The sequence below is a fragment of the Arvicola amphibius genome, chromosome 12, assembly GCF_903992535.2.
Source record: "Arvicola amphibius chromosome 12, mArvAmp1.2, whole genome shotgun sequence".
In the NCBI taxonomy this organism is placed as follows: Eukaryota; Metazoa; Chordata; class Mammalia; order Rodentia; family Cricetidae; genus Arvicola; species Arvicola amphibius.
In genome coordinates, this window is record NC_052058.2 from 146,744,001 (window position 1) to 146,987,793 (window position 243,793).

Genomic DNA, 243,793 nt, shown 5'->3' on the forward strand with positions numbered 1-243,793 from the left:
CCCCCACATCCCCATATCCCCACATCCTGACACATAGAACTCACACCCACACACCCCGACACACATACGCTCCTACACCCCCACACTCCTATACCCTACACCCCAATACACATACACCCACACCCCCAGACCCCAACACCCCCACACCCCTGCCTTAGTCTGGAAAGGCAGGGACGTTTCCTGAACTGGTTTCTTCCTATCAAATATTGACAATCTGTCTTTTGATTATTTCTAGTTTACTTTCATTAACATTTAAAACCTTATTGACACTAATTCATTATATATGATGATGGCTTCCATAAAAAGTTTTTCAATGTACCACGTGCTTTGACCCCCAAGATCCTTCCTCTTCTCCCCACTTCTCCCTTCTCCTAATCTCCTTCCTTCCCCAGTGTCTCCTAAACCTACACGTCATATAGGAACCTGTTATACTCTAGGACCCACAAATAAGAGAAAACTTTGGGTATTCATCTTTCTGAGTTGGACCTGTTCAGTTGAATGTGATGATCTCCAGGTCCATCCATTTTCCAGCAAGTGACATAATTTTGTATTTCTTTTTGGTTAAATAAAACTCTGTCGTGTAACTATATCAAACCCTTAATCATCAAGGAACAGAGACCGCGCTGATAGTCTCCCTACAGTCGGAATGTCTGTCATCAGTAAATGCTGTCAACAGTAAATCCTGGTGAGGATGGGAGGCCCAGGGGAACTCTCATGTGCTCTTGGTAGGAATGTCAGTCGTCCTGACCAGTGTGGAAGTCAGTATGTCCCTTCCTAAGAAATGAAACAAGGAATTGCCATACGACTCCACTATGCCGCTCTTAACCACATACACCCTGAGGACTCTCAGACAACTTATCACAGAAATATCTGAGCATCCTGTTTGTTGCTGAACTCTTGACAACAGCCAAGTCTAGAATCAACCTATGTGTTGTCAGCAGATAGAGGCTTGAACAAAGTTTCTTTTTGAAGAAGAAACAAAACCAAATCCCTACTAGCTCCCAGTATCTCTGGACTCATCAGTGACAATTCCCCCTCCCCACAGAAAATTCTGATTGGCCAAAATATTGAATGATTAAGATTTTACTTCAGGGTGAATATATAGATCTCACCTAAAATGGACACATGTTCTTTTTTGTTTCGTTTTGTGTTTCTAGACAAGGTTTCTCTGTGTAACAGCTCTGGCTGTCCTGGAACTCACTTTGTAGACCAGACTGGCCTCCAGCTCACAGAGATCTGCCTGCTTCTGCCTCCTGAGTGCTGGAATTAAAGGTGTACGCCACCACTGCTTGGCTCACAGGCTTTTTTTTTTTTAAGTTAGGGCTATTAAGATGGCTCAGTGTGTCAAGGTGTATGCCACCAAGCCTGACCACCTGAGTTAGACCTCAGGACCCACAAGGAGAAAGGAAAAAAACCGTCCATATTACCTCAGCCAGGGTCGAGGACTCGTGAGGTCCTTCCCACTCCATGACGGATAGTGACTGGTCTGACCTTGTGCAGGTGACCCCAGCTCTGATTCACTAGTACAGTTGACCTGCTGGGTCCAGAAGGCATGGCTCCAGTTCTCCTGACCTCTGACCCTTACAGTCTTCCTACTTCCTCTTCCACAATGGTCCCTGCGCCTTAAGCAGGGGATGTGATGTAGATCTCCAATTTGCTGCTGAGCCCCTCAGTCACTTATTCTCTGCGCTCGGAATTATTAAACAGAAATTTAAAAGGACACAAAGTTGGGCGTGAGATGGATCCAGGGGGATTAGTGGAGACTTGGGGTGAACATGATCAAAATACATTGTATGAATTTTTCAAAGAATAATGAAATATTCTTTGAGGGGAATTGATATATTTTACTTTAATTTTTATTTCTGAGGTTATAAGTACAACATTTTTCTCTTCCGTTTCCTCCCTCCCAGCCCTCCCATATACCTCTCCTTGCTCTCTTTCAAAATCATTGCCTAGTTCTCTTTCAATAGTCTTAAAGAAAAGGAAAGGATGCAATAAACTATAACACAGACACATTTTTAAAACAATCAGAAAAGGAGACAATATCTATGTAACGTTTAGTAGACTACCATGCAGAATGTGTAAGTGGTACGCTGATATATTCAGAATTGTAAACTAGCAACAAGAAATTAGCCAGGGTCTTCAAAGGTTGACCTGGCAAGATAATTTACTTCTAGCATCCAAGACAAAAGGATAAGAAGGGTTGAGCCCTCCTCTTGCCTGTGACTACTGTCTCCATAGTGACAGCAATGGAAGGTCTCTTCTCTGCAGTCTAGTGGGGGTAAAGGGGGTTTCTCGGGCTGGAGCCACCATACATGGAATGCTAAGACAGAACATACCAGGGATCATTTCCATATGGAATACTGAGGTCCTTTGCTTTTCTCTCCCACCTAGTCCTAAGCAGGGCAGTAACCAACACAGGCAGAAGGTAAGAAGGGTTTCAGCAGCCCAAGGAAGACTTCCAAAAGATGATGATGCTGTTAGTGTGGGAAACAATTTCCGAGCAGATGAACCAGGCAGCTCACTCTCCAAGAGAACAAACCCAGGCTTCTACCAGTGGTTTGTTTCCTGGTGCTCCACTTTGAGCAGGGACAGGAAGCTAAGGGTGACCAGACATCTGGACAAAGTTCCTAGCGTAGACGGCACGAATCGGAGCCAGCAGATAAAACAACCTAAGTGGAAGAGAACTGTGGTGGGAGATAAAACTTCAGACCACCTGGGGGTCCTTAAAAAGACAAAAACATGCATTGTGTTCTTGAGATAGGAACCCAATTCGGAAATGAGAAAACTCCTAGGAATTGAAGATGCTACTGGGTTCCTTTTAAAAACGATCTTCATCAGAAGGGGTAGAAGACAAAGTTGGTAGAAACAGCCTCTTGTTTCATACAGAGTTAAAGTTGAAACCCAAAAGCAAAAAAGACAGGAAAACTAGAACATGCCTTACATTTCAATGATTAGAATTTCAGAAAAATGGGGACAGGCAGAAAGGAGATGCAAGAAAGAAAAGAAAATCCCCCATTCCCACATTGAAACTAACGAAATCCACACCACAGCAGATTGCAAGATTCCAGATTTTTTTAATTACCAATAAAATAAAAATAAAAATGGTTCTAAACCTCTTTACAGCAATGTCAGAACCTGGAAAATAGTTTTGAAAGCTTTGAATAATTTCCAACCTAGATATTTACAAGAAACTCAGTAATACAATAATAATGAATACAGTTGTTTTTCAGAAATGTTTTGATATACATCCCACTTTTAAGAACTACTCCACCAAAATGTTGGGCTAAAAGAAGTGTGTGTGTGTGTGTGTGTGTGAGAGAGAGAGAGAGAGAGAGAGAGAGAGAGAGAGAGAGAGAGAGAGAGAGAGAGAGAGATGCTTACATGCAGGTGCCCAAGTATGCCAAATACCCTGAAGTTGATAAAATTGCTAGCCTGGGTGCTACGCCCACGCTGTGCTGCAGAAGTTACACAGTTCCTTCTGCTCTGAGAACATGCTACATAGAGGACCACCAGGCAAGCATAGCCCTGGACCCTAGGAAAAACAAGTCTGCAATCACACTGGTAACACCTTTGCCTGGTGACCGGTCTGTCACTGGCCACTGCTGTCTGACTCTACCAACATCCAACCCCTGGGCATCTCTGCATGCCTTTTCTGCTTTGCCTTTCAGCAAGAGAGAGAGAGAGAGAGAGAGAGAGAGAGAGAGAGAGAGAGAGAGAGAGAGAGAGAGAGAAAGAGCGAGAGCAAACCAAAGAACTCCCCCTGCAACCCACAAAACAAGAACAAGCCAGTATTAAATGAAGTCAGGGTTCATGAGAGACAATGGGTTATTCTACTCCTGGAAAGTGAAATCCCAGGGCTCTGCTTCTCCAGGCTGTCAGACAAATGATCCCTTTCTCCACACCATTGCTTCCTCATTGCCCACCTCCAGCTGAATTGTGAAGCAGATGAGGGGCTCAGCCAGGCAGGGGCGTCAGCTGACAGGAAGGTCCACAGTCAGCTTCAGGTGGCCAGCAGGTCCCAGCAAGGAGTTCAGGAAGTCACTCTGCTCTCCATCATTCACAGCCCATGGGTTTAGCATAAGCCACAGAGAAGCACAGCTTCAGTCAGAGCAGAGAGATGGGAGGAAACGAGGCCTTCATTCTTATATCCCTGGCAGAACCGAGGTTATTAAAAAAAAAAACTAATTTCTGAGCAGTGAACTAGAAATTAGTTTATCTCTTCGGCTACTTGTATTTCCCTGATGTCTCCTGTGCAAAGGGAAGGCATCGGATTAGTGGGTCTCCAAAGCCCATTTCTGCGTCAGGGTTCTGACTTCTGCTTCCAAAACAGCAAACAGCTGCTCCTCATAAACATCCTGCTCTATGAAAGACAGTGAGGCGAAATAGATTAGCTATTATTATAGAGGAGAGAGACTGGGCTTCTCTCGGCTGCCACTGAACAGGAGAAGTAATGCTAAACATTAGTTTTTAATATTCATTTCATGTAAAGTCAGATTACAGAGATGCTTGCCAAGACTTGGAAGGAGTCTGCTCAGGGGGTGGTTTTCCTAGATAGGCTTAACCAACCTCAATGTCTCAGAGAGCCTGGCTAAAACTGCACAAGAGATCCAGAAGATGGACTTTGTGGGGCTCCAGATCTGTAGATGGTCCCTCCTGGTCTCTTTCTGATTTTTTTTTAAAATGCCTTTTCCTCATTCTAAAGGGCAAGTGAGCTACATGAAGGCTAAGGGGCAGCAAGAGAAGCAGGTATCTTGGAAGATTGAAAAGTCCCAGAAACTGCCACTTGCCTCTGAATAGAGCCAGCAGTCAAGAGGCACAGACTGGATCAGATGAAACTAGGGAGCAAGGAAAAGAGAGAAAGATTTTTAATAGGGAATGCCCATGCTTCAGATAAGTTGGGCAGATACTTTCAACATAAGAGCAATGGTGTGCTCGTGCGTGTATCCCACAGACCAAATATGGCATCCGCAATAGCCAGTCAGCTGCGAGTCTTAGGAAAGATTCTACCCTCAAAGGTTTTCTGTCTGAGGCGAGCCAACTTCAGCCAGAAGAGGCTGCCCTGGGCCACAGATACCAGATGGTAGGAGATTATTGTACGTAGTCATTCAGAACATATGTTGCCTGGGCTATAGAGCTGTAGTGTGACCCCCCCCCCCCCCGTGTACAAGGAAGATACACAAGAAGTACACACCTAGCCCTAGAATGTGAGGCTAAAATAGGGCTGGTCTATTCAATAATGCCTGTGCAACTTTAACTCTCCTGACCGACCTCCCAGCCAGCCCCAGAGAGGCCAGCGGCCATTACAACGAAGGAGCGGGGAACAGTCAAAGCCCACAGCTGCCCTCTTCTCCCTTGTCCACTGTGGGTTCTCAGGCGGAGGTTGTCAGAAAACAAGAAATACGAGGAAGGCTTAAGCTGGTTACCATGGCACTACATCCTGATAAATTCTTTATAACTTGAAAGTATTTGTATTAGCTGGGGCTCCCTTGAGGAACAGAACCAACAGAATGAATATACACTTAAAAGAGATGTCTTAGATCGCCTTACACAGTTCACTCTGCACAATGGCTATTTCCGCACTGGAGAGAGGCAGAGAACCTGGCAACTGCTTAGTCCAGCTGACTGGATGCCTCCACAATCCTGACACTTAGGGCATGGAGTGCTCCTGGAGAGCCACTGGTCTCCTGACTGCATCGGAATTTCAAAGGAATGGCCTTTGTGAAGGAATGTGGCAGTGGTGTCGGTGGGCGGGCAGCAGCAGCAGCAACAACAGCAGAGTAAATGACCTCACCTACAAGATACAAGACTGTGAGCAAAACAGCAGAGTTTTCCGCTCAGACCTCCCTATACCTGGGCTGTCACAGGAAAGGCTCACCCACTTACCAAAGTAACCTGGCCAAGAAGATCCCTTACTGGCGCCCCCAGCTGCCTATCTCTTAGACGATCCCAGATCCTATCAAGTTGACAAACATGATCAACCCATTGCAATATTGTAGGTTAAAATGAGCTTCCTGGGCGGGGATATATCTGTGTTGGTAGAGCCCCTAGATAGAATGCACGAGGCCTTGGTTTGATCCGCAGTGCCACATAAACTGGAGACGGAAGCATATGCCTGGCATCAGAGCACTTGGCCATTAGAAACAAGGAGGATCAGAAGTTCAACACTGGCTTACTTTAAGACCAGCCTGGGCTCCACGAGAACCTATGTTCTTGCTAGCTCTTGCCTGCAGATATCAGAGCTTAGCCACACATGTTTGTTTCTACTCTTGCCTGGAAGCCTTGGCCCCTGCCACAGTGGAGCCTCATAAGAGACAGCCACAAAAAAAGGGTCAAACTTCAAAAATCTAAGTACGTTTCCTCCCTATTTGACACTCTGCTGAAGTTGGGAAGGCTCAAGTCAGTGATGGTATACATTTTACTATGAACTTTGTAAACATTTAATACTCCATGTTTTTCTCATTGTTATTTTTGATAACCATCGAGTCCAGTTAGTTCTGCCTTATAGACTATTGGCTGACTCTGATGGAATTATCGTGTGTAGGTCTTTTATAGAAAACCCTATCAGCAGGGAGTCATAGGTACAATTTCCATACTATAGTTAAAAGGTGCCTTGCAATTATCCTCCCTATCCTCTGGCTCTTGCATTCTTTCTGTCCCCTCTTCCACAAGCATTGAGGGGTTGGTATAGATGTCCCATTTGGGGTTGAGCAATCACAGCCACTGATTCCTGGCACTTTGACCAGTTAAGAGTCTCTGCTTCTCTGCGTTGATGCAAAAAGGAAGCTTCTCTGATCAAGGTTAAGAACAGTACTATTCTAAAGGTGTAAACATAACTATAAGCACAAATCAGAAGACTCTTCGGCAATATGTCTACTTAGAAAAGCACTGATAGTGGGCTCTCCTCTAAGGCCTATGACACCCTGAGCCATGGGCTTTTCATCAGGTTTATAGTACCAGGAATCAATTCCATCCCATGAAGCAGGCATTAGACCCAACAGAAAGGGCTTAATTATTGCCATAGTCTTTATGGCCCTAATTCACTAGCGTGCATATGTTGCCTGGCAGCTCTATACTACAGCATTCAGGGCTCACCACTGGGTAAGACTATTGGTTCCTCTTCCCCGGCACACTACATAGCACTACCATCACTATGAAAGCCACCCAGCATGGAGAGAATTTTCAGGTCTGTTACAGCTTCATTTCTCTATGCCCTGCAACCAGTGTGGTGTATCTTCATCAACAGACTCTTACCATCTATTTGTGGTGTGCAATAATCAAGGCCAATGGCAATACTCTCTGTCGTTTGCAGGTAGGGGTTCTAGAGCCTCCAGGACCACAAATTTTTAATGAGGTAACATCGAAATTTTCATTTTGTAGTCCACGTCTTCCAGGGGAAGCACTGGCCACTCACACAGGGTACCTATGTGCAAACTCTTTCCAAAAAAAAAAAAAAAACCACATTTATTAACTAGCTTACATAGTAATGGGTTTCCATAGGCATTTTTCACATGCCCTTAGCTTTTGTTAAACCCATCCCCATCTCCTCCTCTCCCCTGTACACACATTTTCATAGCATAGATGTTCTACTATCTCTTCATCCTTTAAGGTCCCTCTTCTTTCCCTCTCTAAGTTTTATTATAAAGATATTTTTTAAATCTCAGGTGGACCTTTAAGCCATTGATTTGAGACCTTACTTGTTTGTTGATGTGAGCATTTAAAGCCATGAGCTGCTTCTAAGTACTACTATAACTATATTCCAAAATTGCCCATGTGCTGTGCTTTTGTTTTGGTTAAAATAAGAATATTTCTTATTTTTGCTTGTGGCATATGGAGTACAGTTGATTTCCACATATTTGGGACCTTCCAAAATATTTGTGAATTTCTATTTTGGCTCTGTTGTGTCATGAGACATACACTATACAGTTTCAATTTGATTTAATTTATGAGTCTAGTTTATGCATTTACTACCTTCAAGTGATGACCAAAATTTCATCTATGACCATATTGAATGTATTTTATGTCCTTCAGATTAAAACATATTCAGCAAGGAAACTATTTATAGTTCAGCAACAAAATGAAATACATGTATTTAAAACAAATACAAGTCATGGAACAGATTTTTATAGATACAAGAATATTATATAATACTATGTTACAGTTTTTATGTAGACCTAAAATCTTCATTTTAAAGGTTCCAACACTTTAACATAAAGCAGGCATCTTCAACAAATGGCCTGGTTTAATTGGATGTTGGTATAGAGAAGAACGCAAACAGATCCATATTTATCACCCTGTACAAAACTCAAGTCCATGGGGCTGAAGAGATGGCTCAGAGGTTAAGAACACTGACTGTTCTTCCAGAGGACCTGGGTTCAATTCCCAGCACCCACATGGCTGCTCACAACTGTCTGTAACTTCAGTTCCAGGGGACCTGACACGCTCACATGGCCATTCATGTGGTAAATATAATGCTCCCAGGTAGTTGCTGAGTTATTCTCAATGTGTTAATATTCCAAATGGTAAAACATTGGTCATGTCCTTGTTGTTTTTTGCTTGAGATTGTCTGTCTGTCTTCTAATCATGTGGTTTTCTGAAGTACTATATCTAAGGAAAACTTGTTGTTTTTATTTATCTATTTATTCATTCGTTTATTTATTTTTGGTTTCTCAAGACAGGGTTTCTCTATAGCTTTGGAGCCTGTCCTGGAACTAGCTCTTATAGCTCTTCTGGCCTCAAACTCACAGAGATCCACCTGCCTCTGCCACCCAAGTACTGGGATTAAAGTGTGCACCACCACCACACAGCCTTGAAAACTTGTTTTAAATAACAAATAGAAGCACCTCAAATAAAGGATTTAATCATATGTGTTTTGAATTACATATCCTAAAAGCAAGGTCCTCATCCATATATAAATGCCAGTGAGTCACATTCGTTGTAGAGTCTCACATTTTTAAGGACACCGCCTATCACCTATGCTGATGAAGCCCACATGTACTTCAAAGGGATGTGTATTCTGTGGTTATTGGGTATATTATTGGGTACAGTCTTCTACTGGATAGTTTGAGGTACTTAATAATACTGTTCAAATTAATTGTATCACTACAAATATTTTGTTTTGTTCATCTAAGAATTCTGTATTAAAATCACCAGTAACAATTATAAATTATCTGTTAGTCCCCATACACACACTTCTTCAAAGTGTAGATCTAAGCTCTGATATCAGGTACTTAGACTTCTTTCTTCTATCTTCCTGATGAGATGATGCTCCCATTGCTATGAATCTTCTTTTTATCTCTGGCTCGCTGGCTTGTGGATTTTATCTGAGAGGAGCACAGATACTCTACACTCACACCCTGCTTGTCACATGTTATCTCCTTCAATGGCAAAAAAGCTATATCTTCTCTTTATTTTTGTTCTATGTAAAGTGAATCTCTTCTTAATACCATATGTACTTGGGTATCAAGGGTTTCAACACCAATTCTTGCAGTCTCTGAAGTTCTAACTGAAGTATGTAATTCATCAACACCTAATATGAAATGTTAAAATATTTGGATAACTGATTTATATAACCACTGTGTTATTTTTAATAATGATTTAATTTGCTATATATTACCTCTTGCTTTTGCTATCCCTGATCCTTTTGACTTAATATCCTTTAAATTATTTAAATACTTTAGACAATTCTCTTTTAAATCATCCACTTGCCTTTTATTCCTTCTTTCATGATTTATCATTGATTGTTCTGTATATTAAAATATACAAGTAAAAATAACATTTTATTTTGGTTGGGCATTTTTAATTAAGCTGAACAAGATTTTTAAACACTTGAAATCACCCAGAGAATATATGGAGCAGCAAAGCTATTATTTAATGAGTAAATAATGAGAAAATCACAGAGAAATTTTGAAAGGGAAAAAATATACCATGTCTAATTGCTCTCTGCTAGATCCAGCACAATCAAATTTTGTACTGTGTCTTTCCCTACTTTTTCTTTATTATTTCAATTGGCATGGTTATTACTAAATTAAAATAATAATAGTAAGAGTGGAAGGAAGCTGGTGGCGAGAAAACAAAGACTAGGATCTGCCTCTGTACTTCAGTTTATCATTTGAGAAGTATAATCAACATGATAGATGTTCACACAGAAAAACTGTGAATTTTTGTTTCTATTGTGTTTCTTGCTATACTCTGGTATACGATAACTCCCCTATGGTAAAGCTATTAGATGTAGTTGGTAACACGGTCAGCTCCTATCCAAAGACTGATATGGCTAGAAATGTCTCATTCTTTTTTAAATCCTTTTTCTAGATGCTGAAGTAGGGAGAAGGAGAAGAATTATTGGAGTTGTAACAACATGAATATTAAAAACATTTTCTTGATGAAAAGAAGCTTGGGTCAAGGAGCGGTTACTTGATTCCATTTCTATACAGGTTCAAAAAAAACTATGCCAGGAAAATATCCAAATGGGACCAAGGACAGATTGTGACTTCCTCGTCCACATGGCAGTTCGGACTCTATGGACTTTATGTATATTAGCTCTTTAGTCTTCAAAACTACCCTATCCAATAATTATAATTAACTGCCCCATTCTCGGGGAGCTTAATGCTAAGGGAATCTAAACACTGAGTTCTACACCCATGTAGAAGTCACTGGTTCCTAAGGAGCTTTAAAAGCTGTGGACAGAAGTGAGTACACGCTCCTCCACAAGTCTCACACCGATGTCCAGAGATACTTGCAAGAATGTTTTCCATAACATTGTTTGATAGAATAAATAACTAAAAGCATTCCAGTTGCCCATAATTGAAAGAGTTAGTTACAATATATCTATATTCGAGAACACCCAGCTGATACTGACAGATAGCATCGTGTAAAAATAATAATGATATGGAACCTTTGCTCACAATTAAAAGAGAGAAGAATCCATGCTCAGGAACATCCTATGCATTTGGCCATAAACACAAACATGAAGGGGAAAGTATATAATCATATATAAATGGTCATTTCTTTGGGGAGGAAGAAAAAAAGGAGGTTTTGTACTTTTATTTATTATGTGTCTCAAAAATATAAAGTGGACAGCCACCTGAGGGACATCACTAAGGTTGACTTATAACCTACACATGAATATGCACACATGTATATACATACCCATGCACACACATTCACACACATGAACACACACATACACACTAAAAGACTGGCAAGAAGTATAAAGTCTAGTTATCAAAAAAGAAAAGTTTAAGAACTGTGTGTGTGTTGTGTTGTATATGGTGTGCATGCATGTGACTATGTGTATGTATGTATGTGTATGTATGACTATGTGTATGAATGTATGTATGTATGTATGTATGTATGTATGTATGTATGTGTATCTACACACCCATGTGTTGCTCTCCTTTGTTTCCTATCTAATTGCCTTGACACAGGGTCTCTTACTAAAGCAGCAGCTGTCCGCTGACCAGTGAGCTCTCAGGAACTGCCTATTGCTGCCTCCCAATTCTACGTTAGAGGCATGCACAGTCAGGCCTGGTTTTTTTACACATTTGGGGGGATTTGAACTCAAGTCCTCAAGCTTGGAATGCCCTTACTCACTGAATCATCTCTGCAGCCCTCAATAAAAGTGTGTGTGTGTGTGTGTGTGTGTGTGTGTGTTCACACACTTGCAGGTAAAGATGTGTCAAACAAACTCATTTTTCAATTTTGCTTCTCGGGATGCAAGATTTTTCTTCTATTCTAAACAATGTGTCAGTTCTTAGGAAACGCAGTACTTCTCAAGAAACATAGACAGTGGCCCATTTGTCCTCGATTTCTCTTTCCATGGTTTCAGTTTTCTTCAATTACCTGTGGTCCAAAATTACTAACTGGAAGATTCCAGAAATAAGTAATTCATGACTTTCAAATAATTCTTATTATATTAGGTTATCGTATATATTATTTTTTTATTATTATTATTATAAATTAAATTTTACAGGGCTGGAGAGATGGCTCAGTGCATACTGCTCTCCCTGGTAAAGTAAGGACCTGAGTTTGGTTCCTAGCACTCATTTCAGGTGACTCACAACTGCCTGGAACCCCAGTTCCAGAAGGTTCAAAGCCCTCCTCTGACTTCTGAGGGCCCGTGCATTCACATGCACAAACGCACGCACGCACCACACACACACACACACACACACACACACACACACACACAATTTTAAATAACTAAATTTTACCATAGATATGTATGTAAAAGATTTTATACTAGCCATGGTTGCAGGCATCCCCTGAAGTATTGGAAAGTGTCTTGAGAGGGTGACTAAAGCTTCCGCACGGGGATGTAGATGGCAATGCTTCTTCTAATTATACTTTGGGGCATCTCTACGTGGAAGAATTTCATTCGGCAAAGGAATTCTATAGACAAGAGCTAAGTTGTTCAATATGGATAAACCCGCGGGGGGGGGGGGACCTAAACATAAGGAAATTTAGTTGTGATATTTTATTTTGCCAACAAGGAGGAAGAGGGAGGAGACTGGTGGAAAAAGGGAGAAAAGGAGGAGCAAGAATGGATAGGAGGAAGCAATGAGCAACAGAAAGAGAATATGAGTCATGTGTTTAAAAGAGAATTTAAAATTGTTCTCTGATAAGTACATGGATGATTGTTATACTATTTTACTTTATACACATTTAAAGTATTTATTAATAATGACATTTTTAAAAATAAACAAATATCTAGTCTTTCTATCTGGTAAGATTATAAATGACTATATTTTCTTTTATATTTCCCTATATGTTATGATGACTTTTTATTAATATTATATTTACAAAAATAATTATTTTAGAACCAACACATTTTTCATGGCATATGATGAAATTATGTAAACTATAAACACAGCAAAAAAAAAACCGAGAACAGACCAAGATATTAACAGTTGTTGACATTTGAAATTGAGCTTTTGGATGACATTTTTCTTATATTTTTACTTAAATACCAATTATTCTATATTGGGAAAATGAGATATTTGTAGAAGTTGGGTTAAATAAAAGCTTAGAAGGTTTTGATGGGAAAAAAAAAACAAGTAACCTTCAACATTATAAAATGTTTATGTCTAATAACAAATTATGTTTTTAGAATTGTGTCTCAAAGAAATATTGTCATCTAGTCATCAGAATATTCTGTTAGGTAGCACATGCTGTTCCTTAAGTGTGTTCTGTGGGTGAAGGTTGTTAAGAAAGGAGCACAGAGGTTGTAACCAGCCTCATGACCTGAAATGTTTCCACTGAGAGACAAAGAGTCATTCAGTCAATGCAGCATGTTTTATCAAATGTTCAGGAACTCTCTCAGGAAGCCTTTAAAGAGATAGATTCCACATTACTTCTGATTCATGTTCCAATTAAATCTTCAGCATTGCTCCCCTGGGACCGCTGGATCTAAAGGGTGGACAATGTGATTCCAGATGACTGACACCCACCCACAAGATTCTCAAGGGGGGAGCATGACCAGCCCACTGACTAAAACCTGTAATGTAAAATAATAGCCCTGAGTTGCAATCCTGAAGCTCTCTAAAGCTCTGACAATCCATATTCCTAGATGGACCAATGTCTTCACATGTAAGAGCAACATCATTTTCTGGAGAGGAAAAAAAATATCAGGCTTTTAAGAAAATGTTATCCTTGGCTCCTTTCCACTCCGGCCTCATTCTCCACATCCAAGGCCAAGCACCTGCATGAGGGGTCATCTCTAAGGATGACGTCTTATGAAACATGAGTAGCAGCAGCTCAAACAGGAAAAGCCCAGACCATTGCCCCAAATGGTAGCAGGAGACAAAATGAGACAAGGAATGTTTAAGCAGTTTACCAAGGTCATTCTGTGATAGATAAGAAGGCCCTAGACAGGCTGAGAAAATGTCAGCAGGGCAGCAAGAAGGTTCGTGGGCAGAAAAGAAAACGAAATGAGGAACTTTACAGTTTAGTCTTGTATAGATAGCACTTTACGAGGAACTTTACAGTTTAGTCTTGTATAGATAGCACTTTGACCTTCTCTCGGGTAATATACACACAAACAAACACATCTCACCTATTATGCTGTCGCCACAGTGTTAAAGACTCATATTTGAACATGAAGGAAATACTTATGGCCCCTAAGCTGGCAATGGCCTTGAATGCTCTTTTTCACGTTTCTACATAAGGGTTAGAGGTGTCGCTTGTCAATCACGGAGCACCTGAGAGCACATGCGGGAGACAGCAGGGGTCAATGCTCAGCACCAAAAATCTAACCAACCAAACAACAACAAAGAAAAACCATACAAGCATTTAAGCGCTTCTCTGCTGCTAAGATGTTACAGTTTTCTGCTCGGCTAATTATCCCTAACTGAAAACTTGTATGTATACTCAGAGATATTTGGTAATCCATCAATTAAATGCCCCCTTTACCAACGACATGTTTTTCCATCTGTTCAAACGAGAAGGTCATCAGAAATCCTTCATGTTCTTCTGAGTTACGAAGGAAAACGGGAAGCAAATGATGGCTATGTGAGCGTTTGTTTGCAGGAGCCTTTTCCTCCGGATTAGTGTGCCATCCACAGAGCTGTTGACAGCCAGTCCCTTCCTCGTGTCTTTCAACTGACCAGATAGTTATGATTACACACTTAATTTCCTAGAGGGCTTACTTAGGTTGGAAATGGCGCCTTTGTAATACAGAAATTATAAAGTGCACAAGACAGAACATGTGAATGGTAGCTTCTAGTGTTTTCCTTGGTGGAGATGCAGATAATGGCCTGTCAGATTTGAAGGAACTCAGAGCATTCCCTTACTATGCCATTGATTTCCCATGTAACCAGTTTTTTTAAGATTTATTTATCTATTACATATACAACGTTCTGCCCGCATGCATACCTGCAGGCCAGAAGAGGGCACCAGATCCTACCACAGATGGCCGTGAGCCACCACGTGGTTGCTGGGAATCGAACTCAGGACCTTCGGAGGAGCAGTCATTGCTCCAACCTCCGAGCCATCTCTCCAGCCCTGTAACCAGTTTTTACAACCTAAGCTAAATGCATAACTTTAATCTTAAATTTTATACTCCCTAGTACCCTTTATCCAGTGCCTTTCTATTCCCTCTAGAATTTCCTGACTTACAATAATGTGTGTGTGTGTGTGTGTGTGTGCACGCGCGTGTGTGTGTGTTGATAATCATTTGCTGAAAGAAGTCAAATAACTTGCTCAACTCTCTATTGCTCTTCTCTTTCCAAAGTTGCTACACTAGACTCCTGTGTGAGGAACACACTTAATCCATAGTATAAATGTGAGTAAGGCAACTTAATGAGAAATTTTGAATTCTTCTTAGAGAAACCCATAAATGTCTCCCGTTTTCTGAAAGACCCAGCTCCGTTCATTCCATGAACAAACAGCCTTAACCAGAGACAGGTATCATTTGAGGTTCTCTGATCTAAAGAACACTCCCAGCTCAGTCTCGTCTTTCTTCCATTTTCTTTGAAACAAACAACCTTAGGCAGGTGACTGAACAGCTTAGATACTCAATTTAATAATCTGAAAATCATTTCAACGACAAAGGTCAGTGAATTCACATAAATAAAACACTTAACAGGGTGCTTGGTTTATAGTTGACTGCACATCTGTTAGCTATTGTATATGTTCATTTAGAGGATCCTTGGGGTAGCAAAATGGATAGCACTGAAACTGATTCTGAGACATAAAGTAATTGATGTCACCTCATGCAGCTTGTAAATGACATCACAAAGACAAATAAGTCTTCAGAATGCAGCAGAGTCAAATCCAGCTTTGTTCTGAAGAGGCTGGTTGGGATACCTTAAGGCTTCTGAGAGTCTGGAAATAATGAAGTCAAATTGCTCCGAAAAATGACTGAGGGGGTAGGGATTCTGGTCATGAACCTAAAATAAATAAAAGGGGAGACATGGAAAGGAGGAGGGGTGAATGGCACAGATGACAGGGGGAAGGGCTGGGGGAGACAGGAAATGTCGGGGGGGGCTTGAGGAATTTGCCCTGGATACATGTTAAAAGGCCTCTTTAACTTTGGAATGCTCATAAACATCTAGCCTATTCTGAGGACTTCCCTACGTCCGGAAGCTCACCCCATCACCCCACAGAGCAGTGACTCAGAAATGCACACAAGGACAGCTCCCATCTGAGCCTTTTTACAAGAACCAATAGCCACATGCTAGCTGGGTGGGAAAGAGGAACGATGCTGTGTGACTGGGGTGCATTTATTAGGTGAGGCTGAGAGCAAAGCAGAGGTAGGGTGACTGCACACAGTCCTATACAATCTGAGAAAATACGGCAAGTAGCTTTTGGTGCCAATGGATCATGCTCTGTCTAGCCAGCATACAGTGGAGACCCAAGTCCTTCAGAAAGCAAGCCAGCCATCCTGCTTCAAGCATAGAAGATCAGCCATGCCTATGCATCCGGGTGACCTTCAAGGAGCATGCATAATTTGCAATGGAGGAAGGAAGGAGCAAGACTGAAAAAAAAAATGTCCTTATTGTTCCTAGTTGTTTGCTTTGCCGCTAGCCTAATTTCAGACAAACCAAGGGTTTCCTTCTAGCACTCTGGCAAGTCATGAAGTCCCCTGAGTGTCGCTCTTCCCTGTTTGATAAAAAATACAGTTGATAGAAGAAGGAATACAAATGTCACTGGAGTTCAAATATTTGGATCGCTGTGTTTTAAAATCACGCTTCCTAAGTTGTTTGCTTTTATGTCTCTCGGCCCTAGTACCGCAATAATCGCTTGTATTTGCTAGTAGGTAGCAAGACAAATAGAAAAGGGAGGTGAGGACAGAGAGGAAGACAGGGAACAGGACCAGAGTAAGGATACTAACGTTTGTCCGCCAGAGACTGAACAAATGTATCCAAGCCATGCTTCTCCTGGTGGTCTCCTAGGGATTCCATTCACCCTCCCCTTGTTATCAGAGTTTAGTGTGAGAGCCACAACTCCAAGATGTCACAATGGACAAGGCTTGACTACCCATTTCTGAAAGTCAGCTGACACGTGAGTGTTAAAGGCAAGAAAGGAGCTGTATCTTTAACTTGGTACACTGGGAAGAAGAGGAAGAGGTATCTAAGGACCCAAGACCTATCTTTATAGTAGTCACAGCATTCTTAGGGCTATATAAGAAGAGAGCAAAGGCACACCACAGAACAAAGCTTTCCACACAAGCAATCCAGATCATTTTGGTTAAGCTGTTGTCTGCTTCCTCACTTCTGAGCCATGCTCATCTTTGTTAGCAGCAAGAAGGCCATTCACTGTTGCTTTAGAGTTAGCTTGGTCCTTTTGTCATGCAGCATTACTCCATCAAGCCTCGTGTTCTGGTATCCAAAGCATCTTCAGGAAAGACCAATTTGTCAGAAAGGCAAGACGGAATTGGGTAGCCTCATGGACCATTCCAGGAGCCTCACACAGGATGTTGTAAAAGATAGAAGTTAACAAACTCTTGATTACTAAGTAGAAAAATCTGAAATGAAGGTAGAAATGCCACACTTTTAACCTGCTTTATAGCCCCTAAGGCCTAGTAATGAGTTAGTGCTTTGAATCTGGCATGGCCTTTAATCTCAGCCTTTGGAAGGCAGAGGTAATTGATCTCAACGAGTGAGCTTGAGAAGCCAGCCTGGTTTACACAGAGAGGTCTAAGCCAACCAAGGATACATAGTCAGACACTGTTAAAAAAAAAAGAAAAGAAAAGAGAAAAGAGAGTCAGTACTTAGAAAAAGCAGACTCTAAGTCCAAAGCATGTCTTTCTTGCTATGCTTACTACCTGCCCATTTCTAAGTCTATTAAAGAAAAGACTAAACAGGTAGGAAAAAGAAAAGACATTCAGAGTTAAATGGTATGGTATAAATTCCAACTTCTGTTGCTGTTTATTTATGTCACTCTAGACTGTAGCTGTTGGCTACCCTTTCTGTGCATAAAATAAGATTATGGGAATTGTCCATGAAATACCGCAAATATCACCCACACGTCTATGAACGTACACTAACTAACTATGAAAGTCCCAGAAGCATCGTTTAAGACATTTGAGCTCCAACTGCTCAGCTCAACATGCCAGATCCTCATGTCTTCCCTTTGATTCACCTTCTCTGCCACCAACTGGCAACAGGCACACTGGTCTTCCTTCTGAGCCGAGTATTTCAACCGTCCAACGAACTGTGCACACAGGCACAGTCAACTCAAGGGGCTCAAGAACAAGAGCAGAATCTCACATTTAGTGAGGCCTTCACCTGTCTGGAAAATCTCAGTGTGCTCTGCAAAGACGGATGAGGAAGATGCCCACATCTCCTTGCTCGAGCTGAAGTTCTGGTTTTAGTGGGTGTGCTGTGAATCCAGCTGTAGTCTGAGGAAGAAGGCTTGGAGCAAAAGACTGCTCTGTGATGTTTCCATTCACAGGAAGAGGGAATTCTTCCAGGTCCATGCAGGGAGGTATGGCATGGAATTTCAAAGAGCCCCCACAGGGGTTACAGATCCATAGGCAGCATGGAAAACAAGCCTCCAAGGCTGTTTGTGGAAGACCTAGGAACTAAGACGGACTTTTTGAAAGATCTCAAAAGAAAGATAATATCTCATGACATATGAAAATTATATGGAATTCAAGTGTAGAATCTATAAATAAAGTTTTATTGGAACACGGCCCCACTCACTCATTTACACATTGTCTGTAGCTGCTTCTCTGCTCTAACAGCAGGCTTGAGTAGATGAAACAGAGACCATATGGCTCACAAAGCCTGAGACATTTACAATCTGGCCCTTTACAGAAAAATGTTTGCCAACCCTTAATCTACACGCATTCCTCTGCAAAATCTCCAAGTCTTGTAACCCCTAACGTGTGCCAATGCTAATTGTCTTCCATCCCAGCCCGACTCACCCCCTAATCCCTTAGGAATGGCTATCTGTTAAACTCATCTGTCATGACCTTTCTCATGCTTGCTCTCTTCTGTTCGCAAGTTTTCTATATATACTTTAATCAGGAAAAGAACATAATTTTTCTTTTTGATTGACATATATTTCTAGGGTAGGTATGATACATATATTATACAACATATGATGATCAAATCAGAGTAATGAATGTTTCCTAAACTTTTTTCTTTTTAGATACTTCCAACTCTTTTTTTCTAGTTCTTCATGAAACATATTTTAAAATGTGTTTTAATACACCATTGATGATCTCTCATTTATAGATAAACGGGTCATTTTATTCTAGCCCCTACCAACCACCACTGCTTAGCACCTACCACTCATCCTGTTGAATTTGTGTGTCCTCCCTTCCCGCTCCTGATATCACCTTCATCCCTCTACCCCCTCTTCACACAAGACAAGGCTATGCCTTGGTCAATTGTTCTCCAAGCCACCTACTTCTCCAAGAAGACATTATTTACTAGCTGTCTAGTCTGGTTTGCCATTTCCACCAGCAAATGAGCTGCACAGAATTGGGATTCACATTTCCGACCTCTTTATGGCTCCAGTACTTTGCATAAGAAAAACATAATAGAGTTTATAAATTTAACGATGATACTTTTGATTAATGTTATTATCTTTGTCTATCTCAGTAGCTCAGAGCTCCAGCTTCTAAAATCAAGACAAGGATAAGCTTCTGCAGACTCATCCTACGGAGTTGTGCTGCTTTAGATAGCCACTTGAGTGTTCTGAGATGCAAATGTCTTATGTGTCAGCAGATAAGGAAGAGCTCCCACTGCCTGTTCACAGAAGGCACGCCTGATCAGCAGGCAAAAAGTGAGGACCAGCATGAGGCATGCACCTTCACGCTCCTAAAAGGTACCAGTCTAAAACCTACTTCACAAGCAAGGTATCTTACGCTGGGGGGAGAAATGAAGCCCGAATAACACAATGCCAGTAAAAGCGGTTTCTAAATTGCAAAGCAAACATGTGAAACAGCAAGGCTTTTAGTTTTTACTATAAGAACCACCTGGCAAAGCTCAAAGATCACAACCTCTCCCGGTGGGTGAAAGAGCCTCTTTGGGAAATCGTCACGTGCTGCCGAAGAGCAGCAGGTAATTTTATTTTTATGCTAACGACCCTGCCTTCTGGCTTCCTCTGCTTCAATGCCTTCAGGAGGACATAAAACAGCATCATGCGACTTCATGGAGCTTAGGTCTGCAAAGCATCCCACAACCTATCCCTCTTAGTCATCAGCGTTGCTGATGGTGGGAAAATCTGAAATCCATTCTTCAGGACGGGAAATGGGAAATGACTTACTTGCTTTAGAGGTTCCTGCCCAAATGAGAAGAAGGGAGAGTCGGAACTGGGGTCCTCAGCATATAGGTTCCTCCACCCCCCATAGAATTTCAAGATTTGAGACAATTTATTCTGACATCTTCGGAGATTAAAGACACGGGGAGCAGAGAGCATGGCCAGCGGGCTGACTCAGTGGGTAAAGGTGTCTGTCACCAAGCAACTGAGATCTATCCTTGGAGCCTTTGGAACCAACGTAGTGAAAGAAGAAAAACTGACTCTAGAGGCTTCTTGTCTACCTGTGTGTGTGTGTGTATGTGTGTGTGTGTGTGTGAGAGAGAGAGAGAGAGAGAGAGAATAAAGAGCAGAGAGACGGCTTACTGGTTAAAGGAGCTTGCTCTGGCACAGGACAGGAGTCGGTTCCCGGTATCCATATCAGTTGTCTGACAGTTACCAGGAATTCCTGGTCCAAGGGGGCAATACCGCTGGCCTCTGCAGGTACCCACAATCGCCTGTACATATCTACACAGAGGCATTATGGAACATAAATAGTAATTTTAAAAGAAATAAAGGTATAAGTGTCTAGGGGAACAAGGGAGTCAGAAAGGGAACATGGGGGCAATGAAGGGAGTATGTTCAAAATGCAATATCCATTTGCGTGAAAGCTTAATAAACAAGTACGTGGATTTTTAATACATTGATATGTAATTAAATTTTTGTTGTTTTGTTTTGTTTTCTGAGACAGAGTTTCTCTGTGCAGCTTCAGAACCTGGCCTGAAACTTGCTTTGTAGACCAGGCTGGCCTCGAACTCATAGAGATCCACCTGCCTCAGCCTCCCGAGTGCTGGGAGTAAAGGCATGCACGACCCATTACCGGGCTATAATCAATTTTTAAAATCAAATAATTTAAAAAGAAAGTAAAACTCCAGGCCAGGACTGGAACTCCAATACCCATGCCTCAGTGGTTAAGTTTCAAAATTTGTGAAATGAACCCTACCTAAAAAGTAGCTCCCCGTGACCCACAAATACCAGTGTTTGGTCTCCTCTACAGTCCGCCCTGCACTGACGGGGACTGACTGGCTTGTAAACCACGTGATGAAGAACAATGAAGAACTCTGCAGCTGAGCTAGGAAAAGCTCTTGAGTTCCATCTTGCTCTCTGAGATGCTGTGCTCTAAGGGAAGCCAGCTGCCGAGTCTCCAGGACACTCGACAGCACTTCTCGAGGCTCCAAATGGCTGGAAACAGACATCCTGTGGAGAGGCCTGGAGCTGGGGGAGTGGGCCTTCTGGCAAAAGGGTCTTCCAGTCCCAGGTGGGATGCCTCTGGTGGTCACAGTTCTGCCAGTGCCTTGACTATTAGCTCAGAAGAAGCTCTGAATCAGAGGCGACCCCGTAAATCTCACGACTTCCTGGCATGCGGGGATTATGAGTCAAATGTTTATTGCCATTTAAGTCAGTTTTGAGGTAATTTTCTATGAAGCAATAAAAAGCTAATGTAATTTCCATGCTGATGCTTCCAGGGGTAGGCACACTATCCTCCTGAATTTGGGGCTGTCTTTTCCTAAAACCAAGCCATAAATCTACTCTCAAAGCAGTTCCTTAAATTCTCTTTTAAGGGGAATTAATCAAAGGAGAGATGCGACCAGATAATCCGATTTTCTGTAGCCTTGCCCAGCCTCCCCAGAGGTTGTTTATCTTGTCCTCTAGTCGTTTCTTCATGGTTACTTGCCTCTAACATCCGAGATGAGGTGTACCAGGTAGCTGAATGTCAGGTACTCTTACCTGTACTCTGAGGATCACCCGACAGACTCTGAGACACCCACACTTGAAAAATTGGGGTCTAGAAACAATGACCTCTGGGTTTGTTCATTTGATCCAGGTTCCGTATTTCTCCTTTAGATCCTGCCCCAATCCTGCTAGCTTTTATGATTTAGCATCTTTATTGCTGAGAAACCCAAACCGTAAAAGCTAAAGGCTAATTATAAACGTGTCCAGCCTTTAAGATATTTGTAAATTAAAGACTCCTTTTTGTAAATAAAATAAATAGTGAAACTGCAAGTTCCCCCCCAAAACTGGCCCACTTATGTGGCATTTATTGGGAAAAGGAAGTAAGGGATACAGTCTTGAATTCACACTTCTCTATCCAAAGAAGGAAGCAGGACGGTGTCATATCCAGGCCTTGCTCCTTATTCTGGCTGCATTGGGGTCTTTGAGATGGAATGAAGAGGAAGCAAAGCTAGCTACACCTGGCCGAAGATGCTTTAGGATCCCAAGATCAAAAGAGAACATTCCCTCCAGTGTACAGTCAATATAGCTTTGGAGTCTGTCCTGGAACTAGCTCTTGTAAACCAGGCTGGCCTCAAACTCACAGAGAACTGCCTGCCTCTGCCTCCTAAGTGCTGGGAATAAATGCTTGTGTCACCACTGCCGGTTGGAAGAAGGGTCTTAAGAGAAGGAAATCTGGTTGGGGGTTGTTTGTTGGCTGATCGGTTTGTTTGTTTGAGTGTCTCTGTGTAGTCCTGGCTGTCCTGAAACTCGCTGTGTAAACCAGCTGGCTTCAGATGCACAGAGTTCCTACCTCTGCCTCTCAAGTGCTGGTCCTAAAGCTATGTACCACCATACCTAGCCAAAAGACAGAAATCTGTACCAATTCTTTCTGTACTGACATGGTTTTATTCCCCTTAATATTTTTGATTCATATTTGGTCAAAACTAACAAAAAACCTGGATTATAGAAGGCCAACTGTATTTCCTCTAGTTGCATAGTGGTAAGAGATCTCCTTTGACGGATGACTAGGTTTAAGGCCATTTCTGTTGGCCTAATAATGAATGAGCTACTTGACCTCATGAGCCTATATCACTCCATGTAAAGAAAGGCATCTGTCAGCATAACCAGCGATGATGTCCATATAATGAGTGTCCCCAGCAACACGCTGCAGAAGAGATTAAATGATTATAGGTGCCTTGCAAGCTTTCTGGAGCATGCAAATTACTAATGAGTTTTGATTAAGTACAGGTTCTGGTTCCTACTTCTTGGGTGTTGCGAAACAGTTGACCTCCTCCCAAGGTTCCAGGAAACACACACGCTGCTCCCAAGAACCACATTTTGAGCAGTGTTGATATAATTGACTTAGTGATTATCATTGGTGTTAAGACATTAAGTTGATCTCCATAGCAAGAAGGCACAAGAGGCAGGGCCAAAATGAAAACCCACTGTTCATGCCCCATCCTCTCGCTTCTAAGCCATTTCTGCAAAGGGGAAGAATTTGCTTGGAATGGAGTCAGGCACTGTCATCCTAGATTCATTGGCCAATTGTCTAACAGCCTGGAACATACTGGGTAACAGTTCAGGTAACTAAGTATATCGAAACCAAATGGCTCCAGGAACTAATTCCAGCAGAGGTGTTATATGCTCACTGGAGCTCCCACAAAGCTAGTTCAGGCTGAGGACTTTCCAGATTACCCATGTTACTTCTGCCAGCAAAGACGGAGTCAGTCAAAAATGAAAATTGATGTATAATTTAGAATAATGATGAAACTGATTAACCAAGAGATGGGTCTCCCCTGGTTGCATCTCAGAAAAGCACAGGGCTGAGGTCACACATTCATTAGAATTAATTAAGCACTGCCCAGCCAGAGATCCCAGGGAACAATCTCACTCCCATGATGTAGGAGTGTTTCTATCTATCTGTTGTTTCATTGGTTAATTAATAAAGAAACTGCTTGGCCTGATAGGTTAGAACATAGGTGGGTGGAGTAGACAGAACAGACTGCTGGGAAGAAGGGAAGTGAGGCAACCGCCATGAGGCAGTTGCCATGACTCTCCTCTCTGAGATGGATGCAGGCTAGAATCTTCCCTGTAAGCCACCACCTTGTGGTGCTACACAGATTACTAAATATGGGTTAATCAAGATGTGAGAGTTAGCCAGTAAGAGGCTAGAGCTAATGGGCCAAGCAGTGTTTAAAAGAATACAATTTGTGTGTTGTTATTTCGGGTGTAAAGCTAGCTAGCCGGTAGCCAGGAGCTGGGTGGTGGGGTGCGGCCTGCAGCTCCTTCTACACTCCCAGGATAAGAGACTAGAGCTCTGGCCTTGATTCCACTGCCTCTGGATGCAGGATTGGCTCTGAAGAAGAAGATATATCTGGCTTTCACCTGGTGCGGTGGAACCAGGAGGAATCTGCTTTGACTGTTGGCCACTTACAGCGCTTCTTAGAGTGCTTTGCTTTTTCATGGTTCATTGATTTTTGAAGATGTAAGCAAAGACAAAACCTGAGCAAGAAGAGAACAGTCCTCACATTCTGGATATTTGACGTCAAACGCTGTAGAAAGTGTACACCTGGATCCGGGAGTTGGTGAGCAGGCACTAGCAACAGGTGGTGGAGGTTTGAGCCTGAGTGGCATGCGTGTAATCGCAGCTCGCTTGAAATCGCACTAATAATAGCTATGACTAATAAGGAGGACGAGCCCTTCCCAGGCACTGTGCAGAGCGCTGTGAAAGCGTCACCACCGTAACGTCCCCAGGAGTCCTATGGAGAATGCATCTGTCACCCCATGCTCATCTCAAAAGAAAAAATATATATATATAAACTAGAGACGTTCGTGTTTCCGTGTTTCCATAAGTGGGGGCAACACTGAAGTAAGTCTGTTCTTATGCCAATTGGATTAGTTGGTAAAAGTAAGAGGTTCAGCACCACTAAGCGAAACTGTGTCAAAGACTATGAGAAGTGGTGAAATGGAAGCTTGTTCTTTAGGATCCATAGTAACAGCCCTATTACCCAGAATTTTAAGCTACACAAAACTTAGCATTGACAACAAAAGTTCAATCCCCAGGACCCACACGGCAGAAAGAACCAACTCTTGCAAGTTGACCTCTGACTTCCACACAGTGGCCAAGGCATGTGCACCCACACCGTACACACACAACTAAATGTAATAAAAATGTATTCAGAGGAAAAAAAATTCAATAGAATGAGCAGTATGCTAGAAATTTGGGTGAGGTTTGTTTGTTTGTTGTTTGTTTATTTTTAAGTGCAATCCTGGATCCAGGGACTCTTCTATACTCGGCAACTACTCTCTCCCTGTGCTGCATTCAGCTCCTTTATACCTCTAATGTGTCCAAAGTTTCTAGATAACGGGGTCCCTGCTCCCAGTTATCGCCATCCCCGTTGCGGGAAATCTGATGGTCTAGTGAAACGCACACTGGGCTTCATCCCACAGCCTGAATCTGTACCCAGGTCACAAATGTACCTCGGAAAGTTGAGGAAAGCAACTGAAACCAAGAATAACATGCAACGTCCCTGCTTCTAAATTTAATTCTTGGTGTTTTTTAGGACAAAATACAGAAAGAACCCTAGGATCTAATCTAGAAAGTGCTTTGTGAGCCCGGCAGAATGGCCTTTAGAGAGCGGAATCGAGGGGTTGAAAAGGGCACATTGCATTGTGGGCCTAGATCTGAAGCAAGGGGTGTTTGAATAGCTATAGGATGGACCAGAACTGAGTACATGCTGCACTTGGACACTGGATACTGAGTGTAGACAATTCCACCAGGACAGGTCATTTAAATTCCTCCTTGGGGAGGCAGATTTGAGTTTGGTTTCTGTACTTGTTGCTTAGTTTTCCATAAAGCTCTTTCTTTTTTTAAACCTCAGAATCCCAGTACCGTCTACTTTGCACATGGACAGCAACCTTTTCTGACCCTGCATCCCTGCAGGCAAATGGAGCTCTACCACTCACTTCTCCAGATTGTCGAGGTGAGCAGACAAAATAATACTTAGGAAAACTTCTTGACTATGTTGTACAAATGATAAATACAATCAGTCCTTCAAGGGGAATTGTAGTAGGAGCTGCAGGGCAGGCCTGCTTCTCATCCTTCCCAGCTCCCGGCCACCGGCTAGCTTATGCCCCAAAATAACAACACAAATTGTATTCTTTTAAATACTGCCTGGCCCATTATTTTCAGCCTCTTACTCACATCTTGATTAACCCATATCTAATAATCTGTGTAACACCACGAAGTGGTGCCTTACCGTTTAGTTTCTAGCATATGTCCATCTTGGGCTGGAGCTTCATTGCGTCTGTCTCCCTGAGGAGAGGCATGGCGGTCCGTCTAACTTAGGAGAGGCGTAGCATCTGACTGAGCCATCTACCTCACTTCCTTCTTCCTGTTCTGTCTACTCCACCCACCTAAGGGCTGTTCTATCAGATGGGCCAGGCAGTTTCTTTATTAATTATCCAATGAAATCATCAGATAGATAGAAGACACACCTACATCAGGGAATCACTCTGATCTTTAGAGAATGCTTCAGCTCCATTGGTACTTCCCTGGTTTGCTTTCAAAGGGGATGCTAGGAGCAAATGAATCACCAAAGTAGTGACACTTGCTTTCTACAGGACTGTTTTCCCTTGCCATGTTTTCTGCTAGCAACGTGTGTAGCGGCGGTCGGAGGAATTTGGAAATTGGAAATAACCGAAAATAGTCCTTTTAGAATAAATCAGTTTTAATAAAAGGAGAATAAGGGAACTTACAGAGCCAAGGGTCCAGTGAAGCAGAGGTGACGCAGGGAAAAAACAGGGCCTCCCTCCCGGACCTGGTTCTTTTTAAAGGTACCCTTCTCCCCTGGGGCAGCCACGCCCCTGAACGCAGGGATTTGGCCAGCTGCCCCAACAAACGTGGACTGTTGAAGCTTAATGACACTTTGATATATTGGCATGCTCCTCCATGCACAAGCACACATTCTGTTTAAGAAACACCCGAAAGGAAGAGATAGAAAACCACAGATGATCATCTTACAAGCCTGGTTATAAATTGGATTGTAGCTCTTAAAGATGCTCTCAGATCTCATGAACAAGTGCACATTCCCACTCACCCATAGAAGACATGCATCTTCACCAAGATGAGAAACCACAGCCTGCCTTCTGTTAAAGCCATTTCCACCAGCTTCGCAAACACCTACAACATTAGGGTAAGTTGGGCTATTGACCAACAATCACAGAACCATAATTTCATGAACAGAAAGAAACAAGAATCTTAGCCTGGCATGGTGGTGCTCACCCTAAAGCCAGCACTTGAGAGGTGTATATCTGATAACCAGGATTTCAGGACCAGCCTGGGATACATAGCAAGACCCTGTTTCAAAAAGAAAAAGAACAAATAATGGTCCTGAAACCTTGGACTATAAGGGCAGAATCTCTTATATTGTGTGACCCACATGGATAAAGTTTCCAGAACCTTCTATCATTGACCTTGTTTCTGGAGGTCAGGAAAAACTTACTTCTACAGGTGGTTTTATTCTTTTCACAGATAGGAAATATTTTTTGCCCTTATCTTATTCTTATTTTTGTCTCCTCGACTCTTTTTTCTTTCTCTTCTTTTTAATTCTTTCTTATTCCTCAGAGGAAAAGAAACAGCATTGTCGCTAATAACTTAAGAAAGAGAAGTATGCTATTTTGAAAGACACCAAAGGCATAGAGTCTGAAATCCTAAACTTATTGCCGGGCCCTTTATTAAATGTGTGTCCACCTATCACAATCTTCTTCTGCCCTAAGGTTTTATTTAAAGTCATTTTTTTAACAAAGCATTCGTTTTCTTGCTGAAGAAAGGCAAGCATGTCTTAAATATGTTAATAATACCCAATATGGAGTTTTCTGTCATGCCAGGCACAGGTTTTAGCTCCATAACTTCCAACTGAAGAATGTGCAAAAGAAAATCTGAAACTCAAAAGTTCTTACACAATGAAAAAAAGCATGCTTTCTATTTCATTAATGCTCATGTTGAAACACAGGAACCAGCCCCAGAGTGCAGGGTATGCAGACATTCCTAGGCATTCCTAGAGAAACAGTAAGTGAATCACTAACTTAGAAAACCTAGAAGGTGAAGAATGATGATTTTCTTCTGGCCAAGAGGTGAGTAGTTTTTCTTCAATGAACATACTCACAGACACAAACACACATACACACACACACACACGCATACATACATACATACACACACACACACGCATACATACATACACACACACGCATACATACATACACACACACACACACACACACACACACACACACAGACTGCTTACCACAAGTCTGGAAGTGATGTGGTTTAACAATCATGAATTTAAACCTCAAGAATTATAAGTTAAAATAAAGCTTTTTTCCTTATAACTCAATTAGATATTTTGTTATAATGATGGGAGACTGATTAACATGAGATGGATAGATAATAGATAGATAGATGATAGATAGATAGATAGATAGATAGATAGATAGATAGATAGATAGATAGATAGATGGATAGATAGATAGAGAACAGAGACAGAACTAAAAAGTTAATATTCAGAGTAAGTGCTGGCGGCTGAGAAAATGGCTCAATGGCTAAAATACTTGTCAAAGAAGCATGAGGACATGAGTTCAGATCTCCAGAATCTATGTAAGACATTTGTGTGCATCTGTAATCCCAGTGTTCATATAAAGAGAAAGGAGACAGAGACAGAAAAGCCCCTGGTGAACACAGTGGCAATGAGATCTGTTTCAGATAAGGTGAAAGGCAAGAACTCAAACTCAAGGATGTCCTGTGACCATGCATGTACACACACACACACACACACACACACACACGATTTAGGGTGGGAAAGAAGAAAATAAACAAAGAAAGCAGCTGGCCTGGTCTCTGAAGTCTGTTCTGAAGAGGATGCTGGAGGCTCCTCCTACCAGAGCATTGATCCATTGACTCTTGTCCCTCCAAAGAGAGAGTTGCCCTGAGCAGTTTCAGCTACTTACAACCAACCCCACCTCAAGGTTGCTGCAGGCTGCATCAGCTCAAGGAGCCTCAAAGGAAGCTCTACCTAAGGTGCAAAGGGGCTATTAATGCCAAAAGATGGATGCCACAGCTAACACACAATGTCCAGCACAACCGCACATGGAATCCAAACCAGATCTCCTAAAGGTGGCAAGCAATAACAAAGGGATTTGAGCATGCATGTCAGGACCCTATTCCTGTCCTTCCACCTCATAATTCTGGTAACCTCTATAGAGATTTTGTAATAACTTCCAAAGTTAAAAGTTAACTTGGTCATGCGGTTCAAATGACAGACACGTGTATATGAAAAATAACACATGCAGCGATGTTTACTGAAGCAGTAGTCACAGACAAATAGCTAGAAGATGAAAAGGTTCAGGCAATTTAAGACTGATGAAATAAGCAATGGCATATCCATGGAAGAATGCAATTTAACACCTACCTGTGCGGAATCATCCCTGGTAAATAGGCACAGACACAACTGAAAACAGCACACGCCAGTTGTAGAATATCTGTCATGTCCACAAAGCCCCATACCCAAATGTCTAGTCATGAATGGCTAACTACATGGCATTTTTTTAAAAAAAAAGACCTCTCTACAGGCACAGTTAAAGCTGATTTCACATCATCGTTAAGAAGTTCAAGCTGAAAGTTTACCCACCTCATCCTCAAGCTCCCTTGTTAAGTTCTTTTGCATGTGATGGCACACATGTGGCCATCTTCTTTGAGGACTGCATGAAAGGATGTCTTCCACATATTAGCTTACTAAGCAGTTGTTTGTAGAGGTAGGTTTTCTCCTTGCTCTGATCCTCAGTTTATTCTAGCTGCTTAATCAGTTGATTGAATTATAGAGCCCGAAACCTGCACGGGAATGGCCATACCTCACAGAGTTAAGCTAATTCCACAGCAGGATTATTTCATCAAGCAAAGGGATAACTGGTATTCAGCAGGGCGCTTTCTCTTTCCTGGTATCTTTCTTCTGAACTCTACTGTTCAAACAAACTTGCACCAGCTGGAAGAAAAAGGGTTCGGACCCCAAATCCTTTTCTGTGAAAACCAAATGCCCAGATAACTATGTCCAGACTCGTCTGAAATGAATTTCCCTATCTGGCTTATGTTTGAAGGCATGAATTATTCACCCATCCAAACAAGCCATACCAGACTTCTAAATCACAAAGGGGACTCAATTAGAATCTGAGCCCTAGAATCATGACTGAAATTTATGTAGAAAAAAAAATAGTTCTTATCCTGAGTTTGACTAGCCTAGAGAGTTAGTCAACCCTGGTGTTTCCTAAACCTACTGATGTAACTGCCCCTACTTGGCTTCAATATCTGTGTAGGAATTGACAGAATGCCAAGGAAGCAAGCATGAAACATCACTAACCTGTCTGGAATCATACATCCTTTCCCACTGAGAATAAATTCCTCAAGATAGCAAGTCCCAGGTCATGGTCCATTCATTTTGAAAGTGGTGAAGACTCAGAAAAAAGTTAAGGGTGTATCTCTGCAATACATCTTTACACCGTGCACAATTATCCCACAACACCATTGAAAGTATCCTGCCACAGGTTTTTGAAGGACTTTTAGCAAATATGAGGTAAATGCACTTGCCTCTTTCCTTTGCTGCACATGGAAACTAGGGTTTGGATCCACCGTCGCTTAAAACAAAGCGCACAGTAAGGTTCATCCATCACTATGACAAGGATCACAGGAAAATTTCAGAGCACTGAGCACCATTCATCTCTCATCCCAGAGGCTACAAAGGATGATAAACTTGCTGATTTCTTTGCCATACTTGGGGGATGGCACTTGAGAGGCCAAGACTGGGTTGCCAGAAGTGAAATGGTTTATGGGAAACTGAACTAGTATGCCCCTGTGATAATCCCTCCAAGTTCGATGCTTATTTTTCCATCTTTATTAATATACTATATAGATCAATACCGATCATTTTAACTTCTAATGATGTATCTTTTGTCATTTTATTAGTTTTATAATTTGACACAATGCATCTTGATTATAGTCACTTCCTTCCCCCAACTCCTCCCAGATTCACCCCATTTCCCTATCCACCCAACATGTGTGTATCTGCTTCTTTTTTAAAAACCCATTGAGTGCAGATAGCACTGCCCCTATGTTCCTGGACGTGCGGCCTTCCACTGTGGTGTGGTCAAGCTACCAGGGCCCACTCCTTTAAGAAGATTCTCCTTCTCCCAGGAACTATCAATTGCCAAAAGCCCCACAGCTAGCAGTGGGATTTCATACCTAATTCTCCTGTTCCTACTAGAACCAGACATGGATTGAAACTTACATGGTGAGCCTTAAATCCAGTCAGAGAGCAGTGGGTTATCTCCATGACAGTTGTGCTACCAGTGAGCATATCTCTCTAGAGGGGTCAATATTGTAGCTCCCAAGATTCACATCTAGATAGCGCAGTGATTGCTTTTATCCTCATCCATAGCATCTTCCAGAACAAGAGAAATTAGTCAGTAAGGATAAAGTGCCCCAGTAAATGCCAGCTTGATTTCTCTATGTTCTATGATTCCAATGTTCGGTGTTTTCAGCAATAGGGTCTTCCCACCAAGTTCTAGAGGGTAACACAGAGCAACCACTAGCTCATCAGGTTTGGGAATCTATAGTACCTTACTGGCCAACAACTCCAAAGAGGCCATCCATTCTAGGTACAGAAACTTTGACGTGTTAACCTGTGGTGTCCGGCAATGCCACTGTTGCTCCTTTTAGGGTGAGTGCATTTAAATTTTTGTATATGTGTAGATATATTTTTTTTACATATTTTAGGAAGCATCTACAATAGTGGGTGTCTTCATGACTTTTTCTCAAGGTCTTTAGTGTTAGCTATCGCTCCCCTTGTTCCTTCCTTTTCCCTGCCCTCCCATCCCCCACAGCATTTTAACTCTTCCTATACAGTTATTGTCTATCACACCACTGCATTCCACCTCCCCTCCCTTGAGACATCCCAAGCCCCTTGCTAATTTTTTGATCTGTGGGTATTCTCAATGGAGCACACATATCTGAAGAGTCAAAGTTAACATCCACAAATGAGAGATAATGTGACATTTGTCCTTCTGGGTCTGGGTTACCTCACTCAGTATGAGTGTTTCCAGATCTGTCCATTTACCTGTGAAGTTCATGATCTCAGTTTTTAATGCTCATTGGATGATGGACATCCAGGCTGTTCCTATTTCCTGACTGTTGTGAAAAGAGCAGCAAATGAACTTGAATGAACAGGCATCTCCGTAGCATATAGCATCCTTTGGGTGTATGTTCAAGAGTGGGCTAGCTGGATCATGCAGTACACCTATTTTTAGTTTCTGAGGAATCTCCAGAATTATTTCCATAATGCCTTCAAAGTTGGCACGCCAGCCAACAGTGAATATGTGTTCCCCTTTCCTCCTTCCATGGAGGTAATTTTTTAAAAGATATCTTCAACATTCTGATTTTGACTGAGGTAAGATAAAATCTCAAAGTAATTTTAATTTGCCTTTCCCTGAGGCTTACAGATGTTGAATAGTTTAAAAAAAAATCTTTCCTGGTCATTTGTGTTTAATCTTTTGAGAACTGTTTAGTTCTATGTCTCATTTTTAATTTTTTTACATTTAGTTGTAGATTTTTATATTTTTTTTTTTGCGTTCTTTCTATCTTCTAGATAATAGTCCCCTGTCAGATGTTGTACTGGCTGGATTTGTGTGTCAACTTGACCCAAGCTAGAGTCATCAGAGAGGAAGCAGTCTCAGTTGTAGAAATCAAGGCCTCTGTGAGATCCATCTGTAAAACATTTTCACAATTAGTGATCAAGGGGTAAGATCCCAGCCCATGGTGGGTTCTGCCATCCCTGGGCTGTTTGTTCTGAGTTCTATAACAAGGGTAGGCTGAACAAACCACGGGAAACGAGCCAGTAAGCACCACCACCCCCCAGCCTCCGCTTCAGCTCCCGCCTCCGGATCCAGTCCTGTTTGAATTGTTTGAATTCCTAATGAACAGCCTCCCCAATTTTCCTTTGGGTCATGGTGTTTTGTTGAAGCAATCGAAACCCTAACTAAGACAGATGTTAAATTGGTAAAGAGTTTCCCCCCTTATATAGTCTGCCTCTTTACTGGACTGATGGTGTCTTTTGTTACAAAGGAGCTTTTTAGTTTCATGAGGTAAGGTCAATTTATTATTTTGCATGTGAGTGTGCCGGTGTTTGAGCATGCGTGTAAAGCCAACTTTCAGTGTTGCACTTCTGTTGCTGTTCACTGAGACCTGGAACTTGTAGGCTAGGATGTCTAGGCAATGAGTCCTAGGAGATCCACCTCCCCAGGGCTGGGATCACAAGCATCCACTCAGACACCAGGTATTTTATGTGGGGTCTTGGGAAGGAACTAAGGCTCTCAAGCATTTGACTTCATAAGCACATGTATGTAGTTGTATGTATGACATGTATATATGTGTGTGTCATATGTGTCATGTGTGTCTGTACAAAGTTACTTTACTCCCCTTTAGATAACAGTATTGAATACTGACATTCCACCCAAAGTTGAATGGTTGTCACCCTCTTTGACCTTTGCAACAACAATGTGAAACAGTATTAAGTTCTGCCCCACCTCAACTTGAGGGTAAGGAAATGGAGACACAGAGAGATTACATGTCTGGTTGAGATCTTGGAGCTTGGAATTGGCAGAACCAACATTTGGAGGTTCCTCTACCTCCACAGCATAGTACATATAACCACAGAAGAGAATCATGAACGTATGAAGAGCACTTTGAAGAGGAATTTGGTATTTGGGGAAGTTGAAAAACCTTAAGAGTAACGAGTGGTACCATTCTTTCCAAAATAATTATTTGAAGAGCTAACGGTTGTGCCCATTTTTCCCTGTGATCTAACATTTATAGATAATTAGGGATGCACTCCCTCCCCACTACATCTTCATGAGAAACTGGCCACCACCTTATCGTCCAAATACTATAGTGTCGTGATGAACTGATATACATTTTAGTCTGTTTCCATTGCTTATCCTCCTGGCTAGAGGAGAGGAGAGGAGAGGAGAGGAGAGGAGAGGAGAGGAGAGGAGAGGAGAAGAGAAGAGAAGAGAAGAGAAGAGAAGAGAAGAGAAGAGAAGAGAAGAGAAGAGAAGAGAAGAGAAGAGAAGAGAAGAGAAGAGAAGAAAAACATGGTTAGTGATTCAGGAAGCAAAATCACTTGGTACCTCAGGAGGCTGATGATTTGACAGGGTAGGATAATTGGAAGAGATGAAAATCCCAGAACCCATGGAGCAAGGAGAGTATTGCCACGTGCTTAATATTGCATAGATGCACCTGCATGTGCACTCGTGCATACACACACACACACACACGTGAACACACACAGAGAAAGAGAAACAGAGAGATAGACAGAGACATAGAGAAACAGATACGGAGAGACGCACAGTGAGGAAAATGATGAAAATATTTTAAATCAAGTTTTTAAAACTACAAAAGTATTTTTGGAAAACGTTTTGTCTTTCACATATAAACAAATTTTATTCTGATCAAATCCACTGTTATTTCTCCCTTCGAACTTCTCATGTGTGTGTGTGTGTGTGTGTGTGTGTGTGTGTGTGTGTGTGTGTGTGTGTGGTTGTGTGTTGCCTGTACACTGGTAAGTATAGACCTGTCTGTTGCAACATGTGTAACCTGCTAGGGTTCCAACCCCAGAATAAAACCGACTTTCTTTATCCCTGGCACCTATCAACTGTCTGTAGCTTCTCAATTAGGAGCAAGGCCTTGTGCCTCTTTTCCCACACCATCCATACTGAAATATTGATCAAACTGATTGTGTGCAGGTCCTGTGTATTGATCAAGATCTCGACCCATCTGTCTTTCAGCATATGTGCATCCGAGACACTGGTTTGCAGCTGTCTCGCCTGGCCTCTGACTTTTACAATCTTACTGCCTCCTCTTCCATGAGGCTTGAGGGAGGGTTTATAAATGTCCCCTTTGGGGATGAATACTCCACAGTCACTTAGTTACTCTCAGAACATTGATCCTTAAGGTTCTTTGTATTAACTCCCATCCACTGCTTCTCTGATGAGTGGTGAGATGCCATCTAATCTATGAGTAGGAAGACTAAAGTCTTTAGAAGGTCATTAGGAATCACGGCAGCAAATGATAGCCGTGGGTTCTCCCCTAGGGCCTATGACATCTCTATCCATGGGATCTTGCCCAGGTTTACAGTACCAGGAATGCCTTCTCACCTGTTGAGCGGGCCTTAAATCCAATCAGACAGCTAGCTATTGGCTACCCCGCAAGACATCTGCGCCACTACTGTACCAATGCGCGTCTCTTAGCAAGCGAATCATTACTGTAGTTTTCAGGGTTCACAGATGGGTAGGGCTCTTGTTATCTTTGCTCTCTCGGCAGCCTACCTAGCACCTTGAGGCCCTATGAAAGATTGCCGTCATCAAGGAGGCTTCTAGTTCTCCAAGTCCTGTGGCCACAGTGTGTGGTGTCTTCAGCAGTGTACTGTTTTGCCCCTTAAGTTCTGTGGGAAATTGCAATGGAAATAGCTTGTATAATTTGGGGGGTCTCTCGGGCCCTTTTTCATCAAAAATACTAAGGGAGGTATCCCCAATAGAGAACCTGGGTTTTGTTTTGTTTTTTTGTTTTTTTTTTTTTTTTTTTTTTGTCTAATAGTCTGTGGTTTCTAGGAAGACCATTGTTCCACTGTATGTAGGAACTCCAATCAACTGTTTTCATTATTTGTGTTCATTTTATATGTATGAATGTTTTGCCTGCTTGTATGCATGTGCACTGCATGGATGCCCAGTGTCTGCGGATGCCAGACACACTGGATTTCCTCAAGCTGTGGTTACAGATTATTGTGAGCAGCCGTGTGGGTGCTGGGAAATGACTGGATCCTCTGCAGAGCATCCAAAGCTCTTAAATGATGACCCATCTCTTCATTTCCAACTTATAAAAGGCCTTTCCAAATGATTTTTTCCAAATGTACTTAATACAATTTATGTATCCTTCCTTCTACACACTCTGTTTCATCTTCCTATTTCCCTCCCCACCCTACCCCCCTTTTCCTCCTTCATCTCACCTGACTTGTTCTAGCTCTAGTTATTCCTCAAACTCTTTCTTCCTCTCCCCCAATGGTCCCTTCCTTCCTGGTTTCTACTGATATTCCACGTTACACGCGTGAATCTAAATATTTGAAGGGCTGTGTGTTGATGGGCTCCATTTTGTTGCTTTATGCTCAGTGTTTTCATGCTGCGTTCTCTACAAACTCCCTGATCACCATGTGCTTTCTTCCCGTAACCTCTTGGTTATCCTTGATCTTCCCTTGGGGGTTAAGTATTGCTTCCAGTATTCTCTGTAGGGCTAGTCTGATGGGCATGAATGTCTTCATCCAGTTTATCGTAGAAAGGTTTTAATTTCTCTTTCAATGATACATAAAGTTTTCCTGGGTTAGTTAGTCTGGTTGCCATCTGTGGTCTTTGGGGACTTGAGGTCCATTGTTCTAAGTCCTTGCTCTCAAAGTTTCCATAGAGAAATCAGCTGTTACTCAGATAAGTTTACCTTTATACGTGACTTGGGACCTCTCTCTTGAATTTTACAACACCCTTTCTATTCTGTATATCTATCATTTAAGTATTAATATGCCCGAGGAGTTCCTATCATGGCCCTGTCTATTTGATATTTTTGTGCCTCTTATATCTGAATGAGTATCACCTTTCTTCAGTTTAGGAAATTTGTCTCTATGATTTTATTGAAGAGCTGATCTATGCCTTTAACCTGGAATTCTTCTTCTTCTATGTCCATCAAAGTTCCTGGATATTCCTTTTATGAGTTAAAAAAAAAAAAAGTCAGTGTCTTTGAGAAGCCCGACTTCTCTAGCTTGACTTCAAGCTCTGATAGTCTGTCTTCTTCCTGATTGATTCTGTTGGTATGGATTTCCAGTAAGGTTTTTTATTGAATAACTGAATTTTTTATTTCCATCTTTGTTTCAACTTGGATTTTCTTCAATCCAATCTCTTTGATGAGTTCACTTTTCATATTCTGAATGAGTGAGGTCTCAGGACAGGCAGAAGGGCAGAGCCAAGGTGCCTAAAAGCCAGAGGCAGTGTGAGTAGTTGCTTGGGCAAAGTACTGAGACAGGTGGCATGGGAGGGTGAAGCCAAGGGGACTTCCTACCAGCAGTGATAGGTGCTGTTGGCTTCTGGGATTGGGTCTAGGAAAAACAACATAGAAAAAAAAGGAAGAGGCAGAAGGGCTAATGACACTCACGACCAATACCAGGGTGTTGCTGACTGAGTGGAGGGAGAATGATGGGGGATAATCCTTCTATACTCTGTGAATATGTGTTGCTCTCATTGGTTAATGAAGAAGATGCTTTGGCCTATAGCAAGGCAGAATAAGGCCAGGCAGGAAAGTCAAACTGAAAATACAGAGAGGAGAAGAGCAGGGTCAGAGAGATGCATCCCAGTCGCCAGAGGAACAAGATGATACTAGAGATCAGGCAAAGCCACAAAGTCACGTGACAAAATGTAGATTAATAGAAATGGGTTGATTTAAGTTGCAAGAACTAATTATTAATAAACCTGAGCTTTCGGTCAAACATTCTGTAATTAATATAAGCTTTTGTGTGTTTATTTGAGACCAGGAAGTTGGGACAACACAAAACAGCTCCACCTCTGCTTACAAGGAAATGTGATGTGAAGAGAATTAAGAGAAAAGCTGCAGGGACGAAGAGACTCTAAGAATGCTGGTGGAACTGGGGCTGAGTCCTAGGAAGAGTGGCCAGAATAGGGGGAGAGACAGGAGAATGCACTGTTCTGAAAAACCTTAAATGAAACGCACACCCAAAGAACCCATTTCACCAGAGAACGCAGAGCCAGTAGAAGGATGGACCACTGTGGAGCACTCTGGCATGGCGTGGCCATTGCAAACACTCAGGAAATGCGAGGACCTGCAGAGGACCTGCACAAGATTGGACCTGTCAATCATCATGAAAGAATGTTTTGGGGTTGGATTTTCACTTATTTGTTTATTTGTTTGTTTGACTCCAAAGGGAGTCCTATGTATTTTACATCATCTCTTGGGAGGTAATTCCAGCTGAAGTTCCGTTGAGTAGCTCCCAGGTAAGCATGAGGACCTAAAGTGGATCCTGGGAACACATAAAGTAAAATAAAATAAAATAAAATAAAATAAAATAAAATAAAATAAAATGTACATATAACTGAAAGTTAGAGGGGCAGAGACAGAAGGATGCTTGGAGATTTTTATCTAGTCATCCAAATCTGCAAGCATCAGGTTCAGTAAGACACCCTGTCTCAAAACATAAGATAGCAGTGGGGAGAGCTGGCTTTGCAGCTAAGAGTGCTTGCTCCTCTTCCAGAAGACAACAGCCTGTTCCCAGCACTCACAGCAGGCAGCTCACAACCATTTGTAGCTGCAGCTCAAAGGTATGGGATATTGCCTCTGGTCTATGTGGATGCTTGAACACATATGCCCATATTCCCACTCTAGAGGACTTGAACACACACACGAACTAAACAAATAAAATAAATAAAAATAAAATAAATGTTTAAAAGAAATAGGGTGGAGAGTGATTGAAGAAGACACTTAACCACTTGACACTGACCTCCGGTCTCCACATACATGTGTACATACATACATGTTCACGTACATATACGTACACATACACAACACACAAAATCGAGAGCACCTAAATCCCCCTACACAGCCATGAATTATTTCACATATAATGTCCTCTGTTTACTGAACCCCATTTGACACCTACTATGTGTTCAAAGAGCTTGTTAGGTTTTTTAATTTCTGTTCCATGGGGATATCAAAGAGTTGTACTTCTTAGCTGAAGACATTGTGCCTGGTGAGGTTAAGAAGTCCTGGATCACTACAGATAATAGAAAGAAGAAAAAGATTCCAATTACCCGACTGTTAAGCCAGGATTTATTTCAGTAAGGCTTTCTAGATTAGAGATAATCGAATAATTAATTATTCCCTAGATGGCATAAATTCTCTTGTGAAGCCAGTTGTAGCAAAGACAAAGAAAGCTTTGAGAAAAGGAGATTTTGTGCAGGCTGAGAGAGTGACAGATGCTGTCCCAGGTCCCCACCTGAGCCATATACCCACTGCTCCATAGAACGCTGTGCATTTCTGTGCTTAGGGAGTCACACAGCCTGAGCCCCTGAGACTAGAATGGAACCCATCGCTGTTTCCTCCACCGCCCTCCACTGACACTTCCAAACTTTCTTCCTTGAGGAAAAGGATGTGGTTCTCCTTGGATCACCTCTTAGCAGTTCTCAATCATTCTAAATTAGTGCTCAGAATTTCTATAGTACAGTATACACAGCACAAATACACACACACACATACATACACATACATTACATACACACACTCACATACATACACACATATACATCATAAACACACACACTCAGATACCAATATGTACACACACACACACACACACACACACACACACACATACACTTCACCCACAATCTCTGCACTGATTTCCATAGTGACTGAGATCAGTCACATTTTCTCTCAAAGAGCAGAAAAGTTCCTTTCTCTCCACATCCTCATCAGATAAATAAATCTGAGTTTTATTTTCTTGATGATAAGCATTCAGGATGAAAGGAAATGGAATCTGAATGTAGATTTGATTTTCATTTCTTTGCTAGCAAAAGTATTATTTTTTTCCAAATACACATTAGTACTTGCAAGAATGGATAAAATTTCAGATCATATTATGCAAAATAAGCCAGATTCAGAAAGACAATCATTGAATTCTCTCTCTCTCTCTCTCTCTCTCTCTCTCTCTCTCTCTCTCTCTCTCTCTCTGTGTGTGTGTGTGTGTGTGTGTGTGTGTGTGTGAGAGAGAGAGAGAGAGAGAGAGAATTTGAAAGTAGAGGTGGCTAGAGGGCCACTGAAAAGAAGAGCGAGATGGGGGCAATGGAGGGGAGTAGAGGGAAGAATAAGATCAGATACATCATATGCATATGTGGAACCCATAAACGTGATTAATGTGAAATTAATGAAACACACTGAATAATTAATATGCGGTAATTTTTTTTTGTTTTTTTTTCATGGTTTATTTTTTTTATATTTAAAATTTTCCATCTCCTTCCCTCCTCCTCCCCCTTCCCTCCTTCTCCCCCTTCCCTCCCCTTCCCTCCACCCATACCTCCCCTCCCTCCCTCTCAAGGCCAAGGAGCCATCAGGGTTCCCCACTCTATGCTAAGTCCAAGGTCCTCCCAACTCCCCCCAGGTCCAGGAAGGTGATCGACCAAGCTGAGAAGGCTCCCACAGAGCCCGTCCATGCAGAAGAATCAGAGCCCAGTGCCATTAACAAAAAGCTCCAGCAACCTGGGTTACACATATAAGGGACAATTTTACTAATCAGCAATTAGAAAATAATAGAAAATATTTCAAGACTAGATTCCCAAATCAAGGCTTCAAACTTCCTCTCATTATCTGATAAGTTCTGCTATAAAAACTGGCCCCATTGTTTTATTCTGGATCACCAGAATGATACTTTGGTCAGCTCCAAGAGACAATATCAGCTCATCAGACTCCTTAACCTGACCTATTAAATACAACTTTTCGTTATGGCTAGGAAAAAAAAAAAGAAGAGAGGGAGAGGATGAATAGAAGGGGGAGGGTGAGGGAGGGAAGAATGGAAGGAGAGAAGAGAAGAGAAGGAAGGGGGTAGAGGGAGGGGGAAAGGGAGAGAGGAAGGGAGGGAGAGGAAGCAGGGAACTCTTTTTAAAATATAAATTAAAACAAAGCATAGATGCTGAATAAATAAAGCCAGAGGCAGGGAAATGAAATCCATTTCTCAGTTCTTTCTCCATGAAAGGGAAAGAGGAAGTCTCATGCATTGACTATATTCTGCAGGATGCCAGCCAAGAGACAAAATACCAAAGAAGAGTAAAATGCTGTCTTCACTTGAGATTTTTTCGACTGGAATTTTTAATGTATTCTTGATTGGTTTATTTTATTTTTATGTATATAAGCATTTGCCTGAATGTATACATGTACTCACATATGCGCCTCATGCTCACAGAGGTCGGAGGGGGGCTTTGGATCCCCTTTAACTAGAGTTCCGTATGGTTGTAACCCACCATGTGGTGCTGGGAACCAGACCTGGACCCTCTGCTAGGACAGCAAGTGCTCTTAACTGCTGAGCCATGTCTCCAGCCTCTGAGTTTTATTTTACGTTTATTATTCATCTTGTGTTGGGACATGCATCCTGGTAAGCACGCAGCGGTCAGAGGACAACTTGGGGATATCAGGTCTCTCCATTATCACGTGGGTTCTGGCGCTTGAACCCAGGGCATCAGATTCCATAGCAAATACCTTTACTTCGTTCACTGAGCCATCTCGCCAGGCCCAAACTGGGATCTTCTAGTGACCCAGATACAGCATAACCGATTGAGCACGGAGCCTGGAATGAAATGAGAAACCTTACTTCATATATTCTTTAAAGGAACTGGCTAGGCTTAGAAGATGACAGAGAGACTAATCGCCGAGTGACAGGCGGCTATCAATGCCATATCAAAGGTTGGCTAATAGGATCTTGGAATGAAAATTGAGCTTAAAGGTGGTTTAGCCGAAGACCATAAGAACCTCTTCCGGGAAGACTCTAATCCCCACAGGACTGAAGAGAGTGACCGCAGTGCATAAAACATGACCCACAATTCATGGCAAGGATCTCAGGCAGCCCCTGAGGAGTCACCGAAGCCGTGATTCCATATTAATTGATACAAGGATTCTGTTTTCCAGATGACCTCACACCTAATTGAACAAGCAGACACGCTTAGCCCATGCAATCATGCTTACCGCAAGCATTAGCCTCATTGAGCAGCCGTGACTTTTCACCAGCAGCGTGGGTTGGTTGAAAGAGCGCTGGAATCTGATGGGCACAAGACTGATCAGAGAAAAATCACCCCGTGAATTTAATTATCTTTAAAACAGGGGCAGAGAAACAGCATCTATCTTAAAATGTAGTAGGCCAATGCATTAACAATACAGTATATACAGTACCAGCATCCTGTGAACATATGTAAATTATCATCTGCATTTTCTGAAGTTTTTCCTCTCCAGACTAATTCAAGTAAAATTAGCTGTGAGAAATAGAAAGCACTCGTGAAACATGAGCATGAGGGTGATATAGTTATTCATAGTTGAAAGCTGATCCAATCAAAACTCAAGTAAATGTGCTATTATTCCCTTCAACCATTGGCTAAAACCTTGGGTTTTTGACTTGGGCTCAGATCTTGCAGTGTTATTTTGTGCAAGAAATTACAGCCCGTGTTCTGACAAACTAGCCTCCCAGGCAGCAAGACAGAATCTGCCACATTTGCCGAAGTCTGTGACCTAAGCCATGACAGCCAATGTCAAAAAACAAGCAATCAGCATTGGGACTGTGCCCCACCTCACCATCAGCACTCACTGGTCTTATTTAAAATAAAATAAAATAAATTTAAAAAAAAAAACCATCATGCCCAGAACTGAGGAAGTTAAGGCTGAACCTTGCTTCCTTCTGTCCATTGCTTGCTGTCAGCATTCTTTTGCTTTTCACCTTCTGGGTTTTTCTCAGGCTATAAATCAGAACCAGAAGACAACAGAAGGCAAAGCAGGGTGTAAAGAGCGGAGTGAATGAGAAATGGCACTGACAGCTGTGAACAAAGAGAAATCAGATCGCAGATACAAAGAGCAGGTCTGAGCAGCTGGAGGGGCACTCGCAGCTAAGGAAACAATGGTCTAAAACAGCGGCTCTCAGCCTTCCTAATGCTGTGACCCTTTAACACAGCTCCTCATGTTGTGGTGATCCCCCAACTTATAAACTTATTTGTGTTGTCACCTCAGAACTGTAATTTTGCTCCTGTTATGAATCGTAATATAAATATCTGATACGGAGTTTCTCTGATATGTGACCTCTGTGAAGGGGTTGTCTGATCCTCCGAAGGGGTCACGACCCATGGGTTGAGAAGCACTGATCTAAACAGATACCAAAGTGCAAGTGAGAGGCAGAAAGATTGGCCTCATCCCTCCACCCCCCCCCCATTTCTTGCTATGCACCTGTAGGGAGTTTATCAACATTATCTCGGCCTCAATTTCCTTTCCTGTAGTATGTGCAATTAATAGTATCTCCTTGGAAAATGTTAAATGATATGAGACTTTATTATGTGATAACAACTCTGCTTCAATTTGGGAAAAAAATACATTTATTTTATTTTACTTTTCTCTTTGAAGTTCATGTATATTCTCTTGAATACCTTTCTTGGCCCAAGGTGCACTATCCACCCCCTTAGAACATTCCTAAATTGACATTTCCTTTGTTTCTCTGTCCTTCTAAGCCCTTTTACTCTGGAGTGTAGTACACATATTCCCCATCTACACATATGTTTACTCAATTACCATTTTATCTATACAATGTACTTGGTGTGACTTCTGATTGAACATCTTATACTTTTATCTGAATAATATTATATTCATTTTCTGAAACAGACAAATAAGATGTCATGGGTCAGGTGTATTAAACAGAGTGAACTTATTTCCTCCTAGTTAGTTCTGTAGACTAAAGAAATCCAAGATCCAAAATCAGTGATGCTGTTCTCTTCCAAGGCTTCTGTCCTTAATTTGTAGATGGTTGTTTGTTTGATTGGTTGGGTGGTTGGTTGGGTGGTTGATTGGTTGGTTGGTTGGTTTATTGAGACAGGAGCTCATGTACCCTAGGCTGTACTCAAACCCACTATGTAGCCATTCTCTTGCCTCTACCTTCCAAGTGCTGGTAATACAGGTTTACATCACCAGCCCCAGAGAGCTACAATATATGAATGGGAGGAAGGTTGCAATTCGTCTTAAAAACAAGGCTTGTTCTACAGTGAAGGGAGGGTATTGCAGTCATGGTGCCCATTGAACCACATACCATACCCTGGACCATCAAGGATACCTTTATATCTTTGGCCCCAAAAGCTTGGCATATAACTTACTCTATGAGACTTTAGCAAGCATGATTCCTGTAAAGGTTTAATAATATCTTCTTCACTGGAGTTTCTTTTTCTTGTTATTTTGTTGGTTTTCTGTCCAGCCTTGCATGAGAAAACCTAAGCTAACCTGCCAGTTGCTATAGGCATGAGGTCCTCCCAGACCTGAGGAGCTAATATCAATGATTACTTTTGTGGATGAAGCCATTTTAGACAGTAGAGACAGTTGGCACACTGTCAATCAACTTTAGGAGCATTGTGTGAGACCAGGAAAAAACTAGCAGAATTACCTGGCTTGGGCTAGCCCAAAATGTTGAGGTAGCCAGCCAGTAAGATTGGGGTGCTTTGTTAGCAGCAGTTGGCATGACGAAGCTGTGGATCTCATCTTTGTTTGTTCAATCTAACACTGTGTACTTGAGAAATTTCTATTTGTATCTCTTTTCGCTCCTTCTGGCTACTGGGTGGCATCCTGTCATCTGCACATGGCGTGTTTTCCTTACCCATTCTTCTAGGAATGAGCAGTTGGGTTGCCTCCAGTTTTTTTTCCTCTGCAAACACACTCATGTACAAATCTTCTTTATCTGCCCGCGTGAGCGTTTCTCTGGAAACGCTATTCAGAAATTGCAGGCTGCCGGGTATCCATACACTTAATTGCACTGCGCGTTATCGAATTGGTCCTTAGAATCATTGTAGCAATTTACACTCCTTCTAGAAAGACGGAAGTCTGGCCTAAAAACTGTTCCCAGCTTTTCACCGGGGCAGGTCTCACTCTTTTATGGTCATTCGCTTTGGAGCTGCAAGAGACAGTACAGGGTGCCCACCTAGGACAAGATGAGGGGGCCTAAAGGCTAGGGAGAAAGTTCAGCTGTTAAAATATTTGCCATATTGAGGGCCTGAGTTCAAACCACAAAACCCATCTTAAAGAGCTAGTCACAATGCCAAACACTTGCAATCCCAGCACTGAGAAGGCAGACAAGTGGGTCCCTAGGGCTCACTGGCTGGCCAGCCTAGCATAATTGACAAATCCAAAGACATGAGACACTAAGAAAATAAGGTGAATGGCTGGTGAGAAATGACACTTGATGTAGTTTTCTGGCATGGGCACATGCAGACACACACACACACACACACACACACACACCCATGCATGTACACACAAGTACACACACTCACAAGTACACACACACACACATGCACACGAACACGTGGACCAGCACACAGCAGAGAAAAGTAGTCCAGAAATCAAGATCTAGCTAGTGACAGCCACCTTTTAGCATGTGTCCTTCTATGTCCTCTCTGCTATATTACATGCAATTGATATGCCCTTATTTTTTTTGCTTCACCTGTTATAACTGTTAAATTAAATTTTCTGTTTTCCATTTGCAATTTGAAATTTTAATTGTGCTTTTTTGATATTTTCATTTTTTTCTATCATAAGCCATCTAAAAGAATAACCACAATTTACTGATGGCTGATAATTGTGTGAAAAATAATTGTATCAGTTACCAATGTGTTTGAAAATACAAAAAATAAAAAGCAGTTTTGATAAGACTAGGAAATAACTACAATGTTAAGAGAAAAAAATATTAGGATGCACAACATTATTACATGGTGCATAAATCCCAGTTGTGTTCCATGAGTCTATTTACCAATAGTAATGGCTTAGACTCTGATACATGGCTGTGAAGAGCAAGAAGGGGTAAGTTCCAGCCCAGGGAACCCCCAAGACCAGGAGCATTACGACCAGGGCATACCCTATAAACTACCTGTTATCTTCCTATTCTCAGGAACACCTCACCCAAAATGGGCCAGAAATAAGATTGTAAGGCCCTCTGTAGGAGACCCAGAAAGCACATTGATCCTTGTACTAAAGGGAATCTGGTCAAATAATTTTCCAGGGCAGTGACAAGCTGGTTATCAAAGGTAACCAGGCGCACTTGTAGACAAAGCAGAAGCAGGGAGCAGACAGCTCAATTATAAACTAACATAAAACGACCGAGATTGTTATGGTTACATAGATAAGAGGCGGGGATTTTCAGTGGTTGTAGAAAACTAAAAGAAGCTTGCTGTCATAGATTTGAAAGAAAAAGAACAATCAGAACTTCTGGATATAAAATACAAATAAGACGTAAGAGCCAAGAGCTCAGAGGTTACACTGGACAGTATATTTGACTGAGCGGAAAAGAAATTAGAAAAGAAAATAGCATTCCCCAGACGCAATGCAAAGACAAGTAACCATAAGCTGAACAGCATAAGGAGAAGAGAGAGAGAGAACAGAACAGAGGTGGTGCTTAAAGGAATAATGTCTGAGATTTCGAGACTTGATGTATTAAGTCAACCTGCATAGGTTTAGAAAATCCATCAGGACAAATAAAACGAATTTTGGGTGTGGAAGGGTGTGTGTGTGTGTGTGTGTGCATGTGTGTGCATGTGTGTGCGTGTACATGCATATATAAATGCACATGTACACATTCAAATGGTGGGGAGGGATGTGACGTGGCCAAACTGAGACAGTCGAACTAATTATCCAAAAGAAATTTATAAAAAGGCATAGAGCCAGATCACCCTCCACAGGGGATAGCCAACTGATGATGGATTTCTGTAGCAACAAGAAAAGCCAAAAGAGAAGGCTGCTGTCTGCAGGGAGCTGAAAGAAACTTCAAGGCCGCCAAAATTTCTAGACCTGACAAGAGTATGTGTCAGGAACGAGAGACAAAGTAAAAACTCTTCACACAAGCTACAGCTGAGATTCAGAACCAAGAAGTTCTCACTGAAGGAAATGCTAAAAGATACATTTCAAATGAAATTACAAGCTGAGCTTTAAGAAAGAATGGGGAACAAAGAAAGCTACACACGTGGTTACATGTAAACTAAAGAGCATGCAATAATGTATACATGTGACAGTGTGAACACGCATGCATACGCAGAGAATTAAAGTGCCATTTAACAATAAGATGGAAGGGATAGCTGCAGTTCAAGTGTTCTAAGGTTTATCGGTATGTAAGTTGAAGACTTTTATTGAATTTTGATTTTTAGTGTTAGGTATGCATGCTGCCATTGTTGTAATAGTTACTAATATGAACAGAAAAAAAAAATATACTGAAAACGTATTGACCAAGTTAAGAATTATAGGATCCCTACATATGTCAACAAGAACTGAACAATTACATAAATGGATAGCAGATGGTGCCAGCCAAGTTTCTCATTATTGGAGTGGGAAATTCAAGATAAACAGACAAGATGGCTACAGTGATCTATGTAGTAATAACTTGAAGCAGTAGACATCAATAAAAGCTCACGCCATTTTTAATATAGGCATAACCCATGGATAGGTGCATGACAGTTAATAAACACAAACATATTTCTTTGCTCTGTTAGCCTAGGTCACAACTTAGAGGTTAACTCTTGGTTTCTAAACCCATTCTTCAGCCAAAGAACCAGGGCCCCTAATTGGCAGACTTTAGGATTGAGGTAGAAACATGCAAATTGAGTATTCTGTAATGCCAGAAAGAAGGATTTTTTTATTTTTTCTGCAATGAAAAGGTTGTTTATGATGTGAGAGAAATAAATTCTACTCTTCAAAGAAAGAGATAATACAGTCAAGAATAGCCTTTCTCTTTATACTTAATTTTCTGTTCTGGTAGAAATCGACCAGAAATATACCAATTATAACTACACAATTCCTGAAAAGAAATCAGAAATACCATATCTTACCGTTTTTTCATAAGTAATCTGCTGCTTCAAAATCATTTTTCATAATTCCCAGTCTGAAAAAGAAACAACAACAAAAATTGATGACTTTGGAGGAGACAAAGGGACCCCAGAAAAGATGGAGAAAAGTCCATCTAGAAGCTATTAAGCCTCAGGCTTTGTGCTTCCACGTGTGACATCAAATACCACAGGAGAAATTACATAGGAAGCATACAACAGCCTCAGTCTCCTCTTAGGAACGCATTCGAAGGGCACTCCCTGAAGTGTGGATCCTCAGGGAGGTGCAATACGGGAGAATTTGTTTGATTACCTGTGGCCTTCTGCGGGTCACATAGGCCTCCCTGGGCCTCAGTGTCCTGGTGTCCTCATTTGCAAAACCAGGGTTTGGAAGGCCAACCTCCATGAACCCATCCAGCATTAAAATCTTGTGCCTGATGGCTATTTAATATACAGGACGGATCTGATAATAAAGTCAATGGTGAAGATAATAACATTGAATACTCTTAACATTTTAATCTGTAAAACTGCTTTTCAATTGATGTGCATTTTGTCGCTGGCAAGTTCTATTTTAAGTAAGAACATAAACGTCATACCTATTATGAAAGTGAGAACAATGAGATAAAGGGGCACTGGCAAGAAGCAATAGAAGGTGCACTTCTGAACTCCTGAAAATCTAGAGACTGGCTGGTATTCTGTAGCTATGTACTTGAACCATTTTTCATTCATGGGGGTTTAGGTTGTGCTTCTGTCATCTGCCAAAGGAACACGTGGAGTTAAACTGGATGATTTCTATGATTCTTTTCTTTTATGCCTACTGTAGATTCACCCGCTGGTAAGTAGAGGTGCTTCACCAAAATTAAGTTCTCTTGATTATGGAAAAGGCCTTTCCCAGTCGATGGCCCCCTTGAGCAGTTCAGAAACCTTAGAAGCATGTGTATATGGCTCAGACATGGCTCACTTAGATATCACTCACCGACACCCGCCCCCAACACATACACACTCACCAACCAACACAGTGCAGACTCTCCTATAACTGAATGCAGTTCTGTTTCCACCTTATAGTAGAAGATGGTAAAGACCATTCCAACACAGGTTCAGAGACCTCTGAATAAAGGACACTGCACAGATAGGGGAGCCAACCATTGTGCTCATGAGCTCACGGTGGTTGTAGCTGTCTACGCAAGACCTGCAAAGTCAAGCAACAACCTGGCAGGAATGAGAGGGGGGCTCACTAGGTCCCACCTTTAATTGAGGTACTATTGACTGTTGATAGCCCTGGGGGGGAGGAGAGTCAGGTTTCTTTTTTACCACAAAAATAAGTTTTTCCTTTTATTGAACATAGATTCTTTGCTCATACAATACATCCTGATTACAGTTCCCATTTGCTTTCCTCCTCCCAGTCTCTTCCACCTCCACTCCCCTCCAGATCCTCTCACTTTCTGTCTCTCAGTAGAAACGAGCAGACTTCCAAGAGACAACAACCAAACATAGCAAAATAAAATACAGTAAGATAAAGCAAGCACTAGCATATTGAAGTCAGACACGGCAACCCAACAGGAGGAAAAGAGTCCCAAGAGCAGGCAAGAGTCAAAGACCCATTTAGTCTCAAAGTAAGAAGTTCCATAAAAACACTAAGTTAATAGCTATAATATATAAGCAGAGGACCTGGTGCAGACCCATGGAGGCCCTGTGCTTGCTGCTTCAGTCTCTATGAGCTCATATGTGCCTTGCTTAGTTGATTCAGAGGGCTTTGTTCTCCTGGTGTCCTCTATCCCCTCTGGCTCTTAAAATTACTCCACCTCCTTTTCCCTGGGATTTCCTGAGCTCTCAGGGGAGGGATTTGATCTAGACCTCCCATTTAGACTTTCTTTCTGCATAATGTCTGGCTGTGGGTCTCTGCATCAGTTCCCATCTGTTGCCAGAGGAAACTTCTCTGATGATGACTGGATAAGACATTGATCTATGAGTATAGCAGAATATAATTAGGAATCATTTCATTGATACTGTTTTTTTTTAACCACTAATGGTTGTTTTACCCTGAGTCTCTGAGCTGTCTAGTCTCTGGTTCTTGGTTACCCAAGCAGCATTGGGTATGGGTTCCTTCTCTTGGAATAGGCCTTAAGTCAGGTATGCTCCCACAGGTTCCGTGCCACAATTTCTCTAGCATATTTTGCAGGTAGGCCAGATGGTAGGTCAAAATTCTGTGGTTTGGTGTCCACGTTTCTCTTTTGGTCACCTGCTGAGAACCTTTCTGTACCAAAGAGACTGGAGCATAGCAGTGAAGGCTTCATGTAGGCAACAGCTTGTCTTCTCTAAGTGCATTACATTCTATGGGTATTTTCCTATGTAATGGGACCCCGCTGTCAGTTTGTAGAAAACAACCCTTGATCTCAGTATCAGTCTCGATTGTTTGGGGATTTCCATGGAACCTCCTTTAGCCAACAACTGAATCCAGCCCAGTCCTGACTCTAGAAGCCTCACCTGGTGGCAAGAGATGGCCAGTTGAGGCGCTATATTCCCCATTTCCAGGAGTCATCATGAGGATCACCTTTATAGATTCCACAAAGTCTCCAGTTATTACGTTTCAACACCACCACCAAAATGTACCCCAGTTCCAGCCATCTCTCCCCACCCTCTCTCCCTTCACACTCTCTTCCCTCCACCTAATCCCCCCACTCCTGTGCCCACCTGCCCCAAGTCTACAGTAAAATCTATTCTACTCCCCTTCCCAGGGAGTTCCATGAGTCCTCCCCTTACTCTTCCTTTTTACCTAACCTCTCTGGGTTTATGGTTATAGCTTGGTTATTATTTACTTAATAGCTAATGTCCTCTTATAAGTGTATTTACCATATAACAGGCTCTCTTTTCCGTCACGAACCAGCTCACAAATCATAACACAGAGACTCCTTATTAGTTTTGAATGTTCAGCCTTATCTTGTACTTGTCCCACTGGCTCTTATAACTTAACCTGTTTCTCTTCATCTGTGTTTTGCCTCAGGGCTTTTTACCTTTCTTTCCTTCTGCATACCTTACTTTCAGTGTTTCTCATCTCTGACTGTTGGCAGCTTGGCTTCTGGCCCCAGGTGTCTCCCTTTCTCTCCCCGGTGTTCTCTCAGCTCTCATTCTCTTGCCTTGAGCCTAGATCTCTCCTCCTACTCACTCTCTCTGCCCACCAGCCCCACCTATCATTCTCCCGCCTGGGTATTGGCCATTCAGCTTTTTATTGCACCAATCAGGTACTCTCAGCAAGAAAGGTGAAACAAATGTAACACATCTTTATATAATTAAACAAATGCAGCATAAACAAATGTGACACAACTTTGCCTCGTTAAAATAATATTCCTCAACAGTTACCTCCTTCAAAATGATTTTTTCTAGTTCCATACATTTACCTGCAAATTTACTATTGTCATTTTTTAAAAAACTGAATAATACTCCCTCGTTTAACCACATTTTATTTATCCATTCTTCTGTTGAGGGAAATCTAGGTTGTTTCCAGTTTCTAACTATTATGAATAAAATTGCAAAGCACATGGCTAAGCAAATGTCCTTGTGGGTGGATACAGCATCCTTTGCGTCTATGCACAACAGTGGCATAGCTGGATTTTGAGGTAGATTAATTTTCAACTTTCTGAGGAACTGCCATATCAATTTCAATAATGACTGTACAACTTTGCACTCCCACCAGCAAGGGAGGAGTGCTCCCCTTGTTCCACATTCTCACCATCATAAGCTGTCACTTATATTATTATCTTAGACATTCTGACAGGTGTAATCTCAAAAAGACCATCTGACAGATGAAGTCTCAAAGTAGTTATGATCTGTATTTCCCTGAGGGCTAAGGATGTTGAACATTTTGTTAAGTGTTTCTTGGCTATTTGATTTTCCTCTATTGAGAATTATCTGTTTTGATCTGTACCACGATTTGAAATGGATTATCGGGTTTTCTGATATCTAATTTCTTGAGTTCTTTATATATTTTATATATTAGTTCTCTATCTACTTGTATCTTAGTCTTATTTATATATAAGACTTGGTTAAAAAAAAAACAAATGTTTTCCCATTCTGTAAGCTTCCTCTTGCTGATCAGCAAGGTCCTTTGCTTTACAGAAGGTTTTCCGTTTCATGATGCCCCACCTATTAACAGTTGATCTTAGCACCTGTGCTGTCAGAGTTCTGTTCAGAAAGTCATCCCTTTGCCAATTGATTCAAGAATATTCCCTACTTTCTTTCCTATCAGGTTCAGTGTATCTTGTTTTATGCTGAGGTCTTTGATCCTCTTGGATTTTGGTTTTGTGCAGGGTGATAAGTATGCACCTATTTCCCTTCTTCTACTTGCTGGCATCCAGTTTAGCCAGCATCATTTGCTAAAGATGCTTTCTTTTTTCCAGTATATATTTCTAGCTTCTATATAAAAAAAAAATCAGGTGTCCACAGGTGTGCGGATTTATGTCAGGGTATTCAATTCCATTGATGAAGATATCTGGTTTTATGCCAATACCATGCAGTTTTTTTTATTAATACAGCTCTATAAGACAAGCTGAAATCGGGAATGGTAGACCTTCAGCAGTTCTTTAATCATTCAGGATTGTTTTTTAGTGATCCTGAGTTCTTTTGTTTTTCTATATGAAGTTGAAGATTCTCCTTTCAAAGTCTGTAAAGAATTGTGCTGAAATTTTGGTAGGGGTTTCATTGAATCTGTGTATTACTTTTGGCAGGCTAACCATTTTTACTATGTTGATCCTACCAAACCATGAGCATGGCAGTCTTTCCATCTTCTCATTTCTCCTACAGTTCCTTTCTTAAAAGACTGTAAGTTTTTGTCATAGAAGTCCTTTGCGTGCTTGGGTAGAATTACCCCCAAGATACTTTATATTATTTGAGGATATTGTGAAGGGTGTTGATTCTCTGATTTCTTTCTCAGTCTTTTGCGATTCATATATAGGAGGGCTACTGATTTTTGTGAATTAATTTTGTATTCAGATACTTTGTGAAAAATGTTTATGAGTCATAGGTATTCCCTGGTAGAATATTTAGGATCACTTAAGGTATACTATCATATCATCTACAAATAGTGATACTTTGACTCCTTCCTTTCCAATTTGTATCCCCTTGATCTCCTGCTCTTCAAGTACTGTATTGAATAGATATGGAGATAGTGGACAGTCTTGTTTTGTTCCTGATTTTAATGGAATTGTTTTGAGTTTCTCTCCATTTACTTTGATGTTGGTTATAGGCATGCTGTAAATTGTTTTTTATTATATTTAGGTATGTCCCTTCTATACCTGATCTCTCCAAGAATTTTATTATGAAGAGGTTTTAGATTTTTGACAAAGGACTCTTCTGCATCTAATGATATGATCATGTCATTTTTTCCTCCAGTTTGTTTATATGGTGGATTATATTTACTGATTTTCATATATTGAACCATCTCTGCATCTCTGGAATGTAGCCTACTTGGTCATGGTGATTAATTTTTCTGATGTGTTCTTAGATTTGGTTTATGCATATTTTATTGAGTATTTTTGCACCTATGTTCATAAGGGAATTTGGTCTGTAATTCTCATTCTTTGTTGAAACCTTGTGTGGTTTGGATATTAGGGTGACTGTGGTCCCATAAAATGAATTGAGTGGTGTTCCTTCTGTTTCTATGGGGTTTTTTTGAGATAGGGTTTCTCTGTAGCTTTGGAGCCTGTCCTGGAACTAGCTCTTGTAGACCAGGGTGGCCTCGAACTCACAAAGATCCACCTGCCACTGCCTCCTGAGTGCTGGGATTAAAGGTGTGTGCCACCACCGCCCGGCCCTCTTCTGTTTCTACTTTGTGAAACAATTTGAGGAGTATTGCTGTTAACTCTTCATTAAAAGTCTGATAAAATTATGTGCTAAAACCATCCGGCCCTGTCTTTTCAGAGTTGGGAGACTTTTAGTGACTGCTTCTGTTTCACTAGGAGTTACGGGTCTATTAAAATGGCATATCTAATCCTGATTTAACTTTGGAAAGTGGTATCTATCAAGAAATTTGTCCATTTCTTTTAGATTTTCCAACTTGGTGGAGCCAGATTTGTCAACTATTTCCTCATGACTCTGCGGATTTTGTTGGTGTCTCTTGTTCTGTCCCCCTTTATGTTTCTGATTTAGTTCATTTCTATATTCTCTCTGCTTTTGAATTAGTTTGGGTAAGGGGCTGTCCATCTTGTTGATCTTCTCAAAGAACCAACTCTTTATTTCTATTTTATTGATTTCAGCCTTCAGTTCAATTTATCTCTTGCCATCTAATCCTCTGGGGTGTGCTTACTTCTTTTTGTTTTAGAGCTTTCAGGTGTGCTGTTAAGTTGCTAGTATGAGATTTCTCCAATTGTTTTTAATGTAGGCACTTAATTATGAGCATTTCCCTTAGGTATGCTGTCATTGTACCCCATAAGTTTGGTTATGTTGTATATTCGTTTTCCTTGAATTCTAGCAAGTCTTTCGTTTCTTTATTTCTGTCTGAGAGTCAGGTTTCTTTACAGGTGTGGCTCCTGCTTGCTTGACCAAGCTCCAGGAGATGGCCTCACACCCCTGCACATATGGACTATGCTAACTGAGTTAGACAAATTTCAAAACAAAACAAAAGACATGAAGTAGGAAGGCAGTCATGGGGGTGGGTCTGAGAGGAATCACAGAAACGGTGATAGGGTGAAAATGACCAAAATGTGCTGTGCATGTATCAAATTCTCTGAGAATGAATATGATTACATGACAAGAAACGCTGCATGTATATAAGGTCTTCCTAGCCAGCAGGGTCACTTCCTCCCAGTGTTTCATATAGTGATGCATTGAAAACAAGATGGCATTCCTGGTGACAATGTGACAGATGCACAGCAGTTGCCACTGTATATTGTTTCACCTCTGCCTCAGGCAGGATACCTCAGAGGATGCTGTTGCTGCGGATCCAGAGACCACACTTTGGTATGTCACTGCTCTGAAGGACACATTGTTCGAATACGGGCTGAATTAAGAGTCAGCAGGATTTCCCAGTGGAACAAAATCAGAAGCCAGTCCTAGCTGAATCCGTCCTCTGGTACCAGCCTGAGGAAGTTTGTCCTCTTACATCTGACTACCCTCTGAATTTTCTTGTTTCTCACTATCTTTTTATAGTTACTTCTAAACAGACTACCACAGAGAGTTATTGGGAACGTTTAAAATAATTTTCTCTGATAGTGGAACAGTAGTAACTGTCTATGTTAATATATACTTTCTATGAAATTAGTTTATGTGGTCATTAAACTTCCTCTAAATTCAAGGACATTATATCACATTATGTAATGTTTTATTTGTTGACATACTTTAATTTAAATACATCTCTCACCTACAACTCCATTTCTTTAATATAAGGTCCACAACTTATTATGTATTGACCTTGGACAGTTTTTCAAACTCTTTGGGCAAGTTTACATGCTCAGTTTTCTCGTGTGATAGTTTTGAGAATAGGAAGAGTAGACACACATATGCACACACAGGGAGTGAGGGGAGAGATGGAGAGAGGGAGAGAGATAGCTCAAATGTGTTCATCCTTGTATGTGCTTATGAAAAGATCGATGTAAATAGATATTTTCCAGTGAATGGTTGTCTGAGGAAAGAATTGATTTCTCTAAGTAACTAAATTTAATTAATAGAAGCTAACAGCTCATAGATTAAATATCTACAACAACTTACTTCCTGCAAAGATGAATTGACTTGAGGGTAGAGAAATTGCTCTATGGTTAAGAGAACTGCCTGCTCTTCCAGAGGACCAGGGTTCCATCCCCAGCATCTCCACCAAGACCAAAGTTAGCTATAAAACCAGACCCAGGGAATCCGAGGGTACCAGAAATGCACATGGTGTACAGACACACATGAAAACAAAAAGCCCAACATAAGGATGAGAGGCATTAATGAAGAGACAAGTTATCCCACATATCAGCTGTGAGATCCTGGCTCTGGTATAAGAAAAAAAATGTATCAAATGTTGTATTTAACTAAGTATCTATCATCTTATTTTATCAATAAAGTCTCAGGAGCCAGATACTGAAGTAAAATCCTGCTAGCTCAGATAGGCAGAGAATGCTCCCAACTACTTCATCTTTTTCTGTCATCCAGAAAGAAAGCTTTCTCAAACAAAAATTATTCCAACCTGTTGTCCCTCCCTTTTACATTTTACTTTCTCTCTCCCTCCCTCCCTTCCTCCCTGTCTCCCACCCTCCCTCCCTCCTTCCTGATTTCCTCTTACACTCTATTTTTTTTCAATTGGTTGTCTGCTCCACCTCTTGACTATGGTTGATTTTATTTTATCCTGTTTACAGTATTCAAGCAGAAAGCTCTTGGGTTGAAGGTGTGTGCTAGGGCTGAATGAATGAATGAATGAATGAATGAATGAATGAAGAGAGCTGGGCATGTAACTTAGTGGTAGAGTTGTTGTGTAAAAGGCATGAGCCCCTAGGTCCTGAATCTAGTGCCCACCCTGTAAAAGGCAGGCAAGGAAAAGGGTAGGGCAATAGCTCAGCTGATAAAGAGCATGTTAGGTAAACATGTGGCTCTGTATACAGTCCCCAGAAACTCAATTAAAAAGCCAGGTGTGTTGGCACACACTTGTAATCTCAATGCTAGAGATAAGTAAATAGGGGGGTTCCTAGTGCCTGCTGGCCTGCCAGACTCATCTGCTTGGCAAGTTCCAGGCTCGTGAGAGATCCTGCTTAGAAAACCAAGGTGACTGGCACCAGAGAAATACCTGAGGTCTTCTGGTTTACACACACACACACACACACACACACACACATACACACACACATACACACACACACACGAAGAGAGAGGCATTGACACACATCTTAGACATACATACATAGACAAAGGCAAAGACGCCTTTTAGATATTCTTGAGAAGTCTTAAGACCTACTCCCTCCATCTTTATGTACCAAGAAGAAGATGGGCCTCTAGATGTGGTCAGGGATGAGGATGCTACATGGCCTGGCTTGGAACTCTCAGGATGGTGATGCAGTTCTCCGTATGGGCCCAAAGTCCAATGGCTGCTTTCTTCATTGTCCTACAGCACTGTTATATACTGCCTGAACAGACCCTTCCTAGAAGCAGTGAGTCGTAATCTGCATTTAATGGTTTCTATCTTATTCCTAAAGAAAACTTCCCAAAAACACTCCGGAAGGCTAGCCATGCGGATCACAGTACTCTTGAGCGCTCTGACTGGTGATGATAAGGCTTTAGACTTCGGTTTGCGAGGGGAAGACAAGGCAGCCTGACTGCCTCAGTGGGTGCGCTCCTCTTCTCTGTCTCACCTGACTGAACACCTGAGCCGTATACCAGCTGGCAGGAGATGAAGCCGGAGAGGACGCTGAAGCGCGAACCCTTTCCCTCACCACATCCTCCCAGGTTGCTTGCGGCTGTCAGTCTCATGCCTGAGAAAGGCAATTTAGGCAATGGCAGCCGCTCAGCTTCCATGATGACAAACATCCCTGCTCATTTATCCCCCCACCCCTTGTCGATGCACTACCGTCACAGGTCTGACCGTAATTGATTTCCTTTAACCGTCCTCTGTAAGGCGTGAAAACGCAGAATTCCCCACAGAGTAAGGAAAGAGAGGTAGATGGTGTGTGTAAACAAGCCTTAAATGGAAAGAGACGGGAGACGCTGAGATGTCGGTGGTTGGCATTTTTTTCTAATGCAAAGACACATCAAGAGATATAGACTTGTTTATTTCAATCAGTTTGGGGAGAAGACATGATGTGACTTTATTGATGAAGCTGTTGAAGTGGGGAGAATAGGGTCAGCTTGCGAATTAGCATGCATTTAAGAAGAGGGCCACAAACTACCTTTTGCCTTCCCTCATCCTATAGATCTCTTGAGGTGGAGTGGTATAGCTTAGGGTTTTAGTGCTTGGTTCTCATGTGGGAGGCCCTATGGTCAATCCCCAGCATAGCAAGGAAGAGATCAATTACTTTAAAAATAAAACAGCACACTTCCTCTCTTTATCTTACCTGACAGTGGGCCTTGAGGGATTGCTGTGTGGTTAAGAGAACTCACTGCGTGGGCGGTGGTGGCACACGCTTTTAATCCCAGCACTGGGGGAAGGGGGGGGGGGAGAGCAGAGACAGGTGGATCTCTGTAAGTTCGAATTCAGCCTGGTCTACAAAGTGAGTTCCAGAACAGGCTCCAAAGCTACAAAGAAACCCTGTCTCAAAAAAACACCCCAGAAGAGTGTTCACTGCTCTTGCTGAATATTGGGTTCAGTTCCCAGTGCCCACATGGCATCTCACAACTGTCTGTAATGCCAGTTCCGGGGAGCCCAATATCTTCTTCTAGTTTGCTTGGCCTCCTGCACTGATGTGATGCACGTGAACTAACATGGGAGCACGCGTACAGTTGCATAAAACAGAAGTATTTTGAATTATCAGAACAAGCCAAGACTGTATTTACACTCATCTGAAAGAGGGGCTGCCCTTGCTCCATCATTCCATTTCCTACTGAGTCGTTAGAACTCCGTGTGCTAACTGCAGGGAATGAGTGTGGAATAACACTCTGTGAAGTAAAAAGAAGCAGCGGCTGATCCTGTCCAGAGGTAGGGATGGGGGGTGGGGGTGGGGGGAATTGATGGGAGAAGGTAGATGCAAGTCAACCATGCAAAGGAGCCCATATGGAGGGAAGATAAATAACAGAAAATGCAGGAAACCAGAGGAGCCATAGGAGTTCACATAGCCCTGATGCCCAAGGGGGCAGGAGGAGCAAACATGAGGAGAGGCCCAGGTTTTATATATATATATATATATATATATATATATATATATATATATATATATATCAAGACTCAGATAAGAAACTCCTAGGAAGCATTTTCTCGATTTTAACATTAATGTGTCCCCTTTCAATGACTGATTCTTTTTTTTCTTCTTACCTAATCCCCTTAAGTGCTGCAAAGAATACCAAATTCACCCATCTCAATTTCGCAAAGTGACATCCAGAAGTCTTCAGACCCAAGCTGTAACCTGCTCTCCTGAAATCAGAGATAATCATCATATTCCATAATAGACTTTAGAGAAGTTTGAGATAATTTATTTTCTAAATGTCTGGTGCATTCTAGGTGGTCAATAAATGGTAACTATTAATGTGTTTTTTATTGGGGATAATGCTTCCCGTGACACTATAAATTTCTGATATACAGGGGGTATTAATAAGTACGGTCACATCTCTCAGGAGTGAGGAGGGATGTTTCTTCATTAGTATTATTTCCGAAGGGTTGAAAATACTACCAGTGATTGGCCTCACCTCAAATTCCAAGCTTCAGAAAAATTTCTATAGCTGTTTTAAGGCAAAAGATGTTCTTTGGTCTGAAGATGTAGAAACACACACACACACATGATAAAGCAACATTTTTTAAAGCATATTTTACAGAGAAGACTAAACCCAGTAAGAGAAAATACAGGCTAGGGTTTTGTCTACCTTTAAGAACTCCGTCATTATCACCCAGGCATTTTACACAGCAGGAGCTATGGAGGGAGGTTAGCATCAGCATCAGTAACAATAGCTATAACGACGTACAGTTCAATACGCTGCAACATTCCTTATGCCACCTCATTTTCTCCGTGTTCACTGAGGTCTTAAAATAATGAAAGCTCCACTTACATAATGCTCTCTGTCATGGGCTATGCCAAGCACTTTTCCTCCCTCCTCGCCTCCCATTCCCTTCCCCCACCTACCTAACCCTCACAGCTGCCCCTAGTCCACTCCTCCTCTGTTTCTGTTCAGGTAGGGGAGGCCTTCCCATGGATGTCAACAATGGATGGCATATCAAGTTGGGGTAGGACTAAGCTCTTCTCCTGTATTAAGGCAAGGCAGGGCAGCCCAGCGTGAGGAATTTGTTTCTGGAAGCCAGCCAAAGCACTGGGGACAGGCCCTGTTTCCACCACTAGGAGTCTTACAAGTAGATCAAGCTACACACCTGTCACACATATGTAGAGGGTCCCATGCAGACTCCCTAGCTACAGGTACAGACTCTGTGAGCCCCTTTGAGCCCTGGTTGGTTGTTCCTGTACATTTCCTTGTAATGACCTTGACACCCCCACCACCACCTGGTCACCCCTCCACACACACAACCCCCGCTCAAACAATCCTTCTTCTCTCTCTTCAATGGGATTCCCCTATCTCATCAGCCACTGGATAAAGACTCTCTGATCACAATTGGGGTAGTTACCAATCTGATCACAGGAGATGGCCAGTTCAGGTTAATTAAACTACTATTGCTAAGAGTTAACTGGGGTTATCCTTGTAGATTCATGGGGTCTTCCCTTGTACTAGGTTTCTACCTGACCCCTAAACACCTCCCATCAAGATGTCTCTTTCCTTACTCTTTCCCTCCACCCACCCCCCAACCCAATCCCTCATGTTCCCATCCCTGCCTGTCCCCAGTCTACCCAGAAGATCTATTTCCTTTCTCAGGGAAATCCATGCATCCCTGTCCCCCGTTAGGCCCTTCTTGTTACTTAGCCTCCACCCCCCAACCCAATCCCTCATGTTCCCATCCCTGCCTGTCCCCAGTCTACCCAGAAGATCTATTTCCTTTCTCAGGGAAATCCATGCATCCCTGTCCCCCGTTAGGCCCTTCTTGTTACTTAGCCTCTCTGAGGCTGTGGATTGTAGCATGGCTATCCTTTACTTTACAGCTAATACCCAATTATGATGGAGTGCATACCATATTTGTAATTCTGGGTCTGGGTTACCTCACTAGGAATCCACAGGTTCTCATCCTCTGTGGAAACAAAAGCAGAACCTCTTTTCCAAAGCAACATATCCTTAGACCCAAATTTTGAAGTCAAGATACCTTTAAAATATATGTGTTGGGTTTTGCTGGTGTGAGACTCTATTGCCTGTGGTTTTTGTGGGTGCAGCTAATTTCCTTGGGACAGAACTAGTCCCAACACACAGGCATCAGCCATGCAACCCCCAAAGATATCCACAGTTCCCTAATGAGCCTGCCCTAGCTGGATTAAATATGCCCAGATACCAGAGCTCATCCACCATGGACTGCCTTGACTGGTTGGATCCTCATTAAAGCCGCTCTAAGTTCTCTTCATGTACGAGTTAAATGTTAGCAAATGGGCTCAATGGCACAATCAGATTCACTAAGCCTCAATTTCAGTTCTATGTCTGGCTAAAATTATTTCAGATCACAAAGTTGGGGCAGTGGGGTCGGAGCCTGGAGCAGGGTGTGACTGTCACTGACAGAGCAGATGGCCCTGTTTTCCTCCCACGGCAGTAGTCACACTAATATAGCACAGAGTACTTTATGGCTTTTCTCCAGCACTTGCTTGACTTCTCAAAGAAGAGAGGATTTGTGGGCACTTGAGAGCCCCATTTCCCAGGACCTACCCTGCTATCACTCAGCAGGTGCCAACCCTCAGAAACCAACAGGACACCAGCTCAGATAATGGATGCTCAGTCTGCAGGTTTCAGAACCTCTCCATGAAACTGTAAAACCTCACTGTGATCCCGTGAAGTGGCCAACTGGCTCACAACCACGCCGCACGAAAGAGAAAAGAATGCAGATGCTGTTTTGATGTGAGAAAAATTTAAATATCAAGATCCAGGATGGGTTCGCTCACTACATACACGTTGGCAAAGGTATCTATGAAGCTGGAACTAACTGAATCCCTAATGGGAACATCTAGGCACAACGAGTGGAATTCCATTATGTCCTAGTGTATTGGAGAAAAGGGCTTTTTAAATTGCTGTGTACCTTTTTATTTTATCAATTTAATGATATCATTTAAGAGTTTGAGCATCAGAGAACCATATTATCCATGATAGCTTTTATAAAGGAAGGAAGTTAATAGTCAGTGCTTATATATGAGATATCAAGGAAAGTAGCTACAATAGTACAATTAGCCTGCAGGACAAAATTACAAAGTGGACAACTCTCTCGCTCTCTCTCTCTCTCTCTCGCTCTCTCGCTCTCTCTCTTTCCTTCCTCATATGACACAAAGGAGATTGCTTACAGATGGCAACAATAAATCAAGCTATGGTCCCAGGTCTTAACTCTTTCTCCAGCAATAGGATTGTACCCCCATAACCTTTTCTAACCTCATCGTGAGAAAACACAATCCTCCACAGGCTCCTGAGCTCAGCTAGAAGGCTTTTGGGGATCCTAGGATATTAGCAACTCAAAAGCCAGCAGAGGTGTGGGAATTGCTTTTGCAGGTAGATTTACAATCTCGCCCTTCTGCCTTCACTAGTCTAGTATTCATGGGTTGGGGACATGAATTAGATCCACCCCCTCTAAGTCAAATGCAGCTAATCCTATCCCCAACGCCCATCCCACATTCACCCAGTCTCATGCTGTCCCACAGACGTGTGAGCTGAACTAAATATTACCGTGTTTGGGGAGCTAACTTCTGTTTTTAATTGACACATAGTTAACTAGTTTACTGGGAACAATGCCATGTTTCATCTCCAAAACTATTGTGAAATGAGAAAATCATGGTAATTGACAAATCAACTCAAATATTTATCAGTCTTTGTGAAAGAATCACAAAACCCTCTCTTCTAGCTGTTTTGAAAACGCAGTGCACAGTTGCTGGCTGCAGTCAGCCTAGCCTACCACGTAACAGACCTTCAGAACTTAACTGGTCTACTTGACTGTGACTTTGTTCTCAGTGGGCAACCCCTCTCTCCATGCTCCCTCAAGCCTGGCAACTACTCTCTACCCCCTATGTCTTAGGTTTCTATTCTTAAGATAAAACAACACAATCCAAGCAAGCTGGGGAACCAAGGGTTTATTTGGCTTACACTTCTAAAGCACAGCCCATAATTGAGGGAAGTCAAATATGGAAATCAAGAAGAATGAGAACCTGGAGGGAGGAACTGATGTAGGGGCCATGAAGAAAGTTACTTAGTTCCTCATGACTTGCTCAGTTTTCTTTCTTAGACAGTTCAGAACCAGGGGTGGCACTGTTCCCAATGGGCTGGGTCCTCCTACATCAATCACTAATCAAGAAAATTCCCCTTGCCGGGCGGTGGTGGCACACGCCTTTAATCCCAGCACTCGGGAGGCAGAGGCAGGCGGATCTCTGTGAGTTCGAGACCAGCCTGGTCTACAAGAGCTAGCTCCAGGACAGGCTCTAAAGCTGCAGAGAAACCCTGTCTCGAAAACCCAAAAAAAAAAAAAAAAAAAGAAAAAGAAAATTCCCCACAGATTTGCCTATAGACCAATCTTATAAACCAGTGGTTCTGAACCTTCTGAATGATGCTCCCCTTTAATACAGTTCCTCATGTTGTTGTGACCCCAAACCATAAAATTATTTTCATTGCTACTTCATAAATGTGATTTGTCTAATGTTATAGATCATAATATAAATATCTGTGTTTTCCAATGGCCTTAGGTGGCCTCTGGGAAAGGTCGAGACCCACAGGTTGAGAAATACTGTTATGGAAGTATTTTCTCAACTAATATTCTCTCTTCCCAGATGTTATAGTTATGTCAATGCCAAGTTGAAAAAAGAACTCTTTAAGCATGCCCTATTTTTACGAGATCAACTAAATACCCATGGAAACTATAACATTATATCATTGAAATGTTGTGATTGGCTGTTATCATCATCATGGACAACATCAATGGAAACAGTAAGTCAGAATTTAAGCCCAGACCCAGAATAAAACCCCAGGTCTTATTCTCACCTGAGCCATACTCCCACAGAATCTAAAGCTTTCGCATTCACACTTGAAACAAACTTTTCCTGGCAGTGTAGACTGGTCCTGAGTCCCAAGGCTAGAGAATGCAACTGGTGGATGCAAGTCATGCAACTGGGGGTGCTGGTTGATCTCTAGGAAGGGACGGGTCTGGGTCCCTCAGCCATGATAGCTTTAGAGTTGCTCATACGGAGTGGGCTGGGATCTGATGAATCTCAAAGGGAGGGGGAGAGGCCCACCTAGCGCACCCTTGATATGTGGGAAATTATGATCAAATAAAAAATATCGAACAAGTTCTTTGACATCCTTTCTCTTTTACTATGAAGACCCTCCCTCTGAACTAGACTAGTCCCTACCCTAAAAATAACAAGGCTATGAGACTAATACAAATTTTATTATAAATACTTAAAAATTGAATTCACTGAGATTAGATAGATTTTACAAAGTCATGTCTGCTATTAAACAGACAGAATCACTGCACCAAAGATCCTAGCAGGACGATGGTTGCAGTCCATCTAAGTGATGAAATAGCCTTATTTACTCTATATGTAAAAGCTAAGTAAATATTTGCTTAATTTTGAATAAACATGGAAAAGTATAGAGACATGGAAAAGTATAGAAGACACACTGCTGAACTATCATGTTACTCACATGCAACTGGATGGAACTGGATCCAGATTCTAGAAACCCAGCTTGGCCTAACCATGGCCATCCTGAGTTGTAACTGTGAAAACTGTTCATAGGTAACCTGTGTGATCATGGCTATGTCTATTTCTACAGGTCACAGTACTTTGTATTGTGTTCTTATATACAAGGACTGGGTGGTTTTTCCAAAACAGGGGCAGGAGCTCACCAGCATTTACTTTAGACATCTTTATATTGTCTCACTTGTCACTGTTGACAGAGGTTTCTGTCCCACCCGGCCCCACAGTGGTTCAGTCCCAAAGAAAAACACAGAGGCCTACATTAATTATAAACTGGTTGGCCTTTTAGCTCAGGCTTATTATTAATTAACTCTTACATCTTACATTAACCCATAATTATTGTCTATGTTAGCCACATGGATTGGTACCTTTAATTAGTGAAGCAATCTCACCTTGCTTCCTCTGTGACTGGGTGACAACTGCAGACTGAGCCTTTCCTCTTCCCAGAATTCTCCTGCTCTGGTTACCCCACCTATACTTCCTGCCTGACTACTGGCCAATCAGCATTTTATTAAGCCAATACAAGTAACAAATCTTTACAGGGTACAAGACCCTTGTCCCTCAGTATGCCACTGTTCTCTTACATCGCTGTTCAGCCACTATGTATCTGAATACTTCTCTGCTTTCTCTTTCTCTGCTTCCTTCTGAGTATCCCAAAATAACATGAACTCAGCAGTGTCCCATAATTGTCTGAAACCTTGCTCATCTTCATTCCTTTTTCTCTCAGATCTTCTTGCATAGTCTCTATTAATATATACTCTCTTTGGATCATTCTTTTTTTCTTCCATTTCAGATTGAGCCTCTGGCCCCTTTCTGTAAATGTTTTATTTGATTTATATACTGTCCAGTCCATTTGTTTCTGTTGTATAATCTATATTTTGTATTAATATTCTTTATTTGATCTACCATCGTTATCCTACCTCCCTTCACTTCCAAGAGATATTGTTGCCATAATTTGTGTGAACAGTCATATCATATCGCTAGTCTTCTGCTGTCGAAATATGACACCTAGGTCTGGAAAAAATTACTTGAAAAAGCACTTGCTTGCAAGCATAAGTACTTGAGATCAATGCCCACAACCCACATGAAAAGTAAGTAAATAAATAAGCCCAGTGGCATGCAATGTAATCTCATTATTATGGGAATAGAAACAGGTGGCTCCCTGGGGTTCAACAACAACAATAATAATAATAACAACAATAATAATAATTAATAATAATAATAATAGTAAATGGCCCCTATAAGCAACATCTGTAGATGCCCTATGACCTCAGCATACACACATCTGCCTGCACATACATGCTCAGGCAAGCACAGACACGTATCTACGGCATCTGATCTCTCTCACAAGCAGTTTTGCCAACTCTCTGACATCCAGCACATGGATAAATATTTTCCTGGGCTATTTTATTGGAGAGTGTATTTGTTTTCAGAAGTGAAAAGCATCTCTAAATGGTGCTAGTTTATAACACAAATGTGTCCCTTTAATTTAGCTGCCCATTTGGAAACGTGGCTTGTACCCAGCTTCTTGGAATCAAGCAGACAGTATTAATAAATCTAACAGACTACACGAAATGATTTACAGAAACAACATATAATTTTCTAGCCATTACTTTTATGGGAAAATAGCTTATCTAAACTGCCATGTAGGGAATGTTTCTTTATGTACCGTCTAATTTCCTTGCGGAAGCTAAATCTTTTCTATGGTGGATCATAACAGCTCTGGATACCAGTGTCCCTGAAAAGCTCGTGTTTGTTATTCTCTTATTTTTTGTTGTTCGGTTACTGCTGGATTTAACGTGAGTGTAATACCTGATGCTGTTCCCTAGAGAGGTTTAGGCTTGGATGTGACATAGTCACTGGTAGGGGTTCTCATAAGGCTTGCTTTCCTTCCCCTACCTCTCCTAGAAGTCCAGCTCTACTAGAAGACTCTAGTTAATTCCATCGTCTTCAATAGTCCCCCGAGGTAGAAATGTACTCAGACATAATCCAGCCAGATTCCTGATGTTCATGTTAAAGATTTGTTTTGACCCCAAGGGGGATCTCCAGTTCCAGTTGTGAGCAAACTGGCCAGCCAACAGCGTGAGCTATGCTATTATGAAGTCTGTGTGTCAACTGTCTCTCCCCTCAGCATTTAAGAAGGTCCTTGGGTTTGAACATCACACTTCAAATGACATCAGCTGCCTCGGGAAGAGATTAGGAGCATCTCCCTGCTTTGTGAACAGCTTTGCAAACTCTCTATGACATAGCTCTGGAGGTGAGGTGAGAATGTTGTCAGCTTTTCTCTGCTCTAGAATGGACGCTCAGTGAGAAGGGTACTAAAGATTGGGGTCTTTGTGGCTTGCCTACTGAAATGGACCCATGGCTTCCAGGCTGGAGCAAAGGGTGTATAGCAGGCTCCGATATCTTCAACCTGCCCTAGTCCACAGTGCAGGCTGAGCAGAAGGAAGCCTTTCACCGGAACTTGCCCTAATGACAAATGGACAGGAACAAGAAGAATGCTAGTTAGTGTTTGCTCCACCCTAAAGAAGTGTCTCCAGCTGTGAACAAAGAGACAGGGACTCCTAGGTTCTTGGCTGTAGCTCTCAGAAGCAGAGTGAATTTGGTCAGCACACATGCTGAAGAAGAGAGCTCTCTTCACAGGAAGAGAATCAGCAGACACACCCTTTTTCCTAGTCAACATCCATAAATCTCCTGAGTAACTCTATGTACTTCTTGTTGGCCATCAAGACCTCTTCCGTTGGCTTCCGGGAGTTTTTCTCCCTGGTAAGTGGATTCCTAGAGTTCCATGCTAGCACCGGAGGTTGATGTCCGGTCGCTAGCCTTGCATAAATAGTGTTTGCCATCCATGAATGTATAACCGTGATAAGTAAAAGAATGAGTTTTTTACTCCAGACTTGTTCATGTATAGGCGTAGAAACTGAGGCCCAAAGTCATTAGTTCAAGGCTACCCCACTAGACAGCAGAAGGCTTAGACTCATATTGTTTTTTGGTTTTTTTGTTTGTTTGTTTGGTTGGTTGGTTGGTTGGTTTTTCGAGACAGGGTTTCCCTGTAGTTTCTAGAGCCTGTCCTGGAACTAGCTCTTGTAGACCAGGCTGGTCTCGAACTCAGAGATCCGCCTGCCTCTGCCTCCCGAGTGCTGGGATTAAAGGCGTGCGCCACCACCACCTGGCCCTCTCATATTGGTTTTTAATTCAAGCATGTGTCCTCTTTTGTGCCTCACCCCTAATTGTCAGCTGCTACATCTGATTTCCGCAGGGGTCGTCACCCCCTTTGCTGGTTCCAAATCCTTTTCTGCTACTCACCACACATCCATTGCCCTGTGGTAGCTTGCCCTGGGGGTTCCCGTTAAGTTTCTGCCACCTCTGACTCTGGAGTACCATGGCAATTGAATGAGCCCAGTGATAGTCCCAGCCCACAGAAAACAATGTCAGTCCTCACTACATTCGACGGATGGAAAGGCACTAAAGTTAGTAAATGTCTGTCCCCAGGAAAATCTGTTACCTCCCTGACAGAAGGCAAATAAGATCATTATAAAGAGCGCCCATAGCACAGGGGATTTCTAGCAGGGTGGAAATGCCCCGTGGTTCTCTAATGATGGATATGTGTCACTGTGTATTAGTGAAAAGCCATCGACTGTCCAACACCAAGAGCCACGCGGATGCAAACTGCAGACTTGGGTTGACAACTGTGTGTCAGTGTAAGTTCACCAAAGTGCCACTCCAGGGGAGACTGTCTCTGTGGGTTACATGTGGGGAAATCGCTATAACTTCCTCTTAATTTTCCTAAAGTCGCTTCCCCACAAAACTAAGTCTTAAAACCAAAGAGTGTCTTCCTCAGAGCCCAAGAGAAATGCTTTAAATGTATTTTGGACTGGAATAGAAAAGCCAATTATAGGCCATGTTGAGATGAATGGCATTCCCGACGGTTATTTTTCCTCTTCCTGTGACCAAGTATCTGATAACTTAAGGAGGTGGGAATAATAGCTCATGTCTGGATGAGCTAGTCATGGGGCTTATTCATCTCTCCCAGAGCTGGACCAGAAACAGCTGGCATGTTCCCCTAAGGTCTAGCCACCAGTGTCCCACCTCCTCCGACAGGGCCCATCCTCATAAAGGTTTCATAACCTCACAAGACAGCACCCCCTGCTGGGGACTAATATCCAAACATGTGAGCCCATGGGGGAACATTTTACATGCAAAGCACAGTGCCTACCACAATAGCTAAAATACACAGAGGAGCAATACCAAGCTTTGGTGAGGACATAAATTAGCAGCCAGACCGCTGGTAAAATAACAATTGCTACAAAGTCCTCTGGAATCTTACTGGGCAGTGTCTGTTAAACTTTAATGTTGGCTAATTCTAAACTCCAGCAGTTCGACACTGAGCTATAGAGCCCTACCCAGAGACGCAGGCACACGTCCACTAGAAGAGTGTCCGTGGCAACGATACCGGAAAAGACTGAAAGCTGGAAATGACCCAACTCCTCTGCTCCACAGGAAGCTGCAGTAGTTTGCAGGATGCTTTTTTAGGGAGCATTCAGGATCTTCATCGTGGAGGGAAAGGAAACAGAATTGAGCAGGGAAAGGGATTGTTGGGCTAGCGTGCTGATTCTATAAGAAGTCTGGGGGAAGAGCCCAGGCTGTCCTGTTTCCAGTGTCGACAGATGTGGGTGTGCCTACCCCAACAGAGATGTGCAACCTTGGGCAATGCAGTTCTCAGCCAACAGAACAGAGGAATTCCTCCTTCGTTATGAAGAGAGGATCCAGATGAGACAAAACAACATAATGAGAAGACACAAGGAATGAATCGAGGCAAATGTACTCAAGGAAAAACAATACAGCCCGAAGAACAATGAAACCCGAGAACCAGACACACCGATGAGAATACAGAGCATAAGGAGAATTTCAAACACACAACCTTCACAGACAGCCACGGCAGAGCTGAGGAGCAGAGCGGCTCCCCTGGTCGGAGCGGACAGGACCCTAGAGAACGCTGCTGACAGAGTCTGGTGGCGTGAGTTCCTGGGTTGCATGGTAATGAAAAGTCAGGGAACTGCACAGGTGATGTGAACTTTCCTGAATGGGTGTTTCTCTCCAGTTAAACTCTTCTTAAGCAGAAAAATAAGAGGACTCAGTTAAGTTGGTAAAGAAGGAACAGTAGAGAAGGGAAGATGATGAATTAAAAAATAATAATAAGCCTCATAAGTAGTAAAATTTATAAATTATTTGGATTTTGAGGTATAGGGCCATAACTTCCAGTTATTTCTTTTCTCTCCTTTGCCAGGTTTCTCCTGTTCTAGGCTGGTGTTGAAAGAGAAAGAAGAAGATGAAATAAAATAATAAGAGTAGGCATGGTGGTCCTAAATCTATCAGAAACCTTGTGGCCTGAATGAGGCCCAAGTGGACCTGGAGGGGATACGGCAGGTTCAGCCTTCCAGAACGAGTAAGAGACAATGATAAAGGGAATCTTCCCTGTCCGCTCATCTGCCCTACTTCAACAAGGAGAGCTCCCACTGAAGGTATGACCTATTTCTGTGGCCCGGAGGCCCCCACTGTGCCCACTAAATGAACCACTGTAGAGCCCGTCCTGGCTTTCTTTTCAATAGTTCCATCCAGCCATGGTCCCTTTAATCTTACTCGACTAAAGATAACTCTGCTTTGTTGGACAAAATCGCATCTGGAGTACAGCATCTTCCCAGAGAATGGGCCCAGATGGAAGAGGTATTTAAGGAAATACAGTTTTCCAAATTGGGAATTTGTAACCCCTTCTGATTTCATGTCTCTGATTTGTCAAGCCCCTCCCCCTGTTGTGGCCTTTACGGGCTGTTCAAGTGCCAAGGGAGTTATGTGACGTAGTCATAGTAACCTTGAAAGTCTTTCTCTCTCTCTCTCTCTCTCTCTCTCTCTCTCTCTCTCTCTCTCTCTCTCTCTCTCTCTCTCACACACACACACACACACACACACACACACACACACACACACAGAGAGAGAGAGAGAGGCACAAGTTTCACCCACCAGCCACACCTCCAATAATGACTTTCATACTTCAAGTGAGCTTAAAATAACAGACACTAAAGTTGTATGAACCCCCCCCCCATGTTGTATTTCTGTCACTATATCTAATTAGTATTCACACCAAAGGCAGACACCATCCATAGGAGGCCAATTGTTTGCAGCTGAAGGCTTCCTTTGGGTTGAGAATGAGGAATTCATACAGCCTCCCTCTGTGCTGCAGCGGAAACTGGAAATTGAAGGTGGCCTCAAAGACGCGTGTGCTCCCCTGATTGTTTTCCCTTTCCTGGCAGTAATAACTATTCTTGGCGGATCACGTTGGCTTTCAAGGCAGGTAATTAGTGCTTTCAACACGGTAATTGAATTTCCTGGCTGCAAATACCTGCATTCTGTAATGGGGAGGGGCGCATTATTTGACCAGGAGCTGAATTTCAATGAGAAGAGATAAGAATCCCACAGAAGGTGCTCATTAGGCCACACCTGAGTTAGAGAGGAGAGAACCGAAGAGCTGGCTTGGGAGAAGCAAGCACGGCCAGATCCACATTCAGGGGCTAGAGACTGAACCAGACTGGAAATTCCTTGTCTGGAAATCCAAGAGGAAGGCCAGTGATATGGCTTAAAGGGAAAGACAGCTAAAGCCAAGCCTGACGACCTGAGTTCAATCCCCAAAGCCTGCATGGTGGGAAGAGAGAATGACTCCAGCAAGCTGTCTTCTGATGGTCACACACATACTCTGGCATGGGCATGCATACACACATGCACACACACACAAGTGTATGCATGTATACACACACTCATACATATACATTAAATATAAAATAATGTGGAAGACAAGAGGAGCTTGACCTGTAGAAGTGTAGAGACTTGAAAGTCCAAACCTGTGGTTTACAAAACATCACCTCTGAAGAGCAGAAAAGCTCCTGGTGAAGGTGTCCAGGAAGACCCCTGCTCCAGGCCCTTGCCACCCTCCGTAAAGAAAGCGCTGGTTACAACATGGGTCTGGTGTGCTCACTTATCTGCCTCTGCAATGGCACATTCAAGACACCCTCCAAGGACCTCTTCTCCTGCTTCCCACTACCCTTGAACACTCACACACACACACACACACACACACACACACACACTCACACCATGTGTACTCACCAGCCACTATTGCATGGCATGACCAAAGGACTGGCCAACCTAATGAATGCTTACATATAAAATGGAGGGCAGTTTAAGGCCTTAGGTGTGGGAGTGAGTAGACCACCAGGAACCAAAAGCCAGTGGAAACATGGCATCCTTTTTTTTACCTGTGTGTGTGTGTTCAAGGGTAGCGGGAAGCAAGAGGAGTTCACTGCAAGAAGGTTGTCAAGCCTGTTCAGCTGATGGCCATAGCATCCATAGAGGTTACCATCAACTAAGAGGATAGGAGATGCATTCCTGAATGGTCAGTCATTTGGTAGGGTATAGTAGTGAATGGGCTATCCATTTCTGACCCTGGGATGCAAGTCCCCCTCCAGCATCTTTCCAAGGCATTGTACTGTGATGGTTTTCGTGCACCTGCCTCTGGAATCACCTTCTGTCCCTCTGACCTGTTGGTAGGCATGGTGCTGCCCCAGGCCCCAAACTCTGGCTCACAGGCTGGACCTTTTCATTTCCCCTGTTGGAAGACTCGGGGTCTCCAAACACTTCCTCTCTGTAGTTGTGGAGTCTCTTGTGATGACCTGTTTCTTGCTTCCCTGGGAACCACCTGCTGCCCGCTTCTGACTTGGCCTTGTCCCAAGCTCTTGTCTTGTCTTCTGTCTCCTTCTGCCCTCTTGATCTCAGTCACTCTCCTTCTCTCTTCCCTTTAGCAACTTTCTTTTCGGCCTGGTTTCCTGAGGGGAAATCCTATATGCAGTGTAAATTAGATCGGAGAACTTGATGAAAATACATTATTGATTTCAGAAGCAAGCTTATGCAAATTGTTGGTAGTCTATTCTTCTTGCTGGAATTTCTTTGACAAAATTAGGAAGCAGAAGTTCTTTGGAACAAAGCTGATTTTTTTAAAAAAAATAAATAATATATAAGGACCAATGCATGAAGACCCGTGCTTCTGAACCATTGATTGCTGCCTCTATGAAACTTCAATGCCCAGAATTTCAGAGACAATGTTATACACTGAATTTTCTCCAGTTTCTCCACATCTCTTTTTCCGTGTGAGACGATTCGTTTTCCTCCAGCCACGTGGCATGTAACCTGTAACTACTCAGTGTATACACTTGTAGGTCTCCTATACCCTGGACCACATCCAGTCTTCTCCCGTGGTCCTTAGGGTTTTCTCCACACTGGTACTGCTAATGCAGGTGCCACTCAGCTTTGAATGGGGTTACACTATGCAGTGGAAAATACAATGACAGGCTGGTGAGACGGCTCAGCAGGCAAAAGTGCTTGACGCAGACAGGACAACTGAGTTCAGTCCCCGAAACATGTGAAGACAGAGTTGTCATCTGACCCCCATGCACATTCTGTGGCATATATATATACATATATATATATATATATATATATATCCACATTCAAACACATGCACACACACTCACAGAGAGAAAAAGAGACAGACAGAGAGAGAGAGAGAGAGAGAGAGAGAGAGAGAACACATTTAATGCACCTCACTTCAGCTAGTGGCTGACAAGGACCTACAGCTTACAGCCAATGCCCTACATAACAAGAATTTAATCATACCTCATACCTCCCGCCAGGAAAAGGTTGAAATTCAAATTTTAAAGGATGGTTATTACTGAATATATATCATTTTTGCCCCATCATGAACTGGAAGTGAAATGTAAGTCAAGCTAGCATCGGTTAGGAAGTATGTGTAGGATTTCAGGGTCTTTAAGAGCCACGTGGTACTCAGATTTAAACACACCTATCTAAAGATTCAAATGTAGCATCCACGTATGAGAAAGGACATGTAATATTTGTCTTTCTGGGTCTTGGTGGCCTTATTCAAAATGATTATTTCCAGATCCCCCCATTTACTTGCAAGTTCCATCATTTTGCTTTTCTTGGAAGCTAATAATATTCTATTGTGTAATGTACCACATTTTCCTTATCTGCTCATCTGTTGGTAGATATCAATCACATCTCCTATTTACATCTATTGTAAATAGAACAGCAATGAACATTGTATTTTTATTGCGAGATATGGAGCTCTTTGGGTATTATCCATGAGAATGGTATGGCTAGATCATAGATCTATTCCTGGGTTGGGGGAGGGGGCTTCCACGCCAATTTCTATGGGGCCCACACCAATGAACCGCCCCCACACACCACCAAAAAGCTTCTTTTTGCTGTAAATGGAAATTTATACAGAAACCCACAAATGACCAATAGAGAGAAAACAGGAGATGGCAGAATGCTCCGCTCTAAATGAGACGTCTATATCACATCCTTTCCCAGATAAGCTTATCACAGAGGAGAGGGTGGAAAGATGGCACGAGCCAGAAGCAGTGAACGTCTGCAGGAAAAACAATGTTGGGCAGACACAGCAGGGTCATTGCACACGTGAACACACAGTGGCTCTGGCTACATGGACAAGACCTGCACACAATCAAGCCAGTCAAAAATCCCAGCATGGACTGGAGAGAAACTCATGAGATCCCACCCCCTAGATGGGGAGCTGTTGACTGCTAGTGGCTTCTGGGAGAGGGAAAGTGAGTTGTCTTTGGGGATGCAGGCCCTGATAAGCTAGTCATGCTTCTGTAGAAGCCTCCACATCCATGCACACACAGACTCGGTGGATCTTTAAAAAACAATCACATCTGTGCGAGTGTAGAGGACAGGGGAGGAGAAGACAGGGGATGGGGCTATATTCTATACAAGTATGAAATTCTCAAACAATAAAAAAAATAATTTTGAAAGTCTCATAGTTATCCTGTCTGAGTTAGGGTTTCTATTACTGCAATAAAACACTGTGACCAAAAAGCAAGTTGGGGAGGAAAGGGTTTATTCCGTTTATGCTTTCCCATTACTGTCCATCGCTGAAGGACATCAGGACAGGAACTCAAACAGCCAGGAGTGGATGCAGAGGCCATAGAGGGCTGCTGCTTCCCATGGCTTGCTCAGCCTCCCTTTTTTATAGAGCCCAGGATCACCAGACCAGAGATGGCACCACCACCATGGGCTGGGCCCTCCCTCACTGATCACTCATTGAGAAAATGCCTTGCAGCTGGATCTCAGGGAGACATTTCCGCAACTGAGACTGCTTCCTCTCTGATGACTCTAGCTTGTGTCAAGTTGGCGCGCACACACACACACACACACACACAAAAAAAAAAAAAAAAAACCCAGAAGTTCATGGCCTGTGTTTCCCCATGCTCTTGTGCCAGCTCTGGTTCCTCTCATCAAAATGCACCCCCAAGCCGGGCGGTGGTGGCGCACGCCTTTAATCCTAGCACTCGGGAGGCAGAGGCAGGCGGATCTCTGTGAGTTCGAGACCAGCCTGGTCTACAAGAGCTAGTTCCAGGACAGGCTCCAAAGCCACAGAGAAACCCTGTCTCGAAAAACCAAAAAAAAAAAAAAAAATGCACCCCCGAGTCCTTTCCCACTCTCTCCATTGCTAAGACTACTGCCTCAGAATCTGCAACACACCTGTAGCCTCTTCTCTCATGAGTAAAGGATCCAGGGAGGCCCAGCAACTGATCTAAGGTTGTGTTATCTTCCCTGTCCTTCTTTGCCCATTTTTTGATCTCTGCTCTGAAAGCCAAAGAATCCTGTCACACAAGCTGCTGTCACAAAGGTAACACAAGAGGACTAGAATTAAGAAAATTTCCAAGTCCCCCACCCATCTTTCTGAAAACAGCGTGGCTTCTTCAGTACCCTGGTTCTTCCACTATACCCTAGGATACTTTCCTATGTGTTTGAGTCTATGGAGGATGGATGAAGCTTAAGTCTCAAGAAATGCATATTCAAGAGCTGACAAAGGGCTTAAGCAATATTCATGGGCCATCAGATGAGAATGAATCTCAGTAAAGCTCTCTCTCTCTCCCTCTCTCCTCTCTCTTCCCTCTCTCCTCTCTCTCCCCCTCTGTCTCTCCTCCCTCTCTCTCTCTCTCTCTCTCTCTCTCTCTCTCTCTCTCTCCTTCTCCCTCCTCCCTCTCTCTCTCCCCTTCTCCCTTTCCCTCCCCCCTCCCCCTCTCCCTCTCCCTCTCCCTCTCCTTCTCCCCCCTCTCTCTCTCCCTTTTTCTCTCTCTCCTTTCCCCCCATCCTCTCTACAACTTCCCTGTTTCAGCCACCATGTTGCTGGTATCTCAGTCAAGGTGTTCATTCAAAGCTGAGCTCAATTTTCTCTCTGATTTTCCTGTAAATTAACCCTGTACCCATGTTTCCTTCAACAAAACACAACTCACCTGCTGCTAACTTGCTCCCTCCACTGGCGAGCAGTAAGCAAAATAGAGCCTTGAGTCTGTCACCGTGCTACACAGCCAACATGGCATGTGCAGTTTCTGCCTGTGTTTCGGTTCACACGCGTTCCTAGGTAGGCACCGTTCTCGACCTCATGGTCACTTTCCAGCCCTTTCTGTTTGAACGCTTTCTGTGTTCAATATGAAGCAAATGAGATCAAGCAACCATCCCGAGACCTCAAAGCCTTTCTCTAGATTATACAAGCACACCCAAGGGACTCCGGGGCTCCCAGGAGGAGCTTCTGCTATGGGGGAAAAAATGCCCATTTCCGTGACCTGAGCGGGATCAGTGGTTCTATCTGGTTTTTAATACAGCTAATGTCAAGGGCACCTCCATGCGTGGAAGAGGCGAGATCTTCTTGTTTAAATACAGTATCCTCATGAATTTCCAGGCACACCCAGAGGTTTTCACTATAAGAAATGAAGCAAAGACAGGAATCAGCCAAGAGCTGGTATGTCTGGGTTGAAACTCAGCTGTCTACTAGGATGGTGCAGGGCATGTCCACACCAGTATTTAATAAATGCTTACTGATCTAGAATTCCTCCAGAGACAAAGAAACTCCCGTATTGCAGACTTAACATTATAATGAGTCTGAGGGAACTCCAAAGTCCTTCAAAAATGTCTTCTGGAATCACCTCTACATTCACATGCTTCCTAAACAACAGAATGGGAAATAAGCATTTCCCCAAAAGCTGTCTTCTTCCACGAGCTAGAGACTGGGGGACGTGGTAACCAAGCCTGGAAAAGCCGTCTTGCATATTCCAGGTAGCTACTGCCCTCTAGCGTTGGTATTGAAATAAAGCAGCATACATCCTCAGACCGGAGTTTTAATTAGCTGAGTGTTTCAGCAGACTTGGCAGGTAGCTTGGGGAACCCCGCCAGAAAGGTGACCTCAGTGGAGTTGACTCATCGTGCCTCTGGAGCGCCTACTCATCTCATTCACACTGTGTTTCCGTACTTCCATACCAGTTAGCAAAGAGCCAGGTCCCTCCTCTGGATGCCCCAGTTCTCGCCACTACCTAGCAATTAAGCTTTAAAGCTCTAGGAAACAGGGGCTGGAGATGACTCAGAGGTTAAAAGTCCTGCTTTGCTACTTCCAGAAGACCCACCACCTGCATGGCGCCTAACAACCACCTATAATAACTCCTTCTCCAGGGAATCCAGCACCCTCTTCTGGCCTCTGTGGGCACTGGGCATGCATGTGGTGCACAGACAAGCATAAAACCGATACACATAAGATAAAAATACATACAACTAAAAAAAAAAAAAAACTTCTAAAAATCCCAGCCAATAGGGACTCCAAAGACACCCAACCAGGTCTGCAGCTTCCCTACTGTGTAACCTGTGTCAGGGCTGAACCAACCCAGGGATTGAATATCTTCAGGCCTCAGCATTCATGCAGCGTCTCCCCATCATTTAGGGTCATTCACTATGGCTATACAAACAAGCCACAGGTGTATGAAGAGGCAAGTCCTTTTCTGCCACGGTCTTGCGTCAGCGCGACATTTAAGATGGCTACCAATTTAGAAAACAGCAGCCAGGAGGCCCGGAAACAGTGCTGACTGACAGCCAGTCTCCACGCAGGCCTCTCTCGGAGATCAGTGGGTTGCTACACTGTTTGAGCAGCCAGGTGGTGGTAAGGGCACTGGTATCTGTATATGCAATGTCTTTTGACTGTATCCGTCACCCACGCCCCCTATAACTCCCCCCCCCAAACCCCAGTATCCCACTCCCAACTTCACCTCATCCAGTTCCCCTAATAACCCACTAAGCTGAACTAGCTCTACTCTTACCCCTGTGGGCATGGGTGTAAGACCATCTTCTAGAACGTGGGCAACACCCATGGAGCCACAGCCCAGGGGAAAGCTGACTCCCCCTCTCACAGCATCCATCAACTGAATTTGTTTTAATGATAGGGGATTTTATTGAAAATAGGATTTTTCATACTAGGGATTGAAGCCAGGGCTTTGTGAACACCAGAGGCAAGAGCTTTTCCCAAGTTGTGCCCCAATCCTTGACCCCAATTATTAGGAACTCTTCGGTCTTTGGTACCATAGGACTGGCAAAAGCAAAGCTGGTCCTAAAGGTGTTTCACAGAAAGATGGCAGGCTTCCCAGGAAACATATCAGTCCCTGTTTGGTGTGGGTGAGTACATGTCATCATCGGGCATCAGGAGTGTCGCAAATGCCTACTTTGGGTGGGTCACGAGAGAAGAGAAAAGGAGATGGGTGGAGGTGGAATCGAGAGGAACATAGAAGACCTGCTATCATAAAGCCCAAGGAAGCAACTCGGGGAAGGGAAGGAATGGGCCTAGAAAAGGCGGTATGAGACCGAAACACACGAGAACAAAGTACAGGACTCATGCATGAAGATTCCATGAGGAAACCCATTACTTTGTGTGCTGACCTTAAATGGTAATTTTTTTAAAATCCTCCCCAAGTGTTTTCTTTTCCTGCAAACTATCCTTCGCCTTTCACTAGACAGAGTACTAGAGACTCCCGAGTACCTGAAGCTACCGCCGCTGGTAACGTCGTTCCTAGGCACCACGGCGCCAGAAGCCTCTTGCTGCCGCAGACAACCTCCTCCGTGGTTCACATCTAAAACGCTAGAGGCAACGTCTTGCCTACTAAAAGCCCTAGGATAGGCACCTGTGCAGCAGTTACTGGCAAAACCACTTTGCAGACATCCCGAGACCAGGAACAGTCACGGCTATGGTTCAGATGAGGTTTGTCCCCAGTCAGACTCATGTTGGAGCCTAGTTCCCAATACACGGGTTCTGAAGGTTGGCAGGACCTTGGGGAGTGGTAGGTAGCGGGAGGAAATGACAGGATCACAATTCACCGTCGGGAAGGGATGAATGTCCGTCTCTCGGAGTGGGTTAGATCTGAATTAGTCCCAAAGACAGCGCGTTATTGTAAGAGTGAGCCTGGCCCTTTCTTTCCCTGCCATCTTTCTTCCTCTCCCACCGTGAACCTCTCTCTCTCATCACACCTTGTCAACGGCCGTGGTGTGACAATAGCCAAGGAGTCCCTGACAGACACTGGCACCGTTGCTACTTAAACTTCCCAACCACCAAAATCATGACCCGTATTAACCTATTCATCGTGCATTGCCCACCACAAGCACTCTGTTGTAGAAACACGCGGCGGATGGAGACAGCCATCCAAACATACTTCGTCCTCTCTCCGACACCGGCTCTTTCTGAGCACCATCTCCCACCAAAGAATAAAACCTGTTAGGTCTTCAGATTTTCTCACTAGCGCCTAAAACTTTCCCAATTTAGAACGTGACTTTGGAATTGGGAAAAGACAAAAGACCACCAGCATGTATTGCTGAGATCTATAAGCCATCAAACTCTGAGTGTTTCCTCATACCTTAACCTATTTAACCCACCAAGAACAACACAGAAGGGCACTTCTAGTCTCCAGGATCGGTCTGTGCCATATTTTCAAGTAGAAAAATAACCTTAAATAGTTCCACTCTTGAAATCTAAAGTGTACTTATCACTCACGTTGCTGTTTGACCTATTTGAAATGAAGCACCCTTTGCAAATTTGCATACTCTATCTGATAAATATTTCAAATTGTAAAGTATCTTTCCATGCTTTGGTCTTATATAAAAATAAACCAAAACTGACTAATTCATGGCATGTAAATTAGGGGAAAAAATAGTGTCTGTGTGTGTGTCTGGTATGTGGGTGTGTTTTGTGGGGGCATTTTTCCTATTTTTTTTATGGCATAAGGACCTACATTGCACTTTGCCAAAATATAATTTTAAGATGTTGGGCTTCCTTTCAAATCGTCTACTAATCTCCCAGGATACGCATACATGTGTTCAGAGTTACCTACACAGCATGCTTTCTCTGGCTCACCAGTCACAGCTAAGCAACCTACTATCCCAAATCCTCCAAAAATCACGAGCTACAATAACATCCCATCTCCGCTATGCAATGTGAAAAACACGGGTTGGCCTTTAAAGGGAGCCTTCTTGAGACCGTTGGGACCAGGCCAGCAAGCACATCCGCATTCTTTCTAACGAAAGCTCCCTCCTTGCCAGCATTCTAGAGACCAGTAGAATTTGGTTGGCGATGCTTCGGGAGAAGGACTTGAACCAGCGAGACTCACTTCCAATCCGTTCATCAATTGCTTCAGCGTTTTCCTCCTCGTCCCTCAACAGTTCCTTCCTGATAGAATGTCCTTGGAAAGCCACTTTTTATTTATCTGCCTTTAACACTGACACAAATGCCATATATTTATGGTGTGCAGTGCACTTTGATACATAAATCTGAGCTGCATGAAGATAACTATATAGGTAATTATGGTCCTCGGAGATGGGGTTGCCTGGTAACTCTGTGCCCGCCCAGTTGTGCATGTGTGGCACACACTCTGATGCTTGCACAACTTCGGGGTGGCTCAACACTCATTTCTCAGCACACGACCTGCTTCCCTGGTTAAACACAGGCTTAAGTATGCATTGTCGGGAGGCTAACTCGAGCTAGTAAACTCTACATAGTCATCTCCCCCCCCCCCCCGCCCCCTTTGGATGTAATAAAATGCTCTTTTGTAGGCCTTTTGTTCCGACTCTGCTGAAACCATCACAAGTGCTAATTTAAAGAAAACTGAACTACCGAGCACGCATATCGTAAGCGAAGGTCAGGGCTGTCATTTCTGATTGGCTTGCTCTCCAAAGTGACAGTGGCTGTGATTCAGTAGGTGTTTCTCCGTGAGTGAAATTATGAAATGTGGTAGCCACGTTAACTTCAGGAGAGGATATCTCAGTGTGTCTTTGTGCCCTCTTTAAAGTTTGTTAAACCTATGGTACCAAAGGAAAGATGGCAGCTGGGAAGCTAAATGTCTATTTAAAGTGAGGTGACCATGAGTACCCCCTATTCCTGAACTGAACCTTACATAGGTTATGGGATGGGTCTCCTAAATAAATTCCCCACCCAACCCATAACTTGCAAACAAATTTTATTCTTCCCTTTCACATTTGTGCATAGCTCGAGGCTATGTTTCATTCTATATATTAACCTTTGAGGAAGCCCCCCCCCCTTGCTGTACAAAAGCCATGCATATAAATTCTTCACCATGCCTCTGCAAATTAAACAGAATGTGCTTTAAGCTTGGTTGAATTCAAAGGTGCTTTGTGAATGACTTGCTAATGGCTCTGGGCTATGTCCAAAGATGACAGAGCTACCCACACAGTAGCACAGCATTTTAACTTGGGGAAAATCCTCCTAGGATCTGGTACCTGACATAGCACAAGGGCAAGGGAGCTGTTCTGTAAAAACTGTGTGTCCCGTGAGGTCTGTGTGGAGGAAGGTGCCCAAACCTGCCTCATCTCTAATGGGAAAAGCTTTCCATCTTTGCCAAGAGTGTCACCACGCAAGGTCAGCTGATGGTCAGCAGGTCATAGTCTACCTCAGTCTGTCATGATCACCAGGTAGGGAAAAGCTTTTAGGATCAAGCTGTCACTATGGAGCCCCGGGGAGTCCATACAACAAAGGCATATTTGTCTGCCAAAACCTATAAACACAGCCACCGCAACAGACCACGTGGAAATAGTCGAGGCAAACACCAGCAATCCCAGATGAAAGCCATCCCCAGAGTCTAGGAAGAGGCAGAGCTAGACCACTGGACATGGCCCGGAGGCCAAGGCCTAGGGGAAAACCACAACAGTCTTCAGGCATGAAAATGTTACCACTGTCATCACTGAGTCCCTGATGTCTGCCCCTAGTCAATACCTTTGAAATGTTGAAAAGGTATTATTGCTTCTTATGGACTCACACGAGATTCTGGTTGGGCTGATACTTAGGGAAAAAAAAAGAACTCTGACATCCCACCCCCAACCCAGAAATCAAAGTACTTAGCTAAGGACAGGGTGTCTGCGTTTCTCCAAACACAGTTTGGAGACTAATGCCACCCACGTGACGTGAGAGTTTAAAGTGCCAATTCTCAGCCTCTTTCCCCATACTACATCAGAGTCTCTGCGGATGGGGCCAAGCAGTATGTTCAGATTTGTGTTCGTGTATGTGAGTGTGCACATGATATGAGTGTAGAGGCCAGAGACCCTCCCTGGTGTCGTTCTTCAAACACTGTTCACCTTTTCCTTGATGTCTCTTATTGGTCTGGGGTCTCCCCAAAGAGACGAGGCTGACTGTCAATCAATACCACGGATCCTCCTCTCTCCACCTCGCAAGTATTGAAATTATTACCAAGTCACCATGCACAGCTTATTTGGGTCCTAGGGATTGAACTCAGGGCCTGATTCTTGCTAAGCAAGCACTTTGCTGGCTGAGATATTGCACCAGTCCCAAGTCCAGGTGATTCTGATGAACAAGAAATTTAAGAAGAATGATTCACTGGTCTGTTTTTTTTTTTTTTGTACCAAGGACTTCACTTTTAAGAAATGATGGTCATGCACCCCGTAAATATATTTCCCAGCATGACCTGCAGCAAAGGAGATCAGTGGTGTTCATGTGGAAGTAACTGGGAGGGACCTCCAGGAGAGCAGGTTTGAAAGAGCCTGGTTCAATTGGGAGAGTTGGTCCAGAAAAAGAGACAGCATCCTAATAGGCCTTTTGCCACAGGTGGCTGGGTCACATCGGCCAACCTCTCAAAGTCCCCATATGAAAAATTAAGAAAGGTAAAAGAGAGGATTCGGTCGCCTTAGGAATACAGAAGAGACCTGAGTGCTCGAAAATGGTCTCTAGCCTTAGAGATTCTTAGAGTTCTTAGAGATTCACTTAACAGTTATTTTTATTGTTTCTGCCGTAAGCCAATAGCCAGGGAACCCAGATAATGGAGTTATTTATTACATGATCTCAAGCTGTTGTGCTACAAATTTCAGAAACAGGACACCTCTTTCACCAATTAGTTTTAATAAAACGAAAGATCAAAACTCAGCATCAGGAGATAACACGACCCAGTTGAAAGTAATGACTCCCAAACTGACCATTATAAAGTGTATCATGAACTGTGAACAGTCTTGTTCAATGAGGGGATGGCCCTTCCCTTTCACCCTCTAAGGATGCCATGAGGAGTCTCTCAGGGCAAAACGAGAGATGGATGGCTAGGAGTGTTGTGCATTATCCCCCGGCGACCTGCCACAGAGACTATTTTTAAAGACACATTCATCTCACCGGGAATGACAGCAGTTATGAGGTGGCCAGGTACCACGGCCAGATAATCCTTCATGAGAGGGGCTGCAGACCATGGCTGCATCCTTCATACGGCCCAAGTGATGGATTGGGAACTGCCCTTGGTTGGTTAGGTAGATGGTTTAAGGATCCATAAACACAATGTAGGAGACAGAGCTTAGAAACTAAGCAGAGTTAACCCACAAAGGGCTGCAGCCACCCCTGCACTCAAAAGGCAATCAGATTGAAGTTTACAAGATCCATCCGGCTGGAAAGGTAGACTCTGCCTTGGACATTTCTTAAGTGGCAGCTGCTCACTGGGTTGTATTATCCCATTAAAGAGAGCTGCTATGAGGGATGCGTAATCACAGATTTACACAATTCTCTCACGGTCCTAGCCAATGCATTCCATATCATGAGAAAATGAGGAAGGGTATTGGAGCTATATTACAGAAAGTCTCTCGCTATCAACAGAGTGTTGTGTTAGTTAATGTCTATAAAACACCAGGAGAAGCATTGATACATTCTGTATATTTATATATATTTATATTTGGGGGAATCAGGGCATCACATCAGAGCTGATGTGGCATCTTCCTTCCCTATACAGAAAGTAGTGGGGATGTCAAGAGGCGGGGACCAGAGAAGCAGAGTAAACATGTTAGCCAGACTTGGAGATGGGAAGGAAGATCTCAAAAAAACCAATTCACTTTCCCCTTGCTGATTTATACTCAAGGATTTACAGAAAGATGGCTTAAACTATCATGGGAACTAAGCATTCCCACCAAACTGAGAAAATATCCAATGTAGCCATTAGTCTCATTTAGATTTGGAGAGGTGTCTAATAGGCAAAGTTTAGCAGGTATGCTGCAAATAAAGAGAGCAAACTAGTTCTTACAGACTGATGCTCTCCTGGCCCAGGCAAGCGCAGATCTAGTGACAGGAACACCTAGCTCCCTGTCTCTACCATTTCTAGATTGTCTGGACAAAAAGAAAATTGCTCTTTCGGCATCGAGGGAAGCCCTCAGATGATAGCTGACACCGACCAGAGCGGTTTGCCCTGGCTTCCTCTCCCCACCTACTTCCACATTCACGGTACGAACTGGATCTCAGGAAAGATCCCTTAGAACGCTGAAGAAATGAATGTATGTAACACCCGTCACTTCCTAATTTCCACGTTAACGGCCTGTTTCAGAAGTCCTCAACCAGGACATGGAGCGCAAATTTCTCGTAGGGCCTGAACATCATAATAAACGTGCCTCGTGCTTTCCCGCTAAATCAAACAGGAAGAATTCACACTTTTGAAAAAACTTCTTCCCAACCTTAGTCCGTTACCTGTGTTATTTTAGTCTCTATACAGAGAGCGCCCGCAGCCAGAAAACACTTTCCGTGTTGCTTCTGGGTGAACAGCAGTCAGAGGGCCCTTGGATTTGAGTTTCACAAGTGATTGACATAGGAGAGAAATGGAATTGCCCCACTAAACTGAAAAGTCCCAAGGTGGAGAAAACTGCCCATGGCTTGCTTGGTGCATTCTCTTGACAGCAAGCTAGACGGCTGTATTGAAATTGTGCTCAGTGTCATTCAGTTGCACCTAGTGTCCTGGGACCTTGAACGTCAAGTCCTCCCCAATATGGCTGAAATGCTGGCAACATGATCAGCTACCATTTGTCAAAATAAAACCTCAAAACTGTTATATACAAACTGAGTTTACAGAATACCTATCCTTAAGTGTCTCTGACTCAAGGAAAATCATAATAAATATCATTCTTAGTGTGTCACCTCTTCATCGTGCAAAGTTGAGGACGCTTGGGTAGAAAAGTCACTCTATACAGAATTTGCTTCAGTATTTGGTTTTCCGATATCAGAATATCTTCAGTACTACTGTGCCAATTTTTAGATGGAAAATATGTTAGATTATACTTCAAATGCAAATGTAAATCCTGTTCTCCTCACCCAGTATTCATGTGATGACTCCGACTCCCAACCAAGGCAACCTGCCAGATCACAGGGCTCCCAGGAGCTACGTGAAGGAGCCCAAAATGATTCTTGTCCTCAACTTCAGTCTGAAATGCAAATAATTCCTTGCACCTCATTTAGAGAAACATATACTCCTTGCTCACTGTATTCATTTACTGGAGGGTCCTCCCCCTCCCTGCCTTGGATGGAGAGCTCTGGGATCCCAAGGGTGACTCAGGGCACCCCTAGTCAATCACCTGAGTTAGGCATGTATTGACAACTGAAGTGAGTCCTAAACTAGGGATCACAAAGTCCATTTCTCCTCCTGCGCTGTCCATGATGTACATGGATGGGGAGAAGCGGGAGGCGTGGCTGTGCTCGGGTGTCCTGGAGAAGATCTTCCCATCCTTCTCCCAGGGGGTTGTTCACATCAGGACCTGCTCTCGGGTCTCCGGCAGTCGGAGAGCGATCAGGCCACCTCCAACCAGAGAAGCAGCAGCCAGAAGGATGGGGACCACTTTGGTTATCCCAACAAAGGAAGCAAAGATAGTGTTTCCCAGGATGGCGCCAAATTTGCACAATCCATTGAGGATGCCAAATGCTGTGGCCCTGCAAAAGAAGAACACAGGAAAGAATTCTGAGGTTCTGGACCTCACAGAACGAGCCGCACTAGGTTCTGACCCTGTCATAAGAGGAGGGGTGTGGCAGTGAGTTTTTTACCTAGATATAAAAACAATATTTTTATTTTAGCCAACATTGGAAATACTGAATAATATAAAGACTAATAACCACTATTAACATTTTGGAGTATTTGCCATCAAGTTTCTTTATCTTCCCAAGCCTATCTCTTAGTAAAATAGCTAAGAGTAGTACTTGCTTACAGAAACATATCACGAAATCAAGCCGCATGCAAAATAAAGTGAGTGCAGCTACTTCACAACACTATCCTGACAAAGACTGCTAGCTTGCTCTGCAAAAGCAGCTCTCCAAGTGTAAGACTACATTTCCCAGAACTCTTTGCAGCTGGCTATGTGGGCGTGGCTTAGTTTAGGCCAATGAGACAAAAGTGCAAGAGGCCGCTACCTACGGAGAAATTTCCTGAAGGTTTTGAGTGGGCTTTTGCTCTCCCTTCCTTTATTTCTTTTTCCCTTTTTGTCTTACTTTCTGCAACAGAGATGGTCAGTGGTGGAGTATAGACGAAGGATAGTAATAACATAGGCGCCTAAGCCATCTTCTCAAGTGCTAATAAAGAGCACATGCAGAGCCTAATCCCCCACGCTGTTTGGAATTTCTGTCCTTCGTGACAGAATCCCGTACCCAGATCGTGTCAATGATAACCAACAGGAACCACACAGCCTGTCCTGATCCTGGCTGTATAATACAGCAGGGGTTATCCAACCTGTGGGTCACGACCCCTCTTGGGCTTTAACTACCCTTTCACGGGGATCCCCCCTAATACCATCAGAAAACACAGATATTTATATTACAATTCACAACAGTAGTAAAATCACAGTTATGAAGTTAGCAACGAAAATAATGCTATGGTTGGGGGTCCCGACAACATGAGGAACTGTATTAAAGGGTCGCTGCATTAGGAAGGTTGAGAACCACTTGTCTACAGAGACGGTATTCTTAAGATGGGTATTTCCTGGCTGAAGTGAAATGGTTTTTTTTTTTTTTTTTTTAATCAAAAGTTTAAGAACGTTAGCATAGCTTTATAGTTACAGATCTTGTTCTATTGCTATCTATACCTGAACAACATGGTGTTTGGTCGGAAGCGTCACCTCAGCTCCCTGGCACCCCTTTATACAAAAAGTCTGGAAGATTTAGCTGGGAACTTCACCCCAGCTCCTGGCATAAGATCCCTCCCCTGGGAGTTGCCTCAGTACAAACTCCACCTCCAAGAAAACCTGCCAAACAGTAACCCCCCCGCCCCCCCCCCCGGGAAGGTCAAGACCACTTCCACAAACTATAAAACTGCCCCCCAGAGAATAAACACGTGGTCTCAGGGTTCCCTGTGGTCCCCCCTTTTCCTTCTTTTCCTCTCCATGTTTTCCGGGGGCCACCCGGAAGTATGGCATCCATTAAACCTAGGCATCTTTTAATTCCGTCTGATTGGGATTATTTGCGTCGGCAGAGAGCTTTGTTGGCAAAGAAAATACTTAACACATGGTGGCTTATAAGCCCCAGTCCCAGTCCTGGCCCTTCTGTGTTTGCTTTAATGTTATTCTATTTTCGGATGCATGCTTTCCTCAATAAAATTTAAAAGGATTTTTCTAAGTTTGCAGGGAAGAAAAAGACTGAATTTTTAATTATAACTTGGAAAAATTAAATGAGACTTGACATTTTTCTAAGATTAAACTGTCTTATCCATAATGAAGCATGTCTTAATTTCTATTTTATGTCTCTTTTTATGTTGTAGTAAAAGCTTATGGTTTTATTCATGAATGTTTCAGGTTGGTTTTTAGATATTTTATAACTTCTATTATCAGATATATTTTGATAGCATTTTAAACTTTTTTTTGATACAGTTAAACACGTTCTAAGGGTTTTTTTCCTGGTCACCTATGATTTCTAAGTGTATCTTTATTTCACCCTCCTAAATTTGCTACCTCTAAAGCCACACCCCATTCAATAATGGCCACTGCCCTGTCCCTTACTGTTCGTAAAACTTAGCATTCTTTGGCTCTGGGAAGAGGCTTCAAATATGGTATGAGGTTCCAACCACAGCCATCCAAACCCCGGATGCTCTGTCATCGACTTTAGGAATGTAACAAAATACTTTTCAGAATTCCATTTACCCATCCTCCGTACCATGCCCATTCCTTAGGAGCAGTTCTCTGCCATACTTAAAACTCGAGATCCCTTTCATGAAGAGAAACACCTACTGAATAATGGCCTTGACCCTCTGCTTTCAAACCGTAAACCCTGGCAGTCCTGGACCGCTCTGCCTCCGCTCTCCTCCTCCTCGTGTGCCCCCACCCCATGCTGCTCCAAATCTTCATCTTTTCTCCTCAGTTCCCATTGGCAGGTCTGGGCTCAGCTGCCACGAGGACTTCATTATACACAAGGCTTTATCTTACCCCTCTCCTCGGACACTTCACGCTTGTCCTTTGGTTCCTGTCCCTCACCCTAGCCTGCCCAGGTCCAGACCTCTGTCACCATCTTAGAAAGAAAATCCCCAGGATACGTTTGGAACGTGGACTCCACGGAGACCAATACTACGTGTGTTGCGAGATCCGGTGGGAAGTAGGTTTCTGACCAAAGAAACACCCACAAGTCCTAGAGCAAAATCCGGGGAAGAACCGACCTCTGGTTGGTGGGATACAACTCCACCGTGATAACATCCAGAGCATTCCACGCCGCGATGCTGGTCCCACAGAATAGGCATTGCCAGCCAATCATCGCAGACTCGCTGTTGCCAAAAAACAGGAAGAAGCAGCAGACAGCAGAGATGAGCATGGAGCCACCTGTGGAGACAAGACAAGGGTCCAAAGAAACGTGAAGCCCGTGCCCCGGAGTCTGTTCCCCCAGAGGATTTGCCCATCTTCCATCCTCACTGGCTCAGCTGAAGTAACTTGTTACTTGAGTTATTAGGTCCATCTTCAACTTGGAAAGAGCACAAATAAGAAGAACAAACTCATACATATTTTAAATACAATTATATATACTTGGAAAAGTGAATGTTGACATATGCACATGGAAAGAGTAGATATACATTTATATACACCTCAAAATTGAAGATATTAAAATTTAGATTATTTTAAAGATATGTAAAATAAAAAATTAAGAACCCATGCTCATGTAGCTTACATTCCAATGTAAACACATCTGTAGGTGAGCTACCAAGGGAAAATTCCAGAAGGGCTGTTCTACTACGATTACAACCTGTTCTGGATTTTAAATGACTCCCCCAAAAGCACATGTGTTGCCTGAAGGGCTAGCCACAAAGCCGCAAAATTCAGATGTGGGGCCTCTGACATCATGGGTGGATTAATCATTTATGGGCTATGGATTCATAGCTTATTAGAGTCTGAAGGAAGAGCTTTTTTAATGAAAGTAGGCTCTCTCTCTGCTCCCAGGCCACCGTGAGGTGAGCAGCTTGCACAGCCTCATCTCCTTGCCATGGTGATTCACCTGAACACAAACCCTAAAACAAGGGAGGCAAAGGACCTTGGACCGATATCTCTGAAGTCAGGAGTCAAAACTATGTCTTCCTTCTAAGTGGAAAGTCTAAGGTGTTCTATCACGGCAACAGGAACACGACTCAGACACTCCCAACTCCATCCCAGAGATCTCCCTGCCCTCACAGTCCTACTGCAACCCTCTGAGAAGCTGACCTGCAAAAACCATTATCACCATTATGGGAAGAGAGAGGGGCGGGATGCTCGGTGACTCCCATCTCATTTTAGGAGCTTTAATTATGGCAATGGCTGCATCCCTCCTGGATCATAGCATCTTCCAGGTTATTCTTCTGCTACCGGGCTCTGTGAATGCTCTTTTTCTTCCTTGGTTCCTGCCAGTGGAGGATGACAACTGCCATCCCATGTTTGCCAGCAAGAGTCTTGCCTCCCCCATGTGTCCTCCCCAGCCTGCCCATCCGCAATGTCTTTTCAGTAAGCCATCCGGGGGGAAATTCTCCATCTAGGACACCCCCCCAACTGAGCTGGTGATAAGAGGACCCATTTCAAAGGGGCTGTACCAAACCCTTTCCGAACCCAGGAAGTCCACTCAGGAGAGCCTGGGAAGCCTCTGGTTGGTTCTGGTTATGTCAGAGCAGGCTACAGGCTGAAAAAGAATGGAGGGCGGGGCCAACAGAAAGAAAGCAAAAGAAGTAAGTTCCAGCAAGCAGGTGGGTGAGCAAGTGAGGAAAGAGCCTCCCCTTGCCAGGAATCCAAATGCGCATCTGCCTCTAAGGAGAAACTGCTTCCTGACAGGAGTCACACCGGAACCCTGGGACTTGGGCTCTAAGACTAGTGGGGACGCTGGCTAAGGAACTAGAGAAAGATAACCATCCACCTGGATGCTGCCCCCTCTGGGGAAAGGCAGAACTGCAAGCAGGAACTGCAGGCTCTTTCTAACAGCCAGGAGAGGATCATGGGAGAAGGAGGCTGGCATCTATGGGCCACAAGAATCCTGAGAACAATTCCCCCTAAAGGCACGTTCTCTTCAGCGGGACCAAGGTGAAGCTCAGCTAATAAATTCTGATGAATAAAACACCGTCGTCAAATCAAGCGATGGCTCGGGAGAGCTTTCTTGACTCCGTGTTAACTGCTCCTACTTTTGAGCCTCCTGACCCACCGCCCGTTCACTTCCGTGACCCTGACGCCTCGTCTAATTAAGAGGTCTGAGTTCAAATTCAAGCTTCACCACTTCCTATCTGCGTGGCTCTGAATGGGTTATTTACCCTCTCTGCGGTGTCTCAGTTTTCCATCTGTAACATGTTAATAAAAAGAGTACCTGCCCCATGGGGTTATGTTATGGTGAGGGTTCAAATGCATTAATGCTTATGAAATGCTTGGAGCACAGCCTGGCGGATAATAAGCATCCCAGTGTTTGTTAAATGAAATCTCTAGCTTATGTCTGTCTCTCCCAATCTATTGTTGGCTATTTAAACATGAGGACGTTGACGGTCTCAATTACTGTTATATTCCCACTGCTTACCCCCCCCCCCCGTCTGCTGCAGAGTAAGGACTGTATAAATAAATGTTTATTAAATGAATAAATGACTGAGCTACAAGCTCATTAAGAGAACTTCTACACTGTCCTTAATAAGAAATGACTGCAACCAGACAAGAGCCCCAAGGACTGAGCTGGACAAAGCTACAGCAGCCAGGCTGCTCTGAGGGCCCCAGAAAACGCTGCCTTAAAGCAGCTCCCTGCATCCTGTCGGGATTCTACCTAGCATTGGCTAGTGCTTCTTCTGTGCTGAGAGCGCAGTAGCTGGTCCATGGCTCCAGGCCTTTCTGTAAAGTGAGGGGTGCAGAGACTGAGCAGTCATGGTCCGGCCATGCTAGCACTAGTGTTCTCAATCTCTCTCTCTCTCTCCTCTCTCTCTCTCTCTCTCTCTCCCTCTCTCTCTCCTCTCTCTCTCTCTCTCTCCCCTCTCTCTCCCTCTCTCTCTTTCTCCCCTCTCTCTCCTCTCTCTCTCTCTCTCTCTCTCTCTCTCTCTCTCTCTCTCTCTCTCTCTTTGTGTGTGTGTCTCTGAAGAGACTTCTGAACTAACAAGGACATGTCCCTAATAAATGTGACTCTATCTGTTGTATCCAGAAGAAGATGACGTTCCACCTTTCTGATCAGACAAAAAAAAAAAAAAAAAAAAAAAAAGCCAAGCCACAGGCACATCTTGTGTTCACCATTCTGAATATTCATCTCATATAATAATAATAATAATATCAAATGCCATCCAAACACAAAGAAAGCTTTCTTCCCATGAAGATACGATCTATTTTCTCTTCACCAATAACATGACAGTGTGACTGATTTTGTTTCCTTTTGTGTTTTGACACCGGACAGTTTGGTATTAATTTTCCTGATCAACAACATCTTGGGGGAAGATCCTTAATGGCCCTTTTTTTCATTAATGTGCCTCCTGCCTTCCTAGCTCTGGTCTTAGCTCACATTTAGCACACAGACCCCCGGCCCTCAGTGCTCACATTCCACTTCCTATTGACCCCCTCACATCGTTGTGTTTCAGCATTGGATGGCGCGTGCCCTGGTGCAAGGAAGCAGGGCAGCTGTGAATGCAGATGCCACTCAGAGAGCCAGCAACACGCTGTGAATTGTAAAATGTTCTGACTGTCTTATGTTCAGCCCTCACAAAATCCTCCCGGCTATTACACCTCATTAGGAAACCGAAACCCAGGGGAAGGCATATGTTCACAATCAAATGGCCGGGTGTGCAAGGATTTCAACATGAGTCTGTCCAACAAAGCCTAAACAATTTTTATGCAACTTAAAATAGTTTTTATTCTTTAACTGTTCACCTATTCTTTTACAATTTCATGCACATATAACAGAATTCAATCATAGTCCCAATATGTCTGTCATCCCCTCTCATTTCCACTGTCAATCAACGGAAAGTTGCTATTTAAATAAGAAAAATAATATGGTTTGCCTTGAATCATCAAACTATCATTGAAGCACATTAAATATATTTTCTAAATAATTTTATAAAGCAGCTGTGGTGGGTCTATTTGATCACTGTTATGGGGGTACCAATAGAACACCCTAGAAATGATGCAGGATCCCTCCCCGGCACCCTAAAAGCCTTTCTACGAAACCCTCGGATTCTGTGAATGCACCTCCTTGGTCTTACAGCAGTAGATCCAGCCTTACCTCGTAAAATATTTCCTTAAGAGAGGGAAGCAAACCATTGTGGCCAGGAGACCCGAATGCTCCACTGTGAGCAACTCACCAATCATCTTGAGCCTTCCGATTCTGTCCATGAGCAGGGCAGAAATTATATTCCCGGGCAAGACAGAGAGGCTGCCGAGAAAGCTGACAAGGTAAATCAGAAAATCGTTGTCCTCCTCAAAGTCCATGTGGCAGCCCTCCTTCTGATCCAGAAAGGTAGAGTTGATGAAGCGACAGTTAATGAACTTGTGCTTGTACAGGTCTGGGGAGAGAAAGAAGCCTTGGTTCATGTGAGTGGCGGGGATCTGGGGGAAGACAGACAGACACTGTCTTTATGAACAACCTGTAACCACAAAGTCAAAGTGATGTTTGCCAAAAATGTTCAAGTTCCTGCCATAAAAAGAAACAAAACTGATACCAATTTTAGAGACATATTTTCACTTGTGTATGTTTGTGTGGTATGTACACAAGTGTGTATGTCCACATGTGTGTAGGTATATATATGTGTGTGTGTGTGTGTGTGCGCGCGCATGCATGTTAAGACGTGAAGTTGTTGGATGTCTTTCTCAGCCACTCTCCACTTCATCTGTTGAGGCAGGGTCCCTCACTGAAAGTGGAGTTCACTTATTCCAGCTACTCCAGCTAGTCAGCTTGCCCTGGGTAGCCCCTGTCCCTGTCCCTCTAGTGCTGGCATCAGTCATATCAGCTCAGTCTTTGCATGGATTCTGAGGATGTGAACTCCAGTCCTCACACTTGTGTGGTAAGCACATCACCCAGGGCCTTTGGGATTAGGGACTGGCAAAGCGCTGCCTGCGAAAGAATGAACACACACACAGACACACACAGACACAGACACACACAGACACACACACACACACAGACACACACACACACAGACACACACACAGACACACACAGAGACACACATACACAGACAGACACACACACACAAAGAGACATACACACACACACTATTCACACACAAGAATTAGGGCCAGCCTGAACCATCTACTTCAGAGCCCAGGCAGTAGCTTATCCAACACCCTTAACTTTCTCAAAAGTAAAACCCCCTTGCTGTGAAAACAACTCACGTGTTTTCCGACACCATCAAAGACCAACTATCCTAGTAGAAAGAATACTCAGTAGAGAAATCTGGGTTTGACAGCAGGACCCTGAACATCTGCCTATAAAACCAAAGGCATACAGGGGCTGGCGAGGCCAGATGGCTCAGGTAATAAGGAGCTTGCCACGCTTGCCATGCAAGCATCAGGACCTGGGTTCAGATCCCTGGCTCCTGTGTAAAAAAAGCCAATAGAGTAGCCCTATGCCTATAATCCTAGATTTGGGGAGTTGGTCACAGGACAGTCTCCAGGGCTTGCTGACCAGGAAGTCTAGCTGAATCAGGGAGCTCCAGGGTCAGTAAAAGACCCTGTCTCAGAAAGGAAGGCAAAGAAGTGAATGAAAAAGACATTCAACGTCAACCTCTGGCTTCCATATATTCTATTCACACACAACTGAAGGCATACACTGACGATGGCCTTTGCTTCTCCCAGCTATGACATTAGCCAACTACAAATGTCGACCAAAAAAGTAAAAAATAAAAAAAAGCCTATTCTGAGTATGCAAATGAAGAAGCATCATTGACACTTAAAAGAATAAAAGGATATGGCAGTTTTTAATGACAAATAGAGCTTCTGAAATTAAGGTAAATCTAGGAAGAAATCCAGGAAGGTGTGTCCAATAACAGATTATTAGCGGCTCGAGGATTTTAGGGACCGGATATTGAAACTTCTGAAGCTGAGAGAGTGTGGTGCGGAGATGCTGTGTGAACGGTCTGCTGGCGCGGATGCTAAGGAGAAAGTGTAAATATATATGGACGTGAAGCAAGCAGTCTACGCAGGCACAGCTTTCTGAGCCAGGTAATTGAAAAAACAGCTCCCGACGCCAACTCCTTGCTAGCTGCAGCCCTCATCAATTGCCTAAGTCTGTTTCCTCAGCTCTAAGGTAGGGATAATCAGAATCCATGTCTCCACTGAGACCCTGTAGGGAAGGCTCTGGTACTCCTCAATGAGCTCCCGTGTTGCCAGCTGCACCGAAGAGGTTGTTAAGTTACGATGAGCACAGCAGAAGTAGCAAGGGTGATGGAGTAGAAGAATTCTGTTATTTATTTTTTTTTTACTCATGAAAATCTGAAACGGTGAAATTCTAGAATGTTCTCAGTGGCTCACCTCATGTGCCAAGTCTGAACAGAGGTAACATTCCCTTTTGATTTAGTATCATGAAAACAGTTTTTAATCGTGCAAGTTTTAAATTATGCAAGGTCTCCAGGAAGGAATCCAGGTTGAAAACGCAGCCCTCCTGGAAGGCTGGTTTTATGACCGTCATAATGTAGTTTTGAATAGTATCAGTCTCATTCAGAAGAAGGCAGTCTCATTCAGACGAGGACACTGGGCCAGAAGTTTTGCTTCAATTTACATGTGAAAAAAGCTGCGGTTTAGCTCAGACAAATGCCAGACCATCTCAGGGCACCTAATGTAGGGGGTAGAAGCCATTTCTTCCCCACTGAGGCTGGCATTCATGACTGTGAGTCCTTTGGCTGTCACCTGGCTACGAGCTGTGGCTTCTAAAGCCACCTTTTTGTACTCCTCCCAGGGTGCCCACCTTCTCACCTGTGTTGTAGAAGATGGTTGACTCGATGGTACAGTTCTTGAAATAGGTGTCTGTGGATGTCACGTCTTCAAAATAACACTTGTCAAAGAATGTGTCCTCAAAGAGGACATGTTTAAAATACATCTTTATGAACCTGCGGGAAAGACAGCATCGCTGAGTGAAGCATCCCAGGAAAAGAACACTTTGGGACCAAAATGGAAAACACAGAAGGACAAAAGTAACTAGTCCATGGCAAAGGTACTAGGACATAATTTCAAGCCAGACTACTGCCCCATTTCTCAGCTGCGTTTCTATTTCTGACAATAAACTTTAGGGCCATGGAAGAAACATCTGGTCCGGGTGTACGCGGAGGACTCTGCACCGGCGGCAGAGCTCCCAAATTCAGACCCACAGACCTTCCCATTAGAATGACAGAAATGTGGAAAGTATGAAGTGGAGTTATAACCAACAGCTCACTTTCCCATGAGCCTGAAACCCACGCAGATCCCCAGGCAAATGGGCACCATCCTGTACATTCATGGCAGAAAATAATCAGCACAACTTCTTTGGGGGGACATTTTCACAGAATTTAAATCTTACATTTCCCTTGATTAGGAATTATCTTACATAGATTTGCTCATATATTCAAGGAGACACATTTACTGGTCCTTATAGCAATACTGTTTATGATATCAATGGATTACTATGTCTATTCACCTACGGATGTATGTCTGCGTATTCATGAGAGCTAGAGAGATGACAGACAGCTATCATACGGTGTACTACTATATGGCCATTATAATAAATAAAGCAGACCTCTCTGTATTAATAAGGAGCAATGTTTAAGATATATTAAGTGAACCACGAATAATGGTTCACGCTTGTAATCGCAGCACTTGGGAGGCTGTAGCAGGAAGGTGGCTTTGAGTTTGAAGCCAGCTTGGACTATCTAGTGAGTTTCCAGACAGCCTGGGATACAAGCAAGCCTCTGTCCTGGAAGGAAAGGAGGAAATGAGAGGTAAGAAGAGAGGGACATATAAAATAAAAATATTTAAAAATCAAGATATAAATAGAGTTGACAGAATATGATACATATTTTCCCAAATGTATTTTCAGAGTTATACCACAAAATGAAAGCAGTCATGGTGCCTGAAATTGTTGTAATAAGAATAGGAATTGGGTCAGCTTTTCACTTTAGACCAAGGGTATTCAAGGGTTTTTGTTTATTTGTTTGTTTTCCCTTAAGAACAGGCAGCTAATAATAAGCGGATAAGGAAGGCTTCCAGGTAGTTAAGAGGCACGGCCACATTGGAAGGCTGTGTGGTTCAGCCTCCAAGCCCATGCTAACTTAGATGGAAAGGAATTCCATTGTGTGCATGTTAATGTGATTCTCTGTAGCTCGGTCAGATGCTGAGGCAAGATGCCTTCAGATAGGTCCTCATTAGTTAATAATCACAAACCACTCACTCTTCATACATCAGTACATTCAGTCTTTAGCCAGCCCTTTCTGAGCATGGTACTAGAACTCATAGGTACTTCATCCTACAAGTAGAGAGAAAAACTATGTTCCCCACCCTTCAGGCTAAGTGGACAGAAGAAGCGATACTTCAAGCAAAGTAGACCCCTGCTATACGGTGGGGTCACAAGGAAGAGAAACGCGGGGTGCTGAGGGTCATTGTTCTTCTTTAGCACCCCGAGATGATGTGCTTTCTGACAACACAGAATGGCCAGTGTTCCACTGTACCCTGCTCAGAGCCTGAGCTAGAGACACAAATCATTGGCTCTGCAAAGAGAATTCCCTCCTCAAAAGAAGGTTTAACCAAACTAGCGCTTGCCACAGTGATAGCCCCTGACCACATCATCAGAATAAAATTAGGAAACCCACATCATCAGTTTCCATTGCTGGACTTGGTGGTGAACACCTGTAATCCCAGCACTGGGGTCCTGAGGCAGGAGGATCAAGAGTCAAGGCTAGCCTAGTATATTCAGTGAAACCTCTCTCAAAATGTATATATCATGTTCACCTGAGGCAGAGACAAGATTATTGCACTTTCAAAGGTTGTTGTGATTATTGGTCTAGGAAATAAAAATACTCCGTGAAGAGAACCCTGCAGGAGGTGACAACAGGCATGGAAAGGGGACGCAAAGAGGTGAAAATGAAAACTCAGGTCAGATTGACTTCATCAACCTGGACCAAGAGTCTGATCAGGGAGTCTGATTCCCGGCGGTTTATTTCCAACAAATTTAAGCACAGTATAATTTGGAAAAAAAAAAAGTTTTCTGATGTAACACAAGTACCGGTGCACAAGAAGGCACAATTGATGTAACACAAGTACCGGTGCACAAGAAGGCACAATTGCATCCAAACTTAACTCGGGGTAAAAGTCATTTCTTCCAAGAAGATGGGTTCTAGGAGACAGAGGAAGGATCTGACCTACCCTCCATCATACTGATAGCATAGAGGTCATTTAGGCTATTAGCTATCTCTGGTCCTGGTTGTGAGAGCTTGTGGGAGCCTCTGGCTATACAGATAATGGAAGGGTGGTTTAGACTATTAGATATCTCCGGTTCTGGTTGTAGGGTCTTGATATGGTCAGCAAATGGCAAGGGCATTAATCACTTCCAATTCCCAGCTCTCTAGATGGAAGAACAGGTTTGGCATCATCCCCACTGGAAAGATAACCCTGCATGCTCAGCATTCCTCGTGGAAACTTCTATGCTGTGCTCCCAACAACTTAAATCATTTTTTTCATAGGCACAAATTTGAATGGAGGTTTTAACTCCAGCTTCTAGCGTCTGAACTTCTCAGTTTCTATAGACAAGCTAATTGGAATATGGCAGCTAACACCTGTCAAAACGGCGCTGAGGAGGTTGGCTTAGGAGAACAGCTGTGGGCTAGAGGGCAGCCTCGGCTACAGAGTGAGACCTGACGGCAGGACAAAAGAGTATGAGGCACTTGCCTATGACCCCAGGGTCCCAGCCTTTGGGAGGCAAAGACAGGAAAATCAGGAGTTCAAGTCACTCTCAGCAAGGACTCTGTGACCAGCCTGGCCTATAGGAAATTCTGCCACAGAGAGGGAAGGGGCAAGGGTGAGGGTGGTAGGAGAAGGGAGGGAAAGAAAGCTAACTGGGGCACTTTTATTACAGGAAGATGTCTGTGGCTTCAAATATTGCACACCAGATGTGTTTCTGCGGGACAGCTATTCCTGTCTCAGCCTTTTCCTTCCTTAAGATATCTTTCTCTTTAATATAATAATAGGCTGCCGATGATGTGGCCTCCAGAGGTATTTTAATATTCTTCCAAGGTTGGGTGAGAAAGCCAAGCCATAAATCAAAAACGAGTCTGACGCAGGCAGACCTTAAAATGTATCTCCAAGTGGGTTATTTAAAAAGCCAAAGTTATAAGGAAAAGGATAAAAAGGAGAAAGGACCAACACATATTTTCTGGGTCTTTCTTTACATAAATCATCTCTCCCAATACCAATTTACACACTGAGCCATCCCAAGATTCCTTACTCTGGAGAGTTCAAGGGCTAAAAGCAACACGGTGGAAAAACAGGGACATTGGTATCCACCTTCAAGTCTAGTACTTGGGAGACCGAAGCAAGAGATTATGGGTTCGGAGACAGTCTGGGCACATAGTGGTTTTGCTCTCTCCCCCTGCTCTCCCTGCTTCCTGCCTTGCTCATTTACAGGTGAATCTCACTAGCCTGGCTTTCACCCTGTGCTGCCCACAGCTGACCTTTAATGAAAGCCCTGTTGACTTTGCCTTTCTACTCCTTGCTGGCAAATCACCTGCGTGAACGGTGACACGTTCAACTGCGGGTCCAATTCCGAGTGTTCGGAATACAGCCCCGACTTTCCTTCTGCTGTGAGGAAAGATGGGGATCAGGACATTGTTTCCAGGACCCTGAACTATGGCAGACAGGAGTCCGGTAGCTCTCCCTGGTGTCCTTCCCCAAACCTATCGTTTTCACCAGCCAGGCCAGCCAAATCGCTTCCTCCCAGCAGGAGACACATTAAATACTCAGTTCCTAGTTAACACATATTCAGATGGGAGCTGCTCTTGTTCTTAATTACTAATAAGGGTAACCTGAACTGGCGTTTTGGCTAAGAGTGTAAAAATATGAATTTAATTCCTTGCCTTTCTTGCACTTTGAAAAACAAGCTCTGGGGGTAAACCAAATGCTGGACCTCAGAGGCACTATGTCCCACAAGACGCACTAGGAGTCAGTGGGTGATTGTCTGGGTGCTTTCATTTCTTCTTGAGGTCAAGCAGATAGATTTCTCAGCGGGGTGAGGGTTAGCTTTCAGTGGGACCTTCAATACATGGAGAAAGACCAAGGCCCCAACTATACAGAAGTCATTTCCTCTATGTGTTTTAGCAAATAAAATAAATCATGGTCTTCTAAATTTTAGCGTAGCAATGTGTGCATAAGGTTACAGGAGAATGCTGACACGAAGCCCAGGTGTTACGGCTTGGGGCTTTGAAGGAAAAAAAAGCACTGTCACTTCTTGACCAGCAGATGGCAGCATAACACAAGACGAGAAGCATGGTGCCCTTTCAGATCCGTCCATGACTCTTTGAACTCAATGGGTTTCAGAGGGGAAGTTATGTAACCAGTGATAATCCATGTACTCCAGTGATTGGTGATGGTGCCAATGTTGTATTGTGATAAACACGGAGGTTATGGCATTGGCAGTGATGTGCCTAGCCTATGATATCTACGGCATTCGACATAATCCTACAGTCATCTACACACCACTGAACTCAGGGTCTTTGCTAGCTACAGTTCCAGAAGGCAGACTTCAAGGGACCCATACTCATCTTGAAGAACAATATGACCCGGAGCAAGCTTATCTAATGCCCCGCCTGTCTCTGCCACTTCACCTCCAGAGGGCAGCCTCAGAGAGGAAAATTCGTGGGCTAAGCTCTCCGTTTCGTTTGTCCAAGGACTACAGAGATGTATCAGATGGACTGAGGAAGCATCCTCATAAAGATGTAGGCAGGCCGGGCGGTGGTGGCACACGCCTTTAATCCCAGCACTCGGGAGGCAGAGGCAGGAGGATCTCAGTGAGTTCGAGGCCAGCCTGGTCTACAAGAGCTAGTTCCAGGACAGGCTCTTAAAAAGCTGCAGAGAAACCCTGTCTCGAAAAACCAAAAAAAAAAAAAAAAGATGTAGGCAGAACCTTTCTGATGCTCTGCTGATTTCTCCCCTAATGCCAAGGCTCCCATTGACCACAGAGCATCCTGGTTCACCTTCTGAAGAATCACACAAGGTAGTTCCATAATAGCCTTGCACAGAGAAGTTTCCAGAATCAAAGAAAAAGCTCAATAACTAGGCCACAGATAGTTTCCGAGACCTCAGCACTAAAAGCCGTGGGTCCTTTATTTCCTGGTTCAATGGCAGAGCCCATAGTCACTCACATGACCATCAGCCACTCTCTGGGAGCTCGCTAAACACAGTTCATGCTCAGAGAAGGGCATGGGCATCCTAGCGAATAACGTGGCACCATGATGGTATGTGACTTTCTGTTCCCTTCCATCAGAGGGTCAAGTTCTCAGGAAAGAGGGCCAGATTGGCCACCCGCCATCAATTATCATCTCATAGTCAGGAGATGAGAGGAATTTGAGGGTCAGTGCAATACAGATTCAGTCATCAGGGGACTGTGGTGTCTCTAGCAGCCAGGATGGGTGTGAGGACCACTTTATCCTTGGAGCTCATCCTTAGCACATTGAACTCTCATCTTCCCCACCTTCTCTCCCAAGGGAAGCCCCAGGGACTGTCACTCAGGTCCCGGGAAAGCCTGTGGTCACACACTTACTTGTCATTCACAAGCTTCCCGTGCTGGTGGATCTGGTTTTCCATGGTGAAGTTGATGGTGGCACCATGCACATGCTCACCGAAGAACACCTTCATTTTAGACTTATATTCTTCATCCTGGAAATACCGGATCATATCAGGGAACCACACCGTCAGGCCGTAGTAACTGCAAGAGAGAAGGCAGAAAGGCTGAGAAGCCCCAGGGCTCATTTCCTCGGCAGTAGAATCTGCATCGATGACTTAATGTAGATCAGACTTAAAGTAGTAATTCTGTTCATTATTTGGAAATGCAAAGTTCATCACATTAACATATCTAAGAGACAAAAGAAAATGGTATTCTGAAATCCATTTGATTTAAAAGGTCATTTGTTGTTTTAAAAATCTACCAATGATTATGGACTGGTGGACCCCTCTTTAACCTACAGAAAACATTAATTCAAAAGCCAGAAGTATAGTAAAAAAAGGATCTACTAAAGGTGTTCCACCTAGAGTGAGGAGCAAGGCAGCATGATCATCACCACTGACTTAGCAGCTCTTACCCAGCCTGGTCAGATGAGAAAAAGAAACAGGAACGGGGTCTGAACAAACAGCTCAGTGGATAAAGCCCTCATCATCACATTCCTAAAGGCTGGGTAGACAAGATGGCCCTCCTGGAGAGGTAAAGTCAGGGAATCCCTAGGGCAAGCTGACTAGGTAGACAAGACAAATCAGCAAGATCCAGGTTGTGTGGCACCCTGCCTCAGTGAATGCAGTGGGAATAATCTGGGAAGACACTCAGCTTTCAATGTCTGGCATGCACACACACACACACACACACACACACACACACAGAGTATAAAAACATACCTGCATACACCACATCTACACGTGAAACAAACACAGAAATATAAAATTGTAAAAATAGCTCTCTTTTGGAATACTATAGTTTATACCCTAAACCCTAAGATGTCAACACAAAGCAATAGGAACATTAGACTAACTAAAAAGGATGCTCTATTCTATTGATGTCAAGAAAAGCACACATGGAGGAGAGCTTACTAGTGCCTAAAATATTTCTGATGGCTTTATCTCTTTTGACCCTTGAATAGCACATCCACAAATCTAGTCCATTGACAAAACAGTCCCATCATAAAGTGTCCCGCACACGCACACAGGACTAGACATTGTGGCACTCTCTTTTTTTTTTTTTTAAAGATTTACTTATTTACTATGTGTACAACTTTCCTTCCATGTGTGCCCGTATGCCAGAAGAGGGCACCAGATCTCAATATAGATGGCTGTGAGCCACCATGTGGTTGCTGGGAATTGAACTCAGGACCTCTGGAAGAGCAATCAGTGCTCTTAACCACTGAGCCATCTCTCCAGGCCCATGTGGCACTCTTCACAAGAGCAAAAATCTGGCACCTCCCAGGAGTCTAGAAAGGGAGCCTTGGTTAATGATGGGTGATGGGGTGTGACTCAGATATATCATTTCACTGCAAAGAAGGAAAGTCCAGCTAAGGTAGCACATGCCTGTAATTCCAGCACTTTGGAGGTGGAGGCAGGAGGATCAGGAGTTCAAGGACACGCTCAGCTACATTGTGAATTTCCTGTCATGAATTCTATCTCAAAACAAGGAAAGAAAAGCAAGGATAGTAAAAAGGATAAGAGGAAAGAGAGAGGGATAGAAATAAAAGGGAGGGAAGCAAACAAACAAAATGCTGGTTGATTGGTGTGGATTGATATTCAGAAAATATAATTGAATACAATGAGCAAATGCAAAATGTTTTCCTTCAAATAAGAAAAGAAGAAAAAAACATCTGCACATTGCACATACACATAGACCTTGGGAAGAAGCTACATACATACACAGACCATGAGAAACAGTTCCACATATACATCGACCACAGATAATGAGAACATCTACATATATACAGACCTTGGGAAACAGCTACATACACACACAGACCTTGGGAAATGGCTACATTTATACATAGATCTTGGAAAGCATCTACATATATACATAGGCCTCAGGAAATATCTACATATGTACATACATCTTGGGAAACAACCACATATATACATAGACATTTGGAAACATCTACAGGTATCTGCATACATTTGCTTACATTTATTTTTTTAAAAAAAGGGAACACTGGAGTGATAAACAGGAAATAAAAGATGATTATATAGTAGAGGCAGAAGGGAGTGGGTGGAAGAGGCGGGAGTGAAGGCAAGATTTCCCTAATGTTTCAACTTTTGAAATGTATTACCTATTCAAGTAAATTAAATTCAACATAAATAAATATAAATGAAGCCCACTTTTTAATTGCCAGTGAGTGGCTCTTAGTGTGCACTACATCTGGCTTCTGAAATGTTGAAACCGAATAACTTGAAAGTAGCGGGGTCAGTCTTCCTCTATATTCAAACAGGTTTGAATCCATCCCTTCCATCCAGGTACTGAATGACATTAGATTCACCCATATTCACCCCATAATCAAAGAGATCACTAGAGCCCATTGCCTTTCTGGGGTTAAGGAGGTTATAGGCTGTAGAACAACTCAATCTCATGGATCTAAATTGATAATCTTGTTAACTGAGCACTATGTAGCAGCTACCCTTTGTGCACACAGCTGAACAGCTCTACGTGCGGTATGTGCCCTCCAGAGCCTCCCCTAGGGAGCAAGATGATGCTGTCTGAAGCCAAGAACTGTCTGGGGTACCAGCCTGCAGTTTAAGACCAGAGCCACTTGCAGCTCTTTGTAATTTGATTTTCGGTATCGTTGGGCACAGTATGGCAGGAGCTGAAACTTTATTCAGACATCAGCCCTCAGGAAAGTACAGGTATCTTCAGCTTGGGGGTGAATCCAAGTGAGTGAAAACCAACAGACCAGTCTCACTTCCTTAGCCGGGAACAAGAAAGGAGACTGCCATCTGTCTACTGAAACAAAAGGAAACGTTGGCTCAGGGGCTTCTGAGAAAAGGGCCATTATTAACAATTATAGCTAACAGTAACAATCAGTTCACAACCGACAATCAGGGCTTACTTGAACTCTGCTAAGGGGGAAAGCATTGGGATTAAGTGGGGAGGGGAAAGAGGAGGAGAAGATGATGATGATATCGAGGTGATACATGTTACTGTTAGCTTGATTATTTCGAGACGCTTATGTATGTTAAAGAATTCAGTTGTACACCCTAAACATACTCATTTTCTATTTGCCAGTTATACCTCCGCATGGATGGAAGAGAAAGCTCAAAAGAGTCAGCCTCTACTTCTTTCAGACTCTTGCTTAGTCCACAGGAAGCCTTCAGGCTTTCTGCAATCCCAGCAAGACTAGCAGAGGCTGGACCTCCTCCTCCTCCTCCTCCGGACTGCTCTGAGGATTCTTGTTGGCCTAAGGGAGGTCTCTGTTCACAGAAGCCACTAGACAGGGTTGCTTGTGACGTGTGGCCCAAAACATCCACTCTGATGCCAACTGCACTTGGCCAATTTATAATCCTCCATCTACAAACCAGGTTGCGGAGGGACTGGCGTGAGGTGGAACTTACCTTAACGCCATAGTGAACCAGACCACCGCCAGAATCAGGGTGTTCATCCTGTAGGGCCCCATCACACAGTACAGGGCGTTGTCCCAGACCTAAGGCCCATACCAGAGAAGGACAATTAAAGCCAGGGACTGGCGACAGAGAGAGCATATCCCTCAGATTTGCTAATAAAGTAATTAAGACATCACAGAAGAAGGGGGCAGCCCACCCTCTCCTAAAGGAAGAAGCCTTGTCTACATAACAAGGCAAGTCCTTCCTTTCTTTCTGGTTAGCCTTGAACATCAGCAGTCCTGTAATTTTCCCTCCCCCTCCCCCAGGAACATGGAATTTGGGTACATGTGACCAATAGCACACCTAGTTTGGGTTCCAAAATATTCAGTAACCTGTAGCAGTGAGTTCCACCCCCCCCCCACCCCACCTCCACGCTGCAACCCATGAGCAGGGTAACACTTTAAATGTTTATTTACCATAAAGCGTGAACCCACTGAGTCTCAGGAGAAGCTAGCTGGCTACCCCACTCAACAACTGGCTTGATCCTTGCCTGAAAGACCCCTGGCAAAACAGAATCACTGTTTATGGTTCCTTCCCAAAGTTACTTAAAATCCCAGAGTCATTTATTTTGGTCACATGTTCCTTGCTGTGGGTTACTTAAAGAGAAGTTGCTGGAAAGAAAGAGGCTTGCTTAGGCTGTCAAAACCAGAAAGAACTCATATCTCTAGGCACAGGGCAAGTTTGGAGGTGGCCTTGCACAGAGCAGACACCTTCCTGGGGCTCTCTGCTCTCTCTATATTGCCTTAGTTTAAGGATACTTGTGACATCTTTCTTCTTCACCCACTGAAATAACAGACTCTTCTGGAGCCAGGTGCATGTTCACAGGGTGTGTACCTGTTTGAAAATGGTCATGAACCTGACCAGCCAGCGCTGGTACCAGGTTCCGGTTGAACTCTGGATCTCAATGAATTCGTCCATTTGCTTGGGTGTTTTGATGTGAGAAACCTGGAAAACAAAGACAGATGTGGCAATCTCAAGACCATTTCTCTTTAAGTGTTTTCTTTCCAACGTTTACTTTGAATTGGCTTTATTGAATTATCTCGCATTTAAAAAGTGTTTGCCTATCCCCTAGTTACGATTTTTTAATCCAAGATTTGCATGAGAGTGACCCTTCCCACATGGATATGTCTGACTGCAAGCAAAATGAACTAGAATTTTCCTGGTAAATCGGGTCAATCAAGCCATTGAGAAATGTTTATTACCGGGATCATAATATGTTGACTGACTGAGATGGTGTTGTTTTAGAATTCGCCCCTGTATGTAAGTGGGAATAACCATCACAGAAGTTTGGAATACAGCCCGGCAACAGTGTCAGGGAGAGATGCTGCTACTTAAAAAGTTTTTAAAAACCCAACAGAATGAGAGGAATCGCGGTTGCCATGACATCGCAGTTTCCTTGGTACAAATGAGTTTTGGAGTCAGGTAAAATGTTCCTCTCAAGGGCATGAAAAACATGGGAAATCCAACACAAACAACCCCCACTCACTAAAGCAGAGACTGTCAAGAAACATGATCTTTACACCGACCATTGGATTGCAGACCTAGTGAGTGCTCAGGAGGCTCCTGACCATGCAAAGGGCTTTAGTGGGGTTATCCAGGTCTACAATGCAGACATTCCCCCACCCCCCAAATTCACAGGACCAGAAGAGGAGTGTGCTCAAGAAACTCAGAAGCAGTTTTATCTGTTCTCTAAGAAAGCATTTGAATAGATGATAAAAACCAGATCCGAGTTCTCCATCTCTTTCTTCAGCCATTGAACTAAGAGTGTGAAGATGTATAAGAGAAACACAGATGGAGCTGGGCAACCTTCAGGATGGTCAGGAGTCTGCTCAACAATGTGCTTACGGTCACATCTGTGCAGTCTGGGTTTCCCGGCTGTACAGCCTTGAAAAATGCTCTTTGTTCTGGGGTTAGCCAGGGAAATTGGGCAAGTGTCATAGGAGTCTCAGCAGAAGGACTCGACAGAAGCAGATGGAACAGGGCTTCAAATCATCTAGCCCCATGGACATCACAACGCCAGCTACCGCCAGAGGAGGCCAAAGGGAAAGGGTGCCACTGGGTTAGAAAGCCCCTTAATAAATCACTCCAAATCACCAAAGGAGCCACTGTGGTGTAAAATTTCTTTGCTTTGCTCCTTGGGGAAATAACACCCTGTTCCCAGCCCTGGAGAGTGGGCGTGTTGATTGGAAGCGCGAATGCTGTAATTTACAATTAATTAGAACACTCTCTTTGGTGCCACAGAGAACAGCATATGGCCTGTGTTCCTGTTTCCCCTGAAGAACACAGCTCTTAGCAGAATGCTCCAAAGCCCTGACCCTCCAGAGGTTTGTCTGCGGGCCTGTGTTCCTGTTTCCCCTGAAGAACACAAGCTCTTAGCAGAATGCTCCAAAGCCCTGACCCTCCAGAGGTTTGTCTGCGGGGAAAGCTTCTGGCTGTGGCTGTCTGAACACGTGGGAGGGCATATCAGAGCCCGAAAGCTCGGGTCAGTCGGGGGTGGGCGCTCAGCCTCAGGGACTCGGAGCTGACCTGCTTAGGCTGCGGAGTGCACTGCGAGTGCTTAGGGGACACACAGGAACCAGCTGGTGGCCCTGTCCCGTGGGCTGAATGTGCACCACCTACTGACGGCCAAGGTCAGCCCAGCTGCCTGAGGTCAGTCAGCTCTCTGTTCCTCCTTCCCTTTTTCCTTCCCTCCTCTCCCCCCTTCCCCTTTCATTTCCCCTTTCTCTCTTTTCTTTCCACCTTCTCCTCCCCCTCCCCTTCCTCTTTTGCTTCCTTTCTCCCCTCTTCCCATCTTTCTTCTCTCTCCCCTTCTCTTCTTTCCCTCTACCCTTCTTCCCTCTCTCTCCCTTCTTTCCTCTTTCTTGGACTATCTAGTTATTCACTGCAGCAAGCTCATGACCAACAAAGCAGTTTGGGACATTGAGCTATAACCTTTTTAAAAAATTATTTATTTATTTATTTATTTATTTATTTATTTATTTATTTATTTATTATGTATACAATATTTTGTCTGTGTGTATGCCTGCAGGCCAGAAGAGGGCACCAGACCCCATTACAGATGGTTGTGAGCCACCATGTGGTTGCTGGGAATTGAACTCAGGACCTTTGGAAGAGCAGGCAATGCTCTTAACCTCGGAGCCACCTCTCCAGCCCGAGCTATAACCTTTTAATTGCGCTTTCCAATTAGGCAAAAACCACTAAAAGCAGATATGAGGCCTCTGGTCTAGGAAGCGGCATAGGTGTTGGGGTGAGACACAACTCCATCTCAGATGCACAGGCATCTATGAGCCCGGTCATTCCTCTCCAAGGACTTTCTTCCCAGTGTGCTCCCATCCCTGACATAAAGAGTGGTCCTGACGTAAATGGCTTAGTTTGCACCTTTAGGTGTTGGAGTGCTTGCTGCTTATATCATTTGACTTCCTAGAAGGAGTAGAGAAACTAGAAGAATGCTCCAACATCTCCCCGAGAAAGCTTTCCCCTGAACTCCCACAGCAGAATCCCAACCACCTCAGGGTTGGAGCTGCAGACTCACAAATCACTTTCTGTTCAGATAAAAGTCTAATTGTAAATGTGCCGGAGCTTATCGCTTTGCTCTTTCTCAAGTGAGAATGTGGGGTCGCTTTTCTACAAAGAACAGCCAAGCTAGTTTTTCAGAAGTATTCTTACAGAAGCCATAGTCTGGTTGTCCTGGCACAGGCTTCTGTGTGAAAGGTGACCTAGCATAAGAACATACACACATACACACACACACACACACACACACACACACACACACACGCACGCACGCATGCACACACGCACACACGCACAGGCACGGGTTGGAGAGGAACTTTCTATCATGACACCTCTTAGGAAAGTCAGTAGTTATGATAAATCATTAAATCATTATCATCAGCTTTTTTTTTTTTTGTTTTGTTTTTGTTTTTCGAGACAGGGTTTCTCTGCAGCTTTTTTTAGGGCCTGTCCTGGAACTAGCTCTTGTAGACCAGGCTGGCCTCGAACTCACAGAGATCCACCTGCCTCTGCCTCCCGAGTGCTGGGATTAAAGGCGTGCGCCACCACCGCCCGGCATTATCATCAGCTTTTTAATAGCATCACTAAATTCACAAATGCTTGCTGCAGGTGGCTGTCTGGACGACATGTGCTCCACACCAGGTGATGTGGTCCAAAAGCTACTGCAGCTGAGATGGGTTTGGAGAGTGGAGGCAGAGAGAGCAACGGAATGGGATGTACCAGGAACTTGTTCTTGCCCAGGCTGTGGGACAGGGCAGGGTGGGGCTGCAGAAATGATGGCATAGGCAGAGAGAATGCTCTAACGCCTGGCTTCTGCAACTGTAGCCCACCTGGGTACCACAGTCCACAGAGAGTGTGTGGCTAGGAGACTGGGAGGGCCACCGACCCTTCACATCTTCCTCTGGAGTATTTCTGCTGTTTGTGCTTTGCAATAAATTTTAGTACTGAAAGTACTGGTCGTATAAAAGAACAAGGGAAAGTATCTAGGAGAACCAACAGAAGTAATGGACGGGAAGAGAGAAGGGGAGTGGGGAGGATGGGGGTGTTGCTAATATATACAATATACGTGTTTATAAAGATTTTAAATTAAAAGTAAATTCAAATGCTTATCATTTTAAATAATTTAGGAGCATCAGAACTGGGCCAACATGCCATTAAGCAGTTTTCTATAAAGATTGTAACGAGCTAATTTATGCAAAATATATGTCATAACATTTTTCATAACTGTTAATATTTTATAATACTCCCAGGCAGGCACTGTTTCGGGTGCTTTGTTTAATCTCTGTAATAACTGTCTTCACAGACCCATTGTCTTCCTTTCCCATGAGGGAACCTGTGTACTACCATGAGCTGCTATCTGGGAATCTAGAGCTTTAAGCAGCACATTAACAAGGAGACGTTAGGGGATGGGAGTTAGGTGGGTGCTCACGCAGGAGGGCTTCTCGGAGGAAACGGACTGGGAGTGGGTCTGAAAGGACCTACTAAGTGCTGGTGTCAAGAGCTGCCTGTAGCAAGGCTTACTTGGGTTTGGCTACAAAGCATGGCAAACAGACGCACAGATCTGTCTGTAAGGGGTCTCTTTGTGGAAATGACCACTTCCTGGTTCCTAAACCCAGGCTAGCAGCCAGTGGTGATAGGATGGGGGAAATATGGGCAGCTTGCTACTTATGGATTTGAAGAGTGACAGGACTCTGATGAGCTGTCACGTGAGAATTCATCTCAAGGTTGTATTTAAGCATGTGTTTGTATGTATGTAATAACAATTAATTTTTAAAATGTGGCCATGAATTTGAAAGAGAGCAAAGAAGACTATATGAGAGGGTTTGGAGGGAGGAAAGGGGATGGGTGTGTGTGATTATATTACAATCTCAAAAAATAAAATGAATAATAAAAAACCAATACCAGTTGAACCTGTAATTTCATGTCTACAGAACATGGCGGGAAAGGAGCTACATGAATGAGAAGGTTCATCACAACGATATTTATAGAAACAAGGCAATAAAGAGTGCAAATGGACCTCTGACATTAGGGGCATGTTGAAAACAGTGTTACTGCTCTGAGCATTGACATTCATTAAAATGATGGCATCGTCCATAAACAGACTATGAGAGGCTAATGGAGAGAAGCAATGGCTCGAAGACTACGAGGCAGCATTCAAACTGCTAGTGCACGCTGCCAAATACAACACTCAAATCTTCATGTGTGCTGTTGTTCATAGGAATAGAGGTAGTTATTTCTTTTTCTAAATTCATTCATTTTCACTTTGTTGCAGGGGTGACTTTTGCCTGCAGCTGTGTCTGTGCACCACACGCATGCTTGGTACTCACAGAAGCCAAAAGAGGGGATCAAATCCCCTGTAACTGAAGCTACAATGAGCTATCATGTGGGTGCTGGAAATGAAACCCCAGTCCTCTGCAAGAACAGCAACTGCTCTTAACCACTGGAGCCATCTCTCCAGCCCCATAGTACTGTGTGTGTGTATATGTGTGTACGTATGTATGTATGAGTGCATGCGTATGTGTGTATGAGTGCATGTGTATGTGTTTATGAGTGCATACGTGTGTGTGCGTGTGTGTATGAGTGCATGCATGTGTATATGTGTATGAGTGCATGTGTATGTTTGTGTGTGTGCATCTGTATGTGTGTGTATTAATGCATACGTGCATGTGTGTGTGTATGAGTGCATGCATATGCATGTGTGTGCATGCATGTGTCTGTGTGTGTATGAGTGCATGCATACATGTGAACAGCAGAGGATAACTCCCAGTAGTCAGTTTTCTCCCGCCACCTTGTGGGATCCAAGGATTCCACTCGAGTCATTGGGCTGTATGCAAGCGCCTCTACCCATGGAACCATTTTGCTGTCTTGCCAGCCCTAGTTAGTTTTTCTCTCTGTTAAAATTTTCTAATAACATTACCTAAGGAAAAATCTAGACAGACAGCCACTAATGTGCAAAGACGATGCCGAGGAGATGCTAGTCAATAGAGTGCTTGTTGCACACACATGAGGACCCGAGCGTAACTCCCCAGAGCCCACAGTAAGAAGGCTGTGTGTGCCCTTATTATCCCAATGCTAAGGAGGTGAAAAGCAGGTGGAGCCTGATGTTTGCTGGCCATCTAGACTAAACTGCTTGTCGAGATCGAGCTAAAAAGTGAGAGACCCTGTCTACACACAAATGAACAAGCAAAGCAAAGAGGAGGGGAAGACAGCAGAGGCTGACCTCTGGCCTCCACATGTACCCACACAGCCATACATACATATGCACCTCCGCCCACATATACACATGCAAAATATAAAGGATAACTCTAATGAAGAGATCTCCCAGGTATAAAAATGATAGAAGTATTAAACGAACTTTTCTTTCGACAAAGTTGATGTTCCAGGCAACCCACAGTGGCAAAGTGCCTTGCTGGTCCAGGCTAGCACACTCACCGTGAACACCTTCTCAGGGGTCCCCTTAGCCCTCATGTTGGTGTCATGGACTTGCTTGAGAATCATCCAAGCTTCATCATGTTTGCCCATCTGAAAATCCAAAGATAGGCATGAAAGTTCATGGCTTCATATGCCTTCTTTTTGTTGGGATGGGAAGCCCTACACCCCTAAACAGTGCACCGGGTCTGTAGTATTGGACATGGACCCATAGGGGACAACTATGGCACCCTACAGCAAGTCCCCAGCCTCTGTGGGAGAGACAACGAGGTTGTGATTTCAAGGGGTAAATGGCACATGTTATTATCATTATGAATAATCACGGTCGAGTTGAATGGATCGTAGTGTGACATGCCCCTCACTGGTGAGACAAAGCAGGAAAGTAATAGATTGTGTGTGAGGTCCTAAGTACTACCCCCACCCTGGCCCTGCACTACAGAACGGCCCCATTTAAGGAAGGCTACTGCAGATGAAGTTAGTTAACATTAGGTCATCCTGGAGTAGGATGGGTTCCCAACCCAGTATGACTGGAGTCCTTGTGCAGAACAGGGAAAGCTCCTTGTCTGCCAAGCTTCAGAGGGAGCCCAGCCCTGCTGGTGCCCTCATTTGATGCTTCTCCTTTATAGAACTTGGAGATCAATCTGTTGAAGTCTCTCTCTGCTGCTTTCATACAGCATCCCTTAAGAAATGTGCAGATGAAGGACGCGGTTCGCAATGGTTAAAAGCTGCCTGCTACGTGTGACCACTAAGTGAGATGGAAGAGAGAACGCATGAGTCACCATTGCAAAGATCAATAGAGGCTGATGTGGGGACTGAGGCTGTGGGAGACTGAGTGCTGTCCCCCAAGGCCAGCTCCCACTGCCTGAACATGGCAGGCACAAGAGACAGATGTCAGAGCTGAAAGACACTGGATCATCAGAAGCTTTCCTGTGGGTAGAGGTCCTGCAGATCGAAGAGTCCTAGGGACCCTGGGACAGTGACAAGATTTACCAAAGAGCTCACTAGGGCCACATGGGTGGGGCGGGGGGAGCAGTTTGTGAAAACGTGAAGGATCTTTCCTATTCAGGACTCTGTGAGGAGGTGACCATGAGGTAGCCTAAGAGCTGTCCCTCCTACCCTGAGAGAGCGTCCCCTCCTGTTTCACCATGAGCTTCAACCCCTGGCCTGTCACCATCACCAAGAGGAAGGGCGCCAGATTTAGCGATAAACAAGGTCGTGAACAAGGGCAAGTGCAGCAAGCGACAGGGAGAGAACACACAGCTGGGAACTGAGTGACTAAGGCCAGGGCTCCCGCAGCCTCTGAAGACTCACCTCCAGCAGGAACCTGGGGCTTTCTGGCATGAACTTCAGTGCCACCATGGACAAGGTGCAGGGCAGAGCACAGACGATGACAAACACTCTCCAGCTGTGGAAGTGGTAGTTGGTCCCCATGCTGAAGCCCCAGCCTGGAAAGAAGCAGAAGGTTTGTGGAACAGACTTCCCCACAGTAGATGAAACAGAAGAACTAGGTCTCAAGGACACACAAGCCTTTTGGAAGAAGCTGCTGAAAAATGCAGGCTCCCTGGTGGTCTGGGATGAACTGAAAGTCTGTATTTGACAATCCCTGAACCCTGGGTCTACCTGACACTTACAGAACCTTATATAAATGTACAAATGGAAAAAAAACAACAAGGTCTCTCTGTTAAAGAGATTAAAAAGGATTCTATGAACCAGGGAAGGGTGGTCAAGGTCATGACCGGGGAAACCATAGAGACATCTGACCTGAACTTGTGGGAGCTCATGGACTCTGGACTGACTGCTAGGGAGCCCACAGGAGACTAACCCAAGCTCACTGCAAGTGTGTGACAGTTGTGTAGCTTGGTCTGTTTGTGGGACTCCTAGCAGTGAGATCAGGACCTGTCCCTGGCGCTTGAGCTGGCTATTGGGAACCCATTCCTCATGCTGGGCTGCCTGGCAGGGGGAGGAGCTTGGTCCTGCCTCTGCTTGCCATGCTTGGCTGACTCGCCTGGGAGACCTGCCCCTTTCTGAGTGGAGATGGAGGAGGAGATGATGGGGGATGAGAGTTGGGGAAAGGGAATGGAAGCAGAGGAGGGAGGGGAAACTGTGGGAGGTATGTAAAATAAATGAAAAAAATATAATAATTTTAAAAAGAAAAAGAAAAGAACAAAAAGAAAAACAACATCCCATCAAACATGGGGTGCATGCTTATAATCTCAATATTCAGGTGGCTGAGACAGGAGAATTACTACAAGTCCAAGGTCAGCCTGGGCTACACGGTAAGACTTTATCTAAAATAAACAGAAAGAATCAGTATCAGTGACTTATTTTTACCTCTTCTTTTATTTTTCTTTGATAGGGTCTCATATAGCTCAACTTGGCCTGGAACTCACTACGTAGTTAGTCAAGGATCACCTTGAACACCTTTATCTAAAATATTTATTTTTATTTTACATCCATGAGTGTTTTGTCTGCATGTATGTGTGTGTACCACAGGCAAGCCTGGTACCTAAGGAGGTCAGAAGAAGGTATCAGATACCCTGGAGTTACAGATGGTTGTGAACCACTAGGTGGGTGCTGAGAATCCAACCCTGGTCTTGACCACTGAGCCATCTCTCCAGCCCTAACCATGAACTTCTGATCCTCCTTCCTCTGCCTCCCAAATACTGGGATCACAAACATACACTACCATACCCAGCTTGTATGGTGCTGGGGATAGATTCAGGCCCTTGTGCACACTGGACAAACACTGTCCTAACGAAGCTACATTCTCCGCCCTGTATGGACATTGGATTTTGAGTAAACAAGCTGTTAACTGAAGATACCCTACTGGCACACCGCTACAAACAGTGGCCTCGAAGGCATTCTCACTGGACGCCCTCTCCTCCTAATGAGCAAGGAGCCCTATACCACGTGTAGACACACCCCACAGACCAGCATGGTATAAAGAGCCACTCTTGTCTTGATTACAGGTATCTAGTGGGTCTGCGTGCCCAGAGTGTGTGATCCGGCAGGAGCGGGGTCGGGATATGGGAATTCAGGAGATCCTGATGGCATCAACCCAGAGCATGGTGTCTCAGGGGTCAGGGTTCCCCCCACCAGCTGCAGGTGACCCCGGTGAGAAGTGGAAAGTCCTGACATGACTGAGTATGTTGTCCAAAGCAACCGTTCTTCTCCATTCAGGTGACCCTCCTACCATGGGAGCAGGAGGTGAGTAGATCCTGTCTGCTGTTGTTGTGCAAAGTGTTGCTAGATTCTTCTTCAGAGGCTACCTTCAGAAAGCATTGTAATGAGGGGCTGCAGGCAGGGCTGCTTTTCGTCCTGCCCGGCTCCTGCATGGTTAGCTTTACACGCAAAATAACATCACACAAATTGTATTCTTTTAAACACTGCCTGGACCATTATTTTCAGCCTCTTACTCACATCTTGACTAACCCATATCTAATAATCTGTGTAGCACCACAAAGTGGTTTCTTACCGGGAAAGATTCTGCATGTCTGAATGGCTGGCTCCATTGCATCTCTCTCCCCAAGCAGAGGCATGGCAGTCTGTCTAACTTAGGAGAGGCGTAGCATCTGACTGAGCCATCTACCTCACTTCCTTCTTCCTGTTCTGTCTACTCCACCCACCTAAGGGCCGGTCTATCAGATGGGCCAGGCAGTTTCGTTATTAATTATCCAATGAAATCATCAGATAGATAGAAGACACACCTACATCAAAGCATTTTTGAGGACTTATTAGCATGTTCTTGCTTGTCACATGAAGTTCTGGGTTTCATTGTGACATTTTCATTCAAGCATCGGGTACTCTATATTCATATCCCAAGATCCCATCATGTGCCCCTCCCTATCATCCCTTTTCTCTTCCCAAAGTGTCCCCTTCTACTTTCATGTCACACGTACATAGTTAAATCGAGGCTGCACATATGAAATAAAACATGTAATATTTGTCTGAGTCTGGCTTACTTTAATGACAATCTCCAACCCCATCCCTTTTCTGGCAAATGACACAATTCTGTTCTTTCTCATGGCTGAACGAGCCTTTATTCTGTATCTACACCACATTTGCTTTATCCATTCACCTGCTGATGAACATACAGGATGGTTCCATACTTCGGCTACCGTAAATTGTGCTGTAGTAAATCCAGATGTGCACCCACCTCTGCAGTATGCTAACTTAGATTCCTTTGGGCAGACATCTGGGAAGGGTATAACTGAATCATAGGAGATCCCTACTTTTGTCTTGCTTTTCTTTTTAGGGAGGAAACTCTGCTGTGATTTCCATAGTGGCTGTACTAGTTTACCCAAGCACTAATTTTTAATGTCTTCATGATGAACCAACTCCCCTTTTTTAAGGAGCAGCAATACAGCATAATGGGAAGAGGAGCTTGGACTATGTAGTCACATAGGTCAGAGTTCAAATCCTGACCATGTCTTAGCTTAATGGGTCTTCACAGCTACGGAATGCAGGCAATGGTCTCCTGCAAGTTTGCTATGCATGCCCGTTCCTGACAGTCCATAATAACTCACCTATTTCAAGACTAGAGTCAACATTTTCAGAATTAACTATGTGACATTTAGAGTGATAGTCTCTGGATAAAACGGATGGATTACTTGTGAGAAGCAAAGACTCTGGAACAATACCCCCTGGGGTTTATCTAAAAAACAGCCCAATCAGTGTTTTAATAGATAAGGCTTGAGAAATAAATACACCCACTCTTAACATTTAGAAGGCAGTAGCTACTTAGATACAAAACTTCTAGTTCTTTAGTTTAAAAAGAACACTTGATGGCTGGCTCGGGTAGTGGGAGGCTTATATCTTAAGTTTTTTATGCATCATGGTTCAAGTTGTATCTCCACAATAGACTTCGAACCCACATCTGCTGTGCCACAAACTTTCCTACTTGATACACACCTGAATGAATAGCGAAGCAGGAGTTCAAGTGCTGAGATGTGGCCCTTTAGGCACATTTGACCACAAGAAGGGCACCCATGCCTCCTCCAGCACACCCATAGAGCGAAGACACCCACACCTCACCCAGTGCACCCCACAGAGCGAGGGCACCCACACCTCACCCAGTGCACCCCGTAGAACGAGGGCACCCACACCTCACCCAGTGCACCCCATAGAACGAGGGCACCCACACCTCACCCAGTGTACCCCATAGAGTGAGGGCACCCATACCTCATCGAGTGTATTCCATAGAGTGAAACCTCTTTTTCTTTGCATAGCTTGGTCTCTCCTTGTCTCACTGGGGTTGGTTCATTCATTTTATATTTAATTAAAAAGCCTTTACTTCCTCCTGGGAGTAACACTAGCCAAGGGAAGATAAAACCATAGCAGAATTTATACATTCTCTGCGCAGGTCCAAACAGTCTGGCATCATTAGAAGCAAAGTTGATGAAAACTTTCCCGGACTGAAATGGAAGACCAGGAAAGATGGACAGATATTGGTATATTTATACAGCATCTTCCATCAGAAAAAAAATTATTTATTATAATATATGTGAAATATCCCCTCGCACTTTTGTGATTCATTAGGCACATCTTTGGGGCCTTAAACAGAGTACAATTCAGGGATGAACTGCTTCCAAATATTTGGAACAATATTAATTTAGAGGCGGGGATTGTTCTGCTGGCTGATCTTTCAGCTTGCCCTACTTTTCTGTGTCAGGATTTCACAAACATCTGGCGGGGCTGATTTCAATGAGAGCCACTCTTCCATCGTATACCCATTTGGTTTTAGTTTTTCCTGGGCTGTCCCCATGAGTTCTCAAACAACAACAACAACAACAACAAAAGACTCTGAGTTTTGTCATTTTCTCTCTCAGTGAACTGGTTGCCCAAATTTCGAGAGCCAAGACTCCCATCATTCGTTCTTACAGAAGCAACTAAATGGTTTATACAAGCAGTGCGAGCATCAGTCTCCTTCCTATACACAAGCAGTGCGCACGTGAGCATCAATCTCCTTCCGGGATCCACCCTTCGCATTGCTTAGACGACTGATGTCTCAAATGTATTGAGAAACACCATCAAATATCTGTCCACTGGCCATCAGACGTATCTGGTCCCGGTAAAGTGATGCTTAAAGAATATCATTGCTTTTGTTGTATTCTGATTCTACCAGTCCATGTTTCTAGAATAGTTTTCCTCTAAGTCATTGCTGGCTTTGGTTAAACATCGACTTCCAAATTGGAGTATGAAAGTCACAGATTTTGTACAGGCATATGAATAAAGAAGGTGCCCATTTATTTGGGGTGAAACATTTAGCTCCAAGCGCTGCTGTCAGTCAGTAGTGCCCAGAGGCCCTCTAAGTGGCCTCTCATTTGCTCCCCACCTCAATTTTTCACTAAAGTCTTAAAAACCAGACCATTAGTGGTGCATGTCTGTTGTCTGTGATCCTAACAATTAAGAGACAGAAGCAGGAGGGCTGCCACACGTTCAAGTACAGCCAGGGCCACCAAGTAAAATCCTGTCTTAAAGTAACAACAACAAAAGAAACCAGGCATTCAGGTGTGTGTGTGTGTGTGTGTGTGTGTGTGTGTGTGTGTGTGTGTGAAGATTTATTTATAAACTCGTGCAGGTGATAATGATGACTGCAGCTCGCCTCTCCTCTTACAGCGTCCATTCCTGCCCTTTCCTCCCCACTTCTCCCACTGTGTGGCAGACACGTGACATGGGTGAGACCAGGGCTCCTGCCATTCCACGGGTGGGGAAGGAAGTACCTCTCGCCCATCCGGGACCTGCATCCTCCAGTGTACGGCAACCGATTGAGAGGAGAACAGGTTTTACGCTGATCCAACCAGAGGAAGCCATGGCCTCTCTGCTTCCTGTCTGAGCTGAGGACACGCTTCCTTTGCCCATGTGACTGCTTCCGGGAGGAGAGCTGGCTCCACTACTAAGGTCACCTGGACAATCTTCTCCACACTGTGTGCACCCCGGGAGTCACTGTCCTGCGGGCTGTGGGGAGTCTGCCGTGAATTCTTATCACGTCTCTCTCCTGTGTTGTGAGTGACAGATCCAGAGCTGCAAAGATGGGGTGGCGTGGCCCAGACTGCACAGCACCACTGATGTCACCCAGATTTGATTCAGATTGTTTCAGAATGAATCCTTATTCCCTTTTATTCAGATTTTCCCCCAACCAAATGTTTTCCAGTAAGTTCACATAAATGTGGAAATCATTCCATGGTGCTAGCACATTTAGGTCAGTTAGCAGAGGGAGTGGTGTCATAGAAAGGATAGTGGCTAAAATCAATAAAGAAATAAAAATAATTCTATTTCTCAGAACCATATAACCTAGTTGGTGGGAAATTAACATATGCATCTGGCGAAGGATAGATAGGTCTTTTATGAGGCGTATGCAATTTTATACCTAAAGTCATGGAAAATGACCCGGCGGCAGAATTGCCAGGAAATTCCTCTTTTCTTCACCAGATCTATCCATAACTTTCCTTGCTTCTAATGATATAAGATTGAGTAGGCTCACAAATATTAAAACTGGCCACAACTGCCTGATAGTCCCAAACCCCTTTCTTCTGTTTCTAGACTCCCAGTTGTCCTGTGTTTCCCAGCACCCATTGCAGTTGCATTTGCTACACCACAGATATGGGGACAATGGGATGTGAGGAGGGGTGGTGCACCCCATTTCCTGACCGGCCCTGAAAATCCTGCACAGAACTTCCCATGGTCCTCAAGGTTGAGGAGCTTCCTTCCATATCCCTGTGACAGAATAAGAGAGAAAGCTTTGATTCTGGCTTGCAGATCAAAACTCAGAGTGCAGGCTATAACCTCCTAGCCTGCCCCATGGACCTATGTCTACCAGCTAGAGCCCATGCCCAAAGAGCTCACAATCTTACTAAACAGCAGCCCCAGACAGGGACCAATGGTTCAGACCACATGAGCCCGTGAGGGGCATTGAACACTGAAGCCGTAACATGCTGCCAGTCTTCTGTGAGAGAGGGCGGAAATGAGTGATGTGAGCCCCCAAACTGCAGATCCAGCACCACCACCTGCTAACCAGAAACATCAGCCCGACGTGGGAGGAGGCAACTCCTACTGTGCTAAACCACGGAAACTTCAGGATCTCGCAGTTTCTCCCAGTTATGCACCCAATACTGCCCCCAGCTAAGACAGCAGCATCATCAACCTTGCAACTGCTTCTCATTAAGATGCTCATCAGCCTCCCCGAGCTCAGCACACACAGCAGAGACCAATTTAAAACAAGAAAAGGGCTCATAGAGAAGAGTTTCTGGCCAGTGTCTCCCTACTGCTCTGTAGGATTCCACAGCCCTGCAGAGCCTCAATTTATCAATTAACAGTTCGAAAAAAAAGCTTTTGAAGGATGCTAGTGACATTACCAGAATACTCAAAAGGCCTCATAAAATTCAAAACTGCTGTTTCTCCCCCCAATTAACTCTAAGCAAAACTGTGAGTAAAGTTAATGTTGCCAGGTCTCTGCCGAGATTGCAGTTTATTTCCCCCGTTGAGGATAATAAAATTGCCCTGACTTAATAAATGACTGTGTACTGCTTCACTTCTGTGGACAGACAAGAATGACATCAGGCATGAAAGTGGAGTATTTCAGCATACTGTCAGGATACAAACATCAACCTACAATAGTCAACAGTGCTACCATGTCCCGATTACAAGTTTATGAATAAAGAATCTTTTTAATCCCATTCATGATAGTTTCAAAAATATCTATTAATAAACTTAGCAAAGGAGACAAATGGCCTTTACTATGAAAACTTAATCTGAAGAAGGTATTAGATGGAAAAACTGGCCTGCTCACAGATTGGTGGAATTGATATCATTAAAATGACTGTTACCAAAAAAATCTACAGATTCAGTAATGTTTCAATTAAAATCCCAATGATAGTCTACATAGAACTAAAAAAAAAGAGTCTTAAAATTCACAAACTACCCAGAAGAAGCAAAGTAGTATCCTAATACCTGAGTTCAAACTATACAACAGAGCCACAGTGATACAGTAGTATCCCAATACCTGAGTTCAAACTATACAACAGAGCCACAGTGATATAGTAGTATCCCAATACCTGAGTTCAAACTATACAACAGAGCCACAGTGATACAGTAGTATCCCAATACCTGAGTTCAAACTATACAACAGAGCCACAGTGATACAGTAGTATCCCAATACCTGAGTTCAAACTATACAACAGAGCCACAGTGATACAGTAGTATCCCAATACCTGAGTTCAAACTATACAACAGAGCCACAGTGATACAGTAGTATCCCAATACCTGAGTTCAAACTATACAACAGAGCCACAGTGATACAGTAGTATCCCAATACCTGAGTTCAAACTATACAACAGAGCCACAGTGATACAGTAGTATCCTAATACCTGAGTTCAAACTATACAACAGACCCAGAGTGACAAAGCACGGCTGGCACAAAAACAAACATGTAAACTAATAAAAATAGAATAGAGGACTCAGAAACAATCCAACCCGTCTACAGCAACCTGGATTTTTTGCAAATATGTCAAAAGCATGCTTTGGTGGAAAGACAGCCTTTTAAACAAATTGTACTTGGAAAACTCAATTTCCACAGGTTTCTTCTAGAGGCTGGAGCTACATCGCTCAACCTGAACAAAAGTCAATTCAAAATGGATCAAAAAACTTCAACGAAACACATAAAGCCGCCAGAGAAAAACAGGTAAAATATTTGAAGATGTGGGCACAGGCAAGGGGTTCCTAAAAAGTACCCCACCAACACAGGAAACAATTCTAAGAACTGGCAGATGAGTTACACAAAATTAAAAAGATTTGGCACAATAAAAGGAAAATACTACCAAATAAAAGAGGCCACCTACAGAACAAAAGTCTCTCTTTTTTTTACTACACATCGGACAGGGAATTCATATTCAGGGTACATATAGAACTACAATAATTAAGCATCCAGTTAAGAAATCATCAACAAACCCAAATCATCCAGTTAACTAATGGGCTAATGGGCTGAGTGGATTGTTCTTAGAAGAAGAACAAATGGCCAATAAGTACCAGGAAATGTGTTCGACGTCCTCAGCCATCAAGGAAACCCAAATTAAAATCTCTTTGAGATTCCAAAAATAATGTTGACAATGGTGTAGGCAAAGAGGAAGCCTGATTCACGGATGATGGAAATGTTACTCTGAATTGCCTATTATAGAAATTAGGATTGCATTTCCTTAAAACGCTAAGAGAACTACCATAGGGCTCCGCTGTCCCAGTCCTGGATACACACCCAAAGGACTCCAACTAGGTAGAGCACAGACACGCTTGCACATCCATGTTATCACTACAATATCCACAACAGCCAGGGAATAGAATCAATCTACATGTCCATCAACAGAGGAATGGATGATGACAATGTGGAATGCATATACAACAGCAATTATGTATTCATAAAGAAAAATGGTAACATTTGCAGGGGAACTGGTATAAATATAAATCTTTGCATTAAGTGAAACAAGTCAGAAAGATAAAGAACTTGTATTTTCTCTAACAGGCTGAACACACACCCTGAAATATACGTACAAGTAACATTACTTGGACTGAAAAGGTTGTATTAGTATAGTTAGAAACATGTAGATGTAATAACAAAGAAAAAGAAGACATGAATTTGAGAGATGGCAAGTGGGTACGTGGAAGGGCTTAGAGGAGGGAAGAGAGGGGGAAATAAGGCAATTATAATATCAAAAAATTAAAAATAAAATAGAAAAAAGTGACTAGAGAAAAGAAAACGTGTGTGCATGTGTGTTTATATGTGTGCACATATATGTTTGTATGTGTATGTGCGCATGCATGTACATACATGCATGTGTGTGTTTGTATGTATGTGGATCATGAGAAAGGAAGAAGAGCTCTTGAAGGAAGCAGGGAATTGTAGAGAACAATGGAATACTTGTGCTAATAAATTGGGGTGGGGCACTAACTAGGGGACAGGAACCAGCCAGCAGAAGGAAAATGGCCAGGGGAGGGGAATTAACAAAAACAATAACACCTAAGTATGAAGATGCTGCAATAACACCCATTGTTTTATATGCTAACTCAAAATCTAAAAAGAAAGGAAGAAAACGGAAAATGCACAAGAAATGGGCTACACCAAGAAGACCACCAGGCTCCCAACCCTACCCTCTCTGGTGTGTAACCTCGGGCGAGTCAGCCATTTCTCTCAACCTTTTTTTACATTTGTCCTCTATAAGATGGGACTCCCAAAGCCTGACTCATCAAAGCAAAGAGGGTTAGAGAAAATGAAGGTTGTGTGAGAACTGACTCTCCCAAGTTGTCCTCCAACCTTCATAGGTACGAGCATAAGAACACACACTGAGACATACGTAAAAGAAAATTTAACAGAGGGGGAAAAGGAAGGCGGGAGGAGGAGAAAGAGTAAGAAAAGAAGAGGGGAAGGGATGATGTTATTTCTAAATTGAAATTAACAATTTATATTCAACATTATGAATTCTTTTCTACAAAAAGGTCACATGCAGAAACTGTATGAGATAGGGAATAAGGATAAAGTCAGGTCTTTATTTGATGCAGTTGCCATAGAAACAGAGAACCTGGAGCTATCTTAAGTCAGTGGCTCACCATAGTGTGGAATGATGCTCCAGGCCATGGCAGATGCATAGATGCCCCCAGTCATCCAGAAGATGCACAGCCAGCTAAGGTGCTCACCTCGTTTCTCCCGTGATAAGAACTCAGAAAAGTAGGTAAAAACAATTGGCAGGGAGCCCCCAATACTGAAGGAAAAAAATACCAGAAAGAGACAATCAAGTAATATACTAAAAAAAAGGTCATACAGGAAATCAAATTGCATTCTACTGCACATTTAGGCTCTGTGATGAAAGTCTATTAATTTAGGAGACCAGCAAGGAGCCTGTCCCCACATTTGGAAAGCAATCGTGGGTTGTTTGGGCTTTTGAAAAGTTATTGCATTTATTTACTTGCTTACTTGTTTGTTTATTATTTATGTGTGCGCACACACACAAGACAAAGTATGATGCGTAGGGGTTAGGCAGCAACTTGTGGGAGTTGGTTCTCTCCTTCAACCACGTACATTCTAGGCATTAAACTCAGGTCATCAGGCTTGGTGGCAAGCACTTCTGCCTGCTGAGCCATCTCGCCTGCTCTTAACTTTCACATAGCATCTTTAAAGTCAAACAAAAACACTTCATCCAAGTGCTTCCCGAGGTATCACGTGCAGCTAGAGGGCCAGAGGGGATGGACTTACAGTGGACAACAGTGCATACCCTATGCCTGAGATGAGTCTGCAGAAGAGGAAGGCTCCATATCCCTGCACGAAGGAGGAGAGAGAGGCAAAAGAGGCATTGATGGCCAAGGACATGCTGAGGACTTTCTTCCTTCCCATTTTATCAGCCAGACCCCCCAGGATGAAGGCTCCTGCCATCATTCCTAGGTAGACTATCAGCCCTGTGAAGAAGAAAGAAGGAGAGGGGTTAACAAAAGAAGACAAGGTTTTAGAGAGCTTTAGTAACTTTCTACTGCACCCTCAGGCTCTATAGTAATAACATGAATTGAAAAGACCAGCCAGAGCCGGGCAGTGGTGGCGCACGCCTTTAATCCCAGCACTCGGGAGGCAGAGGCAGGCGGATCTCTGTGAGTTCGAGGCCAGCCTGGTCTACAAGAGCTAGGTCCAGGACAGGCTCTAAAAAAGCTGCAGAGAAACCCTGTCTCGAAAAACCAAAAAAAAAAAAAAAAAAAGAAAGAAAGAAAAGACCAGCCAGGTGCTGGTCATGAGCGTTGGTCACCCAATGGACACTTTACCCATCCTAGAAATCCCATGTCAACCACATGAGAAAGGGGATGGAACAAGATCCCCATGGCAAATCAGAAACTCTCCAAAGGTGATTTTCCACACTTGCTGTTATTTCAATGAAGCAATAAACTGTCCAGTTTTACATGTCTACACATCAACACAGATGAACTGAAATTAGGATTATCATACCATTCTAAAGGCTTCTATTTTAGCCTCACACACTATAGATGAGAAAATGCTGGAATCTTGCTTTGAAACAAGAAAAGGTGTACCTTAAAGGACCTCACCTAAGATGTGGTGTTTAAAGAGAGAATTTCCAGGGAAATTGCATGGGAAACATAGCCAAGGGAGAAAATAATGTAAATGTGAAAACAGCCATTAGCAAAAGCATCAACTGGTGTGCACACACCTGTGAACAAGAGTTGTCATGTTACAGTGTTTGGACTTCTAGTTATATAATTTATAACAATGTGGGATAAGTCCAATTTCACTCCTCTGCATGTGGGTATCTAGTGTTTGCCACGCTGTTTATTTACGAGATTGTCCGTCCCGTTACATTTTATTTCCCAAAGACCGACCCACCATGTGGCTGAAGAGATGTCTCTGTGGATAAAAGCACTGGCTGCTCTTCCTGAGAACTTGGGTTCAATTTCCAGCATCCACATGGCAGCTCAAAACTATCTGTGACTCCAGTTGCAGGGGACCCAACACCCTCTTTTGGCCTCCTCAGGCACCGGGCACACATGTGGTGCACAGACATCAGTGCAGACAAAACACCCATACACATTAAATGAATCTAAATATACATATTTAAAAGATCAACCAACCCTAAATTTGTGACTCTATTGCTAGGTCATGATTCTCTTCCACTGGTTCTTTATTTCTGTCCCAGTACCATTCTGTCTCGATCTCTAGAGTTTTGAAACATATATGAAGTTGGGTGGTGTGATGCCATCAACTTTGTTCCTTTAGCTCGAGATTTCTTTGGCTATTCAGTGCCTTGTATTCCACACAAATTTTATATTTTTTCTAACACTGAGAAAAAATGCCATTGGGATTTTGATAAGGATTGCTTGTTGGGTAGTATGAGGATTCTGGACAGTATCAGTTCTTCCAATCTATGGACAAGAGACATCATACACTTACTTGTATCTTCTTCAACATTCTTTTCCAGGGTTTTATAGCTTAGTATGTGGCTCTTTTTTTCCCCTCGCTTAAATGTATTCTGAAGTATTTATTGATGCTATTGTAAATGGCAATGGTTTTAATTTCTTTTTTCAGACAGCTCATCCTTCACATATTTCAGAAACACTGCTGATTTTTGCGTGTGCATTCCCCATGCTACAACTTAACTAAATTTATTCACTAGTTATAACCAGTTGTTTTTATGGTGTTTAGGTTTTTTTAATTTAATTTTATTTATTTTCTATAGGGCTATATCCTCAGCAAACAGACACGTTTGTTTCTTCCTTCCTAATTGAGATGGCTTTATTTTTTTTGCCTGAATGCTCTCACTGGGATATTCCAGTCCTAACTGAGAAGAGTGGAGCATCCTGACCTCACTCCTGGTCTCATTAGGAAGCTTTTACTGTTAAGCATGATACTGGCTCAGGGCTTGTCACTCACAGATTTTAGTATGGTGATGTCCATTCCTTCTTCACCTGACCCTGCTTTTGGTTTTTAATCATTGCACTGGATAGCTTTATGTCAGCTTAACACAAGCTATCGTCATCTGAGAGAAGGAAGACCCAATTCAGAAAATGCCTCCCTAAGATCAGTCTGTAAGATTACAAACCTGTGATACGTTTTTAAATTAGTGATTGATGTGGAAAGGTCCAGATAACTGTGGATGGAGCTACCCTGAGCTAGTGGTCCTTGTTTCTATAAGAAACTAAACTGAGCAAGTCATGGACAGCAAGCCAGTAGGCAGCACCTCTCCATGGCTCTGATTCAGCTCCTGCTTCTGGGTCCACACCCTGTTTGAGTTTCTGTCCTGACTTCTTTCAATGATGAACTATGGTTTTGGAAACATTGGCCAAATCAACTCTTTCTTCTTCAAGTTGCTTTTGGTCATAGTGTTTCATCATATCCAGAGACACCCTAAGACACAAATGTTGAACTGTCTTTGGATTGCAAGAAAAAAGAACTCCACTTGATCATGTTGTATGGTCTTCCAAATTTGCTATTGTATTTGATCTGGTGATTATTTGGTAATATTTTGTTGATGGTTTTTGTATAAATGCTTACTGGGGACTTTACCTATAATAATCTCCTTTGAGTTTTCTCTCTCTGGCTGTAACAGGCCCCCAGGCTTTAGCACGATTGTCTCCATGGTAGAAGCATTGTTCAGGCCTTGAGACCCAACACATAGGCAGCAATTGCTGTGGGATAATGCTCTTGCACACTGCAAAAATTTGTCACTCATATTAGTTTAATAAAACATTGATTGGCCAGTAGCCAGGCAGGAAATATAGGTGGGGGTGACCAGACTAGGAGAATTCTGGGAAGAGGAAAGGCTCAGTCTGCAGTCACCTTCCAGACACAGAAGAAGTCAGATAAGAATGCTGCACTGAGAAAAGTTATCAAGCCATGTGGCTAAGCATAGACAAGAATTATGGGCTAATTTAAGTTGCAAGAGCTAGTTAATAATAAACCTGAGCTAAGAGGCCAAACAGTTTGTAATTAGTATAATCCCCCGTGTGTTTCTTTGGGACTGAATGGCTACAGGACCAGAAACTTCTATCTACAAGCAACGGTTGCCAAACCAGAACTAAAGGCTAGGTCACTGGTTCCAGGATATGGCTGAAAAACTCCCTAAATGTACTAGTCTTGCTTTTTTTTTAGCTTCTGTAGTTTTGATTCTTTCTAACTTTTCTTGTTAGCTGAAGTGTGTCAACCAGGATGTGGGTTTTGTGCATGAAACACCAAGAGTTGTATAGCTCAGGGTTACACGATTTGAGCCAGTTCCTCCATTCAGTGGCTAGCCAGCAAATAAAGAGTTTCTTTTCGGCCTTCAGAGTGCATATGCATAGCTTTAGCATCGCAGTGATGTTGGCTTTATAAAAACACATTTGGAGATGCTTAAGCTTTGGAGGAAGACTAAGAAATATTGCCATTAGTTCTTCAGCTATTTGGTAGGGTTCACCAGTGAAGACATCAAGTCTTAGGTTTTGCTGTACTGACAAGTACTTGATTATTAATTCAATCTCTACTAATTTTTAGTCTCTTCAGATTTCCGGCTCCTTGTGATCTGGTCTTAGAAGAATGTTTCTATGGGTTTATCTACTTTTGATCATCTAATTTGTTGACACATACTTGTTCATGGAGGTCTGTTATTACCTTTTATATCTCTGTGGTGTCAGCTGCAATGTCCCCCTCTTCCCTTTATTTTTGTGAGTCTGCTCTCTTTTTCTTTAGGTCAGCCAAAAGTCTATCAGTTTTGTCTATATTTGAAAAAAATGAGCCTACAGCTATTACACGTTACTGCTCCTTCTAGATAAACATTGGCTAGATTTCTTGTCTCTATATTAGTCCATTCTTCTTCATTACTCACCTCCAGGACAATCCGCTAACTGGGGAATGGTTCTTTCATTCCAAGGAGATAGGCAATAAAATATATGATCATCACCAAGCGAGAAAATCCAGAAAATATATGGATCAAGTATTATTAAATCATAAAAAAGGAATCTCACTCAGTGTGGCAAGGCTTCCAAGAGAGAAATGTTCTACTCTTCTTACAGTGGACATTAAAGACCTTGCCTGCAGCTAGGAAAGTGGCTCAGTGAGAAAAATGCTTTTCTTACAAGCATAAAGATCTGATTTCAGATATCCAAAACCCACATAACAGTATAAGTTCGTAATCTCAGACAGGAGACAGAGACAGGAGAGTTCCAGAAGCTCATGGGCCAGCTAGCTTGCCATGGGCAATGGAAAAACAACAAAATGACCTCATCCCAAACAAGGTGGAAATCCCAGTTTGTCCTCTGATCTCCACATACACAGCATAGTTTGGACATGCTTGCATATGCATGCATACACTTGCATATACATGCATACATTTGCATACACTTGTATACACTTGCAAACACTTGTATACACTTGCATACACATGCATCCACTTGTATTCACTTGCATACATATGCATACACTCATATACCTGAGTGCACACACATATACACACCAACACATTATACACACACAAGACAATATCCAGTGACATGTGCAAATCCAGGAAAGCAGAAAGCAAGCCTGGTATGGCTGGGCAACCACTGGCATGTAGCTGAGTGGGAATGGAGTATGGTTGATGTGGGGGTGGCTGATGGGGAGCTGAGGCTAAAGTGTAAGACCTGCTCACACAGAGCTCTGTGTCTGTGTGTGATAGAGGAGGGAGCCTGAGCGCCTGCATCTGTAAGAAGCTCACAGGTGAGCCTGGCCCTGCTGGTTCAGAAACAAGACCTGGCATAGCAAAAGGATTGCTGTTCTTTAACCACAGCGAGGAAGGACACTGGCCTCAGAACCCAGAGATTTCATTTACCAAGTATATTGTTTTTTTAAAAAAAATCTCTTGCCTTCTGGGGGTGGGTCTTATCTACCTCATTCATAAACTATTTGCTGAAATCCAAACCATATTCCAATATTTTTTAAAAGAAATACAAATCATGAAAGATGAGGTTCTGTAGACGTCTCACTTAGAAGCTTTTCAGGTTAAAAACAAGCCTCATGAGATGCCTTAGAAGGAAAAGGAGCCTACCCCCAAGCCTGACCACCTGAATTCAATCTCTGTGACTGTACAGTGGAAAGAGAGGGCTGAATTCCCCAAGTTGGCCTCTGATTTTCACATACTACACACACACACACACACACACACACACACACACACACACTAAAAATAAACAAATGTATAAAAATTCAACGTAAGCCTAAACACAGATATCTACTGAGGCTTCCAGGTTTACCCATTTGCTCTCTCAGAAGGGAAAACTGTGCCAGGCATTAAACTACTGTATCCCAGCTCCAAAGCTCTTCTGGACCTTACTCGACACTGCTCCCTCCATAGAGGACGATAGAGAGTAGATGAAGGTCCTTTTTATTCTGTCCTGTTCAACCTCTGATGGTTTCATCATTAGCACCCTGACAGCAGCAATGTCCCCTCGATGTAGCAGCTGGATCCAATTAGCAGAAGCCCCGCTGTGCTATCTTTCTCTCTCACACCTGGGTGAGCCATCTGAGGACCCTTCTTCTGGAACACAGCTCCAGGGTAGCCCTTCTCTGGTCTGTCCAATTATAATAATTCCAGTACCGTCTCTCTGCCTGCAGTCCTGCAGGTGCTAGCTGCACTCTCCTTTCGCTGGTTAAGCCATGCTTTTCAAACACATCTCACTCACCCAATGAGTCATCTCCGACACCCAAGTCTTTCCACGTAACTGGTGTGATGTTGGTGTCCTTGCTATTCCCCGACAGATCTGGACTCAGTAGGAAATCGGCCAGTCTTAGAAACTGGATATTCCATTCCACCACCACCCCTCATTTTATCAGATAAAGGTCTAGCCCCAAGAAGCTCATGACTTTCCCAGAATCTTGATGCTGGCTGAGGGTCCACGATCACTGCCTCCCTGGTTTCCTGGAACCAAAGCTGGCGCTTGCACCAGCAAACCTCCCCGTCCAAGCCAACGGCGGCACGGGAAGAACAAGATTCTTAAATGAGGTCGGGGAGCAGTAATGGAAGAGAAACGACCCTATCCATCAGGGAAGAGAGATGTGAAATTACAGACGCCTCTGAAATGGCTGCACTACTAAACTCATTTAGAACCCGCCTTTAGCTGAAGAAATTAAGACAGTAAATTTGGAAAATTGGAGTGCAGTGGAGTTCTCAAAAATTACTTTAGCTTGAAGCAGAAAGACTACTTAGAAAGGGTGTACACTATCGTCCTTCGATTCCGTTCAACAGGCTGCTGGGAGATGAGGAAAGAGGTCTCATCGTTTTTTTTTTTTTTTTAAATTAAATTTGGGATTACTACATAAAGAATAGAGCTGATAACGCCAAATGGAGGTGGATATGGCCAGGGAGCCATAGCTTTCAACTGGTGACAGCACAACAAAGACGTGGAATCCTTCTGAGTGGAAAAGAAAGCAGTCTTCAACGACAGCCGTGGCGGAAGAAACAGAGACATCTTCACATGGTGCACAATTACCAGCAAGATGGGGATGGTTAGCCAGATATATCTTTATAGACGTCGGCCAGTGGTCTTCTTACAGAGCTGACACGTGTCACCGTGGTGGGCTGGAAGGGGTGTGGGGGTCCAGCATGAGAGCGTAGGTACAACCACCATACGTTCCTATTGTTGCCATTAAGAGTGCACCTGGGTGTGGGCTGGAAGGGGCGGAGAGGTCCTGCATGAGAGCGTATGTACAACCGCCATACGTTCCTATTGTTGCCATCAATAGTGCACCCCGGGGTGGGCTACTGCCTTAGGAAGTCAGGGCTCAGGGAATTGAAGGTGAAAGGTGGCATTTTAAAACCGAGCCAACCATATACGAGAGGAATCACAAAGGAGGCTAGAGAGTTGCCTGAGGTACTTATTTATAGCCGCATGCCTTTTAAATAGGCTCGCCTTCCTCCAGACACGGAGAGGGAGCCAGGCTCCAACATAAAGTTTCCTTTGATGAAAATACTTTTCAGTTTTCTTTAACAAAAAAAAACTCAAATGGAAAAACTTTTCCTGCAACCCAATTCTTAAATTTAAGTTCAGATTATAAATGTCTTTCCATTAGAGAGACATCCCCAATGTTATAAACTCCATCTCACTAGATTTTTCTGCCAAGGGCCAGAAAGTACGTATTTTACTTGCAGGGAGTGACATCACAGCCCCCCCCCCAGGGTTTTTTATAAATGGCTTGCACTGCCTCCTCTTCCTCATCTTTTTCGTCTTCCTTATCCTCATCCTGGTCTCCATCCTCTCTCTCCTCCTTCTCCTCCTTTGTTTTCAAGTTCGTACTTTATATGAACATACACTTAGAAGGGGATATGTTCTGGTGTTCTAGAATATGGAGAGGAGGCTATAGTTTACAGGGACTTACTGTTTATTTTAGAAAGACTGAGAAGAGCTGGGTGTGGTGGTGTACATCTTTAATCTCAGCACTCCGGAAGCAGAGGCAGGTGGATCTCTATGAGTTGAAGGCCAGTCTAGTCTACCAGGCAATTCCAAACCAGCCAGGCCTGTACAATGAGACCTGCTCCAGAGAACTAGAGGACGAAAAGAGAAGAGTGGGAAGGGTCCCAACACAGCAAAATGATAAATGTTCGATATAGGAATGCTAGTTCTCTGGATCAGATAATTCTAGATCACATACATGTATCAAATTATAAAATCATATGCCATAAATATGTGCACTTTTTGTCCACCAATTAAACTTTTCAATAAATATGCCCTTCCCTTTAAGCAGTACAAATAGAAATATGTCACAGGACATTGGGTCATAGTTTGCTGACCTCTGCCCTGAACAAACATGGCTACCCTGCTCATCTTCCCCACTTCTCTATTAGACAGCCTTACATCCAATGCCTATCAAACTCCTTTGAGTGTGAACTCCTGTAGGAGTCCTGTCAACTCTGCTAAAATCCCTACTATGTGTCACACACTTAGCAGAGTAGGGAGTGAGCACATAGTAGGTGCTCCATTAACATTTGCTCATGTCTGGGTTTGTAATTCAACAACAAAGTGCCATTCAGGCCGTAGGTTCAATCCCCAGTACTAACAAAGCAAAGGGAGGCATTTATTTGTTTAATAACTAAAGTAATACAAAAATAATTTGTATTCACCACAGTATGATGACCAGTACCCCCCAAATGTATATAGAACATAATTCGTACTCACCATGGGAAAACAAGAACAGTACCTCAACATGTATAAAAGATAAGGAAAAAGACTATCACAGTTTCTGTCTAGCATAGACAGTTGTTAGCATGTTGGGCTCTTGTGCCTGTAGGTATAGTGCTATGCGCTGTAGCGACAGGGTCAAAGTCACATTAGCATTGGAAGCTCCACTTTACAAATAACCTAGGAAAGGACATCTTGGTGCACAGGTCCTTATCTGCATTTCTAGTTGCTTGCTAGAATAGGTCTTAAGAAATATAGCATGGGGTTACAGGGTACCAAAACCCCCTCACTAGCTAGATGATTTTCTTTCCACATACAGGATATGTCCTCTAAGCAGGAGCCGCAATGTGATCAAAAAATGTATAATCAGATTATATTTGCTTAGAGAGTGGTGTAGGGGGGAAAAGAGGGCCTTTCGTGGATGATCATATTATTTAGAAATTTACCCAAGATGAAGAAGCCATTCCTAGTTTTTGTTTCTTGCCTAAATACATAGAAATTAAATGCACTAATTATATTGAGATAATTTTCCTAGGAGGATTCTGAGCTCCATTTCCCTCCAACCACTTCAAATATTTGTTTTACTCTATGTACACACTTCGTAGAGAGAAAATTCAGCAGCACCCCCTGGGTTCAATGAAAGAGTACCTGCATAACATAGGCCAGACTGAATTTGATTCTCAGCAATATAGTCCCACATAAGAGAATCAACCTCTGTCAGCTAAACTATCTCCATTCCTTCCATTCCTTCCACCCTTCATAGCAGGTAATTCCTGACAGTGCTTCTCTCTCTCCTCTCTCTCCTCTCTCTCTCTCCTCTCTCCTCTATCCTCTCTCTCTCTCTCCTCCCCTCTCTCTCTCTCTCTCTCTCTCTCTCTCTCTCTCTCTCTCTCTCTCTCTCTCTCTCTCTCTCTCTCTCCCCAGTGTTGTGAAGAGGAGGCCGCTTGTTTGTTTCCCAGCCACCCAGACTCCCAAAATAATCACACAGAAACTATATTATTTAAATCACTGCTTGGCTCATTAGTTCTACCTTCTTATTTGCTAACTCTTACATCTTAGTTTAACCCATCTGCATTAACCTATCTGTGTATCCCCACGAGGTCATGGCCTACCAGCAAAGTTTCAGCATGTCTGTCTCCAGTAGCAGCTCTATGGCTTCCCCATTAATCTGTGTATTGCCACATGGCTGTGGCTTACTGGATAAATTTCTGGCATCTGTCTCCAGTGGGGCTACATGGCTTCTCCCTAACTCCTCCTTCTCCCTCGCAGCATTCAGTTTAGTTTTCCCCACCTACCCTATCAACAGGCTGGCCTCAGACTCACAGAGATCCACCTGCCTCTGCCTCCCAAGCGCTGGGATTAAAGGTGTGTGCTACCACCATCTAGTTGAAATGTACTTTCTTAAAAGAGGATATTCTCTTGGTCTAGAGTCTGGAGTTTGTAGATCCACGTGATGACCAGTGTGGGGGGTCTAACTCTAATACACATGACAATATCCTGGAGGCATATTACACTGGTTTCAAGTCATGGTAGAACATGAAGGCATCTCTGTTTACACTCTATGAAATCAGAAGTACTGGGTGAATTGGACAAGTGCTTTATTTATATATTATCTGGATCCTTGGAAACTTCTAGATGAGTTAGTACTTTGCATATGTCATAGTAAAGGGGTTTAGCTTTTTACTTTGTCTAGTGGAAATTAGTATGGAATTACTACACTAGGCTTTTATGTCTTTCTATGAGACCAATAAACACAGGAAAATAAGCCTTTCCTAGTCTCCTAGAAGGTGGGATTTCCCTAAGTGTCAAATGTATTATTTAAAAACAGAGGAGACAAGGGAAGAGCAATGAGACTAGTGACTCTGCTGTCCCCACTGTGCACCAGATACTTTACTAGGTGATACATATTTAACATTTTCACTTGACCATTCCCACTGTGAGGGGAGGGGATAACATGAAAAAACTGAGGTTTAAGAATTTTCCTCCCTAACCAAAATTACAAAAATATGTGAATTATTTTTCAGGATCGGGTGGATGAATTCAGGCATACAGTTGGGATCCATCAATGCCCCAAATTATGGAACAGCCTGGAAGAAGACAAGACTATTGGAGCAGATGAGGGCTGGGGTGGGGCACTTGTCAACTGAGAAGGAAGCCTCCTCGTTTACCACCAACTCCCCTCAGTTTCAGCCAAGCCACAGCTCTATGAAAAAGCAGAGCTGAGCCTCATGGAAGTTCGAGGTGCTAAGTATGGTCAGCAGTCCCAGGGGTTTGCAGGCAGACTGAAGAATCTGAGGGTAAGAGACTGCTTGCTTCCACACCATGGTGTTAGGACAGAACTTTAAACCAGAAAGCCTATAAAGATTGTTTAGAGACTAATGAGTCTCTAAAGCAATCTGGAGAAGTCATCATCATAGAGGATGGGCAACATACCTCCAATCTCAGGGAAACACTCTGTTGAGACTCTAGATCCCTAGCCATGTCTCTGGTTAGCAGAGGCACACTGTCGGCCATGGTAGGAACAACTGTAACAGAAATGGTGCAGAACCCTACGAGGCTTCATCAGTGTTTAGCCTAGCCTTGGCCTTAGGGGAAGCTTTAGTTTTCTCTTGCATTGAAACAAGAGACATTAGTGAATAGTCCTTGGAAATGGTATAGGAAAACTGTAACTGCCTTGTTTGAACACCTCAAGGTTTCTCTTTCGGTACTGTATGTGCAGAATAATTGTAGGTAAGGCAGATAATAGGAGGTGACACCAGAGCCACCATAGATGTGCGGCACCTCTGGTGGCTCTTCTGGGCACTGTGGGTGGACATCTCAGATATGATCATCACCCATTGAGACTCAGGAATGCCTCAGCCTTTTGTCTTAAGGTTATGTTGTAGTCCTTGCCGAGAGGGCTGAAGTCTGTGTCTGGTGAGACCTAGAAACAGCCCAAGAGTGTCACAACAGGGCCGGTCATGGTGTAAGGCTGAGAGATGACAAAGATCAAAGCAACGATCCAAAGTCTACATGGCAATTTGCTAAGCCACATACATGTAGTGATTCCATGACAAGGAAGTGGAGATGAATAAGTCAAAATTCCTCTGCTAGGCTATACTTACATATTTAGGAATATATGTAACAACAATTTTATATATATATATATATATATGATATACATATATATATATAGATCATATATGTGTGTAACAAAATATATGTAATGAAAAAAGAGGACTTGAATTTGAGAGCAATGAGGTGTATATGAGAGGGTTTGGAGATAGAAAGGAGAAAGAAGAAGGGATATAATTATATTGTAATTTCAAAATAATAAGAATAAATAAAAATTTAAAGAACATAAATAACAATTCTCAATATGGTTCTAGCGAAGGAAAGTCTACAGGCTGGTCTAATACAAATAAAATCTTTAATCATATTTAATAAAAAACAATCTCTGCTTTCTGAAAGCTCATAATCCAATAGGTTTTGAAAAAGATAAGATCAATGTCCAGAGAAGGAACATAGCCAGATTACTGGCAGGCAGGTGTCCGGAAGGAGGGTGGGGATCTGAGCGGGGCTGACTGAGCGTTTGAATGGAAGAAGGGGGCAGAGTTGGTGGGTACCACATCACATGGTCAGAAAGTGATGGAACTGGAAATCGGCAGAAAACCAACTCCTGCCTGTGTCACATCTGTCCTTCCAGAATCTAGACAACTTTTTCATCCAGTGGCCAAACCAGACTCCTCCTCTTCAGGAATCAGCATCGCCTACATTCAGGCAAAGTTGTTTCATAGCAAGAAAAAGCCAGACCTTTGTCTCTGGGAAACACTTAGGTATGTGCCTTTGACTTTTGTCTGACATAGGGGCATCTATGATGTGCCATAAAAGCCTAAGTTTCCTAGGAGTCTCTGGTGTCACTTACTGGCAGTTCTCGGTGGCATAGTGGCTTAGTCTACCTGGCTTGACCACACCAACTTGTTAGACAACTGATTCAACCTGGATTCACTTTGGGCATTTTCTGCCTTGATTGCTTCCAAAGTTAAAATTTCTTGCACATATCTGAGTATCTCAAACTGGAGACAGGACCAAGGATAGATGCTTCGTGGGTTCATGGCTAGATGCCCCTTGGGTCTATGGCTAGATGCCCATTGGGTCCATGGCTAGATGCCCCTTGGGTCCATGGCTAGATGCCCCTTGGGTCCATGGCTAGATGCCCCTTGGGTTCATGGCTAGATGTCCCTTGGGTCCATGGCTAGATGTCCCGTGGGTCCATGGCTAGGTGCCCCTTGGGTCCATGGCTAGATGTCCCTTGGGTCCATGGCTAGATGTCTCTTAGGTCTCCAGTATTTGCTTACCCTTTCTTTTTCTTCATCTACTTTATTCTTTGACTTTAAATAGAAATCTTCCATGAACATGCTTAGAGGGGTCACATGGATCCTTTTAAATATCTAAACTAAAGTAAAACAAATAATAAACTAAAATAAAAAATCAACTAAACATCATGACCTTGAGGTTTAAAAACCAGATGTTTATAGAACAAGATAAGTAGCGCACATGGGCAAAGCTGGCAGAGCACAGGTAAGGAGTGGGTGGCAAGAGCTTTGTTGGAAAACCAAAGCATATGAAGACAGAGGCTAGAGAGATGGCTCAGAGGACTTCTGATCTTGCAAATGACATGAATGTAGTTCCTAAGCCCATATCAGATGACTCACAACTACCTGTAACTCTAGCTCCAGGGAATCTTACGCCTTCTTGGAGGAACTTGCACACACGCACACATATTCTCTCCTCTCTCCCCTCTGCCTCTCCCTCTCTCTCTCTCTCTCTCTCTCTCTCTCTCTCTCTCTCTCTCACACACACACACACACACACACACATGCACACACACACAAACACAAAGTGATATTTTTAAAGAATATGAAAATAGATGAGAGATAAATAGATAGATGACAGATACATACATACATAGATGATAGATAGATAGATAGATAGATAGATAGATAGATAGATAGATAGATAGATGTTTCATCTAAAGGAAGTAGATACCACCTAAGCTCAAACAACTGATGAATTATGAATTATGAATTATGACCTATTACAGTTTCAAAGAGAGACAGAAATTTGAATTGCTAAATAAAACTCTGCTTTTTAAATACTCTTCTAGCAAAACAGTTATTTTTATCTATTGCTTGAGAACCCATGTGTCTTGTTTGATTTGTGTTTAATAGTATGTTTATAAAGTGAATACTCACATTGTTAAAAATAAAATATAACTCATGGTCCAATCTCCTGTTTTCACTCCTCTGCCAAGTACACAACATGTTCTTTACATTGAATGGCCCGAGATGTTGATGTCCTATGTGTTTCCCTGACGCTGTGTCTCCTCCAGTAGTTGGTTGGACACACCACCAATCTTCGGTCTACAGGTCTTTACATGGTTGGTCCCTCTCACGCTCCAAGCCTAGTTCTGAGAGGCCTGTCCACCCTAGCCTTTTCTTCCAACAAGCTAGATCATGACAATCAGTAAGGACACTGTTGTTACAGATTCTAACTGAGTGATGCTGACAACATGAGCAGAGAGGGAAGCAGCAGAGGTAGGATGAAGCGACTGGGCTGCAAAGGTGCAGAGAGTAACACCGCTTGAAGGGCAACATTAGAGGCCGAATGAGTTCTCCAGAGGTGTGGGTGGCCGTGGTGTTGACTGAGCACTAGAATATCCCAGTGTTCAAAGGTCACAACGATAAGAACCTAGAGATGGAGACTGAAAAGGCCCTGAGGAGTGTGTAGAGATCTTAGAACCGGGGTGTCAACCTTATGACCTTAAGGAAACGGAAAAGACAGTCGTGGAGGTGTGAACCTCACAGCCCTGACATCAGCAGGGCACTGGATCAATGCTTGGAGACACATACTGGGAGAATTCTGGAGCGGTAAATAAGGAATGCCTTTATGACTCAAAGCCGCTGTTGAAAGCAGCCAAATATATCCTGTGCACATATTGTCCCCTATAAAAAGAAATCATGCAGATAAAAACATCACCTGATTGGCTTATATAGTTATCTTTTAGGCACAAAGGCAATAGGGTTTGATGTAGAGAAAGGGCTCTGTGCCAGTGATCTGGCTAGGTTTTTGTCAGTTTGACACAAGCTATAGTCATTTGGGAAGAAGAACCCTTAAGTGAGAAAATCCCCCCCCCCCCGGATTGGTCTATACAAATGTGTAGACATTTTCTTGAGTAATGGTTGATGTAAGAGGGCCTAGCCCACTGTGGGTAGTGCCACCCCTACACAAGTGGTCCAGCAGTATATAAGAAAACAGGCTGAGCAAATCAAGGAGAGCAAGTCAGTAAGCAGTGTTCCTTCATGGCCTCTGCTTAAGTCTCTGACTTCAGGTTTCTGCCTTGAGTTCCTGGCCTGACTTCTCTCAGTAATAGAGTGTAACCAGAGAGTCATAAGATAAAATAAACCCTTCCCTCTCCAGTCTACTTTGGATCACGGTTTTTAATGACAGCAATAGAAGCCCTAACAAAGACAGCCAGTAACAATGGGGCCCAGGCTCTAGTTTCAGGACTCATGACCTTGACCAAGTTACTTCCTCTATGGGGATCTGTTTCCCAGAGCTAGAAATGAAGAAAATGTTAGAAGTTATCCATCTTCTTCACAGCTGATATCACGTGGCCTTCAACATTGTAACTTGGGCCTCATGGTTGACTTATAATCAGCTAACACATCCTCTTTCAACGATAATAAATAGTTCCCTTCCTCAGAGCCAAGGAGAGGTGAGGCAGAGAGGCCAGGGCACTGAGGAGATTTCTCTGGACTATTTTCTGCACACCCCCAACAGAGATTAATGTGTGCCTCTGAGTCAGCACAATCTCCTGCAGGGGAACACAAAGTGCTCGCTCTGCGCTTCTGAGCAACTTGCTCAGCCCACCCAGAGCAGGGTGTGTCCATCCAGTCTGTTCAGTGAACCTCAGCGGGGTTCATCAAACGCCATGCCATTTCTAGAGCCAGGTATCTTCCCCCCTCTCCCCGACCCCATTAATATCTATGACATTTACCCTTCTGTCTCTAGGAACTAAATCAATCTCCTGCAGAATAAAAATCAGAGCATCTGGGCTTGTTTAGCTTAAGATTTCTAAGATGGGTTTTAGACCCACCAGCCTATAGAGGGCCATTTTAGCTGTGTCGTCATGAACTCCACACAGGACCCAAGTGCTCCACCTAATGTGGTTGCTGGAGGGGAGTTTGGGGGATGCACTTGTTGCCTCTGCTACTGTGGTATATCGTGGTGACAGACATTACTTAGAGGGCATCCCTCTTAGCCTGGTGCATGATAGCACGGATGCTTCCCAACTCTCCAGAGTGAGGCCTGCCCTGGGCATACAGTCTATGCCTTAAGGAGTTACTACAGACTACAGACCCCTGCAAGTCCCCTGGCCTTCGTGACACAGCTGGCTGAGACTCCTGTCACCTGCAGAAATGGGTTGTCACTTATTCCGGCACTCGGGTGGAAGCCCCACACCTTCACTTGTAACTTACTACATGGTGCTTTTTCGTAAAAGGTTAAGGTTATATAGGTGATGGCCCCTGCAAAGTCTTCTTCCGTGGATTACAGAGCAAGGGAAAGGAGAAGCAATAGGTGAAGTTAGATATAGCCACTTTCAAATCCTAGTTTTGTCTCCAGCTACTTTAGACAAGTTGTTTTAACCTCTTAAAGTCTGTGTGTTCTCACTTGTAAAATGGTGAAGACACTATTTACCTTGCGTGCTGCAGTGACGATTAGAGATGACATATATCAGAATTGATGAAAGGAGCAAGCTTATCAGATTACAGCTCTCGGTCGTGGTGGTGTAATTATTATAATTTGCTTTTAAATTAGAAGAAAGCAAGCAGAGATTGTCCTGGTTCTGGGAAATCACCAGCTCTTTAGCCTCCATTCCTTTGGCATCCCAGGAAGAAATCTGTGCATGATAAAAGCTGACCTTCCAACCTCATTAGCAGAAAGTAACCCACGCAAGGATGAATAGCAATGAAGGGAGCACAGGGCCAGGAAACTTCATTAGGAAGTGGAATCCAGCATTCATCACTTAAGGTCTCCAGGCAACACCTCCCTTATCTGGGGAACTGGGGGTTCATACTGTGCTCATCACACTGAGTCACATAAAAATAACATGAGAAAGGCCAGCAAAACAGCAGAAAATCTGTAAAGCACCGAGTAGATTTCGATATATATATATATATATATATATATATGGATATATATATATATATATATCCTGTCATTCTAACCAAGGCAGCAGATAGATTAACTATCAAAGAAAACACAAGGGAAGCCACCTGGGAATCATCTGCCACCTTGCATGGCACAGTGAGCAAAGACCGGGGCATCTCTGAAGCTCGTATGGAGAAGGAATGTGTATATCAATTATCCCCTTCTCTACCCTGAGTGCACAGCAAAACCCCTCCATGCCCATGGCCCACCAGTAGGGACTCTAATGAAAGCTAGAGAGACTAATCTAGAGTCAAATATACATTCTTAGCGTGTGTGTGTATGTGTGTGTGCACGCACGTGCATGCACATGCGATAATGGTATGTATAATGTATATACTTGCTAGTATAGGTGTTTGCATACTTGTGTGGGTAAATGTGCACATTGTATAGTGAATGTAGCTATCAATATAAGTGTGTGCATGTATATGCACGTGTACAGTCACAGATGTGTGGAAGCCAGAGGCAGACATTAACTGTCTTTCCTCCATCACTCTCCACATTGTTTGTGAGACAAATTCTCTCTCTGAACCTCAAGTTCATTAATTTGGCTAGACTGGCTGGCTGGTTGATGAACATTAGGGATCCCCCTTTCTCTACCACCATTCTCCTCTAATGTAGAGTTATAGTTATAGGCCACCATTATGAACTCTTTACATGGGTTCTGAGCATCCAAACTCAGGTCTCCGTGCTTATGCAGAAGGCATGTTCCTAACTGAACCATCTCCCCAGTCCCAGGTATGCATTAATTTACAGCTTCTTGGGTGGTGCTAACAGACAGTCACTGCTGGCATCTAGCTCAGGATTGGCATGGTCTTGTAAGATGGCTAACACTGAACAGCTTTCCATTGTCGGTGAATCAAGTTGTCATCCCCACAAAGCAGTCAGTAACCTTAGCTCTCGCTCTCTCCTAGGCAATCCTGTGGTCTACACGCCGGTGAATAAAGTGGAGGTGGAGAGACGGCTCTCAGTGGTTAAGAGCATTCGGTCATCTTCTACAGAATTGGATTTCAGTTCTCAGAACTTAAACTGGACAACTAATAACCACATATAACTTCATCCCCAGGGGATCTGATTTTTTTTTCTGGCCTCCACAGGCACGGCACTCTCATGTGCATACACGCTCACATACATAGAATTAAAAACAAAACATATTTAATTAATCAGAGGTGAAGCATGGAAACACATGCCTATAAGCTCAGTGTTTGGGAGGTAGAAGCAGAAGAACCAGGGATTCGAGGCTATCCTTGGCGATATGAAAAGTTTCAAACTAGCCTGAGTTATATGAGTCCCTATTACAAAAAACAGTTTAAATTTAGAAAGAGAAAGGAAGAAAGAAAAGGGCTGGGGATGGAGCTCAGAGTAGGACACATGCTCGTGGTGTTCTAGTATGTGAGTTCAATGAATGAAATTGCCAAAACCTTTTTATAAACTTCTAAGGGACTGTTTTCCTTTTATGTGCACAAGCATTGTACCTGCATGTCTATAAAGGCACCAACTGCATCCTTGGTGTCCAGAAAGACCAGAAAAGAGTGTCATATCCCCTGGAACTGGAGATGCAGGTGATTGTGAGCTGTCACCTAGATTCTGGGGCCTGAACCTGGGCTCCCTGCACAGTAGATACTCTTACCCACTGAGCCAACCCTACAGCTCCTTTAAAAAAAAATTAAATGAGCCAATGACTCAGTGGGTAAAGTCCCTGTCATACAACCACATGGACTGGAGTTCAGATCCCCAGAAAGCATGTAAAAACTGGGCAGCCATGCAGTCGCCTGTTATTCCAGTACTCAGGAGGCATAGACAGGAGAGTCCCAGGGCAACTTGGCTAGCTAGACTAGTCAGAATTGGTGAGCTCCAAGGTTTAGCAAGAAGCCCTACTTCAGTAAGTAAAGTGGAGAGAGATACGGGAAATATCTCACATCAACTCTGAGTCCCAAAAACATGGGCATACCCGTGCATATACAATCTACATACCAAGATGTGCAATTTCCCTCTGTATGCTGTGATTACCATTAATGAATAAAGAAACTGCTTTAAACCTGTAGCAGGACAGAACTTAGGTAGGTGGGGGAACTAAACTGAATGCTGGGAGAATGAAAGCAGTGAGAGAGAAGCCATGGAGCCGCCGGATACAGATGCTGGGAATTTTACCCTGTAAGTCACAGCCTCATGGCAATATACAGATTAATAGAAATGGGTTAAATTAATACGTAAGAGTTAGACAATAAGAAGCTAGAGCTAATGAGTCAAGCAGTGATTTAAATAATACAGTTTCTGTGTGATTATTTTGGGTCTGAGCTAGCTGGGTGGCTGGGAAGAACAAGCGGCCCTCCTCCAACATGTGCACACTCACATACACACACACATGCACACACACAGAGAGAGAAAAAATAAATAGACAAGAGAAGCTGGAGGCAGAGGCCATTGGATTCTGGGAAGACAAATGAAGAAGGAATGATGTCTTACCCCCTTCCAAAATGTATTGTTATTTGAATAGGGAAGATGGTTTACTGGGAGAATAGTCTGTCATTTAAGAAAACAAGATGTGGGCATCAAAGAAAGAGCTAAGCATCAAACGGATTTGAATAGGAAAGCAAGCTCTAATACTAGCTATGTAAGTCTGACCCAATCCGTTGACTAATTTGTTTCTATAAGACAATAATGCCTTAATGGCAAATGATTACAAAATTATAACTTCACAGGATACCATTGCATATTTAAAGTGTCTAACGGTGACAGACTTTCTCTCTCTCTTTATATATAAATACATGTGTGTTGTATGTATGTATACACATGTATATATATGTATACACACATATACACATATATAAGAAGATAATACATATGTATATTTTCTCCTTTACTTTCACATATTGGATGTCACAGGGAAATGACCTTGGAAGTTTCTACTTACCAAGCATTCCTTTCTTGGAGCTGGACAGACACATGTCTTTCTCCGCACTGGGCAGAGCAAAGCTCACCACAAACACTTCCACTCCATCAGCCATCAAGGCCAAACCCAAGACAAAAAAGAGGGTCCACTGGAAACGCCCATGGCCACACTCATCAATGATGGTCTCATATTGGTGGGCCAGCTGCTCCTCATCTTCCATCCTCTCGGCCATCAGGTCTGCCTGGCCCCGAAGGCCATCTGCCCTGGAGGACGCCATCTTAGTCTGTTTGGACTTGACATCATCTGGATGAGGGATGCCCTGGTACTCGCCCTCATAGATCTCGTCCTCCTCATCATGGCCTTCTGTCACATCACTCTGGGCATCTTCTTCCGGGTTTGACTCGTTGCCCCGGTAGTAGCCATCACTGGGGGCATAGCCCTCGTAGTTGTCCCGATACCTGTAGTCATCCATTCCTTGGTTCTGGAATTGCCTGATAGCTTCTCAAGCTATATCTTTTGCTCTGTGGGAAATGCTGGGGCTATTTCAATAACCATCATCTATAATATGGTTGCAATGGAGAGTACGTCCGTGTGAAGTCTTCGATGAAAGTTGCACCTCTCTTGTTTGCTTCTCAAATCAAGCAGATTCATACAGAGACGACCTAAGTGGCCTTTTGCACTCAGTGTGTATTAATTGTCTTTGGAAAGTTTCAAACCCTGCCCTGTTCTTCCCCTGTGACCCAGAGGCTTGTGCTGGGAGGTGCTGATTAAAAACAGGTCCAGCTGCTTTCTTTGACAGGATGGGGGCAGCACTTGGCAGCTCACAGACTGAGGTAATTTGTCCTTCTACTGAAGGTGATGCCCTGGAAATAGAGACAGAAAAGGGGATAGTTACAGAAGGCTGAGATTCTGACATGATCTCTGAATTAAGTGAATGTATTTACTAATATCCGTATTTTGTGCGTTAGGTAAAGTAGATCTTAGACATTTGAATTCACATAAGCTACATGAGGACTGAATCAGTGAGGCAGGTGAAGGGAAACCCTGGGCAGAGAGCCCTTTGAGCTCTGAAGAACCAGGTGAAGGTCAATTCAGATCTTACACAGGAACACAATAAGATGTAGTCAAGGGGTTTCCAGCACAAGACAGTTTTGTGTTATGGGTTTCCTTTGAACTTGTCAAGCTGTTGGCATCAATGGAGGTGTTCTAAAGGCCTATTTCCATTGTGAAAATGAATGCTTTTACTACTTCATTATCAAGTAACCAGAAATGCAAAGCACGGAATATCTAGCAATGCAGAGCCCAGTAATATCCTAGAGAGCTTTCTCGGAGGCCCATCTTGCTTTGGAGATCAGCACTGTGGCTCCAGGGCCACCCTGACCTTGTACTTGGCTCAATGTTAAGAACGCGGAGTCTGAGACCCAGAGCCACGTTGCCTGGATTTCTGCGACACATGACTCCGATGCACCACAGGCATGAACATACACACCTCTTTCCAAGCGCCAGTGCTCTCCTGTGTAAATCAAGGGCAACAGTACTGGATGCATAAGAATATATTTCAAATGCCCCGCCCGAGTGTCAATATCATCTCTGGCAATGTTATTTCCCTAGTTCGAGTTCTGAAAAACCAGGAGCCAGTATTGTCTAGGGCCAAGGCGGTGTCTTATAACCCAGTTCTAATCATTGTGTCCCTCTGTTGGGTCCAACATCCAAGATTCTTCAAGAATCTCAAGTCTCCCAAGGTTTGAGGCATCACTGAATGATGCTTACCATGTTCCCAAATGTGGCCTGAAACTGAACTACATCCTGAGCACTATAGGAGGTAGGGAAGAGTTAAAAAAAGAAAAGGGGGAGAAGGGGAGAGAAAGAGGAAAGACTAGGGGAGAGCAGGAACATTTCATCTAGTGGATAAAGCAAGTGTGGCTCAGAGGAAGTTAGTAACAGAAGCGAGGCTGTCACAAAGCTAGGATTCACTGCAAGGACCATAGGCCTTTGGAGGCTGTGAACCGGGGTGAACGACTCATTAGATCAGATGGGAACTTTGAAAATGCAGTCTCCAGAGCTCGCAGAAGGGCCTATTGAACATGAGAAATCTGAATTTTTGCACAGCTCCCCAAGTAGGCCCGAGGTCCCACCTGAGTGAGCAAGCCCTCAGTAGTACAGGCTAGACCCTCTCTCCGCCATTCTCCACAACAGCTGCACCCAGGAGCCAGATTTTCTGAGAAAGATATTTAGATTTCTTCCCATAGAAGCTGATGGAAAGCTGTTCCTGAGTTCAGGCCAACTAACAAAAAATTCAGAGCTATCAACCCTTACCAGGACCCCCTCCACATGTGGAATCCCTGTCCTCCCCTACGTCCAACAAATGTCATCTCACAATGGATTGCGCACACGTGCCCTTGTCACAGCTGGCAGACTCTTCCCCTGCCCACAGCCCGTCTCTGGGCCCTCTGCCCCACACACGCCACTGGGATCTACACACCCTCAGCCTTGAGGAGACCCCGGCTCTGGGAATCATCTAACCCTGATGATACAATGCATGTTTTTCCAAAATCATGACAGGAAACACTGACTCCCAAATGCAGAGTGAGTGAGACCCACCCAGGTGGTTCATTGGAAATGGAATCCTAGGCCCTATGCCTCAGAAGACACTGAACTGTAGTGTGGGAATCAGACCTGGACATTGCATTTTTCCTCAGTACCACTACCAGCCCAGGGGACTTGGAGCAATAATGCTAAAGGACCTAGCAAGGAATACTTAACAGAATGACTCTCACTCCACCCTGGCAGAATTTTCACCATCTCCAGTAAATAAACTTCTATTGGACCAGGCTGGCCTGGATCCTGTCAGATGAATAGTCTAAATCGGTTTTTACTGCATGTGTTTAGGAACCCTAGGAGGGCAATACATCACACATAAACAGCAGGGCCCTCTGCAGCATGCTGTCACATGGAGAAAGTGTGCCAACCGCCTAAGAGCTGCTGGGTTAGTTCTATTCTGGAGGCCCCACAAAAATGTCATGAGCCAGGAACGAAAGGTTTTCAATTCTGAAAGCATATGTGGGAAATACCACTTTGGGTAAAGATTCTGGAACCTTCCCTGTGGAAAGAAACAGGTCTTTGTCAAAACTAACCCCACTCATCCGAGCTGTAAATGTCTAGTCCAGGCAAACAAAGAGGCTTCAGTGTCAAGCGGTTTTTTTTTTTTTTTTGTGATATTTCCTCAAACTTCAATCTCATTGAAAAATGCCAAGCTCTTTTGTTTATTTATTTTTAATTTATTTTTTATTTACTTTTGCAACATAACATTTTCTAGAGAACACGCCAATTAGTCATCTGCAACAACGTGGGTTAAATTATCACAAAAGCTAAATTGAACCCCAACCCTCAGGATCTCAGAGCGTGATCTCAGGAAGAACAGAATCTGAGACTGGGGGCATTGGGGAGACAGATCAGTGGGTTAGTGCTTGGTGCACAGGCATGAGGTCACAAGTTCACATACCCAAGCTCATGGGTGTTAGAAAACAGGAGGCTTGTTGGACTTGCTGGCCTTTAGCCTACCAGCAAATTAAACCGACGTGTGAGCTCCAGTCTTAATGAGAGATCTTGTTTCAACAAAATAAAGGGGAGAACAAGATGCCCACTGACTTGTTTTTAGGCTCAGCATTCACACACACACGCACACGCACACACACACACACACACCAGGGATTGGCAGAAGTGGTAAAATAGGACTTTCGGGTGAGTCTAAAACAATTGTGATCTTATGAACAAAGCAAACCTGGATGTGGAGACAGATGGGTTGGAGGGAAGATGGTGTGGACATTCACTAACAATGTCATCTACATACTACAGCAGCCTGAGGCCAGCAGTTGTGAGATGGGCTGGGAACGGTCTCCTTCATGACTCTTGGAAAGAACCGAGCTGCTGGTACCTTGACTCAGCACTTTTAAAAGCCTCCAGGATGTGGCAGATCTCTTTGATTTGCTCCACAAAATCTGTACTGTCTGTTACTGTGAACCTTTGGAAGAACAGTCAATAAGCTTATCAACAAAACAGCAATGGAAAGAGGCCCACAACAGCAGCCATTGGCTAAGCACCAAAGGGATCACTTCCCATGATTCCTCGCCTATGCTCAGGGCCAAGAATGGGATAAGATTCTCTGTGCTGTGGGTGGAGAGACAGAGGGCTGGGAGGATAAGAGGATGTGCCGAGTGAACACAGAAAAGCAGTCCCAGGAACTAAGTGTGGCGCTGAGTTTAAACAGGATGCAGGGGTCATGCAGAGAGAAAGAAACTGGAACCCACACCCAGGCGGCAGCAGAACTAATCTTGATGAAGAACAGGATTGTATCCCCACACTTGAGTTTTTCTGCCCACCCTCGCCATGCATTTCCCAGTGTCTTTGGTGCTTAAGGTTCTGTGTAAATGTTCATAAATCAACCCCGTTCTCAAGGCGCTGAGCCATTGTGAGAAAGTCAAATTAAAATAATACAGATCATCCCTCGGCAATGACGCTGACACTGGTTAATCTTCATCGCCAACTTGGCTGGATTAGGATCTCTTCGGAGAGACTTCCCTGGGAATGTCTAAAGTTTTTTCAAGACAGATTCAACTGAGGAGAGGTGGCCCCATGCCATGGGCTGGAGTCCCAGACAGACTCAAACGCCACATGCTCTGCTCCGTGACTATGAATGCGATGTGACCAGGTGCCTCCAATGCCCACTGACAAAACCTTCACCACCATGATGGACCGGCACCATAAACTTGTGAACACAAATAACCCTTCCTTCCCTGTTTTTGGCAGGGATTTTGCCACAGCAATGAGAGGAGCAATGGATGCACAATCTTAATTATTTATCAATCACATGTTTTCATTTATTGAACACTGGTAAGCAGCTTTGTGCCAGCTCCTGGGCTAAGTTTAATCACGTCTTTACATGTTTTACATCTTTTGACCAGCGTCAGAGCCCCATGAGGCACTTCTGTAATTACCTCATTTACAGAGAACAAGACTGGGCATGAAGAAGCAAGACAAGTGACCAAGAGGGGTAATGAGAAGGTTCTCTAAGGGGATTCAGAGGAAGGAGGGCCACTGTGCCTCGGGATCTGCAGAGATAGCATCCTAGAGGTAGGGAAACATCCAATGGCAGAGAGGGCTCAGAGAAGAATGGGTACCACAAGGGAGGCACCAGAAGCTGAAGAGCAAGGCCTAGAAGTAAGACTAGCTCGTCCAGTTTTGGACAGCCAGTGAGAAGCCAGCTGGCCTCCCACAAGAGGATCCACGTGGGAAAGCCCAGGAGACCGATGGGAGAGGAAAGAGGCCAATCTCAGTGCTTTGCTCAGAGGTGGGAATTTTCTATAAATGTCGGGAGCCAATAGAGACTGTGAAGATGAGTGGAGAGGGTGTGCAGAACAGAGGCCTGGGAAGATCTCACTGCCGGGGATGTGAGTCCTGGCCTGTAACAAAAACCTGGGATGGGGACAGTGAAACAAGGGGGACGAATGTGCCGGAAGATATGTGCAGAATGGACAGAATGTGCTTTGTAGGTGAAAAGAGGAGAAAAAAGGAGGCTGGAACCATGATGATTCTAAGCAGCCAAACGCTAGGTTGCCAGGATTTCCAGAACTCTGTAATTTCTTTGTGATTAGGACAAGTGAAGGGTCTTCCTGATTTACCTCTTTAGCAGGGTAGTAGGATATATTTGAAACACCCTGATGTCTGGGAGACCCAGATTCAAATTCTGATTCTGCCGTTTCTTGCTACCTGTCTAGAAGCTACTACTAGCCTCTTAGTACCAACACAGGCTCATCTGTTAATAGCACCCTTTATAATGAGGATTCGGTGAGCTATCCACCATGACTCCCAGCATGCACAGGTGGAACAATGCAAATCTCTTCTTGCTATCATCCGTACACTGTGATGATTATTATCTCTGCATTGGGACTTAACATGTAACCAACATCCCAGCTTGAGCCCAGCTTCCTCTCTGTGAAATCTGGACACACCTGGGCTGAGACAGGGAACCAAGAACAGAGAAATAACTGGTTTCCAAACCTCCTAGTACCGGTCTGTTTGCTGACTTTCTTTAAAGCTTACGTACAGTGTTAGCCTCCTCGAGCTGCTTGGTTCAGAATCATTGTGCCATAGACCCTTGTTCAGAATGAAGTTTAAAAACATTACTAATCAAATGACGTAATTCTTCTCAGAACTCTGAACATGATTAGGCCTTGAACATATTTGTTGAAGAGAGATAAAAAGGTTCTAAGAGCAAATAGATTTGGTAAACACTGGATCCTTTGTTCATGATTCTCTTTGGGTGATTCAGAGACACACCATCAAATTGAAAGCTGTAAGTACTGAACAAAAACCTACTTAGCACAACAACAAGACCCTGCTACACACCCACTACCATAACTGTAATCAACAGACAGATGACAGCAAGTGTGGGCTAGGATGTGATGAATCAGAACCGTTAGAAACTGCTGGGGAGAGTGGGCAAGGGCTCAACCCCTTTGGAAAATGCCTTGCCAGGTTCGTACAATATTAAACATATATTTACCAAACCCCCAGCAATTCCAATCGGAAAATGTACCTAAGACCAATAAAGACATATGCTTATACAAAGACTTGTACACAAGTGTTCACAGCAGTAGCATCTACCTCAGCTCCATAGTGTGACTAGCACAAAGGCCCATGTGCCCACAAACACATAAATGAAATGCCATCTATCTATGCAGTACAGTGTGAATTGGCATATGAAGGACCAAGTTAGTGGTACATACAACTGATTGGACAGCTCTTCGGCTAGTCACAACAGGCCAAGATTGTCTCATTCTATTTGCACAAAATTCCCTAACTAAGCAACTCAACAAGGAGAGAAAATAGACCTTGGGTGGTTTAGGACCATTGTAGAAGGGGGTGTTCATCCAAATGAACTTAAGGGTATTGGGAAGTATAGAAGTGATGGGAATATCCTCAAATTACGTTACTGTTCAAGTCAATATATTCACTAAAATCTTTTAATTGTGTGTCCATGAGGAGATTCTGTGATGCGCAAAGAGAACCTCTGTAAAGTTGCCCTTACTGAAAAGGATCCCATCTAATTTGTTAAAATCTGTGTTTACCACAGTCATAAGCCTCTTTCTGGGAAACCATGACAATATGTATGTATGCAGGCTCTTCTAAATAGCTCAGGGCTCTTTTATATCTGGAGTCTAGGTTTGAGGGTCCATTTTGGTGCACCTCTTAGCATCCACTTGGAAGAGAGAGGAGAACTCTATTAGAAAAGAAAATTAGGAAACATAGCCTCTTCATGGCCTAATGGGTCACAGTTGGGGAAGAACATAAAATGCAAAGGTTTTCTCCAGGTTCACTCAAGCTCTGGTATTAGTATATCAAGGGCACAGAATGTGGTTACTTTGGTGCAAGCCATAACAGATGCTTCCCTTAGGAAAGACAGCAGGAACAACCACAGAAGAGCCCGGCAACTGGTGTCCTGCCTGATGGAAGTCAGTAGTAGTTGTGCCTTCGGCTCAAATTGGCCTTGATGGGAAATTCACCCCAGTCCATGAGGACAAAGGAAGAACACAGTGGACGCCCTGTGTTTAGAAGGGCTCATTCCCTAACTGTTCAACAGGAATTTGGAGAGGACTAAGGCACACAAGGAAACATCTGATAAAAAAAAATCTTCCTTAAGAAGCATATTGTCATCTATTCTACATGAGCAGGAATGGGGTGAGGCAACAAACTCAGACAGACTCCAAAAAGATGATGTTCAGATGTCCCAGTGAGCATAGATGCTGCTGGATTTCAGGACATGCTGACCCTATCTCACCCCAGCATTTGAAAAATAGACACAAGGAGGTCTCTCCGGTTCCCTATCTCCACCAAAGCCACCCACAAAAGAATACTTTGTCCCTATTACCAAAGTAGGTCATAAGATCTTCATTCCACAGGTGCCCACCCAATGCCCAGGGAAAATGAATGTCCTTATCTAAGAAGAGTCTAAACAAACAAATCTTGAATTATTTTACTACTATCAAATCCACTCCTCCCCTACTCCAGTCATACTTCCACACAATACACTATAGACCTTCCTGATTCTTTGGGTCTTCATTGCTGAAGACTTCTGTGTCATACAAAACTATTCTTCTCTATTTTTTTCTGTTGTGGTTTGAATATGAAATATCTTCATAATCTCATGTATTCTAATGTTTGGAACCCTGGGGTACTTATTTTGGGAAGCAGAGGCAGCTTCAGGATGTGGGACCTAGAAGTAGGCTATTCCAGGAAGACCTTTATGATCCTATATTATCCCTGGACACTTCATGTCACTTTCTGTTTCTTGGTCTACCATGATGTGAGCTTAGGGGTTCCTCCATGCTCTCTTCACCATAATGGACTGAATGCCATAAACTGTGAACCCAAATAAATCTTGTTCACTTAAGCTGTGTCTATCGTATGTTTTGAGCACAACAATACAAAAGCTAACTAATACACTATCTTTATTGCCATGTCTGATTCCACCCATGAACCTAGTAAGAAGTGAACCCTCTACCTCCCTACTCTAGATAACCTCTTCCTTGGGTTCCATCCTTATTGGGAAGTCAACACAAATGATGAATACTTGGAGATGAAGAGGGATATGAGAAAGGCCAGTGTAAAGAGGCCTGAGCTGCTGTCCTAATCTTTTCTTCAAGCATTGTGGGATCCTGGGTTAACCATCTTCCTTTTGAGGTCCTAGCCCCTCATCACTCCAGTGGGAACTGTGCCGAATGGTGTCTATGCATCCATATGCTCCAATATTTTCTTTTGTATATATTCAAACATAAAATGTGTCATCTGAGATAGGATAATGTCTCTTTCTAACTAAGAGCAATGTTTATAGACTGACAACTTTGATAGCTCTTAATTCTTGAATGCTTAGAATTGCTCTATGAAGACTCTTGGCAAATGTGTGTTTCTGTAGTATATTTATATGATAGTTATTCATGTCTCTTTGTTTATTATTTATGTTTCTTTGCTGGAAATCTATGAACAAGTCTAGGACAGAAAATGCATGTTTTACCTTGTCTTAAATCTCCATCACCAAACGCTGAGTTTTGATCATAGCAAGTCTTTGAAAATATTTGCTCAACCAAGAAGGTGAACTCAGTGCTTCACTAAAAGCAAGTCAAAAAGGCCTGCCAGCCAGAGGGCCCCACTTTGCTGTTAGTAGACCCATTGGTTTAATACTGTTTAGATTAATGCTTTCATTTAAAAAAAAATACCAGAATCCACAGGCCAAATGACCCAGAGACCTAGGATAGAGCCAAGCCCGACTGAAGAAAAGGTCAATGTAAGGATGTCTAACGACATCCTGCTATACTCATAGATCTGCATAAACCACCCAATTGTAGGTGGTTTTCTTTGCTTTATGTCTAAAAGCCACTTATGAGTGAGTACATATTATATTTGTCTTTCTGAGTCTGGGTTACCTCACTCAATATAATGTTTTCTAGATCCATCTATTTGACCACAAATTTCAAGATGTCATTTTTTTTTCCTGCTGTACTCCAATGTGTAAATGTACATTTTCCTTATTTATTCTTTAGTCGAGAGGCATTTAGGTTGTTTCTAGGTTGTGGCTATGACAAATAATGCTGCTATAAACATAGTTGAGCACATGTCCTTGTGGTATGATTGAGCATCTTTTGGGTATATACCCAAAAGTGGTATTGCTGAGTCTTGAGGTAGGTTGCTTCCTAATTTTCTGAGAAATCACCATACTGACATCCAAAGTGGCACAATTCACAATTCCAGAGAACCTTGACAACAAAGATGATCCTAAGAGAGACATACATGGATTGAATCTACATGAAAGCAGAAAAAGACAGATATCCTGAGTAAATTAGGACCATGGGGATCACGGGAGAGGGTAGAAGGGAAGGGTAGAGAAAAGTAAGGGAGTGAAAAAATAAGCAGAAGCAGAAGAAGAGGAAGAGGAAGAGGAGGAGGAGGAGGAGGAGGAGGAGGAGGAGGAGGAGGAGGAGGATGGCTTCTTCTTCCTCGTCCGCGCTTCCCTCCTCATCCTCCTCCTCCTCCTCCTCCTCAAGAAGAAGAAGAAGCCGCCTAAAATGGAAAGAAACAAAGCAACAGCCAGTATGTGAAACATTGTAAAGTATGTTGCAAAAGAAGAAACTGAGACTGAGATATAGGTTAGTTGTGTGGCCTAGAAATTGTGATCGTCCTACCTCAGTGTCCTGAGCACTGGGAACACAGTTCTCCAAATGGCAAAGAAAAGATTCCAGACAGAATTGACAGCCGATGTTTAAACTGAGAATGATGATTCAGTGGTAAAAGAGAATGGGAGGAGGAAAGAAGGGTTGGAATCTCTAGGGTTGCCTGTGTACTTGGGCTCGAAAAAGAAAAGAAGAAAGTGGATGCTAGAACGGGATCAGCAATGGACCACGGTCCTACTTCCTTTCCACTCCTGCTGATGAACAGCAACCACGGACACTGCCCGCAGGGGCTTTTCCTCCTCTGATGCCTGTGATGCGCAAACGCTTCCTGCTAACACCAAGCACACTCAGGTTGTCGTGGGCATGGGGGGAGGAGCAGAAAAGCATCTATAGGAGCAACCTTTGGTAACCTTAGTTTTTTTGGCTCAGTGCTCCACTTGACTGAGACAGTCACACGACACTCTATACAAACTCCTCCAAGGTCACACAGCAGATTAAATAGCCAAAGGGTAATCAGTTCCTAAAAAATTCCTTGTTGATTTTTAACATTTTCTGTATTATCCATTGTTTTACTTGCTTCCTTAGGATTAATGGGTTAATTTCCAAGTAACTTGCCAGTCAGTAAACTTTCTGTTTTAATGGGGTGTGTGTATGTGTTGTTGTTGTTGTTATTGTTGTTGTTGTATGGGAACAATCTGAGGGGAAGCATTCCTCAAAATGATGAGTCAGCTCTGAGCATAGATACTTTATGTACTTAAAGTCACAGAGAATGTGGAGAGTAGACACAGGCAATAGAGTGATATGAAGACAAAGAATATAATATTTCCAGAAAGCGTCAATATCCTGGAGAAAGGAAGAGATATTATAACCTTCTGGGCATTTCAGATATGGTTTTTTTTTTTCTTCCCAAAATAGAGATGATTGGAAAACAATTCTACAGGTAGAAAGCTTGTCTCAAAAACAGAGAACAAACAGCTTAAACCACTAAGCCAATAATGAAATCACAGCTGACCTTGGAGATGGCATTGGCCACTGCAAAATAAATCAGGAACCACTGCAAAATGAATCAGGAAGGAGAGTTCAACGATTCCCTCCTTGTATGGCTGGCAGATTTAGCCTGATGACACTATCAGCTTCTACATGGTGTCGCCAAGCCTAAGGCCTAGGGCCAAGCACTTTATACCATTCTACCGACATGGCTCTGCCACACCTCTTATGCCAATCATCCCAACACCACCAGGCCCTTCATCCTCCAAACAGTTGGGAAATTTCCCTTAGTCACCTCCCAAGACTTTCAAAACACTTGAGGTGACCTCAAGTTATTCCTCACTGAACGACGCACACCCAAGTTCTCAACTTCCCTTTCCCCTTTCTGGCAGCTCCTCCCGAGGCAAATGGCCTCACTCGGTTCTCGTTGTTGCTCTATCATCTGTCCTGTCAAACTTGGGAGTCACACAGAGGTCCTGTGTCAGGTGCTGGGGACACCCAGGAGACTTTAACAAGCTCCCACTGTCCTGTCCCTTGTAAGACAGTAAGTATTATTTTTACTAAACATAAAATCAGCACCCTGTCTGTAAGGATAAAAAATTCTTACCACGCATAAGACGTGATCATCTGGATCGCTGGAGGTTTTGGAAGAATGTCAAGAATTAAAAGAGATGCCATTAAACCTACATGATTATTGCTCCAACAGGGGCAACATCTTGGAAATTGGAATCTCAATGGGTCGAAGGGGGCTAGAGAAGTGGCTCGGTGTTTAAGAGGGGCTGATCTCCCAGAACACCCAAGTTGGATTGCCACCACCCACATGGTGGCTTGCAAGCATCTAGAACACCAGTCCCAAGGGATCTGCTGACCTCTTCTGGACTCCTCGAGCTCTGAAAGCACACAATGTACAGATAGACGTGTAGACGAAATACCCGCAGACATAAAATATAAATAAAGGGAAAAGTTTTAAAGGCTCAAGGAACTTTATAACTATAACTATATATATATAACTATATATATATAAATTTTATAATTATAACTTTATGTATTTGAGTTGAAGGAAGCCTGGGAGACTGCTAAAGATATCAAAATGGATTTTGGACTTTTCTTCACACACACACACACACACACACACACACGCACACGCACACGCACACGTACACACACACACACACACACACACACACAAAGCCGCAAGATCCACTTCATGTATCTTAACCTGCTTCTGCGTTTGTATACTTTTCTTTCTGGAAATGAGCTACCTTTGGCTGCAAACTAGCCCTGCCTTGTCCAGTCCTGGAGACACCTCATCCTTTTAGGACTGCCTAAGGTGGGTACCTTGTACATCTCAGACACTCTAAGTCACCACTCCCTGATGGTTACAGTTCCCTGGTTTCAGTCACTTAGCTATTGCTCTCACAGAGTTATGTAGTGAGGAGCTGCGGGTTGCATTCCCGCCCGCCTGTCTACCTTATGCCCCGAAATAACAACACACAAATTGTATTCTTTTAAACACTGCCTGGCCCATTATTTTCAGCCTCTTATTGTCTAATTCTCACATCTTGCTTTAACCCATTTCTAATAATCTGTGTAGCACCACGAAGTGGTGTCTTACGGGGAAAGATTCAAGACATCTGACCTGGTGGCTGGCTTCACCTGAGCCATCTACCTCACTTCCTTTTTCCTGTTCTGTCTACTCCACCTATCTAAATCTTGCCCTAGCAAAAAGCCAAGGCAGTTTGTTTATTAGCCAATGAGAATCCTCCATCAGAGTTAGTCTGTGACTCTCTGGGCCTTTGGAAACCTTGCTTTTCTCAATGGGGAAATTATCCTCACAGCTGATCTTGCAGCCCCATCTATTTCCCTGAAATGATTTTTTAAGCTCATTTCAATACATCACCTCCATCTCTTAATTATTCCCAAATCACTAAAGCCCTGAGTGATATTGGTCCTGTGATACTCCTCTGCCCAGACATACTCACCCCACTCCAACGTACTACTTCTGTGTAATTAGTCCCTCTGTCTGTCTGTCTCTCCATCCCTACCCCTAATTCAGCCTTGGCAATGTATAAACTTCGTAATTAGAATGGGCTCAAACGTTGCCAGGAATGCAAACACATTTAGCACTAGACCCTAGCATTCTGTGCCATTCTGGGCTCTACTCCAAATGCTAGAGAAACATAGAAAGACAGCAAAGGAAGAAGGTGTTAATGAGCCTATAGTCCATGTCTGGGATATCCTAATACACAATCTCACACAATGCTCCCAGAGACTGGACAAGGACCTTTGTGAGCTCAGAGACCCAAAAGATGTTGCCAGGGTTACAAACACGGAGAAAGGCAGAGTAGATTCCATCCCAGGTTTATATCTTTTATCTGAAGGGTCATGTTTTGAACCACTGGTCTCCAGCTAGAGGCACTATTTGGCTCTCTCTCTCTCTCTCTCTCTCTCTCTCTCTCTCTCTCTCTCTCTCTCTCCTCTTCCTCTTCATTTCTCTTCCTCTCCCTTCTCTTCCTCTTCCTCTTCATTTCTCTTCCTCTCCCTCTCCTTCTCTCTCTCTCCTTACTGATGAACTGTTATGTGATCAGCTCTGCCACACACCCCACCCACAGTGGTTTGAGCAGCTCCACTACCTCCCTCCACCCTGATGGGCAGAACCCTCTCATGCCATAAACTACAGTAAGCCATTCTTCCCCTGAGCTATTTCTATCAGGCACCATGGTAACAGAGATGCAGAGACAACTAATGAAATACCAATATCGTGGTCTGGGGTTTTCCACAAAACATCACGTGACCTTCATCTGACAGGCCTGACTTCCTCCACATACCTCTTTTCCTGTGCAAATGGCGGCTACACACTTGACAAGGAGAGATGCCCAACTATATCAACATTTTTCGAGAGCCTGTAAGATACAGAGGGCAGTCTCTCATCCTTACAGTGATTGCTAGATGGGGAGTACCATACCTCCCATGAGGTCTGTAGAGTCCAACCATACGTCATCTTTGCCTCGCACAAAGCATGTATCAGGACTTGACGCAGACTCCCGCCCAAGTCAACCCTAGAGTGATGGAAACTCACACAGCCTATTGTGACATCTGGCAGTGTCATGTCAAAGGAGTCTGATGGGGAGCAGGAGAGGGAGGAGAGAGAGAGCCACCAAGCTGAGGGTGCAAATCAAGACAGCGTCAAAATGATGTCATTGTTATCCTATCCCTTTCTTCTTCTGTTTTGACAGAATCTCACCAAATAGAACTCAAACTTACAAGCCACCTGCTTCCACCTCCCAGATGCTGAGATTAAGAGTGTATACCTCCTTACACAGTACCTCCTATATCTAAATCGCCATGGCATAGAGAGGATTATCTCACATCGGGTCTCTTTTGAGCAGCTCTGCCAGGAATGTTTTCATAAGCTTCTCAAAGCCCCTCCCCCAGCTACTAGAAGCAGATGGCACATCGCTGCAGGAAGGACATTCCCACATCAGACAGCCACAGGATCCACCCCCAGTTCTGCTGGCTGCTGTCATCAGGAACCCTGGAACCAAAGACAAGATGTCTTTCCGTGCTGCATGACCAGACACTGTCACCAGGAAAGTGGGTTTTAACCACTTTCCCCTTGCATTGAGACCAGCTAACACCCTGTTGTTTTCTTTTCAATGATGGCAGGGGTGGGGAGGGAATACTTTTTCATCATAAAACCCACACTGATGGTTCGCCCTAGAAATCCAAGGAAGCAAGAGGTCCTGCAAGCTGTTGTACTTCTAAGCTGAAGTACAGATACACAGGCTTTGCATGAGGGAAGGCTTTGTGATCTCTTCTGAGGAATTGGAAACCAGCTTCTCAGACTTAAGCAGGTTTGTAGCACGTGGAGAAAGTTCCAGGGGCTTGTGCTGGACCGGAGATCAGATTAGACAGTGGATATAGGGAGTAGGCAGGAAACTCGGCTCCAGAATGTGGTACCCTAGTCATGGAGGAAACGGTCGAAGCTGCAGTGTATGATTTGCCTGGCCTCCGTCTCCCCAAAAGCAGAGTATAAATGAGCCACTCCTCATATCTTCTTCCCAGAGGAAGCCATAAAACCTAGGATGAAAACTCTCTGACCTTCTCCCTGACATCCCACATGACTGGAGTCTGTGCTACATCTGGAGTTGGAAGGAATTAAAGACAAGGAACACCAAGAAAAAAACAACAACCAAAATCCTCCCCCATTAGGACATCTCACATGTTTGCATAACTGTCCGCAAAAAAAATCACCACGGATCTTCCCACGGCTTTGAAGTTGCATTGCCAAAGTCTCCTGTGCTGCACAAAGCGTTCACTAAATAAATGTGTATGCTTTTCTCTTGTTAATCTGTTTTTTCTTGTTATGGGGTCTCAGCCATGAACTTTGCGGTCGGTAAGGAAATGAATTTTCTGCTCTACAACACTGAGCGGATAAAACACACGAGACAGCATCACCCTCTGCTTGCAGAACCTGGACAAATTGTCTCCTCAGTGGGCACCTTCCCCATCACACGGGCAGTTTCCAGGCATAGTGACTTAGGTGATTCCTTCCTGAGCCAGGAATCTGCCCTCAATGCAGTCAGCCTTCTACAATCAGATCCACTTTTCAGAATACCTGCATAAGAGTATTTTAGGGAAAATCGCTCACCCTTAGATTTTAGATCCCATTTAATCTTGTGGTGCTGGGAACTTGGCGCGGGGCCGTTTCTGCACTCGGCAAGCACTCTGCCACTGAGCTAGAGCCCCGGCCCTCAGCTGCACATCTTTTATAGATAGAATTTCCAATTTGCTTTCACTCTCAACCCAATTCTTCCTTCTTGTCCTCTCCAGCCTCCCTGTAAGACATATTCCCGGCTCTGAGCCACCACCCCCTTTTCTACCAGGGATGATACACGCAAGTCAAAGATCCTAACATTAGACCACCGATCAATCTGTCAAGCTTCAAGATCAGTCAGAGGACAACTTCCCCCACCTCACCCCTCCACCCCAGACCCTACTGACTGCTCGATGTTCTTTTTCTACTGCGGAATATATTCAAGAGGAAGGAAAGACATCAAGGACTAGGTCTAACATTTGTAATGTTAAGAGCATGTCTTGACAAACCAGAAGAAACTCTATTATTCTCTTCAGTAAATGTGTGCTCTACAACCCCCCCACCCCTCACTCAGAAAGGATTTTCTAATCTGAGCTTTGGAGAAGGCATTGCCTACTGTGTGCTCAGATGGAGAGACAAGCCTTCTTAAATGCCAAAAAATACTGTCAAACTTTCGCTCTGACTTCTAATCAAAAACAATATCTGATTTTTTTCCTCACTGAAATGAAAGACAGTGACCCTAGTCAGCCTTGTGTACCATCCGTGTATGAAAAAGCCATCCCCACTGCTGCATGCATGGAGAACTGAGGGAGGCCCTCGGGATAGAGCAATATTTGAGTGAAGGAGAGGAACTGAGTCACATAGATATTCAAGGGCATATGGTGTTCCATAAAAGACACAAGAGCAAAGTTGGTAAGTCATGAAAGATATTGACCAGAGGACTGGCAAGATTTGGCAAATTCTAAAAGAGTTTCTCTGGTTGATTTTATTGAAAACAGACTCAAGGACATTCTGAGACCAGAAAGGAAGCAGGGAGGCCTCTGGTCATAACCTGAACCAGCAGGGGCAATCTGGCAGTCATTTGGATCAAGATCCTTTCAAGGACATGTTAGGAACGGAAAGATCCAAACAAGAGGTGGGGTCATTTAGATGGGGCCAATAGATCAATGTGTGACAGCAAAGGAAAAGCCAAAGATGACTCCAAGCAGCTGAAGAGTGCTCTTCCCTGAGATACAGAGAGATTTGAGGGGGGAACAAGAAGATAGTGCAAGGCCAGGTGATGTGGAGCAAAATGCAACTTAGCTTAGTTACCATAGAGGTCAGCAAGCAGTGGGGCCAGCAGACTGGGGCAGGCTAGTTATAAACACAGGTTCCACAGTCAGATGCCAAGAGTGGAGTCTCAGTCCTAGTACCAGGTGCAAGCCCTTCATTTTTTTCATCTGTAAAATGGGAAAAACCTTTGTGCTAGCCTCATAGCATTGCTGGGAAGCAAAAGAAGTTAAACGTGACCATGTGTGTTTAGAAAACAATTGCTTTTAATCAAGAAGCACTGTGTCCAGATTGAAAAATGAAAGAAAAACTCTCCATCTAAAACTTCAAAGTTCATATTTAGTAGAAAAGACCAGGGAAAGGCAACTGGGTGGCTCTGAATTCTAGCTTCCCAGATCTGGGGGATCCTGGGCTTATCTTTAAAAGATGATTAGAAAGTAGCCAGATGGTGAGGGAGGGATGGGGGAATGTCCAAGGCAGGGAGAACAGTCTGTCCTTTTTTTTGATAATGCAGCCAGCATGCAACAAAATCCAAGCATAAAATTATTATTGTCTTAAAGTTCTTGTCTTCCATTTTCCTGAGACAGTAGGAAATGCTTTTTGGTTTCTTATTCACAATGAATCAGCCTAATCCAGCTTGCCTGACCTCCAGCTGCCATTCCTGAGTGACACCAGAGCTGCCATGCTGACCAGGACCCTGTCAAAATTCGTCCTGAAGCTGAGAGCAGTCTTAGCATTTCGGGAGGCTGAAGTAGGAGGATGTGGCATTTTGAGGCCAGCCTGAGATGCATAGTGAGTTTCAGGCTAGCCAGGGCTTCATAGCAAGATTTGGCCTTTATATAGCAAGACCCTGTCTCAATACATATATTGGTATTGTACATACCAAATATATAACATATCAAATGTTATGCATATGTACACATGTGCATGCACGCATACACACACACACACGGGTCTTTGGCAGTCACCATTCCTGTACCCCATAGCTCCCTTTCTGATATTCCAGGAAGACGTGCTCAAAGGTCAGCAACAGAACAGAGCCGATAGAGCTGTTCTCACCACATCTGAGCATGTTTTAAGGCCGTATGTCCCAATAAACATCCCTACACTCTCGTTGAGTCTAGGTTCTTCATGATTCTAGTGGAGGAATATCCTACAAAGGTCAGAATTTTAATTCTCGCCGAGCAATACTGGATTCAGGAGAAATATCCGCCCAGACTGGGGTCAGAAGAAAATCATCAGACGCCCTCCATAGAAGCCTAATCTCTCAGCGAAGCATCACGCATCAGAACATGAGAAATAGCAGAACTTGCGCCTGAACTTTCTAAGGCATCTTGGATATACAAATGTGAACAGTCTGCGTCAGTACTAGCAGATGTTGAGAAGAAAGCAGACCCCAAACTGTGGGGCTATGCCTGTCTTGCCAGGTCATTCACTGGAAGACTGGCAGTCTGCAAACCTATCCTCACATGGACCCCCTCAGGGAGAATGCACCTATCCGCCCCAGCTGCCACTGTGGCCAGACAGCTCAAAGCTGTTTTATCCTCGTCAGACGACCTTAAAATAACCTTTAGTCTGAAATAAGCTGTCAAGACGTCACCCACAGTGCTCATGACCAGAAGGCCACCATTCCATCACATGACTGGCCCACTGACCCACGTGTTCTGAACCCCAGGTCCTCTAATGCTTCCTCAGAGCTTCTACTCTATGGTCTTGTTTCAATGGTAACTTAGAAACAAATTCCAAGAAACATACTGCTTGTCACTGGGATTCTCAAAATATTTGCTTTATTCGAAAATGCTTGAGGGCTTAACATACCCAGGGGCACAGTGGTTAACACAAAAATATTTAATAATGAGAAACTAAGACTCATCCCTACCTAGGAAAAGGGAAACATGGAGAAGTGTCTATGCCCCTCTCTCTCTCTCTCTCTCTCTCTCTCTCTCACACACACACACACACACACACACACAAAGAGAGAGAGAGAGAGAGAGAGAGAGAGAGAGAGAGAGAGAGAGAGAGAGAGAGAGAGAGAGAGAGAGAGAGAGAATGAATCTTAGGTTCCGGTCTCCTGAGCACACTGGCAGACAGTAGCTTTACGCCACCGTTTACCATAGCCCTCCTCCTTTCAACAAATCTTACAGCCATGTGTTCTTATTATCTCCCTAGAGAGTGATGGGTATCGATAAGAGTCAAATGACTTTCTGAAAATTCTTCCCCCAAGCCTCACTGAGACTACCTCTAGATAGTTTAGATGGTGTGAAAGGGGTTTTAGTCCGAAAACGAAAACTGCATTTTGTAATAATGACGGTGCTGCTATAGGCTTTAAGCACGTATCTGAAAACCAAAGGAGAGTCCACAGGGTCTAGAGGGGCATCTTCACGTAGCTCAGAGTCTCAAGTTTGTAGATTCCAGCTCCAGCCATGTGCCTACAGCTGCACCGCTCTGGGGCAGGTCCCAGTCATCCACATAGCCCCCAGATGTTATAATGAGTTGTCCCTGCCATTCATCCTCGACAGAATGCCTTCTCTTGAATATTCTATCTTCTTCTCAGCCCATGCCCTTCGTCCTTGCAGCCCAGGCCCATCCATAGAAGAAGGTCCCTCTACTCATGAAAGTACTAAATTTTATGTTTAATCTAAAGGCAATATGCCTTTAGGTCTGGGTACAAGCGTAACACTCCACCTGAGCCAATATACTACCTTTCTCCATCAGACCTCCAAACACACACCTACATACATGTATCATGGATGCAAAGCAAACACTATCACAGAGAAGAAATAGTCAACCCCCCAACACCAAAGAGAATATCTTTGATGATGGGCCTCCACGTCTTGATGAAAGCATTTCCACTGGTATTCTTAGGATATTGTGAAATGTTTCCCATACAGAAATAAGAAGAAAGAATAACTCAATAAGCCATCATGGATGTGCTGCCCAGCCTCATCTAATCTCAACATTTGCTTTCTTGCCGTCTTTTTCTTAAAACAAAGGAGCCATACGTCTTTAATACCAGTACCCCTTTGGAGGCAGAGGCGGGTGGATCTCCATGAGTTCAAGTCCAGCATGGCCTACACGACGAATCCCAGGCCCTCCAGGGCTACACAGTGAAACCCTATCTCAAAAAAAAAAAGTAAGCACAGAAGATAAGAAATTGAATACTTTCCATATTTCCCTCTCCTCCTTTCAAAGAATCACTAGCTTTCGTTTTCTCCACATATCAGTGCATCCTTCCTAGAAGCACACCTTATGTGCTTTTTTAACTTTAGTAAGGTATGGTGGTACATGCCTGTGTTCCCAGCCCTTGGGAGGTGGAAGGAGGAGGATCAGGAGCAACCTGAGTTAGATTGTAAGTTGAGTCTAGTGTAGGATACATGAGACTCTGTCTAAAAAATGACAGGCAATTGACGGATGGATAGATAAATGATAGATACATAATAGATGATAGATGGATAGATAATAGATAGATAGATGGTAGATAGATAGATAGATAGATAGATAGATAGATAGAACAAAGACTCTGCATAAGTAATAAATCCAGAAAGAATTTTTTTTCACCCAACAATGCATTTTGGAGACTTGGTCATAACATGTATATAACTCTAATTTGTCTGGTTATATTCCCTTATATTCCTCTATTTAAGTATTTTCCCTTTATAAGACTTGGGATTTTACTATTAAAAGGAATAATCAGAGTATCTCATTATGTTGATTAATTAATAAATAAAAACAGAAAAAAGTAAAATCTACTACAGGCTGAAAGCTATCAGTCAGAGTCAACAGGCTAAGCAGAAGAGAAACAAAATCCTTATGACTCTTCACACTTGCCTTGTAGCAGGACTATTTGGGAAGTGTGTGTCACAGGGCTTGCCACTTTGCTGGCATTCCATAAAAAGTAACCAGCATTCTTATCACCATCTGCCTGAGCCCCTGCTGGGCTGGCACCACAGGACACTCCTTTAGACTCACCGGAGTGACATGTCAACTCGTTAATAAGCCTAACTAGCATATTTCTCATTTTGATACAATTTTCACCCAACAAACTATGAAGAAAGGAGTATCCTGCCCAGTAAACGAAATCTCTGCTTGATATATAAATAGGGGTGTTTATAATGTTGCTGGGTTTCCTCCCTTCTTATCATGGCTGTTCGTCCAACTGAGCACATGTACTCAATGCACACCACCCCACCTTGCCTGAGGATGCAAGGCCAGGTTCCCTACCTCAGCTCAAGGACCTTCCATCCAGGCTCCATCACACAACCCATCTCATTTGTAGCCTCATCCACACTGATCTCCCAGTCAGCGCCATCCTTATACACATTTCTGGTGTAGGAGATCCTTCTGTTTATGTGTTGCTTTCATTGGTTAATGAATAAAGAAATTGCCTTGGCCTTTTGATAGGGCAGAACTTAGGTAGGCGGGGAAAAGAGAACTGAATGCTGGGAGAAGGAAGGCAGAGAGACAGAGAGACACCATGAAGCCACCAGAGACAGACATGCAGAATCTTTCCCGTAAGCCACAGCCTCGTAGTGATATACAGATTAATAGAAATGGGTTAAACTAAGATGTAAGAATTAACCAATAAGAAATTAGAGCTAATGGGCCAAGAAGTGATTTAAATACTATTGTTTCTGTGTGGTTATTTTGGGGCTAAGCTAACCTGGCTGCTGGGACAAACAAGCAGAGGCTCCCCTGCAACACATTTCCAAGGGGTGTCCAAGCCATCTTTTAAAAAAAAGAAAGTTAAATATCATCTTCTCTCCAAGACTTTGACTAGCACCAGCATGAACATTTCATATCACTCTTCCATCTGTATTCTTGTCATATTTTTGAGTAACTCTGTACAGGAGCTCTTATGACATCATATTTTAATGAGGCTTAGAGATGCCCATCTCACACTCTATTGTGTAATTTTTAGTGTGAGGCCTTTTTATTATTATATTTATTTCTAATATATGTATATATTAATATCATACATATGTCTGTAGAATTATTATTCTACACCATACTTTGCTCTGCACAAAGTAAAATGAACAAATGTTTTGCAACTACATCAAATAAAATCCTTCCCCAACTCAGGGACTTATAGGAAGAGTTAAGAGAACAAGCTTGATGGTCTCTGTGTCCACTGATTGATTCTTGGAAATAAAACAGTGTTATCAGATCTGTAACAAATTATTATGATCAGAATATCAAGGAGTTGATGAGTCACTGTGCTTTAGCTGAAGCCACTTAACCTGTACACCACCCTATATCATGGCTACTGTTGCCGAGCACAGGTTAGAACTGAGGGGACTCAGAGGACTTGAGTGGCTTATTCAAAGCCATACAGCTACTAAGTGGCCTAATTACTTAATCTCAGAGCCCGTCTTCAACCATGAATATTAGGCTAGACCACATTGCAACAACTGAAACCAAATCTCATATTTTTAGAGAACATTACATCTTCAAAGTTTGTTTAGCAATATTGATTATTTCATTCTTCACAATCCTGGCAGGTTGCATCAACTCAAACAGATGTCTTTTCCCTCATTTTATATGTTTGGAAGTTGTAAGTCAACAAATTTGCATGATGCACTCAAGAATACAGAATAAAAACTCTTATAAGTAAAGACATACAAAGCTATGTGGTGTTAGCAAATATCCCCCAAATATCAATGACTTAAAGCAGAGAATAATACAAGTTGACTGGGAGTCTTCTATATCATATTCCATATAGTCTTCATTCTGAGAGCCAAAGAACATAGCAGAAGCAGCCTTGACCTTAACCATCTCTGGTCACAGTGGCAGAGGGTAACAAGGACCTGGAAAGCCATGAGATGACTCTTAAAGACACAATTACATGGACATATGTCATTTCATGCCTATTTCATCAGTCAAAACTGCTCATATAACCATGGCCAAATTCAACAAGGAAAAATGAACGACCATTCATGACCTACCCATACAGAAGGGTTCAACCAGTATCTCCTACAGCAAAGAGTAGCAGTATCAGGACCTAAAGACAAAGCTGCTGCCTTCATTCATTCAGTGACTTTTCAGAATAGAGAATTTTTTTTTATTTTTGGTTTTTCGAGAGAGGGTTTTTCTGTAGCTTTAGAGCCTGCCCTGGAACTAGCTCTGTAGACCAGGCTGGCATTGAACTCACAGAGATCCACCTGCCTCTGCCTCCCAAGTGCTGGGATTAAAGGCATGTACCACCACTGCCCAACCAGAATAGAGAATTTCTTTACTTCATTCCATATCCCAGTATGGATGTAGATCCCTACTGAGCTTCCTGGATGATGGAACCCTTTCTTGCCTAATAGGTTCTTCAGAGACAGGGGGCCTTCATCTGAAATCACCAAAAATTTATTCTGGAATGTTCTAGAAACTTCCAAAAACAGGCAAGCTAATTAACCTATAAATAGCTATGACTCTGGGGAAAAATTGCTGGGTTTTCACCCTAGGAAAACAGGAGTACATGTTCATATAGGAATATGAAGGTTTACAATAGCTTTATCCACAAAGGGAAAGCAAACTGTCCAAGACATTTCCCCAACTTTACTAGAAGCGGAAGTAGAACTGAAGCAGCTCAGAGATATTGCAGGCTGACAAAGTCATGCCTTTAAAAGGAGAGCCTGGGGAGATGCTATGTACTCCTGGGTCATGTCTACTATTCTGCCAATCACCTCTGTCACAACTAAGTATCTTCCTGGTTTTTCACCTTTCCTGTCATTTGTTTAGTTAAAACACAGTCTGTGGTGGTTTGAAAGAAAATGGCCCCCAAGGGAAGTGGCACTATTAGGGGCTGTGGCCTTGTTGGTGGAAGTGTGTGATGATAATGAACTAAACCTCTAAAACTGTAAATGAGCCACCCCAATGATATGTTTCATTTTATAAGAGTTGCTGTGGTCATGACATCTCTTCACAGCAATAAAAGCCCGAACTAAGACACAGCCTCCTCCCCTCTAGGTCACTAGTACAAGACACCTGCAAAGTTTCCCTTTGCTTATTCCAACTGATACAGTCTGTTAGAATGTTCAGCTGTCATGTAGTGGCCATTAACTAGGTTCCTACTAGAGAAAATCTCTGCTGATTCTTCACCATTGACTGTCAGCTAGCAACTATAAGTGTGTGTTTTCAGATCCCATTATTATACTACAAAAGGAGAGGGAAACTCATGGTTAAAAAAAAAAAACAAGGTTTCATATGCCTACACACGCTACAGTATGCAGAGAATAATTCTGAGATGTTTTTCTGGACGGAGTTCCCAAGATGATAAATATATTCACAGCGTTCATGTCTTTCCCATTCATCTCTTTTGTGGCCACTTTGCATGCATTTCACTTAAGAATTAGTACTATAGTAATACAAAGGGGCAGATATAAAAGCTGAGAGCTTTATAGAGTGAAGATGTAAGACAACTTTGAGCTGATGAAAGCCACTTTCATTCTGCCTTGGCAAATGTCCTGGTGCTCTTGTCACAGATCTGAAGCCTTCAGAGGCCTCAAATCTTTAACAGTGCCCAATGCACCATGAGGCCTGCCTCTTGATTATGCCCTGCAAAGGAAATCCCCATCAGCTCCATCATATCCATCTTTCAGAGTGCCCCGCCCCCAGCTCTGGTTTTGTTCTTGGATTTCTTTTTATAACCAATTTGGAAAAGGTCAAGACAAAACAAAGTCAATGCTACTTTACAGAAAATAATGAGTGAACCACAGTGCTCCTCAGGATAATTCTGACAATATGTACAGACCACAGTCAACATTCAAGGATGGATGATGGATGGGCAAACAGGATCCCACCTCTATCTATAAAGAGAGCATGAACTCAAGAGGGTGATGCAGATGGACAAAGGGGAGTGGGAGGGGAACATGATAAAAACATATTGTATGCATATACAAAATTCTCCAAAAACAATGAGAAAAGGATTCACAAAAGAGATACAAAAATCTTAAATGAGGTGCAACAATAAGAAGTAACATAAAAACTGAAAATCCTATAAAAAAAATTTCAACTAGCAATTAAAATATTGTCAAATTGTATCTGGAGAAAAATCAACAATCTGATGCTTAGAATTTCTTTTAATTAAAATACACATAAAGGTTACATAGAAAAGAATCTTGACAGCAGGCATGTGTTTAAAATGACAAGACAGTCTGTTCTTGAACTACTGCAGTACAGGAGGGACATGCAGTGGAGCACGAATCCAAGCATAGCAAGGTCAGCCAAGTAGCAAAATAAGCAGAGACAGTGGATACAAGAACTTGATTAAATAACAAAGGCCAGAAAGTTACTAAAATTGGATTAATGTGGTTCCTGTTAAAGGGGTCAAGGATTTGTGTATAACATAGGGAACAACAATACATCAAAGGTGAGAGGGTGCTCTCTAAATTGACTCCTCAAGTGTAGTGAGGAGCTGCAGGCTGCATTCCACTGCCCAGCTCCCAGCTGCCTGGCTAGCTTATGCCCCGAAATAACAACACACAGACTGTATTCATTTAAACACTGCCTGGCCCATTAGCTTCAGCCTCTTACTCACATCTTGACTAACCCATATCTAATAATCTGTGTAACACCACGAATGGTGTCTTACTGGGAAAGATTCAGCACGTCTGACCTGGTGGCTGGCTTCATTGCATCTGTCACCCTGAGGAGAGGCACGGCGGTCTGCCCCAGAGAGGAGAGGCGGGGCAAATGTCTGAGCCATCTACCTCACTTCCTTCTTCCTGTTCTGTCTACTCCACCAATCTAAATCCTGCCCTATCAAAAAGCCAAGGCAGTTTGTTTATTAGCCAATGAGAATCCTCCATCACTCAAGATTCTTTGCTGGAACTGGATTCAACAAGTCAAGGTCAAAACTGAGATAAAAAGAAAGTTAAGAGAAGTGTGAACAAAGTTTGGTCAAAGAGTCTGTGCCCTTTCAAAATAAATATATAAAAATTGAAACAAAAAAATCCAAATTAACTATTACAACATTTTTTGATTTTTCATGTTATTATTATTTTAATATATTTCTAATTAAAATATAATTGCATCACTTTCCCCCTTTCAGGTTCCTCCTTCTTGCCCTTGTTGTGCCATCCCCCCACTCTCAGACTGATAGTCTCTTCCCCCTGGTTACCATTGTCGTGTGTGTGTGTGTGTGTGTGTGTGTGTGTGTGTGTAACAAGCATACAATTACAACATGCTGATTCCACTCTTTTTATGTGTGTATAGATCTTCAGAGTTGATCATCCTGCATTGGGTAATCAATTAAGTGGATCATTCCCTGGAGAAACTCAATTCTCCCTCTTCAGCAGTCATCAGTTGCTTATAATTTTAATCTGAGGTCAAATCGACATAAGAACAAAGAGGTTCAGTGTTTACTACAGAAGAAACTCTACCCTACAAAACCGTAATTGTCATGAATGTGAAACCCCACATAACACAACAGATATAAATAATCACTTATGGGTTCACAGAGGAAAGCAAATGAACAAATCCTAGGAAGTGAAGATTTTAATAATTCCTTCCAGAAATAGATAAAGTAGAAAATGTCACATTGCAGCAGAGCTAAAAATGTTTGTTTATGCATAAGGGACATTTGAGAATGACATGCACCAGGCCTGCAGGAAAGCATCTAGAGACGATGGTTTGGGACATGAAACAGAAACTATAAATCAGCACCATGTGCCTGAAAATTAAGAAATATTTTATCTTTGAGAAAAAAGGAAGAAACAAAATGGAGATGTGAAGATACTGAAAGCACCCCAAGTAAGCATTTTTATGATGATGGATAAATAATAATTACCAAAATCATACAAGAAACAACATACCCCATGAGAAAATAAAAGATCTTGGAACAAAAAGAAAGAAAAGAAAAAAGAATGCACACTGTTACCATAATTGTACAACATACTGCTAGCCTTGCCAAAGCAGTTAAGCAATAACAGAAAAAAGGAAAAGGGGATAAAAAACATTTAATAATTTTCACTGGAGAGCAACAGGATTGTGGGCCATTCAAGTTGATGGAGTAATCCAAGGGAAACACCATCTATCATTATTATCAAAAACGAACAAGAAAATGGATATGAAATCAAATAAAAATACTATAACAAGGGCTGGAGAGATGGCTCAGAGGTTAAGAGCATTGCCTGCTCTTCCAAAGGTCCTGAGTTCAATTCCCAGCAACCACATGGTGGCTCACAATCATCTGTAATGGGGTCTGGTGCCCTCTTCTGGCCTGCAGTCATACACACAGACAGAATATTGTATTCATAATAGATAAATAAATATTTTAAAAAAACAAAAAAAAACAAAAAAAATACTATAACAATTAGTTCCTTAAATAGTAAAGAATTGTTTTAAGAGATTATATAAAATCTTTCAAGAGGGAATTCTAAAACTCTTTTAAAAAACTTTTATAACAGATCTACACATATGGAAAGAGTTACCATCATCATGTATAGTTATCAAAATATTCTAAGGGAGAAAATTTCTTAGAACTAGATTGTGTTAGTAAGTTAATTCAGAGAAAGTTGACCTTATAAAGTCGGAAGTATTTGAAATACACACACACACACACACACACACACACACACACACACCGAGTCATCCACTCATCTATGGGAAACTGGCTCCCAGTTATAATCTTGAATATCAAAATCCATAGGTACTCAAGTTGCCTACAAAAGATTGCATACTATTTGCATACAACTTACACACATCTCTCTATACTTTGAATCATGTGTAGACTACTTACAACACCAAACTGTGCTATGTGCACAGCTGCCACACTATGTTATTTAGGGAGAAATGATCCCCAGTTTTATGTATTACTCTGTATAGGTGTAACCATCACAGCCCCCACACTATAGCACTTAAAAGAGGCACAAAGAGAGTAACGTTTAAGTAGCAGGAGTTAGAAAAAGGCTGGGCTGCCTCAGCGTGTGCTACAGACCAGGGCTCTTGAGCAGAGCCAGCAGTGTGCAGAAGGTAGAACATTTACGTTTCACTGTTCGGAATTTTGAAAGATATTTTCCATCCCCGGTTGATTAAATCTGCTGCTGGCTGAGTTTACAACGCTTCTCTAGAACATGGAAAACAACTGAAGAGAGAGCGGGGTGGGGGGATCTGATAACTATACACGTGACAACATAAAAAGCCAAGTACTAAGAAACCAAACAACCTAATCAATGAATGGGTTAATGAACAGGCAATTCTCTAAGGATAAAGTATAAATGGCCAATAAACATGAGAAAAACATCCAGCATTATCACCCACCAGGGAAACGCAAATCAAAATGACAATGAGATTCTACCTCACCCCAGTCATCATGGCCATCGTTGAGGAAACAAACAACAGCAAATGACGGGAGGATGTGGTGCAAAGTGAACCCTTAGATGCTGCTGGTGGGAATGTAAATGGTGCAGCCGCCATGGAGCTTAGTGTGGGCGCTCCCGAAGGAAACCAAAAATAGGTCTACCGTATGCCAGCTGCAGCTCTCCTGGATCACTCAAAGAAGTGAAAGTCATCATGGGGTTGGGCATCCCACTCAGTGGCAGAGTGTTTACTAAGCACACAGGAGGCCCTGAGTTCATTTCCTGGAGCCATGAAAGTAAGCAGATAACTATTGGATTATATCTTCAGCTGCCTTCCTGATAAGAAACCCAAAGCCACCAAGCTCGTGAACTGTAGCAGCAGCTGAGGATAGAGGACAATGACCTCAGTCTGTTGCCCTCAGTCACAGTGAGCAAGAAATGGTCTCCAATTCTGTTGTCAAGTAGAAAATTATTGATTGACTTTGAGACTCTGACATTCATCTCATACCGAGAAACCTTTAAGAGCTTTGTAGAATTCATTTTACCCATGCAATAAATCTATTGAGTAATGAGAAAAAGCATCCACTCACGAAAATAGAGAAATATTTCCTCAAGCAGTCATACCAAATAAATTATTCACCTCCTACAATATGCCACAAAATGTGATGCAAATAGTTTTCTGAAATGCAGTATTCATGCACACAGGAATGAGTGTTTATAAAATGTTAATGCCTGTCAGTATTTTGTGGAAACTATGACTTATGCATGACTCAAGCCAGGCATGGCATTGGTTCGAAGAACTCAGCAGGTTCAAACAAGCATTTTTTTTACAGTGTGAAAATAAGCTTTACTTTTAAAAGACAAACAAACCCTAAAAATAAGTTCTTCTTGTGTAATTCATTGGCATGCCATACCTCTGTCACCAACAAAAGATGTAAGTGTTCTTTTATTTTTTAAATTTCATGAAACATCTAGAACAATCTCACATTTCTACAAAGTGATTAGTAACCCTGAGGTAGATATAATTACCTCCTCTTAAAAACTAAAAAATGCAAGACTTTCAAGATGGTAAAGTCACTTGTTGCCCAGTCTGATGACTTGACTTTGATCCCTTGGATGCACCTGGGAGAAGGAGCAAACCAACACCTGAAGGTCATCCTCTGACCGCCACATACGTGCAGTAATATGCACACACGTCCATGTACATACAGACATACAAAATAAAGAAATGCACTCTGTAAACGGAGGAACTAAGCTCTGAAACCAGCTTCCCACAACTCCACGTAAGATGCTGCTTTTCCCATTAAAAACCGGCTAATGTTTTGCCTGGTGTCTTCTTTCACATCAAAACATAAAGAACTTATTTCATTGGTTTCATTCTATAAAAATGATGGAGGAGTGTCTATGTGTTACTTTCATTAATTAATAAAGAAACTGCTTGGCCCAATAGGACAGAAAATTAGGTAGGCGGAGTAAACAGAACAGAATGCTGGGTAGAAGGCAGTGGGGAGACGCTTCAGGCAGTCGCCATAGGCAGTCGCCATGCCTCTCCTCTCCGAGATGGACGCAGGTAAAGATCTCTCCTGGTAAGCGATCCACCTTGTGATGCTATATAAATTACTAAATATGGGTTAAAGCAAGATATGAGAATCAACCAATAAGAAGCTACAGATAACGGGCCAGGGGCCAGGCAGTATTTAAAAGAATACAGTTTCCATGTAATTATTTTGGGTAAAGCTAGCCGGGTGGTGGGACACAGCCTGTCGCTCCTTCTACATAAAAACAAAGCATGTCCGTGACAATGAGCTATCGAATAGGTCCCCAGAGACCATGGAGATGCCCCAAGCTTTGGATGTAAAAACAAATCAGCCTCGGGTTCCTTTTTATTCAGCTCACTGATGGACCAGGACATATTTGGTTGGGACAAAGGAAGGAAATAATTCCGTGCCAAAACTCGTATCCTTGTTCATAGAAGAAAAATACCATGGTGTAAATATGGAGTCTGTGGTAAAGATGGAGAGGGAGAGAAGAACGGGTGGACACAGCCTCAGCAGCTGACAGCACACTCAGGAGAAGTCTCAGGACTTCCCACTGGTGTTCTGACATCCAAATGATAAAACCAGCGTTGGCCTAATGTGCTGATGTGGGGGCCTTGAACTCACAACACAGAGTTGGGCCTCTGCTACATGACCTTACACGAGTTATTCAGCCCTCTCTAATATTCAGGCTCCTTCATCTGGAAAAGGAAGATAATTATATCTGCCTGGCAGGAGATTGCGAGAACTTAATGAGCTCCCAAACCAAGGCAATGGTCGAGTTAGCGATAGCCATTATTGCCATCTTACCGCTATGTGCCTTTTCTGCTGTTTCTCCTTTGGAAACGTTGACCTCTGTGTTCTCAGGAGATCCCCCCAAAGGAGACTGACGTGTAGGTATGAGGGCTAGGGACATCTTCACCCTTGGTGCCCTTTGAGCTTTGTTGGAGAAACACACAGATTTCCCACAACAGCTGTGAGCTCTCGCCCAACAAAACCAGGGCTCTTCTGAGCAGAGGCTAGAGATGACTTCACACATCATTGGCTCTGCACCCAAGGGTGCCTTTTTGATCATTTCAAAGGAAGCAAGGAAATTGTTGCACCAAGTCAAAAGGGCTATGCTTTTTGACATAGACATCCAAAGACATGCAAACGGGAAAACAGACATGTGTGGCATGTCCTTATTCTGACTTACAGATCAATTTTGAAGCTGAATTTCTTTTGTTTTTCTATCACTAATATTCAGCTGGATGGGCAGACACTTTTATGACCATCCTGCTTAAGACAAATCTTTCGTGATATCATTTCGTTAACATTTTACAGACGAGTATTTATGCATGTTTTTGGTACACACTTATGCAAAATAACCTAAAAAGCCTTAAGAAGACAGTAACATTTTGACTTCTATTTTTCAAAGAAATCTTTGAAGAGCTGAAGGGTCGTTGTGTCTGACTGCTCAAATTCTGAATGCGATGGTGAAGGCTTTGCAGGTAAGTGGGGTGCCCGTGGTAAAAGGAAACACGCTTTGATGGAACCAATGAGCCACGGGTAGCCTTTCTCAAGATCACAAAGGGAGCAGTCACCAATGGACGCTAAAGAAGCAAACAACTGAAAACAAGAGAGAAGGTCAGGAAGCAGAGAGGAAGCACGGTGGTAACCAGAAGGCAATGCAGGCTGCCTTGGGAACGTTATAAGGAAAAGGGCACAGCTTAGGAAGTATTAACCAAAGATAAACTGGCCCTCAATAAATAACTGGCACCCCTCCTCAGCTGTCACACCTGGCTTTCAATTCATGATGCTCAGGCAAGGCACTGGGACTAACTTTTACTGAGATTGCTAGGTACCAGGCGTTCTGCCAAGCATCTTACAGCTTTCTCCCATCCGTCGAGATGGGAGCCATTAGTGTTTCCATTTTACCGTAGTGTAAATGTGTATCTCTCTCTTTGTCTCTATATCAGTTTCCTATGGAAAACTAAAGCTCTGAGAAATTAAATGACCTGCCTAAGGATGTGTAGAAAAATCAAACAAGGAGTCTGGATGAACCAGGCAACATGACTCAGGATTTGTGGGTTTCTAAAGAGACAATAGAAAAAGATGCTGAAATGTTAGGTGTAGTGTGAAGCCAGCTGCCCCAACAGTTAGGAAAATATGATATTGGATAGCTAGGCTTTTTGCAATAAGGGAGAAAAATGTAATGTAATTGCTTCCAAAGCAAAGTTTGTGTTGAGCTGATGTGGAAGGAGAAAGATAGAGAATGCTGGAGATGGGAGCGCGGAAGCATCAGGGACTTTCTGGAGCTTTGTGGCGCTGCCTTTCTTTCCTTTTGATCTTTGAGTCTCTTTGTGGGCATGGCAGGCATGCACCACACTAGGAGGAGTCCAGAGGACAACCGCAGATGTGGACCCCTGGGGTCCTTCCACCTTCTGTTTGAGATACGGTTTCTCATTAGCCTGCAACATGGGCCAAGTTAGCTGGCCTATCTCTACCATTCATCTGGCCATCTTTGAGATTAGAGATGTTCTTTTTGTTTGTTTCTCTTTTGTTTTTTTTTTGAGTCAGGGTCTCATTGTGGAGCCTTGGCTGTCCTGGGATTTTCTCTGTAGACCAGGCTGGTCTCGAATTCAGAGATCCATCTGCCTCTGCCTCCCGAGTGCTGGGATTAAAGGCGTGTGCCACCACCGCCTGCAGAGGTGCCCTTTTAATGTGGCTTTGAGGAATCTAATCTCGTGTTCTCATGCTTGCAAGTGCTTTACCTCAGCTTCTTTATTTTCATTTTGCTGTTGTTTGGGGAGAATATTTGTTAGTTTTTCTTGTTTTAATTTTTTTAATGGTTGGAGTTTGACTGTTTGTTTGTTTTTTCAGACATGGTCTTGCTACATGGTAGCCCCAGCTATCCTTGGGTTTACTACATTGACTGGTCTAGCCTCAAACACACACCACACTTCCTGCATCAGTCCCTCAAGTTCTGGGATCACATGTGTGAGCTACCATACTTGGCCATAATAGGAAATATGATTTCTAAGTATGTTAATAATTTTGAGGTATTTTTAATTGACATGTGTGCAGTGTAAAAAGGATGAGATTAACCCCAAATGCTTGTTTAGCTGGTTATCATTAAATAACAGATTACCAGTCAGATAAATAGTCAGACAGAATAATTGTGAGGCAGTCACTTTCTGAGTGATCATATCTGTCATTGCTTCCCTGTGACAGTCAAGGCTGGACTCGTGTCGGAACATTTGCAAAGAAACATAAGATATTCTATAATATAATATCTGGTCTCCTATCCAGAAAGAGGAAGGTGCAGGGGTGGGGAGAAAGAGAGGGAGGGAGGGAGGAAGGAAGGGAGGAAAGGAGGGAAGCAGGATTTATTTAAATCTAAAAGACAAGAAGAGAAAATAAACCCTTGAAATTTTGCATGTTCTTTTATTTTGAAACACATATCTCCAAATGCAAGATCTGAAACTACAATATCACTGTCTTTCTGGGGGGGAAGGGGGTGGATTCAAATGAAAAACATACTGGCACTTCAAAATGGATTCAAGTAGGTGAGCCAGGAAGAGGACTGTTTTCCTCAGGACTGATTTAAAGGGAAGGGCGGTTCCAGCAGGGAGAACTGTTCTCTGGCTTAGAAGTCTCCCAAGGCCTGACTCACGGCCATCTGTCTAACTGCCACTGTGAGGAGCAAAAGCTCACCTCAGACCCAGCAGTACAACTGAGTCTCACCCTGTAGCTGGAGCACAGCGGGGGGGGGGGGGAACTCAACTAATATTTGTTAAATTTGTGTGCGCATGCTAGCTCAGAAAACCCAAAATAGGGCAGTTCTTGTCTACAGCCACAGAAATAAGATTATGAAACTGAAGGTGGTTGCATTGATGAAGTTTTCCCGATGATGCTACTAAGGACAAGTTTGTGAACTTGATCCCCCTGGAAGTCAGGCAAACCCTCACACTCTGCAGTTGGTCCAGCCCATCCCCTCTCAAAGGGGTGCCCGTGCCCACCAGGGCATCTCAGTTGCATCAGTCCTGAATCCAACCTAGAGGAAAGGACTCCAAAAGCCTGCTCTGCATCTGAGCCTCTTTGTGACTCCTTCACTGTGACTTCCTGCTACCTGTGCAAACGTCATTCAGGAGGGAGCAAAGCCACAATTCTGTTGGATATTGGTTAATCCTAAACCAATCTCAGAGGCACACACGACTGTCATGTTCCCCACACCTGGAGCACTGTAACAAGCATGGAGAAACCAACTCCATCTACACCATCACGGATCACACATTCCAAGGATGAGATGGATGTTACAAAATACACAGTCCAGTGAAAACTATTGGAAATGTTATCACTTGGAGTGGCTTTAGTTAACCTGAGTTTTTGGAGACGTCGCCAGCAAGGTAACCTCTGAACTGAGAGCTCAATGATGAATAATTATGGAAAAAAAATTAAGAACACCATAAATGCTGACTACACACAAGGTAGGATTAATTAATCTAGCTAATCAGGGGGACCACTCCCTTCACCTGAATTCTTCAAATGATTCCCTTTGTGTTTCTGTTGTCCACTATCAAAATATCCTGTTGTGAAGCTAGCTATTGACCAGAAAATACTTTACCCTTAACGACATAGATTCTAGCCAAGAGTGCTTTGGGTGGGGAGCTGGGTAAACATTGGCTTTCTGTAACACCTATGGCCAGTTCTAGTGTCCAGTTTAAGATACATGAATGTCACAAGTTTAAGGTGTATTCCCCAACCCCCCCCCCCAAAAAAGAACCATGAATTATAGCAAACTCTGACACTGTCTATTTCCTTGTTTATGAGATTTCACCTGCCTAACTGGAGTGCCTCTGCCCAATGATTTTATTGAACCTCACAGTCATTTCCTGTGTGATTGTCAGGGGATTCATCAGAGGACAAAGGAAATGAAAAGCCCAGGCCCAAAGCTCTGGGAATGTCAATGAGCAAACAGATCTAACAAACCCAATCCACTGTGAGGAAAACAGGGAAGGAGGGAGGTGATCATATGCCAAGGACGGAAGGGAACATAAATTGAGTTTTCCTCCTGACCTTTGAAAATTTTGACGTTTTTATCAGCTCATCACTTCTACATGTCTTATTTTTACAACTTCCTTAACACCCTAAATAACTGCCTTGGGCAAAAAACAAACAAAACAACAATCACAAAACCTGTAGTGTCTGCTGGAGTCACCTAATTGAAACTGCCATTAACAAGAAAATACGCTCACTGTTCCTCTTAGTGAAATCTCTAGAACACATAACACTGTGAACTCAGTGCATGGGAACTACTGCAGGAATATATAGTCTCATTTCTGTCCCTAGCCTAGTAGCTAGCGTCAGTCCCAGCATAAAACCTCAGTAGGGTCCTTTACAGCACCTAGAGAGGAAAAGTGCCTTGTCAAGTGACTCAGAGTCAGCTGGAGAGAAAGTGGAAGCTCACGGCTTTTGAATTCTGACTGTTCTTTATTAGCCACTGAGCGAGCACTGGAAAACACCTCAGCTTTCTAAACCCCAAGTTCTCTCTGCGGAATAAAGATAAAGACCACTCACCCTACGAGGACACAGAAAGAACAAGTCAGGCCCTGCAGGCCTCTTGCTTACTAAGAAGAGAAGTATTATGCTCTCTTTACTTTTCCTGAAAATGGTGTGAAATTTTTATTTTTATTCATAGAAGAAACGTGAGGGGGAGGGGCACAGACCACTTCACATTAGATAAGACAAACATTTTGTTGAATGTGTATGTGTGTGTGCATTTTGGGTATAGCCCGCATATATGGAGGTCAGGAAGTCAGGAGCCATCTACTTTGCCTTTAAGACAGGGTCCCTCCGAGGCCTGGAACTTCACCAAGTAGGCTAGATTGGCTGGTCAGTGAAGGGAAGTCTTGACTGCTGGGTTTCTGCTTTCACTTGTTGAGGAGGAATGGAACCTTAGGGAGAGAGGAGCGGCTTTTGGGGATCTTATGTCCACCAGCTGCCTCTGTCTAAGCTCTGCCTCAGTCTCGTCTCACTGTTCTGCCTGTCGGAGAAGCCCACATCCCACATTCCCAAGGCGGAATAAAAGGAGAACCACAAAGCCATGCGTGAGTGAGTTGGGGGGGGGGGGGGCTGGGGCGGGCCCGAGAGACCGAGGTCCATCTCACACACCTTCGCGGTTCTGCGCTTGGGATAGAGTCCGATACATGGGGACCTTGAAGGGAGGTGGGACGCACCTTGCCCTCTGGAGAAATGTCTAAAACTGACACCCACGGGGGAAAGTGTTGTGGCTGCAGAAGGGTACAAGGAGCAGGATGCGGGGGAGGCGGGGCGGAGAGGTTGCGGCCAGGTAGAAAAGGCACTGAGCACTCAATGAGGGGCGCTAGCGCCTCCTGCTTCTGGCCATGCGTGCTTTATGGCCATGTCGCTTCCATGGACCCATGTGTGTAGCAGCTGACTTTTTTGGGGGGTTCTCATTAGGTGCCCTAGGCTGCTCTCAAACCCACACTCCTCCTGCCTCTGCCCCTCGAGGGCTAGATTAAAGGCACGTACCACCATGTTCAGATAGCTGCTATTTTGTGTGCGTGTGGCTGACTGTTTTATACGTATGTGTTCAGGTTCACACGGTGCAGAGGTGCATACAGAAGACAAAAGACACTCCAGCTGTTTTCTCAGATGCTGTCCACCTTGCTTTTGGGAACAAGATCTTTCACTGGGGATCATTGCTTCACAGGGGCTGTCTGGCCTAGTCCTCCTGCCTCTACCTCCCCAGCACTGGAACCGAATACACATAACATAACACTGTTGTTAATTGTTATTTTTTTAATGTGGATTCTGGGTATTAAAGTCAGGTCCTCACGCTTGCAAAGCCAGTACTTTACTGACTAAGCTATTCCCCCAGCCCGAGCTGGTGTGTCTAGACAAATGTATCCGTCCACTTCGCCATCACACGGCAGGGCCATCCACATTGCTGCCAACCTGCAAAGTCTTACATCACTGCCGAGTTTCCACCCACAAAACGGGGCCCTCAGACTGGTGCTTCAAGCCGTGGTTAGTCAGAGGCAGGGAAGAACTGGAGCAATGCTAACCTCACTCATCTCTCTCCATGTGTGATCCATGAGGCAAAGAATATTCAACAGCAAATCCCCTTGAAAAGCCTCCCCAGAACAATGTCAAGTCACAGACTTTGTCAAAATGTCAAAGAAAGAAAGCATGAAATAGCCGAGCTGGTCTTTATGGGGTAAGCATGGCTATTTTCCCCTAAGTGGGGAACACTGCTGTCTGATCAATACGGCGGCCACAGCCATCCATTCTTCTCGGAAGCAGAGATGAGGCCATTTTAGTGGTCTGTGTGCTTTAGAGCTGTGGGCACAGCCTCTGCGATCCATTCCAGCCCATTGCTCAGAGAAAATTAGCTGCCAGCTTGACCCACGACCTAGACCAATAGATCTAGCGAGGCGGATGCAGTGAGTGGCTACAGCCACAGAAAGACTAAGGGACAAAGATACTCAGCAAGCAGCCAGCCCTGACCCCCAAAACCAACACCCAAGCTCCTCCTGCTCAGGAAGATGGTGGCCATACTCCTGGGGACAACTTGGAGTGTGTTTTATACATGTTATGCAGTTGCATTAATAATGCCATTAGTGAGGGCTGTTCACGGTTCCATTTAGCAGTGATTCTCAACATGTGGATCGTGACCCCTTTGAGGCTGAAAGACCCTTTCCCAGGGGTTTCCTAAGACCACCAGAAGACCCGGATATTTACATTATGATTTGCAACAGTAGCGATATTATATTTACGAAGTAGCAACAAAACTAATTTTATGATCCCAGTTCACCTCAACAAGAGGAACTGCATTCAAGTTCTCAGCATTAGTAAGGGTGAGAACCACCAGTTCAGAGGCCATGAAACTGAAGGACAGATGGATCTTAGCGCTTGTCTCAGTGCAGCTGTGATTCAAAAACAGAGCACCTCATTACAAAGACCCTGATCCTGCTACCTCAACCAACAGCAGAATAGCTGAGCTAAAATGGGAAGCAACCAATTCTCTCCTAAACATTTCTCTGGCTGCCTCATTTAGACCACTCACTTTCCCAAAGACAATCACAGGCACGTGACTTCAAGTGCTCAGGTGATCTGCACGTGAACAAATTGTTTCCTTAGTTCTTTCTCATAATGTGGGTCAAAAATGACCTCCATAAACCACCTCCCAACCATCCACATTAATTCGACTCCACCCACTTAATCTCAACCCAGCTCATGAACACCACCTGATATGATCTTGTTTATCGCCAGTTACCCATTGCCTGCCCATCTCTCACCCCTTAGAATGAACTTCCTGGAGGGGAGGTCTGGTTTGCTCTCCCAGGGTACCCACCACCAATCAGGACACTTCCTGCACACAACCTGTTGTGTGAGTAGATGAACGTCAAAGCTGTTGTGTTCACATGCTTGGGTCTCTTCCCTTGGCTGTCATTAGAAAAGAGAGATGGGTATGTATTACTAAGTCCCTCTTAGATAGACAGTACCCCGTAACTCAGGACAGAGGAGATGTAATTTGTGCCTCACCAGCAAAAAGGCAAAGAAATGTCCTACAGACACCAAATGAACGGTGAATCCTGAGAGGGGCTTCAAAGCCGAGGCCCCACCCTGTCTTTTACCATAAGGGCTTAAAGGTTCATGGCCATTTATATTACTAACAATCTAGCTGGGGCTTTTGGAGAAGACGGAAGGAATACACTCTGCTCCACCTCTCCTGCTGATTACAATGAAAACCTGTTGTGGGAGCTCCTTCCGCTCCTTCAGCCAATAGCCGCTGAGATACCAGCCCATTGGGGCGTGGTCACTCAGCGGCTATTGGCTGAAGGAGCGGAAGGAGCTCCCGCAAAACCCCCTGTACAAACTAGAAAAGCAGCTACACAGGATTTTAAAGTGTAATAACAGGAACACTGCAGAGGAAAATCAAACCACAGGGTAGAGCTGCACGGGGTGCTTACTGGCTTGGTTTGTTTAAAGTCTCGGGTCTCCTGGCTCAGACTCCAGCAGGAACCAACAGAAACACCTCTCGGGAAAACTTCCTTTTTGTGTCCTGAAGACCAGTAAGTGGGATCCCCATGGGACAGAGGATGTGGTGGTCACCTCACTTTTTTTCCTCCTGGCTGCCCAGGCTAGACACAGTCAAGAACCTGCATGCCCACAGCAGCCATGCCAGTGTCAGCCACCCCTTCTTACCATCAAGGGAATGGGAGTCTTTGGTCTGAAGAGTGTGGAAGGAATCCCTTTACATTTTTAATTTGTTTTTTTTTTTCTCACTGTTTTGACAGACGAGACCTATGCACCAAAAGCACAGAATTGGACAAGAAGAATAAACCTCACATTTCTAGTCAGGGGCCCAAGAAAAGAAGGACACTAGGAGCCAGAAGGTGTGGAGAGCTTCTAAAATTTGAGGACCTGACAAACACAGGTGAATGACTGGATCAGTTCTTAGCTTTTCCCATGCACAGTGAGCTGAAAGCCACAGAGCAAACCCCACTAAAAACTGATGTCAGTCAAGAGCATCACCAGATTCCATACTGGCCCAGAGGTAAAGAAAGAAGCACGCACGCCGCACACACACACAGACGCACACACACAGAGACATGCACACACACACACTCATACACACACACACACACACACACACACACACACACACACCTGCAAAAGCAGAATGTTAAATTGCCAATAAAACCAAAGCTCCTGGAATGGGATGCAGAACTTGCCACCTGAACCTTACTGAGCTGATCACCTATCCTCCAAATGCAAATTTGTGTACTCCAAAGAATTTTACCAGTGTTTAGAATCTTCTGACTCAGCATTCAGAATATACAATATGCAATTGCTCTTTAGTAGGGTCAGTGACTGTCAAACACGAACTTACTAATCCCTAGATTGTATGGATGTGTATGGTAGGAGGGACCATGATGAAGCTAAGGATCTTGAAATGAGGCTAGTTCCCAGGATGGTCCAGGTGACCCAACGCCTTCACAAGGTGTAGCAGGCTTGTTATTCTGGGCCGCCAACCAGCTCCCAAATCATGACATGGAGACGTATTAGTTATGAATGCTTGGTCTTAGCTCATGCTCGTTTCTGGCTAGCTTTTTTTTTCCTTTGACTTAAATTAACCTGTTACTCTTCACCTACATTTTTTCCCTGGGGCTTTTTACCTTTTCTTTCTGTACATTCTATTCCATCTAGCTGGCTGGCGGCTGCCTGGCTGGCTGGCTCTAGAAGACCCCCCCACACACTGATTCTTTTCTTATTCCTCTCATTCTTCTTGAGCCTAGAATTCTCCTATTTATTCTTTCTGCTTGCCAGCCCTGCCTATCCTTTCTCCTGTCTTGCTATTGGTCAGCCAACTTTTTATTAGACCAATCATGTGCTTTGGGTAGACAAGGTGCAGCAGCAACACATCTTCTCATAATTAAATAAATGTATCACATCTTTACATTGTTAACAAAGGCAACTGAAACAAACCTTTACACAGTTAAAGCAATATTCCACAGCATAAACAAATGTAACATATCTTTACATAATTAAATATTCCACAACAATAAGGTCTTTACAAAGCAGAGTAGGAGAAGGCATAGACAAAGGATGTGATGCAAAACCAGTCACTGCTCAAGTTAGTTCCTTGGGCAGCTGAGGAGAGGGAGCCTGAAAAGGCCAGTTCCTATAGCCATACTGATGAATTTCTTGCATATCACCATAGAACCTCCACCTGACAATAGATGAAGAAAATGACAGAGCCCCACATTGGAGCACCGGACTGAGCTCCCAAGGTCCTGATGAGGAGCAGAAGGAGAGAGAACATGAGAAAGAAAGTCAGGACCGTGAGGGAACCTCCAGCTGGCGACAGATGGGGAAGGTGACTGAGCCCCACATTGGAGCACTGGACTGAGCTCCCAAGGTCCTGATGAGGAGCAGAAGGAGCGAGAACATGAGGGAGAAAGTCAGGAACGAGAGGGGTGCGTTCACTCATGGAGACGGTGGGACAGAACTAAAGGGAGATCACCAACTCCAGTTGGAATGGGACTGATGGATCATGCGACCAAACCCGTCTCTCTGAATGTGGCCAACAGCGGGGGCTGACTGAGAAGCAAAGGACAATGGCGCTGGGCTCTGATTCTTCTGCATGGACGGGCTCTGTGGGAGCCTTCTCAGCTTGGTCGATCACCTTCCTGGACCTGGGAGGAGTTGGGAGGACCTTGGTCTTAGCATAGAGTGGGGAACCCTGATGGCTCCTTGGCCTTGAGAGGGAGGGAGGGGAGGTATGGGTGGAGGGGAGGGGAGGGAAGGGGGAGAAGGAGGGGAGGGAAGGGGGAGGAGGAGGGGAGGGAAGGGGGAGGAGGAGGGAAGGAGATGGAAATTTTTAAATATAAAAAAAATAAACCATGAGGAAAAAAAAAACCAGTCACTGCTGAAATCTAAAGCCAGAGAAAGGGGCACAAGACCAGGAATGCTGGTAGAAGGAACACAGCCCTACTAACACCAGGTCTGTACAAGAACAAATTTGTTTTAGGCCACAAGATCATTTTTTCAGATTCCTGATGGAAAATCAAAACTCAATTTTAAATTATTCAAACAAAAAATTAGGGAAAATCTCATCCACTCTCACGGGAAATGATACCAAATGCCAACCTTGATCTGACTCCTTATGGTTTGAATATGCAGTTATTAGAAGCTTGGTCCCGGTTTGGTCATGCTGGGGAAAAGAGGTCCCTCTAAGAGGCAGGGCTTAATGACTGGTCAAAAGACTGACCCCTTCCCCTTATGCCATCCTGTCTTCTTATATTATCACCTTCTCAATGATGCCACCAAGCACGAGGTCCTCAATCATCCCTAAAGCCAGGCTAATGTCAGTGCCATGCCCTTCAACCTCTAGAGCTCTACACTAAATAATCCTGTTATCCTTATAAGGCAACTGTCTTGAGTATTTCATTACTGTAACAAAAACAGACTAATTCGCTCCTGATTTGAGAATTATAAAAGATGTAAAAGTAATGGCTGAAACCAGATTCTGTGAAATGAATGCAAATACTTTAAGTGAATGTAAGGAGAAAGCTTTTTAATGTGGCGTGGGGCCCAAGAAGAGGAGTTTAGAAGTGTGATTTAAAGTCCCTTGGAGGGATTGAACAGCAGAAAGAAAATGACAGAGAAGTGAATAGATTAACTTGACGATAGATCAATAAGAAATTGTCTAGTCTGAAGGGTAAAGGAAAAATAAAGAAAAAGTCAGAGATCTGGGCACCTGTGAAGTGCTACCAAAAATGTAGCCAAAAATGATTGTTGTAGTGGTTTGAATGAGAATAGCCCCCATAGACTCGTGTGTTCAAATGCTTGGCCCCTAAGGAATGGCACTAGTAGGAGGTGTGGCTTAGTTGGAGTAGGTGTGGCCTTATTGGAGGAAGTATATCACTGTGGGGGTGGGCTTTGACTTTAACTTTAGCTGTCCAAGTTAGGCCTAGTGTGGCATTCACTTCCTGCGGCCTGCCAATCTGGATGTAGAACCCTCGGCTACCTCTCCAGCACCATGGCTGCCTGCATACTGCCATGCTTTGTGCCAAAACAATAATGGACTGAATCTCTGAAACTGTAAGTCAGCCCCAGTGAAGTATTTTCCTTTATGACAGCAGCCATGGACATGGTGTCTCTTCACGGCCTTAGAAACCCTAAGACAATTAGGGCCTCAAAAAGGGCAAGAAAAAGAAAATAAAATACTTTAATAAATAATGACCAAATGCTTCTCAAATTTGCTGTGGGACATAAAATTATAGATTATGAGAGATTCAGTGAAGCCCTATTAAGATAAAAATCTAAAAAAAAAAAATTAAAAACATAATCAGGCATGTTTTAACCAATCTTCTGAAAAACCAAAAGTATTTACAAGATTTTACAAAATCATGTTTTAAAAACAAATAAATCTAAGTGTTAACTGTGATGGGCTTTACAGATTATAATTAAGGTCTCGAGTCAACTCCACTGAAAAATAAAGAAATAGGGAGGGGGAGACAGCTCAATCAATAAAGTCTGTGCCTTGCAGGCACAAGGACCCAAGTTCACCCCCAGAACCCATGAGGAAAAGACTGAGTGGGAACATGCTTGCGATTCAGACCCTGGAGAAGCAGAGACCAGCAGATCCCTAGGCCTCACTAGTCGATCAGCCTAGACAAATCAGTGAATTCCAGGCTAATGAGCCTCTGTCTCAAAACACAAGGTGATGTGGAATAACATCCAAGATCGATCTCTGATCTCCATACCTATGTGCACGTATGTGCACGTGCATGCACGTGCATACACATGAGTGCACACACTAAGAAAGTCGGGAAAAAAGTAAGCAGAAATAATCAGTCTTACAATGATCATTTACAATTACAATTGGATCTATTAAGTCAGAAGCATAAATCAGAGAGTCTAAGTATAAGGATAGACACTCTGGGCTTAAAGACGGAGGAGGAGGACATGTGGCTGGCAGTACAGCTGGATCCTAGGCCCTGTGACAACAAACAAGGAAATGGAGACCTCATCTTACAACCTCAGTGTGTCAAATTCTGTCCTTTTTCCTACAGGGCTTCCAGATGAGCTCAGCTGGCCTGGGAGCCACTTCTGTGATACCGTGAACCCAGCCATGCTTTTCCCAACTTCAGAGCAAAGAAACCGGAAATCAATGGTCAGGAATAATAAGTGCCCAGCTTGTTACAGTTAGAAAATGAATCAATAGCACATGGTTTTCCTAGTCAGGGAGATCAATGCTGCACTTCTTTCTCAGGCTGCATAATAACTTGCTATTATTATTGATTTAGCAAGGTGTATTCTAGTGCATCCATATTTTCAAAAATGCGCATGCCCCTGTATCTTGTTATTTTCAAGTAACCCAGCAAGTAATCTTAGGGATCTGCCTGAACGTATGTGTGCTATGTTTCTTTTCCCTAGGAGACAGATGGTCCGAACAGAAGTGACTTCACGAAAGGAATCCACATTTTAAAATGGTAACAGCTATTATCTCATTAATCTCTAGAAATGGATTGATTTGGACCCCCAGAGACTCATTTATTCATGTTTCACACTGTCTGTGAAAGGTTTAAGGTTTTATTTACACGGCTACATAAACAAATCTCCCCCTCTGTTGGTCTCCGCATATCTGGGCTAACCTGAGATCTGATTCTTTGCTGTTTTAGTTTTGATACGACAGTCTTGATTTATCTTTTCTAAATAATACCCCTATTTTCCTTGAACCTGCATTCTCTTTCATATTTTTAATATTCAATTTTTCTAAAAAAAATGTGTTTGTGTTAAATATATGTCTGCGGGAGTAGTGTGCACATGAGTGCAGATGCCCACAGAAGCCAGAGGAGACGCAGACGTCTGGAGTGGGAGTTAGGGTCATGTGACTGGGTGCTGGTAACCAAGCTCATGATGTCTGCAAAAGCAGCACGTGCTCTTGTTCACCCAGCATCTCTGCAGCCTCACTTCTAAGTGTCTTTGTCATGGACTTCTGAAGTGTTTATGTGGTCGAATATATTCCTTCGTCATTTCTGGCTTAAGAAAACCTTTAACTGTACTACTCAAATATTTTTCTTTTGTGCCTTTCCTGCTTCACTCTCAACATTTTCTATCCCTTTATTGACAGATAACTTAACAGTCATCTCTAGGTTTGACAGGTCACAGATTTCTATGGGCATCACCACAACCCAGACTTAGAACGTACCATCATTCCACGCTGCTGCAGTTAACCATTCCAGCACCCCCCAAAAAAACATTTGTGTCTAGAGGATCGGCCTTTTCTAACATTTCCTAGAGATGGGATCAGACAATTATGTGTCTGTCTGACTTATTCCACTTGGCGTATGTTTTTAAAGACTGTGTTGTTGATATATCACTCGTTCTGCCCTTTGTGTGGACAGTGGTGTGTCCACCCTCCATATCTGTTGGTTCTACATCAAGTGACCATGGATGGAGAATGCTCCAAAACATTCATATGTATTGGGCGTGTACAAAAATATCTTATTATCACTAGTCCCTAAAATATGCTACAACTACAGAAATGTAAAACACTGTTGACTTGAGTCAAACATGTGATAAGATAAAAATCCTGCCAAATCAGAGCCTCCTTAGGAAATGTGGGGCTCAGTGCACACTCAAAATCCGGACCTGGATATGAGAGCCAAAATAGAGAAACATCGCTGATCTCCATTCATGTGGACTGCCAAGGTGTCCACACAGTGTGGGACCTCTGAGTATCTCAGCTAGACATAAGCAGAGGTTACAGAGTCCAAGCTCTGCCTTTCACAGGTGAAGAGAGCAAGTGACAGAAGAGGAAGCTGACCCCCCCCCCCTCCATGGACACAGAGAGGGAACAACCAAGTTCCTAAATCCACCATCAGTGCTCTTGGCCTACCGTCAGAACTCGATAGACCAGGAGGGTGGTGGGGACGGGGAGAAACTTGGTGGGATGAAGGTAGAAATCATATTTTTATGTAGCTGGGATAGGCACGAAGAAAAAGAAAGGAGAACAGAATGACCAGCTTTCCCAGGGTGCTCTGAACCCATCCCACTATGACCTAGATAGACATCTCTCCTCCATGCCATGCCTTTTTATTGGAGCCTCAGAGATGAGGCCAACACAAACCATTTATTGTCCATGTATCCCTGATGATTTTTGCACCCACTTTCTCTAGAAAATGCTTTCCAGAGGCTTTTGATAAAGATGAAAATGGAGCACATGCCTTTAATCCTAGCACCCGGGAAGCAGAGGCAGGTGGATCTTTGTGAGTTCGAGGTCAGCCTGGTCTGCAGAGCGAGTTCCAAGACAGGCTCCAAAGCTACAGAGAAACCCTGTCTCGCTGTCTCAAAAAAAACAAAATAAAATAAAATAAAAAAGACAGAAGTTAATGGGGGAAAAAGATTCTTTCTGCATTTCCCAGTTCAGCCCCTGCCACCTGCTGTCCTGACTTCAGTGTGTGATGTGTACAGGGCTTTGACCATCTCCTGACCTGCTGTGCCTTCACCAAGGTCAAAGGCAACAACAAAAGACCCTGGGGCCGCTAGAGCCTGGCTTGTGCCTGCCCTTGTTATCTCTGCCTCTTAGCTTCCAGATAAAACATCTGTGCAGCGCTTTATGGGAACATAAAAACTGCAATTAGCATCCCACATAAAGGAAGTAGGGAGTTCTCTGTGTGGCTCATAAACCCGGGGAGTTTTATACCTGAGGAGAGAGGCTGAAAGGGTGTCGTGGCCTGTAGGCTTTCCGGGCAGTGCTTGAAGCAGGTCACGGGAGCTTTCCCAGGAACTTCCAGTTTTCACCCTGAATTGATCACATCTCCACTTATCCGATGTGGGCATCTGAGTAGATGTGGGCATCTGAGTAGAAGTTACCTCAGAGGGATGAGTGCTTGACTTGACCTTGTATGTTTGTCACGCCGGTTACCAGGGTTAACAGCCCAGAGTCACTGCCACCCATCTCTCCTGAGCCTCTTCCCTCCCAGATCTGCTTCTATGTTGCTGAAGTTTCTCCCACACCCTTGGCTCCCGCGCCTGCGTCCCAGCATTCCAATTTTATCCTCCTGGGCTTTAACTCTTTGGATGCTCAAAATTTCCTTCCTGCCTCCAACTCCAGAGCTCAGGTAGCTTCTGGCCCCACGTTGGCCCCTAGGAAGGATTACTAGGAAAGAAAGAAATGGGGGCACTGTGGCCCCTGTGGTCAACTGTGTTATAGTCCTCTGACTCTGGAAGTCCCCAAGTGGCTCGTAAACCTTTCCTAGGTGCACACGCTCATCAGATGACCTGCCCCAAGCAGTCCCTGTGTTCTTCTGGGCCCCTCTTTCTCCGTGTAACAGGAGAGCTCTTGGGGGTTCCTCTGGAGTGGTCACTCTCCAGTGTCACAGGCTTTGCGGTTGAATTCCTCTGAGACATTGGTGCCGGACTCCAGCCTCCAGTGGCCCGGAGCCCTCCATGATCAGAACATAAAATATCCCTTTACTCCTTGATTTCTGCTTGACCTTCTTGACCCTCTCCGATGGAAACCTTGTTTTATTTCGAAGACTATGCAAAATCATGCAGATATTGGTATCTGGGCCCATGGATTCTTGAAAAGAGAAGATAGTTTGAAAGTTAAGACAAGCATGGAGCTTTATAGAAATCACATGGGTTTCAAGGATTTTAAAATTCGTGGAAAGCCATTGAGTTGATAGGAGTTTCTTTAACCTCCAGGAACAAGAGCCATCACGTGATAGCCAAACACTGAGCTCTGATCTTTCCAGCATGATCAAGTGGGTCAACTTATTTTAAGTTTGTTCTTTGGAACGAATACAATTCAACTGCAGAAATTTTGCTGTCGTTGTTATTATTGCCATGGCTGTCTTCCTTTCATAAGAGGATGTCATGAGAAGGGAGGGTTCCTATCAAGGTTTGTGTTGGAGGTAAACCCCCCAAACCTCTCAGGGTTCAGAAGGATCACTATAACAGGCAAAAACCTGACTAATAGAATCTGAGGGTAAAAACAAAATGAATTAACTCATATAAATCTTTTCTGTCGTGTCCCGTTTATTCTTCTATGGCCTCTCTAATGCCCAGTTGGTGTTTCTCGCTATTCTCTTGCCATTCTTTCCATCCCACATGGTTTCCAGTTTATGTTCAGAGAGTTAACAAGGACTTATTTCATGGAATCACAATAACCTGTCGAACCTACCAAGGAAGTGCTTTACGGCTTAGAGGGGGCATGGCTATGAAGCTCCAAGACAGATATCTGGAGCAAGCCTCTTCCTCTATCTCTAGGGATAAAGGCATAAACAGTTAATTTCCTGGGTTATGATCTTATGTTAATTGAAATCAAAATGAAGAGTAAATGCAGAACATTGGTAGTTTGTTGAGTTAGAGAAAAGGCCAGTAGATTACGCCTTCCTGAGTCAGCTGTTAGAGCAGACATACTGTCTCTTTGCTTAATGCCCACTGCTTGGGGCTTCTTTCTTGTCAATGAATCCTGTCAATAAAGACAGTTGTGGGAGACTAGTTTTATGTAGATGAGAACAAAGGTTTGGCTGAGTGAATGCTTTCACACCATGGCTTCGCTGTGTTGGGGGAAGATATCTAGTTTCCTGTATAGGAAGTCAGGTTTACACTACTAGAATACTATAGAAGGGAAAAATGTCTTGAATCCACAAGATTTCTACAGAATTGACAGCAACTATCCAAAGACTACTGTTCCTGCAGCTGTGCAAAACGGGTCCCCCACAAGTGGTACATTTGTGGGTCTGTCTAAGAATCTGTCAGCTGTGCATTTGCTAAAGAATACCAGGGGACTCACCACAGGCTCTCCTGCAACAGGCAGTTATGGGTGAATCCGTCCCCAACCCTAGCTTTAGGTTTTAGTAAGAACACTCAGACACAAGATGCCAAGACACACACCCAGATCTAGGATGCAATACCCTGTTTGGCATCCAGGGATGATAACAGGGTCCTGCACGCAGGTTCAGAGGAGGCCAGAGACACAAAACATATGAGAAGTTCTGGCCATGCTCTTAGACTGTAAGGAACAATAACTACAGTTAGCTTGCTGTATTCCCAGGCCCCACGTGCTAATGAATGCATACACAAAAACTTGCTAAGCTAGACCAAAGGTACTGAGTTAACCTAACGTCACCTCTTTAACAGGAGCTGGGGACACAGCTGTCTACTCTGGACCTTGAAGAATAGGATTCTATCATTCAGAACTTTGCCTCTGCCTTCCTGTGTTCCACCTAGACCACAACTGTGTCCATTTATCTCCATCAGAGTCCTGGTATCAACCTTCTTCCCTTAGCAGTTTCTCGGGGATAGTGAAAGGTAGGATACGGTGAGGGAAGGGGAAGGATGGTAGCCTGCTGAGAAGAAGCTGAGTCCAAGGGCAGGGCAGGAAGCCGACTTCGTAACATGCGGGAACACTTAAGACAGGTGACTCACCAATAGCAAGTGATTAGCCATGGGGTAGAAGGTCCAAGCCCTCTCTCAGTTTGCTTCCCCTCCCTCATGGCGGTCTAGGCCTGCCTTGAGGACCCATGCTCTTAGACAGAAGGTCTGTTGGTTTCCCATAACAACAGACTTGATCCACACCAACTGGATCGTGACTTAAAACAACAGAAATGTACTTCCCTGTACATTGTTAGAAGTCAAAGTCGACGTGTTAGCAAGGCCACATCCCTCCGAAGGCTGGAGGAATGAATCCTGCCTGGCCTCATCTAGTTCCTGCTGGTTGCCGCCATTCCTTGGCCTGCAGCTGCATTGCTCCAACCTCTGCACTGTCATCACATGGCCCTCTACACGTGATTCTTTATTAAAACCCATCCCCTTAATCCTATTCAAGACAGCATGCCCACCTTTGGTACTGTCTCTTGGTCTTCCCGTCCCTTCCCTATTTCATCCAGACCCTTGTCTCCAGCTCTGTATACAGTAGGAACTGACCTTCAGCTGTTAATCTGGCCCAGAGACTCACTCAGACACTGATCATTTGACAGGTCCATGATACCGGCTCATCTCAGCATCCCAGCTCACAGCTACCGAAATCTGCATGACAGACCCCGGAGCTGATGTTTTGCTGTGGATTAGTTCCTCAAATCCGCAAAACCAACAGGAGCGGTAATAACTCCTGCTGTCCCATTGTACAGATAAAGGTGATGAGCCTTAGAGAGTTAAATACCAGTCCCAGGGGCACATATCTACAGAGTACCAGCACTGGATTCCATCCTGAGCCTGTGACCATGCAGCCAAGCTCCTGGAGAGTGTCAGTTTCCCAAGAGAGTGGGAGGCACACAGTCATGTAGACATTGGAGAGTGGGTGGCGTGATCTCGAAACTAAATCCTAGGGCTCTGGTTTGAATGAATGTGTCCCTCCCAAATTCAGATGTGGGGACATATCCCCCTAGGAAAATGGTTCTGAAGTGAGAAGAGATTACTCCCATCATTTTCCCCAAGAATTTATAGACTTCCCTAATCCTCCCACCTCTTCCACCACGCAAGAACTCGGGCTTGCTATTCCTGCTGCATGAAGACAGAATAACACCGCTTCATGCTGGAAACACGGATTCTCTCACGAGACCCCGAACCTGATGGCTTCATCATCTTGGCCTTCCTGTCCTCCAGAACTGTGGGGAACAAGTGCCTATCACTTATAAACTACTCTGACTTGGGTGTTTGCTATAGCAGCACAAATGGAGTAAGATACCTGGTAACCAACCTCCTTCCAGCCCTCTCTCATCTTTCTTAACACATAATGGAGAAGGTGTGTGTTTGGTGTGGCTGGGAAGCAATTAACATCTTCCTGGCATTTGTTAGACTCTTCTGTCCCCTACCATTTTTTTAGGCAGGGTAAACCTCAAGCTTATGAAATTTAACAGGCAATCACCTAGAACAGAAAGATGAACCTGGTCATCTTCTCTTCTTGATACTTTGAGTTTACAGAAGTCACATTATTTTGCTTTTGTGGTAGTAATTATAGGTTAGAGGGCTTGTTTTGTAATACATTTAGATGTATAGGATGTGAATTCACTTCTTGATTAAGTAAATAATAGATTTCTATTATTTAAATATAAATATTTAATGCTTAAATACTTCTAATATTCAAATAATAATAAATCTCCATATGGAAAAATCAAGAAAGGGGCACACAGAAGACTCAGTAGTGGGAACCGTGTCCTGTACTGTGCCACCTGTTGAGACTGGGACACTCCAACAGAATCTGCAGCAAAGCCGGTGGCCCCTACCCAATCCGGCTCCAAACACTAGCCACTTAGAACTACATGGTTTTGCTCCTTGCAAGGGGAAGAAACCCACCACAAGTTTTAGAAAACATCAACCATCACATGCCCCACCAAAGACCCCCAAAAAAGTTTACACATTTATTCTCACACATGAATCTACCCTGCCAATCATCAGGTTGGGAAGCAGAGAGAGAGAGAAGCTCAGCGGCAGAGCGAGAAGAGACATCCTTTCTCCTGGGGCATGCAGCACTGTCGGGTCTTCTTTTCCTAAGGACTGCTTCCCTGCTTCCTGAAAAGCCCTGATCTAGAAAATCAGAGACGGTGAGAAGTCTCACTGCTGGAAATTGCTTCTGTGAGGAGGACGCATCTCACTCTCGCCTGACATCTCACTGACATGTAAACCCAGCTTGGTTTCCAGCCCCAGACACCGGAGTCTGTGATGCTGACAGCAGCGCTCACAAACACCTTAACTTGGTCGTTTCCACGGAAACAAGAGGCTTGATTCAATTCACTCCGCACTGCTTTGCTTTCAAGCCTTATTTTCATTTCACCAAAGTTTTGCCCTTCCCCAGAATCCTACCCTACTCCTGTCTTTCCTGTATTCGTATTTGGTGGAATGCCCCACGGTTCCCGCAGGCAGTCTCTATCATAGAAATGGGCCAATAAATCTGACCTTTTGGGGACACAGATCTCTCCCTGGTGGTCTTCATTGATGACTGAACCAAGGCTGTTTATACCTAACGTTCATTCATCTGAGTCTGATTTTTTTTAATGATTGTTTATCCTTTGAAATAAACAAGCAAATAAATTGCAGTTCTCAGGCTATGTCAGACAGACATGGTCCAGCTATGACTTAACCCTTCTTCAGAAACCACCAGGCAATTGGAATTCACTTTCCTGAACCCCCATTAACGCTGCAGTTCATCTGTTTGGGTGTTTGCGGCTCGGTTTAGTTCCGCTAAGGTCCTGATCAGTGTTTCAAGGGATCCTATAGGCTCTAATTACCCCAGGTGTTGCTTCACTGCTTAGCGTCAGCTCGGGGCTGCACGTCTCTGACATGGCAGCCTCTTCCCTCCTTGAGTCAACTTGATAAGAATCCTGTGGACGCAAAGGGACCACAGCCTCTCTACAGCCTCACGAAGGAGGATCCTTCAGTTTCATCGCAGGACTCTCTGAAAAGTGGAAGGAAGGCGAGGCAGGACTCCGGCTCACTTCCCCACGGAGCCATCTGTTCTTTTGTCCCTGCTTCCCTGCAAGCATCTGCTCTCTGCTCGCTCTGGGCTCTGCTGCTAGGCTAACCTAAGGCTCACACATGGCTGTGCAATGAGCTTTGCTACAGGCTCTGCAAGCCTCAGAACTCAGTGCCCAAGACCAAAGCTAGAGTCAGACTGGTGCCTTCTTTCTTGGTCAAGTGTCCATGAAAGGCAAACCCAGAGAGGTGTGGCTCTCTTGGGCAGGGCTGCGGATTGGAAACAGATCGAAGCAAGAAGAGGCCCATTTTGGATCCATTTCTACGTCAACCTTAATAACAGAGAATAAAAGAGATCCAAGTTTTATTCACATCTTGTTTCCCTGCTGCAGATCATAACAGTTGTTTGACATTTTCAACCTTCAGGAGAAACTATGGATAGATCACGGATATGGCTCAGCCCACCATGAACTTGGGGACTGAATCAGGGACATGACTGTCAGACCATACCAACAGGAGACAGAGAGAGAGAAAGGGGGAGAGAGGGGGGAGAGGGGAGGAGGGGGAGAGGGAGAGGAAGAGAGAGGGGGGGGAGGGAGGGAGGAAGGGAGGGAGGGGGGAGGGAGGGAGGGAGAGAGAGAGAGAGAGAGAGAGAGAGAGAGAGAGAGAGAGAGAGAGAGAGAGAGAGAGAGAGAGAGAAAGAGAGAGGAGACTGGTACAAGACATTCTCCATCAGAAATATAGCTTTCAGCCACTGGTCTAGTTTGAATTGTTTCAGGCAGCATATAATTATACCACTATTAAGTCATATAATTATTACACCATTATTAAGTCATATTGTATATTTGAAAGGTCATATTCCAAGGAAGAACCAGCAGGTGTCGGGAAGGCTTCATCTTCTGGAGCCCTGCATCCATTCACGTGAACCTTCCAGCTCTCTGATAGAAGCAAATCCCTCTCTACACCTCAGTTTCTCACTGAAAGAAGTAGGCAGCACTACCTTGCCCAATGCTGAATTTGAATATGATAGTGTCATTTGTTCTTTCTTAAAGCTCCAAACATATCAAAAATGGAGAAATCTTAGACAGCCTCGGTTCATATTGAAAAGTCAACAGTTCAATCAGGACTCCCCTCATGGATCCTTATTCCAACCTTGGTAGATTGTCCCCAGAGAAAATCCCATAAGATCACAGATCTCTCCTGAATAAAGTCTTTCATGTCAACACATCACATCTGAGGGTTGTAATTTATAATTTTAATTTTTTAAGATAAAGAAAGTGGGAGTCTTGGGCTGGAGAGATTTCTCGGTGGTGAAGAATATTTGTTGCACTTGCAGAGGACCCGATTTGGTTCCCAGCAACCACAAGGTGGCTCACAACCATCTGTAACTCCAGTTCCACGAGACCTATGCTCTCTTCTGAACTCTGTGGGCACTGCATACACATGGTGCACATACATGCATACAAGCAAAACACTCATAACATGTAAACTAATTAAATATAAAAAACAAATTTAAATGGGGCTGGAGAGATGGTTCATCAGATGAGAGGGCTTGTTACTCTAGCAGAGGCTCAAAGTTCAGTTTCCAGCACCCATATTTCCAGGCAGTTCACAGCACCTGTAACACCAGCTCCAGGGGATGCTATGCCCTCTTCTGGCCGCTGCCGGCATCTGCACACAGTTGCATACACATACATACACGGGGGGAGGGGGGCTTTTAAAAGCAGTGGTTGAAGATTTAACAAGCAACTTAGTGTCTTAACCCACTCTGTGTGGAGGACTTTGATGATGTACTGCATCCACTGCATCTTCACCTGCTTCACAGCACTTGCATTGCTTCACTTGGAAGAATTCTCTGCCAACCCTGCTTGCTGAGTCATTGGCAAGACAGAGGTACCAGGGACTGAATCTGTCAGAAGCCCTCAAATCAGAGATGGGCAGAAGGGAAATGGCTCCCCTATGTTTTCAGCAGGTTCCCAGCATCGTTCCAACATGATTAGGTTCAGCTGCTCACAGTGGCCACCAACTTGACAATCCCTCTTTCCTAGTTAAATGGTCATAGGGCGTCCATACATTTCACCATACGTTCTGGGTATGTCTTGGGGAAGAAGGTCTGAGTGAGATTAGCCCTGGGGTCAAAGGATAGGTCAGAATAGATGGCCTCATCCAATCCAATGCATGCTCTAATAGAATGAAAAAATAAGAGGCTCCCACAGCTCCCCCACACACAGCCCCCCAAGAACTCCCCACAAGGCCCCTACACATAGCCCCCACACGCAGATTCTCACACAGCCCCCATACAACCTGCACACACATATCCCCTTACAGTCATGCCACAGCCCCCCCCCCACAGTTTACACACACACACACACACACACACACCCTTTCTAATAGGTAATCAGTCTTCTCCTGGTCTAGACTTGACTTGAACTCAGAACTGAACACCAGCTCTCCTGGGTCTACAGGCAATTGAACACAATGCTCAGCCTTCAAAATCATGCAAACAAACTCCTTCTAATTAATAGATATATGTGTACATACACCATAACATGGGTGCACGCACACACACACATAAAGTATATATTTATATATACAGAGAACAACATCATGTGTAGACATATTTCCCAGTGGTCTAGTCACCCCAGAGAATCCTGACTAACACCTACAGCTTCTTTCTTTGTCTCACTTCCCCACTCTCACAGGGTCTCCCCGCCACCCAGACAAACTGCTTACACTTGAACCTCTGTCTCTGAGGACCCCATACTTAGCAGCCTGACCACCTACGTTCCCAGCCATCTCTCCCTGGATGTCTTTTCATGCCAGCTTCCTCTAGAGTACAGTGTGGCTATAGACATTTAGACAACGATACACAGAAATAAACACAGTGGATGGGAGGTGCCTGAAAAAGCTTTTGAAATCCCTGGTAATAGAGAAAAGAAAAGAAAGAAAGAATAACAACTGTTTTTCTGCCCTTCTCCCCATCTTAACCAAAGTAACAATACCTGCTCTCTGTCTTACAACCATAGGTAATCAATAGCTCCTCAAACCCTGAAGCATTAGCCATCCCTGCTGAGTCCACTCTAATTGTTCCCTCTAAAGCACCGCATGCATCTGCAATATTTTAACTCTCCTGTACCCATTCAAACAAGTTTGAAATTCTGCCCTACGATATCCAGAGGGGTTTCTGGCCAATGACAGAGAACAGTGTTTTTCACTTCTATGTTCCAGAAGCCCAAGGCCTGGTAGAAAGAGATTCTGAGTATGAGGTGAGTTGTCTTAAAAGATGGAAGGAAAGAGGTGACCTCACTCAGAATACATAGAGATTCCCTAGTGCTAGGGAAGAAGGGCAGAAGCAAGGTTTGGAGCCAGCACATCTCTTAGGTGATTTACTTCTACCTCCCTTCTCAAGGAGCTGCGGGGGATGCCAAGACCAGAAGGACCACATAGAAAGCGACAGCTCGGTTCTCAGTGGTAACCTCCAAGGACTGCCAAGCCCAGCTCTGTTAAGATGTCAAGGAAATCTAGGTAGTAGGCCTAAGCTCCTTTAAAAGCATACCAGTAGAAACGTGCCAGCTTCTCCACTACGATGGCACTTGCTGAAGAACTAAGACCATTTGCTTTTCATTCTTTTAATGAATACAAATTCTTATGCATTGGTGATCTGGAGAGAAGAGAGCTCAGAATCTAACCAGAACCGTGGCTGACAGCCAACCTGTAGGCTTGTGGGTCACATTATGAATCTCATAAGCTTCCAAGCCATCAAATGAGATGATTCAAACGAAAGAAGTAGCTCTATGACACATTTATGGATGAGTAAAGAAGACTCAGAGGTCGAGTGCCTTACCAATAGTCCCCAGTCACGACAGATCGACATTCAGACCCACATCCAACTGGTTTGTGCAAGGGTGGCTTCCCAATTGCTCACCATCCTCTGAGCCCACAGAGCAAGCCCAGCATGAATCTAGGGAGGACTGTCCTTTAATCCCTGCTGAAGCTTGCCAAGGAGAATGAGTTATGTCTTGCCATTCAGAGTGAGTGTTCTCCAGCACCAAACGCTGCATCTGCTAGAGTTCCAAGTGGCTTCCACGAAAACCAGTCCTATTCATCATACCTTAAGGAGACACAGTAATCTCCTATAGGCACACATTAATTATCCCATTAGAAACAAGCTAGAGTTAATTATAGTGCCTTCCTAGTTTAAAGGAGAAAAAAAAAAGAAAAAGAAAAACAGGCCTGCAGCCAAAGAAGGCTCAACTCTATATTCCGAGACGAGAAAAGTGTGTCCTTGTCTGCAAGCTGCCTCTTTGCTGGGGAGGAGGAAGTTTGAGAGGTAACCCCTCAGACTTCGCCACCAACACAGAAAACCTAGGCATTACCTGTGGTGTATCTCTCTTTAAGGAAAGGCCCTGGGCCACTGGAAAGATGTGTCCATCAATTATTAAGAAAGCTTAATAAATCAAGGAGGAAGGAAAATTGCATGTCATTTTCCTGGCATTCAAATGTTTTCATTATTTATTGCTAACATCCATCCATTTAGAGGAGACTACTGTAAGCCAATGCTTTTTAAAAAGCAAAACAAAACAAACAAAACACAGACAGGCAGGTCACAGTAACCCATGCCCAGAATCCCAGCACTTGGGAGATAGAGACAGGAGGATCAAGGGATTAGGGTCATCCTCAGCTACATATCCAGTCCAAAGACCAGCATGGGATACATCGGATCTTTCTCAAAAAAAGCCAGTGAGCAGATCAACTGCAGAGTCAAAGAGGTAAAAAAGTGAGTCTTCTGCAAAACCAGGCAGTGTGTGGAAGTCACCACTGACATTTCTGTGAAGGCTTTTTCTCTGCTTTAAATAAACAAAAAAAAAAGCATATTGAAGCATGCTGCAGTCCCGAAACACAGCAGCCCTGAGATTTACCTTTTGGTTTCTTAAAATAACTACATCAACCAAATCTCATCCTTGGTCTTTCTCAGGATGTCCTGCCGATGTATAAGCATTAGCCAACGCCTTCAAAGTAAAGTGTGTTTGGTCTCCTGCAGTCACTCAGAAGCACTGTTGGGAGTAAACGACATTTCCCCATTGCAAAGAAGATACACAGCTCTGACACTCCAAAGAGAGTGCTTGAGAATTACCCTTTCTCTCATGACTAGAACATTGCACTCTACAGGATAAAAGACCCTCTTTCTGATAAGAGAAGATGAAAAGCCACAAACTTTCACTAATTTCACGTGTTCTGGTTGTCCCCAAACCTTGGTATATGTTACTGTTTGTTGGAAAGCTCCCTGGAGTTTTCTCTAGCTGGACCCAGGTATCTGATTTTGAATACACCTTCGCTAGGTGATTCTGATGGGCAGCCCCCTCTTTTAAAATTCTCATCTGATTCTATAAATAGATACAAACAAGAACGGAACTAAAACCTCATTTTTAAAAGGGCCTTACAGGTGGCTGGAGAGTGGGCAAGCAGCTGAAAGCACTTGTTCTTGCCAAAGACCTGGGTTTGATTCCCAGCACCCACATGGCAGCTCACAACCATCTCTAACTCTAGTCCCAGGAGATCTGATGCCCTCTTTTGACCTCCGCGGGTACCAGGCACGAATATGGCGCACATACATACATGTATATAAAATAATAAAATCAATTAATCTAAAATAAATGGACCTTACTCTCTTCTATAGTGGAAGCATGAATTGACTAGGCATAACAAAGAACTTGGATTTTTAATTCACCCTGGGCTGGATCCCAGATCATTCATTTCTGTATTGGATAAATTTCTACCCCTGGACTTTAGTTTAATGGGAGATTTGGGGTTTTAAATCAACCTAGGGGTCAATGAGATGGCTCAGCAGGAAGTACGAAGGTTTATTATAAGCTTGACTCTCACAAGTTGTCCTCTGACATTCACACATACACCATGGCATGTTGTGCACACATGCATGCATACACACACACACACACACACACACACACACACAATGGAATAATATGAGACACTATCATTCAATAAAAGTTGGGCTCTCCTCCTTTCCCCTCCTTTCGCTTTTCCTCTATGATAAATTTGTCACAAGATTTTATCAACTCTCAGAATCTTGGACCCAGTTTGTTTCTCTGATGCTAACGCCACTACCCACATTATCATCCCTATATTTGCTCAGCATCTCATTACTTAAATATTAAGGTTGGAGAGAGATGAGGGAAAAAATAGCATTTTAAGAGCAAGCAACATAATCTCTACCTAAAAAGTTATTCTGTTTTCCCTGGACAAGATCTCAGAATCTCATGTGGAGCAGCAGATACCTGAGAACAAGAGTTAGCAAAAAGAATAACAAAAAGTAGAAGCTGAAGAAACTGCCCCGCATTTGAAGTGGACTGGCCACACTAACCATAACAGAAAAGGAAGTGGGGGACCAGGACAGCCATACTGTGGGCAAGCAACAGCAAGAAGATTCCTACAGCAGCGGTGGTAGCAGTGGAAAATCAGCGGGAGCAGGAAGTCAGAAGAGGACCTTTGAAAGCGCCCATGAAGTATGAAAACTCTCCAGTCCTCCCTGTTGTGTCAAATGAACTGAGGCAGACATACCCATAGAGCTCCTGGGTCCCGCAAACATCCAGCCTGTACTGTATTCCTGCAAAAGCCGTCTGACATTTCTCCGCTGCTCTGTATGAGATGACTCTTTTCGTGAATGCAGAAGGACCCTTGCACGGGCATTGTGAGACTCTAGGTGCTTCCTTAGAGTGTATCATTCTTCCAAACATAAACATTTGAGGATAACACTTTCATCTCCCAAATGTAATGTGCTACAAATCCCTTTCTTAGCTACTTCTCTCATTGCTATGACAAAAAAAAAACTGCCAAAAGTAGTTTAAGGAGCAAAAGATTCCTTTGGGCTCTTAGGTTTGAAGATACAGTCAATCACGACAGGTAAGACATGGTAGCAGAAGCAGGAGGCAGCTGGTCACTCTGGGTCCACCCTCAGGAAGCAGAGATCAATGCTGTTGCTAGCTTTCTCATTCAGTACAGACACCAGACCATGACACGGTGCTACCCACATTTAAAGTATTTCAGTGAACTCAGTCTAGAGAGAAACTCCCTCACAGATAGGTTCAGAGGTTTGTCTCCTGGGCAACTCTTGATCCTGTCAAGCCGTCAGTATTTACCATCACATTCTCTTAGCAGAAAAACAAAATGTCAAAGTGTGACCCAAGTCCAGAAAACCCTTTCTCAACAATGTAACCCTTTTGAAGAGAAAACGCTGTCTCGTGCACAAGGTAGTGAGCACACACTCTGCAGGGCAGTAAGCTAAGTGTTTTTCTTTTCCTTTTTTTTTAAAGATTTACTTACGTATACATTGTTCTGCCTGCATGTATACCTGCAGGCCAGAAGAGGGCACCAGATCCCACTGTAGATGGTTGTGAGCCACCATGTGGTGGGAACTGAACTCAGGTCTCCTGGAAGAGCAACCAGCACTCCCAACCTCCTTCTGAGCCATCTCCCCAGCTCCTTAGTGTTTGTTTCTGTTCTCTCATTCCCTTATCACCAAAGGCCCCAGAGGTAGCTGATAGTCTTGCTGTTATTTTGATAAGGTATATGAGGCTCCCAGGATTTGGTCACCTTGTCATTGTCTCTACAATGGTAAGTGGCATAGCCAACCTTTTGAGGAGGGTCTGTCTGTTCTCTTGGTCAGGCCACCTCCACAGACTCTCCTGCCACATGGATTGGGACTAGGTGAAAACAGCACGCTACGACACTGCCATAAGCTCTGGAAAATTCCAGGTCTTTCTGAAGAAAAGCACACAATAGACTTTGGGTGACATCAGCCAAAGATCAGAAGCATCAAGCCCTGGCTGCAGCAGCTCAAATTTGGTAACAGCAGACCCATTGGGGCTACACCCCAGAACCCTTCCAAAACCGGAGTTTCTCATGCCTCAGTACAGACCTACAGAAGGTAATTCTTTGGGAACGGGGTACAGATAACCTGCAGAAGTGTCACTGTGTGTGTGTGTACTTGTTAATGTAAGTATGCACCTATGTGTAGAGGAGCATGGGCATGTTTACGCACGTGTGTGTGGAGACCAGAGGTCGACGCTTGATGTTTTTCCTTGGTCGCTCTCTACCGTTAGCTCTTGAGACAGACTCTCTCCCTGAACCTCAAGTTTATCTATTTAACTAGACCGGTTGGTCAATGAGCTTCAGCGTTCCACCTGCCTCCAGCCCTCCCCTAATGCTGGGGTTAAGAGCACAGGGTTGCCCTGCCAATTTTTTGGTTCGGTTTGGTTTGGTGTGGGAACTGGGATCCCAACTCAAGTCCTCATGCTTGAACAGCAAGAAGCACTTTCTCAACTGAGTCACACCCCCCATGCCTCCATCCCCAAAGCCTACAAATAATGCAGCCAGTTCCAGATGAGGGCATTAAGAAAGTGTGATTCTCTGCCATTCCACAGTGCAAACCCTGCTACCTCAGAGCTTGTAGCACCTCCAGCTCCCATCCCAATAATAGGTCTATTTTAGGAGGACTTGGGGGAAGTGTGGCGGATCTCAGAGCTAGCATATGTTCAGCTGAGACGGTGGAGAATTCTGCGCAGTGCCTGTGGCCATAAGAAAGCGGAATTCTGTCACTCCAGATGTCAACTCTCAGCAAGACTACAATTAATGAGGGACCCGGCCTGTTATGCTTAATACAAAGTGATAAGCAGCCACTGAAGCATGGCAAAAACTCGCTAGGGTGAGTACAAGCACACCTTTGGCAGAAGGAGATGTTTCTGTGGCACAAACAAATCAGGTCCAAGCCCCAAAGTCCATCCTGATTGGTCCACAAGGTCCAGTGTGAAAAGAGATGAATAGCGGCGCTCTTCTCTGTGTTGTTGAGACGGACAGTAATGAGCTGTCCCTCAGATTACAAGCAGGTGACACACACCCAGGGCAAGAGCCAGTACCTGCGAAGAACCAGTTCCAACCAGATATGGGTGAGAACTTGACCACAGGACCCCCGACAAACCAATCAGAGAGATATGTGCCCAGTTAAAGCCTCCTTTGAGGAGAAATGCCTGTCCTATATATTAAGTATTCCAGGCCTTTGGACTGAGACAGGGCCTCACTATGTAGCTTTGGCTGGCTAGCTAGTTTCAAACTCACTGCAGAGATCTGCCTGCCTCCGCCTCTGGGATTAACAGCATGAACCACCACATCCTGTGTCTGTCTGTTACTGCTCTTAAGAAAACTTCATGAGCATATCAATGGTCAGGAAGTGTTTATCAAAAGCTTGAGAATACCAGTTTGGAAATGCTTGCTGCCTGGGTGGCTACAGCTCAGCTCTTGAAATGATCCCTACACCTGTGGTTCTCACGCTTGGTGCCTGATGGGTCACCGGATCACCTGTTCCAAAACAGTTTCTCATTTGCTGTGTTTAGGGTAGGACCTAGAATTTTGAATTTCTAGCAAATTCCGTACCAGGTGGTTCTACACTATTATTCTTGAGACACTGTAGAACAACTGACCCAGATCACTGAGACCAAGCTCCGGGTGAAACACGGGCTCTCATACCCACCAAACTACAGAAACGGGAGGAGAAGACAGAATCTGGAGGCCAGATATGCCTACCTCCCCTTTGGCAGGGAGCTCATGGGAATTATTCCCCTAACCCAGTCTTGGTGGGTGTCTTCTGCCATCAGTTTGCACCTGGGAATTACCTTAGCATCGCCTTCATCCTAAAGGACCTGATTTCCATGCCTCTTCTAGTCCTCTTAACACACTCAGATATCTGACTCACTCTAAACTGTGGAGACTGGAAAGCCCTTGTCCATAAATGGAAGGTGCTTTTGCTTCCCTTGAGGGCCAGAGGCGTGGGGACTCTGGGATCACTTCAGCTGGCCCAGGATGAGGAAGTCCTACTTCCTGTTCCCCAGCTATGACCCTGAGCTGAGTTTTCCAGCGCTTGCCCTTTGGAGGCCCTGCACATCTTCTCCGGATGCTACAGCACACTCTTCCCTGCTCAGTTCTCATCTTGGCTCCAGGTAGTGATTTCTGCTGCTGTTGCCATGGTGTCTGTTGTCATCCGAGATCAGAAAGAGATCCCTTGGAAGTCCCTTACTTCTTTATTTTCTCTCTTCACATTTTATTTCAGAAACTACCAGACACATTCAGAATAATATAATATGCCTCTCTGTATTTTCCAGACAGTCCCACAATTATTAACTCTCCAATCTTGTTTTATTTGCACCCTGACTAAATTCTTCAAACTCACACAACCACTAAGTGATTTTGAAGCAGTTCTCAATATCCTGTAGTTTTTATCTATAAATATCATGGTGTCTATTTTTTAAAAACAGACTCTGGAACTGGGGACAATTTGGGTACAACTGTCATCCCATCAACCCCCAGAGTTGGTGCTGTTTATTTATCTGGCTAGGTCAGTCTGTCCATCTTCTCTCACCATTCAGTGTCGAGATTGGTGTTCTCTGGACTATTTTTTAGTCAAAGATACAAGGGTAGCTATTCTCCCACTCTAGAAACTCCAAACTCTCAGGACTCAGGCCCAGCATGGTGGCACAAGGCTCTAATCCCCGCACTCAGGAGGAGGAGGCAGAAAGAGCTCTGAGAATTAGGCCAGCCTGGTCTACATGGAGAGTTTCAGGCCAGTAAGGGCTATACAGGGAAACCCTATCTCAATAACAACAGCAGTAAAATAATAATAGGATTCCTTTTAAAAAAATAATCCACTGACCATTGTCACACCTAAGAAATTCACAATTGTTTTGTAACATTGACTATACAGAGTTCAAGGTTTCTCAGTTGTTCAGAGTCGGTTCCAGATAAGTTCTAGACTTTGTCACTGGTGGCTACATCTCATCTTTAGTGACCGAGATGCTCCCCAGGCGACCTCATGCTGTTGACTGTGGACTTCTTATAATGAAACCAGATGGTTCGTTCCAGTTTCCGTGGAATATGTTTGGCTTTTTTTTTTATGATTTCCTTCCACACGTTTTCTGTCCCCTGTGTCTCCTGTGAGCTGGCGAGGTGGATCTATAGCTGCGTTGCCCAGTGTAGCAGCTCAGCTACTGGAGTTCGAATTGCTGAAGAACAATACAATTTAACGCCTGGTTCTCAGCAACACAAATCTTATTTCACATGTTCAACACTCACAAGGCTCACGATTCCTGTTGGGCCACCCATGTAGTCTGTGCATGCACACACAGACAAAACATGTTTCTGTCGCCACCGGGAGTCCTATTAGAAACGTGTTCTAGCTGAGATTCACTGGTTTAGGATTAGGGTTGGGATTAGTGCTAGGGTTGGGTGAGGTTTAGGATTAGGGTTAGGGATTAGGCATTTGGTTTAGGTTTGGGGTATGCATGGGTTTTAGTTATGGTTAAGGTTATGGTTAAGTTAGCACTAGGGGTCATGTTAGGGTTAGTGTTAACATTAATATGGGTGGGGGGGTAATGTTACTGTCATTGTTTTGGCTTTAGGGAAGACTACTGCATAGTTAACCTTGTTCTACTTTTCTCAAGAGATCACATGGCTCTGTTGTCAAAGTGATTGCTACACGAGCCCAAGGGCCTGCATCTGAATTACAGCACCCACCAAAAGCCAGCCACAGTTATATACTTTTATAAGCCCAGCACTGAACGGGTTTGGGGAGGAGTGGATCCTGTAGCTTGCTGGTCAGACCGTCTAGTCAACCTGTTTGGTCCAGGTTCATTGAGGGTCTCTGTCTCAAAACATAAGGCAGAAAGTGACTGAGGAAGGCATTTAATGTTAATCCCTGCACACCATATTTATGCACATGAATGAACACATACACACACACACACACACACACACACACACACAGGTGATCACTGTCTATATTCTGCAATTGAGACTACAGAATTCTAATTCTATCACTCCCTCGTGTATCAGCTAGAATAGTTACATGAAGAAAAACTTCCCTTTTCAGTTGTTCTAAAGTATGCTGTATGGGAAAGGCAAAGTTAAAACAAACTCTTTACCCCTTGTTTGCTAATTTCCAAAAGAATAAATTGGTTCCCAGCATCTCCCCGAAAGGGCCGTGAGCTGTTTTATTTTAAACTCGGTTAGCTAGCTATGGGTTTACACGTGGCTGGTGTGTCCTGTAACCTGAGTGATTACCTAGCTATGGGCTTACACGTGGCTGGTGTGTCCTGTAACCTGGGTGATTACCTAGCTATGGACTTACACGTGGCTGGTGTGTCCTGTAACCTGGGTGATTACCTAGCTATGGGCTTACACGTGGCTGATCTGTCCTGAAACCTGGGTGATTACCTAGCTATGGGTTTACACACAGCTAGTGTGTCCTGCTACCTGGGTAGATGGAAGTGCTTGCACAGTTTGTCACTGCACTTTTAGAACAAACTCTGAGATGTGACTTCAGAGGATGGAACTTCCATCCAGGAGCAAACAGTGTTTCCTTAAACTGTCAAAATCCTAATCATGATCAGCATCCTGTAAGCATAGGAGAACAGTGGGCAGTCCACTCGAACCCTCATGACTCCAGCCTTTTTCCTTTCTGGATCCCATATAAGAGTATTCAATGTGCCAAAAGTTTGGCGGGAAAGCCAACTTCACTATCCCTGTCTCTCCAGAGAAGGAAGCAGCCATTCATGATTCTAGGAGACAGACATGCTGAAATAAAAACCAGTTTGCCTACCTCTGGGGAAGGCACGCCTGGTCCTATGGTGCTGTCAGGTCAAGGCTCAGCAAATTAAGTCAATGAAAGATGGGAGGTCTTGCTGACAACTGCTCCCAAGATCTTCATTGCACTGCGGGTCCTCTGCCAGTGCCAGAGCATCCCAGAGGGCTGTGTCCTCCCCAGTGGTGCTCAGCCAGCTGAGATCAGCACATATGGATGAAGGTTCTTTCCCCAAGAATATACCGAAGGCCCCTGGAGAGTGAGCCACCCACAGACTGACTCCTTCTGTTCTGGCTGTTGGGCACACTAACCCTGCATCAAACTACCGAGCAGCCTGCTGGACCAGGCCTGTCTGTTCCTCCTTATCTCTAAGGTTTATACTCCAAAGCCATGTGTGATTTCCAGAAAGACAGTCTGCTAGGCTATCTCCAAGGAACACAAATCATTCTTTGGCATTTTAGAGAGCAGAGGCTTTTAACCTGGGATTCCCAGAAACCCAGGAGTCTCTGAAGAGCGGTAATTTGCAAAGGTGGAAACAGGCATTGTTTGCAGAACATTGTGATCTATGCTTCTCTTCATATATAACCGTAGAGAAACAGTGAACATGGAGGGATGGAGAAGGCAGCATTTGATCCATGAATGCTGTGTGCATGCATAGAAATGCCACAGTATATCCTGTTAATATGAACAACTAGTAAACGCTAATAAAAATGCAGAGTATAGAAAGGGATGCTTGCACACATAATAAATAAAATGGCAGTAGGAAAAAATCTAGGGGTGTGGAGTATAGGGAGGCTAGGGTGTCCATCTCCTGGGAGTCTTGCTTAAATGGGAAGCAGAAAGGATTTGGGGAAAGGGAGACCCAGGTTACAACCCAGCCCTCATGAGCTGCTGGGTTTATGGACTTTTACAAAACAGTCATTGCAAACTCATCTTTGGTTTCTGGAACTATCACATCCCTTCCCTTCAAAGAGCAAGGGCACGACTTTAGAGTTAAGGACACAGAGCACCTAAGCAAACAGGCTCGTTGCAGGAGCTTGGTGAAGACCGCTGCCTTCCGCCATTGCCCCTGCCTAGCCCTATGGATGGAGAGGAGTCAGGGTATTGTTGCCACAGTGCAGACGTGGTCTTCAATTAAACTGCGAAATCATTGTCACTCACCCTCGCTGAGCCTAGACTTTCTCCTCAGGAAAGGATTGTTTCACAAGGATGCTGCAGGGGTTGGAGGGAGGGGCGCTTGATCATGTACAGTCACCCGGGGCTTGCCCTCACCCCGCCACATAGATAAGCCTTTGTGGAGAAGTGTGGCATCCCTTCTGTGGGAGCATCGGAGACTGAGTGGGAAGAGTGAAAAGTGGTGGGCACTAAACACTACACAGTGTCACAGCAGGATGCTGCCTGGCGGGGGATGGGGGAGAAAAAGCCAGTTCTCACGGGGGACAATTGCTTCCTCATAGCGTGGAGGGCAGAAGGTTCAAATAAACACCCTAGCTATCACAGTGATCTGTAGTTCCTCAAAAGTACACAACACATGAACATACATGCACCATATCCATGATATTAATCTTTTTTGTTTTGATGCATGGCTTCATTACATTGCCCAGGCTGGCCCTGAGCTCCTGGCCTTAAGTGATCTTTCCACCGTGGCTTTAATAGTAGCCCCGAATCATGTGCATCTGACCGTACCCAATCTGCCATTAAAATCTAGTGATAACCATGGCAATTAGCAGGGATACTGGGGTCTAAAAGGATCACTCAAGAGGTAATGAAAAAATTAAAATCAATTGAGAAATTGGTATAGGGAACCCAGAAGAATATGGCTGAAAAGTTAATTCTCTACTCCTGGGATAGAAGAAATTTTAGGAGAGAGGACAGGTAATAAGAACGGGGGGAGGGCAGGTGCAATCTTACCTAATGGACACTGAGGAACGGGTTTTGTTGCAGAGAAAGACGTTTTGTTATTGCTGTTGGTTTTATTTTGTTTTTAAAAGAAAAGGGGGGAATATATATATATATATATATATATATATATATATATATTTCCTTTCTGCTAACAAAAGCAACTAAAGGAGGGGAAGGCTTCTTTTGGCCTAGAGTTCAAGGACACACAGTCCAGCCCAGCAGGAAGTCACAGCGGCAGGAGCAGAGGGCAGCTAACCACATTGCACCCCTAGTCAAATGCAGAGAAAGATGGTTCTGGTAGTCAGTGGCCTTTACATTTGGAGCAAATTGTCCTATTTCAACTAACCCAGTCTAGAGACTCCCTCCGACCTTCCCAGGGGCTTGTCTCTGAGCTCATTCTACAGCCAGGCAAGTTGAGGATCATAATATATGCCCTGGGAATTGAAGCGGACACACTATGGACACTGTGCCCATCTGCCTATTAGAAGCAGATTCCAGATTTGCGGTGAGAAAACTGTGTCTTTGTATCAACCATCAAAACAATCTGTTCCAAAGCCCTGGTCTTTATAATGTGGTTGTCCGCCGGAGTTACTCCAGACAGTGCTTCGTGTCGTGAAACCATGATTAAAGAACACCCCTTTCACTCTCGTGGGTAGCCTGGTTTAGTTCATAAATTGAATAAGCATCCTACATTGCAGCTATCCTATTGCTCTGGCTCTTTCTCAAGCCATTTCCACTGAACGGGCCAAAAGTCAGAACAATGTCGAAGACACCCAGAGTCTTTGCTGTGTCCTCTCAAGAACAAAGTTTCCCAGAAAAGCAGCGGCTGATAGAAAGAGGCAGTTACAGAGGATGTGCATTCTACTGCTCCACAGCAAGCCCCACTTTTTTATCTATGCTACAAATAGCCTCCTGCACACTTGGGCCTTTCACAGCACAGAGGACACAAAACCATATGCGCTGGACACCACCCTAGGTCCAGCTTTCTGTGGTCTAGACACCTAGGAGATTCCCAACACCCATGCAGAGATGATAAAAGTAACCAGAAGCCCCAAATTAGGGCTTTTGTTGCCATGACATCAAATGACGTTAGGTGACCCAGCAGCTTAGAGACTAGAAATGGGATGGGGTGGGGCTGGTGGCTCAGAGTTGAAGACTGTATTCAGACCCCTCCAGCACTTACTTCCGGGTCTCTGGATGGAAGCCCTGCCGCCTCCCTCCTCCCTGGTCAGAGCCTCGTCTGAGGACCCTCAGAAAATCCAACAAACTGACATCTGCAAGTTCAAGCAGGAATTCAAGGCTGCTGGAGACAGTCTATTTGTGCCTGCCTCTGAATAATTTAACACTCCCTCCAAAATAGACTATCATTAGAATTTGTCAATTCCTGTGCATTTAAGCAGACAGCTCAAAAAAGGAAAAAGTTCCCACACGTATCACCTCGGAGTAGTGGAACAGACATGTGGCAGCTCTGTTTTGTTCCTTCTTGCTTTTACCTCCCTGATCCATCTGACACGAAAGGGAACGCTGCCCTTTGATGTCTAAATAGCCCTGAGACCAACTCTGCACCTGTAGGCATGAGCTGGAGACAAAACAAAAAAATTTAATTCTTACAAGTTCTCTCCCTCCACCTCTTCCTTCGTGTATGTATGATGCTATTCAAGTCACTAAGCCTTTTGACCTCAGTTTCTCTACCCCAAAAATGTGAATGCCGATGGACCCCCTCCTAAAGGGTAACAGGATTAAAGGAGCCAATGGGACAATGTAGATCTTTACCATTGTCTTATGGATTCCCTATTCACTTGACTTAAGTAAAATAGTGCCCGTTCCCATGAAGAATAGCAGGATGCCACTATAGAATATCTAGATGCCATTAACCCCTTGTGATGTAGCCTGAAATGTCTGCGTAGGCACATGAATTTAGACACTTTTGTGGCCACTAATTGGTCGTGTTTTGGGGGGAAGTTGTAGAACCTTTAAGATGTGAGACCCAGCCTGAAGAAGCAGATTGCTCAAGAGGAAGAAGGTCTTATAAGTTCTAGGCTGGGTTCTTGGTTCCTGCCAGTGCCTGCTTCTTGGGTGTGAGGATTCTGTAGCCATAGAAACTTCCTGACCATTATATACCGTAGAATCCTAAACCACAGTTTTATCTTCTCCACCATGGCAGACTGTTTCACCTGAACTATGAGTCCTTCCTTAAGTTGTCTGTCAAGTATTCCATCATGGAAAAAATTAATACATCCTTTGTTATCTATGGCCCAGACTGCTAAACACACACACACACACAGAGAGAGAGAGAGAGAGAGAGAGAGAGAGAGAGAGAGAGAGAGAGAGAGAACACATGTTTAACATGTTCTCAACCTCTACCAATGTCTAAATCAACTGAACCCCAATCCTGCTTGCCAATGCCCCCATATAGTCCCTAGCTTTATTCCCCAGGAAAGTTGTTTTGAACCTTTCAAGTGAATTCACCCCACTTCTAGCCCCCCTTCCCTGACTTCCTGACCTCATGCCTTAGTTCACTAAACACCTGCTGTGGGATCATCTTGTCCCTTCCCTCCATCCCCTCCCATCTCAGCTACACAACACGACTCTGTTCCTAAGGCCAAGCTCCTCTCTCCCTGTGGCTCTCAGGCCCATACCCTCCCAAGCTATCTCCTCCATCTCTTTCCTTTGCATCTTCAAACTTTTTCTCCCCAAAAGTTTTGTCCTGTAACATGTTCCAATAACATGCATCCTGCCAACATGGTCTTCGACCTAAGTCTGTAGTCTATAGTTCCCTTCTTTTCACTGCTGACCATAACAGAGAACACTGGGGTCATAGACCTATTGCCCCACATCTTATGTGCACCCCTGATGATCTGGCTCTTGCTTCAACTCTCCGCTGTGCTGACAGAATGTCCTAAAGGGTCACTAGGGATGCCTAAATGCCATTTGGAGCCTCCTTTTGCTTCCAGAACTTCGGCTGTAGCCAAATGTCTTAGTTAGGATTTACTATTGCTGTGAAGAGACAGCAAGACCACGACAACTCTTATAGAGAAAACATTTGATCGAGGGGGATCGCTTACAGTTCAGAGGTTTTAGTGCATCAAGGAGGGGAGGGAGCAGGGCAGCATGCAGGCAGATGAGGTGCTGGAGCTGAGAGTCCTACATCTTGACTCAGAAGCAACAGGAAGTCCACTGACTGTCGCACTGAGTGAACCCTGAGAAAAAGACCTCAAAGACTGCCCCCACAGTGACACACTCCCAACAGAAGGTGTGGCCCAGATGAAAGGTGTGCCCTCCAGCCTGGCACTCTGGGTTAAAGGCAGGTGTCATCCAGCCTCCTCCAATAAGACCACACTTCCTCCCAGAAGGCCACACCTCCTAATGAGCCACAAGGCCACTCCCTATGAGCTTACAGGGGCCAAATACATTTAAACTGCCATAGCATGCCTGTCGTTCACACATTGATCACACTCATGATCACACCAGAGACTCCACTCAGGTGCCCATGGGGCCCATTAAGTCTCACCATGGAATTCCGTATCCATTCTCCCTGCCGTGTTAGCCAGAGATCTTCTGCTGGCTGATTCCTGCTACTTTCCTCAATCTGTTCCCCACACTTGCCAGGCCCTAGCCCTTCCATCACGCCAGCATTAGTCATTGCTGTCCCTCCTTCCTCCCATACTGTCGTCCGGGTTTGGGCCTTAGCCAGGCTTATCTGCATACCGGCAGCAGCTGCGCGCATGGTTCAGGTCTGCTGTCTCTCTCCTTCCAACCCGTTCACTCTGCCCTCTTTATGGGCATCTCCTTAGAGTTAGGTTGTTAGCATGAGCTTCCTTTGCTGAGCCCTTCCCAAGCATCAGGCACTGAGATAAACAGGCTCTCAGCCCTCCCACTCAGTCTTCCCTAAACCACGGCTAGTCCCTAAACTATTGCTTGTCCCTACGCCACTGCTCATCCCCCTATTCCACGATCAGGAAACAGGGGCTGAGGAAGGACATTCTCACGCTAGAGTGGCAAGGATCCCTGACCCCAGGATACAGCCCCAAATCATGATGTCAGACTGCTTTCATCCACAGACCAAATCAATAACTTGGAAAGAGTCCTTTGGGAACTTCACATTGTCTACCAACTTCCTCCATGAGAGCACAGTCTGGGCTGGGTCCTTCATGCTGTACCTCCCGGTGTCTCTTCCACTTGACTTCTGCCCATCTTTGTAATCATGCCCTTGCAATCAGGCCATGCCCCACTTTGGGCTTTTCCCCCGTTTGGCTGCTTCTGCCATCTTCCTTGGCTTAGTCTCAGAGGCCCCCATCTCCCCCAGCTCTTACGCCAAACAATTGATCTTTTTTTCTACTTCATCACAGTCCGGCACTTGGCTGGTCTCTCTGCCATCTTCGTTCCACACTATCTTAGGAGATGGACATTGTGCCAGTGCCCTCAATGCCACGCCCATAATACGTCATACACTGACGCCAGAGCACACTGAACATTTGTTGAAACGGCTTGATCCCCAGGATCTCACATAAACACGTGAGCACTGGGATGATTTTCTCAATGATTTTCTCATTGGTAAAGGGTCAGATGGCAATGCAGGGAACTCAGCTTCCATCAGAAGCAGGCCACAGATTCTGGGGAGTCCTGGTCCATTTGCTTGCTCAGACTCTGCAGAAAACTCACGGGTACAAGCTGTGAAGTCAATTTTGGAAGAAAAAGCAGAACATCCTTCGCAATCTGACACATCCTCCTGCACTCCCATCCTACTTTCTCCAAGAACAGCCTCAGGGTGACTCACTGTGGAAGAGACAAAAAACATTCCTGGGGAAAGGCTGGAAATCTCAGCCAGACACTGAGTGCAGCAGGTGATGGCGTTCATCCCCAGAAGGTGAAAATGCCATGTCTCCATGATCCCAGATTTGACTGAGCCCTGGGCTGGGGGGGAGCACAGTGGGTGGGGGAGACCCAGCACAACAAGAACTCTCAAAAGAGTCCCTTCTCCTTTCTTCCAGCGGAGTGGGCTCAGATACCCAGGGGTGTTTTACTCTGCAGAGCACCAAATACCATAATTCGTCATCATTGCCAGAGTGTCTCAGCCACCCACTTTCATGCTTATGATGGAGAAAGGAAGAGCTCCTCCAATACCTACTTCTGATCCTCCAAGCTTTGCAGAGTCAACACGGACATCCTGGTAAGAGCTGGTGACTTTCTGTGCTCCAATATACAATGGTTTCACCTGAGCTCCATTGATGAAGGCAGCATGCCAGAACCCTGAAGAACCCCTATTCCAAAGATCTCACCCCTTCCTCTCCACCCACCTCCACACCCTGGCTTCTCAGACCCTTCTACATCAACCCCCTTGGTGGGGGCGGGGGTGGGGGGAGATGAGCCTTGGGTACTCCTTTTCCTTCCCAAGGAGTTGTGTGATCCACTAAAAGAGCAGAATCAAGGGAGGCTGAATGCCCTGCTTTCTCATCAGGGCCTGGGCTGAGCCAGCCTCAGAGGAAGCACTGTGGATGCGTGGGTGTGGAGAACAGGATACTGTCTTGGCACGTTCACACCAAGGGCATGACAAAATGAGAGGGTTCTGGAACGCTGCACAAAGGGTTCCATTGGTCTGTTTTCCAGACTCTCTGTTCCTTAACCAGGGCATCGTAGACATGCTTTTCCTTTCTCCCTCCTTTCTCCAGTTCATCTGCATCTTTCTTTTTTCTTGAAGACTAAGTGAACAGCAAGGGAAAGGGGAGGAAAAAAAATCTCTAGTGTGCTTGCCACTAGTAGGTTTTCAGAGCTGGAAACCTACTATTGATGGAGTCCTCACAGAAACCCTCCAGAAGAGACATCATCATCACCTCGTTGTCTGAAGGAAACCGCAGATCTGAGGAGAGCTCAGGGAGGCTTAGTGAGCTGCCCCAAACCACACAGCTAATGACTGACAGAACTAGCATCTGAGTCTAACTTTTTTAAGTCCAAAGCCCATGTTCTGTGCCCTGCAACACCGAACAAAAGTAGAGTTGCCAGACATCCTTTATTGCTCCTGATCTCAAAGGGAAAACATTCAGTCTTCCACACTAGTTGTGCTGTGTTCACTGTGGATTCATCACAGGTGCCCTTAAGTAGATTGATGAATTTCCCTTCTAGACCTAAGTTCCATAGTGCTGGGATTAAAGGCATGTGCCACCAATCACTTGGCTTCTAAATTCCATATTTTTAACATGAAACAGTTTCAATATTGACCGTAAAATATTTCTTCCGTATTTATTGAGATGATCACGTGGGATTCTGCATTCTCACGATGTATTCTATCACACTGATTGACTTTTCGGTGTTAAATCAGTTTTTCAATCATGGGAGAAGTACCGTGGTGACTAGCATCTTTTATTTGTTTCTTATTTGGCATGCTGGCATTTGTTGAAGATTCTTTGCATCTACTCATAAGACATCATTGCCCTTCTGCCCTCTAGAATCACAAGAGTAAACTTCCCTGTTTGAAGGCACCAAGGTTCTAGTCAGTTGTTGCAGTAGCCACCCCATCTTAGTTAGGGTCCCTATTGCTGTGAAGAGACATCATGACCACGGAAACTCTTATAAAGGAAAAAAATTCACTGGGGTGGTTTGCTTACAGCTTTAGAGGATCAGTCCATTATCATCAACAGGGAGCATGGCGGCATGCAGGCAGACATGGTGCTGAAGCTGAGTGTGTTACATCTGGCAGGCAACAGGAAGTCAACTGAGACACTGGACAGTATCCTGAGCATAGGAATCCTCAAAGCCCACTCCCACAGTGACACACTTCCTCCAACAAGGCCATACCTCTTTCAACAAAGTCACACCTCCAAATAGTGCCACTCCCTGAGAGATTATAGGGGGCAATTACATTTAAACAACCACATTCAACTCCCTGGCCCCAAAGGCTTATAGTCATATCATTATGCAAAAAAATGCACTCAATCCAACTTCAAAAGTCCCCATAGTCTATAGGTTTCAAACTTGTTTCAAAGTCCAAAGTCTCCTCTGAGACAGATAAAAATCTCTTAACTAAATCCCTCTGTAAAAATCAAAATAAAAAAGCAGACCACATACTTCTAACATAATGGCACAGAATATACATTGCCATTCCAAAACGCAGGGACGGGAGCATAGCGAGGAAATACTGGACAAAAGCAAGACCAAAAACCAGCTGGGCAACTCCAAACTCTGCATCTCCATGCCTGATGTCAAAGCACTCTTCAGATCTCCAACTCTGCTCAGGTTTGTTGACTGCAACACACTTCTTTCTCTTGGGCTGGTTCCACTCCCTATCAGCAGCTCTCCTCAGCAGGTATCCCACCACTCTGGCATCTCTAACATCTTGGGTTCTCCAAGATAATCCAGGCTTCAACTTCACTGTTTCATGCTACCAATTTTTGTCTTAGTTTGGGTTTTTCTTGCTATGAAGAGACACCATGACCATGGCAACTCTTAGAAGAAAAACATTTAATCGGGGTGGCTCGCTTAACAGCTTCAAAGGTTCAGTCCAATGAACGTCACCGCAGGATTATGGTGGCATGTAGGCAGACATGGTGCTGGCTACATCTTGATCAGAAGGCAACAAGAAATGGACTGATTCACTGGTTGCCCAATATGGATTCAACATATATGACACCCACCCCCACAGTACCACACTTCCTCCAAGGTCACACTTAGTCCAACAAAGCCCTACCTCCTAATAGCGCCGCTCCTTATGAACTATGAGGCCAATTACATTCAAAGTACCACAGGGAGAAAATCTCTACAAGGAAGAGTGGTGAGGGTCACAGAACTAAAGCAGGCAAGTTAGTCGTGTGTCCAAGTCCCCAGCCAAATGCCCACTGCCCTTAGATCCACAGTGACACTGTATTATTCAGAGGAACCTCACTCCTGAGCTAGCTGGCAAAAAAGTTGCCCTTTCTGTGGGTGGTATTTGGAAAACATGGTCAATGCTGCCTTCTGAGAAGGTCCATTTCCTGAGATGACAAGCTGACCAACCTCTTCAGAGGGCTGGTTGTATTCTTTAGAATACAACGCATTCCAATCATCTTGATCGTAGACCAATCAAAGGAAGCACTCTGCAAAACAGCCGCCACCACCACTATTGTTACCCTTGTTAGTCATAATATACTCATCCCAGTCACATTTGAGAAGAACAGAGCTGGGAGCTTTTGGTCTTTAAGGTGACTTTATTTCTCTAGTCTGTACTTCATCTTGACAGAAACCTTAGCGTGTGTACTGACTTCATAATTATAATTATACAAATGTCATCTGGGATCACGCCTGTATGGTTCATAAGGTGCCTTCCAAACAAGAAGGAAATGAACGTGCACGTCAAGTTCAGTCAGAGCTTGGCACAGAATGAGGACCCAGAAGAAGCTTACGCCTTCATTCGTACGCTCATTGTGCGCTCTCTCAAGCCAGTGTTGAATTTCTAATCCACTTCAACTCCAGAAAGGGGTTCTATTTGAAGTGAGGCCCTGTAAAGGGGCAATGAAGTCAAAATGAGCCTGTCACAGTTTGTGGGTCACAGTCCCACAGCTCCCACGCTCACAAGGAGAGAAATCTAAGGCACTGACACAGAAAGGGAGGAGTCCAAGGACATGGTCACTTCCATCCAGGGACGGCTCTTATGAGAAAACCAACTTCTGTTTTTGTTTTTGGTTTTTTTTTTTTTTTTTGGTTTTTCGAGACAGGGTTTCCCTGTAGTTTCTAGAGCCTGTCCTGGAACTAGCTCTTGTAGACCAGGTTGGCCTCGAACTCAGAGATCCGCCTGCCTCTGCCTCCCGAGTGCTGGGATTAAAGGCGTGCGCCACCACCGCCCGGCTCAACTTCTGTTATTTTAAGCTGATTATTTTCTGGCTTTTTTTGCTATGGCAGACACACACACACAAAAAAAAGTACATTCTCCTATGAATAAAATTTGGAGGGAGTGGCATTTTCTGAGAGCAGAAAGCTTCATTATGTATATTAGTTGGTTTTGAGCCACTGTGACATTATCTGACAGAACAACTTCAGGGAGAAAATAGTTCTTTGGCTCATGGCTTAAGAAAGGGACAATTTGTTCTATCTCGGGGATTTCAGGACATCCATGGGCAAAGGAATACTCATGGTGGCAGGAGTCAGTGACAGAAGCCCTTCTGATCAGGGTCAACCAGAAGCAGAGACTGAACTTGGAACCAGAGGCCAGGGTAAAATATTTTTTTTATTTTTCTGTATAAAGTCATTTTACCTGTACCAGTGTCTGTGTACCACATGTGTGCATTGCTTTTAAAGCCCAGGAAAGGGTATAAGATCTTCTATAACTAGATTTATATATATGGATGTAGCTGCCGTGTGTTTACTGGGAATGGAACCCGGGTCCTCTGGAAGAGCATCCAGTAATCTTAACTGACAAAACATCACTGCAGCCCTACAACCTTTTCAAAGATTCATTTATTTGTGTGTATGTCTGTGTGCCTGTTCAAGTGTGTACACACACGTGTGTGCAGGAGCACTTACCTATGTGCACACATGGAGGCCAGAAGGGAAAATAAAATGCCTTCCTCTGTCACTATCTGTCTAGTCCTTTGAGGTACAGTCTCTCTCTGAACCTACAACTCATTTTCTCTACTGCACTGGGAACCAGAAAGTCCCAATGATGCTCCTAGCTCTCTCCTCCTCAGAGCATCAGCTACAGATATTGTAGGTTTCCAGGCTTGTTGTGTAGGTGCTGGACTCAAACCCTGGTCTTCAAGTTTGTACAGCAAGCACTCTTAACCACTGAACTCTCTCCAACTCAAGGCTGCAACCTTTAAAACCCCAGTGTGGTCTCACCTCTTAAAGGTTTGACAGCCTCCCATAATAACATCTCCAGTTAGAAGCAAGTATCGAAACACGAGCCTGTGGGAGTCTCTTCAGATCCACACCATAACAATATGAATTATAAAGAGCCCCTGGTCCTCCGGTGGATCTGAAAACCTGTCTGGTGGGTTTTCACAGACCACATTCCTCCTCTCTCTCTGGGACTTCATGCTGGGCCTCACACTTGGTTGAGAGTGTCTCACTTACTGGGGAAGGAGATGCCATTAGCTTCACAATTCCCCCCAAGAGACATGTGTGGGGAGTCGTGCGTGGCAGCCTGGCAGAGGAAACACCACTGGCATCACAGATACGAAAAACTGTAAACTCACAAATGACAGATTCGTGACTTCCCTGGAGAATAAATAGCGAGAACAGATGGTCCTGAGGCTGAAGGCATACAAATCTTAATAGAACTTTTATAATTTAATGAGTGTGGTGAAGAAGGAATGGCAACCCGGTACCAGAACCAGTGCTAGAACATAATTATCTACTCTGGTGTTTAACCCCAGGATAATATTCCAAATTGAGGAATACGAGGTCACAAATGCAAAAGCATTTCTCCAGGAATTTCAAGCATCTTTCAATGGGCTGGCATACAGAGCAACACAGTGCACCCCATTTTCCTTAGGCATCTCTGCAAGGCACCTCTTTAGAGAGCAGGTGATATCTAGATGAGAAAGATGACTTAATAGAGATATGGGGGTGCACAGATGAAATGTAAGGACCAATCTCAAGATTGTGCCTCAAGGAGATCAATAATCTACCTTTTCCAAATGCCCAGCCCAGCCTTTTCCTAGTCAATCTCTCTTTGGTCATCTCTGGAGTACTTCAGTGATGGCACACTCCATGAAAAGAGGAAAACATGGAATGAGGAATCCAATGGTCTGGGTCAAAACTCTACTCACCAACTGTGTCTGGCATGGCTTGGGCTTGGCTTCTCTGTTCCGTATGGGAGATCATTTCCTTGTAGGACTTTGTCATGAAAAGCACAGGAGGTTGATGCTTCAGAAAGTGTTTGGCAAATTTGCAGTATAAACCTTAGAGCAATGATTTGGCTTCACCACTCGGGTATCTTCACCCACCAAATGGAGATGACACCAGTCCTCAGCCACAACTAATGTGTGTCTCATGAATAGCAGCAAGCTCAGGGACCACTCCATAGATAATTAATGAATGGGAGAAGCCAGAGGTCAACTGCCTTGGTTATTCTTGATGACATGATGTCCTAGTTAGGGTTACTATTGCTGGGATGAAACAGGATGACCAAAGCAGCTTGGGGAGGAAAGGGTTTATTTCAGCTTGCACTTCCAAGTAACAGGGCATCACTGAGGAAAGTCAGGGAAGGAATGCTAATAGGGGAGGAACCTGGAGGCAGGAGCTGATGCAGAAGCCATGGAGGAGTGCTGCTTTTTGGCTTGCTTACAGTTCCAGAGGTTTAGTCCAATAACAACGTGGTGTGCAGGCAGACGTGGTGTTGGAGAAGTAGCTGAGAGTTATGCATCCTGATCCACAAGCACCAGGAAGAGAAAGACACTGGGCCTGGTTTGGGTTTTTTGGAACCTCAAAGCCCACCTCCCAGTGATGCACTTCCTCCAACAAGGCCACACCTCCTAATCCTTCTCAAGCATTGCCACTCCCTGATGACTAAGCATCCAACAGTTGAGCCATTAAAATGGGGGCCCTTTTTAATCACACCACCACACATGAATACAGGCTCTGACTTACAGCCTGTCCAAAATGCACCTTCTTCAAGCTCTTTATTCTTCAGTTGCCTAATAGACATTGCACGTATTTACCACATAAAGCTAACTAATGGGAAGATTAAATAGATAAGGGAGAGAAAGAATGGGTAAGGGAGGAAATATAGGGAGAGACAGCTAAAACCAAGAGCCATCTGAGGGGTCTTATGGAAACCTATTATAGTAGAAACTTTTTAAAATATATACATATGGAAGAAATTTAAATGGGGTTACTAAATGACAGGGGAAACAATACCCCAACGAAACCTCTCTCACCACCATAAAAACTTCCAGTGCCAGGAACAGGATAGATGTAAATAAGTTGTTGGCCCATGGAAGAAACCCTTAAACAACCCAAGAGATTGCCAAGACTATTGTGTGTTCTCCACAAACTGATGATAAAGTCCTTCTGCTAAAGACAATGCCTATATAACCCATGGAACATGGAGAAATCCTGATGGTGCCTACCTAGAGCCTTCATCCCAAGTGAGAGGTACACTAGACCTGGGAGGTACAGAGGCGAAAAGTAAACATCAGGCAGCTTCAAACCCTTGGATTGACAATGGCGACCTGCCTTTGAGATACATTAGTGCAATAGCAGCAAAGAAGTTATGGGAGTAACCAACTGTAGACACTAATTTCAGTCCCACCCAGTCCCACATCCATTGAGTCCCAAAGAAACACACAGAGGCTTACATTAATTATAAAGTGTTCAGCCTATTAGCTCAGGCTTAGTATTAACTAGCTCTTACAACTTAAATTAACCCATAATTCTTATCTATGTTTAGCTACCTGGCTCGGTATCTTTTCTCAAGAAAGCATTCTCATCTTGCTTCCTCTGTGTCTAACTGGTGACTGACTCTCTCTACCTTTCCTCTTCCCAGAATTCTCTTAGTCTGTCACCCTGCCTATACTTCCTGCCTGCCAATCAGCCTTTTATTAAACTAATACAAGTGACAAATCTTTACTGTGAACAAGAGCTTTATCCCACATCAACCAACCACTATCTGGTTGACTTTAAGGCCCACTCCATGAGATGAAACCCATGTCCAATACTGCTCAGGTAGTCAAGAACTTGAGACTAGTTAGGCCATGGACCTAACAGAAAATGTAATACTACTATTCTGCTAAAGAAATGTGGTAATAAAGTGACTCCTAGCAACATTCTGCTCTACTCATAGATCAGTATCTTTCTCAGCCAGCATCAGAGAAGCTTTCTTCTGGAAGAGATAGGAACCAATACAGAGACGCACAACTGAAAGAAGCAGAAAGTGAGAGATCTTGATATCCTCAGTCTTAAATGGAACATCTTCACCAAACACCTCCCCTTAGGGCTCACTGAACTCTACAGAGGAGGTGGGAAGACTGTAAGAGCCAGTGGGGATGGAAAACACCAAGGAAACTAAGCCTTCTATACACTACAAGATTGGCATATGTATGAACTCACAGATACTGTATGGCAGCATGTACATGGCCTGCACAGTTCTAAGTCAGATAGGGTCCAGCAACTGAGAGGGGAAGTAGACACAAGCCTCCATCCCTAAACAGGAAACTATCTCCAATTGATAACCACACACAAAGAAAAAATTATTTTCCTCCAACAGAATCTCACTGGGTATGCAAACCACACTCAAAAGCAGGATTAATGTCTGGCAATAGGTGGCCAATACAGAACAAATTCAACAGTATTGGGGGAAGGCTTTTGTCTTATAGTGTTTTGTCTGGACATTCTTTTAAACTTACAGGTCTTTTGCTTATCTGTTATGGTTTCCAATTTTGTGTTTTTGTGGGCTTATGTGTTCTAATGTGTTTGTTTCTGCATCTGCAGGTGTTTTATGGTTCTTTATTTCTTTCTAACTTACTCTTTGTGTCTTTCCTATCATGCATCTCTATCCTGTTCATTTCCCCATCCCTTCGTATTCACCCTCTGACCTTGCAACATCCCACTCAAAATAAAACAAAATAGAGTTTAAGAGGAAAAAAGAATAGAAAGAATTTAAGAAAAAAGGAAAAAAGAGAGAAGGGGGAATGACACAGTAAACCCTCTTGCCTATATATCTTTACTTGCAAGTGTTCATTGCAAAGAGTCATTCATTGGTCTGGTTTGAGGTCTTTGGTTTCTGCTACACTATCGATGCTGGGCCCTCACTGGAACTCCTCTTGGTTATCCTGCTGTTGCCTCCATGTTATGGAAATCCTGCAGCTTTTGGTCTGCAGGACTGGTCCCTTTGCATGCTCCAAAATATCACAGGTGGGGTGGACATTGGGGTGGACCACACATAACTCTAGTTGTGGCCCAGGGTAGTTGCAGGGTTAGTCAGCCTACCATCTCTCCCTGTCCTCAGCACCAGGGTGAGTTCTTCCTTGCAATCATGAGCAAGGGGCGGTGCGGGGCCAGTTCTCAAGGTTTTCTGTCTTCCAGACTTAATCTCCCACACTTCACCTTCAGGGCGAGCTCTACCGTGTTGCCCTGGCATGGCATCGGGCTGCTCTTCCGAGTGCTGCATCTGATGAGGGGCAGGGCCAGCTCTCATGCTCTATGACCTCAGGGCCAGCTCTCCCACCAGCCTCAGATGTTGATGGGGGAGCGGGGCTGTATGTGTTTCTTGTGCTTTTTCTTTGATTGATTGATTTGTCTTATTCTGGTTTGTTTGTTTTTATTTTATCATATTTTAATTTTTTTATAGACCTGGGGTTTTTTTCTAATGACAGAAAAGGAAAAGAATGCGGATTTGGGTGGGTGGGGAAGGAGGGAGGACCTGGAAGGACCTGGGGGAAGAGGAACCATATCAGAATATATTGCATGTAAAAAAAAAAATCTATTTTCAACAAAAAGGGAGGGGAAAAAAACTAAAATCCATATACATTGTGGAACTATCTAAGCTAATCAATACATGCACTTTCATGAACTTAACCACTTTAGGGAAAAAGAAAATTAAAATCTATTCTAAGGACTTCCATGAATAAGATAGTTATTAACAATAGTTACCACATCATTGTACAGTGTATCTTTTGAATCCATTCCTCTAACTGAAACTTTGTATCCTTTGATAGATCTCCCAAACACCCCTGACCTTGGGCCCTGGGAACCACTGTTAGTTGAGCTTTTCAGATTTCAGGCTCCAGACTGAAGTGAGGTCGTACAGCCTTTCTCTGTGTCTGGCTTTTTTTTTTTTTATGTGCTATAGCATCCTTCAGGTTCTGGCTTTTATTTCATAGATGACTTGGAAAATGAAGGAGTAGAAACAGACAAAAATTAAGGGCTTGTGAGCCCTAACTACAAAGGATCTTAACAAAAACCTCCAGTTTGGTCAAATCGCTAGGAAAACCAAAGCAAGCAAGTAAAAAGAACTCCAGAAGGAAGGAATCAGAGCCGGAAATGGGAAGGCTACCTTTCCATGGTGTGAGATGGCAAAGAGGGTACAGGGAGCTGAGTCCAAATGGCTCCCCGGTGGAGGGAGGGACCAGAGAGCTGACGCAACAGGAGAGACTCCCACAAGGACATGGTTTCAGCAACTCCTGCTTCCCAGACAGTACCAGGAAGGCCATCTGGGATCCCCATTGATGAACATCGTGACCTAAGTGGTCTAGGAGGACAGGAAGGGTTGTGCTTTTTTAAAATAAATCTTTACTCTGAGTCTGCCCCTGTGCACATTTGATCTGCATCTGCTACACCCTGGACTTGTTAGACACTTGTAAACAGGACAAGAGACAGCAGAGAGAGTTGAGCAAACGGGGGTCTTTGGAGCACACATAACAAGTACAGTCTTCACAGCTAGACTCCCGAAGTCAACAGACGTCAACAAGATTCTACTTCTAAAATATTAATGTAAATAGAGGTTGAGGATGTCCCTTATCCACAATGTTGAGGATAAGAACTATTTCAGAAGCTGGGTGTAGTGCTACACAGTTCTAATTCCAGAACTTAGGAGGCAGAGCCAGGTAGATCTCTGAGTTCTAGACCAGCCTGGTCTACAGAGTGAATTCAAGGACAGCCAAGGCTACACAAAGAAACCTTGTCTCAAAAAAACACTAATATAAAAATAATAATAATATTTCAGATTTCAAGGGCTTTTTCAGGTGTTTTAATATTTGCACGTATATAATGAGATGTCTTTGGGAGGGGACCCAAGCCTAAAAACAAAATCCACTTACATGCACCCATATATACACAGCCTAAAGTCAACTTCATACAAGAGTCTTCACAGGTCTGTGTTTCTTACGGCAACCTGTGACACATAGAGTCAGATGTGGAATTTTCCACTATGGAGCTGAAAAACTTTCCAATCTTACAGTATTTCAAATGTCAGATTCCCCCTTTGGAAATGATCAGTGGAGGGTTTCCTGGGGTGGGTGCAGAGTGGAGGGGAGTCGGTAAGAAGAGGCTCCTTTCAGAACTGAGACCTGTGCGGTTCAGCAGAGCATGGCTCTGCCCCTTTAAATTATGGGTGCTCCCTTTCATGATGGTATTCATGAAATATAATGGAAGTACTCTCTCATCACCAGCTGTAAATGAGCTTCTCAGAAAGTGACTTAGCAGCCCAAATGAAGACATCTGTCTCAAACCTTCCCACTTCCCAAATCTGCTTCCACAGCAAATATTTTTCCAATCGTAAAAATAATAATCACAAAGAGAGCAGGTGCCTGTGTGGAAAACTTGAAGCCTCACTAGCTCTAGCAATAAACGTGGGTTATTTCCTATTCCCTTACAAACATGAGAACTGGACCAGATCACATCAGGGATGGTCCATCAGTTTACAACAACTGGAGCCGGGAGTTGGGCTCGTCACTTGCTAAATCCAGCCAGGTCACTGGGCAGCTTAGACCTAACCATGAGAACAAGTACATTGCTTGCCGTAGCTGTGAAGTGCCTTAGATACATCTTAATTTATTTCTTCATCCACTTTAGTCACCTAATCTCCTCTTGAAAGCTGAGAGCTTGTCAAATTAGGAATGGATTTCTCTTTTAAAAGACAGCTCTTGCCGTTGGGGAACGCTTGCTCTCCCAGAAATATCAACCTTTTGTTCATTGCAAAGATAGACTCCCTGTCTGCATTTTATTTATGTATTTTGGTTTCTACCTTATTCTAAAAAGTAGAGCAACTGGCCTGAGCATCCTGCAGGGAGTTCCATCTGCTGCAGGCCAGACAGAAGCCGTGGATTAACAGTAAGAACTGGGAGCCGAAGCAGATCAGTCAGCACGCCCACACCCCCAGGCCCTGCTCGTTAACCAGTATATAAAATAGTGGAAGGCTCCACACAGAGCTAAAGAGAGGAGGGACAGAACCATAAAGAAGAGTCAGAGGCAGGGGAGGTAGATTTAGCAAGTCACTCACACTGGGAAACTAAGTGAAACACACCTAACAATGATAGTTACAACTGTACTCCTTTCTGGCATCCTTGTGACTTAGACCAGCCCTCTAATGCTGATGGCTTCTCCATAGGCAGTTTTCCTATGCCGTGTTGCCTTGGCCCTCTTCCCTGTCTATGAGCTCCTCAGGGAAGGTCAGAGAGTCCCCTTTTGTGATTCAGCTACCATTACAGCATCCCTGGGGCTTCTGTTCCTACTCAGCATCAGCTTTTTCCTGGAAGGTTCCTGTACTTTCCCAAGCCCTCACGGAATCCACAGAAACAAGTGATTTCTTCCCTTAGGACTATCAGCCATCTTCCCCCAGAGGTGCTGAATCTCCAGATAGATTAAGCTATCTGGCCACAGTTTCCAAGCTAAATGGTCCAAAGTCAGGGCACATGGCAAGGGTTCTTTTGCACAGTCATCCCATTCTTAGAGTATCACAGGTCATCAAGCTTCCAAGGACCCGTTATTGTCCTGACTGCCTTCCTATAGGCACCTGCAGTATCCACGAGGGACTCTCTCACAGGACTTCACCTGGTTTGTATAGCACTTGCTCTGGGTGAAGATGCCCAGGAGTCTGCTTTCCTTTGAGAGCTCTGTTCTTACAGAAACCTGGGGGCACTAACGCCAGTCTTGATACCTCTTAGAAAATCTTGAGGGATCTCAGAGGCTGAGAAAGTAGACTGTCTCTGCCTCCTACCACAGAGGCGTTCGCAGATGCAAGCTCATTGCTGCAATATTCTCCAGAACAAAGACATGGAGCCAGCCTAGCTCTCCAGCAACAGATGAACGAGGATCTCGTTTTCTTTCTGTCACTGGAGTCAGAGACTGGCTGAAACCAGTGCGGGGAGAAGAGGGTTTACTTCATCTTACACTTCACAGTCCAGCACTGAGGGGAGCCAAAGCGAGAACTCAGAACAGGAACCTGGAGGCAGGAACAGAAGCAGAGACCAGGGACCAACATTGCTTACCGGCCCCCCCCCCTCCCGCCATCCCCCCACCCGCATCCTAGGCTTGATCTCTTATACAACGTAGACCACCTGCCGAGGGATGGCAGTGCTTGCAGTAGGCTGAGCCCTCCCACATTAATCAGTAATCTATAAAAAGCCCCCACAGACACACCACAGGCCAATCTGATGTACGCAATTCCTCAGTTGTGGGTCCTTCTTCTCAGATGACTCTAGTTTCTGTCTAACAAGCACGAATGGCTAGAGAAAATATGCTTTATTTTACATGATGAAATTCTAGTCAGCTCTAACTCATGAAAGCACCAGTTCATAGGGAAACATGTGTATCTGGAGAGTACTGGGTGAGGGAACACAGACTCACCAAAACAAGAAACACATCTTCTCTCACAGATTGTATACCCTTGGGTCAGATTTTCAGATCTGTATGTTTAACTTGGAAGGCCTGTAGTGGCAAAAAAAAAAAAAAAAAAGACTAGGACGAAACCATTAGATGGTAGTCTTAAGGGAGGGCATAGAGCACATGGGGTGTGAAAGTAGGAGGAGGGGTAACTGGGAATGGGTGGAAAGGTTCACGTTGGCATAAGGGAGTAAAGGGATGCTGGGAGAGTCAGCCAAAACTAAGGGTTGTGAAAGCCCGTATGGAAAGCTGCTGCTGTGCAGGTTAATTGAGAACACAATTTCAGTCTGTGGCCAGCCTGGTCTACAGAGAGAGTTCCCGGATAGTCAAGAAACCCTGTGTCAAAGAAAAAGAAAAGAAAGAGAAAGGGGGAGTGAGGAAGGGGAGAGAGAGAACGAGAGAGAGAGAGAGAGAGAGAGAGAGAGAGAGAGAGAGGAAGGAAAGAGGGAGGGAAGGAAAGAAAGAGGGAGGGAAAGAAGGAAGGAAGGAAGGAAAGAAAGAAAGAAAGAAAGAAAGAAAGAAAGAAAGAAAGAAAACATAATTTAACAAATGGAAGTTTGAAGAGAGGCACCCTGAACAGGTGGATAATTATTCTCCCAGGAAGCCATAGATTATTGAACAAAAATCCCTATGAATTGTTGATCAGTAATGCCCAGAGACCCCCAATACAGGCCTCTGGCATTCCTCTTAGCTGTCTGCCATGACTAGAAAATAAGATAATATTCCTGAAGGCACCACACACAACATTTTTACCACCATGGAGCAACAACAAAACAGAAAGGGCAAAGGATGGCTCTTCGCTGCCTGTGTTACTAGATTCTCTGGCACTAACTTGGGATTCAGTCTCAGGGCTGCTTGTAGGTTCCTCATCAGCCAACAGCCTAACCAAATCCTGAGATCTAAGGCCATTTTGCTAGCTCTGCAGTGCATGCAAAGATGAGACAGGCTTCCCTTCCAGGACACATGACCCTTCTCTGCACTTTGAGGCGAGGAAACCCCACTGGGAATTCTAGCCAGAAAACAATCATGTCATTGTGAAGCACAGTCATACGGTGGCCTACCTAGTTCTCTGCCTATTTTTATTCTCTCTAAGCAACTATCTCCAAGGTTTTTTTCCCCCTCACTTGAAAAATTATTATGCCACTGCCAGCTGCTGGGATTACACAAATAAATTGATAATAGCAAAGCAATATGCTGCCCCGTGTTCAAACATCACCGCACGACAACAAAGCAGCCCGCGGTGCCAGCTCCCATTCACAGCCTGCAAACAGAAGCGGCACAAACGAGGGCCACCCACTCTGCCAGCCTCAGGGGGACAGAGCTGCTGGCGATGTGGTCGCAGGGTGGAGTTTCTCTCTTCCCTTGCCAGTGCACTCTGTGTACAGTGAGAGCGTGCAAAGTCATGCTCTTCAGCAAAGCAACTCAGTGCACTCCGGATGCACCACTTCCTTGGCGTGGGTTAGCACCCTGATGGGTATTAATTGGGCAGATGGGTCTTCTAGTTATAAGCAAGCTGGCAATTCTGAATGACAATATAAAAAGTTTTATATCTAGAATGTTTATGTGTACTCTATGTACATGGACAGGGATTTCTTATAAATTACTAGGCTGTGATACCCACCCCCCCTGAGAACAGGAATCCTGCCTTCCATGCCTACTGCTAAACCCAGTGCCACACACAGTGAGCCATCAAAAAAAAAAACACTAACGGAATAAATAAACAAATAAATGAAGTAAAGGAGATTTAAGGCAGAAATTGTGCATCTATGACTTTTGCTTACTGCAACCCTACAGTAAGCAAGATGGCTGTGAACACTTAGGGAAGGAAGAAGAGCTGGAGAAATAGCAAGACTTTGAAAGCCTTTGATGTCCCCGCCCACCATGTACCTAATGTCCCATGAGATTTATTTCAGCAGAAGTCAGCTCAGTGTTTGCCAGGTATCTGTGGGGTTTGCCTGCCTAGAAACCATATCCTCTTCTTAAAGTAGCCATTCCCTACTTCCTCTAATCCTCACCACATGCAATTTTAGCTTCTCGCCTTTGGGCCTTTGGTCTGAGCGTGAACCCCAGCTGGGCCAGACAGAGTTCTCTTAGCCCAGAATATGAATCTTAATCACAAAAAGTCAGAAAAATCATGATGGGGGCCATCCCTCTTGCATCCAAAAGCTCATGTATTAGAGAGGCAGCTGGCTGGACTGTTACAGACACCTGGCGACTTTGCTCAAACACAATAGAGAATTCCTACCAGTGAGGAATCTTCCCACTGATTCGCTGTTTTGCTCTCTCAGCAAAGGTCTTTGGCCCGACTCCTTCATGGGAGACCAGATCCATACAAAGCGGAGAATTTCAAGCCAGAAATTATGGATCATAATTCTAGCTGGGGTAGAAAGTCACTCCCCTTCTGGAGCCTCAGTCTCTTTCTCCATAGCATGAAGGGTCTGGGATGAAATGCCCACAAAGGAGCATTGTCTATTAGATCAATAGAAATTGGCCCCCTGAATCTCGGGCATTGGCAGCACAAAATTCACATTGTTCGGCCAGTGGAGCTTTGAGCCTAAAGCAGTTAATCCCTTGGATGATGATGTAAACAAAGAGGATTAACCTTAGCTGAGACAGTCACCGTCCAAATATAGAGCCACCCGAAGCACACAGAGACGGAACATGCCCCCACCTTTGCTCAGACATTCTTTTCCTCCCATGTTCTTTCTCTCTCGCCCTTCAGTCAACAGTTTAAGCAGCACTTAAAAGCTAAGGGACGAGACGGTCAAGAGCTCCTCCATGTTCCTCCACTGCCTTCCTAAATCCTCCAGTCCAACGTCCATTGGTCCTCCTTTGAAACACACAGGTTCCAGGTTCTCCATGATTAGTACTAACTGAACAATGCACACACACACTGCGTGCAGGTAACCACGTTAGACATCTGAGCTACAACAGCAACCAAGATGGCAGCCTCAACTCTTAGACCAATGGGAATGTTCCTGTACCCGACTCATAACTTCACACTATTGCCTCCTTCTGGGTTCTGCAACAAATGCAGGAAGCAGATCTTGCAGAGACTGTTCCACAAGTGAGGAACTTGACCCTGAGCAGTTAAACATCTTTTTTTAAAAAACTATTTATTTATTTATTTATTATGTATACAATATTCTGTCTGTGTGTATGCCTGCAGGCCAGAAGAGGGCACCAGACCCCATTACAGATGGTTGTGAGCCACCATGTGGTTGCTGGGAATTGAACTCAGGACCTTTGGAAGAGCAGGCAATGCTCTTAACCTCTGAGCCATCTCTCCAGCCCCCAGTTAAACATCTTGTATGAGGTTAGGTAGCCTTTAAGTAAATTGGGGAAAACCTCAAAATGATAAGAAATTCGACAACATCCCAACATTTTGTAGAGTCAGAAACAATAGGAGGAAGAAAAGGCAGATGTTGGATTTTGGTCTCTTGCCAGAGAATATTATACTCACTCAATAACCAGAAAGACCCTGAAATCACAGAGAGCTGGGAGTTGCCATGTGGGTGTTAGGAATTGAGTTCAGGCTGTCTGGAAGAGGAACCAGTGTTCTCAACTGCTGGGCCATCTCCCTAGGACCTAACCCTGTACTTACTTACTCTTAAAGCATAGCAAAAGAACAGACAATCTGAGTCATCTCAGCCATAGGTTTTTTTTGCTTTGTTTTGTTTTGTTTCTGTGTGGCCAAGAAACATTTTAGGTCTTCCGCAGTGTGTTACCATAAGCTTGCAAAAAATTGTTTATTGAACTCCAGGCTCTGTGCTGGTAACAATCCTACTAACCATGGCAAAGGTGTCAGCGGGTTAACATCAACAGTTTCTTAACTCGGTTCAGCCCTGTACAGGGCCAATCAGTGGTGAGAGATCCATTCTCATAGCCATTCGCCACCCAACAAAGGGACTGTAATGTGGTCACGCCCACCTGAAGTCTATGCATGATCAGAGAAAGGAAGAAAATATTTTTAAATGAACAATCTCCCAGTAAGTGCATAGTAAATATGGTATTTGTGAATAAAGAAAATAAAGAAGTGGGCTTAAATGCATCCTTAGTGAGAACTGTGGATGGGTTTTCCTCTTCCTGGCTCTCTGGATACCGATAATGTGGTTTTCATATAATCAGAATAACCAGGAGGAGGAGAATGGGGTGAAGTTCCTAGCTGATAAGGCTTTGAAGAGCTGCAGGTGGAACCGTAAAATCCAGGCAACTGGCTGAGAAATAAAGGCAGCCTGTGTTGTTCCCTGCTTCAATGTCAGGCCCCACTCCAGACTTGCTGAACCAGCACCTCCTTTGAAAACCTCCGCGTTCTGGGAAGGCAGTGTTGAAGCTTGCCCCTCTCCCATGCCTGTTCCAGAGTGCACGGGTACTTCCACATCATCGGCTCTGAGCAGTGGTGTTCTAGGGACTTCCTTTTCCTTGTTTTCCAGGCAGAGCTGGTTCAGGAATACAGGAACTAATAAAAAGTCAAGTCTGCTGGGAGAGGCTTCCTTGTCCACAGGAAGAAACAGGAAACCAAACTGGAGTGGCACAGATGAAGCTATTCAATCTGACAGGACCGCCTGGTCCCTGACAGTTCCCTGCAGTGCCCCTACAGAAGCAGAAGGCCACCAAGACTGTGAGCCCCATGCAGCCTCTTCGTTAGAGGTGTGGTCAGCTCTAGCAAATGACCCATCCACCGTGCAGACAGAGAGGAGAACTTGGCTCAGCGCCCCACCCTGTCTTCACACTGCTCCACACTCTCAGCTAGTTCTTCCTGCCGTCGTTCTACTGGAGCTTGTTAGCTGTTGCCCTATGCTACTGCTTTGTTATGTTTCCATTACTTTCTTGTAGATTCCCTGTCCTTAAAGCTTAATATGTAGGCCTTTCAAGAACAGAAGAGGGGAGGAAAGGCGAAAGGAAGACAAGAGGAAGGGAAGGGAGGGAGGGGAGAGAAGCAGAGGTGAGAAGAAGGGAGGAGAGAGGAGGGGAGGGAAGAGGAGAGGAGAGGAGCAGCAGGAGAGAGCAGAGGAGGGAATAGAAAGACAGGGAAAGTAGAGGAAAGTGATGGGAGAGGAGGGAAAGGGTAAAACCAAGTATGGGGACACATACCTGAAATCCCAGCACTGAGGAATCAGTGCAATGGATCATAAGTTTGAGACCTAGCTAACTAGATAGATGGGTGGGTGGGTGGATGGATGGATAGATGATTGATAGATAGATAGATAGATAGATAGATAGATAGATAGATAGATAGATAGACAATACTTAGAATGGATGCATTTAATCTTTGGACATTTAAGTGGCTATGTGTGAGATACATTCCCATTCATCACAGGGATAGGAGTACAATGTCCTCTGAGCCCTCCAAGGTCAAGATCAAGAGCTCCTGACATTACTGTGTCTTCCCCAGGCCCATCCCCCAGGCCCAGAGCCCCACCTAGAACAGATCATTTTTTCTTCTCCCTCAGACCTGGGCCATATTCCAGCTGGGCTCCCCACATCGGTACCATCTGCTACACCCCAGATCAGGCAACAGTCAGCTTCCATGACTGCCAATAGAGCAGAGGCCTCAGGCAAGGCAGGAGGAGTGGCAACAGGAGTAGACTTCACTGCGCATAGCCCAGAGAGTTCCAGAATACTAACACACTCAGAGGAGGCTGCTGTGGGACCCACCAAGGCCTGGGAAAGCTGGTCAGCTTCTAAGAGGGCTTCTGAACCTAACAATGAAGGGAATCCAGACTCAGTTTTCCTATTCTCTCTCGACGTTTCATAGAAAGTTGTGTTTCTGCAGTCCCACAGTGGGCTCTGGTCCTCTCTCTAATGTTACCTTACTCTAAGGTCTTAGATAAGTTATTTTCTCCTTCATGGCCAAATAAGGAGTAAAGATTTCTTGCTTTCTCAGCTCCCTTCAGCTCTGAAACACTAAGATCCTACACTCCAGCTCAGGCCTGCCATCGCCTTGGATGTGATCTAGATCTGAAAGGGGACCTGTCCAACATTTCCCTAAGGCAAAGTCAGTCCATCCAGAAAGAAGTGGTGGACAGTGTCATTATCTGAGGCGGGTTCCACCATTGGCCACCTGAAGAACAAGGCTACAAGTTTGGAGAAACCACCTTGTCCTGTGTCTATGCAGAACCAATGGAGAAAGAAATGCAGTTGTGTAAAGTACTTGTGTCTGTGGGGTCTGTTCACAGGCTATCTCTTCCCTGAAATGCATGCAGGGAGAAAGATGTGGTGTCCTTAAAGACACTAAGTTCTGAGGCATTAGACAGTCACCATGGTATTAGGAGAATTTTTAATTTTTTTTTCAGGAAAAGAAAGTTAATGTACAGAGGAAGTTGAGGCAGAAGGATCAAAAGTTGGATGCCAGGCATAAGCCAGGCGGGGTGGGGGGGGGGGTGGAGTAAGAGCATTTGCTGTCCAAACGTGAGTTCGGTTCCCAGCACCTACATGAAAAGCTGAGCATGACCACACACACAAACCTATAAGCATAGCACTATGGGCAGTGGAGACAGGAGGGTCACTAGGATTTTCAGGCCACCAGCCTCCAGGGAGATGTGTCATCTGAAAGGAATATGGCGAAAAGTGACAGAGCAGGACAGCCAATGTCCTTCTCGGGCCTCCCTCTGCATCCACGCTCACAGGTGAGCGTATCCATATGGGCAAATGCACACATAACACACAAAATGAAAAAGAGGGGGATGGAGGGAGAGTAGGAGGGAGCGTAGGGGAGAGAGAGAGAGAGAGAGAGAGAGAGAGAGAGAGAGAGAGAGAGAGAGAGAAAGAGAGAGAGAGAGAGGAATCTGATTTGAATGAAATGCAAAAGCTACTGTCTTTCCAGCCACACAAACTCTGGCAGGCACAGCAGAAACGTCTACAACAAACAGGTAGCCTCTAAAGACCCAAAGCACAAAGGCAGAAGGCACAAGACAGGAGGAGAGAAACATGGCAACAATCAAGTCATAACTTCCTAGTACTTGCCAAAGCCAATAAGGAGCAACCACAACAACACAGCAAGGAAAACGACGATGGCTCATTAGTGTATCTTATAACCACATACTGAGTGCATGTCTATCTGCAGTATCGAGAAAGAGAACCTCCCCGTACAAGACCATGGGGCAGGTTTGGGGGAAAACAATCCCCAGGAAATCTGATGAGAAAATCTGGACCTATTCACTCCAGGTGATGGAGAGATTTCCATCATGAAATGCCAACACACTTTGCCCCACTGCAGAGTTGACTGAGGAGGCCGGATTGGGATCAGAAAGGGACTGATTTCCACCAGAGATGGCCCACAAGGTTCGTCATTATTCATATGTCTAACGTTGAGCACTAGAGGCCTCATAAAAATTCCCTAGCACCGCCAGTGTCACACATGAGTTCTCGGGTCTGCCCTCACATGGGATAGCCACAGTCTCCAGCTGATGGTGATGCTCGAGTGAACACTGAGTTCAGCACAATTCCAAAGCAAGGAATGAGAGGAGAGCTGCAGAGCCCTTGGGTATCTTCCGGTCACGATTGTCATCATCGCCGTGGTTTGATAGCTGAGAGAAGCAACGCTCCGACAAAATTGAACAAATGCCTCCAGTTTACACAACCAGAAATCAGCAAAGCCTAAGTTCAAACTCAGCTCAGTCTGTTGCCAAACCCATTGGCCCATCCCAAATTCCCTATAGTCAGACCTAGAAGCCCCACTGGAAAACAAGGTAAGCCTATTCCCTCTTCTGAGTTTATATTTGTCTATTTTCTATTGCAATAACATAACACCTGGGGCTGGGACCTTTATGCATGCAGTTCAGGAGGCTTGAGTGACAACATCTCCTTGTCCTCTGGGAAACCCCAACATGTCAGAGAGGCAGACAAAGAATAAGACATGTGACAAAGGCCTTGCTTCATACAGCTTGGTCCTATGAGAGCTAAGTCACTCCATGAAGCCAATGTTGATGCTTTTGGAGGACGATGGACCCATGAGCTAACTACCTTGCTCCACCTTTCAAAGACTAGCACCTCGGGACTCTCACACCAGTGACCAAGCCCCCAGCAGACGAACCTTTGAAGGTGTTGTATGAATTTCCCTTAGAAATGTAAGCAAAGTCTGCTCCCTCGAACAGGGCACCCAAGTTTATTTGGCTTATGTACAGAAGCATGGGAGCGAGGTTACTGTCAGAAGGACAGTGGCCCCAAAGCAACCACATCACCAGAAGTTCTCACCTCAGCGTGGATAAGGACTTCCCGTGTCTACATACCTGGAATCCCCCGTTCAGTTAATCTTCCAACCTCCGATCACAGACCACAGCACCTCTACATCTTGAGATCTCCAACCTCTGTGTCCTAAGTCCCTGAGACCATATGCAGCTGGAGCAGAACTGCATACAATGGGGAGGAAGGGATGCAGAACTGAGTGACTAGAATCTCAGATGAGGGTCAAATGACCATTCCCACACTCTGTTTCTATGAGGGAACCTTAACCTTGTTGAAGGTCTTTTCTAGTAACCGCAGTTACTCTGACTGAGATAGTAATGGCTATTATTCTCGCATAAATTAAAACTAAAACATAGCAAGTTTCCATTTTTCCATCATTCTCTCTCTGTCTCTCTTTCTCATGCACACACACACACATGTATGCACACATGCACATGCATGTGCACACACACATGCAGTCACTTTCAATTACAGTACCTACTTTTTCTTATTTAAGCCCTCCTACCCCAGATATTACAAATATAATTCACACACTCATGCTCACCCCAAACCAGCCACTCTCTATGGAGTCATTGAAACGCACCTAGTCTAGGATGCCAGCCCTTCCAACCTTCTCATTTTCCAATAAGGCTACTGCCTAAGTCCCTCCTTTTATAAACAGAAACACATTATGCAAGATACTGTAGATGTGGGATTCTTCAAGCAAGCTGGCGGCAGGCTTTCGCTCAGCATAAGTTGATTTAAATAACTCTCTCCCCTTCCAGGATTCTTCCTTGCTGCTTCTGCTTCATCTCAAATTAAAAGCAGTACAATAATAATCCAAGAACATCACACCCCTGAATTTCAGCCACTTCTCCCGGGAGGATCTTTTTTTTTTTTTTTTTTTTTTTTTTTTTTGTAAGCCTGAGCTATTTTTTGGTTTCTACGTCTTTTTCTTTCCCGAGCTTTGCTGCTCCGTGATGTCTTTCTGTGAGACATAAGCAATCGGAACCTTCATATTTAAAGCCGGTTTTTATTCCCCAAGATGTACAGTAAGTCTCCCATGAGAGCTTGAGAAGAAAGGGGATCTCTTCAGGGAGTTACACTTCAAGGGACACCAAAGCAAGCATTTAGTCACCTCTAGTGAAACCGTTGCTTCCATTCACCCAGCAGACAGTCAGTAAGCGCATGGCTGGCAGGATTCTGGACCCTGGCCACACAGCAGTGACATTGAAGGGACAAATAAATGCCTTGTTTATGCTATTCAAACTTACGTCTCCCTCCTGGGATTTTTCCCTTTAAAGAAGGACTCTATGCCTTTAAACACGTCTATGAATTTGGCTCATCTTCAACAGCAGTCATGGCTAATCTATCCAGGCCCTTAGCTCAAAGCAATGACTCCCCTTTTCTTGTAAATCATTACAAATCTTACCTGCTCTGCCACCAAACATGTCCAGAATTTGATTGCTTCTGAGCATCACAACTACCATCCCATCTGGTCCAGACCGCCGCCACCATCCCTGAATCACCGAGGTCGCACCCTGACTGATGTCCTCAGCCTAAGTTCTTAAGCCCAAGTGATCACTATGAAACATAAGTCAGATAAAGGCAGCTCATGCTCAGAATTCTCCAGGGGCCTTCCCATCTCACTCAAAGCCAAAGCCAAAGTCCACCCAAAGCTCTGGATTCCCCCAGCTTCACGATACGCTCTTGCTATCACCAATTCTTGTGCTCACGCATCCATCCGGCTCTTTCGACAGAGGCCGACTTCCTGTTCCTGAAGCGTGCCTGCACTCTGCTACCTCAGGACCTTTGCATTGGTTTACCCTGCCTTGAACGGTCTTTAGTGGCTCACTCTTTCTTTTCCCCCACACTCGCCCCCATGCCTGTCCTCACACCTGCCCCCCCATCTATCTTTACACCTTACTTCCACACCTGACTTTGCCATACCTTCCCAACCCCACTCAAGTATCTCCCTCTTCCTTGTATTTCTTAATTGCCTAATATAGTATACAGATATTCGTGTATTTATATGCTTGCCTCCCCTACTGGAATGAAGGTTTCATGGGGTGGAGCTTGCACTATGTTTAATGCTGCAGGCCCTGACTATGACATGCCTGGCAATAAAGAACTTTCGATAAATATTTAGTGAGTTACTGTCTAAAGATTCATGGAAACACAGAGAAAAGACGGTCACAGGGGAAAGCCACAAAGGGACTCATTCGAGCTTGGTCCATGGAGAAAGGAATTTTTAATTCATTTTTGCTAATTCTTTGTGACTTGCATTCATGTATACAATGTATCCTGATCAGATTCACCCTGTCTCTTCCTCCTAACAACCCTTAGTTCCTCTTCCAACTTCATGTTCTCTCCTCTCTCTCCCTCTCTTTGTCTCTCTCTCTCTCTCTCTCTCTCTCTCTCTCTTTCTCTGTGTGTGTGTGTTCTTATCTTCTATCTGTCTATCTGTCAGTCTATCTATTTATCTATCTATCATATATAAAGCCCAATTTGTGCTGCCCATGAAATTTCCAGTGTAGGGCCATCTCCTAGAACACAAATGACCTACATGGAACCACACCCTCAAAGAAAATTGACTCTGCTTATTAACTGTCAATAGCTCCTCAGGTAGGGGTAGGGCTCCTGAACCCTTTTCACCTCCATACCTGAGGGAGCTTTAAGCATTAAGAGCCAGGCACTTAATTAATTAATTAAGAGCCGAATCCTTCCACTCCCTGCACCTTGCTCTTTGCAATACTGAATCTAACTGTGTTCTGCCTCTCGGTTAAGATGAACTGAAGAAGCAGAATCCATTTCTTCACACCTCACACTGACTTCCTTGTAAGTTGCTTTTGCTACTAAACAAGGATCAAGTGATGGCATGTCCACTATCCCTAGGCTTGGGGAGAACATTCACATTTCCATCCTCCTTCCTTCTGTCCTTCTCCTCCTCCTTTTCTTTCTTTTTCTAGACAAGATCCCACGTAGTTGAGGTTGGCCTTGAACTTACGATGTAGCGAAGGATGACTTTGTACTTCTGATATCCTGCCTCCACCTCTCACATGCTGATATTTCAGACATGTATCACTATGCCGAGTTTATATGATAATGGTATTCAAATTCAGGGCTTTGTGTATGTTAGGCAAGCCTTACGGGCTGAGCTACATCCCCGGACCACACACTTCCCCTTTCTCTTGGCTCTCTGTCCTTGCCCTGTGAAAATGCCCAGCTATACTGAGAAAAGATGAGAGACAACGATGATCCGAGCCAAGTCATGCCAAATCAGCAATTTTTCAGACTCTCCATCCGTTTGTTGGTCCAAGTCACATGAACAGGCACAGCAGAGACCAGCCAAGCACAACTCAGATCTGAAGATCTCTCAGCCACTCTGTACACGTGAGAGAAAATGATAAATGCTGGTTGTTCAAGGTCAGCGAGTTTGGAAGTGACTTGTTTCATAGCCTCAATGACAAGACAAACCCTAAGATGTACGGCCAGTCCTTCAGGTAGTTATCTAAGCAGCTTTGCTCCCTGTGGCTTGGATGTCATGAGGTCTGCAGGACCTACATAGACTAGCCGTGGAACACAATGTCTCTGCCACTGCAGATCAATAGCCTGGCATGCAGATGAACAAAGCCACTCTGACATAGTCCAGAGAGACAGATCAGGTTTCTGAGACTAAGAAGTATGACTAAGAGCCAGACTGTGGATGGGGAAATGCACAGAAATAAACGTTTTCTTCTGAGATGGATTGGATGAGGGCCAGTCAGCCACTCTGACCTTGACCCAGGCTCCCCGCATCCTATTTCACAGATGCTTTGACAAGGTGCTCAGCCATCAACCCCCACTTTGTTCATGAAAACACTGCAGTAGGCTTACTGCACCACAGAGAACGGATGGAGCCCTCAGATCCCCAAATACTGCTTTCTCCAAAGGTCAAAGCAGCAAGCTGTGATCTTTATATTAAGCTTCTGGATGGGAGCCCCAAATAAATTGGCCACCCAGCCATATGTAAGTGCGCTCCATGGTGCACTGAAGGTCAGTATATTTCCAGATGATCCCATCCTTTCCATAATCCAAAGAAAAGAGAACATGAGCTAGCAAGGACAACACCTGCTGAACTGTTTGCTAAAGGTGACTCTTTGGTCCATTTGAAAAAAAGAAGCAAATGCAAACACAGCTCTCAGTCTGGGTTCTAAGAATCTGAGCCATCTTCTTAGTCCCTGTTTGCCTTGCAAGGATGTATCCCTCATGCTTGCTGCATTAGATCATGTTTTGAAAGGCTCAGGTACCACTTCCTACCAAATAACCTCCTTCTAAAACATAGAGTATCAGAACTCAGTCAAGTTCTTAAACAAGAAGTCAGTGCCATATCTTAGCGACAAATATATAAGAATAAATCACAAGACACAGGACAACATTAACCTTGTCATGTATCTCCAGTCAGTTCCTACCACTATCTCCCCCACCCAACCCATTCACACAACTCAGCTTCCTGGGTCTCTTTCTTGCTTTCGTATGAACATGTTTGCCTCCTGTCTCTGACTTTTGTGGGTTCTGTTACTCGACCCATGCTGCCTGTATTACTCCCTCATTTTCCCCAGAACTGATCAGATGTCCTTGTTGTCAAAGATCTCCCTGACCACATAGAAAGGAAGAGATGGATAGATAGATAGATAGATAGATAGATAGATAGATAGATAGATAGACGATAGATAGATAGGTAGATAGATAGATAGATAGATAGATAGATAGATAGATGATCGATAATAGATAGATGATAGATAGATAGATAGATAGATAGATAGATAGATAGATAGATGATAGATAGATAGACGATAGATAGATAGATAGATAGATAGATAGATAGATAGATAGATAGATAGATAGACGATAGATAGATAGATGATAGATAGACGATAGATAGATAGATAGATAGATAGATAGATAGATAGATAGATAGATGATCGATAATAGATAGATGATAGATAGATAGATAGATAGATAGATAGATAGATAGATAGATAGATAGATGATAGATGATAGATAGATAGATAGATAGATAGATGATAGATAGACGATAGATAGATAGATAGATAGATAGATAGATAGATAGATAGATAGATAGATAGATAGATAGATAGATGATCGATAATAGATAGATGATAGATAGATAGATAGATAGATAGATAGATAGATAGATAGATAGATAGACGATAGATAGATAGATAGATAGATAGATAGATAGATAGATAGATAGATAGATAGATGATCGATAATAGATAGATGATAGATAGATAGATAGATAGATAGATAGATAGATAGATAGATAGATAGATAGATAGATGCTAAACCCACTCCAAGCCCTTACAGCATTCCTCATGCTTTTTACTCACCTTTCTCTCTCTATCACAATAGCCCCTGAGCTAATAATGGGCTATATACTTTCTTATTTGTTCATTATCACACACACACACACACACACACACTTTGCTCAATTCTATATCTCCTACGTATCGGGAAATACCTGACACCATTCACTGAACAAACTTTCATTTCTTAAGTAGTGACTTCATGGCAGATGGTTAATATATGACAATTGTTTAACAAAGAACAAATACGTTTAAGTGTGTTTTACGTAAGTATCATGATAATGCCATTACTTCCATTGTACAGATCAGGAAATCAAAGCTCAAAAAAAGGCTAAGATACTTGACTGAGACCCACACCGGCTCTCTTTGAGCAGCCAAGGCCACGCTACCTACAGTGTGCCAGGCTACTGTTCAAACATCATCTGGTGGTTTTGGTTACAAAATGCATATCAGGCACACCTCTGGCAACAGGAATATTCCATGAGCATTTCTTTCTGTCATTGGTCACTTTTTGTTCCAGAAGACTCAACCCCAAGGCTAGATGTTCCTCCCCAAGAGTAGACAGGTGGTAACAACTTTAGCTTTCCTTTATTCCACCATGGGGGACAAACAGGGTCAGAGTCATCCTGAGCTGTACTGAGACATGAACAGCCAGGGATAAAATAATAAATAAGTCAATAAACGGAGGAAGGAAGGAAGAAAGGAAGGAGGGAGGGGAGGGAGGGAGGGAGGGAGGGAGGAAGGGAGGGAGGGAGGGAGGGAGGGAGGAAGACAGGCAGGCAGAAGTTGATCTAACTCTGAAACTCCATTAGAGTTTTTCAGAGACCTTGCCGTGATGAAACGCTATTTCAGCCTCCCATAGTCCAGGAATTCAGAGATTTATTAAAGATTAAAAGTAAAAAGTCCAACCTGCATTGGTGTGCTTCACCCTCGGTGCCAGCCAAGTGCTTAGTTGGCATGAGCCATGTCCTGCAAACATCAGGTCTACTTTCCCATCAGCCAGTGAGGATAATGGCATGGGAGAGGATTGTGCGTCACTCAAGACCAATGGACCAAGAAACAAATCCCATCCCTGCTAAGCCCCACGGGGGCTTCGTTTTAAATAATCCCCTTCTATTCTCTCTCTTCTCCGCAGTCACCCATTCTTATTTTGTCTCAGACTGGTTACACCTCCTTACTACAGGTGTTTGTCCCCAGTGGGTGTGAGCTTGTGCAATGGTTAGGACTCTGTTCCCATCACCTCTGCACCCCTAAGAATCAACCCCACCTCTGAAAAGTGTTAACGTTAGGTACATATTTGCTGACTCAGGGAAGACGCAGCATGAGCCTCACATATCAACTGAATCCTCTAGCAAGCAGAACAACTAGCCTCTTTCGCACAGGGCAGGCAGCAAAAAACGTGGAAAGAGATCTCTGAGCTGACCGCAGTGTCTAGTTCCCCACCGTGCGATCATCTCTCATCCCTCACCTGCCCCTGCCCCTCCCTGAGGCCCAGAACCACCCACATTCACCTTCCAAACATGCTTTAAGAAGGAGCAAGCATCCCCCAGTGCCCCACCCTACCTTACCACAGCCCAACACATCGACGTTAAGTTACCTTTAAACGGTGTCTGTTTGCATCTGAGATTTCTGGATAAAAGACAGCATTTGGGCAGCCGCTCTGCTGCACCCGGAGAGATGAGAGATCTACCACCCCCCTGAAGGAACAGCAGCGCCTTGCTCCTCCCTGGCTAACTGCATTCGCTCACCCATTCCCTGCAAAACAAATCATCTTCTTTTCCTTGCGCTAAAAACCCATCCATCAACAAATCCTGAGTCCCTAAGAAACGGCTCCACAAAGAAAAACACACACTCACAAACCCCAGTCCAGAGCCAGCAGGTGTGGGCATGTATTTAATCTGTCCTTTGAAAACAAGCCGGTTTATGAGGGGTAGGATCGAAACTAAAGGGATGCCCAGGAACCTTGTGGAAAGCAATGTAAATGTCAAGTAGCCAAGTTGGGAAACTATTTACCGCGCCAATAGTTCATGCGGTTTCACTCCTAGTCCTGGGGAAGGCCACGTTCAAAGAAGCGGAGCGCACAGCCCGGGGCAGCAGCAAGTGCTCCCTTCTCGGTGCTGCTTTCCAACTCCGCTGTCCTTTGAGGATTTTCCCATCAACCGCACCCTTTGGTCCCAGCATGGGGCTCAGTCTGTCAGGCCTGGGAACCCGGGTCTGCACACACCTCCGCGAGGATCGCCGTCCCCTACCTGGGTGGAAAATCCGCAGCTAGCCGGGCAGCAGCTGAGCAGCCTCAGTGTGGGCAGCCGCGGCAAACGCAGCGCCCCGGGGATCCCAAGCGAGGGAGAGGCAGGCACTTGCCTGGTACACACCTGCACCGCCGCGCCCTGGTCGCCGTCGCCGCCACCCGCCTCTGTGAAGCTCGCTCCCGCCCCCCGAAGCACCCCAGCCCTCCCGGGACTCGTGAGTCCTCTGTTCAGCAGGATCAGAGCGCTAGCCCAGTCACCGACCTTATTCACTGCGGAAAGCTCTTTCCGTCTAACCCCCTTTCGGATTCAAGAGTTCAGGATAGGTTGGAGGGGAGCCAGCGCCCACTCCCAAGTCCCGCCCTCCGCTCTCTGGATTTGCAGATGGACAGATCTGCAAACTTCTTAGTCCATTAGGTTTGCTCCCAGTTGACTATAATTATCTTGCTCTCCCCACCCCCTTCCCCCTACTAAAGCGACGAGGTGCACGTGGATCCAAGCTCTATCCCCACCCACCCCTGACCAGGGTATGTCACATGACAAAGTT

General features: G+C 44.0%; 1 protein-coding gene across 3 annotated transcripts; it reads right to left on the reverse strand.

Moving 5' to 3' along the window:
- Window positions 1-82,346: 82,346 nt before the first annotated feature.
- On the reverse strand, window positions 82,347-243,364 carry Sv2b (synaptic vesicle glycoprotein 2B). 3 transcript variants are annotated; one of them, XM_038313641.2, is made up of 13 exons: window positions 243,250-243,364; window positions 142,816-143,657; window positions 123,248-123,428; window positions 122,586-122,737; window positions 112,305-112,438; window positions 110,997-111,086; window positions 104,886-104,996; window positions 104,004-104,092; window positions 100,477-100,641; window positions 94,671-94,804; window positions 92,063-92,263; window positions 87,956-88,115; window positions 82,347-85,254 (listed from the first exon to the last, which is right to left on the reverse strand). In XM_038313641.2, the coding sequence occupies exons 2-13, from the start codon at window positions 143,264-143,266 to the stop codon at window positions 85,071-85,073; spliced, it is 2,052 nt and encodes a 683-aa protein (XP_038169569.1). In that variant the 5' UTR covers window positions 143,267-143,657; window positions 243,250-243,364; the 3' UTR covers window positions 82,347-85,070. The 3 variants fall into 3 exon arrangements, with proteins under 3 accessions (XP_038169569.1, XP_038169568.1, XP_038169570.1); XM_038313640.1 differs by having other exon boundaries at window positions 91,984-92,263; XM_038313642.2 differs by lacking the exons at window positions 122,586-122,737; window positions 123,248-123,428.
- Window positions 243,365-243,793: the final 429 nt, after the last annotated feature.

What these genes read in the sequence shown, in the direction of transcription:
- Sv2b (XM_038313640.1), bottom strand. Translation starts at nt 143,266, where the DNA reads ATGGATGACTACAGGTATCGGGACAACTACGAGGGCTATGCCCCCAGT. An exon ending in AGACTCATCTCAGGCATAGG is followed by an intron (nt 122,738 to 123,247) that starts GTATGCACTGTT and finishes TTTTTCCTTCAG; the next exon opens with TATTGGGGGCTCCCTGCCAA. An exon ending in TGGTTCACTATGGCGTTAAG is followed by an intron (nt 100,642 to 104,003) that starts GTAAGTTCCACC and finishes TCTCTCTTGCAG; the next exon opens with TTACTACGGCCTGACGGTGT.